General features: G+C 46.6%; 8 protein-coding genes and 1 long non-coding RNA gene across 17 annotated transcripts; 7 read left to right on the top strand and 2 right to left on the bottom strand.

Moving 5' to 3' along the window:
* The first annotated feature begins 1,611 nt into the window (after nt 1-1,611).
* St3gal3 (ST3 beta-galactoside alpha-2,3-sialyltransferase 3) lies at nt 1,612-171,701 on the top strand. Of its 4 annotated transcripts, XM_048351113.1 has the most exons (12): nt 1,618-1,791; nt 20,699-20,843; nt 72,670-72,717; nt 90,457-90,499; nt 105,593-105,685; nt 147,991-148,085; nt 150,401-150,464; nt 151,276-151,371; nt 151,632-151,818; nt 167,091-167,237; nt 167,448-167,594; nt 170,667-171,701. In XM_048351113.1, the coding sequence occupies exons 2-12, from the start codon at nt 20,729-20,731 to the stop codon at nt 170,754-170,756; spliced, it is 1,125 nt and encodes a 374-aa protein (XP_048207070.1). In that variant the 5' UTR covers nt 1,618-1,791; nt 20,699-20,728; the 3' UTR covers nt 170,757-171,701. The 4 variants fall into 4 exon arrangements, with proteins under 4 accessions (XP_048207069.1, XP_048207067.1, XP_048207071.1 ...); XM_048351110.1 differs by lacking the exon at nt 170,667-171,701 and having other exon boundaries at nt 1,613-1,791; nt 167,448-168,286; XM_048351114.1 differs by lacking the exon at nt 72,670-72,717 and having other exon boundaries at nt 1,617-1,791.
* On the bottom strand, nt 80,298-95,228 carry LOC125355043. The gene is made up of 3 exons (XR_007211585.1): nt 94,761-95,228; nt 84,320-84,329; nt 80,298-80,308 (listed from the first exon to the last, which is right to left on the bottom strand). It is a non-coding gene; the product is annotated as an uncharacterized LOC125355043 (long non-coding RNA).
* A 2,226-nt stretch (nt 171,702-173,927) lies between the features above and the next one.
* Artn (artemin) lies at nt 173,928-177,197 on the top strand. 3 transcript variants are annotated; one of them, XM_048351116.1, is made up of 4 exons: nt 173,928-174,522; nt 175,785-175,849; nt 176,205-176,347; nt 176,426-177,197. In XM_048351116.1, the coding sequence occupies exons 2-4, from the start codon at nt 175,787-175,789 to the stop codon at nt 176,967-176,969; spliced, it is 750 nt and encodes a 249-aa protein (XP_048207073.1). In that variant the 5' UTR covers nt 173,928-174,522; nt 175,785-175,786; the 3' UTR covers nt 176,970-177,197. The 3 variants fall into 3 exon arrangements, with proteins under 3 accessions (XP_048207073.1, XP_048207072.1, XP_048207074.1); XM_048351115.1 differs by lacking the exon at nt 173,928-174,522 and having other exon boundaries at nt 174,533-175,849; XM_048351117.1 differs by lacking the exon at nt 173,928-174,522 and having other exon boundaries at nt 174,533-175,849; nt 176,205-176,343; nt 176,426-176,945.
* A 7,917-nt stretch (nt 177,198-185,114) lies between these two features.
* Nucleotides 185,115-208,103, top strand: Ipo13 (importin 13). The gene is made up of 20 exons (XM_048351118.1): nt 185,115-185,956; nt 187,651-188,387; nt 195,559-195,699; nt 195,806-195,947; nt 196,054-196,220; nt 196,431-196,551; nt 196,638-196,785; nt 197,204-197,385; nt 197,467-197,493; nt 197,728-197,862; nt 198,006-198,149; nt 199,606-199,686; nt 201,188-201,325; nt 201,485-201,581; nt 204,700-204,752; nt 206,955-207,021; nt 207,114-207,172; nt 207,317-207,406; nt 207,668-207,849; nt 207,941-208,103. Exons 1-20 carry the CDS (start codon nt 185,873-185,875, stop codon nt 208,035-208,037), a joined length of 2,892 nt encoding a protein of 963 aa, XP_048207075.1. The 5' UTR covers nt 185,115-185,872; the 3' UTR covers nt 208,038-208,103.
* A 2,129-nt stretch (nt 208,104-210,232) lies between these two features.
* On the top strand, nt 210,233-213,389 carry Dph2 (diphthamide biosynthesis 2). Its single transcript, XM_048351120.1, has 6 exons — nt 210,233-210,686; nt 210,901-211,013; nt 211,205-211,428; nt 211,609-212,286; nt 212,367-212,543; nt 212,623-213,389. The coding sequence occupies exons 1-6, from the start codon at nt 210,540-210,542 to the stop codon at nt 212,745-212,747; spliced, it is 1,464 nt and encodes a 487-aa protein (XP_048207077.1). The 5' UTR covers nt 210,233-210,539; the 3' UTR covers nt 212,748-213,389.
* A 1,701-nt stretch (nt 213,390-215,090) lies between these two features.
* Nucleotides 215,091-218,235, top strand: Atp6v0b (ATPase H+ transporting V0 subunit b). The gene is made up of 8 exons (XM_048351121.1): nt 215,091-215,267; nt 215,916-215,964; nt 216,182-216,265; nt 216,388-216,465; nt 216,641-216,710; nt 216,846-216,897; nt 217,120-217,310; nt 217,919-218,235. The coding sequence occupies exons 1-8, from the start codon at nt 215,201-215,203 to the stop codon at nt 217,943-217,945; spliced, it is 618 nt and encodes a 205-aa protein (XP_048207078.1). The 5' UTR covers nt 215,091-215,200; the 3' UTR covers nt 217,946-218,235.
* Nucleotides 218,236-219,278: 1,043 nt separating this feature from the next.
* On the top strand, nt 219,279-230,454 carry B4galt2 (beta-1,4-galactosyltransferase 2). 3 transcript variants are annotated; one of them, XM_048351122.1, is made up of 7 exons: nt 219,279-219,390; nt 220,880-221,232; nt 221,382-221,677; nt 224,722-224,912; nt 225,100-225,222; nt 225,331-225,435; nt 229,446-230,453. In XM_048351122.1, the coding sequence occupies exons 2-7, from the start codon at nt 220,932-220,934 to the stop codon at nt 229,594-229,596; spliced, it is 1,167 nt and encodes a 388-aa protein (XP_048207079.1). In that variant the 5' UTR covers nt 219,279-219,390; nt 220,880-220,931; the 3' UTR covers nt 229,597-230,453. The 3 variants fall into 3 exon arrangements, with proteins under 3 accessions (XP_048207079.1, XP_048207081.1, XP_048207080.1); XM_048351124.1 differs by having other exon boundaries at nt 221,442-221,677; nt 229,446-230,447; XM_048351123.1 differs by having other exon boundaries at nt 219,386-219,495; nt 229,446-230,454.
* A 610-nt stretch (nt 230,455-231,064) lies between these two features.
* Ccdc24 (coiled-coil domain containing 24) lies at nt 231,065-235,062 on the top strand. Its single transcript, XM_048349892.1, has 8 exons — nt 231,065-231,190; nt 231,401-231,576; nt 231,714-231,830; nt 233,223-233,300; nt 233,978-234,032; nt 234,444-234,513; nt 234,622-234,700; nt 234,786-235,062. The coding sequence occupies exons 1-8, from the start codon at nt 231,065-231,067 to the stop codon at nt 235,033-235,035; spliced, it is 951 nt and encodes a 316-aa protein (XP_048205849.1). The 3' UTR covers nt 235,036-235,062.
* A 291-nt stretch (nt 235,063-235,353) lies between these two features.
* On the bottom strand, nt 235,354-269,119 carry Slc6a9 (solute carrier family 6 member 9). Of its 2 annotated transcripts, XM_048351126.1 has the most exons (15): nt 268,869-269,119; nt 266,744-267,109; nt 261,792-261,907; nt 247,715-247,871; nt 247,024-247,155; nt 246,285-246,543; nt 241,506-241,638; nt 241,193-241,327; nt 240,999-241,102; nt 240,274-240,511; nt 240,059-240,193; nt 239,843-239,942; nt 239,652-239,752; nt 236,697-236,867; nt 235,354-236,597 (listed from the first exon to the last, which is right to left on the bottom strand). In XM_048351126.1, exons 3-15 carry the CDS (start codon nt 261,819-261,821, stop codon nt 236,403-236,405), a joined length of 1,890 nt encoding a protein of 629 aa, XP_048207083.1. In that variant the 5' UTR covers nt 261,822-261,907; nt 266,744-267,109; nt 268,869-269,119; the 3' UTR covers nt 235,354-236,402. The 2 variants fall into 2 exon arrangements, with proteins under 2 accessions (XP_048207083.1, XP_048207082.1); XM_048351125.1 differs by lacking the exon at nt 266,744-267,109.
* Nucleotides 269,120-283,097: the final 13,978 nt, after the last annotated feature.

Here is a 283,097-nt window from a genome sequence, read left to right on the forward strand (position 1 = left end):
TCTTACACAAAAACTTATTAAGACTTTTGAGACAGTGTCTTGCTATGTAGCTCAAACTGGCCTCCAATTCCCAATCCTCTTGTCCTAGCATCTTTAGTATGCCTTCCTGCTTGACTTACCACTTTATTTTGGTCAGTGTAAAAACACTAAGAAAATACATGTTCAAAGTGGCGATAAGACTACTCCAAATGTCAGTGTTAGTTTGTTTTGCTGCTGGGGATCTCTCCGGGGCTTTGAATCTTCTGAACAAGGGCTCTGCCATGATGCTATATACCCACAGGCCTGGTCCATCCTCACTCTTCTCCATTTTAGTTAGGTGGGGTCTTTAGGAATGACCTCATCTGAAGGCTGAGCATCCTTTCCCACTGCCCCCTACCCACCCCTACCTTTTTTCTTGTTTTTGGCCAGGACAAATTATCTTACTGAGTAAGCTGTGTTGACATCCATAGGTGGCAGCTTCCAGTGCCCACTCCTTTTCTGGAGAATTAAGCTTTAAGTTGTGCCCTAAGGGGATACTTTTAGGGCTCCTCTGAGGGAATGGGCAAAGCAAGGTGGGAGTCAGGTGGAGGCTCACCTCCTCTAGGCTGGTCCTCCATTCCTTTTATGTATGTGTGTATTTTAAAAAAATACATTGTTGGCCTGGGAATGTGGTAGAGTGTTGGCCTAGCATGCATGAAGCCCTGAGTTTGATTCCTCCGTACCACATCAACAGAAAAAGCCAGAAGTGGTGCTGTGGCACAAGGGGTAGAGTGCTAGCCTTGAGCAAAAGAAGCTCAGGGGCAGTGTTCAGGCCCTGAGTCCAAGCCCCAGGACTGGCAAAAATAAATACATAAAGTAAGTAAATAAAATATTGTCATAAACGTGATGTACAGAGGGGTTACATTTACATGTCAGGTAGTGTACAAGTTGTGTAGTACAAGTGTGTCTAGTGAGTACCACTACCATTGCTGCATTTGTTTACCCTTTCTCCATTTCTGTGCCCCTCCCCCCCTTACTCTCCTAAAGACAGATAAAAGAACAACTAAGACAGAAAACAAAAACGGCAATAACAACAAAAAAACACCTTGTTTCCATTTCCTGGAGCTCATTTCGATAAAACTTGATAATGGTGTCCCTGTCCCCGGTGCCGCTGGCCCCGCACGACTGCAGGCCAGGGAGGGTCTTGGGTCTCTCAGGAGCTGTGTGCCGCCCTTAAGATCTGAAGAAGAGATGAAACTTCTCAAACACGGAACCCCCGTGCGCCCCTTGGCGTTGGGATCATGGAGCCGGCCGTGGAGGTCGTCTCCGGGCGGCCAGAGGTGCGTGTGAACGGATGAGGCCAGGGCGCCCGAGCTGCGCCTGGCAAGGCCTGGCCAGCTCCACAAGCCGGGGGCCCCCACGCCACGCAACTTCGGCAGCTGCTCAGGGCAGCTGGCCGGCGCGTTGGGCGGGCCGAGCATACCGGGCCCCTCTGCCTATTGGGTCTTTCCAGCTTGTGCCCGCCTCCTCCCTGCCGCGCAGCTTACTATTGGACAATTTGGCGCCCCGCCTGCATCCAGCGCCCATTGGCTGCGGATGCCCGACCCCCCAGTGAGGGTGCTGAGGCGGATTGGTGGTCTCGCCGTCTTGGGTCGCGGCCGCGCGCCCCGCCCTCCGCTGCGTCCCCACTATGGCGGCGTCCATGCAGCCCACCGCGTCGTGGGCGCCCGCCGGGGTCCCCCGCGGCTGTCGCCGCCGCCAGCGCCGTCGCCTCCGTCTTCCCGCCCCACGTGGGGCTGGGTGCCGTCTGCCCCTGCTTCCCTCTCCGCTGCGGTAAGGGCCTGTCGCGTGCGCTGCGGGACGCGGTAGCGGTCGCAGCTAACGGTCTCCGCGCGTCCCTCTCCCTGGCTGCTGTCCCGGGCGGGACGCAGAGCCCACGAGCTCCTTCTGGGGAAGGAGGTATCGGGCCCGGCCCGGTGGTCCCTCAGGCTGGAAGCCCGGCCTCGGAAGTACCCGCTGCGTGGGGGCTGCCAGGTCGAGGGCAAGGCCGCTGCTAGGCGGGCCGAACGGTCTGAGGTCCTCAGCCTGTGGGACCCCGACGCGCTGCCACCCTTGGCGTGGGGGAAGGACACGACCCTTCGGACCCCACGGCGGGAAAAGGAAGGAAAAGTCCAGGGAAAGCCTGGAAGGGTTGATCAGCCCCGCGTGGGTAGCGGTTGTCGTGGCTCACAGCCCTCGCGGACAGACTGGGGTCAATTTGATTGGCCAAGTACTTATTCTTGCTTCCTTTCCGCGGGGCACTTTACCCCATTGTCTTCTCCGTGATCTTGTTTGCAGGGGAAAACCTAGTGGGGAGGAGAACAGGTTTGGTTAGGGAGTTTCTCTAGGTTGGATTCCCTTGTTACAACATTGCCTTTTTGTTTTGTATATTTCCTCAATAAACCTCTTTTTTGTTTGTTTCTCTCACATTGGAAGAGGAAACTGAGCATTGTAATTAACTGAGGAAGAACAGAGAAGACAGCTGCCATCCCAGAAAGTAAAGAGTATTTAACACACCGTTTTGCGATATACTTTGAGTTATCTTTACTATAGCTACTTGGGCATGACGGTTGAAAAACCACAAATTAGGTTATTGAGAGCTAATAGACGTCATGACATTTTAGGTTGTTTGCTGTACCTTTAAGTCAACAGGATTGAAAGGAAATGAGAAAAATTTATCACCAGATGGTAGTTTCAAGTAATCTCTTAAAGATGATATTTTGCAACTTTAAATGGTTTTTCTCCACAAGTCAAGGTGTATAGCATGTATAGTAAAAGTGAATTACTGATGGTGAAACAAGCACACACATGTTCTTAGACATTAATTGGCTTGCTCAGTTTGTCAAGTATGAGCTAAGTGTTGGCTGGAGAGAACTCCCACATTTAAGATATGAAACTTTTTTGCATGGGCTTATAGTTGTGGCAATAAAGCACATAAACAAAAATGACTAGAGATTTGATTTCTAGTACTCCAAGACTGCAGTGCTTTGAGGAAATCAGGAAACGAACAAACACCTGTGTTTGAGGAAGTTTTCACAAGGGAGCTGATGCTTGAGTTGTGCAGTGGTGAATGTGTAGGCCTGGCAGGGTGAAGAGAACGGAACAGAGTGAAGATGATAAGGGTCATTCTAGTGGGTTTTCATTGGAAAACATGAGAAAGATAAGTTTGCAGAAAAGTTGGGTGGATGGCATCACTTGGGTAGATATTGCCTTATGTGGAGCAAAGGATGGGCAAGTATTGTACTATGCTTCCTTCAAGTGATGCTAGAGCTATCACCAAAGAAACACAATAACACCTCTTTGACTATTGTCACTTTTCTGGATAACTTCAGTGACTTGGAATAATAGTTCTCAGTCACCACAGATCTGCATCTCAAGTTGCTTCTTGTCTTCTTCCCCCCCCCCCACCCCCGCTGTGTTCAGTTGGTTCCAGGTCTTGATGATTCTACCTCCACAGGTTTTGGTACCTACTTCCTTCAGTTCTTATTGTCATCAGTGGATTTGTGGGCATTGATAGTCCCATTTGTTTTGTTTTGTTTTGTTTTTATCCCGGAAACCTCCCTAACAGTTTTTTTTCTTTCTTTTGTCTTATGTGTACAACCACATTTCGATCATGTCACTTCTCTCACCTTCAGTAGCTTCTTCCTGTTTGTTTAGTTTGACATAGGCTAGCCGGGCATAGGCAGTAGGGGCAAATACATTTATTGCTATATCCTTATATTTTATTGTATTTCCAAGGTCAATACTTTTTTTTGTGCTTTGTGTTTTGAACTTAGTGTCTTTATTAATGTTTCCTTTTTCTCTCTTACATGATTCTCTTGAATCTCTAATTTCTGTTATGACTCATGTTTTAGGGCCATTTGATGGAACTTCTTTTACACCACTATAACTGTAGAATCTGCTCTTTCCTTTTTTTAATTTTTATTTTTGTCAGTCATGGGGCTTGAACTTAAGGCTTGGTTGCTGTCCCTTGAGCTCTTTTGCTCAAAGCTAACCCTCTACCACTTTGAGCCACAGCATTACTTCCAGTTTTCTGGTGGTTCATTGGAGATAAGAATCCCATGGACTTTCTTGCCCAGTCTGGCTTTGGACCATGATCCTCAGACCTCAGCTTCTTAAGTAGCTAGGATTACAAGCATGACTTTGCTCTCCTCTTTTTGGGATGAGGTCATGCTAAATAGTCTAGGCTGGCCTTGAATTCAAGTGCTAGAATTACAGATGTGTGCCACCATGCTACTTTAGAGTTTGCCTTTTTGCATAATTGCCTTAATCTCTCTCTTTCTCTCTCTCTCTCTCCTCTTTCCCCTAGTCCTAGGACTTAAGCTTAGTCCTGGGCAATGTCCATGGACTTCTTTTGCTCAAGGAACTCTACTACTTGAGCCACAGTGCCACTTCTGGCCTTTTCTGTTTATGTGGTACTGAGGAATCGAACCCAGGGCTTCATGCATGCTAGGCAAGCACTTTACCACTGAGCCACATTCCCAGCCCTCTTAATCTCTTTTCTACCCATAGCATATGACTGACGTTTTTCAAGACATAAACTGTCTTCTCTCTGGTTTGGCGCAGTACTTTTACATAGTAGGTACTTGACAAATATATTTTATATCAAAAATAGCTTTGGACTAATAGAAAATATTAAAGATTATTAGAAAATAGCTTTGAACTAATACTGATGTGAAGAAAATCCTTTGTGCAAACAGAATATCATAAATATGAAAATAAAGTTTCCTATGTAAGAGAATTTCTTCCAGAGAAATCTGATATATTGGTCTGGATAATTTTGACTAAGCTACATCTGCATAAACTGTAAATGGCTCAACGGAAATGAAGTTGACTTCCGATTTATGCTTCAAGAATACATAGGGAGCTCTGTTCCTCACAGTCACTCAGGGAAAGAGCCATATGGGAAATTAAGTTGGTGTTCTAGTGGACTCTGGCTTTTTAAATGTCTGTCCCAATGTGGCAAATGGCCACATCTAATGGTTTTTTTTGGCCAGTCCTGGGACATGGCCTCAGGGCCTGGTCCCTAAGCTTTTGCTTAAGGCCAGCACTCTACCACTTGAGCCACAGCTCCACTTATGGCTTTTTCTGTTTATGTGGTACTGAGGAATCAAACCCAGGGCTTCATGCATGCTAGGCAAGCACTCTGCCACTAAGCCACATTCTCAGCCCACATCTAACTTTAAAGCAGTGCAGAGAATTATACTAGCATATGTCTTGCAAAGAACCAAAATTATTTGGTGAACATTACTAATGACTGACATCTTCTATGAGTATCATGATTCACTAAAGATTAGAGATAGCAAATCAAATGGTCTACTAAAACAAGTGCATTGACAATAGCAAGAAATAATAGCCTAACAAGGTATATAAGGGTAGATTCAGATTCAGAAGCATGTATTGTAAATGCTAATAGGCTAAGACCAATAATACAGGGTAGTATGTCATATTCCAGTTATGACAGTCATTTTTGAGGGTATTACTGTTTTACAGCATTCTTACTAGTGCACACAGTAATAACCCAGAGGTCCAAAAAATAAAAAGGTTAAGTAAGCCAAGTATGTGGCACATGCCTATAGCACTTGGGTGGTTAGAGGCAGCAGAATCTAAGAGTTTGAGGCTATTCTGGACTGTGTAGAAAGTTCCAGGCCAGCCTGGGGCTGGGGTATATCATAAAAGCCAGGCACTGGTAGCTTATAACTGTAATCCTAGCTACTTAACAGACAGATCTGAGGATCACAGTTCAAAGCCAGCCAGGTCAGGAAAGTCCAAGATACTTTTATCTCCAGTTAAACACCAAAAAGCTGAAAGTGGAGTTGTGGCTCAAGTGGTAAAGCATCACCCGTGAGCAGAAAAGCTAAGGGACAGCTCATAGACCCTGCATTCAAGGCCCCAGTACCAATGCATGCACATATACACACAGGTTAGACTAGCAAACTGATATTTGAGGAGATTTTGCTTTTGAAAAATAATAGAGGGCTGGGAATATGGCCTAGTGGCAAGAGTGCTTACCTCATATATATATATGAAGCTCTGGGTTCGATTCCCCAGCACCACATATATAGAAAACAGCCAGAAGTGGTGCTGTGGCTCAAGTGGCAGAGTGCTAGCCTTGAGCAAAAGGAAGCCAGGGACAGTGCTCAGGCCCTGAGTCCAAGGCCCAGGACTGGCAAAAAAAAAAAAAAAAAAAAAAAACAGCGAAAGAAAGAAGGAAAAGAAAAGTAATAGAAGCTGCTGGTTCAGCAGATAAAAGATCTGGATTGCTATTTTGGCTCTGTCCCTAACTGACTGGCTGACCCTTGAGCAAGTGTCTATTTTTGAAGGAGTTTGGGGGGAAGATCAGTGGATTGGGACCAGGGTTTTTTGCAAGTCCTGTATCACGAGTCCAAGTTTCTCATTCTTGAGTCCAAGTTTCCTCATCAGAGAAAAGTGCAAAGGTGATAAAGGACAATCTCCCAGATTTCCCTACCCTTTTCATCCTTCCTTGGACAGCATTCCTGCTGTACCTTTTTGTGTTTTGTTTTGTTTTGTTTCCAGTCCTGGGGCTTGAACTCAGGGCCTGAGCACTGTCCCTGGCTTCTTTTTGCTCAAGGCTAACACTCTGCCACTTGAGCTACAGTGCCACTTCTGGCTTTTTCTATATATGTGGTGCTGAGGAATCAAACCCAGGGCTTCATCTATATGAGGCAAGCACTTCACCACTAGACCATATTCCCAGCCCCATCCTGCTGTACCTTTTAAAATATTCACATTTCTCACAGTTTAGTTGTGTACATGCCTCATATGCACAGTGCTTATACTAAACACTTATATTTATTGAACAAAGGACTCAGTGTCAGGCTGTGTGCATTATGACACTATAAATATAGGAGCTATATGGATGGCCTCACAGAACCTATAGTCTGGTAAGACCTGAAAAAAGTAAACCAGCAATCACAATACTGGAAAACCTCAGTATCCATGAGAGATGGATTCCAGGACTTCCTGGGAATATCAGAAATCCAAAGATGCCCAAGTCCTTTATATAAAACAGGGTAATGTTTGCATACAACCTACATGCACCTTCCTTATCTGTTTAAAGAATACTGTACATACATGTTTAGTACAGAAGCATTTTGTTTTTTCAAATACTTTCCACTGTAGTTAGTTGAATGTAGAGCCTCAGATATGAAGGACTGATGACCTTACAATGAAGGCTGTAACTGAGGGTCTTGAGGGATTTCCTAAAAGCAGCAGCTGTCACATTGGGAGTATGTAAATAATAGTTGTCTAGAGAAGTTTGCATCTAACTTGTCTTGAAAAACCAGCAATTATTAGCTGTGTGGATGTGGGTTTAAGAGGCCTTTCATACAGGAAACAATGTGTGTCAGCCTAGAAACACAGGAGTGTGGGTATATCCTGAGATCACTTGTTCAGCAGGAGTACACAGTATCTTTGGGCACAGAATGAGAAATGAGGCTGCAAATGTCGGTCAAGAACAGATTGAGAAATGCATTGTAAGTTGAGTTACAAGTTTTATCCAGAAGTAGGGACCACTGAGGGATCTGGAGGTAGAAAATGACCTTATCAGCTTTGTCTTTTAGGGAAGATTATTATGTGGGATAAAGTAGAGTAGTGAATATACTATTTCCTGACATGGGAAATTTTTTTTTTTTTTGGCCAGTCCTGGGCCTTGGACTCAGGGCTTGAGCACTGTCCCTGGCTTCTTCCCGCTCAAGGCTAGCACTCTGCCACTTGAGCCACAGCGCCACTTCTGGCCATTTTCTGTATATGTGGTGCTGGGGAATCGAACCTAGGGCCTCGTGTATCCGAGGCAGGCACTCTTGCCACTAGGCTATATCCCCAGCCCCCTGACATGGGAAATTTTGAGGTTTGGAACCATAGTATCGTATCTGTTACAGAGAGCTATAATTATGTATGAAGAGAGATTAGGATGAGGTGAGACTGGAGGGAGGGTATAGCAGGCTTCTGCAATAAGATGACGGGTTGATCCATTTCTTGTCTGAGTGTAGACAGAGTCAGTCAGTAGACAAGGATTCTAATGATTAGGGTGGCCAGATGACCTTGGGCAGGCTGCAGACTCTTCTGCCTTCTTGCTTTTCAAATTCAAAAAATGGGTATAAAAAGCCATTCCTTATGGGCTGGAAATATGGCCTAGTGGTAAAGAGCTCGTCTCGTATACATGAAGCCCTGGGTTCGATTCCTCAGTACCACATATATATACAGAAAAAGCCGGAAGTGGCACTGTGGCTCAAGTGGCAGAGTGCTAGCCTTGAGCAAAAAGAAGCCAGGGACAGTGCTCAGGCTCTGAGTTCAAGCCCCAAGACTGGCAACAAAAACAAACAAAAAGCCATTCCTTAACAAGATTGTTCTGGGGAAACAGGCGTAAAAGCCTGGCTCTGTGCTGTTAGATAAAGAACCTCAAAATAAAAATAATGATTTTGAAGCTGGGACCTGGTAGCTCATGTCTGGAATCTTAGCCACTCCAGAGGCTGAGACCTTGAGGATTGTGGGCAGCCCAGGAAGTCCTGGAGGCAGCCCTGGAGAATCCATCTTCAATTAACCAACAAAAAGCCAGGCTGGAGGTATGCCTCAAGTGATAGAGTACCAGTATGAACAAGCAAGCTGAACTTTGTACCAGGGCTTTTTCCCCCTACTGCTGACCAACCTACTAGGTTGTCATTAGCCTTAATTTCCATCACCTAAAGTAACCACTGCCTATTTGTGGTTTTATTTATGCTTTTAAAATGATTGATATTACCACTGGGAGTCTTAGTCCTAGGGAATTGTTCTGAGATCAAGAAGGGATAGTTGAAATGCATTTCATATCAATTGAAACAGTGTTAAAATGCCAGCAGTTTATATATGGCCATCCAGCTGTTCCCAGCCTCGTTCAGAAGTAACACACGTGCCTATGCACACACTTTTTTGCCATCATACAATATGTTTATGGCCTGGACTACAAAACACTTGGCCCTTTTTAAAGTGAATTAAAAAAAATGATAATAGGGGTCAATTGAGATTTGTTTCCTGTTACATTCCTCCTTAGTCATTCTGGCTTGACATGTGAACAGAGTTGTTTTCCTGTAGAATTTAATTTATATTATTCTGATTAAATGCAATCTGTTGTGTTGCCTGTGTTAATGAATTTCATTTTCCCTTGATGTCAGTTTTTTCTTGCAAAAAGATTGAAAGGTAACATGTTATATGCCTTTAATAAGACTTTATGCAGTCCTTTATAAAGTCCTTTAATAGGACTTTATGCCCATGAAAACCTTCTGTTTGGACTATGTTAAACAAGTTAGGAAATTCCTTTTACTTTTCCTGGGGTTAGCAGGCATTACTTGAGCCATTCTTCCCAGCCCCAAAGTTGGGAAATTCTGTAACTAAGGTTCTTTTGTTTTTGTTTTTGTTTTTTTTTGCCAGTCCTAGGGCTCAGAGTCAGGGCCTGAGCACTGTCCCTGGCTTCTTTTTTTTTTTTTTAAATTTATTTATTAATTAAACAAAATTTTTGACAAGGTGTTGTGCAAAAGGGGTACAGTTACATAATAAGGCAGTGTGTACATTTCTTGTGATATCTTACACCCTGTTTTTCTTTCCCTTCCCTAGATCAGGTAGACATATATAGATTACACAGTGTACCAAAAACATATACAGTAGCCACGTGGCTTACGCCAAAAGAAATTCACCTAGGACTTTAAATGTAACGTCAACAATAGAGTTTGCTTATCCTTGTCTTATATGAACATACATACATAGCTTTTGAGCTATTGTGATCCACTGAGAGGTCTATTTTTGGCCTTTATATGTTGAATAGTTGTTTGGTTTTAGTTACATAATGTAGGGTCGCTGACCCAAACCTGTGGGAAATATCATTTGACAAGAAGGTTTTGGTTGCGCAGACCTGGTCTCTACTGTCTTCCCCTCCCCCCACCTTAACAGTCATATATCAAGGAGATCATGCCTCTTTGTTTTCTGTGTTCTAGGCTTGTCTCGCTCAGCATTATTTGTTCCAGTTCTGACCATTTCCCTGCGAATACCAATATTTCACCATTTCTAATCGCTATGTAGTATTCCATTGTGTATAGGTACCATATTTTTTGGATCCATTCATTTGTGGAGGGGCATCTGGGTTGTTTCCATATTTTGGCTATTGTGAATTGTGCAGCGATAAACATGGAAGTGCAGATGTCTTTTTGATATCTTGGGACCTGTTGTTCAGGATAGATGCCTAGGAGTGGTATGGCTGGGTCATAGGGTAGGTCTATGTTGAGCTTTTTGAGGAACCACCATACTGTTCTCCAAAGTGTCTGGCTTCTTTTTGCAGAAGATTAGCCCTCTACCTCTTGAGCCTCAGTGCCCCTTCTGGCTTTTCTGCTTATGTGGTGCTGAGGGATCGAACCCAGGGCTTCATGCATGCAAGGCAAGCACTCTACCGCTAAGCCATATTCCATCTCACTCTGTAACTAAGTTTTTAAAGTAGATAGTAATGGTTCTCAGATATTTTTTGGCTTTTGGATCTATTTAAACTTTCAAAATCACTAGATCTGATGGTTATGAACTTTTTTCTTTTTCTTTTGTGCTGTTACTGAGGCTATTTTTGAACCACATCCTCTTATCTCAACCTCCAGAGGACCTGAGATAACAGATGTGAGTACCTGATCTTGATTTGAGATAACAGACCTTGTGCACCTGATCTTGATTTTAATAAACTTAACCACACTGATGGTGGTTAGTTCCACATAACCCTCAGAGAGGGAAAGCATGAGTGGTGGCACTACCCACTGCCCTCGGTACTTGCAGTTTCTTCCTAAGCCTTCTTTGCTAGAAGCTTCTTTTTTGTTTTGTTTGTTTTTGCCAGTCTTGGGCTTGAACTCTGGGCCTGGGCATTGTCTTTGAGCTTCTTTTGCTCAAGGCTAGCATTCTACCACTTGAGCCACAGTGCTACTTCTGGCTTTTTCTGTTTATGTGGTACTGAGAAATTGAACCCAGGGCTTCATGCATGCTAGGCAAGCACTCTACCACTAAGCTACATTCCCAGCTTCTACCAGAGGCTTCTGGTAGAGGAACTCTGTGTTGTTGAAATTCAAGATTAGACAAATTTATAAATGGGAATTTCAAGGGCTGGGAATATGGCCTAGTGGTAGAGTGCTTGCCTCGCTTACGTGAAGCCCTGCGTTCAATTCCTTAGCACCATATATATAGAAAAAGCCAGAAGTGGTGCTGTGGCTCAACTATAGAGTGCTGGCCTTGAGGGGAAAAAAAAAAAGAAGCCAGGGACAGTGTTCAGGCCCTGAGTTCAAGCCCCAGGACTGGCAAAAAAATTTAAAAAAGAATAAATGGTAGTTTCAATATTTTCTTTCAGTATTCTGGTGAATCACTTTGAGATGTCAGTCCTCTTTAAAGATAGACTCCCTGGACTACTAAAATGGAATCATCTTGCTCTTGGCCCAGCCGTGTCCTGTCTTCCATTTTGCCACTTGAGCATTCTTTCTGAATTACAGGCCTCAATTGTTTATCCACTTAATCCTTACTATATTTCTCTACTATTAGTGGGATAAAGTTCAGACTGCTTAGCAGGAATTTCTCCTGGCCTTTAGGGCTTCAGCTTTCCAATCAGTTTAATTCAGGTTTCCCTGAACCTTAGGTAGTTATTAATTACCATCATTCTGTGATGTCTGAACCTCATTTATCCTTTAAGGGTATACATCACTGCTGCTGTGGACAGGTAACATGCATTCCTACTCCTTTACTCAGGCATGTAATAATGGCTCTTGCTGCGCTGATAAGATAGCATAGCTTCTAACATAGTTCCAGCATCCTTATTCTGCAGTAGTGGGACATGTTTTTTCTATTTTTTTCCTTAAGATATAAACACACAATATGGAACCCCTATATAAGTCTCAGAAAGAATAGCAATGAAAGGCTATTGTAATGATCTGTTATGTTGCACTTACAAGAAAGGAGAACTATGGTAATAATCAATCATTAGATCTTTTTTAAAAAATAGAACTAGAGTTTCAGGACTGATTGCTTAATAGATAAGCACTCTACCACTTGAGTCACGCTATCAGTCCAGTTTGTGTGTGTGTATGTGTGCGTGAGCCATAACTAGGGCTTGAACTCACTGCCTGGACACTCTGCCACCCAAGGCACAATTCCACTTGCAGTTTTTTGGTTATTAATTGGAAATAAGAATATCATGGACTTCAAATTTTGATCCTCAGATCTCAGCCACCTGAGTAGCTAGGATTACAGGAGTGAGCTACCACTATCCGCCCCTGTCCGTTTTGTGTCATTTATTTCCAGACTAGTCTCCTTCTTTTTCCAGGAGCCCAGCCTCAGTCCAGCACCCCTCTATCTCTGACCTTTGCCGTAGCTGGGACAACTATATATAGCTTATTGATTGAGATAAGATCTCCATAATTTTTTTGCCTGGCCTGGTCTTGAACTTCAAAGCACACTCTTCTTCCCAAGTAGCTTGGATTAAAAATGTGTGAGACATTTTCAGCCATCTTTTTTTTTTTTCTTTTACAGAGGTTTGAACTCAGGGCCTCAGCCTTATTGGGCTTTCTTGCTCACAGCTGGTGTTCTCCCACTTGAGCCATGCCTCCAATCCAACTTTTTGCTGGTTACTTGGAGATGTAGACTTCTTCTTTGAACCTCTACCCTCCTAGATCCTTCATATCTTTTTTTTTTTTTTTTTTTTTTTGGCCAGTCCTGGGCCTTGGACTCAGGGCCTGAGCACTGTCCCTGGCTTCCTCCGCTCAAGGCTAGCACTCCGCCACTTGAGCCACAGCGCCGCTTCTGGCCGTTTTCTGTATATGTGGTGCTGGGGAATCGAATCTAGGGCCTCGTGTATCCGAGGCAGGCACTCTTGCCACTAGGCTATATCCCCAGCCCGCCTTCATATCTTTAATAGCTAAGATTACAGGTATGAGCCACTGGCACCTGGCCATTAAGTCTTAGCATACTATGTTGCCATTTTTTTTTTTTAAGAAATATAGCATCTTTTTTACTAAGGCCTTTTGTCTGATTTTCTCTGGTCTTTCTCCTTCACTAGAGAAAACCCTAGCCTTCATTTAAAACTCTTTTATTTTCATATATATGTGAGCTTTTGCTACAGATTATATGTCCATATGTAACACAGCGCAGAGAGGACCAAAATGGCCTGCAAATGTTGGGCATGCTCATTCATTTATATATTGCCGGTTGCTTGCTTTCAACCTATAATTAATTTTTTCCTAGTTTTCTGGGCATATTGCCATCTCCCTTGTCTTCAATGCTAGCCCCTACCCCTGTATTTCCACTGGCCCAGGCAGAAGGCCATCTTTTGAAATACTGCAGTTGCATTTTTTTTCAAAATGAATTGCATTCAGCATTTTTAATCTTCATAAAGAAGTCACCTAATGTCATTCTTGGGTATTACTACTTTGAGGTATATACCCAAGAGAAGTTAAAAAATTGTGTCTGTGTGAAAAGCGTACACAAATGATCATAGCAGCATTACTCAGTTAAAAAATGGGAACTGAGGGCTGGGGATATAGCCTAGTGGCAAGAGTGCCTGCCTCGGATACACGAGGCCCTAGGTTCGATTCCCCAGCACCACATATACAGAAAACGGCCAGAAGCGGCGCTGTGGCTCAAGTGGCGGAGTGCTAGCCTTGAGCGGGAAGAAGCCAGGGACAGTGCTCAGGCCCGGAGTCCAAGGCCCAGGACTGGCCAAAAAACAAACAAGCAAACAAAAAAAAAAAAAATGGGAACTGAAATGCTCATCTATTGATGCCTGGATAAATAAAATATGGTATTCCACATTTGGAATATTCTTTGTCAATGAAAAGCAATGAAGTGCTGACACATGCTACAGCATTCATGAAACTCAAAAACCCTGCTAATTAAGAAGCCAGACACATATGTAATGTATGATTCCATTGATATAAAAGATCCAGGGTAGGCACATCTGTAGAAAAATGAAAGTAGATTCGAGTCGAGAGAACAAGAGAGTGGCAGGGTAGTGTCAGCTAAAAGTTGTATAGCATTTTTTTTTCTGGTATCATCAAAGTGTTCCAAAGTAAATTGTGGTAATGTTTGTACAACTTTGTTTGGTTTTGGGTTTTTTTGTTTTTGTTTTTGCCAGTCCTGGGGCTTGAACTCAGGGCCTAAGCACTGTCCCTGGCTTCTTTTTGCTCAAGGCTAGCACTGTGCCACTTCAGCTACAGCACCACTTCTGGCTTTTTCTATATATGTGGTGCTGGGGAATCAAACCCAGGGCTTCATGTATACGAGACGAGCACTTTACCACTAGGCCATATTCCCAGCCCCTGTTTGTACAACTTTGTAGATATTGTAAAAACCAATCAATGGATTACAAACTTTAGTGGGTAAAGACAATGGAATATGAAAGTTATTTCAAATAAGGCTATTTTTTTTTAAAGTAAGAGCTCAGAAGAATGTAAGAATAGATGAAAGGAGCAGCTACCACTGCAGAGCTGAGCTAGAATGCCAAAGGAAGAGCACCTCGCTTTCACTGCCCCCATCTCCATCCCACTTCTGCTGTGGAGCTAGTAGCCAAACCCTGCTGTAAAAGGCTTACTAGATGGCAGAACTTGCCAGAAATCTGCCTTCTTGGACTTGCCAGAAGTTTTTTTTGTTTTGTTTTGTAGTGTCTGGGCCTGCAAAGGGATGGGTCTCACCAGAGCTAGTCGCCAAACCCTTCCCCTTCTGTAGTGTCTCCCTGTTGTCCTCTACTGGCAAAACCTCATATTAGGCCAATGGATGGAAGAAAAATAAAGAGCCCAGATCCATTTTTGTAGGTTAGGATGAACTTGAAGCTGAAAGGCAGTATAACCAGCATAATACACAACTAGGACCTCAGTGTGCTTTTAGGTTTTTCATTTCTACTGGAGCTCTCCAGGTATTGCTACTTTTGCTTTGTGGTCCAGAGAAACTAGAAAACCGACTAGATTAATCTGACCTCAGTCTACCTCTCTGCCATTTTCATCTCTTATGATTGTCTCTTAAAATTTTTTATTGTTATTATAAAGATGATGTACAGAGGGGTTACACTTACATAAATCATTTAGACAGTGTCACTCTTTCCCTTGCTCTCTCCCAGTTTTTCCGTCCCCATCCTGTGCTCACCCACAAGTTGGATGGTAATTTACAACATAATGTTTAGTGAGTACCACTGCTGCATTTGTTCAGTTGATTGTCTCTTTTAGACACTAGTTTTGCTGGATCTCCTATGGCCTTCATTGATTTTGTTTTGAAATCCTTTTAAATTATTCATTCTTTTTCATTCTGTCTTGCTCACTTTTTTTTTAATCAGTCATAATTATTACTGTATTCTCAGCAGTGTCTGCTTTGGCCTCTTCTACCATGATAGTATTATTTTTCCTTGTTCACTGTTCCTATGTATGTATGCATGTATGTATGTATGTATGTATGTATGTATGTATCTATCTATCTATCTATCTATCTATCTATCTATCTATCTATGCATGCCAGTCATGGGCCTTGAACTCAAGGCCTGGGAACTATTTCTGAGCTTTTGTGCTCAAGACTAGTGCTCTACCTCTTTGAGCTACATACAGCTCCAAGTCCAGTTTTCTGTTGGTTAATTGCAGATAAGAGTCTCTAGGACTTTCCTGCCTGGGCTGGCTTTGAACCATGATCCTCAGATCTCAGCCTCCTGAGTAGCTAGGATTACATGTGTGAGCCACAGACACCAGCTAATTTCATTTTATCTCAATGTTTTTATTTGTAATGATTAATCTTTATTGTCAACTTAATTCAGAATTCAGAAATGCCTAAGAAATAAGTAAAGCATACTTTTTTACTTTGTGATTATATACTTTGAGAGCTCTGACCTAATCAATGGTTGAATCATTGAAGGATTTAACATTTGGATAGATTATTGGGAGGTGGTAGCACTTTGGAAGTTGAGGTCTGATTGGAGGGAGTAAGTCACAAGGGGTGTGTCCTTAGGGCTATATCTTGCTCTGATTCCTTTCTGTTACTGCTGTCTTTCTGCTGTCTGACTGCCAGATGAACAGCCCTTACCATATGTTCCTGCCCAGGTGATGTATTACCCCTCTACTGGCCCAGAAACACAGCCAAATCATCATGGACTGAACCTTTAGAAATCCTCCCTTAAGTTGCTTTTCTTAGGTATTGATCATAGCAGTGTAATGCTAAGTAATAACCTATTTTACCCTGAAGCTCTTCCTTAGTCTCTGACTCTGGCTTAGTTTTAACTAGTGAATTTTTTTTTCTTTTTTCTTTTCCTTATGATGCTGGCGTTTGAATCCAGGGCCTCATGAATGTCAGGCAAGTGCTCTACTACTGAGCTACACTTCTAATCTTCGTTGATGATCTTCATCTGTTTTTTATGAGAATTTTTTCATCTCCTATGCTCTTCCTTCCCTTGGTCTGACCCTTCCTTTTTCTTTTCTCCACTTTTGTTACAATATTTTTACGTAGATTTGTCTGTACTGATCCCTTTTTATTAGTATTCTAATGTAAACCACCCTTTCTTAGTGGTGCCAGGAATTTGAACCCAGGACATCATGAATGTTAGGCACATATTCTACCACTGAGCTGTAGTACTTCCAGCCCCTCTCATTATTTATAGAGGTAATGAAGCCAGATCATTTAAATTTCAATCCTGCCTCTGCCTATTTACTTTAATTTCTTTATGCTTGAATTCTTTTATTATAAAACAGGAATGATAATTTCAGTTGGATTGACAAAAAAAATTCAATGAATTAAATCACACAAAATTCTTAGAACTGTGACTAGTCCATACTAAGGAGTAAATGAATATTAGCAATAGTAATTTCATAATTACCTTATTCTCACAGTGACTTATAATGAGAAAGTGCACAATTATTCGGAGCAGAATAACTTCATAGATTTCATGTTAACTGCTTAAATCAGTTTGATCTTGCATAAGTAGCCGGGGTGCATTTTAGTAGAAACATCTTTTAAAAGTTGCTGTGCTTTTCAGTAGCTGGTTTGGAAGCTGGATAATAAATGATATATAATAACGTCTAACTATCTAGTCTCAAAAATATTTACCAGAGATATGATCTAGAACTACTTTGTGGTTTTTTGTTTTTTTTTTGGCCAGTCCTGGGCCTTGAACTCAGGGCCTGAGCACTGTCCCTGGCTTCTTCCCGCTCAAGGCTAGCACTCTGCCACTTGAGCCACAGCGCCGCTTCTGGCCGTTTTCTGTATATGTGGTGCTGGGGAATCGAACCTAGGGCCTCGTGTATCCGAGGCAGGCACTCTTGCCACTAGGCTATATCCCCAGCCCGGTTTTTGTTGTTTTGGTGGTCGTGTTGTGTCGGTCGTGGGGCTTGAACTCTGGGCCTAGGTGCTATCCCTGAGCTCAAAGCTAGGGCTCTGCCACTTGAGCCACAGTGCCACTTTTGGTTTTCTGGTGGTTAATTGGAGATAAAAGTCTCACAGACTTTCCTGCCGGGGCTGGCTTTGAACTGTGATCCTCAGATCTCATCTTCCGGGGTAGCTAGGATTACAGGCGTGAGCCACTGGCACCCTACCTTTGTAGTTTTTTAAAGGGGATTTTATTTTTGCTCTGACTTTGTCATAAGTGAGCGCATAGGTGTGCTCATAGGTGACATTTGAAGATCAATTTTTAATCATATTAAAGATTGTTACCAGGTATAGTTCAGAAAGTAACCATATTGTAGAATGTTTTAGCATTAGCAAGAGTTTGGTACAGTTTATTTCAGTAAATTCAAATTTTTATACATGTTTCTTTTTATGACTAATTAAAGCAATCTAGCTTTCTGTGGCATATGTGCTGCTTTTTAGTGAACAGATACTTTTTTGAGTCCATACCACAGACATAAAGGTGAATAAAGCAGACACATTCCCTGCCTGGGTGAGCTAGGATATAAATAATAAATACTACATTGTAAATGCTTAAATAATATATATGTATGTCATGAAGTGCCATGGTGCATATAGGGGTTATGGGAATATCTGATAGGGAATCTTAGCTTGAAGTATAGAGACAGATTACACTTCTCTGTGGGATGAATTAGGCTTTAAACTAAAACTTAAGGACAAGTAAGAGTTGGCTAGAGGACGTGATGAAGTCAAGAAGACTTTGGCAAGGGTATGGTGGCCTGTGCCTGTAATTTAAGTACTTAGGAAGCTGGGGCAGGAGACTTTACCAAATAGTAAATAAGTCATGATACATGTTTTTGTCACATTTTTCTTTGTTGTTTAGTTTAGGATGTCTGTCCTACTCTCTTCATAGAATTGTTTTCTTAATGGAAAAGACTGAAATTGGGTAGGTGATTGGTACGGCCTTGCCTCTGTGATTGATGTCAGTAACTGTTGACTCACTGTTGTATGTCCCAGAGCCCTGAGTTGTGGTCAGTGCCTGGCTGTGACAATTCAAAAATCACATTTGCATTTAAGACAGAAATTGGTACGAAACATTTCAGTCTCCTTATAAAAAGGGAAGAAAAAGCTTTCCAGAATCACTTGCAGGCTGTTTATACCCTGTGTTTTAGTTGTTTCCAGGGGAGTTTGTTTGGACAAGATACACAGTCCTTGATAGTAATGGAAATATAAGCTTTTGTTTCACTTTGAAAACTTTTATAAAAATTAAAAATAAATACATGAACAAATATATTGTGAAAACATCAACTCCGAACCCATATAATTCTAAAGTTACTGTTGGTCTTATTTGTTGTTGCTAGTATGAGGCCACACATACACATGCCTTCTCCTAGATACTTTTTTCACTTTAGCAGTATATTCTAGACATCTTTCTATGTTGGTACATGTAGATATGCCTCATTCTTTCTGATTGGTACATCATATTCTGTACTTATTCTCCTGCCCTTGAAGAATTATTCACCTGTTTGCTCTGTATGCTAATGGCTGACTCCTTTGCTCTCTGTCTTCCATTTGGGATCAGCTGACCAGATACCAAGAGAAAATGAGAGGGAAAGTTGTGGGAGAGATCAGAATATATTGCCTGTTGCCTGGCTTCTAGTAGAGGTCATGCTGCAGATGAGCAGCTTTTCTTCAGCCAGCTGTTGTCAGACTCCTGTGACACTCTTCCTGCCTTTGCTAGACTCTGCCTAGGTCACTATTCCTTGTCGTCAGTTCTTTTCAGCCTTACTAACAGCTGTAGAAATCCTGCCGTTAAGCCTCCTTCATTTTAGTTCTTTGTATGTACCATCTGTTTGCTGCCACGACCCCAGCTGATGCCTCTGTTGATGGGCATTTGAACTGTTTCTAGTATTTTGCTTTTATAACCAGAGTTGCTATGAACATTCCTGTTTATGTCATTTTCATCATTTTTTGCACTGTTACTTGAGAGAAAAGTCATATTGACAAGTGCTGGTCAAGGTAGAAGAATATTGTACATTTCAGTATTTCTAAAAGAATTTACTGATTTGCATTTCTACCATGTGTTGTTTTGTTTAACTTAACGTCTATTCTGGAGAATATTCCATGTACTGGTGAGAAGGATGTAAGGTCTGCAGCTGTTGGGTTAAGTGATCTGGAACATCTGTTAAATCCATTTGGTTTCAGTGCAGTTTCTTTGTTGATCTTTTTGGTCTAGATGATCTATTCAATGATGAAAAGTGGGGTGTTGAAGTCCCCAACTACTATTGGAGTATATCTCTTCTTTTGTAGCTAATAATGTGCTGTATATAATTGGATACAACTGCATTGGACATGTATGTTTATAATGATTATTTCCTACGTTTGTTATTATTATTTCCTGAAGAGCAAATAAGTTTACCTGGATAAAACCTAAAGCCAGATGTTATATATACAAGGATAACCACACTGATTTCTGGCTTGGGTGCTGTGCTGTGGTGAAGCTGTTTCTTGAGACTGAGATGAGCAGGCTGGTAGATGCTATATCATAAACTTAGTGTTTATTTATTTGGAAATTCTCTCTATAGATACTTCTTCTTAAAGTAGAGAACATCAATAAGATGATAATGTTCCTGTGGCGTACCCTACGTGGTTACTGTATATGATTTTGGTACACTGGATATTGTATATATGCCTACCTGATCTAGGGAAGGGAAAGAAAAATGAGGGTGTAGGGCTGGGGATATGGCCTAGTGGCAAGAGTGCTTGCCTTGTATACATGGGGCCCTGGGTTCAATTCCCCAGCACCACATATACAGAAAACGGCCAGAAGTGGCGCTGTGGCTCAAGTGGCAGAGTGCTAGCCTTGAGCAAAAAGAAGCCAGGGACAGTGCTCAGGCTCTGAGTTCAAGGCCCAGGACTGGCCCCCCAAAAAAATTAAAAATTAAAAATGGGAGCTGGGGATATGGCCTAGTGGCAAGAGTGCCTGCCTCGGATACACGAGGCCCTAGGTTCGATTCCCCAGCACCACATATACAGAAAAAACGGCCAGAAGCGGCGCTGTGGCTCACGTGGCAGAGTGCTAGCCTTGAGCGGGAAGAAGCCAGGAACAGTGCTCAGGCCCTGAGTCCAAGGCCCAGGACTGGCCAAAAATAAAAATAAAAATAAAAAATGAGGGTGTAAGATATCACAAGAAATGTATTCACTGCCTTATTATGTAACTATACCCCCTTTGCACAACACCTTGTCAATAAAATTAAATTTAAAAAAGGAAAAAAATAAGATGATTATGTTCTCTTTTAAGACTGATTTTTTTTTTTTTTTTTAGGTCATGTAGGAAATTGTAAATCATGTGAAGATGGGACTCTTGGTATTTGTGCGCAATCTGCTGCTAGCCCTTTGCCTCTTTTTGGTACTGGGATTTTTGTATTACTCTGCATGGAAGCTACACTTACTCCAGTGGGAGGATTCCAGTAAGTATAGTCACTCTAGCCTGTCCTAGGAAAGGCCTGCTGCAGTTATGGCTTATCTGCGCTGCAATGCATTCCTGGACATTTCTGAGACTTAAGCTTAGAAATTACTATTTTAGTTGCTATAGATTGAGAAATCTGATGTTTTGTGTTTTTTTTTTTTTAACTGCATGCCATTGTAAATCTCGGTTCCTTTTATGAACCCAGAGAGTGTGTGTTATTCTTCAATTAAAAATGATACTTGTACTTCTAGTTCTTGAAGGCTTTCATTCTTTCTTTTTTTTTTTTTTTTTTTTTTTTTTTTTTTTTTTTTGGCCAGTCCTGGGCCTTGGACTCAGGGCCTAAGCACTGTCCCTGGCTTCTTCCCGCTCAAGGCTAGCACTCTGCCACTTGAGCCACAGCGCCGCTTCTGGCCGTTTTCTGTATATGTGGTGCTGGGGAATCGAACCTAGGGCCTCGGGTATCCAAGGCAGGCACTCTCGCCACTAGGCCATATCCCCAGCCCATCATTCTTTCTTAATACTGTAGTACATTACCACTGTTATTCCCCATTTATTGCCTTAAGGTTTGGTATTAAAGTTTTTTTTTTCCTGCCCTCAATCTTTACTTTTTCCTTGAATTTCCAATTTACTATTGTTTTTATCTTATTTTCTCAAAGGAAACGGTGTCCCTAATCTTTTTAGCCCTTTGGTATTGAACTTGCCCCTAGCTGGCCTATTAGCTTTATTTCACTGCCCACTAATTCCTAATTCTACTCTTCTACTTGAGCCTTTGGTCTCATATGCTACAGTGTTTCCTATATAACCTGAGCCCTTTGGCTTGGTTTCTATTCATCCATTGTCCCTTGTGCCACAGGCTTGCAGTTGGACTGACATTGATCAGCATGTACCCCAACACAGTTTGTTGTGGGCTATAATTTGAAGTATTACACAGAAAAACATAACAGTTTCTCTTTTGGATGTTTTGTCTAATTTCAGCTTGGGTTAGGAAATATTGTGTGACCTATTATGAGTTCCAGTGACTTGTTTACTTTTATAAATGTCTGCTGGAAACCAATATATACAACCCATATATAACTCACTAGAGAATAGAATTAGTCTACTAATATAAGGTTAGTTGTAACATTAAAATGAAGTTGGGGCTGGGTATGTGGCGTAGCAGTAGAATGCTTGCCTAGCATGCATGAAGCTCTGGGTTCAATTCCTCAGCACCACATACCACATAAATAGAAAAAGCTGGAAGTGGTGCTGTGTGGCTCAAGTGGTGGTAGAGTATTTAGCCTTGAGCAAGAAGAAGCTCAGGGGACAGTGCTCAGGCCCTGAGTTCGAGCCCCAGGACTGGCAGGAAGAAAGAAAGAAAGAAAGAAAAAGAAAGAAAGAAAGAAAGAAAGAAAGAAAAGAAAAGAAGAAAGAAAGAAGGAAGGAAGGAAGGAAGGAAGAGAAAGAAGGGAGGGAGGGGAGGGAGGGAGGAAGGAAGGAAGGAAGGAAGGAAGGAAGGAAGGAAGGAAGGAAGGGAGGGAGGGAGGGAAAATGAATTGGAAGAGGCACTGGCAACTGGCCTGTACTGTGGCCCTAATATAGAAACTGTGCCTGGGAAGTCGTTTAGGTATTTCTTATATGATCTAAGTAAGGAGAGATAGTTTTGAGCCAAATTTTAAAGTATAATGTTATATTTTTAATTTATTTTTTTATAGAATGTTGAAGTGCTGCTTAAATGCCTAATTTATAATTATCACTAACTACTTTGTATTCTGAGAGTATATTCAAATTTCTCTACACTGGGGCTGGGGATATGGCCTAGTGGCAACAGTGCTTGCCTCGTATACATGAGGCCCTGGGTTTGATTCCCCAGCACCACATATACAGAAAATGGCCAGAAGTGGCGCTGTGGCTCAAGTGGCAGAGTGCTAGCCTTGAGCAAGAAGAAGCCAGGGACAGTGCTCAGGCCCTGAGTCCAAGCCCCAGGACTGGCCAAAACAAAAACAAAACAAACAAACAAATTTCTCTACACTGACTTATTTTTTTAACTCAAGAAGACTACCAGGATAAGGAGTATTTATGTCAGTACAGAATCCTATAGTCAGAGGCATTCTTTATATTCAGGATAGTGGATCCATCTATATCTACAACATTCATAGAAAATGTATGCAAAGAGTACAGATCTCCTTTTGTTTCAATAAGCCTCATTGTGTGTCAGGTATGAGACTGCACAGTTTACAAATTTAATTAATTGTTTTGGGGGGGTCAGTACTGAGGCTTAAACTCAGGGCCTTGTGTTTGCTTGGCTTTGCTTGTTCAGTGGCGATGCTTTGCCACTTGAGCCACATCTCCAGCCCAGCCTTTTGTTGATTATTTTGGAGATAGAGTCTCTTGCACTTTACAGTCTGGGCTGACATTAACCCATAACCCTCCTGATTTCAGTGCCCCAAGTTACTGGATTAGAGGCGTGAGCCATTGGTATCCTTCCAGCTCTTTCCTTTTCTTTTTGGATGGCTAGAGACACTGGACTCTCGAGGACTTCCTTGCTTGCACAGGAACCACAATCTTCCAGATCTCAGTTTCTGTATAACTAGGATAATAGGCATGAACTCTTGGTTACTGGCTTTAACTTAGTCCTCAGTGCAATTCTGTGAAGATACAATTATTTTCATTTTCCAATTGAGCAAACTTGGTTTAATTAATTTGTTGAGGTTATACAATTAATTATGAAAACTAGAATTGAACTCTTGTTTTCTGTCTTAAAAACGTATGTTGTATTCACAATAGCCAAATTGTAGGAAAAGCCCAGATTCCCTTCAGTAGATGAGTGAGTGGATCAGGAAAATGTGGTACATATACACAATAGAATTTTACACACCTATTGGAAAAAATAAGATTATGTCATTTGCTGGGAAATAGATGGACCTAGAACAAATCATGCTAAGTGATATAAGCCAAGCTTAGAGAGATAGACTATGCATGTTTTGTCTCATATGTGAAAGGTAGATCTAAAATATAACCAGACATTATAACCTCTACAGGACTCTGGGCATTCACACACAGTCAGACTAAATAAAGGAGGATACCCTAAGGAGAAGAACCCAAAGATGTAACTTCTATGAACATTTAAAATGCTGTTTATTGAAATGAATTTCAGGAAATGGGAGCTTTTTTTTTTGTGGTGGTGGTGGTGTTTGTTTTTGCTCTGGGTTTTTTTTTTTTTGTGTTCTTTAGAATGATAAAGGAGGATACTGAAAGGGAAGGAGGAAGGGTGAACAAGTGCAGTCATGCAATTCAAAATATGCTCTGTGGAAAACCAACTATGTAACTTGTGGGAAAGGACAGGACCAGGAAACTGGGGGAAAGTAAAAGACGGCAATAATATTGTCTAAAAAAAAATATACTCATTACCTGACTTGATAACCCCTCTGTATAACACTTTAATATTACTATTTTTATTATTAAAACTAAAATAGGGCTGGGGATATGGCCTAGTGGCAAGAGCACTTGCCTCGTATACGTGAGGCCCTGGGTTCAATTCCCCAGCACCACATATACAGAAAATGGCCAGAAGTGGCACTATGGCTCAAGCGGCAGAGTGCTAGCTTTGAGCAAAAAGAAGCCAGGGACAGTGCTCAGACCCTGAGTCCAAGCCCCAGGACTGGCCAAAAAAAAAAAAACCAAAACCTAAAATAAACAAAACTCATGTTCTAGCTGTAAGCCAGTGGCTCATGTCTGTAATTCTAACTATTCAAAAGGTGGAGATCTAAGAACCAAGAGTAAAAGCCAGTGCAGGAACACAAATCTAGGATACTCTTCACTCAAATTAACCAACAAAAAACCCAGAAGTAGAGGTGTGATTCAAGTAGTAGAGTTCCACACACCGATGAATGAGAGTTTCAGAAGCCCAGAGTTCAGCCCAAAAAACAAACATCCCCATGCCCATTATTTTATTTGTTGTCATATTGAAAAGTATAATAATACTGAAGCGAGTATTTAATTCTGTATTTTTCCTGGTAGAGTAGGGAAAGGAGCTCTGAGAAGAAATAGATTATTGAGAGAGAGGAGTAGAGAAAGAAAAAGGAAGAAAGTAAGAGGAAGAGAAAAAGAAGAAATTCCTTCAGTCAAATGCTTATTCTGAGAAGCTGAAGCCTTCAAAGTATAAAGTTAGTATAGGTATCAATCTGGTTTTTTCGTGTGTGTGTGTGTGTGTGTGCACGCGCGCGCTTGTGTGTGTGTATGTCTGTGTGCATGCTGGTTCTAGAGCTTGAATTGAGGGCCTGGGTTCTGGCCTTGAGCTTTCTTTGCTCAAGGCTAGTATTCCACACTTGAGACACAGCTCTACTTCTGGTTTCTTAGCGGTTATTTAGAAATTATAGTCTCCCTCTGGCACTGGTGACTCATGCCTGTAATCCTAGCTACTCTAGAGGCTGAGATCTGAGGATTGCAGTTTGAAGCCAGCTGGAACAGGAAAGTCTGTGAGACTCTCATCTCCAATTAACCACTGAAAAAGTTGGAAGTGGCTCTGTGGCTCAAGTGGTAGAGTGAGTGGTAGCCTTGAGCAAAAGGAACCCAGGGACAGTGCCCAGGCCCAGAGTCCAAACCCCAGGACCAGAAAAAAGAAAAGATTTTCACAGATTTGTTTGCTAAGACTGGCTTCGAATCACAATCCTCAGATCTCAGCCTCCTGAGTAGCTAGAATTACAAGCTTGAGCCTATGCATCTGGTTCAACCTGCTTTTTAAATTATAGTATTAATTCAGCAAGTCTTTCTTTTTTTTTTTTTTTTTTGCCAGTCCTGGGCTTGGACTCAGGGCCTGAGTACCGTCCCTGGCTTCTTTTTGCTCAAGGCTAGCACTCTACCACTTGAGCCACAGCGCCACTTCTGGCCATTTTCTGTATATGTGGTGCTGGGGAACCAAACCCAGGGCTACATGTATACGAGGCAAGCACTCTTGCCACTGGGCCATATTCCCAGCCCCAGTCTAATATTTGTTATGGTCCTTGCACTGTTCTGGATGAATTGAGTAGAAGATGAACATCAACCTTCATGCTCCCAGCATTTATGCTCTCAGCACATGACACAAGAAAGAGTTAAAAAAGAAACAAACCTATCAATGACAAGTTCTAAATGCGAAATCTTTGTGAAATGCTGTTGGAGCATAGATTTCTTTTACTATTATTATTTTAAATTTTATTGTAAAGGCGATGTACAGAGGAGTTATAATTGCATAGGTAAGATCATGAGTACATTTCTTTTTGAACATTGTTATCCTCTCTCTCATTTTCACCTGTTTCCCCTCCCCCCAGCTCCCTTCCCCCACTAGAATTCCTTTTCAATAGAAAACTTATGGTTTTATGTCACTGCCAGGTATATTATAGAGAGGGATAGAACCTGCTTTTGTCTGGAGTACCTTGTAGATACACAGAGGTCCACGCCCTCTGTGAGCACACAGTCCTTCGTGCTCTCCCTGGTTTCACCAGCTTGGAAATTCTCCAAAACCTACAATTCAGGGATTTTTATAAAGGGTTCATTATGTATGTATGATTGACTGAGTCATTGACTAACAGTGATCAACTCAACTTTCAGCTGTTCTCCCCTCTTAGAAGTTGGGCATGGGGCTGAATGTTCTAAGTATCTGATCATGTTTTGTTTCCTTGACAACTAGCCTTTATCCTTACTCAGGAGTCTACCAAGATTCATCTTTTGAAAGATGCTTCTATCACTCAGTAAGAGGCATAAGATAGGAGAATCATAGTCCAAGGCCAGCCCTGGCAAAAACAAGACCCTATCTGAAAAATAGCTGAAGCAAAAAGGGTTAGGGGTACAGGGTGCCGGTGGCTCACACCTGTAATCCTAGCAGCTCAGGAGGCTGAGATCTCAGGATTGTAGTTTGAGAAGCCATCTAGGGCAGGAGAGTCCATGAGACTCTTATCTCCACTTAACTACTAGAAAATTGGAAGTGGCATTGTGGCTCAAAGTGGTAGAGCACTAGCCTTGAGCAAAAGAGCTCCAGGACAATGCCCAGATTCTGAGCCCAAGCCCCATGACCATTAAAAACAAAAAATAAAAAGGGTTAGAGGTATGATTCAAGTGGTAGAACTCTTGCCTAGCAAACACAAGGCTCTGAGGTCAACCTCAGTACTATAAAAAAAAAACTAGAGTGCTTAGAAAAATATCTACTCATATATCTACTATAACTACTCATTAGTTACTGGTGGCTCACATCTATAATCTTAGCTACCAGGAGTCTGAGATCTGAGGATCTCAATTCCAAACAGCCAGGCAGGAAAGTCCATGAGACTCCTACCTTCAGTTAACTTCCAAAAAGCTGGAAGTAGATCAGTGGCTCAAGCAGTAGAGTATACTTAGTCTTGAGGAAAAAAAGGAAAAACAACTCAGAGTTTCTGGGTTTTTTTTCAGTCCTGGGGCTTGAACTCAGGGCCTGGGCACTGTCCCTGAGCTTCTTTTTCAAGGCTAGCACTCTACCACTTGAGGGACAGCGCCACTTCTGGCTTTTTCTGTGTATGTGGTACTGAGGAATTGAACTCAGGGCTTCATGCATGCTATGCAAGCACTCTGCCTTTAAGCAACATTCCCAGCCCAGTACATTTCCTTTTGAATAGTGTCACCCCCTCCCTCATCCTCTCCCAAGTATGAGACTCTTATCTCCAATTAACAACCAGGAAACCAGAAGTAGAGCTGTGGCTTAAAGTGGTAGAGGGTTAGCTTTGAGCAAAAAGAGCTCAGGGACAGTGCTCAGGCCCTGAGTTCAAGCCCCAGGACTGGCACAAAGAGAGAGATTCTAAGCGGGATGTGGTGGTACAAACCTGTAATCCCAGTACTCTGACTGCTTTAAACAGGAAGACCACAAGTTCTAGGCCAAACTGAATTACATAGTGAAATCCTGTCTCAAAACAGTAACAAACAAATGAGATATTCTAGGCAAAGACAAGTGGCAAAGGAGATATTTTCAGTATATATGATATATATATAGACTTTACATATAATAATTATTATAGTATATATTATCTATGCATATATGTATATGTGCACATATAATATACATAGCATAGTGTGTGTGTGTGTGTGTGTGTGTGTATGTGTGTGTATTTTAGATGTGGTTGCACTGTGTTGCCTAGAATGAGCTCAAATTTTTTTTTTTAGTTGGTTATGGGGCTTCAACTTAGGGCCTTGGATACTGTCCCTGAGTTCTTTAACTCAAGGCTAGCACTCTACCACTTTGAGCCACAGCTCCATTTCCAGTTTTCTGGTGGTTAATTGGAAATAAGAGTCTCATGGACTTTTCTGCCTAGACTGGCCTTGAACTGCCATCCTCAGCTCTTGGCCTTCTGAGATAGCTAAGATTACAGGTGTGAGCCACTAGTGCCTGGCTTGTTCTCAAACTTTTGAGCTCAAATAATCTTTTTTTTTTCTGCCAGTCCTGGGGCTTGAACTCAGGGCCTGAGCACTGTCCCTGGCTGCTTCTTGCTCAAGGCTAGCACTCTACCACTTGAGCCACAGCATCACTTCCGGCTTTTTCTATATATATGGTGCTGAGGAATCAAACCCAGGGCTTCATGTATACGAGGCGAGCACTTTTACCACTAGGCCATATTCCCAGCCAGCTCAAATAATCTTCCTGCCTCACCCTCCTAAGTGCTGGGACATCAGACACATGTCAGCATGCCTGGCCTTGTATTATTAATATATGTTAAAAATATATATGTAGGGGCTGGGAATATGGCCTAGTGGTAGAGTACTTGCCTTGTATACATGAAGCCCTGAGTTTGATTCCCCAGCACCACATATATAGAAAACGGCCAGAAGTGGTGCTGTGGCTCAAGTGGCAGAGTGCTAGCCTTGAGCAAAGAGAAGCCAGGGATAGTGCTCAGGCCCTGAGTTCAAGGCCCAGTACTGGCAAAAAAAAACCCAAACGTGTGTGTGTGTGTGTGTGTGTAGAGAGAGAGAGGGAGAGGGAGAGGGAAAAGTAACACCAATAGATAGTTGATGAAATACTTGAACAGATAATTTCACAGAAGGAAATTACAAATCATTAGTGATCATATTTGTAAATGTTTGTTTTACTGATTTTTAAAGAAATACAAAAAATAACATCACTTTGCCTTCTGTGTCTATAGGAATTTAATGAATTTAAAGGTATCACCAGCTGGACACTGATGGCTCATGCCTGTGATCCTAGCTACTCAGGAGGCTGAGATCCAAGGATCACAGTTCACAGCCAGATGGAACAGGAAAGTCCATGAGATTCTTATCTCCAATTGGCCACTAGGGAACTGGAAGTGGAGCTGTGGCCCAATGTGTTAGAGCACTAGCCTTGAGCAGAAAAGCTCAGGGACAGTGCCCAGGCCCTGAGTTCATGCCCCAAAATAAATAAATAAAATAAGGATATCACTACAAATCAAAGGAAGAAGGAACTCAGCATGGTAGCCCATACCTGTGTAGTTTCAGCACCTGAGGCTGAGACAAGAGGATTGAAAGTTTGAGTCCCAGCGTGGGCTACATAGCAAAATCATGTTTCTAAGGAACCATCAACCCCCCCTCAAACAACAAAACAAAACAGAACAAAAGTAGAGGAGGCAAGTTCCCGGGAAAAGAAACCTTTGTAACAGGAAACTAAGGAGAAAGCATATACTATCTTATAGGATAAAGCTGAGTAAAGCTGGCTCCATAACTTATCCTGTACCAATGACTAAAGATTTAAATGAGAATGGCAAAGTGAGAAAAGTAATAGAAGAAAATAAAAGACTATCTTTGTGACTGTTTTAGTCATTTTTTTCTATCACTGTGACACCTGAGAGATGGACTTAAACCTTTGGCTCTTGGTTTCAAAGGTCAGCCCATCATGTTGGAAAAAACATGGCATCCAGAAAGCACAGAGGGATGTGTCTGTGATTGCTGGCTTTCTCTTTTCTACCCCTTTTATTCCATCAGGACCCTCAGCCTACGGATAGTGTCGGTCACATTCAGAACTGGTGACTTCCTCCCTAGTGAATCTGCTCTCAAAAACACTCTCTCAGAGACATCCGGAGTTGTGCTTCACTGTTCTCTAAGGCACACCTCAACCCAATTAAGTTGACAATCAAGATTAACCACCACAGCGACTTAGGTGCATAAGAAAAGGGCTAAATAAAACAAAACCTTAAAGAGAAAAAAATCATAGGCAAAAAACTAATGACTTTGTTTATCACATTTAAAGATGTTGTGCTATTAAGGACACCATAGATAAAGTTAAAATTCAAGTAATATACTAGGATAGAGAAAATATCCATATATAAAATTTAGTGGTTTCTCTTGTAATCAAGAAGGAAAAAGCAGCAATCTCAGAAGAAAATGGGCAAAGAATTGGAATAAGAAGTTTACAGAATTAAGGAATCTATAAGGGTAAGGAGTATGAAAAGATATCCAAAATGATGGCTATAGTAAATATCCAAGTTAAAACAAAATATAGCCTTATAACTCCTTGACAAAAATTAGAATGCTAGATAATGTTAAACGTTGACAAGAATGTAAGAATTGTAACCTGTATTCTTTGTCAGTGAGAAAGTGAACTGGTATAGCTGTTCTGGAGAGGTATCAAGTAAAAATTACTTGAATAAAGTTTAAGTATATCCATGTGTTTTATTTAGTCTTTTAAATCTTCACATAACTATATTACACATAATTTATCAGAGACATACATAATTTGTAGCCCCAGGGAATTGGTGGTTGAATTTATTTCTGTCCTGGGGGTTGGTTGGGCAAATAGGTAAATGTAGGGTGTTCGTATCATGAAATGATATACAGAATTTAGAAGTAAAATGAAATATACCAACATAAAACTATGGATTTCTGGAATGTTAAATAAAACAGTTTGAAAGGAAATAGAGGGCTGGGAATGTGGCTTAGCAGTAGAGTACTTGCCTAGTATGCATGAAGCCCAGGGTTGGTTCTAATACCACATAAACAGAAAAAGCAAGAAGCAGCACTGTGGCTTAAGGTAGAGTGCTGGCCATTAGCAAAAAGAAGCCAGGGGACAGTGCTCAGGCCCCACAGTTCAAGACCTAGGACCAGCAAAAAAAAGGAAATAGAGTAAAATAATTTTATTTCTGTTCTTTAATAGGATACACATACAAAGGGATCAGGATGTAAAAAGCATGAACCATAAGACTAAAATTGATAAAATTAAGTTTTAAAATGGTCTAATCTTCAAAAGATATAATCAAGACTTAAAAAGCAGGGCTGGGAATATGGCCTAGAGGCAAGCGTACTTGCCTCATATACATGAAGCCCTGGGTTCAATTCCCCAGCACCACATATACAGGAAATGACCAGAAGTGGTGCTGTGGCTCAAGTGGCAGAGTGCTAGCCTTGAGCAAAAAGAAGCCAGGGACAGTGCTCAGGCCCTGAGTCCAAGCCCCAGGACTGGCAAAAAAAAAAAAAAAGAATAAAAAGCATACCACAGAATGGGAAAAATATACACTATTTAGCAATAAAAATTCAGTACTTGAAGAGTTGTATTCAAAATATGTAAACAGTTTTTATAAATTAATAAAAAGCTAAACAGCCTAATAAAAATGAATAAAAGATTTGAAGAGCAACAGTACAAGAGAGGATATTTGAATGACTCAAATACATGAAAAGACATCTTTATTAGTCATCAGGAAAATGTAAAACCATAACAACAGTAGATAGCCATCAGAATAAAGTTGTAACATACTATTAACAAATTGTTGGCAAGAATATGAAGCCAACTGGGTGCTGTTGGCTCACACCTGTAATCCTAGCTACTTAGGAGGCTGAGATCTGAGGATTGCAGTTCAAAGCCAGCCCAGGCAGAAGTCTGTGAGACTCTTATCTCCAATTAACCACCAGAAAACCAGAAGTGGTACTATGGCTCAAGTAATAGAGTGCTAGCCTTGAGTTGAAGAGCTCAGGGACAGCACCAAGGCGCAGAGTTCAAGCTCCATGATCGAAAAAAGGAAAGTATGAAGCCAAAGAAATATTCATACATTGCTATTGCAAATGCAAAATGGCAATGCCACTTCGGGTCCTCTGACAGTTTCTTAAAGAGGTAAAGCATACAGCCAGGCACCACTAGCTCATGCCTGTAATCCTAGCTACTCAGGAGCCTGAGATCTGAGGATTGTGGTTCAAAACCAGTCCTGACAGGAAATCCTTTGAGACTATTATCTCCAATAAACTAAAAAAAAAAAGAAAAAAAAGCCAGAAGTGGTGCCATGGCTCAAGTTGTAGAGTGTTTGCCATAAAAAAGAATCTCAGGGACAGTGTGCAAGCGCAGAATTCAAGCTCCAAGATTGGCAAAGAAAAAAGAAAAAAAGATGAGCGTATAGGATGGCAGAATTTTAGCTCAGTGGTAGAGCACTTTCTAGCACATGCAAGGCTCTGAGATTAATCAACACTGCCAAAAGAAAAAAAAAACCTCACACTTAAAGAGTTACCAATTGATATAGCCATTCCATTCATAAATATTTATGAAAGGTGCTGGTGGCTCATACCTGTAATCCTAACTACTCAGGAAGCTGAGATCTGAAGATCACAGTTCAAAACCAGCCTGGGCAGAAAATTCCCCAGGAGACTTTTATCTTCAATTAACCACTCAAAAACTGGAAGTAGTACTGTGGCCCATGTGATAGAGTGCTAGCTCTGAGCACAGAGGATCAGGGACAGCTCCCAGGCCCTGAGTTCAAGCCTCACAACTGGCAAAAAAAAATCCAAAAAACCTGTGAAAAAAGTTTATATAAGCACATAAAAACTTGTACCTAAGTTGGGCACTAATGATTCAATTCTGTAGCCCTAGCTACTTAGGAGTTTGAGATCTGAGGATCACAGTTCAAAGCTGCCCGGTCAGGAAAATCCATGATTTTCCTTCTTTCTTTTCTTTCTTTCTTTTTTTTTTTCCAGTCCTGGGCCTTGAACTCAGGGCCTGAGCACTGTCTCTGGCTTCTTTTTTCTCAAGGCTATCACTCTGCCACTTGAGCCACAGCACCCCTTCTGGCCATTTTCTATATGTGGTGCTGAGGAATTGAACCTAGGGCTTCATATATACGAGGTAAGCACTCTTGCCACTAGGCCATATTCCCAACCCTCCATGAGTTTCTTATATCTAGTTAATCAGCAAAAATGCAGAAGTGGAAGTGTGAATGAAAAAGCTAAGAGACAGTGACCAGGTCCTGTGTATAAGCCTCAGTACTGGACAAACGTGTACCTGAATACTGATAGCTATTTTCTTCCTAACAGTCCTGAAATAGAATACAACCTAGATGTCAACAAGTGAATGAACAAACAATTCGGCATAATATAATAGAGTACTGTTCAGGACTCTAAAGAGACCAAACGACTGACGCATGTCAAACTCATTATTCTGATCAAAAGACACTAGATATAAAATAGTACATGCTATGTGGTTCCATTTACATAAAATGGAAACCAATCCATAGTAACTTAAAAGCAGGTCAATATTGGAGTAAAGAGTGAGGGTGGATTGCTAAAGGTAAAAGGATTTTTAGATGGAAATGACTGTATATTGATTATGATATTGGCTTTGTCAAAACTCTTCAAACTGGGCTGGGGATATGGCCTAGTGGCAAGAGTGCCTGCCTCATATACATGAGGCCCTGGGTTCGATTCCCCAGCACCACATATACAGAAAATGGCCAGAAGTGGCGCTGTGGCTCAAGTGGCAGAGTGCTAGCCTTGAGCAAAAAGAAGCCAGGGACAGTGCTCAAGCCCTGAGTCCAAGGCCCAGGACTGGCCAAAAAAAAAAAAAAAAAAAACTCTTCAAATTGTACACTTAATTCAATTTAATAAATTATTCCTCAGGTTGGTAGGTAGAATTATGTGATATAAAACATGTATTAGGGGCTGGGAATGTGGCTTAGCAGTAGAGTGCTTGCCTAGCATGCACGAGGCCCTGGGTTCAATTCCTCAGCATCACGTAAACAGAAAAAGCTGGAAGTATAGCTGTGGCTCAGATGGCAGAGTGCTAAAGTCCTTGAGCAAAAGGAAGCCAGGGACAGTGCCCAGGCCCTGAGTCCAAGCCCCAGGACTGGCAAAAAACAACAACCCCAAAACCATGTATTAAGCTGGGCACTAGTGTTTCATGCCTGTAATCCTAGCTACTCAGGAGGCTGAGATCTGAGGATCGTGGTTCAAAGCCAGTTCGGGCAGGAAAGTCCAAGAAACTCATCTCCAATTAACCACCAGAAAACCAGAAGTGGCAATGTGGTTCAAGTGATAGAGTGATAGCCTTGAGCTATAGAGTTCAAGGACAGTGCCCAGGTCCAGAGTTCAAGCCCCACAACCAACCAACCAACAAACAAAAACCTTGTATTAAAAGAATACATGATGGGGCTGGGAATATGGCCTAGTGGTAAAGTGCTTGCCTTGTATACCTGAAGCCCTGGGTTCGATTCCTCAGCACCACATATATAGGAAAAAAAAGCCGGAAGTGGCACTGTGGCTCAAGAGGTAGAGTGCTTGCCTTGAGCAAAAAGAAGCCAGAGACAATGCTCAGGACAATGCTCAGGCCCTGAGTCCATGCCCCAGGACTGGCAACAGAAACAAAACAAATTTAAAAAAGAAATAGCTGCGGCTATGGCCTAGTGGCAAGAGTGCTTGCCTCGTATACATGAGGCCCTGGGTTCGATTCCCCAGCACCACATACACAGAAAATGGCCAGAAGTGGCGCTGTGGCTCAAGTGGCAGAGTGCTAGCCTTGAGCAAGAAGAAGCCAGGGACAGTGCTCAGGCCCTGAGTCCAAGCCCCAGGACTGGCCAAAAATCCCCAAAACAAAACAAAAAAATAAAACAAACCAAAAAAAAAAAGAATATATGATTAAAAGTCACACACATTTAAAAAGCAGTGGGTGATTTTCTTCTCAGGAGAGGGAAATGGTGAAGAGGGGACCAAAAATTGACTTGATTTACATTTTTCATGTGGTTTGATATGGAACTCAGTATGTTTGGATAACTGTTTCATGATAATTAAGAGAATAGCTCTCCTAGCACAAGAAAGATGGTACTTGGGAGGCAGAATGACCAACATGTCTACTGAATCCCACAGAACACTGCTATGAAATATTAAATAATATCAAAATAGATATATTTGTAAGAAGATTTTATTATATAGTGTATCTCCCATCTTGTTTTAAAATTTAACATATTCTCAACCCACATCTCAGAAAGCTTAAGAGTTTTTGTCTTTTTTTGGTAGAAATTGACAGCTGATTTTAAAATTTAAGTCTAGAAAGCCTAAAATAGTCAAAAGAATTTGGAAAAGGATTTACATTACTTCATTTCAAAATTTTATTATAAAGCTATCCTAATGAAGATAGAGTGATGATGAAGATGAAGGTGGACGTGTAGGTCAGTGGGCTAGAAAACAATCCTGTTATAGATCCACACATGAATGGGCAAATGATGTTTGACAAATATGCCAAAGCAATTCAGTGTAGATAGTATAATCTTTACAGTATGTGGTTGCCTAGTGGCAAGAGTGCTTGCCTAGCATGCATGAATCCCCGGGTTCAATTCCTCAACACCACATATACAGAAAAGGCCAGAAGTGGTGCTGTGGCTCAAGTGGTAGAGTGCTAGCCTTGAGCAAAAAGAAGCCAGGGCAGTGCTCAGGCCCTGAGTTCAAGCTCCAGGACCGTCCCTTGGCAAAAAAAAAAAAAAAAAAAGCCAACAAAACTTTGCCTCTTATCTCTACCCTGTACAAAAATTCACTTGGAATGGATTATATAACCAAAACAGTAAAACTCATAGAACAAATACAGGAGAGAAGTCTTAATGACCTTGAGGTGGGTAAAGATTTCTTAAATGGAGCATAAAACCATTTAAAAATTAAAATTAGAGCTGAGTACTAGTAGCTCACACCTGTAATCCTAGCTACTTAGGAGGCTGATATCTGGAGGACCAAGGTTTGAAGCCAGTCCCAGTAGAATAGTGGTAGGACTCCTCCGAAATAGCCAGCAAAACAGCATGCCAGAGGTATGGTTTAAGTGGTAGAATGCCAGCTAGCAATTAAACAAGCATGAGGTACTCAGCTCAAATCTCAGTGTCAACCCATCCCCCCCCCCGCTCCAAAAAAAAAACATTGGCCTTTTATCAAAACTAAAATTAAAAAAAACAACAACTGTTAGATGCTTGGGAGGCTGATGAGGAGATCACTAATTCAAGGCCAGCCTGGATTACATAATGAGACCTGGTTCAAACAAACAAAATTCCTCCACACTGTTATAAAAATGTAGTACAAGCCACAGAGTGGAAGAAAATTTTACAAGACATAATGAGCAAAGAATTTCTATTTTGAATATATAAGGAATTCTTAGTACTTGGTAATATGATGAAGAACTAGTTAAAAATGGGCACACGTATGGATGCTTCGGTAAAATAGGTACATATGACAAATAAGCAAGATGCTAAGTGTAATTAGAAATTGGGAGAAAATATAAGTTAAAATCATAATAAGGCACAGCCCTAAGCCTTTAGAGTGACTAAAATTACAAGGACCGACTACATCAGATGTTGGCAGTGATATAGAATGACTGTAAGGTGTGTGTGTGTGTGTGTGTGTGTGTGTGTGTGTGTGTGTGTGTGTGTGTGTGTCTGTGTCTGTGTCTGTGTGTCTGTGTGTCTGTGCTGATCTTGGAGCTTCCTTTGCTCTTCCTTGCTCTTCCTTTTTGAGGCACAGCACCATTTCCAGCTTTTTGGTAGTTAGTTAGAGATGAGTCTCGTAGACTTTCCTGCCCAGCTGGCTTTGAATTACTATCTTCGGTCTTAGCCTCCTGTAGCTAGGATCACAGGCCTGGGCCACCACCACCCAGCCAAGTAGTTGTGTTGTGTTTTGTTTTGTTTTGTTTTGTTTTTACCAGTCCTGGTGCTTGAACTCAGGGCCTGAGCACTGTCCCTGGCTTCTTTTTGCTCAAGGCTAGCACTCTACCACTTGAGCCACAGTGCTTATATATGTGGTGCTGAGGAATTGAACCCAGGGCTTTATGTATGTGAGGCGAGCACTTTACCACTAGGCCATATTCCCAGCCCAAGTAGTTGTATTTTGGACAGTAAACATTTATCTAGCATATCTCCAGACTTGTTACTCTAACAGAAATACATAACCATAAAGAAACTTGTATAGAGATATTTTTTAGCAGCTTTTGTTGTAATACCTAAAAACTGGAAAGACACAGTAAACACATGGCAAATCCATGCAATGGAATGCTACTCAGTATTAAAATGAACTGTTGATAAGCAAAATAACATGTATGAATCTCAAAATAATTATGCTGAAAAGAAGCAAAACATAAGACTACATAATATATAATTCTTTTTATACAGAATTCTGTACAAAGTAAAGCTTTTTGTGATTTAGAAAAAAAAAAAAAGCATATTGAAGCCAGGCACTGATAACTCATGCCTGTAATCCTAGCTACTCAGAAGGCTAAGATCTGAGGATCATGGTTCAAAGCCAGCCAGGGCAGAAAGTCTGGGAGTCTCTCTCTCTCTCTCTCTCTCTCTCTCTCTCTCTCTCCTCACTCTCTCTCTCTCTCTCTCTCTCTCCCTCTCTCCTCTCCTCTCCCTCTCCCTCTCCCTCTCCCTCTCCCTCTCCCTCTCCCTCTCCCTCTCCCTCTCCCCTCTCCCCCTCCCCCTCCCCTCCCCTCCCCTCCCCCTCCCCTCCCCCTCCCCCTCTCCTCTCCTCCCCTCCCCTCTCCTCCCCTCTCCTCTCCTCTCCTCTCCTCTCCTCCCTCTCCCCTCTCCCTCCTTTTCCCTCTCCCCCCCTCTCCCCACAGCCCCAGTACTGGGGCTTGAAATTGGCTTATGCACTGTCCCCCTGAGCCTGTTTGTGCTCAAGGCTAGCGTTCTACCACTTTGAGTCACTATAACACTTCCAATATTCTGGTGGTTAATTGGAAATAAGAGTCTTACAGACTTTCCTGTCTGGGCTGGCTTCAAACTGTGATCCTCAGATCTCAGTCTCCTGAGTAGCTAGGATTACAGACGTGAGGCACTCACTGCTAGGCAGGGAGACTTATCTCCAATTAACCACCAGAAAATCAGAAGTGGCACTGGCTCAATTTGGTAGAGCCACTAGCCTTGAGCAAAACAGCTCAGGGACAGCACCCAGGCCCCAAGTTCAAGGCCCCAAGACCACAAAGAAATTTAAAAAGCAGATTGGGGTTATATGAATGGGATAGGGTGTGAGGAGAGGTTTAAAGGCCGGCGGAAACAGGCTTTGATGGATGCATATTAGCTTAGTTGTGATGATTTCATAAATGTTTGTGAATAGTCACAGATATTGATGAATACATCAAGATTCAGCAAGTTTGTACACTTGTATAGAAGCAGTTTATTATCTACTAATTATAACTTGGTAATGGTATTTTTTTTTAGTCAGTGAAAAAAGATCACTTCCAAAGTTATAACACTAAGACTGATAGTTGGCTTCTCAAGAGCAGCAATAAAAGCCAGAAGACAGTGAACTGCTTTATTGTTTTTAAAGAAAATAACTGTCAACCTAGATTCTATAGATGTAGTGAAACCATCATTTAAGAATGAGGTCAACACTGAGGAACATTCACTACCAATAAAGGACTAAAAAGTTTAAGCTTGCAGGAGGAAAATGCAGGAAAGAGTAATGAGCAAAGACAATGGTAAACAAGGGTTGATCCAGTCATGGGGTGCACACCTGCAGTCCTAACACGGGGGAGGCTGAGCAGGAGGTTCAGGAGCCTAAGACTGGCCTGTGCGATATAGTAACACTCTGTCTCAAAAAAAACAAAACAAGGCTGGGGATATGGCCTAGTGGCAAGAGAGCTTGCCTCGTATACATGAGGCCCTGGGTTCGATTCCCCAGCACCACATATACAGAAAACGGCCAGAAGTGGCACTGTGGCTCAAGTGGCAGAGTGCTAGCCTTGAGCAAAAGGAAGCCAGGGACAGTGCTCAGGCCCTGAGTCCAAGGCCCAGGACTGGCCAAAAAAAAAAAAAAAAAAAAAGACCCAATAACCTACTTATAGTAAAATCTAAACAAACATATACCTTCCCCAAAGGCAATATTGTCCACTTAGCACTTGATATCATAAAAACAAAAGGATGGAGCTATTCTACCCATCAGTGAGAGAATATAAATTGAGAAACAGTATTAAGAGTATTGGTCATTTTTTAAACCAAGGGCCTTGGCCATGCAGGGCATGCTGTTTTAACCCTGAGCTATGTCTGAGCCCTGGGTTTATTTGGATCTCACTATGTAGCCCAGCCTGGCTTTGTATTTGCAATCCTCTTGTTTCAGCTTCCCAAGTGCTGGGATTACAAATGGACATGTGGCACTGCATCCAGGAAGAATTGAAATACTTTTCTTATATTGTTTGGTAGTATGGTAAGATATGCCTTGATAAATATTAGGTAAGATTGTTCTATTCCAAGAAAAGATTGTGTAAAGTCTGTGACTAATATAAGGAACAATATAGTGAGGAAAAAAGTCAATAAAATATAATAATGTTGAAGGAAGAGGCCAGTACTAACAGCTGAAAGAAGTCGGATGCATTATTAGTTAAGCCAAGAAAGTCTACCTGATAGGTGTAGTGTCTCAGGGCCACACAGAAAGCTGTCTGTGTGTTTGTGCATGCATGCACACACATCAATACTAGGGTTTCTCATTTAATTTTTTAAACTACTGGCACTGTACCACTTGAGTCATGCCTCTAGTTCTCCATTTTTTCTGGTTAATTTGGAGAAGGAATCTTACAGACTTTGCTGCCCAAGCTGGCTTTAAGCCACAGTCTTCCAGGTCTCAGCCTCCTGAGTAGTTAGGATTATAGGTGTGATCTACTGGCATTGGCAAGAGAGCTATCTTTTGTAGAAATAGTGATTCTTAACAATCGATCACAATACTTTTGTCTTAATATGGAGGCAGTTCTTGTGTGAAGCCCAGGCAACCCAGACCATGATCCTCCTATCCTTCCCCTGCAGCTGAGATAACAGACATGTGCCATAATGCCTGGCTCCCCCCAAAGTCTGTTTAAGAAGCCAATTTTTCTTAAGAATGTTACTGATGAAACAGACTCAATTTCACTGAATGTTGACTTTGAATATAGATAGTTTTTTGTTTGTTTGTTGCCAGTCCTGGGGATTGGACTCAGGGCCTGAGCACTGTCCCTGGCTTTTTGCTCAAGGCTAGCACTCTACCACTTGAGCCACAGCTCCACTTCCAGCCTTTTTTGTTTATGTGGTGCTGAGGAATCTAACCCAGGGCTTTGTGCATACTAGGCAAACACTCTGCCAGTAGGCCACATTCCCAGCCCTGAATATAGATAGTTTTACTCAGAGGCAATGAAATAGGAAGTAAACATGAAGCACTACTCCTTTGCACTGAAGTTGTTCTGAAGGAGAAGCGCTTATGTGATTGTTGAGGTTGCAAATTGAGCTAGCTGCTCTTTTGGAAATACCATTTTGACTTGAAAACGTGACTAATAGACAAACTACAGTTACCTGTGCTTGGATATTTGATAGACCTTTTCTCAGAAATGAAATGAGCCTGCCACTTCAAAGAAAACATTAAAATTTTTTTTGCAGTGATAAAATAGATCCAGTGAAAATTAGATCTCTGAAAAACTTGTGTCTGCTGCCACGATCTAACACCTCAATATTTAAATACTTTTCTAATAGGATCAGTAGTGATGTTAACATGTTATACTTTGATGTATCAGTGCAAGACACTGGAAGATGTGCAGAACTCAGCAAATCAGTGATACCCAAATGACATCACTGAAAAGGATAGGAGAGGCTTATCAAGTTTAAATTTATGTTGAAAATTTACATAGAGACTAAAAATCATTAATGGGATAACAGGTTTCAGTATGTGGTATGTTTAGCATAATGTTTAAGTCAGGTTAAATATGTGTATTGTCTCTAATATTTATCATTTCTTCATGGCAAAAACTTGCAAAATCTTTTCTTCTAGCTTTCTGACATTTTGTAGTCCATTATTGTTGTCTGTAGTCACCCTGTTTTATACTAGCACACCGGAACTTCTTTTTTTTTTTTTTTTCGGAACTTCTTATTCTTGTCTAACTGTAACTTGGTACCTATTAAACTTTTCTCATTTTTCCTCCCCCCCTACTCTTTGACCTCTGGTATCCACCATTTTCCTTCCTTCCTTCCTTCCTTCCTTCCTTCCTTCCTTCCTTCCTTCCTTCCTTCCTTCCTTCCTTCCTTCCTTCCCTCCCTCCCTCCCTCCCTCCCTCCCTCCCTCTCTCCCTCCCTCCCTCCCTCCCTCCCTCCCTCCCTCCCTTCCTCCCTTCCTTCTTTCCTTCCTTTTTTCTCTTTGTCAGTCATGGGATTCAGGGCCAGGGCTGGTGCCAGTGGTAGGCTAGTGCTCTACTCTTTTGAGTCACAGCTCCACTTCCAGTTTTTTAGGTGGTTAATTGGAGATAAAAGTCTGGTTTCAAACGCTGATCCTCAGATCTCAGCCTCCTGAGTAGCTAGGATTACAAGTATGAGCTACAAGTGCCTAGCTACTCTTTGTATGTGTGTGTGTGTACTGGTCCTGGGGGCTTGAACTCAATGCTTAGATGCTATCCCTGAGCTTTGCCACTAGAGCCACAGCTCTACTTTCAGCTTTAAAAAAAATTTATGGTTAATTGGAGATAAGAGCTTCACAGACTTTCCTGCCTGGGTTGGCTCCAAGCCATTATAATCAGATCTCAGCCTCCTGAGTAGCTAGGATTACAGGCATGAGCCACCAGCACCCAGCTTCTACTCTTCTTAATTTTATTTCATTTAAATTTTTATTTTTATTTATTTATTTATTATTTTTTTGGCCAGTCCTGGGCCTTGGACTCAGGGCCTGAGCACTGTCCCTGGCTTCTTCCCGCTCAAGGCTAGCACTCTGCCACTTGAGCCACAGCGCCGCTTCTGGCCGTTTTCTGTATATGTGGTGCTGGGGAATCGAACCTAGGGCCTCGTGTATCCGAGGCAGGCACTCTTGCCACTAGGCTATATCCCCAGCCCTTTATTTTTATTTTTTGAGATTAGGTCTCATTATATAGCCCAGATTGTCCTAGAACTTATTATGTAGCTCAAGCTAGCCTTGGATTGTGATACTCCTGCCTCAGCCTCCCAATTGCTGGGATTACAGGCATGCAGTAAGCTTTTTCTCAGCTTCTCTCAATTTCTATGAGAGCAGTGTTTTTAGATTCCACAAATTAGTGGAATAATGTGGTAGTTGTCTTTCTGTGCCTGGTTTATTTCACTTAATATAATGATCTCCACTTCTACCCATATTGTCACAAAACACAGGATTCCTTTCTTTTTATGGCTGAGTACTATCCCTTATATTTACATGCTAGAATTTCTTTATCTATTCATCAGTTGATGAACACTTAGGTGGCTTCCTTTTGTGCCTGTTGCGAATACTGCTGTAATGAGCATGAAAGGGTACATCTTCAAAGTACTGATTTTATTTCCTTTAGCTAGGTCTATATCCAGGAGTGGGACTGCTCAATCATATAGTGTTCCTATCTGTAATTTTTTAAAGCTTCTATACTGATTTCTATAATGCCTGTATGAATTTACATTCCCAGAAATAATGTACAAGAGATCCCTTTTCTCAACATCCTTGCAACACTTGTTATCTTTTGTCTTTTTGGCAACAGTGGCTCTGTAGAATGAGATTATATCTCATTGTGGTTTTATTTGCATTTCCTTGATGATCAGTGTTATCAGACATTTTTTCATGTACCTGTTAGTTGTTTGTATGAGACTTGTTTTAAAGTAATGCTGCTGAAAAAGAGAAGGCAAAGTAAAGAAGGGAAAAAAGGAGGAGGGAGGGAAAAAGGGAGAGGAGGAGACCATAGCCAATGTTTTAATTACTGAATCTGTAATATAAGACTCATACTATTCTCTCTACTTCTGTGTAGTTAGAAAACTTCATTAAAAAAGAATCAAACCACCAGATCCCATTTCAGTAAGCTGGATGTGGTGATGTACATCCGTGGTCTTAGCTATTCAGAAGGCTGTAGATAGGAGGATCAAGGTCTGAGACTGGCCTGGTTCAAACTTTGAGACCCCACCTGAAAAACAACTAAAGCAAAAAAAAAGCTTCAGGACAGAACACAAGTGGCAGAGTGCCAGCTTAGCAAATCCAAAGCCTTGAGTTCAAACTGTAGTTCTGTGTGGCTGGGAATATAGCCTAGTGGCAAGAGTGCTTGCCGTGCATACATGAAGCCCTGGGTTCAATTCCCCAGCACCACATATATAGAAAATGGCCAGAAGTGGCACTGTGGCTCAAGTGGCAGAGTGCTAGCCTTGAGCAAAAAGAAGCCAGGGACAGTGCTCAAGCCCTGAGTCCAAGGCCCAGGACTGGCAAAAAAAAAAAAAAAAAGAAACTGTAGTTCTGTGCCAAAAAGAAAAGAAACAAGGAAGAAAGGCTAAGAGAGAGAGAGAGAGAATTAATTAATTAAGGATTTAGAATTAAAAAAAGAAAAACAACCTTTGCAAGTAAATAACCTCAGCTGCCAAAGATCTTATTTTACCTATTGACCCCTGTGCTCTGTCCTCCCTCTGGCCCTTGAATTCATTTGTGGCTACTTTGTGAGGCCTTCTGAAACAGTAGGCTAGGGTGGGAGACAGTACTTTCAACCCAATCTTCCCCTGTGAGTTCATTACACTTGTCTGGCATAGAACTCAACTAGAAGTTGATAATGTTTGGGGCTAGTTCTTTTTTCTACTGTGAAGATTGCTGCTTGTTAGCAGCAGTTAAAGCTGCTCTGCTTCCGTTTAGCTACGATTTAGATAGGAGGTGGGAAATTGTACATATATATTGCATCTAGATTTGCATATACATTTGTAAGATAACTTCCAGCATGAAACCTAGAAATAATACTTGGTTGCCCTCCAAGAAGAAAACTGACAGTGGGGAGACAGAAGAAGGTGACAGTGGTAGGGAGAGAATGGAGATTTAAGAAGAAAAGCCAGGGGGCTGGGGATATGGCCTAGTGGCAAGAGTGCTTGCCTCGTATACATGAGGCCCTGGGTTCGATTCCCCAGCACCACATATACAGAAAACGGCCAGAAGTGGTGCTGTGGATCAAGTGGCAGAGTGCTAGCCTTGAGCAAAAAGAAGCCAGGGACAGTGCTTAGGCCCTGAGTTCAAGGCCCAGGACTGGCCAAAAAAAAAAAAAAAAAAAAAAAAAGCCAGATTCCTGGGGCTTTACAAGCAAGACTGAGCAGGATGGTGTGGGAAGAAGTCTAACAAGGAACAGAGTAAGGCAGGAGAAGGAAAATGTCAAAGGGTAAGTCATGCAAAAACATATATATCCCACTTGACCTAGCATCTCCATTCCCAAGAATTCATCCACAGGGATTTTTGCACAGAATTACACTGCAACATTTTCTGTTATTTCAATTTTATGTGGAGTGTTTTTGTGCTGAGGTTTGAACTCAGAGCCTCATACTTGCTAGACAGGTACCCTTCTACTTGATCCATACTCCTAGTCCAGCCCTCTTTTGCTTTGATTATTTTTCAGTTATCTACCTATGGCCTCCTGAATAGCTGGGATACCAGGGCTGGTTTTGGACCATGATTCTCTCAATCTTTTGCTCACGAGCAGCTAGGATTATAGGTGTGAGCTACTGTGTTGGGTCTTTTTAGCATTGCTGGGTCTCTTCAGCATTGCTGGTTTCATTGGTGTGTGTGTGTGTGTGTGTGTGTGTGTGTGTGTGTGTGTGTGTGTGTGTGTGTGTACTGGAATTTGAATTTAGGACCTTGAGCTCTTACTTGCCTTTCTTGCTTACTACTCGTGTTCTACCACTAGAGCCACATCTCCAGCCCTGGTTTTTGCTGTTTAGTTGGTTATAGAATTGGAGACTTTTCTGATGTTGAACTTCATTCCTCTTATTTTCAGCCTCCTGATTAGTTAGGATTTTAGGTTTGAGCCACTAGCACTAAGCTGTAGGATTGTTTATTTATTTGTTTTGTGCTGTTCCTGGGGTTTGAACTCAAGGCTCAGGCACTGTGCTCTACCATTTGATGTTTGTTTGTGTTTTTTTTTTTTTTTTTGGCCAGTCCTGGGCCTTGAACTCAGGGCCTGAGCACTGTCCCTGGCTTCCTTTTGCTCAAGGCTAGCACTCTGCCACTTGAGCCACAGCGCCACTTCTAGCCGTTTTCTGTATATGTGGTGCTGGGGAATTGAACCCAGGGCCTCATGTATACGAGGCAAGCTCTCTTGCCACTAGGCCATATCCCCAGCCCGTGCTCTACCATTTGAGCTGCAGCTCTACTACTAGCTTTTTGGTGGTTAATTGGCGATTAGAGTCTTATGGACTTTCCTGCCCTGGATTAGTAGCTAGAATAACAGGCATGAACCACTGGTGCCTGGCTAGGATTTTTTTTTTAATAGCAAATCTTTGGGAGCAATTTTAGTGTTCACCAGTGAAGGACAAGCTCAATGAATTAGTTTCCCCATTCAGTACCAGCTCTGTACCTGAAAAATTAGGAAACTCTGTATGTGTTGATATGAAAAGATTTGTGACATTTTTCACTAGGTATAAAAAGCAAGAAGTTTTGTTTGAGTCCTAGAATGTTTTTTACTTTTATCATTGTTCTAAATAGATGAACCTCATTATTATATTCCTTGTTATGCAAAATGCAGATATTTTTTCTGAGTTCTAGTACATTATTATGAGCTTCCTTATTATGAGCAACAGTTGGCATGGAAGAGTGGCAAAATAAAAATTTCAGGTTATTAAATCTGCTCTGCTTTGAGCCAATATGAGTTGCCTCCTGCCGTTTTGAGCTTGGAGGCAAAGTGTCTTTATATGGTATTTCAGCTTCGTGATGGGGCTTTGCTATGTAGCATCTGTCCTGAGCCACAAGAGGGCGGAAGAGCCTTTAGGTTGCCACAGCACAGGCTAGTGCTGGATGTTACTTCTTGCCAGTTTCTGCATAGAATAGTCCTTCATGCACCTAGAAAGAAGAGCCCGTTGTTTAAGCATCTGAGGAGGCAATAAAGGGGTGAGAAGAAAGCACTGTGGGTTTTAGAATCACAGGTGCCTGCCTTTTGCCTTCCCTCTTTTATCTTCTCCTGGAGACTACCTAGTAGTTTCAGTAATTTACCTCTCTCAAGGCTTAGACACGTTAAAAACATTCAAAAATAGTTGCTTCTAATTATAATACCAGCTGCCAGAAGAGATGGATAATGGAGGATCAATAAAATTCTTGATATGTGGTTCCTTGCTATATATTTAATAATTGCCTTGCTTGATTACAAGAAAGGTGGTGATATTTTCTTCAGGGTAATTTCAAAGCTATTTTTCTCAGAGGGCCTCTTTTTTTTCTTGCAAATAGTATTTTAATAGTATAGCAGTTTTTCAGTTTTAAAGCTTCTATTCCATTGTGACATTGTATGTTTTGGTGGGGAAATATGGTGTCCGTGCCATCCAGTGAAAGATTTGGGCATCATGCTATTGCACAAAGGACAAAAACTGAAAGAAAGATCCGTGTATGAAATGCTTACTTGGGAGTGCTTATGGTATCAGTACTCCTGGAAGGAAAAGAAAACAAGATTTTACAGAGGAAGAAGTCAGCTTGTGATTCAGTCTGCATCACGGCCTTAGTGGTGACTATGGAGCAGGCATGGCCCTTCCAAACTGGAGCTGTGCCTTAGTATTCCCCCTGACAAGTCACTGGATACCACTTGTCAGTGAATGCCCTTCCTGGGGCAGTGTGCTTCAGCTAATGGGGCTGACAATTACAGGCTTGCTGTGTTCACTGTGATCCCAGAAGCTGAGTAATAAGCTTGCTTGCCCTTCCCTTCCCTCCCCTCCCCTCCCCTCCCCTCCCCTCCCCTCCCCTCCCCTCCCCTTTCTTTTTTTTTCAGTTGTAGGGCTTGAACTCTGGGCCTGTGCGTTGTCCCTGAGCTCTTCAGCTCAAGGCTAGTGATCTACCACTTGGGCCACAGCGCCACAGCGCCACTTATGGTTTTCTGGTGGTTAATTAGAGATGAGTCTCACGGACTTCCCTGCCCTGACTGGCTTTGAACCCAGATCCTCAGATCTTAACTTCCTGAGTAGCTAGGATTATAGGTATGAGCCACCAGCACCTAGCAAGCTCTTTATTTCTTGATAGTAGGTTCACCAATGCCCAAGTCACTTGAAAGGGAAAGTGGTAATATTTGGTATCTTAGTTCCTTTGTATTTCTATAAGAAAACACCTAATGCTAGATTCTATATAAAGAAATATAGCTCATGATTCTGGTGACTAGTAGTCCAAATAACGTGGTACTAGTGTCTTACAAGGACCTCCTGGCTGTTACAACATAGTAGATGGTATCGCATGGTGAGAGAGGGAGCAAGGATGAGCAAAGGAACCCAAACTTGCTTTATAACAACTGACTGTTATAATACCAAATCCAGTCCCTCAGTACCCTCTTCATCTGTTTCTTAAAGCTCTCACCACCTCATCTTTCAATACCATTATGTTGGGAATCAGTGTTCCTGCACATGAACCAGTGAGGAACCATAACCAAACAACAGGACATGACTTTAGATAGAATTCCCTAGAAGTAATACTTAGAAACACTTAAGAATTCAGTATATACTGGTATTAGAACTAGGAAAGTGAAAGGGAATACCAAAATCGAGAGGCACAGGATAAAAAGACAAACGACTACAGAAGCAATACTTGCAAAACTCTTTGGTGTAAACCAACTGAACAACTCATGCGGGGAGCGGGAAAGGGGGAGGGGGGAGGGGGGGAATGAGGGAGGAGGTAACAAACAGTACAAGAAATGTATCCAATGCCTAACATATGAAACTGTAACCTCTCTGTACATCACTTTGACAATAAATAAGAAAAAAAAGAATTCAGAATATTATCATTTTAGTCATCTTTTAGTCTCTATCACAATAACAGCCCCCAAATTTTAGTGGTTTAACACAGAAGCTTATTCCTCTCCTATCTCAATCTGGTACAGACCTGTGAATCTGGTGAGGATTTTGTTCTACTTAATTCCTTTGGGGCCACAGACTCCTTCTGTCTAATGACCCTGCTGTCCCTAGGGCCTGGAGTCCTCCTCCACTGTGTCTTTTGATTGAGCTCACTCAGAGGAGAAACAGTGAGAGGACAGTGAATTGTGTGGGAGCTGTGGGCAGGCAGGCCTAGAATCATGTGCTTCATGAAGTCCACCTTCCACCAGTCAGAATTCAGTCCCAGTGTCCTGACTGAGGGAGGACAGGAATGGCATGTGGCCTCAGTGCTTACATATGGCATTGTTTATAGCTAACTTGATTTCATCACTGTTGATAAACCAAAGACACCTGAAAACTGATTGTCTTAGATTCCTCAGAATTAATAAAACTTACACTGTCATCATCATAGTAGCATAGTTTTATTTACCTGGAGATTTTTGTTTTATTTTGTTTTGGCTGGTACTGGAACTTGAACTCTGGGCCTGGGCACTGTCCCTGAGCTTCTCAAAGCTCAAAGCTAAAGCTAGTGTTCTACCACTTGAGCCACAGCACCACTTCAGGCTTTTTTTTGAGAAATTATTGGAGATAAAAGCCTCATGAGCTTTCCTGCCCGGGCAGTCTGAACTGCAATCCTCAGATCTCAGTCTCCTGAGTAGCTAGGATTACAGGCATGAACCACTAGCTACCTGGAGATATTTTTAAAACAGAGGAAAGTTAAATCTTACCAGAGCAAAGAGACAGAAGGAAAAAATACATTGCTGAGAATTTTAGGAATTCTTTGTTCTGGAAAGGTAAAAGGAGACAAAATAATTTATTTATATGTGTGTGTGTGTGTGTGTGTGTGTGTGTGTGTGTGTGTATGTGTGTGTGTTTAAATTGAGACACTCTAGTACTGTCATGAAGCTATGAAAATTAGCTCTTCTCTTTCCCTGGGCCATAGCAGGAATGTCTTCAGCATAGTAACAGGGAGATAGTTGGGTCTTGGATTACAAGGAACTATTCATACAAGTAGTACTGACAGCTCCTTGCTGGATTTATCTAAATACCACCCAAGTAGCTGGGTTAGAGGAAGAGAGGCCAAGAAGATATATCAGTTACTTTTTCTGTCACTCAAGGAGGATTATTGCTGTAGGCAGCTTCTTACTTAGGTTCTTCTGTGTTTGTGGGACACACAGGGAAAGAAGCATCTGAGCCTGACAGGTTTGCAGATCCAAAATTGACATTCACAGAAAGTAACCAGGACAAAACAACATAACATGAAGTGTTTTAGAAAGAAAAAAGTGAGCACTATGAAGGGTTTAAGAAAGAGCTGTGCTCCCAGCATGGGGTGGGACAGTTGGGACCTCAGAGAAGCGTTTCAGGTAGAAGGATAGAAGTATTTTGGAAACTTCAATGGAATCTGAAGGAATGTAGGAGACAAAGAGAAGTGAGATCGAAGATAGAGTCAGATTATAGAGACCCTAACGTTGGATATAGAGTTTAGGTGTAATGTGACTAGGCCATTGAAAGTTTTTACCTATAATGGACTCACCTGGTGGAAATGTGGTGTTCTGGACTTTTGTGTAAAGGAGAATTGATAGAATACAGAGGCATCTTTTAGAATTTTGGAATTTCTGTTAGAATGCCTAGAACTAAAAATGAAGGATTGTGTACCCTCATTCCCTCAGCAAGTTTATGCTACATCTACCTATTGATACTCTTTTTTTTTTTTTTTTTGCCAGTCCTGGGGCTTGGACTCAGGGCCTGAGCACTGTTCCTGGCTTCTTTTTTTGCTCAAGGCTAGCATTCTGCCACTTGAGCCACAGCACCACTTCTGGCCATTTTCTGTATATGTGGTGCTGGGGAATTGAACCCAGGGCTTCATGTATACGAGGCAAGCACTCTTGCCACTAGACCATATCCCCAGCCCCTTGATACTCATTTTTAAAAAGTCCCTGTGACTAGGATAGTAATATTTAATATCAAGATTCATTTGATCTAATTTACTAACTCAAAATTATATTAGAGATGGCTCCTACTTTTGAGGGAATTATTATCTGATTAGTAAGTTACAGTTTTTAAAAATTAAGTACATCAAGTGTAAGATATGCTAAAATGCAGGGGTTACACAGTACTTAGGTGCTAACCAACATTTGAATAGCCTCAGCCACCCTTATATGGTATTTAAATATAAGCTAACTATTAAAATTGATGGAGGAGCCAAATATAATGGTAAATGTCTACCTGTAATCCCAGCTATTGGACAGATGGAGGCATTAGGGTCTTGAGTTAGAGACTAGCCCAGACAAAGTTATCATAGGCCCTATCCCCAAAACAGTACACACACACACACACACACACACACACACACACACACACACACACACACACACACAGAGAGACTGGGAGTGTATGACTCAAGTTATAGGATGCTTGTTTGACAAGAGGCTCTGAGTTCAATCCTCAAGTTCTGGGGGAAAAAAGATTAAGGGAGTTCTCTGGCTCCACTTCTCTTAAGTATTAATGATCCAGGGAATGATTAACATGGAGACACTGAGTTGCGGGAAAGGAATGGGAAAGACCTCATGGAAGAGGTGAAGCAAGCCTGGACTTAAGTAGCAAAGTGAGTGAGTAAGCTGAGAAACATGAACTTGGAAAAGGCCATTCTTACTGTGGAATGCTGAGTTTGGTTCTGAGTGGAGAGGCTGCTGAAAGTTTTTGTTTTTGTTTTCTTGGAGCCAGAGTTTGAACTCTGGACCTCACACTCATCTAGCTTGTTTTTTCATCTAGTGCTCTACCACTTGAGCCACCCCTTTAGTTCATCATTTTGCTGGTAAATTGTAGATGGGATCTCTGGACTTTCCTGCTCGGCTGGCTCTTAACCTCAATTCTTTGGATCTCAGCCTCTTGAGTGGCTAGGATTACAGACAGGAACCATTGGTGCCAGCTTGATGAAAGGTTTTTAAGCACTAGAGAAATATGATTGGCTTGGCATTTTAGGAGATAACTTCTGGAACATTGTAGAAGATAAATTGTGAGTGTGAATCACATGGTAGGGCTACAGCTGGCACTTCACCAACTGAGAAATTAAGGGTTGAAGAGAAAGTGTGAAAGACTTGCTGGTGACATGATATCCAACCTGAGGAGAGGAGTACAGGAAAAGCAGAATACAGGAGGCGGGCATTTCTGACAGAGGGTAGATGTGGGCAGAGGCACAGAGCAAGAGTATAGCATACGAAACCTCAGGGGAGACAGATGTGTCCGGCAGAGAGTGTGGCAGGGCTGGTGCTCACTGGAGGATGGGTCACATGTCACAAAAGGCTTACTTGGTGAGTTGAGAGGATGTCACAGACTGTGCATAAATAAGACTACACGTTTCACAGAATTGATAGCACTCGAGTTTTCTGCAAGTGGAACTAAGCACAAAAGATATATAAACTTTCCCTGTGGGTGTAGTAATCAGTAAATAAACTTATACATAATCACTGGGCCAAAGGAAAAAAATCGTATAAATTATAAAAGATCCTCTCAACACTTGTGTAAAGCTGATACCAAGATTAAAGGAAAATTTATAGACAAGGACAAGTGCATATATTACAAAAAGTCTCAAAATCAGCCATTTAAACATCATTTTCAAGACGTTAGGAAATGAGTATATCGTATATTAGTTACAAAGAAGGAAAACAGAAAAAGATAATAGTTTGGTGAAAGCAAACAAACATATAGAGGATCAATAAATTTTAAGAAATATTTCTTTCAAAGGATTAATAAAACTGAGAACTCTCTGACAGGATGAATGGCAGAGGAGATTAAGAGAGAAAGAGCAGTTGGGTCATGGCCAGGAATGAGCAAAGGAACTCCATAGAAACCGCATACTTTTAAAAGATACAGAGGATATTATGAACAGTTTTATGACAAAAATTCTGAGAATTTTGGGTGCCAGCAGCTTATGTCTGTCATCCTAGCTACTCAGGAAGCTGACATCTGAGGTTCCTGGTTCAAAGCCAGCCTAGGCAAACAGACCTGAAAAATTCTTATCTATAACTAACTGGCAAAAAGCTAGACATGGAAATGTGGCTTAAGGGGTAGAGCACCAACCTTGAGCAAAAAAGCTAAGTAAAGCAATAATAGCTGGAAGCCCTGAGTTTTAGCCCCAGTACTGGAATACACACACACAAAAAAAAAATCTGAGAATTTGTAAAAAGGAATCAACTTTTAGAATTTTATAACTGGTCAAACCTAACTCAGAAAGTCAGTTGTTTAAATCCTATAAATTTTAAATAAATGGAATCAAGTAATATATATATATGCATATTTATACACATATATATATTTCCTGAAAAAAACTCTAGGCTGGCCAGATACTGGTAGCTCACGCCGGTAATCCTAGCTACCCAGAAGGCTGAGATCTGAGGATCAGTTTGAAGCCAGCCCAGGCAGGAAAGACCTTGAGACTATTATCTCTGTTTAACCACCACAAAGCTGGAAGTGGAGATGTGGCTCAAGTGGTAGGTAGTGTGCCAAATTTGCATGGAAAAAAGCTAAAGGACTACGCCTAGGAAGAACAATTCAAGCCCCAGTACCAGCACAAAATTTATAAATAAATAAATAAACAAAACCTTTAGGCTTATATGTCTTCACTGGAGATTTCTCTGGTAAGTTCAAAAGAGCAAATAATTCCAGCTTCTAGCAAACACTTCCAGAGAACACAAAAGGGACACTCTATCTCTCTCTCTTTTTTTTTTAAAAGCTTACAACCCTCATACCAACCCTCAATGAAGACAATTCAAGAAAGGAAAATACAAGCCAAACTACTTAAAAGTAAAGGGATAGGGCTGGGAACATCATTTAAGTGGTAGACTGCTTATCTAACATTCATGAGGCCATGGGTTCAATTCTTCAGTACCACATAAACAGAAAAAGTGGCGCTGGCTCAAGTAGTAGAGTGCTAGCCTTGAGCAAAAGAAGCTCAGGGACAGTATCCAGGCCTTGAGTTCGAGCCCCATGAATGGCAAAAATAAAAAATAAATAAAAATAAAAGAAATAAAGGGATGAAAGTCTTGAAACAGTTTTAAATAATTCTATAATTTATACAAAAGGTAATGCAATATTAGTTCCTCTCCCCCTCACCCCCAGTCCTGTGGCTTGAGCTCTGGGCCTGGCCATTGTCCCTGCGCCTCTTGTGCTAGCATTCTACCACTTGAGCCACAGTGCCACTTCTGACTTTTTCTGAGTTTATCAAGGATAAGAGTCTCATGGATTTTCCTGCTCCGGTTGGCTTCAAATTGTGACCCTCAGATCTCAGTCTCCTGAGTAGCTGGGATTATAGGTGTGAGCCACCAGCACCCAGCTAAATATAATTGTTGTTGTTGTTGATGTTTTGCCAGTCCTGGGGCTTGAACTCAGGATCACTGCCCCTAGTGCCACTTCTGGCTTTTTCTGTTTATGTGGTGCTGAGGAATCAAACCCAGGGCTTCATGCATTCTAGTCAAGTACTCAACTGCTAAGCCATATTCTCTGCCCTCAATTCTAGTGCTTATACTAGGAATTTACATGGTTAACTCATGAAAGAAATCTATCATTATCATTAGTCACATTAATAGGTTAAATCAATTTTAGTAGACTGAAAATATTGTTTCAGTAGATATAGAAAAAGTAATAAAATTCAGCATTCACTCATCTTAGAACTGCTTTGCCAACTAGTACTAGAAGAGAGCTCTAATATGAAAAAGAAAATCTATCTACAAAAATCTAAGCAAGCTGGAACTCACAGGCTAAAATCTGGAAGATTAAAGTTCAAAGCTAGCCCAGGCAAAAAAGTTCGTGAGACTCCATCTCCAAAATACCCAGCCAAAAGCTAAGCTAGATGGTGGCTCAAGTGGTAGAATGTCAGTTGAATAACAAATAATTAATTCAAGTAAACCACCAATGGATAAAATTCTGAAGGTTTTCCCATCATGATCCGAAGCAAAGCAAGGATGTTGCCAAACACCACTCTTTTAGCACTAAAAAGTAAATGGATCCTCTAGGCTCAGACAGTTCCATTGGAGATTTCAATAACAAGTCTTCCATCACTGAGCTAGGTACCCTTCCAGGTACACAGAGGCAAGGATGAAAGATCAGAACCCAAACCAAGGAAGTAATAGAGTGAAGGGAGCTCATGAGTTTGAAAGAAACTTGGGGAGAAGTCATGCCTTGGGTTTGTGTGTTTCTTTCTTTTGTTCAACAAACATTTATTAAATATATTGTCTGGTAATGAGTGAATGAGAAGGGGAAGCAGAGAAAGGGCCTAACATTTATTTAGTTCCTACCCTGAAGGCTCTCAAGGCTTGCACACATTTTCCTGTATTTCACTTATGTCTTCCCTTGCTATATTGCAAACTCATCTAATTAGTCATTAGGGAAACTGCATGAGAACAAAGGAATAAACTATATTTGCATAATTCCTTTTAAAAAAATTTTTTGCCAGTCCTGGGCCTTGGACTCAGGGCCTGAGCACTGTCCCTGGCTTTTTTTTTTTTGCTCAAGGCTAGCACTCTGCCACATGAGCCACAGCACCACTTCTGGCTTTTTCTATATATGTGGTTCTGAGGAATCGAACCCAGGGCTTCATGTATATGAGGCAAGCACTCTTGCCACTAGGTCATATTCCCAGCCCCTTGCATAATTTAATTCTCATTATTTAGTTCAAGCTTGTTTTGAGATATTAGAAGGTTGTTGCATTTCATATAGTGGTTCTCTTTTTAACTTTTCTCAAATTTTTATCCATAGAGCGGGTCTTTAAAGTGAATAAAATATAAGTGTTTTTATACTAATTTTATAGATAAAGAAGTCAGAACAAAATTACACTGATTAAGCTCCATGTCAATTTGGGACTGAAATTTTTCATCTTTCAAACCAGAAAATAAATAATTTAAAATAGCCAGGTACTGGTGACTCACACCTGTAGTCAAAGCTACTTAGGAGGCTGAACTCTGAGGATCATGATTTAAAGCCAGCCCAGGCAGGAAAGTCTTTGAGATTCTTATTTCAATTAACCACTAAAAAAACAAAAGTAGAGCTGTGGCTCAAGTGGTAGAGTGACAGCCTTGAGCAAAAGAAAGCTCAAGGACAGCACCCAGAGTTTATGCTACAGTATTAGCACAAAAAAAAAAAATTTAAACTATAACATGAAAGCACATTGTGAAAAGATTTTTAAATTGGAAATATGTTGAGGCCTGAGAAGCATAGCTTGAGGAATCATGCCAGATACTCTCTATTAAAGAGTCTAGCAAGACAGGGACAGAATGGGGAGAGGGAAAGAGGCCTGCCTGTTACAGTGGGCAGTGAGCAGCTCAGCCTCTTAGCTTCTGCTTATATTAACTAAAACAGAACAGACTGGAAAGTTCTGGCACAGAAGGGAGGTGCAGCCTTATTATCGCTTGCTGCGATGGGATTGGTAACCAAGATGATGATAAAAGACTATATTCTGTTCAAAGACCTGATTTAATAGAGGGGGAAAAAAACCCAGCCACTTTGGAGTGAGAATAGGGCTGAAAATTGCATAAACAGTTGTTGACTGTCAATATTAGAAACAAAGCAGCAGACACAAATCTTGCCTTGCTTTGCATTGCTCTAAAGGGAGAAGAAATTATTCAGTTTAGCAAGCAGTTCTGAATTCCTTCTGCTTATCAGGTCATTTGTCAAGTGCATAGACTATTAATCCAGTGAGGCTCAGTCTTTGAGCTGGAAGGAAAGCCCTGAGCATGTTCTGCAGGAAGAAAAATCCAGAACTTCCTCTTGTGACATACAGAGCCTTTCACAGCCAGGTGTCTGGCTGTATTTTGCAGCTGCACTTTTTCAAAATAAGAAAACCTACCATCTACTGAGTTTAAGTGCTTTACATTCCTTACCTACATTGATGGACTTTTCACTCCTCCAGTTATACTTGCCAAATTTATTCTCTCTCTCATCATTTATCTCTCTCTCTCCCTCTCTGATATTTTTCCATCCTCTTTTCTTCTTTGGGCAGTAAACATGCTCTTTTATTGATATATGAATGAAAGTTATGTTCAAAATGAGTGTTGAAATATATCTACTACCAAGATTGGCTGTTTTAGAAAACATAAACTAGACTTTTTTCCCTCCTATGTGCTATGAAATTAATTCTTAGAAATCATTACATTTAAATAAGAGACTTTGGATAGCTTCTTTTAGGAAACCACTTTTGACTTAGGATCTAAAAATTAGATTGGGCTGGGCACTGGTGGCTCACACTTGTAATCCTAGCTACTCAGGAAGCTGAGATCTGAGGATTGTGGTTCAAAGCCAACCGGGCAGGAAAGTCCTTGAGACTCTTATCTCCAAATGACCACCAGAAAACTGGAAGTAGTGCTGTGGCTCGAAGTGGTAGAGTGTTAGCCTTGAGCAGAAAAGCTCAGGGACAGTGCCCAGGCCAAGTTCAAGCCTCATAACTGACAAAAATATTTTAAAAAATTAAATTGGGGGGCTGGGGATATGGCCTAGTGGAAAGAGTGCTTGCCGCGTATACATGAGGCCCTAGGTTCGATTCCCCAGCACCACATATACAGAAAACGGCCAGAAGTGGCGCTGTGGCTCAAGTGGCAGAGTGCTAGCCTTGAGCAAAAAGAAGCCAGGGACAGTGCTCAGGCCCTGAGTCCAAGCCCCAGGACTGGCCAAAAAAAAAAAAAAAAAATTAAATTGGAACTCAAATTACAGTTTAACTGAAAACCCCTCATGGAGTTGTATGTTTAATGCTCTCAGTAGATACCACCTATATATAGGTCCATATAAATAGCCATTTTCCTTCTATTAGTGATTTTTTGGTTGTGGTGGTGATAGTTTCTCTGTCTTTCCCCCATACCCTGCTTCTTTGCTTTGCTAGGCAAGTACTCTACCACTTGAGCTACATACACCCCTAGCCCCTCTCCCTCCTCTCCTTTTTTTTTTTTTTTTTTTTGCCGGACCTGGGGCTTGAATTCAGGGCCCAGACTGTCCCTGAGCTTCTTTTTACTCAAGGCTAGTGCTGTACCACTTTTTTTTTTTTTTTTTTTTTTTTTTTGGCCAGTCCTGGGCCTTGGACTCAGGGCCTGAGCACTGTCCCTGGCTTCTTCCCGCTCAAGGCTAGCACTCTGCCACTTGAGCCACAGCGCCGCTTCTGGCCGTTTTCTGTATATGTGGTGCTGGGGAATCGAACCTAGGGCCTCGTGTATCCGAGGCAGGCACTCTTGCCACTAGGCTATATCCCCAGCCCCTGTACCACTTTGAGCCATGTGCCACTAATGGCTTTTTCTTGGCTTTTTCTGAGTAGTTTATTAGAGGTAAAAGTCTCACAAATTTTCCTGCCTGGGATGGCTTCAAACTGTAATCCTCAGATCTCAGTCTCCTGAGTAGCTAGGATTATAGACATGAGCCACTAGTGCCCAGCTCCCTTTTTTTTTTTTTTTTTTTTTTTTTTTTTTTTTGCCAGTCCTGGGGCTTGGACTCAGGGCCTGAGCATTGTCCCTGGCTTCTTTTCTCGCTCAAGGCTAGCACTTTGCCACTTGAGCCACAGCACCACTTCTGGCCATTTTTGTATATATGTGGTGCTGGGGAATTGAACCTAGGGTGTCATGTATACAAGGTAACCACTCTTGCCACTAGGCCATATCCCCATCCCCTCCCTTTTGTTTTTTGAAACAGGGTCTCACTCTTACCTTTGCACAGGCTCACCTCAAACTTAAGAGCCTCCTTTCCCCACCTGCTCAGTGGGTAAAACAATAAAGTCTCCCTGTCTTACAAGAGGAAGTCAAAGAAGACTAGCTTCTATGAACACAACCAGATCAATGTTTCTTCAGAGGCTACATAACTTGCACACGCATGTGTGTGTATGTGTGTGTGTGTTTGTAACATGTTCTTGATTCCTTTTTTTTTTCATTTCTTTATTGTCAAAGTGATGTATAGAGGGGTTACAGTTTCATGCGTAAGGCTGTAAGTACATTTCTTATCCAACTTGTTACCTCCTCCCTCATTTTTTCAATTTTGTAGTAACAGCTTTCTTGAATGATTATTTATGTGCCATACAGGTCACCCATTTGAAGTTCCATATTCAGCAGGTTGCCAGTGTCTCATGCTTGTGACCCTAACTACTTGGGAAGATGAGATTGGGAGGATCTCAGTTTGAGGCCAGCACTGGCAGAAAAGTTTAAGAAACTTCTCAGTGGAGAGCTGGCCATGGTGTTGTGTGCTTGTTACCTAGCTACGATGAGAAACCTAACATAGATGGATTGTGGCCTAGGCATACCCTAGAGGAAGTGAGATCCTGTCTTAAAAACAAGCATAACAAAGGGAAAAATGATGTTGATTAGAGGTGAAAGTGCTAGCCTGGCAAACATGGGGGGGCCTCAGTTCAAATCCCAGTTCTACCAAAAAAAAAGGTCCCAAAATTAAGTTTGTAATATATTCAGTCATACAGATATTATTACAATTAGTTTAATTTTTAATCTAAAAAAAAGAAATTCTATAGCCGTTTGCAGTTATCTCCTGTTTTTCTTTTTTCTCTAGGCATTGAATATTTGCTTTCTCAATATAGATTTGTATATTCCAGACATTTCATATGAACATAAACAGAATCAGAATCATATACTAGTCACTCTTTTTCTGTCAGGGCTTGAACTCAGGACCTTGAGCTTGCTTGGCTTGCTTACTCATGGCAGGTACTTTTCTACTTGAGCTGTACCTGCAGCCCAACTTTTGCTGTTTAATTGGAGGTGTCTTTTTTTTTTTTTTTGCCAGTCCTGGGGCTTGAACTCAGGGCCTGAGCACTGTCCCCTGGCTTCTTTTTGCTCAAGGCTAGCACTCTGCCTCTTGAGCCACAGAGCCACTTCTGGCTTTTTCTGTTTATATGGTGCTAAGGAATGGAACCCAGGGCTTTGTGCATGCTAGGCAAGCACTCTACCACTAAGCCACATTCCCAGCCCAGTTGGAGATGTCTTAGAGCCTTTCTGCCCAGGCTGGCTTCAAACTGTGATCTTCCAGATCTCAACCTTCTAAGTAGATAGGATTATGGGTGTAGGCCATTAGTGCCTGGCTTAGTATGTAGTGCTTGACAACTGGCATGTTTTTGTTTATTTGTTTGTTTGTTTTGCCAGTTCTGGAGCTTAGACTCAGGGCGTTAGTGAGCACTGTCCTAGGCTTCTTTTTGCTCAAAGCTAGCACGATACCTCTTGAGCCACAGCACCATTTCCGGCTTTTTCTGTTTATGAGGTGCTGAGGAATTGAACCCAGGGCTTCATGCATGTTAAGCAAGCACTCTACTGCTAAGTCACATTCCCAGCCTGGCAACTGGCATGTTTTATTTAGCATAATATTTCAAAGTTCATCTATATTATAGTATATATCAGTACTTCACTCCTTTTAATGGCCAAATAATGTTCCTTTGTAAGATAATGCATCTTACTTATCCATTAGTCAGTTAAGGGTTAACTGTTAGAAATAATTCTGTTGTGAATACATTTGTATACAAGCAAATAGGCTATTTTCCAAAGCTGCTGTATCATTTTACATTCCCAGTGACAGTGAACCAGGGTCCATTTCCTCCTTTGTCTTTGTTGGTATTTCAGATGATTGATGGTGATTGCCACCTTGTACAACTTTTCATTTCTCAGTCGGGACACTGAAGACCTGTCTATTCTGGGCATTGTGTTGATTGTATGTGAAATGCCCCAAATACAAATTACTTGTGACAAAATATAAAAACCTTGTTGAGTTAGTTTTGTTCCCTTTTTGTCTAAACTAAATTATCTCTTTTTGTTGTTTTGTTTTGTTTTTGTTGCCAGTCCTGGGGCATGGACTCAGGGCCTGAGCACTGTCCCTGGCTTCTTTTTGCTTAAGGCTAGCAATCTACCACTTGAGCCACTGCTCCACTTCCGGCTTTTTCCTATATATGTGGTGCTGAGGAATAGAACCCAGGGCTTCATGTATACGAGGTGAACACTTTACCACTAGTTATCTCTTGAGAATAAAATGGCACCATGATCTTGTGTGCGCTAGTCCTAAGGCTAAGAACATGGGGCCTGTGCTCTGTCCATGAGCTTTTTTGCTTAAGGCTAGCACTCTACCACTTGAGCAACAGCTCCACTTCTGACTTTTTGGAAGTTTGTTAGAGATAAGGACTTTGCTGCCCCAGATAGCTTTGTACTACAATCCTCAGATCTTAGCCTCTGGGGTAGCTAGGATTACAGGGGTGTAAGCTACCAGCACCTAGCATCACCAAGCTCTTTTATTTTTCTTACCAGTCCTCGGACTTGAACTCAGGGCCTGGGCACTGTCCCTGAGCTTCTTTTGCTTAAGGCTAGCATTCTACCACTTGAGCCACAGCCCCACTTCTGGCCTTTTCTGTTTATGTGGTACTGAGGAATCAAACCCAGGGCTTCATGTGTGCTAGGTAATCACTCTACCACTAAGCTACATTCCCACCCCTTGCACCAACCTCTTTTAACTTCAGTCTACCAAGTGCATCTTTTTCCTAGATGAAGAAAAGAATGTAATATAGCAAATGACTGAAGGAGCTTCCTACCCAAAGTTCCCTGGCACACGTGTATTTTACAGACCCTACTCTTAGAGATTCATAGTTGTTGTTTTTTTTTATTAAATGGATTGTTAAAGCAAATCCCAGACATTATGTCATTTTACCCATAAATACTTGAGGATGCATCTCTAACACATTAACAATAATTCCTTAAAAATGTTTGAATACGGGCTGGGGATATAGCCTAGTGGCAAGAGTGCCTGCCTCGGATACACGAGGCCCTAGGTTCGATTCCCCAGCACCACATATGCAGAAAACGGCCAGAAGCGGCGCTGTGGCTCAAGTGGCAGAGTGCTAGCCTTGAGCGGGAAGAAGCCAGGGACAGTGCTCAGGCCCTGAGTCCAAGGCCCAGGACTGGCCAAAAAAAAAAAAAAAATGTTTGAATACCAAACCCACATTCAAAGAATTCTAATTATCTTTAAAAATACCTTTCCAGAGAGCTTTGGATCTGGGTCCAAACATGGTCCACACATTTGACTTTTTTTTTTTTTTTAGTATCTTTAATTCTAGATTAATTCTTTTGTTTGTTTTTTGAGACAAGGTCTCATAGTAGGCCTGGAGCTTGCGATGTCGTTATATTACCCGGGCTGGCCTCAACTCAAGATTTTCCTGCCTTTACTTCCTGAGTAATGGGATTACATATGTATACCACCCAGCCTACCTTTAGATTACTCCTTTTTGAGAAATTATATTTGGATAAGTAAAACAATCACCAAATACTGTGAGATAGCACTTGGATGTTGTTAAATGTGAGTCATCTAGATTTCAAATAAATGTCATTGGTCTTTCTGGTATATGTATATATGTAAAACATGCTCAGGGACAAGATAAACTAGATTTGAAGACTTGTAATCTCACTTAGATTACCTTAAAGTGTCATGAGTGCATAGTTTGGAAAGACTTGTTACCAGCAACATCAAAAATACTTCCTCATTACCACCTCTATCTTATTTTCTAACTCCAAGACCCACCCATTTTTTAAAGATATTTTCTTCTTTAAAAATTTCTAGGGTCTGGGAATGTGGCTTAGTGGTAGAATGCTTGTTTAACATTCATGAAGCCCTGGGTTCAATTCCTTCATATCACATAAATAGAGCTGGAAGTGGCTCTGTGGCTCAAGTGGTAGAGTGCTAGCCTTAGAAGCTCAAAGTCAAGGACAGTGCCCAGGCCTGAGTTCGAGGCCCAGGACTGGCAATAAACAAATAAATATCTCTACATAACTGGGGAAAAGCAAAGGAAGAGGTGAAATTGTCCAAAAAGAAGTATGTTCATTTTTTGACATGAAACAATAACTCCTCTATATAATACTTTAATAATAAACAGTATAGTTACATTAAAAAAATAGTAACCAGCACCTGTAATTTTAACTATTCAGGAGACTGAACTCTAAGGATAGAGGTCCAGAGACAGCCAAGGCAGGAAAGTCCATGAGACTTCTATCTCCAATTAATTACCAAAAAGCTGAAAGTGGAACGTGATTCAAGTGGTAGAGCACTATACTTAAGGAAAAGCTCACAGATAGCACCGCAGCTCTGAGTTCAAGCTCCAGCACCAGCACAATACCAAAACCAAAAACTAAATAACAACTTTACATTGTAGTTTGTGGTTTTTCTATTTGAGTTTAACTTATTGACTTTTTTTTTTTTTGCCAGTCTTGGGGCTTGAACCCAGGACCTGAGCACTGTTCCTGGCTTCTTTTTGCTCAAGGCTAGCACTCTACTACCTGAGCCACAGCACCACTTCTGGCTGTTTGTGTTTATGTGGTGCTGAGGAATCGAAACCAGGGCTTCATGCATGCTAAGCAAGCAGTCTACCACTAGGCCACATTCCCAGCCCCTAACCTGTTGACTTTTTACAAACAGGACTCTCTCATACTTACCACCACTCCACCACATACAGGCATTCTGTTTCCTATTCTCTTAGCATTGTTAGAGCAGTATGCAGTCTATCTATCATGACTATGAAAATGCTGCTCATAGATACCATAATGACTGGTTTGCACTGTATTTTTCCCCCTAAAATGAATAAAAGTCTAGCATCTTGCTTTAAAAAAAATTTTTTTTGGTGTGTGTATGCAGGTAGGTAAGCACTATATCTACATCTCCAAGCTAAAAGTCTTGAGTTTTTGCTTTGCATAGGTTTGTTTTGTTGTTGTTGTTGTTGTGGGGTTTGAACTCAGAGCCTAGCGGCTTTTTCTGAGCTCTTTTGCTTAAGGCCAGCACTATATCAATTGGAGCCACAATGGCATTTCTAGTTTTCTGGGGGTTCATAGGAGATAAGAGTCTCTGGAAGTTTTCTGCCCAGGCTTCAAACCTCGATCCTCAGATCTCAGCCTCTAGAGTAGCTAGGATTACAGGCATCAAACACTGGCGCCTAGCTTGCTTTGCATCATTTAAAAAAATTATTGTTATTATAAGGGTAATATACAGAGAGGTTGCTTAGTTTTTTTTTAAATGTATTTATCACTAATTCAATGTTAGCCTCTCCTCAGCTGTATAACTCTTCTCTCCATATGTCCAAACACAATTGGTAGTCATTCACTTTCCTTTTCAAATTATAGATACTCAGACCTACTGAATGGAAAATATAGGAAACTTTGAGTCATTTTATAGTACTAAACTCTGTATCCTGAGCATTCACAGGTTTTTCGTCAATGGCAGTCTCATTGAAACCATATGCCCATGGATACTAGGGTTCTGCTGTTAGTGTAAAAATTCATCTCATGGCACAAAAGCTGATATTTAACTGGCATGCTATCTCATACCTCATGGGAGTGGGGGTATTAAGCAATGTATGCTTTGTACAGCATATAACTTCTCTCTCTTTCTCTCTCTCCCTCTCTCTCTTTCTTTCTCCCTCTCCCTCTCTCCCTCCCTCTTCCTCTCCCTCTCTCCTTCCCTCTTCCTCTTCCTCTCCCTCTCCCTATCCCTCTCCCTCTCCCTCTCTCTCTTCCTTTCCCTCTCTTTTTCCCTCTCCCTCTCCCTCTCCCTCTCCCTCTCTCTTTTGAGATAGGGTCTCACTATGTAGCCAAGGCTGCCCTTGAGCTCATGATCCCCCTGCTTTAGCCTCTCAAGTGCTGAGATTATAGGCATGCACCACCATACCTGGCCAATAAAGCTTTCTTAAGATCTGGACTTTTTTTTAAAAGTTTAGTCTCAGGGTTTAAAGAAAAGATTTTGGACTTTACCCTTGTTAATATTTAAGGAAGCAAGACCCAAAGTCATACAGTAGAAAAAAATGACAGAGCCCAATTTAATACTATGGTGGTCTTCTCTATCATGCTATTAGCCAGGTCCTGCCTTGACCTTTTCAGGGTTGCTGGTCTTTTGCTCTTCCTGCTCCTTCAATGGTCTTTGATTACTTTCCTGCCATCTCTATGTACCCCGACTCTGTCTTTTTAATAGCACCCTCAGTTCCTTCATCCTTTGTGCTGTGTAAAGATCCTCTAATCCCTGTCTTGAACTCTGTCCATCTGCCTCTCAGATCAGGCTGGGCTGCCCTTCATTTGAGACTCACTACAGCAACATGGACATTGTTTTGTTGTTTTTTCCCCCCATCGGCTTCTTTCCTCTTCCTGGGGAAGCTACACAGAACTTTCCTATGCCACTGAAGCTCCATACCTTGTTCCTAGTGTTTTGCTTTGTTTCAGCATGTGCCTACGTCCACCTTTATTCCAGCTGCTTCTATTGCACATACAGGATGTGTGAGCTGTGCCACCTCCCCACCCTTGGAGGGCAACAGCTAGTAGAGTGCCAGCAGCTCCCAGACTTCCTGGTATTCCTGTGGATACTGATGCCCTGGGTGGGGGTGGGGGGAGGCTGTCCTGCCCTGATCCTAAGCCAGGTACTTTTGTCTTCTGGTATGACATAGCAGTTATTTTTCCTCAATTTCATGGTGAGTCAGCTTTTTAACTGTTGTAGGTCTAGTTATTGTATTGACTCGTTCTCTTTCAGTCACATGCATTTTTGCTTTCTGAAAGAAGCCCTAAACATATTAATTAGGTATGATCTTACTTCCTGAAACCATACACCCCTCACTTCCCACACTTCAGTGCCTTTGCTTAGCTGTTCTCACTCTACCAGTGCCGCCTGTCACGGCATAGCAGCTTTAACAGTCCCTCCTCCATATCTTCCCCTTTCTCCCATCAGAAGCTCCTCCTTTGCATCTGAAGCAACTCTGGAAGTTTGTAATTCCATGTTTTGTCTCTCTATGATACTTCGGACAATTCACATACTCTGGTTTCAGGGACTATATCTAATCGGTTCAGTCTCTTGAACTGAGAAAAGGCTCAGTAGAATATATTTGGAAAGTTGAATTACTGAATTTAACTTCAAATTAATAAAGTTTCTCCAAGAGAAAGCTCTTGAAACAAGTCCACTGTCTTCACAGCTTCCAATTTTTCATTCATAACTGAGTTCATAGAACTGGACTTTGGTAGAGAAACTGATCTACTGAAGTTACAAATACTCTTAGCTTTCTTCCTCTCTTTCAGGCATCAACTCTTCACCTCTTCACTATATTTGAAAAACCTTCCTTGCCATCAATTCTCACATCCTCTGACTTCTCATCAAACTTTTTCCTCCTCTATATCTTCAGGATCTTGTTTACTTACATTTCATTTCTTTGGGATTAAGGTTGAGAAACAGAAGAAACTGAGGGACTAGCACTAGCAATTAGGTCCCCTTCAACATCTAGGTGGTAAAGAAACCTAAAGAGAGACAGGTGACCACATGGTCAATAAAATCCCAGTTCTGCTAACAAATTAATAACTCCCCAAAGTTACGGGCCTTGAGCTTTAAATAAAGCTACATTGGAGAACACAGCTTAGATTAGACCTATGGTCCAGGAGGTCCTCTACTTCTGAGTTCAGACCCTGTAAGTTGTGATTGGTGACAGGTCTACTCTTACACTAGCCATTAAGAAGGCAGAGATGCCCCTGGACATTAAAGCATGAGGCCTGGAAAGAGGAGGGGAGCTTCCTCCACTGTAGAAAGCTCCATGGTAGCAAGAGACAGGAAAAGAAGACTTTCAATTCTAGAACAGGCCTCATGGAGACCGAGGAAAAGCCTAACTCAAGGTTTCCTGCATGGCTGGTTGACTGAGATACTGGACTAGGAGAACATTCTGAATGTAAAGCAGCTCTTTGAGTGCCTTCAACAGCAGGGTTCTGATTTTTTTTTTAATCTAGTCATGGGGCTTGAACTCAGGGCTGGGTGCTGTCCCTGATTCATTTGCTCAAGGCTAGTGCTCTGCCACTTTGATCCACAGCTTTACGCCCAGTTTTCTGGTGGTTAGAGAAGAGTCTCTTGGACTTTCCTACCGGGGCCGGCTTAAAACCACCATCCTCAGATTTCAGCCTCCTGAGAGGCTAGGATTACATGTGTAAGCCACCAGCACCTGGCAAGGGTTGTGACTTTTAACTCTGATACTTGCCACTGACAGGCCCCAGAGCCCTCCACTTAGCCTGGTCCATGTTCCTCCACTCCTTCCCCAATATGTCTCCTAATTCTTCCTTTACTGTGTGCTTCCCAGTGCAGAGCTCCAAAAGCAGACCCTGTCTGCCTCACAGATGGATGATCAGTATGTGGATTGTCTTCCCTGAGTCAGGCAATCTCCCATAGTACAGTCCTTATAAGTCCACTGCCTTATTCAGGATAGATATGTGAAATGTATACTTGACAGAAAGTACCCCAAAATGTAATTCATTCACTGCATATTTGGTGCTTAAGAAAGTTCTCCAATATAGCTAAGAAGACTGAGCCCCATTCTCCTTCTTACTCCCGTTAGATTCTTTGCAAGTGGTTTCATAAACCAGACACAGGAAACATCTGACCATAATAAAAGATTTCCAGTAAATTCTAGATTTCTTCATTGAACAGTCATGTGCAGCAAGGCTACGCCGTCATTTGGTCTGGTTCCATTTGGTCACTTGTGCAACATACCACATGGCTGCTTTTGGCCTGGGAACTAGGAACAGCTGGAAACTGGGATGCTTGAAGTAAAAATGGCATATTTGTTAGCTGGAGAGAAAAAAAAAAAGTCTGGATAGTCTTGCTCTGTTTCTTGCAAAGCAGACTTCCCAATTTATTAAATACAAAGTTTCTCCATTAGTTGTGAAATGTTTTACAAGTAAAATAATCTTACATTCTTTAGAATAAACACAAATAATGAATAGCCAAACTGTTTATGAAGTCTGTGCCTTTAATCCTCAAAGCAAAATTAATCTCTTCTTACACAAAACATGAATATGCCACTCACTTCCTCTAGAAATATGAACCTCTCACATGCATTATCTGAAATACTAAAGGCATATGCTCTTAGGGCCATTGCATTGAAGATGATGTTTGCAAAGGCTCTAATCATTATTCCCAGTAGGACTTCCACTTCCTGATGCTTCCATCCCAAGTACCCTTATCATACTTTATCTTAAACATCTACTAACTTTTCTATCTTCCAAAGCCTGTCTCTTCTTGGGCTCATTATCTATATCTGGCATAGGGCCTGACACTTGATAATATTTGTGGGAAAGAAAGAAAAAGAAAAAGAAAGGCAAAATTCCATTGAGAGACTAATATAGTAGATATAAACTAGAAAGATGACCTCTAACTAAAAAACTGAGCAGCCTTTCAGACCATACAGTAAATAATGAAGGAGATCAAGAATTTTCCATCTTTTGGTATAAGTACCAGTGAATTAGAGGCTAAAATTTTAGGAATTAGGATTGGGAATTAGGAATGTTTTTTGTTGTTGCTAATTTTATGGTACTGTGGTTTGAACTCAGAGCCTCATGTTCAACAGTACCACTTGAACAACACCTCCAGCCTTGCCTTGTGCTAGTTATTTTGTGTATAAAGTCTAGTGAACTTCTTTTCCCAAGCTAGCCGTGAACCATGATCCTCTAGGTTTCAGTCTCGTGAGTAGCTAGTTATAAATGTGAGCTACCAGCACCCAGCTATCAAGTTATTTTTTAAATAGTTAGCTATTTATTTTGAGGCTAGCTTTCTCTATTTTGCTCAGGCTGGCCTTGAACTCAAACAGTCCTCCCACCTTAGCCTTCCAAGTATCTGGGACTATTAGTGACCTTCTCCTCCCCTTTTCTGCTTAGCTCCCCCACCCCCGGACCCCCAGAAAAAATAATGCACATTTTTTTATAGAATTTTTACAAAAATACTGAGAATAAACATAATCTATGACTTTACCAACCGGAGATAACCAGTTAATTAACATTTGGACATTTTTAGTCCTTAGTAAGCACCAGATTTTCACTTAACTTCAACTTTTTAAAAAAAAATTTAGATTGAAAACGTTTTTGGTTGTTTTTTTTTTTTTTAAGATTGAATCAAGCAAGGTTGTTTCTGAGTATGAAGATGGAAAATTGCACTTGGAAAAATTCTTGTCAACTGCAATAAAAATTAGAGATTTTTTTTTTTTTTCAATTTTTGCTTGTCTGGGTAGTCAGCTCCTCAGAGGTCTGCTGTGGCCATCCAGGTGGGTGTGCTCTATCACCTCCAGGCTTCAAAGCATGCTTCCTGTAGGCACCCTGTGCAGCCAGCCATTGCATGTGTAAGCACGTTCACCTTCCCAGTAAATGGCCTGCTTGAATCCCTGAAGCCTCACAGGACAAGAATGGTTCCGAATTGACTTGAATTGGGAATGAGAATCAGGATCCAGAATGGACTTTATTCTCCTCAACTTGTGAAATGTTACTCAGATAATGTCATCTTTTTTTGTTGTTGTTGTTATTACTAAGGTGTACAGAGGAGTTACAATTTCAAAAGTCAGATAATGAGTACATTTCTTTTTGGACAATGTCACCCCTTCCATTCCTCTCCCCTCGTTTCCTAATAATGTCAAATTTTAAAAGAAAACAAAGACATTTAGCAGTTCATTCCTTAGATTAATCAACACATCGCCACTTTTTGTGTGTTGGTCACTGAGCTAGGCATCAAAAGACTTAAAATGAAGAAACAATTCTTGTCCTCAAGAAACTTGCAGCTCAATGAAAGAAAAAGAGAAGTCAGCACAGATTTATAATGCAGTCTAACAAATGTAATTATAGAAGTTGGTCTAAGGAAGATAGGGAACAAAATTGATCAAGAAGAACAGATGTTGCTGGGCACAGTGGCTCACACTTATCTTACCTACTTGGAGGATCACCATTCAAGACCAAACTAGGCAAAAAAAAAAAAAAAATCATGAAACCAATAAAAACTAGGTACTGTTGGTACATGCCTATCATTCCAGGTCTTTAGGAAATATAAATAGGAGACTGGAGATCCTGTCTGGCCTGGGTATAAATGTGAGACCGTATCTAAAAGATAATCAAAGTAAAAAGACGATTCAAATAGAGCACCTGCTTAGCAAGCACAAGGCCCTGAGTTCAAACCTCAATACTGCTAAAAGGAGAGGAGAAGGAGAAAAAGAGGAGTCTTGTTTTTTGTTTTGTTTTGTTTTGCCAGTTCTGGGCCTTAAACTCGGGGCCTGAGTCCTGCCCTTGGCTTCTTTTTGCTCAAGGCTAGCACTCTGCCACTTGAGCCACAGCACCACTTCTGGCCATTTTCTATATATGTGGTGCTGAAGAATCGAACCCAGGGCTTCATGTATATGAGACGAGCACTCTTGCCACTAGGCCATATTCCCAGCCCTTGTTTTGTTTTTGTTTTAAGTTTTATTTATTTATTTGTTTGTTTGATTGCCAGTCCTGGGCCTTGGACTCAGGGCCTGAGCACTGTCCCTGGCTTCCGCTTGCTCAAGGCTAGCACTCTGCCACTTGAGCCACAGTGCCACTTCTAGCCGTTTTCTGTATATGTGGTGCTGGGGAATCGAACCTAGGGCTTCATGTATACGAGGCAAGCTCTCTTGCCACTAAGCCATATTCCCAGCCCCCTTGTTTTTTTTTTAAACTTGGGTCTGGGGCTTGAACTCAGGACCTAGGCACTGTCCCTGAGCTTTTTTGTTCAAAGCTACTGTTCTACTACTTTGAACCATAGCTCCACTTCCGGTTTTCTGATGGTTAATTGAAGATAAGAGTCTCATGGACTTTCTTACCCATGCTAGCTTTAAACAATCTTACCTGGGCTAGCTTCAAACCATGATCCTCAAATCTCAGCCTCCCGAGTAGCTAGGATTACAGGTGTGAGCCACCAGCCTCTGGGTGGAGGATGAGCCTTAACAGAAAAGTGGGAGAAGTCTTCATATGTGTCTGTGCCTAAAGACATGAGGGTTCACATCTCTGGGAAACAAAAGTAGTTTAGTATGTCTTGAACATGAGGCATATTAGAGGTACCAGATGTGGGAAAAGAAGGTGAGGAACTTGAATGTCAGAGATTTGCCTAACAGGCTACACAGCAGGTCATGGAAGGTTATTATTTTTATTAGCATACATTAATATTACAAGGTTACAGCAGGGTTTTAATCAGTCATATACTACTTTTTATTAGCATACATTAATATTTCAAGGGTATAAAAGGGTTTTAATCAATTACACAGTCCAGTATAGTTTTTTGAAAAATCAGGAAAAGGGCAGAAGGAAATAAGCTAAGTTGGAGGCTGGGGTATGAGTGGTTAGGGGTTATCAGACCCATCACAGAAAAAAATAAAAAATAAAAAGGATAGGCAGATGTCTAGAGAAGTAAATGATAGCGTCAGGAAGTAACTTAGTGGTGCCTGGGGCTGGAGGTGGGAGCCAGGATCAACTCTGAATGATTTGTAAACTTAAAATGAGTGAAATTTGAGGTATGCAAATTATACCTTAATAAATCCCTTAAAAAGAAAGAGATGAGACAAGTGAGAAATGTTGAGGAGACATTGCTTATATGAGCCAGCATGTTCAACCATCTGGTCAGCCAAGGGTCCTAATTGTGTGTCACATTTTTGTAAAACAATGGCAACTCTGTCTTTCCTACAGGTTTTAATGCATGTGGTTCTGTCCTTAACTAGTAATACAAAATATTTGTCTCCAGTTCCTAAGCAGAAACCATATCCTCCAGCTCCCTGCCACCTGGTTTCTTAGTAAACCTATGGTTGTGAGGAAATGTATTTATGAAAAATTGCCTGTGATTTGTGGCCCCTTTATTTCTCTGGGCACTGTGATTCAGCCAATAATTACTGAATGTCAGGTGCTAGCTGGTAGCATAGCAGTGAATAAAATAGATTTTGTGTCTGTTTTTATGGAGCTTATAGTCTGGCCCTGAGAACAGATGTTATTTACAGTTATGATAACTGTTATGTTGAATTTCCAATTGTAATTAGAGAAAATTATGTACAAACAGATCTGAAGGACAATGCTGGGGAGAGTTTGATATAGCCCTACATGTATCTAGCTGACGTTGCTTTGTAATGAAGGAGTCTTGAATCTGACCCCTTATGAGCCTGGTTATTTTGGCGCATACTTCATCTTGGTGCTCCTTGTAATTATAATTTTTGAGTTATACATTAGTTTTATGCCATCATTTTGGATCCACTTGTATAATTGCCTTATAAGATTCATAGCTGGGCTGGGATGTAGCTCAGTGGCAAAGCACTTGCCTAGCAAGTGCAATGTCCTGGATTCGATCCCCAGTACCACAAAAGAAAAGGAAAAAAAATACAGTTAAAAAAAAAAAGATTCATAGCTACTCAGTAGAAATTAGGCATAGTGTCACATGCCTGTACTTCCTAGGAAGATTATGGGGAGGCAGAGACATGAGAAAAAAATTCAAAACTCAGGCAAAAAAGGTTCCTGAAACTATCTCATAAACAAGCCAGATGTAGTGAAGTATACCTGTAAAAGTAGCTAATATTTGTATATTCCTCTAATATTAGCTACAGAGGCAGAGGTAGGAGGTCTGAGGCTGGCTCCAGGGACAAAAATGAGAACCTATCAGAAAAACTAAGGTAAAAAGGACTCTGATTATGGCTTGGGGTAAGTGTAAAGCTCTGAGTTCAGGCATGAGGAGAGAGAGAGAGAGAGAGAGAGAGAGAGAGAGAGAGAGAGAGAGAGAGAGACTTATACAGAGAAGTTTTCTCTGATTACTATAATTGTTGGTTTAGACATTTAGTCTTTTGAATTGTTCTGAAATGTCCAGTCCTTCTTCAGGTCTCTACACATGGCCTTCTCTCTGCCTGGAATGCCTATTCCATTCTTGGTAGGTTTGAGCCTCACCCTTTAGCAACTAGTATAAGTGTCAGAGTGTCAGAGAAATCAACTTTCCATACTTAGTTTCTAGTTAAATAATTTATCCTTTGATAACTTTTCTCTCCTAGATTCCAAGTTTTTTTTTAATATATGTTTGCAGCCATATTTCTCTTTCTTTCTTTCTTTCTTTTTTTTTTTTTGCCAGTCCTGGGGCTTGAACTAGGGCCTGAGCACTGGCCCTGGCCCTGGCTTCTTTTTGCTCAAGGCTAGCACTCTACCACTTGATCCACAGCACCACTTCTGGCTTCTTTTTCTTTTCTTTTCTTTCCTTTTTCTGTCTTTTTTTTTTTTGGTACTGGGGATCGCACGAACCCAGGACATTGCACTTGCTAGGCAAGTGCTTTGCCACTAAGCTACATCCCAGCCCTCTGGCTTTTATTTTTTCTATATATGTGGTGCTGAGGAATCGAACCCAGGACTTCATGTATGTGAGGCAAGTACTCTACCACTAGGCGATATTTATTCCCAGTCCTGCTGCCATATTTCAAAGTTATAGTATAGTATCCTATACATAGTAGATGTCCAGTAGTATTTTATGAACATTTGAGTGAACAAGAATGAATGCATACATTGTGAGCACTGAGTTTTGGAAATGTTCATTTCTCCTTTTCTGCTTTGGCTGTACCCTTCTTGATTAAAGCTGTGTATTTGTAAATGTCCTGATGGCATGCATTTTTGTACTAACATTCCCCCATTATATAATATGTTTCCTTCCTTTGATTTTACTTGTTTATTCTACATGTATTGTAAATTCTTATAGCCCACTCAGTCTTTTTGGAAGAAAAAGTAACAAACCACTGGATATAGAAGAAAAAAAAAGGGAACAAAGGGGAAATGTCAGTGCCTTTAACCTGCTGCAGAAGGGACTTTTTTTTCTTTGTTTTAATTAAGAAAAGGGAAATATTTTCCCCTAATCTGTCAGAAAGACAGCAAATAGAAAGTTTACCCTTTTCTTGGGATGTTGTTGTGCTTGGTAGGAGGCAAGAGATACTGGGTGGTAGGGCCTACTGGCCCACTGACCGGGTGGGCCTGGGCCTTCACTGAGTTCCATCCCTGGGCAATTTGGGCAGAGCCAGCAGGAGCTTGTTGTGTTATTGTAAGAAGGAGAAAGAAATGAACTTGTCCTCTTGTGTTACAGATTCAGTGGTTCTTTCCTTTGACTCCGCTGGACAAACACTAGGCTCAGGTACCAATTCTTCCCCCTCTATCGTCTTTCCAGCTCCCCAAATTGGCCATATTTGTAGTGGATCTAATGAGGTGAAAGTATGTGGGGAGAGAAAAGGACTATTTCACAGTTGTGGGACAGTTTCAAAAATGTTTCCTAGGGCTTCACAGTCGACAGAAAAAAATAGGGACACATGGTTCAGAGCACTTCTCCAGTTGCCTTGAAAGTGTATACTGATTGGCTGGGCCTAGTGGTATACATCTGTTCTGTTAGCTACTGGGGAAGTAGAAACAGGAGGGTCAAGAGTTTAAGGTCGGACTGAGCAAAGCTAGCGAGACTCTATCTCAAAACAAAATATGCTGTGATGCATGGCAACAAAACGGTCTAGATCCATAGGAAGGATATCTGTTCTCTGTGCTCATGTCTCCCTCAGAGAGTGGGGCAGAGGGCATCGAGTGATTACAGCCTGGACACAATAAGCTTCAGGGCTCTCCTGCAGAGTGCTGGGCTCTTATAGTTTCCTGAGAACATACACTAATGTTTTGTTTTGCTTTTTATTGAGGTTTTGTTTTGTTTATTTGGCAGTACTGGGTTTTGAATTCAGGGCCTTGTGCTTGCTAGATGCACCCACTCTTGTACTTGAGTCATACCTTCAGGCCACCATTCTGTGGAATGTTTACACATAAGCCCCAGATGCTTAAGTACTGACCCTCCCCCAGGAGAGGAGTACCACTCTTGTCTGTACGCTATATCAAATGCAGGCAAGCAACACATCCACTCTTTCTGCTGTTTACAGTGTAGGACACATAGGAAGGCACATCACCCTTTGACCCAGACTCACCACCAGAAGAGGATGGCTTTGCCAGTTGGGGGCAGTCCACCTGCTCCATCCCATTCAAAGCTTTTATACCTCTGGTTATAGTAAATAAACTTGTGCTCAAATATGTGAAATAACCTATTCAAGGCCATTCAGCTCCATGTGTCTGTAGAACTCATTCTCTCCCCTTCCAGCTGTTAGCTCACACATCATATGCTTGAGGTACCTCCACCAAAATGCTGCTGCAAAGAGGCACTTCCAGATAGAGTGGACAGACAGGAAGATGTCCTAAATAGACCCATAGTTGTATCTATCTGTTATAGAAAAAGATTGATCAATTTTACTACATTAAATTAGAACATATTAATGTGGCCCGTATCAACCAGCTCTTATGCTAGTATGTTCATAGATTTGTTGCCAGGAAAATAGAATTAGGGACAATCATTTTGCCTGTGAAATCTTAAATGATATTTGAAATTTTAAAAAATGTCTGGAGACTTCAAATTTGTTAGAGGCTCACATATCCCTAAGCATAGTAAACCTCAAAATATCCATACCCAGATATACCATAAGCAAGCTTCTGGAAATTAAAACAATGAATCAAATGTTTAAAAATATCCTTAAAAACAAACATTATCTGTAAGGAAACAGACTCTCAGATAACTTTGGATGAAATAAGAAACTATGGATTTGTGATAAAACCCCCATATCACCTTTCCTTATGAAATCTCTATACTGACAGGTAGTGATGCTTTGGGGCTCCAGAAATGACTGTCAGTTTAGAGCCTGTGTCTGTTCATCTCAAAAAAAAAAAAAAAAAAAAAAAGTCAGGGGCTGGGGATATAGCCTAGTGGCAAGAGTGCCTGCCTCGGATACACGAGGCCCTAGGTTCGATTCCCCAGCACCACATATACAGAAAACGGCCAGAAGCGGCACTGTGGCTCAAGTGGCAGAGTGCTAGCCTTGAGCGGGAAGAAGCCAGGGACAGTGCTCAGGCCCTGAGTCCAAGGCCCAGGACTGGCCAAAAAAAAAAAAAAAAAAAAAAAAAAAAAAGTCTGAATAAATTTCCAAAGGAAAAAAATACAACATTAAAAGTAAGAATTTCTCTTGGTGGGCATAATATATACCAATAATCTTAGCATTTGAGAGGCAGAGGCAGGAGGATCACAATTTGAGGCTACCCTGGGCTACGTAGCAAGACTTATCTAAAAAAAAAACGAGGGCTGAGAATGTGACTCATTAGCCAAGTACTGGCCTAATATGTGCAAAGCCCTGGGTTCTGGTCCCAGCACAGCCACCCCCAAATGTTAACCTCTTCTCTGAATCAAAAGACTATTGAGAATGAAAAATGGTACTTATAAGATGATTGACAAAGGTTGGGGTTTTTTTTGTTTGTTTGTTTTTTGGTCAGTCATGGGGCTTAAACTCAGGGCCGGGGCACTGTCCGTGAGCTTTTTACACTCAAGTCCAGTGCTCTACTCCCTTGAGCCAAAGTATGACTTCTGGTTTTCTGGGGCTTAATTGGGGAGAAAGTCTCATGGACTTTCCTGCCCAGGCTGGCTTTGAACTGTGATCTTCAGATCTCAGCCTCCTAAAGAACTACAAAAATCAATAGGAATAAAGAACAACTTAGAATCACAGAAATGAGTGAAAGACTTGAGCAGGCACTTTGTGAAAGAAGAAACCCATATGGCCAATAAACTTATATTAAGGTATTCAATTGTATTAGTACCTGGAGAACTGTAAACTAGGAACTCAGTGAAATATCACTATATATTTCCTAAGCAGCACAAGTTGTTAAGTTTTAACAGTTTAGTGTGAATAAGAATATGATATAGGCGTTTTGTTTTGTTTTGTTTTGTTTTTTGCCAGTCCTGGGGCTTAAACTAGGGCCTGAGCACTGTCCCTGGCTTCTTTTTGCTCAAGGCTAGCACTCTACCACTTGAGCCATAGTGCCACTTCCAGCCTTTTCTGTTTGTGTGGTGATGAGGAATTGAACCCAGGGATTCATGCATGCTAGGCAAGCACTCTACTGCTAAGCCACATTCCCCGAGCTCATATTCTTACCCAAATAGTTCTTGCCTTTTCTATTCTCATTAATTTCTAGTTCGTGATCCTTAACTTTTTTTTCTCTTGGAGTTATAGAAAGAACTTAAGAAGCAGGTACAGTGGTCATGCCTAAAACCTCAGCTACTTGGGAGGTAGAGATCAGAGAGATCAAGTTTGAGTCCAGTTCAAGTAATTAGTTAGTGAGACCCTCATCTCAACAGACAAGCTGAGCATGTTGGTCCAACACCTGTGATACTTGCTATGTAGGAAGCAGTAGCTAAGAGGATCACAGTCTGAGGGTGGCAAACATAGGCAAACATAAAATCTTATCTGAAAAAAAGTGAAACAGAAAGGTCTGGGGATATTGCTCAAATGTGAGTGCCTTCCTAGCTGTGTTCAAACCCAGGAACTTACACACACACACACACACACACACACACACACACACACCAAATATATATGTACTAGGTTAAGTATGCAAAAAGCTGTGGACCATGGGATATGGCTCCCAGTAGAGGATAAATTCAAGTTGATTCAAAGTCAGCTTTAAATCAGGACTGTGTCTCAGTTTACCTTATTCTCAGTTCTACCTTATTCATTCTCCCATGAAGCATTTGCCTGCAGTTTTGCTCTCTCATGCTCAGATCAATCCTGGCAGGAGCTCTAGGAGGAAGAGCTGGGCATAACGTGTTGCCAAAAACATTTTAGAACTTCAGCAAGATAACTTTGGACTTGGTCCCTGCTTTGCTTTCTTTTTGTTAGTGTGGGTAATTAAAAGTAGGAAAAAAAGATTCCAGTTCCAGATAGAGTGCGGCGTATATGCACCCTGTCCTGGTCACTGAGTGCAGCTAACAACCTGGACCGAATGCACTTTGGAACTATTTGAGGACTGTGAAGCATAACATAAATAGTAGCAGACAGATTGGGAAGAAAACCAAAATTTGGTATATTACCAAACTAGCAGTTTATTTCCCAGTTTTCCTCCAGTGCTCTATGATCTGAATCAGGACTCAGCCCAACACCTGATGGACAGCAGGGTACAACAAAAATCTCTAGTTATGGTTCTGAGTGAGAAAAGGAATCGTAAGTCTCAGATGGAGGGGGAAAGCTCACAGATTTTTAAAAAAAAATCCCTTTCTGTTCCCTTATACACAGTCCCCAGGCAGTCCCACAGTGTTGATGGTAGTGACTGTGGTAGCAGTGAGATCTTAGAGGTTTAAAGCCAAGAGCCTTCTTCTAAGGAGGTGTTGTCCCATGAGGATGGAGCAGTTTGATTGCTTTTTTCTCACTCTGCTTCCTACTGCTTGGCCTCAGAGTAGGAAGTTCATAGCAGAATGTGTTAACTATAGTCCCAGCTTTCTGGCCAGGACAAAGAAGGTGGGGGGAGGGGGCGCCAAGAAAGCACAGGGGAGAAGACAAAGAGGGAGGAGATACTCAAAGAAAGCAACCCCAGGGCTGGGGATATAGCCTAGTGGCAAGAGTGCCTGCCTCGGATACACGAGGCCCTAGGTTCGATTCCCCAGCACCACATATACAGAAAACGGCCAGAAGCGGCGCTGTGGCTCAAGTGGCGGAGTGCTAGCCTTGAGCGGGAAGAAGCCAGGGACAGTGCTCAGGCCCGGAGTCCAAGGCCCAGGACTGGCCAAAAAAAAAAAGCAACCCCAAAGACTGAGAGAAGCAATCCAAGGGACAAACCACATCTCAAGTCCCAGCCTGGACACTGATTGGCGCACAGAGAGGACACGTCTGAGTAGGCTTTGAAAGTGCAGCAGGCATCGAAACTGTAGCCCACCAAGGACTGGTTCCAACTCACTGCCTGAACACATCTGTTCAACACCCGCCATTGTATTTAAACAAGACCTAGGGGCTGGGAATATGTCCTAGTGATAGAGTGCTTGCCTTGTGTACATGAAGCCCTGGGTTTGATTTCTTAGATAGGAAAAGCCAGAAGTGGCGCTGTGGCTCAAGAGGTAGAGTGCTAGCCTTGAGCAAAAAGAAGCCAGGGACAGTGTTCAGGCCCTAAGTCGCAAGCCCCAGGACTGGAAAAATAAAAAAAGACCTAGGGCTTTAAAAAAATTTTTATTTTAAAACGTATAATTTCATAACAGGATATTGACAATATCTAGGCTATAAACCAAAATTTACCATCTTACAAAGAACCAGAAAAACCTCAACTTGCATGGCAATGACAACAGCTGGTGAGATGGCACAGATGTTGGAATAATCCAACAGGCTTTATTGGAAAAGTACTCCTAAAAGTAAGAGCAAACACTGTGGAAATTAACAAGATAGAAAAATCTTCACAAAAATTTACTTTTAAGATGCACTAAATAATAATATGACGTGACATAAAAATCAGTGCACTTAAAAATACAGCAATAGAAATAACCTGATTTGTCCAACAGAATAAAAAGATTTTAGAAGTTGAACAGAGCTTTAGGGACTTGTGAGACAAACCTGAATGTTTGCCACTAGAGACCCAAAAGGAAAAAAACAATAACAGTGCTATCCAAGTGTAGTTTAGTCTGGAGATGGAAGGCCAGTTCAACATTTAAAAATCTTATCAGACAAGTGGCAGATTGCTAGCCTTGAGCAAAAAGAAGGCAGGGACAGTGCTCAGGCCCTGAGTCCAAGCCCCAGGACTGGCCAAAAAAAAAAAAAAAAAAAAAAATCTTATCAGAGCCAGGTGCTGGTGGCTCACACTTGTGATTCTAGCTACTTAGGAGGCTGAGATCTGAGGATCATGGTCAAAGCAAGCCCGGACAAGAAAGTCTGTGAGTCTCTTATCTCCAATTAACCCCAAGAAAAGTGGAAGTGGTGCTATGGCTCAAAGTGGTAGAGCACTAGCCTTGAGTGATAAAGCTCAGGGACAGTGCCCAGGCCCTGAGTTCAAGCTGCATGACTGACCCCCCCCCCAAAAAAAAATCAATTAGAAAGGGCTGGGGATATAATATAGTGGTAAAGTGCTTGCTTAGGCTTGCATGAGGCTGAGGGTTCAATTTCAGTTCCCAATCCCACACACATCCAAAAATTTAAAAATCAGTCATTGTAATCTAATCCATCCTGTTAATTGTCTAAGATAAAAAAAGGCATTATTACATTCATTGAGGATAAAAGAGAATTTCACAAAATTCAATGTCTATTCATGATTAAAAAAAAAAAAGAAGTCAGGGCTGGGGATATAGCCTAGTGGCAAGAGTGCCTGCCTCGGATACATGAGGCCCTAGGTTCGATTCCCCAGCACCACATATACAGAAAATGGCCAGAAGCGGCGCTGTGGCTCAAGTGGCAGAGTGCTAGCCTTGAGCGGGAAGAAGCCAGGGACAGTGCTCAGGCCCTGAGTCCAAGGCCCAGGACTGGCCAAAAAAAAAAAAAAAAAAAAAGTCAGTATGGACAGGGAATATGGCTTAGTGGTAGAGTGCTTGCCTTGTATACATGAAGCCCTGAGTTCCTTAGCACCACATATATAAAAAAAAAAAAAGCCAGAAGTGGTGCTCTGGCTCAAGTGGCAGAGTGCTAGCCTTGAGCAAAAAAGAAGCCAGGGACAGTGCCCAGGCCCTGAGTTCAAGCCCCAGGACTGGCAAAAAAAAAAAGTCAGCAAACTCAGAGGAATTTCTTCAAACCTGATTCAGCACACCTACACAGAACTTCTAGCAAACATCTTCACCTTATGGTGAAGACTGCTCTCCCTAACATCAGGAACTGCTCCTGAAATGGTTATGTCAAAAAAGAGGAATGAAAAGGAGTTGGGAAAGAAGAAATTAAACTTGTCTTTCATAAATGACATGTTTGCCAAATATATAATCTCAGGAAATCCACAACAAATAAAACTAGCAACCAATAACTGAGTTGAGCAAAATGAGTTGGATGTAAGGACAAAACGCAAAAGTTAATTATGTTCTTATATACTGTCCAAGAACAATTGAAGAACAGTTTTTAAAAATGTACAGTGGGGGGAGGGAGCTGGGAATATGGCTTAGTGGTAAAGTGTTTGCCTCATATACATGAAGCTCTGGGTTCGATTCCTCAGTACCACATATATAGAAAAAGCCAGAAGTGGCGCTGTGGCTCAAGTGGTAGAGTGCTAGCCTTTAGCAAAAAGAAGCCAGGGACAGTGTGCAGGCCCTGAGTTCAAGCCCCAGGACTGGCAAAATAATAATAATAATGATAATAATAATAATAAATGCAGACCCCTGTCATTTCCTTGTTAGGGCTTTGTAAGACCCTTCTCACTCTTCCTGTGGCTTAACTAAAAAAATAAAAATAAAAATGTATAGTGGGGCTGGGAATATGGCCTAGTGGCAAGAGTGCATGCCTCATATACATGAAGCCCTGGGTTCGATTCCTCAGCACCACATATATAGATAGACAAGGCCAGAAGTGGCACTATGGCTCAAGTGGCAGAGTGCTAGCTTTGAGCAAAAAGAAGCCAGGGACAGTGCTCAGACCCTGAGCTTTTTGTACTTGTTACTTCTTTATTGATGTTGTTCTTTTCTCCTGAACTACATGACTATCTTTCAGCCTCATTTCAAACTCATTCCCCAGAAAGACCTTCCCTGACCACTTTATCCAAAGCAGTCTATTCTCTTGATATCTTAGTCTTCTGAAAAATTTATCTTCATTTGTCTTTACCCTTTGAAACTATCTTTTTATTTACTTACATCAGTCTCTTCTACTAGAATGTAGGCTTCATTTGGCCAGAGTCTTGTTTGTCTTGGTAGAACAGTTCCTGATACATAATTAGTGCTTAGTAAATATTTGAATAAAAAGTTGAAAATGAGGTATAAGAATATTCATCACTTAATGAATATTTAAGGCTACACAAATATTGTTACATCATGCAGTGGAATATGTGGTCATTATATTGACATGTAATATGTCTACAATATTGTGTGAACAAACCCCAAATACACAGCATGTATATTATGAGGCCACATGTGAAGTAAAATTAGATACTGATATATTTGCATACATATTTGTGGGAAGACATATTTCAGGGAAAATAGTTGCCAAAATGTTTCTAGCAATTAACTGTAGGTAATGGAAGTTTCTAGTGGTTTCTACTTAATTCTTTGTAGGTTTTTTTGTATTTGAATATTTATATTGACCATGTGCTATTCTTTTTTTTTTTTTTTTTTTTGGCTAGTCCTGGGCCTTAAACTCAGGGCCTGAGCACTGTCCCTGGCTTCTTTTTGCTCAAAGCTAGCACTCTGCCACTTGAGCCACAGCGCCACTTCTGGCCATTTTCTGTATGTATATGTGGTGCTGGGGAATCGAACCCAGGGCCTCATGTATACAAGGCAAGCACTCTTGCCACTAGGCCATATCCCCAGCCCCCATGTGCTATTCTTTTTTTATTTTATTTTTTTTATTTTTATTTTTTGGCCAGTCCTGGGCCTTGGACTCAGGGCCTGAGCACTGTCCCTGGCTTCTTCCCGCTCAAGGCTAGCACTCTGCCACTTGAGCCACAGTGCCGCTTCTGGCCGTTTTCTGTATATGTGGTGCTGGGGAATCGAACCTAGGGCCTCGTGTATCCGATGCAGGCACTCTTGCCACTAGGCCATATCCCCAGCCCCCCCATGTGCTATTCTTACAAGTGAGGAAAAAATGTTATTTCTGCCTGGGGAGGGGAGGACTTTTACTTTGTTTAGTAATTACTTGATGAACATCTTAGTCTATTCAGCCTACTATAACAGAAATATCTTTCTTTTTGTCAGGACTGGGGCTTGAACTCAGGGCCTGTGCTTTGGCCCTTAGCCTCTCTGGGCTCAGGGCTAGCACTCTACCACTTGAGCCACAGCGTCACTTCCAGCCTTTTCTGTTTATGTGGTACTGAGGAATCAAACCCAGGGCTTCTTGCATGCTGGGCAAGCACTCTACCACTAAGCCACATTCCCAGTCCCACAGAAATATCTTAGACTGTACAATCTATAAATGACAGAATTTATTACTTACAGTTCTAAAGGCTAGCAAGACCTAGATCAGGGTGCCAGGAGATTAAGTGTCTGGCAAAGACCCATAAATCATAAATGATACCTTCTCTGTATCCTCATATAGCAGAAGGGGCAGACAGGCTCCCTAACGTCTTTTTATTCTCCCTAGTACTGGGGTTTGAACTTAGGACCTCACACTTCTAGGAAGATGTTTTACTGTTGAGCCATGTTCCCAGCCCTGTTTTTTTTTTGCTGGCTGTTTTTAGGATAGGGTTCTGCTTTCCATCCTAGATTGTGATCCACCTACATTAGGCTTCCTACAGTTGCTGGAATCACAGTGTGTGGAATCACAGCATCTAGTTGTCCTCTGTGGAGAAGTCTTGCTTATTTTTCTGCCCAAACTAGCCTAGAATCACAATCCTCTCCATCTTAGCCTCCCAAATTGCTTAAGATGTCAAGCATACACCACTTCACCCAGGTCTGAATTGAGAAGGAATCTTGCAAATATTCCTGCTGGGCTAGCCTACAACTTTGATTCTCTCCATCTCAGCCTCCCAAGTACCTAGGATTCTGGTGTGAGCTACCAGCACCTGGCCTGAAGAAGGGCATTGATCCCACTCACTGAGGCAGAGCACCCATAACGTAGTCCCCTCCTAAAGCTCCTACCTCAGAGCATCATTTGGGGGACTGGGTTCTATACATGAGGGGGGACACCAACTTTCAGCCAAAGCAGTGACAATTGTCACTTGTCCAACCTACCAGGTGACAAGCTCCATGAAATTGGAGCCACAAACTATACAGTCAATCATTGTTTCCTGTTTCCTGTGCCAGCTTCTCTTGGACATGCTGTCACTCATTATCCTACAGTCTAGTGAGGATGCCCTGGGATGGTGTAAATGCAATGGATATCACCAATACGACTAAATTCCCCTCAGTTAGTCAGCCCTAGACATCACCTGCTGTTTTCCCAGGACAGACATAGATACCTTTGGGGATATAGTGTGAAGGCCTTTTGCTTATGCAGAGGCCAGGGGTCTTTCCATAGCCGACAGTCTTTTACTTGACACCACAGAGGTCCTACTCATTGGCCCATTGGCCCCTTGTAGTGGTGCTACATTGCAGCACGGCTGTGGAGAGCTTGTCCCCCCATGGGTCTCTGTCATATCAGACACCTCTTGCCAGACCTCTCATATCCCCTACTCCAACACACACGCTGACAAACACATACACACACACACGGGTGCACACACACACACGATTGGCTTTTATTTTGTGAATTTCTTGTTTGTTTGTTTGTTTGTTTTTGCCAGTCCTGGGCCTTGGACTCAGAGCCTGAGCACTGTCCCTGGCTTAATTTTTGCTCAAGGCTAGCACTCTGCCACTTGAGCCACAGCACCACTTCTGGCCATTTTCTGTATATGTGGTGCTGGGGAATTGAACCCAGGGCCTTATGTATACGAGGCAAGCACTCTTGCCACTAGGCCATATCCCCAGCCCTTTTGTGAATTTCTAAGTTATTTTACCACGTTAATTTGGTCTAGGTCACTGAGGTTTTCTGTTTGTTTTGTAAAACTGCATTTTCGATTTTAGTTTGCCTTTCAATAATAGATCTTATGTCGTAGTTTCTTTCCCTGGCTTGAAATGATGTGGGAGTCATTTGCATTTTGGCCAGCCCCTTTCCCATGATTTATGTGTGTCGTGGTTCAGGTCTTTTGACATTACCCCTGGGACAGCAGGTGGGAGACATAATTGCTTTCATGTCAGCTCTCATAAGATGAAGATCTTCTTTTCTGTTTCCTGTGAGAGTCAGTATGTCATAAGGAAAAGAAGAGTTAGACCTGATTCAGAGTTAAACCTGATTTAGCCCCCCTCTAGTCCTCTAATTGGGGGGATCTTAAATATGTTGCTTCCCCTTTCTAGCCTCATCTAAAGAATGGAGATAATCCTTGCCCTTGTCCTGGTGGGCCTGAACTATGATCTTCCATTTTATGCATCCTGCCATATCTGGGATGACAGGCAGAGGCCATCACACTTTTTTTGTTGAGCTGCAGTCTCACAACTCTCCCCACCCCCCTTTTACTGGCTGGCCTCAAACCATGATCCTTAATATCTACTCCCTAGTAGCTCGCATTACAAACATGAGCTATTGGCACCTGGATCCTGTTAAGCCTTTTTAATGATACTCTGTTTAAAAATATTCAATGGTCATCATCAGAAATAAATTTTGTTCACCCAAGTAGTTAATAAAAAATATAAAACCATTTTTTTTAAGTCTTTTTTTGGCCAGTCCTGGGGCTTGGACTCAGGGCCTGAGCACTGTCCCTGGCTTCTTTTTGCTCAAGGCTAGCACTCTGCCTCTTGAGCCACAGCGCCACTTCTGGCCATTTTTTGTATATGTGGTGCTGGCGAATTGAACCCAGGGCCTCTTGTATACGAGGCAAGCACTCTTGCCACTAGGCCATATCCCCAGCCCTATAAAACCATTTTACACTGGTGTAGAAGTTTACAACAGTTAAAATTATATTTATAGCATATGACAGTTTTTTTCTCAAAATGATATTGAAATTTCTTACAGCATAATACTATAAACAGATTTCAAATCTAGTGTCATTCTCCTATATCAAGTATTTCAAAGTAATGCAGAGCTCATTGCAAAATTTACCCTAAAGTTTTCAGAGTACTTACGTGTATCTGGCTTGGAGACTATAAAAGGCTACATTAACTACAAATATGCATGGATACGGGTATCCATGTGAAGGCAGGTATTTTGTCCTCTGCCTGAAGCTATGTTCTAGGGCATGATCTTACCTAGCCTACCTGTGACTGCTCTTAGACTTTTGGGCAATCCTCTGCCCTATGAGCTCCAGGACACATGCTCATGCAGTTCTTCCAACATTGGCTAGAGGCCTGGTTCTGTGCTAGAGGCCTGGTTCTTACCACAGTGAGGACCAGGCTTCTTCCTGAGGTAGAGTCTGTGACTTCCCTGAAAGCATAGTCACTGTGCAAAGTATGATCTGTGGAGCCCTGGGGGCAGAGGTTCCCTGGGGCCATTTCAAGTGGTCTTTAAGGTGATAATTACTACATAATGCCACCAAGATTTTCCTTCCTTTTTCCACTGATGATTCTAAGGCAAGACTGGCTAGACTCCTTGTGTTTTTTTATGAAACAATGCACCAGCACTAAACTATACTTGTAGACACTGTCACATTTTTTGTGTGGCCACACACACAGAGAAAGGGAGATAAAGAGGGAGGGGGGAAGAAAGGAGGGAAGAAAACCAGTTCTCAATGAAGCAGTAGAAATTATTTACTTACTCACTTATTTTGAGGTGTTGAGGATTGAATCCAGGTCCTCACACATGCTAGGCAAATGCTCTACCATGTAGCAATGCCTGTAGCCCAAACAGTACAAGAAATGTACCCAAGGCCTAATGTATGAAACTGTAACCTCTCTATACATCACTTTGACAATAAATAAGAAAAATAAATTTAAAAAATAAAATCATTAGGGTTCTTCTCTCAGGTACACATTTTAAATATTGTGTGGTGATGTAGGAAGTATTCATGGCACTTTTGCTGCATACTGAGTATAACAGTTGCCTTGAGGAAAAGTGCTGGTGTTCTTTTGTTGCCAGTTGAACTCTACATTTTTCATGGAACATCATTTTTACTTAAAGGAACACCTAATGTCCAGACTATGGTATTTGGAACTTTGTAGTTTGACAAACATTTCCTCGTTGATGAAAGTGAGCATATCCCTTCGAGGGAAGTAACTGGCAGTACTCGTTGCCAGTGATTAAATGTGAACATTCAAGTGAGAATTGTGATTTTGGAAAACATTTCTGCTGGGTAACTTCCCAGTATTTAATTTAATTAGACAAAAATGGGGGCGTGACCCTATGTTGGGCCTCCCAGGTGGTCAGTATCAGAAATGTCCCCTGCATTCTCCATTTGCTACATGTAAGACTCCCTGTCAGTTTAAATTTAGTAATTGCTCTGTCACATCTGAATTCTCACATATTTTGTGATTTTTTAAAAAGCAGTTTGTGTTTCTCATTGTGAGGCTTATTTGCATTTGTCCCTGCAGTTCTGTTAATTCTGCTTTGTATAAGATAAGTTTTATTATTAGGTGCATGCACACTTGGATTCATGCCCTGTTTTTGTTTAAGTCAGTTTGAGAATTTGTATAATTTCTCCATTTTTTTCCAATAATTTATCTAAATCTTATACTATGACTGGAAAGACTTAACATCCTTTGAAGGGCCAATAGGAGTATTAACAGTTAATTTCAAAGGTTTTAACATCTGAAAAAGCACTTTGTGGATTCTCTGCTCTGACTGGTGCAGGTGCAGGAGGAGAAGGGCACAGATTTGCATCACCCAAGCTACTTCCCACCTGGAGCCAGCAGAGGACATGTGCTCCACAGTGGTGGTTCCTGCAATCCTGGGTGGAGGCAGGAAGCCTAAGCCAACCAGACTAAACATTTCTCCTTCTTGGCAGCCGCTGGCTTGTTGCCTTGATTCCTAAGAGAAGAGGATCTTCTGGTGATAAGAAAGCTTCATGTGAATATCCATGCTCACTGTGTCTGGTGGAATCATAGTCCTAGAATATTATGTTTTTAATACAAATTCGGGATCTGTACATACTGGCAAGACCAAGACTTTCCTGTCAGCTACCCTGTCAGCTATCCTAGCCTTCCTGGTTGCTCTTTTTTCAAGTGTACACTTCCTAAAGATTACGTTAAGCTTTCCTTCTAATCAGGAAACTGAACAATGTAAATATCAGATTCTCAGAAACCTGAACATGTGGCTGGAGCAGAGACCATAAACTCAGTCAGGTAGGATCCATGATTGGAGGCTCAGGAAGTCTTTGTAGAGGAGGTCAAAGGTCAGGCCTTCATAAGTGATGGAAAAGAATTACTCAGGCAAATTGTGAGTTCTCAGTAGGTGATGTTATTATCAGCTCTAAGTGAGGTGTCAAATTCTAAACAAAAGAAAAAGCCCTAACCAACCAGTTGTAGTGGCTCACACCTGTAATCTTAGCTACTCAGGAGGTTGAGATCTGAGGATCATGGTTCAAAGACAATCCAGGCAGACTCTTATGTCCAATTAATTATCTCCAGCAAAAAGCCAGAACTAGAAGCATAGCTCAAGTGGTAGAATGTCATCCTTAAGTGAAAAACCCAAGCCAGAGTGAAAGGCCCTAAATTCAAGCCCTAGTACTGGCACCAAAAATTTAAAAATAATCCAGAAAAAAAAAAAAAAGGAAAACTACAACGACTGTATACAACTAGATGGTCTAATTCTAAAATTTCTATTATAAGTGACTATGCAATTTTTATTACTCTAGAGGTATCAAGAACTCCTGTGGACTTTCCATATTGAAAACATTTTAAGGAGACAGGAGTGAAAATGAGGGTGATTTCTGTGGTTATCCCCTAATGCTGAATGTAAAAAAATAAACCTACTGCACTAACTTAACAGGGCAGTTTGCATGGTTAGGTTTTGTTTGTGTATTAATGGTTTCCATACCAAACTTTGGATAGGGCCAGACTGCTCAGGGCTTCAAGGATTAACAAAATGAAAGTGCTTAGGGCTCCAAGGGCTTTCAAAACTGACCAGAATGTCATCAGGCATCTCACTCTCCCTCTTCTGGCTTTACCCTCTGTATAGAGGAGCTTTCTTCATAACTCTGGCAACCTGACACCAGCAATGATAGATGCACATCTTCAACTCTGCCATGAAAAAGTGACTGTAACTGGGCTCCTCGGTTCCTGATGGCAAAATCCCTGGGGAAGGGAAGGGGGAGGCAGGGCCTCCTGATCTCAGATATTGAGGAGAGAGGTAACTGAAAATGATGAGTCTCCATGACAGACATGGTTAGAAGGAGCAGTTCCTCTCCCTAAGTACCTCAGATTCCTGACCCAAAGAGAAGGCCTAGGGGCTGGGAATATGGCCTAGTGGTAAAAGTGCTTGTCTCATGAAGCCCTGGGTTCAATTCCCCAGCACCACATATACAGAAAACGGCCAGAAGTGGCGCTGTGGCTCAAGTTGGCAGAGTGCTAGCCTTGAGCAAAAAGAAGCCAGGGACAGTGCTCAGGTCCTGAGTCCAAGCCCTAGGACTGGAAAAAAGAAAAAAAAGAAGGCTTAGTTTGTTTCCTTTCTCTCTTCCCCTAGTTGTTAGCCACTTTTTTTTTCTGACCTCTGGGATAACTAGAATGGAGAAAAAGAACTAGAGCACTCTCTGGATATGGCATGTGTTTAAAGCTAACTCTTGGAGTTCTTGTAAGCATTTTGCAGACCCTTGGGAACCTTACCTCCCCAAAACTCGTAGGAGTCCAGATGTCTGCTCCTGCCTCTAGCAGCTTGTTAGGACTTGTTAGCCCACTGGGTAGATGTTTTGGGAAGTTCCTAAGACAGCCCTACCATAGCCTATCCGCAGCAGATTCTGGGAATACTGGCCAGCCCCCAGGCAGCTCTCTATAGCCGGCCAATTCAGCTCACTTTGTCCTTAGATTTGTCAAGTAGGAAGCAGTTAAATTTTATTTTGAGACAGTTGAGCTAAATTGCCCAGCCTGGCCTTACTTTCTGGCTCAACACCCTGAGTAACTGGAATTATGGTCACATACCACCATGCCCAGCCAGAGTTTGTGTTTAATACAGTTACAATAAGTGATACAATGTACTACAAAGGGAATTCTGTTCTCCTTCCCTGATTTGGCTGTATTCTTGTGTGATCTCCCAGATGTTTGAGTTTACAAGGGGGACCACCTTCACAGGCTTCACTGAAAGGCATGGGAGCGTTGTGTGTACTTAGGTCTGAGGAATAGCAGACACCCCAAGGTTGTCACCATGGGGAACAAGTGACACATAGCTGGCAAGTTGATATGATTTCTTTTCCATGGGAGGACAAAATAACAAGGTTGAAAGAGTATTAAACTTTGAAATTTTTACAAATTATGGTCTTTATTTGTTTTCATTGAGGACTTTTTGTTTGTTTTTCCTATCAATTTTTTTTTTTTTTTTGCCAGTCCTGGGGCTTGGACTCAGGGCCTGAGCACTGTCCCTGGCTTCTTTTTGCTCAAGGCTAGCACTCTACCTCTTGAACCACAGCACCACTTCTGGCCTTTTCTATATATGTGGTGCTGAGGAATTGAACCCAGGGCTTCATGTATATGAGGCAAGCACTCTTGCCACTAGGCCATATTCCCAGCCCCTCCCTATCAATTTTTAAAAGTCCTTGATTTGTTAAGGCAAGTCTCATCTATTTGAATCAGAGAAAATCAGGATTATGTGAAGAGGGTATCACTTGCCTCTTCTTTTAGGAGGCAAATTTATGTTATGTGTCTTAGTTGGTATCTTCAATGTTAAAAAGTATAATCTTTAAACCAGGCACTGCTGGCTCATGGCTGTAATCCTAACTACTCAGGAGGCTGAGATCTGAGGATCTCCATTCAAAGCCAGCTAAGGCAGGAAAGTCTGTGAGACTGGTATCTCTGATTAACTACCAGAAAACCAGAAGTGGTGCTATAGCTCAAAGTGGTAGAACACTAGCCTTAAGCTCAGGGACAGTACCCAGGCCCAGAGTTCAAGCCCCATGACCGACAAAAAAAAAAAAGTGTAATCTTTTCTGCCTGCAGCTCCGCTGATTGTGGAAGCCAGAAGTCTGGTTTTACTGACCTTGCAGAATTAGTCCCATGCAGTACTTGGCAGCGGGCATAACTTCCCACTCTTGGCCATTCATTGCTTACTAAAGACAGAGTTCCTCGAAAGCCACGCTTCCTGGCCTTTTCCATCCAGCTTTTTGTCTTGAAATTGTGTTTTATCCTCAGAGTGAGTCAGCCAGCTAACAACTGCAGTCACACACATACATATACCAATCACTAAGAAATAGTTGCATGACACTTATATCATTTTGCTTCTGCAAAGTGTTTTGGGACAAACAGGCAATTTCCTTCCAGTGAAATAGTTGTGATTCCCCTGGTTTGTTTTGTGGACACTGGGAACCCATTGCACTTAGTTTTAGCTGTGGAAAATCTTGGGGACAGATCTGTAATGTTGCAGCAAGCACATAGGGCCAAAGGGTATCTACCTTTGCTGTTCTCCTCCCCTCCTTTTTTGGGGGTAGGGGGCATTCCTGGGGCTTGAACTAAGATCTGAGCGCTGTCCCCTGGCTTCCTTTTGCTCAAGGCTAGCACTCTACCCCTTGAGCCACAGTGCCATTTCCAGCTTTTTCTGTTTATGTGGTGCTGAGGAATTGAACCCAGGGCGTCATGAATGCTAGGTAAGCACTCTCCCACTAAGCCACATTCCCAGCCTCCCTCCCCCCTTTTAAAGCCTACTGTTTATACAAGTTTGTAAACTGCTTCAACCTCACTTTTAAAACAAGGCAAGAAAAATGTTAATGACATATTTGTTGCAACCATCTTACCAACTTCTTCTTTTTTAAAATTATTGGAAGTTTCCTCTTTATATGATTAGATATACCAGTTCTCTGTGACAGGCGTGGAAAGAACTGCTTTTGTGACCTGAGGACCCCTCCTTGGCTGTTACTTCTTCACCCCATCATTACCCTGGCTCTCCAGCAGACATTGTGCTCTGAGCTTAGAAGAAGCAGAGATTGCTTCTGATCTCTTTTTTTCTCCAGGGTCCATCTCATTCTTTACCATATTTTAGTTTCAAGTATTACATTTATTCAGGAAGGCAATTCTAGGCCTGGTCAGCCTGCAAGACTTGAAAAGTACTATTTTCATTGAACCTGGTTATTTACAGAATAGGTGTTCCTCAAATGTTTTGTGACTTAAATTTATTTGTGATGTATATATTTAGTTCTGCTATATGAAACAGTTGAATTAGATTCTTTTCTGGGGGCTCTCTGTCCCTTGGTCTAGTTTTGGGAAATGTAACCTGTTAGTAGCAGCAGTGGCTTAACTTCAGTGACATTTTCTGTTTTTCTCTTTCAGAGTATGATCGGTTGGGCTTCCTCCTAAAGTTGGACTCTAAACTGTGAGTAGAGTGAGAAAATGCCTTGGCACTGTGGTAGTGTGTGCATAGTGGGATCTAACGTTGAAGGGTAACCTCGCTCCCCCCTGTGTTTGCTAGAAGACTCCCTGGAGCCTCTGTCTGTAGGTTGGCAGCAGAATGTTAGTGCATTCTATAATCTTCAGGGGCCTGGGCAAGATGGAGTCATGTGTAAAACCTTAAATTTGCCTCACTAATGAGGCAGCTCGTTAGTGAAGGAAGCCACTGCCGAGAGTTGAGGGACAGGGAAACCCATAGAAAAGCTCCTAGACTGGAAGGCAGTTGAGTTACAAAGTTGTAACTCAGAGTTGGTATGGGTAATCTCCTGTCTTCTCCAGCTACAACTTCTATCATTCATGCCACAGGTAAACCCTCCATTCCCCTTCTCTCTGTAGATCTTGTTATCTGTGCCTGGAATTCCCTTTCCTTGCTAGTCCACTTAGAAAACTCTAATTTCATGTCTTCCCTATAAAACATTATCTCTTTCTCTATGCTTCCTTTGAATTTTCTACCAATCATCTTTCTATACTATAATTAACTTGGCATGATTATTAATTTACTAATGGCACAGCCTCAGAGCCAGTCATAGCTTGGTTTAAATCCCAGGTTACCAGCCCAGTGCCGGTGGTTCACACCTGTAATCCTAGCTACTTGGGAAGTTGAAATCTGAGGATTGGATTGTGTTTCGAAGCCAGTCTGGGCAGGAGAGTTGGTGAGACTCTTATCTCCAGTTAATCACTAGAAAACTGGAAGTGGCACTATGGCTCAAAGTGGTAGATCTTCTACCCTTGTGAAGAAAATGCTCAGGGATAACACTCAGGCCCTGATTTCAAGCCCCAGGACTGGCAAAAACAAAACAAAACAAAATCCCAGTTTACCACTTATTTTCTTTGTAACAACTCTGAGCCTGTTTCATGTGTACTATATAACGGCACTATACATACTTTTCAGGATTGTTAGAAGGATTTAATTGAAGTGATTAACTCATAGGGGATTTTCAAATACTGGATATTTAATCTTCCAAGATTCTTCCCTGTTCTAGCCTTCTTGGTCTCTCTAGAGGATAGAATAGCACAGGTACATACATGTTTGTAAGCTAAAGTCAATATACCTGTACTTGGATAGATGGATGGATGGATAGCTGTGAACTTCATCATTTGGCCAGCCATGCTTTGCATGGGAGTTCTCTCTGCTCTATATGTTCAAACCCTACACATGGCCACTCATGGTTGGTGCTCAATAAATGCTTGTAAAACTCCCTTACCACCTTCTATAACTTGTTGCTGTGTGAAGTTGTCTTTATGTACCTATGTCTCTTGTCTTGATCAAGACAGACATAATAGAAAATCAGAATTGCATCTCCTTTCTTGTCTTGCAAACCATCTTATCCATAGCTGCCTCAGATGACAGTGGTGATACCTATATAAAAGCATCAAACCAGGAGCTATTGGGTTTTAATGAATTATCTGGCATCTGCCTCCTTTTCTTAGCATCTGGTACCTCAGACTATGAGTTCAGGCACGGTCACTCTCCCAGCTTTGTTTGATTCATCATAGAGGCAGTTATACGAGATGCTAGAAGCTAGAGGAAAGATGTCAGCCACATGTTACGAGAATCTAGGGAACAGGGCTTGATTGTACTAGAAAACTGTAGGCTTCACTCTTAGAAAAGTCTTAATTTAGTGCTCTGGGATAAAAAGAAAATACATGAAGTATAAACGATAATAAGTGAAATGCCACCAGAACAGAAGAGATAGTAATTACTAAGCTGAATCACACTGATGAACAAAGAAAATGTTATTGAGGACATGCTAAGTGCAGCATTTAAGCTGTCTTCAGCAATGAGAGAAGGGGAGGATGTGCCTGCTCTGCTGTCCTGGTGTGTTGCTTGCTGCTTACCAGACTGCTTCCATGAACCATCTGAGTCAACTTGGTCTTTGGCCAAGTTGTTGGCTTGCCCCATTTTATTTAACCCACAGTCTAAAGTACGAACCAGAACTTTCTTGCCTCTTGCTGCAAAGGCCTTTTCACTACAGTGTTTGCTTCAGTGGAATACACAGAAAGGTCAAACTTCTTCCAGAGAGGAGTTTCCAAGTTAAAGCTTTGCTTTGAAGAGCAATTCCTGAGAAAAAAACATTGATGTGTCTTTGCAGGTCTTTCTCTATGTTTCATTCATTTCTGATGTATAGGAAAGGACCTGAACTTGGATCAGATGAACTCGATTTGAATTCTGTGGCTTAGTATTACACGACCTTAATACTACATTTTAATTTTCTGAGTCCTAATTTTCCTCTCTGGAAAATATAATTAACCTTCATTTCCTATAGTTTTAGTAGGAATTATTTTAACGGGTTATATAAGTTTTGTATACATGGCTGAGTGGTAACTCACACCTGAAATCCTTTCTACTCAGAAGGAACGAATCAGGAGGATCATGGCTCAAGACTAATCTAAGCAAAAAGTTTTTAAGACTACATCTCAATCAATACCTGGGTCCAGTGGTCTGTCATCCTAGCTACACATGAGGATTGCAGATCAAAACCCAGGCAGGAAAGTTCAATCCATAAACTACTTCAGAAAACACTGAAAGTGGGCTGGGGATATGGCCTAGTGCCCATCTAAGGGCAACGAATTCCAGGCAGAACCCTAAGGAAATCGCAGTCTCAGGAGAAAAGCAATACCATGCATCAGGAATGTGCCCATCGGTCTAGAGGTCTAGATCTTTTGAAGAAACTAGATCCTGGTGTTCAGGTATGTGGTTCCCGAGCTATTGTGAGCCTTCTTTTTAGTATTATTTTATTGTTATTATTAAGGTGCGTACAGAGGGGTTAACTTCCATAGATCAGGTAATGGTAGTGGGATATTTTATAGTTACCAGATGTGCAAGATCATGGAGACTTCAATACTCAGTCTATAATTTCACAGGAATTCTGTATGAAGACTCAATGATATGAAAGTCTAGATGAGCAACTTTTAATCCCTGGAGCACTATAAAAACCAGACCAGTTGTAAAATGCCTGTAAAATGGAGAAATCTAAAGTACAGCTGAAGGAAGTAGAGTTTGGTGGCAAACATCTGTAACCCCAGCTACTCAGGAAGCTGAGGCAAGAGAATTATGAGTTTGAGACCACTTCGGGCCACATAACAGGACACCTTCTCAAAAAAAATAAAGTTGGAAGTGAACATACTAATTCCAAGTTCCTGTGCTACAAGTGGGAAGTATTATATGCCAGTGCCGTACTAGGTACTTTATATGTTACCTCCTCCTCACACCAGTCACCAAGATGATATCCTCCAGTCTCATGACTCTACATGTCAACTGCATGCTGAGGACTCCCAAATTATATCAAATCCAGCTCTCCTGACTCACTAGCTAGTTGCTTCCTTCACTTGGATGTGTTTTAGGTTTCTTACAGTTAGTTAACATGTTTAGAACCAAACTCCAGAATCACCTTAGAGAATCTTTCCTATCCCCCCCCCCGCCCCCCGCAAATGGCAGCCTTTTCCCTTCTATTGTTTGGCATTCGTGGCTCATGCCTGTAATTCTAGCAACTCAACAGGTTGAGATCTGAGGATCCTAGCTTAAAGCCAGCCTGGGCAGAAAAGTCTGAGATTCCTATCTCCAGTTAACCAGCAAAAAGCCAGAAGTAGAGACGTGGCTCAAGTGGTAGAGCACTAGCTTTGAGTGAAAAAGTCAAGTGAGAGAGTAGGGCCCTGAGTTCAAATCCCAGAACTGGCACCAGAAAGAAAAGGCAGATAGGATGATGCCCACATGTGATCTGATCTTAAATACCCAGGAGGCAAAGATAGGAGGAACACAGTCCAAGGTTGGCCCAGGCAAAAGCAAAAGACTTGAAGTATAGCTCAAATTGTACACCCTGAATTCCTAGTAGGGGAAAGAAAAAAGGAAGAAAGTTTAGTTTTGCCCATGATTTGACTTGGTCATGTTTCTTTGGGCCTGTGTTGAGGACAAATGTCATGATAAAGGAGAACGTGGTGAAAGCTGCTTACCTCTTGGCAGCTTCACAGCAAAGAGAGACAGAGGGGGCTGGGGTCCCAATATCCTTTTAAAAAGCCATGCTGTGTCCCTAGTGATCTGTCCCCACCTTGCAGGTATTAGTACTAGAAGTAGCCTTCAAGTATCAGTACTAGAAGAATATTAGGGAATGGGAGTGCAGTAGGAAGGACCTAACTGAATTTCTCCATCTCCTGCAGAGTCTCACTCCAAGACTTTCTGCTGCCACCACAGGGACAGGAAACCTTTTTTCTGCCAAGAGACATTTGGATATTTATAACATCATTCAAGGGCCATACTAAATTATCACTATAGCAGACATCCCCAGGCAGCAGACAAGAAGCATATGCATCTGTCCCATCATGTGCCAAATTATTCCAGGGGCCTTATTTGGCCATACTGGAAGTTTTCCATCTCTGTAAGTTCTACCACCTTCCAACAGTACCATCAGCTGGGTGCCAAGCCTTCAACACACAGCCTCTGTGGGATAAAGACACTGAAGATCTAAATCATACAGTCCACTTTCAAATGGAATCAAATGATCCTGTGAAAACAAAAGATAGATCTTATCACTTCGATCAGAACTCTGTAGTAGCTCTTTCTTTCTCTTAGAATGTGACTCAGACTTTCCAATGTAAAGATTAAGCTTTGGAACTAATTGATCTAAATTCTGGTTTTCTCAATACCACTACTGTCTTTTTCATTTGCTCCTTATTGGGCTCCATTTTTTTTGGTGCCTTAAATATCCAAGATCCTGTGTTGGACTCTTGGCATTTTCTTATTCCTTTGTCTGAAACAATCCTCCTGCAAATACCTCCAGAATTTGTTCACTTCTTCACCTTTTCAGACTTTAGCCAAAATGACACCTTCATAGTAAAGTCTTCCCTGACCACCCCATTTAAAATTCCCATTCCATCCTCCATTGGCTTCCCTGATCCTCTTGACTGTGTCATATTCGCCAGCTCTTCACTAGTGTTGAATGCTCCAGACATTTACCTACTTGTTATTTGTCTGCCTCCACATAAACGAAGGAAGACAGGGAGCCTTTTATCTATTTTTTAGAATATTTCCTAGAATCTATCACATAGTGATGGCTCAGTAAATGTTTGTTGTGTGAATTAATGAATCGGTTGATAATTCTATGAAACAGATGGTATTTAAATACATTTTAACAAATAAGTTAGTTAAAAGGGGGCTGAGCAATTTACTGTGTCCACAGAACTATGTATGTTCAAGCCAGTATTTGAACCCTTCTATGTCTAGCTACAGACTTCCTACTAATCAATATAGTTTTCCATTTTTCCCCCCAAATTCACCCTGTTGGTTTCATTGTAAGTTTGAACAGCTACAATGTACACTTTATAAGGGTAGATTGAATACTCTTCTCACAGCTGTATTCATAGTGCCTAATTTAGTATCTGTAGTACACAAATGTTTGTTGAATCAACTAAGAATATAAGGAAGAGGGTGTGGGTAAGAGATTTTAGTGCCAACCTTTAATAACAAACTCCAGATCCTTCAAGTATCAGTACTAGAAGAGTTTATAGAGAATGGGAAGTGCAACGGATAGGGACTGTTTAAGTGGCCCCCACTTCTATCTAACCCTGAATTTTACTATCTCCTCAGAGTCTCTCACTCTATGACCTGCTGCTACCACCACATTGACTCCAGAGAATATAGCTTCCCTCCCCAAGCAAAAATGATTTTTTTTAAGTTTATTAGAAAAGTAAAGATAGTATCTCTTCTTAAATGACATAGAGGCAATAGTCTTGGAACTAATGAACATGTAGGAAGGTTGTAGGATATAGGCTTAATATAAAAATTCTTTTTTTTTTCACCAGTCCTGGGCCTTGGACTCAGGCCTATCCCTGAGCACTATCCCTGGCTTCTTTTTTTCTCAAGGCTAGCACTCTGCCACTTGAACCACAGCGCCACTTCTGGCCATTTTCTATATATGTGGTGCTGGGGAATCGAACCCAGGGCTTCATGTATACAAGGCAAGCGCTCTTGCCACTAGGCCATATTCCCAGCCCCATAAAAATTCTTTTCTAGGGCTGGGGATATAGCCTAGTGGCAAGAGTGCCTGCCTCGGATACACGAGGCCCTAGGTTCGATTCCCCAGCACCACATATACAGAAAACGGCCAGAAGCGGCGCTGTGGCTCAAGTGGCAGAGTGCTAGCCTTGAGCGGGAAGAAGCCAGGGACCATGCTCAGGCCCTGAGTCCAAGGCCCAGGACTGGCCAAAAAAAAAAAAATCTAATAATTCATTGTTGGTGTATAGAAAAGAATTTTTTTTTTTTTTTTTTTTGGCCAGTCCTGGGCCTTGGACTCAGGGCCTGAGCACTGTCCCTGGCTTCTTCCCGCTCAAGGCTAGCACTGTGCCACCTGAGCCACAGCGCCCCTTCTGGCCGTTTTCCATATATGTAGTGCTGGGGAATCGAACCGAGAGCTTCATGTGTAGGAGGCAAGCACTCTTGCCACTAGGCCATATTCCCAGCCCTGAATTATTAGAATTTTAAAACATAGTATTACCAGGCATTGATCGTTCACACTCTGGAGACTGAGATCAGAGGATTGATGTTTAGGATAGGCACAGGCAGACATATCTATAAGATTCTTACCTCCACTTAACCAGCAAAAAGCCAGAAGTCATGGCTCAAGTGGTAGAGTGCCCATTGTGAGTAAAAATGTGTGAGGCCCTGAGTTCAAGCTCTAGTACCAGCACAAAAACAAAACAAGGGCTGGGAATGTGGCTTAGTGGTAGAGTGCTTGCCTAGTATGCATGAAGCCCTGAGTTCGATTCCTCAGTACCGTGTAAACAGGTAGATAGATATATAAAACTAGTTAAAAAAAATCAGGTACTTGGAGAGATAGTCCATGTTATAGTGGGAAGTCCTGGTATTATTAAGATGTTAATTATTCCTAATATGATCTACCAATTCAATGTAGAATCCAGCAACTTATTTTGTGGATATCAATAAATCCAGAAAGGCAGAGGATCCAGGTAGCCGAGACTGATAAAGAACACAGTTGCAGGACTGATACCACCTGACTTCAGACTCACTGTAAAGCTACATTAATCAAGATAGTAGATGCTGGCCTCATTTGATTGTTCCTCATTTTCTGTCTTCAAATTCTCCTGATTTCTTACCTGGACAAGCAAATGTTTGGAGACAACCAAATAAGCTGGAGAGAATTCAAATAAGAAAAGTGAAAATGAAACTCATAATTCAGACGAACCTAATAGTGATATGAAAAGCAGAAGTCAAAGTTAAACAATAGCTTTAACTGACATTTGTATACCTTTTCCCGAGTTTTCAGACCTCAGTGATAGCAGAATTCATTGATCTTCCCATTAGTCCTATGAAGTTACATTATTACAACTATATTAAGAGTCTTTCTTACTTGAAGTTACACAACTATAAGAGAAAGGATTATTTATTTATTTACTTACTTGCTTAGTTTTGTTGGTCCGGGGGCTTGAACTCAGCCTGGGCACTGTCCCTCAGCTCCTTTTTACTCTACCACTTGAGCCACAACACCACTTCCAGCCTTTTCTGACATTAATTGGAGATAAGAGTCTCAAAGACTTTCCTGCCCTAGCTGGCTTCCCGAGCTGCAATCCTGAGACCTCTGCCTCCTGAGTAGCTAGGATTACAGGTGTGAGCCACTGGCACCTGGCTTGGGGCTATTTATTAAAGTCAATCATTCTACCAAAGAAAGTAAGGGTTTTGTGAAAATACAAGAAGTTTTTGTGTTGTTGTTCTGTGGGTCGTTGTGGAGCTTGAACTCTGGGCCTGGATGCTGTCTCTGAGCTCTTTAGCTCAAGGTTAGTGCTCTGCCATTTGAGCCACAGTGACACTCCCAGTTTTCTGGCAGTTAATTGGAGATAAGAGTCTCACAGACTTTTCCTGCCTGGGCTAGCTTTGAACCCTGACTCTCAGATCTCAGCCTCCTGAGTAGCTAGGATTATAGGTGTGAACCACCAACGACCAGCAAGAATGGATTTTTGAAGTCAGCTTTTTCTCATCAAAAGTGAAAATAATATACTTACTTTTAGAGTAAAGCTTGTTTAAGGGTGAGCAAGACCTTGGCAAAGTATTTTTATAAGGCTTCCTGCTTGTATAAAGCAGTTTATGGATTCATGTAAAGTATAATGGTTTATTGATAAGGATTTAGAACAATAGGTAGAGAAAGGATAAGTATTTTAAATATTTATCATTGGTTGGCACAAAGATTCTTGAAGGATCTGGATACTATTTCTTTTTGTATAGTTTTTTGTTGTTGTTGTTGTTTATTTTTGGTCTGGGATCGCTGACTCGTGTTCAACCAACACACCTCTAACCTTTCTTTTTGTGTAGTTTTAAGAACTATGTCTGTTTTTGTTGTTATATGTTGCCACAATCAACAGATAGCAATGCTGCCATTATAGTACGTTGGTTTTTGGAAGCCTGTTTTATAGATAACAGTGTAGATTTTTTTTTTTATGCCAGTTCTAGGACCTGGGCCTGAGTGCTATCCTTGAGTTGTTTTTTGTTTTGTTCTTGTTAAAGGCTAGTGCTCTGCCACTTGAGTCCCAGCTACACTTCCTGCTTTTTAGTGGCTAATTGTAGATCAGAGTGTCACAGACTTTGCTGCCCAGGCTGGCTTTGAACCCTGATTTTGAGATCTCAGCCTCCTGAGTAGCTAGGATTATAGGTGTTAGCCACCAGCACACACCTAGATCTTATCTCTTTAGTTTTCCAGATGGTGGCATCAGTACTCTGGATGCTGCATTCCTGGTGCTCATGAATAATTCTCACAGGTGGTGACTACTCTGTTGATGATGACAAAAAATGCAAATGTTACTGCTTTGCATGATTATGTAAAGCTAGATTGGATCATTAGATCTACTGTCAGGCTCCTGGTTTGTTCTCAGTATGTTAATTCTTTTGTTCTTTTACTACCACCCAGAAATGAATGGTGGAAACAAAATCAAGTTGGAACAGGCCCAACTCTGAGTCTATGAGAGTTGTCTGTGCCGAACAGGCTAATACTAGGAGAGCATCCTCTCAGCCAAGATGAAGGGAGTGACCAGCCTGAGACAAAACTAAACTGCAGTAATGTCAGCTCCAGCACCAGCATCCTAATCAGATAGGAACCTGGCCTGGTACAATGGAAGATGATGAAGTGCCCCTTAGCAGGAACAGAAAGACAGCACCTCCGTGTGGAGAAATACTACAAAAATCCAAGCAGGCTCTCTTTTCTGACAGTGAGAGAAGACATTGATAGTCCTTTAGATATCCTAGATGGCTAGACAAAAGCTAGTATAGAAGCTGTGGAAAAAACCCACAGAGAGCAGAGCACCAGTGACATCCAGAGTGGAATGACTGAGTAAGACACTGGTGGCGGTGCAAGATGAGCCAGCAGATGGGGAGTAGCAGGGCCAGCAGTCACAGGATACAAATTAAGGAGAACAATTTCCTTCTTGGAGTTTGAGAGAAGAGCTCTGACAGTACCTAAGTATTTTTCTTACATAAAGGCTGTTTCAGATGAGAATTAAAATGGGAAAGTTTAATGAACAGAATAAGATCACTAAAGCTAAGCAAAGCACCTCCTTCCATTCCCAAAGTCATGTCACCTTGAGAAATAACTAATAAGTAATTAGAGAAATGTCCTTCCTTTTCAGAAAGGGCAGTACTGGAGAAACAGTGAGTTCTATGATGAAGGTCTCCTCAGCAAATTCCTGCAAGTCTTCCCAGCATAGTAATATTGGCTAGCTTTGAAAATTAGGTTTGATTTCTCTGTCAGGAAATGTGCTGAGTATTACATACACAGTCTTATTTTTCTATAACCAATGCTTTGAACTCCACATTACTAAATTAGCACATAAAAACGGAGGGGGTCACAGTATAGGGTTGATCTTTGTTCAATCCTCTAGAAATTAGAATGTCAGTTACAAGATGCCCATCACTGATCTGATAGTCCTCAAAATAGTCCTCAAAGTTCTTTCCTCCCTTTTCCCCCATTGCACTTCCTGTTTATTTTCCTAACCCCCCAAACCCATCTTTACCCTGGTTCCTCCCTTCAGCTATTGCCACATTTCTCTTATCTCCCTTTATAGAAAAGTTCCTAAAAATAGCCCATGTTTTATGACTCCAGATCCTCTCCTTTCATCTGAAATCCCATAGAGTCAGAGTCGTACCCCACCCCCCGCACTCTAGTAAAATGGCTTCGCGGAGGTCAGCAGTGGTCTCCATATTGCCAAATCCAAGTGTCAATCCCAGGACACACCTTACTGGCCTGTTGTCATATAGCTGGTCCTTGTATTCTTTTTGAAACATCTTCTTCTTTGGAAAATGAGTCATCACACACATCTTATTATTTTTCCCTCATACCCACTGTTCTTTCAGGCTCCTGCTTCTTCCCTCCCAATGTGAACATCTCATATGCACCTATACCATCAGTCAATACAATCTCCTTTGAGACTGAATTCAGACTTGAACCAGATGCACAGAACCTCCCATTCTGACTGCTTGCTTTTACCATCTCCTCTTTCCTTTAGCACTCTGTGGTGCTTCAGAGGCCAGTCACCCCTCTATGCTTTCTCACCATATATATGTGCCCTTACCACATCCTGGGTACTGTGCCATTCCCATTGCACATGAGGAAGCTGAGAATCAGATTTTCCATTACTTGCCCAAGGCCACACAACTTGTCCACACAACTTGTCTGTGTCCTCCATGAAAGGTTCTCATTCCAGTTCCTACATTCTTTTGTTTACAAACTATTGCTTGGCCTAGTTCTTCTAACTTGGTCCTAAGTAAAGCAGAGTGAAAGTGAGGTTCCTTCTTTTGGGTTCCAGTCTGGCTGTCTGGATTTCCTCTGTAGAGCATGTGGTTTACACTCTTCACCCCAGGGGCTTGGTAGTCATGTTACAGCACAATGGGCGCTCTTACTGGTGAAATGCTAAGTCTCCCACAATGAAAGGCCAGCTGCAAAGCAGGAGAAGAACAAGGGCTAAATGATCCCATCGGACTTCTGTGGGGCCTCCTGGCATTTGGAGTGTGAGTGCCTTAGAGAAACTAATGATTCTGGCCTGAGGGAGTTGGCGACCATTAATCTTGGTGGTTTTGACCGCTGACTGCCCCAGAGGTCTCAGCCTGCTGTGTGACTCAGAATCCCCAACACTCCCCCTATTCTTCTCTCACTGGGACAGTCAGGAGGCCATGTCCAAGGCATTTTAATCTGGTAATAATTGACATGGCCCTCTGTACCCAGACTTGCTTTCTAAATGATAGTTGATTAGTGTTCATCATCTCTCATATTTGACTACCTTGCAGTGCTGAGGAAAGGGGTATCTTCTCCTCTCCTCCTGGGTTCTGGCTTTCCCTCCAGCTGGCTGGTATTCTCTCCGGTTTGGATGGCTTGTGCCCAAGAGCCCCTAGCTGTTCCACAGCCATTTGAGCACCCTCTAAGAGATGAGAGTGTAAACTGGGGAGAGGAAAGATACGGCCAGAGGTCTGTGTATACAGAGAGTACTAGGACACTCAGTGTTAAAATGGGAAGTTGACCTCTGTCTTCCAACTTCTTTGTGAAACTTGGGAATTCAGAAAGACCACAGGAACTCATAATACAAGTTGGGCGCAAGCCCAACTAGGGGCTACTGGGGGCCCAGGAGATATGTATGAATGGTCTCAAAATGCCACAGCATTTGCATACAGACTTTGAAAAAGAAGGGTAAGGCCCTCCTGGCCTTCTTCTCTACCCATCTCTGGCCATATTCACTACTCCTATGCTGCCACTGGGCTCAGTGCCATCTTCTGTGATCATGTTGCTGGTAGTTTCATGGCAGTAGCTCCTGCGTGGTGCTAGAGAGGTGGGTGCAAATGCAGTGTCTACTCCTTACCAGCTGCTTGATCTTAGGCAGGGCGCTTCATCTTTCTGAGCTTCATGTGCAGATTAATAATGCACAGCACCCGCCTCACAGGGTTGTTGAGAGGAGTTGCTGAAAACTGTCCAGAACGCTTTAGTCACTGCCTAGTCCCAAAGCTTCCAGTAAGCTCAGTAATTGCACTGACGTTTATATTTCATTTCCAAAATACAGCTGTTTACATAAGAAAACATTGTTTTTCTTCTCTTAGAATCTTTGACTTTCTTTTGCCTACCAAATAAAGTCCCAGCTTGTCACTCAGCGTTTGCATTTCAGACTCTGGATTTCTTTGATAGCAAAGACTAAAATGTAGACTTCTAAAAGAAACAAGTGTGGACACAGATGAATTTGTCTATATTCAATACACATCTATTTATGTGAGGCCCCAGCCTAGGACAACAGGAGTACATCAGACTACACCTAACAGGTGGTAGCATTGTCATTTTTGGCTCCCCAGTTCAGATACTTATCCCACCCCAACTTCTACCCCATGACCCTGCAGAAGATAGCATTTAGGGCCAATTTACCATTGATCCCAGCCCATCTGAGCAGCTGGGCACTAGAGAGTTGGCAGTGGGCCCAAGGGTAAGGGTTGAGGAGATTGGGACTCTGATCTGGCAACAGACCAGGCTCCCTTGGGTGCCCCAGCAGGCAGGGCCTTTAGCTCCCATGGTCACAGGGCCCAGTCACTGAAGATGTCCTGGTCTTTTCTAGACTGCTTGGAGCAGAGTTGTAGTGAAGGGTGGTGACTCTAGTCCCACACTGAAACCCAATGATGTGGGAGTGGCCTGGGTATAGTCACATAGCAGCAAAGTCAAATTTAGAATACAATCTTCTGAAGTGTTTGCAGTCTCTGCCTGTGGCTTCCTGAGATGGGCTTGTCTGCCACAAGGAGTTTGGGGATAATGTCAGGTTCATTTTGCTTTTTAGAAAGTTAGGGGGTCTTTTGGGTGCCTGTCTATATGCAAGGTCCTGGAGATAGGAAGGAAATCAGACTCTGATCTCAGGAGTTGTAAGTATTTACAGGGAGACATGGTACAACAGTTACCCCACATGATGTCAGTGATGAGCTTGAGTGTGTGATGTAGATGGAGGAGCAGGGGCTACAAAAGCAGAGAGGCACTTAGTCCAATCTGTGGCCCAGGAAATTATTCCCAGTGAAGATGCCATCTGAGTTTAGTTGTGAAGGTCCAGGAGGAGGACTGAGTTTGATCAGAGAACAGGAGAAAATCTTCACCTAAAAGTCAGGGGTACATCAGCCCAGTAACACAGATCTATGCATCTCTATTCAGACCCTGTGAATGGGTTCCACTAGGTGGGTCTTGGAGGGGTAGAAAGAATAAAGATGGAGGAAGCTAGACATGAAGAGACATGCCAGGCACATGAAAAAGGCAGTTGCTGTGGCTATGCCAAGACATGAGCAGTTCTGTGCTCCAGCACTCTGATGGCCCTCTACCGTTATCTGGTCTGGGATCAGGCAGTAGTCACAGTTCCTTGGTGGTGAACATGTGTATGCATCTTTGGATGAAATCAGAAAGAAGTCTTACAAGGCAGGCGCTGAAGAATAAGAAAAGAAAAAACAGCATCAGAGGGTTCGCAAACAGCAGAAGAAAGGGCAGCCATCCCACAGGTGATGAAGGGCAAGACAGAAAAGAAAAACAAGGATGACGTGGCTAGTTCCTTTCTCCTGCGTTCCATATGGTCCTGGAGGTGGTGGATCATATCCCTAACTACTGCTGATTGGTTAACATCTGGCGGCTGGGTAGAGCATGGTAAACTGGTTAAGAATAACCAGTCAGACGCTGGGGCTGGATTGGAGTGTTTAAGGGCTCGGTAGGAGGTTTTGATCATTGTCTATAACTAGACTATAGATGTCTGGATTGTAGATGTCTAGACTATAGGAAGATGTCAAAGAAAACTATCCTGAGTCCAAGACTTACAATGAATAGAAGTAGCAGGTAGCAATGGCAAGAATGTAAGTTCTTGTCCAGTTAGAAGAGACAGATAGGAACATTAGATAGGCATACTTATAAACGATTTTCTTTTGATCACCGGGCTCTGGTTAGCTTTGAAAGGGCAAGCACATGACTCCATTTAGGATCTGACACCATTCCCTCTTATCTGCATAGTTCTTTCCACCTGCCTCTGGATGATTTACTCCTTGCTTGCTATGACCCTTCATCACCAGGACCTGCTTTGTCCCAGGGTGTCTGGAAGGGCTTTTCTTGTTGGGATGATGTCCTATTTGGTGTTTTGCTCATTGCTGCAATGGCATGTCCCAGTTGGCATTTTTGTTAACAGAGGGTCCATAGACAGGAATCACTCACCGGAACATAGAGATATGGTGTAGTAGATGATGGTATAGTGGATGCACAGCTAGCAATAGTAAAGATGGGGTCGATGTTTGGTTCCTTCAGCAGTTTGGGTCCTGGGAGAGGCTGATCCAGGTCCAGGAGGCCGTTTGACCTGGGGTGGGAGGGAGGAAGGGGGGAAGTATAGGGGATCCAGCTACTTCTGACCCTATCCCGCCCCCGATTTGGGCCCAGATGTAAGGGCTGTGGAAAGGAGATCACTACATGGTTCAGGCAGAAAAGAGTTTATTTGGGAGAGCTAAACTTCCGGGCTGTACTCTAGAGTAGGGTGTAGCAGCAGCTTGACTAATGGCAGAGGAAGATTATATAGGAGAGGGCTAGAAGGAAGTGTGACCATAGCAGATAAGGAAGTGACCTCAGAGCCTAGGGACCTCCCACTAACTCCTATGACCAGTTACCTGATGGTTACAGGTAATGGGGCAGGGACTAGAGAACAAAAGGAAAGGGGTCTACCTGCACTTCACATAAAGAGAAAACAAAGGGAAGGGGCCATTTTTCAGGGGGGTGACCTAACAGTAATGATTTCCTTAGAATCGATCATGCAAAGAATCTATGTGAAACTTGTGTGTTTCTTTTACAAATTCCATCGAAGGGCCTTATTTATCAATCCATTCGGGGGTTTGGGGATTTTCCACCTCCAGAGCTGTGGTGTAGAAAAGTGTCTGAAGTGCTAATTGTAGAGAATGAAGCTCTCTTCAACACTTTAGCCTCTTTAGGAAGTAATAGCCCACATGCTTCTCAGTGCCTGGCAAGTTATGACATTCCTTCTCTTCCCACAGGCCTGCTGAGTTAGCCACCAAATACGCAAACTTTTCAGAGGGAGCTTGCAAGCCTGGCTATGCTTCAGCCCTGATGACTGCCATCTTCCCCAGGTAAGTGCTTCTACTTCCTCAGCTGCCTAGACAACCTGGTCTGTGGCTCAAGAATCAGAAACCTGGCCTCTCACACGTGTCAGATTTTCCTGAGGAAACAAATCTACACATGCCTGGAAAAGGACTTTCCTTTTGTCAGTGATACCCAATCCCACTCAGTGTCCTTGCCATGTCTTATCCACCTGCTTCTTGGACTTGCATCTTACAGTGCAGCTTGTTTGGAGAAGGATAGAGAGAAGGTAGGTCACCCCACAGAAGCTAAGCATCTGGAACTACCAGACAAGGCTGCCAAGTGGAGACAATTTAGTCCTGGAGTCAATGATCAAACAAAGCTGTGACTTACAGTCCGGCTTTAAAGAGGTATGTCTGGGGAAGCAGGGGAAAAATGAGGGAAGAAGTTGGATAAGAAATGTACTTGCCTTACAGATGAAACTGTAACCCCTCTGTACTTCACTTTGACAATAAAGAAGCAAAAAAATAAAAATAAAGAGGTACATCCAAATAAAGCAGAGAACAAGAAATGCTTCCTGAGGTTGTCTGAGTTTAGCCCTTCCCACTCTTCCAATTTGCATTCTAGAAGTCCAAATTTCCTGATGTCAGGCTTGCCAAAGGAATTTGTGTCCAACCAAATATTGTTCATGAGTTCTGCTCTGTTGACCCCCCTCCTTTCTTGTCTGAAACATTGGTGTGAGAAGGGGATTGAAGAGCTTAACTTATCTTGTCTTGGAGTATGTTGAGAATGTCAGGATTACTTGGTTCCTTCAGAGAGTGATGGAAGCTTGTGATGAAGAAGGGCTGTTTAGGACCTTGTGGGTATTGAGATGTAGTGTTCTGCCAAGTGGCGAGACGACCACCAAGAAGGCCACCAAGACTCAGACGTTCCAAAATGCAAAAGCAAGGCAAGGCTTTATTTAAGTGAGCTGCAACTCAGGCCACGTCCTACCCACCGACACAGTGGAGGTTAGGAGGAAGCCCCGAGCTACGATTCCACAGGGCTTATAAAGGCAAAAAACAAAGTTACAACAATCAGGTGTTCAAGCAAGCAAGATTAGGACACAGGTACAAATCTGATTGGCTCAGGGTTCGAGGCATTCTAGGGGTGGTCAGAGTTAAGCATTCCCAGCGGTTAGAGTTCTAGACCGACTGGGCCCTAATGGGCTTGTCCTGGGTCTGCTCACAGGGCCTGCTTATCTCAGGTTCACGTGGTAAAGTGGGGTTCACGTGGTAAGGTGGGGTTCACGTGGTAAAGTGGGGCCTGACTTCAAAGTCTGGCACTTCAGTAGCACTTGGATCATTGGAAGAAAGAGTCCTGAAGGTGGCTCTGCCCACTACCGGAAGGACTTGCTTTCCACCCTTAGAAGGCTGAGGTTAGGGCACACAATGTGCTTGCTTGCAGGGGCTGGGAATATGGCCTAGGGGCAGGAATGCTTGCCTCATATACATGAAGCCCTAGGTTCAATTCCCCAGCACCACATATATAGAAAACGGCCAGAAGTGGCGCTATTGCTCAAGTGGCAGAGTGCTAGCCTTGAGCAAAAAGAAGCCAGGGACAGTGCTCAGGCTCTGAGTCCAAGGCCCAGGATTGGCCAAAAAAAAAAAAGAAAAAGAGGAAACAATGTGCTTGCTTGCAAAGAATGCTGTTCAGGATATTGGGTTGGATGCTCATTTTCTTGTCCAGTAAGCAATTCCACTTAGCTTTTTGTGTAAAGTAGGAGTTATGCTGCCGAATACCTGGTGCTTGGGTGGAGGTCTCTTTATTCCGGACCTGCCTCTGAATTGACTCCAAATGCTTTGCTTCCTCCAGCCATTTACTAAACACTTCAAAAAGTGTCTGGCATTTTTTTAGACATGTTTTACAGGTCCATAGGTCTCTGTTCCCTGGGTCAGACATTGAGTTCCTTGACATGTACATATGACATAGATTTCTTCTACTTTTTCTAATTGAAAGTAATTCAAACCATGGGGGAAGAGAACTCAAATAATAAGAGTAAACATACTGTCCCTCCAGACCTCTTCCCTAGAGACAGCTAATACCATTACCATAAATGAGAACTGTTCCCATAAATGGAAATTTTCTTTTACTCCTAAAAGTATATTCTAAAGATTATCTTGTGACTACTAAGTATAGCTCCATCTCTCTTCCTTTGTTTTTGTTTTTCTCTTTTTGATGCCAAGGATAAAATCTAGGCTCTACTTCTAAGCTCTACCCCCAGCTCCCTCTATCTCATTTAAAAATGATTGTATAATATACAACTGTATGGATATGTCATAATTTCATTGAAAGTAAGATTATTAAAGTTCAATTTATGTACACTAAATTTTACTATTTGGTGTAATTCTTGACAAATGCATTCTTTGTGTAGACACCACAAAAATCAGTAGCACATTCTATTACCTCCAAAGCATCCTATTTTCCTTTACAGTTAGCCCCTTTCCCAGCCCTACTCCCTGGTAGCCACTGATTCATTTTCTATCCTTGTAGTGTTTCTAGAATGTCATGTGGATAGAATCATATAGAATTGTAACCTTTTGAGTTGATTCCTTTCATTTACTGTGGTGCTTTTTTGTTCATACATTTGTTATGTATAAGTTTGTTTCTTTTTATTATTGAATATGGAATACAATGGATTGTATGGAATACAATCCATTTACTCAAAGGTTAAAAAAAAGCCGGCGGGGGGCGGGGGGTGGTGCCAGGTGCTGGTTGGTGACTCACACCTATAATCCTAGCTACTTTGGAGGCTGAGATCTGAAGATCATGGTTCAAAGCCAGCCCAGGCAGGAAGGTCTCTTATCTCCAATAAACAACTCAGAAAAAGTCGGAAGTGGTGTTGTGACTCAAGTGGTAAAGTGCTAGCCTCGAGCATAGAGAGTCTCAGGAACAGAGCCCAGGCCCTGAGTTCAAGCCCCAGGACCAGCCAAAAAGAAAGGAAGAAAGGGAGGGAGGGAGGGAGGGAGGGAGGGAGGAGAAGTAAAGAAAAGAAAAAAAAAAGAAATTGCCAAAATTATTTCTTTTTTTTTTTCCTTTTGATAAGTATCATTTTATATACATAGGTATTGCACCTTTGTGTTCCTCCCCTAAGAGTATCCTCCTTTGGTCTCACTGTGTATGAATGAATGCCTGGAGTCCTATATAATTTATCATGTTCTGGTATATTTTAGATCTAGCATATGAGAGAAAACACGCATAAATTGATTTCTAAAATGATTGTACTTTTTTGATTCCCTACTAGTATGAGAGCCCCACTTGCTCTACGTACTTGCCATCATCATTTTAATTTTAGCCACAGTAGCTCACCTGTGCTTTTAATTAGCATTCATGTGCTTATTTTGCATTCTATTATCTTTATGGAACTGTCTATTCCAGTCCATTGCCATTGTAATAGTTGTTTATCTTAATGAATTTTCAGAGTTCTTTAAATATTCTAGATTAAGCCTGTGTCACATAAGTGATGTGCAAATATTTTCATGTCATTCTTTTAAGTATTGTCTTACACACAGTAGAAATTTTTAATATTGATGAAGCCCTACTTAGCAATTTTTTTCTTTTATGAATTGTGCTTTTGGTGTTGTGTCTAAGACATTTTCCCCTAGTCTACAGTCAGAAAATTTTTTTTCTTATTTTCTTAGAAAATTTGTATAAGTTTAGCTCTGATATTTAGGTCAGTGACCCATATTGAGCTAACTTTTATACATAGTAGTAAAATATAAGAGCCAAGGTTCTCTCTCTCTCTTTTTTGCCAGTCCTGTGGCCTGAACTTAGGGCCTGGGCCCAGTCCCTGAGCTTCTTTTGCTCAAGGCTAGCACACTACCTGAGCCATAGTGCCATTACTGGCCTTTTCTATTTACATGGTACTGAGGAATCGAACCCAGAGCTTCATGCATGCTAGGCAAGCACTCTACCTCTAAGCCACATCCCCAGCCCCAAGGTTCTCTTTTTTATTTTATTGTAAACATGATATACATAGGGGTTACAATTACATAATTATGTAAGGCAATGTGTACAATTCTTGTCAAGCTAAAGTTCTCTTTTTGAAAATCAATGTTCAGTTGCTCCAGACCATATGTTAATCCATCTTTTCCCTATTACTTGACATATTTGTTGAAAATTAGTTGAACATATGTGTGTGGATATTGTGTTGGTCTATGTCTATTTTTGTACCGGTATCATACACAACATAGACAATCTTGTCTTCTGTTACTGAGGAAAGTTTTCTATCTTCCTTTCCAATCTGGATGCCATTACTCCTTTTTTTTTCCTTGCCTTACTGAATGGAATAGATTCTTCAGTATAGTATCGAATAGGTACAATCAATTACATCAATAGTTATTCTTTTTTTTTTTTTTTGCCAGTCCTGGGGCTTGAACTCAGAGCCTGAGCTCTGTCCCTGGCTTATTTTTGCTCAAGGCTAGCACTCTAGCTCTTGAACCCACAGCACCACTTCTGGCCTTTTCTGTTTATGTGATGCTGAGGATTCAAACCCAGGGCTTCATGCATGCTAGGCAGGCACTCTACCACAGAGCCACATTCTCAAATAACTATTCTTAATCAACTCAACCTTCAGGTCTTCTCCTAGCCCTGGCAGTTGGGGGTATAGTAGGGTGGGACTGAAAGTTCTAACCCTGTAGTCACAAGGTTCCTTTCCCTACCAGTCTATCCTCATCCTAAGGCTGTTCAGAAACTCACCAAAAGTCACTTCATCAGAACAAGATATGTTTCTGTCACCCAAGAAATTCTAAGGAACTTGATGTTGTATGCCTTTCTTTTATTTGTTTATTTGGTTGGTTGGTTTGTGGTACTAGAGTTTAAACTTAGGGTCTTGTGCTTGTTAAACAAGCACTCTACTACTCAAGCCATGCTTTAAGCTCTGTTTTTGTTTTGTTTATGCCAGTCCTGGGCTTGAACTTGGCCTGTGTACTGTCCCCTGAGCTCTTCTATTCAAGGCTAGGGCTCTACTTCCCTATCTTTTGTGTAGCTAGTTGGAAATTAGTCTCACAGACTTTCCTGCCCAGGCTGGCTTCAAACTGTGATCCTCAGATCTCAGCCTCTTGAGTAGCTAGGATTACAGGTGTGAGCCACCAGCACCCAACACAAGCCCTGTTTTTTGCTAGTCGTTTTAGGATAGGGTCTTGCTCCCCTTCTGGGCACCCACCTGAGTCATGATCCATCTACTTTAAGCTTCCCATGGTTGCTGGGATGTCAGACACACTATTGCATCCTGCTTTCCTCAATGGAGATGAAGTCTCATGGTCTGTTCTGCCAGGGCTGACTGGAACAGAGATCCTACTTATCTCAAGCCTCCAACAGGCTAGGATTACAGACATGAGATACAGCTACCTGGTCCTCTTGTTTTCTTCTATTATCTTTACAGTTTTACCATTGTAAACTATTACTCCACCTTTTTGTTTTGTTTCAGTTTTTGGTGTTTGGAGTGAAGTTGAGACCTTGATTTCTTTATTTTGTTTTCCTATGTGGGTAGCTAGTATTTCTTGCTATTTTGATTTAAAAAAAAATACTAAGTAAACCCAAGGTTTAGATTTATGTAGCATCAATATTTTGACAGAAAAGGTCTTGATGCAGCTGTTTTGATTTATGTGTTTTGTTTTGTTTTGGCCAGTCCTGGGGCTTGGACTCAGGGCCTGAGCACTGTCCCTGGCTTCTTTTTGCTCAAGGCTAGCACTCTGCCACTTGAGCCACAGCTCCACTTCTGGCCGTTTTCTGTATATATGTGGTGCTGAGGAATTGAACCCAGGGCCTCATGTATACGAGGCAAGCACTCTTGCCACTAGGCCATATCCCCAGCCCCTTGATTTATGTGTTTTAACATGACAACAAAACACTGTTAAACCTTTATCTTTTTAGTTTTTATTATCAAGTATTGCATAAAGCATGCATTTTCTCCCTAATCCGTCCCCCTCCCTGTGGCCACATGGTTACTGACTCTTGTACCTGGGCACAGATAGGAATAGACATTTTAATGGGGTGGGTGCTAATGTGCCAGCCTGTCTCCTACCTCTGGAGGCCTGCTGCTCAAGAAGCCAACCTGTTCCCTGTCATACCTGTGCTGTCTGCTGGCAAATCGTCCTTCCCTTCTGTAAGCCTTGCCTGCCTAAACACAGCTTCTTCTAATTAGAGAGGGAGGGAGTGGCAGCAGATCCAGATGAGTGCCAGAATTATTAATTGCTTTTCATTTGTTTGGTCTCGTGAAGTAAAGTAAAGTCTTCCCTTGCCTTCATCCTCTTTTCCTCAACCTATACCATCACAGTGCCTCACAGATAGCTCTATTATTGTACTTGTAATGCTTTACTGTCATTTCTTCTCCCATAGTAGGTTGTAAATTTCTTAGCATGGCCCTAATGGCTGCCAGCACCTAGCCAAGTGTTTTTTGGTGTGCTTTTTTTTTTTTTTTTGCATATTTCTTTTTTTCTTTATTGTCAAAGTGAAGTACAGAGGGGTTACAGTTTGATATGTAAGGGAAGTACATTTCTTATCCAACTTGTTACCTCCTCTCTCATTTTCCCCATCTCCTCTCCCCTATCTTGCATATTTCTATATCAACTCGAAGTAGAAAAATTGAGCTGCTTTTAGATTAAAGCAAAAATATAGTTAGATTCAGGTACTCTGAATTCTTGGCAAGTAAATTGTACTATATAGTCAATGTTAGACTTTTAATAAATAAACCCTTTGAATATATTACAATAATTCTCACTAGACCTTCCTTCATTGTGCGTTTTACCCATTTATGTAACTATGCAAACATTCACAGATCTCCAGTAGAGGACTCCCCAGATAGCCAAGTGTTTAAGAAAGGTTGATAAGATACACTACTAGTGGCCTTCAAGTAACTGTTGGAATAATTGAAAAAATTATTGTGATATATTCTATAAGAGATTTGGAGACAGAAAATTCTCATAACTTTCTCACTATTTAATTAGGCTGCAGAATCTTGGAGAAGTCTGAGCATTGCTTTCTTTCTTTCTGTTTTTTTTTTGTTGTTGTTGGTGGTGGTGGTGGTCCTGGGGCTTGAAGTCTGGGCCTGGGCGCTGTCCCTGAGCTCTTCAGCTCAAGGCTAGTGCTCTACCACTTGAGCCCTTGTGCCATTTCCAGTTTTGTGGTGGCTAATTGGAGATAAGAGTCTCACAGACTTTCCTGCCTGAGCTGGCTTTGAACCACGATCCTCAGATCTTAGCTTCCTGAGTAGCTGGGATTACAGGCATGAGCTGAGGGTGCCTGGTGAACCTGAGCATTTCTGAACTCATTAGTCAAGAAAATGAAATGATTACATCTGGGGCATGAGCACCAATGTGAGGGGAAGGGCTAACAAGGTGAATGAGGATGAATATGGTCCACATAGTTTATCTGCATGTATGAAAATAAAACTAAGAAACCTGCTGAAATAGTCTTTAAAAAGGAGAGTGAAATAGGAAGAATGATAGAGGAGGTGATCAAGATACATTGCATGTGTGGAAATGTCACAATGAAACCTCCATTATACAACTAATATATGTTAGAAAAAAAAAGAAGGAAAAACAAAATGAAATTAAGTAATCAGTTTGGAAGCTGTAACTGTTAGGTCATTCCAGCAAATTTTAATACTAGATGCTTAGCAGTAGATTGTTTTGTCAGTAACTTTTCCTATACTTACATAAGTTTTTGTGGGCTTTTTGTTTTTTAGGAAAAAAAAATTATCTGGTACTATGTAATCTCAAAGTAGGTCATAATAAATGCTTTTAATGTTATTTTTAAAATGTTATTAAAAAACACAATTTCATTTGATTATGCCATTCAAAACCTAAATTGACACACTCTATTTTCCTAGTAATACTTTGCTTTGTACAGTTGTATAGTTTTTGTGCATTGGTCAAAGACATGGTTAAATATTATATCTTTTAGATGACAACCTCAGGCAAAGCCCATGAACAAGTTTCTGTAGAAAGCAGAGCCTATTCCATGTTCCAACCATAGCCAATACCATCTACTGAGCATTTACTTTGTATCAGGTTCTGTACTAAGACTTTCTTTTCCTTCTGTTTTAATCTTTCTACAATCAGATGGAATAGGTATTATTTTCAGTCTAGTTTTAGATTGTAAGAAATGGCAGCACAGAGAAATCAAGCAATTTTCTTGAGTTCACAAAGTTAGGAAGAGATAAAAGAGAGGTTTGAACCCAAGCATTCTGAACACAGAGCCCATATGCCCTAACTACTATATTCTACCTCTCACAGCTGCTGTTTTGTGGGCAGGTGGCTAAGGAACAAATTACAGTTTGACCAGATGTCTAGTGATGGTTAATGAGGTGTTAGTGTAGAAATTGTTCCCTTCCCAAGCTCAGAGGAAAACCATACTTCTCTTAAAATATGCTTTGCTTTAGGAAGGCCAGGGTTTGTGAAGTGTATCTGTGATTCTCATACTACTAAGGAATTGCTGCCACAGTCCAAGCCAACTGTGTTCCCTAGAGTACAAGGATGGCCGTTGAGCCCTTGCAGAGCTCCCAGGCAGGAAGTCTGGAATGTTGACACAGCCCCAGCTGCCTGTTTTAGGATGCTTGCGTGAGAAGGTACTGGAGGCCTATTGCACTGCCCTGGGGGCTTTGAAATCTATGGGCTTCTGGCCAGAGTAGTTGGGTGTCTGGTATCCCCACATTCCAAAGCCCTTCCCTCTGTGCCTTTCTAGAGAAGAATCCTGGGATTTTTATCACTGCAACTTGAGGGAGAGATGGTAAGATTGCAAGGCCTCCTAGGTAAGCTTTGTCCTGTACCATAAAGTCCAGAGAGCAACAGAGAACCATCCTTGTCTCCAGTTCTTCAGAATCACTACCTTTCTAGATGAGAAGCACAGCTACTACCTCCCTGGCCAGGAGTTTGATAAGAACACCCACTTTTCTGTGTCCCACTGTGAATCAGTGTATTCTGTCTCTGCTTCCACCCTTTTGACATGCTCTTGTTCAGATCAACAAAAAGCACTTACAAATGCCACAGGTAGACCTTCCCCTTTTACAATGCTCTTTCTTTCTTCTTTGTCTACACTCCCAATACTCTACTGAACCTCTGATCGTTCTTTCTCAGTTTCTGCTGCAAACGATGTCCTCCTTACCCATCCACCCTATAGTGTTGGTAGCTTCCAGGTTTCACCTTGGCCATCCTCTTCTCCTCTTCTCTTCTGTACTGATTTAGCTAATACACAAGAACTGGCTACTCTCAAATGTTTCTCTACTGTCTCTAGCCTAAAGACATTGTTTCTAGCTGGACATCTCTACTTGAATGACTTAAAAACACCTCAAATATAGTCAGGTGTGGTAGTACAGTGCACACCTGTAATTCTAGCGTTGGAGAGGCTAAAGCAGGAGACCAGGGTGAGCTACATAATGAATTCCAGGCCATTGGAGGCTACATGAGAAAACTGTCTAGAGGGGGACTGAGGTTTGCAGTTCTAGGTTTACATGAGGAAACTGATGGGGGCGGGTTGCAATAAAAAAAACAAAACTAAACAAAAAAACCCTCTGACTCAACCCCAAATTTCCAATAAATCAAATCAGTCAACGTTGCTTGTTTCAATACATGATACTTCTGTCAACTTACCTCTACCAAAAATCTAGAAGCTAGTCTTTCTCCTTCCCTACACAGTCAAATATCCAAGCAGCCCTAGAGTCTATCTGTTATGTTGTAGCATATCATTTCTCTGGAGCCTGTCCCTTGCCTGTACCCTCCAAGCTCTCCCACTCCTCAGTAATCTGATCTTCATTCTTTTCACTAGTTCTTTGTGTCACCACTTTATTTAATCCCAGTATTTCTCCAGTCTCTTAAGGAAATAGCTACAAAACAACCGAATGATAGCAGTTACCATTTCATTGACTTAATGAAGTGCTGCATATTTTTCTAGATGCTAGTATCAGCATGTATAAAATACCTAAAACTTCCCTCCTGAAGACTTACACCCCACTTCAAATACAACAAATCTGTGCATACGCTATCCACCCAGTTGTCAGAGCACCTGTGCCAGCAACTGTGAACCTTGTGTATTCATGACCTCAGTTAGCCCTTATAGACTTGTGATATTACTACTCTTGTGCCTATTTTATAGATGAAAAAGCCACCATTGCCAAGATCACAGCAGCAGAGGTCTAGGATCAAACTCACCCCTTCTCCCTTATGTCCTGACTTATGGCTCTCAACCATGCACCTAGTGGGGCACACAGGTCCCTTTTGTTTGGAGGATATGCTCAGTTACTTTTGGTAGGTTCTCCCCACAACAAAAGTACTAACTAAAGCTTTTCTGCAGTGTGCAAGCCCAGCCCTCAGGAGCCAACAGAATGAATATCTTTGATCTGGACTCTGGCTTAATGCTAAAAGAATTGCCATCTGTGTTCCATTAGCTTCTCTACCATTCATTTCTTCTCCCGTATGCTCCTTAACACCAGGTGTTTTCACCTCCTCTGAGAACCAATCCATTTTCTGTTTTGAAACTAACTTTACATCTTGTATTACTTTACTCCTTCTGCCTCCATCATTTAAGGAGCCCTGTATAGCTACACATCCCCTCTCTTTCCTCCTTCCCATCGCCGTGCTTTCTTTGGAAAACTCTCCTTCCTCCCTTCCTCAGATGCCTAGGGACACACACTTGTATGCACAGTGAATGTTGTAGAGCCACCGTAAGCTTTTCCTGCTATGAGTTTACATGCTGCAGAAATGCTAAGCCTCAGCTTCTAGCTGTTGCTGATGAGTTCAAGTGCACCTGACCTGAGGATCTGTCTTACCCTCCTGTAACTTGTGCCTGAGGCCAGGCAGAAACCTCGGTAGAAAGCTACAGACAGGTCAACAGTCAGTTTGGGGCCTGTTGTGTGCTAAGTAATCAGAAGCAATGCAAACTGATCTGCAACAACATTTTTTTTTAACTGTAAAAACAAAAAATGGTTTTAGAGATATTGGTAGCAGTTAGAATAAATGTGTGTTGGTGAATCTACTAATTTAAAAATAGGGCTTATAGCTGGGTGTCAATGGTTTACACCTGTAATCCTAGCCACTCAGAAGGTTGAAATCAGAGGATCATGGTTTGAAGCCAGCTGGGGCAGGAAAATCCTTGAGACTCTTATCTCCAATTAACCATCAAAAAGCCAGAATTGGAGCTGTGGCCCAAGTGGTAGAGTGCTAGCCTTGAGCAAAAAGGCTCAAAGACAGTGCTCAGACCCTGATGAGTTTAAGCCCCAGGACCAGCACGCACTGCCCTTGTGTGCGCGTGCGCACGCACACACGCGCACACACACACACACACACAAAAATAGGGCTATGTTTTACATGTGTTTATTGCTCTTTGTATAACAGAATTAAAATGTAAGAGCCAAAGTTGATGGGTCCTTCTTGCATAGATGGCTGAGAAGTGTTGGGCACTGGTCAAAAGAGCATGGTATTATAAATGATTGGGGCTGGTGTGCTTAACCTCTCAGAGCATCCCTGTCCCTCATGTGAACTGCCCAGCCCAGGGCTGATACATGGAGACAGGTACCTATCCGGTGCCTGTGCCCTGGAGTGGTGAAGCAGAAGAGAGAGGTCTTACACCACTGAAACGAGACGTTGGCTGATGCCTGAAGAAGGACCCTTCTTCCCCAGGAAGGATGGAAGACCAGACATGCTGGTAGGGGAAGCTTTAGCAGACCCAGTTTGGAACTCAGTTCCTTGTGGCCAGAGAGCGGCTACCCATTGATGTTTAGCACCACTGTCTCTCATGAGCTCAGGCAGGCGGGCTGCATTCCTGTGGTATTTGAAGATCGAGCTTGTCAGATTAGCAGCTTTGCTTTTCTTGGTTGAGGTACAAGATCCCCACGTGGGGAGCTCTGCTGTTTGTGAAGAGCAAAAGCAGGTAAAAGCCTGGAACATGATGCTGGCACTTCTCCCAAGCTGTGTGAGGCTCTCCAGCAGGAAGGAGGACCCAAGTCTCAGCCCGGCCCACACAAATCCCCAAAGGGATACAACAGCTTAGATTGGCCGAGAATAGACATTGTCCTGCTTTTCCTGCTCTGTCTGCACCTGGAGAGAGAGTTCAGTGTGCAGTTCCTCCCTGAGTAAATAGAGCTAGAGGGGAGAAACAAGCTTGTCTAAGGCCTTACCTGTTCCAATGGAGGCAGGACACCAGTCTATGCCCAAGCCATCATAAGAGCTCTCTGCTCTGTTCTGAGAGACTTGGGCAAATGAAGTAGCCAAAGGAGAGCCCTTGGTGGGGAAAAATTCATGGCAGTGTCATCAAAGCTGGCTTCCTGACAACCAGCTGTGGCACCTCTGTGCCTCTTGGGTTGGAGCAGACCTATCCCTCACTCCTCAAGTCTCCAGGGTATAGAAGGAGTTTACAACAGCAGGACAACTGGATAGCGTTGTTGGGAAACAGGCCAAATGTTGCTTCAGCTTCACCCTGCTGCTGCTCATCCCTCCAGGTAGTATCTTGACCCAGGCCTATCTGCAGAGCATATGCCCTAGTGGGAAAGACCACTAGACTGACTGGCATGTGCTTGGAGCCTGAACTTAGAAACCCACTCCATAGGTCCTAACTAGGGATGGCTTTGATACCTGCTGTCTCCACTGGCCCTGCTCCCTTGTGTCCAAATTGACCATGAGCATTGACCTTCTGACTAGATAAAGGACTGTTTCTACCTCTTTCCTCATCTCCCCATCCATCCTTGTCCACTGATAGGACCAACAAGAAGGCTTAAGCTCAGGACTTTGCTCAGTTTTGTGTTCGTACTGTTAGTATCCTTCCAACCCTCATCATCTCCCTCCCTCTACTCCTATTCCTGTTTCTTGCAGCCTAGAGGTTGTTGCATGCACAGGTGTTCCTGATAACCAGATCCCTTCCCCCCATGGGTTTCCTCTATACTCCTACTGCTGGGGGCGGGGGTGGCATTGAGAATGACCTATGAGCCTGTGGTAGTACCCCAAGGAAAAGAATTCTCCCTCTGAAGTAATGATCATGTGCACGCGCACACACACACACACAGTGAGCTGCTAACTTAGTGGAACCAATCTTGCTTGTCTCCAGTCTTCTTGGGGTAAAATGAAGAAAAATGCCAAAGACAGTAAAGCAGAGTACAGCAATCTGAAAGTGTGGGGAAGGCTGCTCATGCAGGAGAGTGGGTTCTCACCCACCTCTGTCTCCAGGAGGCTCCAACAGACTTGGCCAAGCAGGGCTGTTGACACAGACCCTGCTGTAAACAGGGTGCAGAGTCCACCTAATTACATCTGTTTTTGTTGCAGTCCTCAGGGACTACACAGAAAAGAATTTGCTAAAGAAAAAGGGGTCTGCCACTCTCTACCTGTAACCCAGGACAAGCCAGTCTGCGCTTATAACCCAGAGCCAACCACTGGGCAGAAAAATCTCTTCCTTTCCCAGAAAAGAAACCATTCTGAAGACAGTTTGAGGGTTGATGGCAGAAGGGTAGCCTAGAAACTTGGGCTACAAGACGTATAGCCACCTTGTTCCCTCCAGTTGGAAGATGCATTTTTTGGTTTTTGTTTTGTTTTGCTTTTTTCTGATCTTTTTGGAGGGAAGGCCTGGGTTTCAGGAAGCAGGGGGCTTTGTAGCTGGACAGAAGTGGTCATGCTCTCTTAGCAATGTCTGAATGCACCTAGGAACTATGCTTTCTCAGTCGACTCAAGTGAAAAGAGCTTAGGATTTGGAGTCAGGCAAACTAGGTTTGAATCCCAGCCTTGCCACTTAGCTAAGTGTAAGACCATGGGCAAGTTCTCTAGTGAGGCTGAACTTCAGCTTCTTCATCAAATGGGAATAGCAGACCCTACCTCATGTACGATTGTAGGGATTATATGAAATCACACAATCAATGCAGTCAATACTCAGCCAAAGGAAGTAAACAGCTGTTGATGCCCTGTATTTTCTTTTTTTTTTTTGGCCAGTCCTGGGCCTTGGACTCAGGGCCTAAGCGCTGTCCCTGGCTTCTTCCCGCTCAAGGCTAGCACTCTGCCACTTGAGCCACAGCACCGCTTCTGGCCGTTTTCTGTATATGTGGTGCTGGGGAATCGAACCTAGGGCCTCGTGTATCCAAGGCAGGCACTCTTGCCACTAGGCTATATCCCCAGCCCCCGATGCCCTGTATTTTCATCCTACCTGCCATGACTCTACAGATACCTTCCAGAAATATATCCTGCCTTGGCCAGAAGTTGTCAGGACTTGAGTAGACTGTTCATACAAACCCAGGTGATTGGCATTTGTTGATACAGGAATGCCACAGTGTATCAGGAAAATGGCTGTTGGCAACTCTATCTACACAGGATGCAACTGATAACTTGTAATTTAGTTTAGGTTTTTTTTTTTTAAAGCCTCTGACCACCTGACAGAGCTGTCAGAGCACCAGAGAACCGGATGTCTCCTGGTACCTAGCCCTCAGGCATTCCCCTGCCTGTGAATCAATCTGTTATACCTGTGTGCTGTGCATGGGAATGCCTCCAGGTCTTGGCCTTTACCACTGTTTTTATTTTAGTTAGCAGTTCAGTGTCATTGGCATCAAGCAGCAGTCTCTGCTCCTGGAACTGCTGACGGCAGGCGGCTCCCTTGTATGGCGGCCCACATCAGCCCTCAGTGTAATGTACTCTCTGTGTATATATAATGCTTGAAATGTCCCTTCTTGTGTTCACCTTTAAAACTCCAACTCAGATGTCACATCCTCTGTGAAGATTTTCCCACAGCTGTTTGTATCTCTCTCTGTGTAACCCTTATGTGTGTACTGAACTGTAGTACCCTCCTCGGTTCTCCACTTATCATTGTCCAGTTTTTATCCTTAAATTACCCTGTGTTACCACTTATGTGGACACAGCTCCTGTTCCTCTTGCCTTTATCTGTAACTGTCATCATGCTCCCTGAAGCTGGCTTGGACTTGGGGGAGCACAGTGAGAGTGGGGGATTCTGATTACCTACTTGTGTGCTCCGCCATGTCCAGGCCTGCTATGTAGTAGGTAGCATGTTGGACCTCCTGTTTAACCACAACACTAACACCCACAGTAGGAAGAGTCTAAAGTAACTCTGTGAATATATTACACTGTAGATCACTCTTCCTTCTGAGCACTGAGTTGATGGCTTCCCTTAATAATTACCGTCCTGATTACTGTCCTGTGTGCTCTTTTTATTGTTGGATATTTGTTGTAGTGGTTTTGTGTTGGGCCTAGGACTTAAACACAAGGCCTTGCACTCTTGCTTGGCTTTTTCTATGAAGGCTGGTGTTCTACCATGTAATCCATACGTCCACTTCTGCCTTTTTGCTAATTAAATGTAGATGAGAGTTTCTTGGATTTGTCTGCCATGCTGGCTTTAGACAACAGTCCTCAGATCTCAGCTTCCTGAGTAGCTTGGGATACAGGCATGAACCTGTAACCCTGTAACTCAGCTCCCAGCTCTTTTTTTGTTCACTCTTGCAAAAAAAAGCAGTGGGTGCTGGGCACTGCATAGATACTTGACAAATGCAGACAGTTCCCAGCTCAATACCTGGGGAAAGTAAATTAAAATTGTAGTTCAAGATACTTATAATATTCAAGTGACCTTGAAAAGCAGAGAATGCCATGTACATTCTACTCAAGAGGCCAAGATCACAGTTCAAAGCCAGTCTGAGGAGAAAAGCCTGTGAGATGTGAGACCCTTATCTCCACTTAACTACCCAAAAACTAGAAGTGGAGCTGTCACACAGTGATGCTACCCTTGAGCACAAAAGCTCAGGGACAGTGCCCAGGCCCTGAGTTCAAGCTCCAGGACTGGCACAAACGAATTAAAGGAGGGAAGGAGAAACAAAAAGAGAGAGGGAGGGAAGGGAGAAGAAGAGAAAGGAAAAGGGGGAAAGCAAAGTAGAGAACTTGGCTGAGCACCCTCTCACTACTACATTCAGGTACCTGGTCCTAGACTGGCTATAGCACTTACCACTGTTGAGTGAGTGGGCTGAGGGGAAGCCCCAAGCCTGCCCAGGCTGCAGGCTATCTCACAGTAGCTTTGTGGACTATGGCAGGAAGCAAAGGATAACAGCTTTGGATCCTCAGAAAAACTGGCTTGTGAATGACTTTGCATGGACCAAGGCTATAGACAAGCAAATGACATCTGAAAAGACTCCTCTGAGCCAGTCTTGTTGGCACATTCACCCAAGTCAAGCCCAAACAAAAGGCTGTTGACGACATTTCTGCTGCACAAGTCACGAAAAGGTTCAGAATAAGGGTGAGCAATTCAGAGATCATAAAGAATGAAGAATGGCTTGTGTAAAGTATGGCTCCATCATTAAGCCAGCATCCACCCCCTAGCACTGGACATGTCTGCACAGTGTGTGGGCTGAATGCTGGGAGCCCCTTGCAAAGAATACCCTCAAGGCATGAAAGAAAGGTTCCTCAAGGCTGGAACCAGGCCTCCAGTCACATTGACACCTCCAAGAACCCCATTTGGGACCTGCCTGTGGTAACTGTGCAACCTAATTCTGAGCCCCTGTGACCTTAGGTAGATTCTGCTCTGTTTCCAGCCTCTAAGCACCCACTGCCTACTGAGCCCTTTGTAGAGCTCTGGAGGACAGCAACAGACAAGCAGCAGATGCTCCCTCCCAGGAGTTACAGTGTGGAGACTTCAGGGACAAAGCAGACTCAGATTGCTGTACATGCTCTCAAAAAGCCATTTGAACGAGGCCCTAGGTTCGATTCCCCAGCACCACATATACAGAAAACGGCCAGAAGCGGCGCTGTGGCTCAAGTGGCAGAGTGCTAGCCTTGAGCGGGAAGAAGCCAGGGACAGTGCTCAGGCCCTGAGTCCAAGGCCCAGGACTGGCCAAAAAAAAAAAAAGCCATTTGACCAAGCTGGAGAGGATGTTTTCCTTCAGGAGGAGCTACCTGTGTGCCCACTCCTGGTGGGAAAGGAGAAACTGCAGTAGTTACCACTCACCTGATATCCTGCAGCATTTGCTGCTAGAGAATTCTGCTGCCCTCACAGACTGAAAACTGATGGGGGAGCTCCTGGGTTACCACAATGCTTTATTGCCCCTGAGAATGGACCAGGCCCACCCTTACCTAGGCACGTACTATACACCCTGTCCAGACACTCTCCATAGCTCACCCACCCAGTCCTGTGAACTAGCCACTCTCCCACCCCCCAGGAAATGCTTAGGCAATCTACCTGAGTGTCTTGCCTGTAGACACCACCGAACAACTGTCAGGCATGCCACCCTCCCTCCTACAAACCCCAAATTAGCTAGCAATCCCCCTCCACTCACTGTTAACCCCTGAAAGCAGCCACACCCTAAGTAGCTTGGCCCACTGAGCTACCGGGAAGCAGCTATTAGTTACCTCTCATGGATCCACTTGTCCAATTTGGTCCTCTGTACAGCCTCAGACACTGTAGGCCCTCAGCCCAAATAGTAAGCACACTGGGACCATACTCATTTGGGCCTGTGAGGACTGCCTCACTCCCACATGACCTTCAGAAGTTGACAAATACCTCATACATACAGCTATGTACACTATACTAGATCTACCTTCAAATCTACTCTAGCTAAGAGAACTGTATCCCACAGCTGGCAGTGCAGTCCCACAAGCCCATAGCTATGGTCACTGGAATAGCTGCAAATATCACTGGCATTGCTACTCTACTAGCTGTAGAAGCTAGTTAGACATCACATTAAAGTACCCGTATGGAACTAAAGACAACACAGGCCATTCGCCCAACATTCTAGTACCCTCTAGGACACATACCAGGACAAAGTCCTTTGTTTTGTTTTTAACTATTTTTATTTATCTTTTCTCTTGGTACTGGTGATCCAAGGTCTAATCTTTAATGTAATTTTATTGTTATTATTAAGGTGTTTTACAGAGGGATTACCAGGAACGAGTGCACTTCTTTTTTTGAACAGTGTCATTGCCTTCCTTTGCTTTCCCCTAGTTTCCCCTCCTATCCCACGAATTACATACATTATTTTCCACATAGTGTATACTGAGTAGCATGATTGTATCTGTTCACCTTTCTCCCTCCCTTTCTGAACACCCCCCCAAAAGAAAAAACTGAAGCAAAATAAACACCACCAACAACAACAATAATAATAACAAAAAAACATGTTTTCATTTCCTGGAGTTGGTTTTGATAAATAGTATTTTAAATGTTCAGAGAAGTTACACCTTTGGGTTCCTCCCCTAAAGGTATCTTTCAATCTGACTATGTGTGAAGGCCTAGAGTCCTGTATAGGTTATCATGAACAGTTATATTTTAGATCTAGCTTCCATTCCCATATAAGAGAAAACATGTGCCATTTGTCTCTCTGAGGTTGGCTTACCTCACTTAGCATGATTTATTCTAGGTCAATCCATTTCCCTGCAAATGATAAAATCTTATTCTTTCTAAGGATAAGTAAAATTCCATTGTGTGTGTATATATATATATATATATATATATATATATCACATATTATTGTTCTACTCATCCATTGTAGAGCATCTGAGATGTTTCCATAAGTACACAACTGTGAATAGTGCAGCAATGAACATGGATGTGCAAGTGTCTTTACCATATCCTGACTTACAATGATCTGAGTAGATTCCCAAGAGTGGTATGGCTGGGTCATAGGGTAGTTCTATGTTTAGTTTTTTGAGGAACCTCCAAATTACCTTCTGGAGTGGTTATAATAGTTTACATTCCCACCAATGGTGCAGTATGGTTTCTTTCCCCCCACATCTCCACCAGCATTTGTTGTTCCAAATTCTCGATGTGACTAATTGAACTGGGGTGATTGGAATATCAAAGTCCCTACCTGTACCTATAAGTTCAAATGTTTCTTCTCCATCTTGCAGTAGTTTCAAAGCTTCAGGTCTTCCATTGAGGTCTTTGATTCACTTTGAGTTGAAACTAGTGCATAGTGACAAACAGGGATCCAATTTTAGTTTTCTACATATGGATGTCTAGTTTTCTCAACACCAATTATTGAAGAGGCTATCTTTTTTCTACCATATGTTTTTGGCTCCCTTGTCAACTGTAAGTATACAGCTTTATTCCTGAGTCTTCTACTCTATTTCATTGATCTTCAGGCCTGTTTTTAATGCCAGTCCCAAGATGTTTTTGTTATTATAACTGTAGTAAAGCTTGAGTCTGGGATCATGATACCAAGATCTAATCTTGCTAGGTAAAGATTTTACCACTAAACTACAGCCCAGCTCAAAATGTCCTTTGGGGTGTTTTATTTTTTGTCTTGTTTTGGGCAGTGCTGAGGTTTGAACTCAGCTAGGCTAGTACTCTACCTCTTGAGCCATGCCTTCAGCCCATTACTGCAAAAGTCATCTTGTAAAAATGGTAGAGGCAGCCGATCGGTCAGATAACGCACGGGATGAAAAAATAAAGGATACTGCCAAAGGAACACAGTGTCTCTAGCAAAGATCCAAAGCAAAAAAAGCTGACAAAAAGCTTGGGGAAAAGATGAAAATAAGATTTAAGGAAACTTAGTGAGGTATAAGAGAGTCTAGACTGATGAAATAATTCAAAGAAATTAGGAAGACAATCCATGATATTAATGAGAAATTCAGCAGAGACAGATATCTTTAATAAATCAATAATTATTGTAACTAAAGAAGTCAATATAAAAGATAAAAATTAAAATTAAGAACCTCCATGGCAGGATGGATCTGGGAGACAAAAGAAGATAGAGTAATAGAATAGAAAAGAAAAAGAAGAGGGGAGGGGGGAATGAGAGAGGAGGTAACAAACAGTACAAGAAATGTATCCAATGCCTAACGTATGAAACTGTAACCACTCTGTATATCAGTTTGACAATAAAAATTTTTTAAAAAGAAAAGAAAAAGAATGAAGAAAGCCTTTGAGACTTACAGGATGCAATTAAACAAACAGTCACATAATGGGTATTATAGAAGAACTAATTTTTAACATCTGTTTAATGAAATAATTTATTAAAACTAATAAAAATTTTGAAAATATGAGCATCAAAGTTCAATAAAGTCAAAGGACCCCTAATATATTTGGCCAAAAGGATATTGTGTGTGTGTGTGTGTGTGTGTGTGTGTGTGTATCCATGCGCATGCAAGTCCTGGGGCTCCAGCTCAGGACCTGAACATTGTCCTGAGCTTTTTAGCTCAAGGATAGTGCTCTATTACTTTTGAGCCACAGCTCTACTTCTGGCTTTTTGGTGTTTAATTGGAGATAAGAGTCTCACAGACTTTCCTGCACAGCCTGGCTTTGAAGCACAGTCCTCAAATCTCAGCCTCCTGAGGAGCTGGGACTACAGGTAGGAGCCACTGGTGCCTGGCCAGAAAGGGATAAGACACCTGGATATTGCAGTTCTAAAACAAATATAAAACAAAAACTATGAAAAGTGCCAGGTCATACTTTTTAATGTAATCCCCATTAGACTACAACAGTCTTCTCTGTAGAAACCTTATAGTTCCCACATATCTATAGGATGATAGACTGAAAGTCCTGAATTGAAGGTACAACAAAAAATCCCTACCAACCAAGAATGCTACTATACCCTGCAAAGCTGTACTTCAGAGATGAAGGAAAAATAAAATATTTCAAAAACAAGCAACAACTTAAGAAACTGTGTCACTATCAGACTTACCCTACAAGTGATACTTGGCCTACAAGGAGTCCTCTACTAGAAGCAACATGAGAAGTAACATGGTGAAAGCACAAGGACTTTCAGAACTCCCTGGTAAAGCAGATACACAAAGGAGAGAAGAAAGCCATGGAAACTCATCCTCCATTTGCTTTCTGTTAAGCCACCAGTGACGGTGGATTGCAGGCTTGAGCTATGAAGCTCCTAACCAGAACTGAGTCCTCTTAAGATTTTATTCCCTCAAAACTTGTCCCCACACAGGCTCCAATGGCTCTCCTAACTACTCAGGATGCTGAGATCTGAGGATTGCAGTTCAAAAGCCAGCCTGGGCAGAAAAATCCATGAGACTCTTATCTCTAATAAACTACTCAGAAAAGGCCGGAATGACCCTGTGGCTCAAGTGGTAGAGTGCTAGCCTTGAGCCAAAGCTCAAGGACAGTGCCCAGTCTCTGAGTTCAACCACAGGACAGTCATACACACATAAACACATGCACATTCACACACACTTGTTCCCAGTATTAAAGCCAAGGTTGTCCCCACAGAAGTGCATCTATATCCTTAGTACCTTGACATTACCAAAATACCAAATAGTTTAGTGATTGCTTTTCTGGAAAACTGTGCTTGTACATCAAGAACTAGATTGCTCAGCAGGCAGTAAATACGAGGACTCCCAACAATTTAGAAATGTCTTATTTGCTGTCTCTTGGATCTAGCTTGCCTACAAAAGGAGCTTCATTTTTCTACATAACCCATGGAACTGAAGCAGCTAGTGGCAAATTAAGTGTGACTACAACAAGGGAAAGCATGGTATACACTGTGGGATGCCTCTAAGATGATGTCACTGTCCTAATAGTTCTTGCCCAATGTCAGCCCTGCACCAGTTTCATCACTGGGAAAGAGCTGCCCTTCAGTCTCAGCTGTGGCTTTTCAGAATTCACAATCTCCTGTTATTGCCATTTATCAGAATGCCTTAGCTAATTCTTTCACTGGTCTGACTACTAAATTGGAAAGGTGACATCAGAGGAGTTGAATTACTATTTTCAGAACCATTTTGTAAGTGCAAGAATGGCTTTGATTGGACTTGGTATGTGTCACACAGTTCTAAAGGAAGTTACTGAACAGTTTCTCAATATGAGAGGTACACTTGGTTTATCTGGTAAAAAGGCCAGATGAAATTTGAAAACAGAATGGAGACCATCTTGTCCATGCTGCTTTGGAAGTAGAAAGTGCTACCACCAGAAGAAGCAAATTCATGTAGTGTTCTTTAGTAAGTCCCTGGTTATGTATCAAAAGGGACAGCGGTGCCCCCAGCCCTCTGTATTAGCTTATTGCAGAGAATTTAACAGCCATTTGATGTTTCCACTTTTCAGTGCTACTTATTCAGATTCAGGTCTCTGGGATTTACATGATCTCCCAGGCTGTAGCTGTTAGAGACATCAAGGCTATCTGTAGCCAAGTAATTGCTTGAAGAAACCTTTCCAGGATAAATGGCCAAGCTCAAGAACCACCTAAATGCTGAGTACCTACTGTCATTGGAGTCTTTTGAGGGTTTCCTGGATAAGTTGGGTCCTAGACTCTAATACGTTGCTTTCACATGCTACCATGCCCTGCACTATCCTTCACTGACTTGACTCAGTGATGCTTCTGGCATAAGTGCTTTATAGGGTTGGTTTCTGTCCAGAAGTGACTAGCAGCAAGTAGAAATTTGGGGCACATGCCCTTTGCTGATGAATTACAGTACTGAAGGACATTTGACAAGATGAGAGCTGAACATTGTGTTAGCCCAGAGCAGCAAATACATAAATGTCTAATCTCTAGCATTTATCTTTTATTTTAATGTATCTTAAGGCATAAATGCCAGTAATTATTCCCAAGTGACCTAAAGTCAATAAAGTAGTCTGCTTTAAACAAAATTCAGTTGCTCACTCAAGAAGCTCCATACAGAAACTGAAAGTAGAGACCAAAATTAAGTGGGAATAGCTATACTTAGATAAAATAGGCATTCAGTGAAAAACTATAAAAAGAGACAAAGGAAGTTACTACATAACAATAAAAGGATCAGTTCAACAAAGTTATATATATGTATACATATATGTATATATAGAGATATATGCATACTCACTATTAGAGCACCCAATTAAAAAAGCCAAACATTACTGGATCTCAAAGGAGAGATAGACTCTAATATTACTCTAATATTACAATAGCTGAGGATTCAATACTCACTTTCATCAGCGACAGATATCTGATAAAGAACTCAATCAAGGGCTGAGAATATTACCTAGTGGCAAGAGTGCTTGCCTCGTATACATGAAGCCATGGGGTTCATTCCTCAGCACCACATATATAGAAAATGGCCAGAAGTGGCGCTGTGGCTCAAGTGGCAGAGTGCTAGCCTTGAGCAAAAAGAAGCCAAGGACAGTGCTACAGTGCTCAGGCCCTGAGTTCAAGGCCCAGGGCTGGCCAAAAAAAAAAAAAAAGAAATCAAGAAACATCTGATTTAACCTGAAGTCCAAATGGACCTAACAGTTACAGAACATTTCATCTAGCCACTGCACAATATACACGCTTCCCACCAGCACATGGAACATTCTCCAGGATAGATGAGATGTTAGATCAACAAATTCAAATTTTTGATTCAAAAAGCATTGAAAATCAGTGAGGCACCCATGGCTCATATCTATAATCCTAGCTATTCAGGAGTCTGAGATATAAGGATGTGGTTCGAAGTCAGCTCAGACAGGAAAGTCCATCAGACTCTTATTTCCAATTAACCAGCCAAAAAAGCCAGAAGTAGAGCTGTGGCTCAAGTGGTAGAGGGCAAGCCTTGAGTAAAATAGCTAAGGGACAGTGCTCAGGCCCTGAGTTCAAACCCCAGGACTGGCACACATGCAAAAATAGAATTGAAATCATAGCATGCATCTTCTCTAACATCAATGGGATAAAACTAGAAATCAATAAGAACTTAGAATTTGTACAAACATTGAAATTATACAACATTCTATTCAGTGACTGCTGGATCAGTGAAGGAAATAAAGAAGAAATTGAAAATTTTTGAAACAAATGTGAATACAAACACATCTTAGCAATCCAAAATACTAATAAAAGGCAGTACAAAGAAGGAAGTTTACAGCAATAAATGCCTATATTAAAAATTTAGAAAGAAGTTAATCACCAGTTATTCATGCCTGTAATCCTAGGTACTCAGGATGCTGAGATCTGGAGGATTGTGGTTTGAAACCAACCTATACAGAAAAGTTTGCTGGACTCCGTCTCCAAAATAGCAGTGTCACCAGGTACTGGTGGCTCTTACCTGTAATCCTAGCATCTCAGTAGGCTGAGATCTGAGGCTCCCAGTTCAAAACTAGTGTGGGCAGAAAAGTCTGTGAGATGTCTAGCTCCAATTAACCAGCAAAAAGAAAACCAGAAGTGGGGATGTGACTCAAGTAGTAGAGCATCAGCCTTGAGACAGAAAGCCAAGTGAGAGCTAGAGGGCCTAAGTTCAAGCTCTAGTACCAGCATAAAAATAAAATAGTGTGGCTGGAATGCCACCTAGTCTAGCCAACATGTAGTCCTGAAAAAACCCAGTATTGCCAAAATAAAACATTAAACAAGTAGATTCCAAATAACCAACCCAAGTAAGTAGAAAAGAAAGGATTTTGGGGGGCACAACTTTAATCCCAGCCACTTGGGAGGTAGAGATCAAAAGGATTCAAGGCAGGTCTGAGCAAAGTGTTAGCAAGAATCTTACCTCAAAACAAGTGATATATGGTTGCATTCCTATAATACCAGCTACATAAGAGGTCATAGATAGGAGGACTGTGGTCCCAGCCAGCCTGGGCAAAATGAGAGAACCTAAGTGAAAAATAACTAAAGCAAAAAGGGATTGGGGTGTGGCTCAAGTTTTGAGGGCCCACCTAGCAGATGTACTGAGTTCAAGGTAGCTAGGGAGATAATTAAATGTTGATTTCATTTGATCCAAAAATCTACTTCTAAATGTTAATAAAAATCGTCTCTGCATACCTTAGTGTAATGTGTCTTTTATAATGTGTTTATAATAATACTAAAAAAATTGGAAGCAGCCTAAATGTCCCCTAGCCAAGAATGATTAAAGTATTATGTCCATATGATGAAATAGTATGTAGTTATGAAAAATGATGATGACAAACTATATTGACTGACATGATCCCACAGTTTATAGTTAAATATTTTAAAGCAAGTTATAGAACAGGACATCTAAGACAATTTTATTTATGGAGGGAAAAGTCTGGAAGCCTTCAAACACAAGAACCCTCCCATTAGCTAAATCCAGTAGAGCTTTGTGTTGCCTTCGTGTCTTTGACTGAGCTCTCTTGGCTTTTGACATTATTAACCTCTTTTGGCTTCCTGTTCCTTGCCTTCTTTTCCTGACCTTAGTTTCATAGCCTGGCACTCAGTGTTGAAATATGGCAGACTCAATCCTGGGAGAACCCTTCAGAACCAAAAGTATTTACAGGGCACTTACGGGCAAATCTCCTGGAAAGGAGAGTCCAAAACAACATTTCCCTGACCCTTAGTCCCTTTGAGTCCACATAATTCTTCTGGAATCAAACCCTTCCCAGGGTCACTGGATACAAGTCTCCTCTTGTTGCCCACCTTTCCCACCCTCTAACAGAGTCGCCTAGCTGTCCCCTCTCTCCCACGCCTTCTGGTCAATCAAGGGGTTATTTTTAACGGGTTGTGTATACCATGCTTAAGTCCTGGCAAAATATCAGCACTTTGGAGTAGACACTCAAGATGGAAATACTCTCCCACAGCCTCACCCATCCAGAGCTTTTCCTCTTAAAGAGAAAGAATAACTTTTCCAAACTGTAGAAGTCCTACAAAAAAAAAAAAAGTCTGCAAACATTAGTTGGTTTTTTGTTTTGGGTCAGTCATGGGGCTTGAACTCAGGGCCTAGGCACTGTCCCTGAGCTCTTTTGCTCAAGGCTAGTGCTCTACCACTTTGAGCCACAGGGATCCTTCTGATTTTCTGGTGGCTAATTGGAGATGACTCTCACAGACTTCCCTGCCTGGACTAGCTTCAAACCTCAATCCTCAGATCTTGGCTTCCTGAGATTACAGACATGAGCCACCAACACCCTGCTCTGAACATTAGTTTTGAGTGACCAACTCAGCCTTGGCCATGAAGTTCAAGCTAGGCAGGGGCTGGGCCTGCTGTCACTTTGGACCTGGCTTCAGCCCAGGGTAAGCTCACAGAGAGGATGGTGTCTACTACTTTAGTAGGCTTGTTGTAGAGAGCCCTTGTAACCCAAAATTATGGAGGTCGCCTAGTCCATTCTCCCTTCCCAAGTAACTGGAGACTCTGGACCTGCAGAAGCAGTCCCTCTTATTTCAAGATACTTAGTAATCAGAAAGTTAACTGAAAAGCCAAATTGGGTTTTTCTGTAATTTTCTCCTGTGGCTTTTGCTCTCTCAGCAAGAGCTACACAAGACAAATATGACTCCTTCAAGGATTCAAAACCAGCAACTGTGTGACTGCAAGTCTATGTGCTCAGGAGGTTTTATATGGGGCCCCTCCATATCTCACTGGTCATCTTTAGGTTTTATTACTGTTCACTTTTAGACTAGAGTAGTCTGACAGAGGATAAAAGGACAAGTATTTACCCAATTTTGATGTTTCTCATACTTACTGACACCAAAAAGATCCTTCTCTTTTAGTTGTCATACCACACTGACCCCCCAAAAATTTTTTTTCAGTGCTGGGAATGAGACCCAGTGGCTTGCATGTGGAGGCAAGTTCTCTACCACTGAGCTCTGTCCCAGCCCATGTATCCATTCTTTGTGTGTGTATACATGCATCACACAGACACATCTTGTTCATGCCACACATTACTAATACAAGTGTACAATGAGGTTCCCATCTAACAAAGACCACTTAAACTTACAGACAGACTGGCATTTCATGTCATATAGTCAAGGAGCTGGTACAAGACTCTGCCCTTCCCAAGCCTTATGCTCATCAGTACTCATGATTATATGAATGATGAGCCCCATTCCACCTAGATTTCTGGTAGTCATGGATACAGTAGTGCCTCATGGAGACCTAGATATTTTTTAATAATGCTTTGAAGCTCTCACCAGGACTGAGGGCTCAGGCTGTGCTAGAATAGGCCATGTCAGATGACAAGTAGCCCTTGGACAGTTAGTTCCTAAGATCCCTTAATGTGGGGAGAGCAGCAGCCTCTGGTAGCCAGGCCCATCAGCTGTCTTGGCATGAGGTGTCCCAAGTCCTGCTGTAACCTGGTAGGGTCCAGAAGAACCCCAGTAGAAAGCTCTGGACAAGGAGCTTGGGGATTTAGCCAAGCAATGTTGTTGCATAAGCCTTTGAGAGACCTTAACCCCATAGGTGGGTACTATTGGAGCTTCTTGATGGGGTGTTGGAGAGAGGCCTTGCTCTGAGGCCCAACACTCCTCACTAGGCCTTGGATATGAAAATCAGGTGTAAAGATAAGACTTCTGGAAACTTACTCTGTCATGCTGGAGCCTCAGCTTCCTGGATCAGGGCAAAGCAACCCATGCCTAAGCAGAGATATCAGTATCTGGAGTGGTACTGAGCCTAGCCTGGGGCTGAGGGATTCCTGCTTAGGTGGCTGGTGAGGCTGTTACTGCTGTCAACCCACCTCTGACTGGGCACTCCCTGCTGGAGAAGGAGGGCAAGGCTGATACCAAAACTGGGAGGGGAGGGAGGGAGGTGGAGGAAACTGACAGTTATTGAGCAATATGGTGTGCTAAGAACTTCCCGTGCCTTATCTCATTTCATCTTCACAATAGTCCATGAGGTGAGAGGTATTCTTAGCCCTATTTTACATCCATTCATTCAACTAGTATTTGCTGAGGGCCTGTTAAGTGTCAAGTTCTACTCTAGTCACTGGAGATAGAGCAGCCAGGGACACTGAAGACTCTGCTGCCTTCATGGAGCTCATGCTCTACCACAGACAAAGGCAAAGAAACAGGATATGGAAGGAACACTGGGCTATAAAACAGATGGATGCTCTAGAGAAAAAATACAGAGGAAAGGAAAATAGAAAGCTAGAAGAGCTACCCCTTAAACAGGAGGATTAGAAAAGGCCTCTATGGGGAGGTGACATTTAACTAAAAACTTTGAGTTCACAAAAGTTGGACACTAAAAAAAAAAGAAGAAGAAAGAAAGAAAAGGAAAGGAAAGACAGCAATCCTAGGCACAAATGCAGGCCAGCGGTGGTCTGGAGCTGATAGGCATTGTGTTCCGATTGTTTCAGATCTTTGAGTGCAATGGGAATCATGGTCATCTGTTGGGAATGAGAATGAAAGAGGAGGTGAAATGTGAAGATTAAATGTGCTAGTCCTCTAGGAGAAAAAGAGAACATCTAGACTCATATTAATATAGTGTGTATGATGCTGGCAGCATAAGCGCTTCACTTGAATTGTGAATGAGATTAACTGCTGTGTATTTGCGTCCAGTTAGCCACATTCAGCTGCATCAGCAGTGTAGTAGTTGAATTTAACCAAACTTATGTTTTCACTGAGAGGAGCTAAGGATGATTTTAAGGGAGTGGTTATTATGATGGATTTGGAACTTGGTAGAGAAGGGCAGTAAGAACATGAGGAGGTGAAGGAGGTGAAAAGATGGCAGAGGCTCCTTTGTCTTGAAGATTGCTGGAGCCCAGCCACAACAGCGGTGAGCTATAGATATGTTCATAAGAGAGGGTATCAGAAATAAAGAGTGTGAGATTGGGATTAGAGCTGGGCACACTGGTGGCTCATGCCTGTGATCTAGCTACTCAGGAGGCTGAAGATCATAGTTCAAAGCAAGCCCTGGCAGAAAAGTCTATGACTTTTTATCTTCATCTAATGAGCAAAATGTTAGATGTGGTATGGCTCAAGTACTAGAATGCCATTCCTGAGTAGAAAAGGCTAATAAGCAAGCGTGTGAGGCCCTGAGTTCAATCCCTAATACTGTCAAAAAAAAAAAAAAAAAAAGACAAAGACAAAAAGGAGACTGTGTTTGGGGAGGGCTTTGGTTATTTATTTGTAGTGACTATCTAGGATATTATTTAGGAATAAGTAGCAAAAATAGGCAGGGCTTGGAGTTTACCAGTTTCTAGGTTGAGAAGGAAACTTTTGTCCTGTTTCCTTCCCCCCCCTCCTCCCCCTCCCCCCCACCCCACCCCCCCCACCCACCCCCCCCCACCCACCCACCCACCCCCCGCCCCGGTCCTGGAGCTTGGATTCAGAGCCTGAACACTATCCCTAAGCTTTTCTTTTCTTTGCTAGTCTTGGGATTTGTGCTCAGAGTCCCTGAGATTTTTTTGCTCAAGGATAGCATTCTACTACTTGAGCCACAGCTCCACTTCTGGCTTTCTGGTAGTTAATAGGAAATAAGAGTCTTATGGACTTTTTTCCCAGGGCTGATCTCCTGTCATGATTCTCACATCTCAACCTCCTGAGTAGCTAGGATTACAGCCATAAGCCACTGATACCCAGCTTCCTATTTATTGCTTTTGTGAAGTAGGAATATGCTAAAAGTATTAAGACTGAATACTGCTTTAGAGTTTTTCTTTCACTTCAGTGATTTTTAATTTGGTGATACTGAGGTTTGAACTTAGGGCTTTGTTGTTAGGCAAGCACTCTACCACATGAGCTATGCCCCACAGATCTTTTTATTGTAATTATTTTTCAGATAGTGTCTTATGCTTTTTGGCCTAGGCTGACCTTGAACTCAGACCTCTTGAATAGCTGGGGTTATAAACATGCATCCTTATACTTAGCTTTACTTTAGTTGTGACCAAGCCCATAACAGAGGGAAGAGAGAGACAGTCCTAAGGAAATGGTGCAGAACTTGGCCAATGGTTTGTGGCCACAGAGAATCAAGGGTGGCAGAGTGGTCAAAGGGACCCTCAGAAAGGGAGCCTTGTCAGGTGTGAGAGATTGGGGGATAAAGGCCATCATTTGGTACTAGGCGCAGGAAAGGGATTTGAGCCTGAGGTGCAAATATGGGGCTTCCAGGGAGAAGAGGAAATGGGCTGTATCGAATCTCCAGACCTTCTGTGTGGTTGGCTGGATGGCCACAAGATGATAATGCCAGCAAAAAGTAAGGTAGCTCAGGAACAGTGGGTGTGAGAGAAACCAAGCACTGCGGCTCTGTGGTTTGTGGCTATGACAGTTCTCACTTCATGTACAGGGCCCATTATTGTGGCTGTTCATTCATATTCTGTAATACACTAGGTGCTATTCTAGGTCCTAGGCATGTGGTATTGAAGATAAGGCATGAAGCTGAGGATGTAGCTCAGAGGTAGGACATGTGCGTAGCAGGGTCTTGATCTTTGATGGGAGGTGTTGTGTGTTTGTGTGTGTGTATGTGTCCTAGAGCTTGAACTCGGGGCCTGAGTACTGCCCTGGAGCTTCTTTTCCTTCAGGCTAGTGCTCTACCATTTGAGCCACAGCTCCACTTCCAGCTTTTTGTGGTTAGAGATAAGACTGTCATAGACTTTGCCTGTCTGGGCTGGCAATCCTCAGATCTTAGCCTCCTGGGCTGCTAGGATTACAGGCTTGAGTCAGTGGTGCCCAGCATTTGCTTTATCAAGAAGAGAATATGAAGCAGGTACAGGTGTTTTTATAGATTTGGGAAAAGGTAGATTTCTGATCTCACATGGCAAGTATTTATTTATCCCTTACTAAGACAGGCACAGTTCTAAGTGTTGAGAGAACAAAATAGGCGGCAGCCCCTTGTTCATAGAGAGCTTATCTTCTTCATATGATAATAAGAAAAACAAGTAGCTGGGCACCAGTGGCTCATGCCTATAAGCCTATCTACTCAGGAGGCTGAAATATGAGGATCATAATTCAAAGCCAACCTAGGCAGGAAGGTTTGTAAGCCTCTTATCTCCAGTAAACCACCAAAAGACTGGAAGGTGGAGCTATGGCTCAAGTGGTAGAGTGCTAGACTTGAGCAAAAAAAAAAAAATCCTCAGGGAGAGTGCCTAGGCTCTGAGTTCAAGCCCCAGGACCAGCACAAAATAATAATTATTATATGATAATAATAGTAATTATATCATAATCAAGTATACCTGGGAGAGACTAAACAGTGAATAGGATAATTTTACATAGTAAAAAATGCTTATAAAAAGTAATCCCACTTAGATGGAAGCTTGGGTAAATCCTCCCTGAGGAGGTGCTGTTTGAACAGAAGGCTAAATGCAAACAAAGAACCAGCCTTGAGAAAGATCCAGACACAGGAAAAAGTTTGTTGTATTCAGTGGTAGACAGAAGCCAGTATACCACAGCAGCATGAGGAGGAAGAGCTGAGGGGAGGGGAGAGGTGCTATAACCTGTGGTTAGGTTCCACTGAGAGACAGTGAAAGGACTCCAGTAGAAAGAATGGCATTGTGTGGTGATATTTAGGACTGTCACTCCGACTTCTCTGAGAGAAGGGCAAGAGTAGAAGCACAATGACTGTAGAAGTCAAGAACTGACAACTTGGACTTGGGTTGTAGTGGGTGGAGGTAGGTAGGTGGGTGAACTTAGACTCTGTTTAGAGATTGTGTCCACAGGACTTGCTAATGAATTGGATGAGAGGCAGCTAAGAAAAGGAGAGTCAAGAATAACTCTAAGAGATGCTACATAGCTGGCAAGAGATGGGTTTCTTTGAAAAATAGGTGTTCCTCTTCAAAGAATGAGGATCTGAGCAAATGGGACTAAAAAAGAAAAAGACAGACTCCTAGGTCTGGGCTTGATCTGCGGTCTCAGTCTAGCCCTTGGCCTCTTCACAAGTCTCAAAGTCAGAACCCTAGTGTCTGTGTCTCACTCCCATGTACCATCGGTGTTCTCAGCCATTTCTTTTTTTATATAGGGAATTTTAAAAATTCTTATTATAAAGTTCATGTACAGAGGGGTCATAGTTACATAAGTCAGGCAATGAATATGCATTTATTTTGGGGCAGTGTCACCCCTTCCTTCACTTTCTCCCAGTTCAGCCATTTCTTTTGACTTCATTATTCTCCTGTTCTTCCAACAAACCTGCTACAAGAGTGCCCAAGTTTAGATTAGATCAACCCAACCACTGTTCCTGCTTGTGCTCTTGGGCTGCTTGGTATGGTACCACTGCCTGGTGGCACACAGGTGCAAGTCTTGGCATCACTGTTACATCGTGGTCCCCAGCCTCTGGAATACTCAGTCCTATTCAACTAGCCTTGCCCTCATTGGCTTGCTGTGAGACTGTTCCAAACTCTTATAAATCACTATTATCTACACCTCATACCCTTCAAATCCCAGTCTCTGAAATGTCCCCAAGAAAAATCTGTTTAGTAGCATCCTCTCGGGTTCTCCCTACCTCTAAGCTTGCCTATCAGATGAGCCATCTTTAAATCCTCCTTGCTCTTCCCAGGAAAAAGGTGTTTTGACTTCTCTGTTTCTCCCTGATGCTTTGCTCCCATCCCTCCCTTTCCAGAGCTTTATTATACCATCACTCTCCTTCATACGTCCTTCTTTGTCTCCTTACTGTCCAAATATACATGTTCTTCCCCATCCTACTTCATACTCCAGTTTCTATGCCATTTCTGACCTCTGCTTCTGTACTAAGTCTCTTTAGAAACTGTCACATCTTGGCTGGACATAGTGGCACACATCTATAATACCAGCTTCCTGAGAGGCACTCTAGGCAAAAGTTGGACTTTATCTAAAACAAACAGGCTGAGTATGGCTTAAGTAAGAGTGGTTGCCCAGGGCTGGGGATATGGCCTAGTGGCAAGAGAGCTTGCCTCGTATACATGAGGCCCAGGGTTCAATTCCCCAGCACCACATATACAGAAAACGGCCAGAAGTGGCTCTGTGGCTCAAGTGGCAGAGTGCTAGCCTTGAGCAAAAGGAAGCCAGGGACAGTGCTCAGGCCCTGAGTTCAAGGCTCAGGACTGGCCAAAAAAGAAAAAAAAAGAGTGGCTGCCCAGCAAGTACAAGGCCTCGATTTCAAACCCCAGTACCATAAAAAAGTAACATTTCTCACTTATACACATTCTCACTTCTCTTCTTTTCCCCTTTCAGCCTCTGTTGTATTAGTTATGTTCCCAGTAGTGTTTTCTTAAAGGGGCTGTACACTTTTGTGTATTCCCAAAAGATATAGATAGGGCTAACCCATGAGGTCATTGCAAAGATTAAATAAGACAATGTGTGTAGAGCCCTTAGCACAGTTATTACTACTTACTATTGTGTTTATCATGGTTTCACAACTGCCTTTCTCCTTGGCTGCCTTACCCATTATCCACATTATCCCCAGGGACTGAATTCATTTTGTTGCAGTGCTGGAGATGGAACTCAGTCCTTGAACATATTAGGCAAATGCTCTACCACTGAGTTACATCTGTAGACCTCAAAGACTGGGTTATTTTCATACTCTTTTTTTTTTTTGGCCAGTTGTGGGTGGGGCTTGAACTCTAGGCCTGGGTGCTGTCCCTGAGCTCTTCAGCTCAAGGCTAGCACTCTACCACTTGAGCCACAGCACTACTTCTGGTTTTCTGGTGGTTAATTGGAGATAAGAGTCTCATGGACTTTCCTTCCTGGGCTGGCTTTGAACTGTCATCCTCAGATCTCAGCCTCCTGAGTAGCTAGGATTATAGGCATGAGCCACTGGCACCCAGCTTTATTGTCATTCTCTTAGTGACTAGCACAACCACTAGGGCAAGGGGAGTGGAATGTGGTGGACTGTGGGAACCACTGGGACTGTACCTTGCACTGTGGGTGGGTTATGTGGTCTCTGTAGTGTGGTCCTCATCCAGGCTCTCTGGGTGGGCATGCCTGCCTCTTATGCATTATCTTAGCCTGCTGTTCTTAGCTTGCTTTTCTCTCTTATACCACCCCACAGTCCCTTCTTCCTTCCCTCCCTCCCTCCTCACTAGGTACAGGCTGTCAGCAGAACCAGTGGGAGCCTGTCAGCAGGAGCCCAAGCATTGCCCCTTGGGGGCCTCTGGCTTAGCCTCTCCTCTTCTCCTTCAGCACAGGCCTCCCTGCCTGTCATGCATGTCATGCATATGGCTCCAGCCTGTCTGGACACAGATGTGGCCACAGTCCCTAGGCAAGCAGAGGGGCAGTCGCTGGGAGCATTTCACTCATGGGGAGAGGTGGGGCAGCTGTGAACAGTGGAGACATTGCTGAAAGCCTGGCCCCTTGAAGCAGGGAGATCAAAGTGTCTGTGATATAGCTGCACAGCTACTCCCAGACTTATACAGGTGAGCAGGAATTCAGCCTGGATTGTACTTGAAAGGTGTGCATTGTGGGGTCTGTCACCCAAGCTGCTTCTCCCTTTTGCAGCCCCCACATATTTACCCAGCATCTGCTATGTACTCAACTGTGTACCAAGGATGCTACACAGTCTGGTGGTGGGCCAGGCAATGACATTAGAATTTGGTAAGTGCTAAGAGAGCATGGTACACACAGAGAACAGCATTGCCTAGGAGGGGATAGACAACCGGGTGGGAAGATGTCAAAGAGGTACCGTTGCTGGAGTTGGGTCTTATAGATATAGAGCTTATAGAAGCTCAGTGTACTAATGAGAAAGGGAACAGAATTCGAGGTAATGTGAACAGTGGCAAGAACACATAAAGGTGTTAAGAGCCTAGCTAATTCTAGAAACTATAAGTAGTTGGATAAACTAGAGTCTAGGAAAGGGAGGGCAGGAAGGTACTGGGGGATGGGAAAACATGCAGAAGTCAGATCACAAGGCCATGAAAACCAAACTAAAGAGCTTAAAAGTCATTCTCAAGGGAGCAGTTAGAAATCCATATGGAACTAAGTTAAGCAGAAAGGAAATGTGTTAGTTTACATAACTAAGCTCAGGAGCTAAACTTTCAGGCCCACCTGAATCTAGGACTCACAGTGTCTTTCTCCCTGTAGCTTAGCTCTATTTTCCTCTGAATCTAGTCATCCTGCAGACAGCTTTGCCTACATAGCTGCAGCAGCTGGCTCCGGCACTCCTAAGCTTGGAGATGGCAGGCTCTTTCATTGTGTGTCTCTGTCTCAGATACTCACCTCCACGGTTGTGGTAAGAAAGTGAAAGCATCCATCGATGTTGTAGAAATGAATAGGTTATGGCTATGTTCCACCAAAACTTATTTTAGTTTACCTAACTGCATATCTAGACATTATAGCTCACTCTCTAGAAGAAGAGAGACTTTACATCCCTCAGTATTTAAATATGAGCTCTCACCAGGTGCCAGTGGCTTATGCCTTTAATCCTAGCTACTCAGGAGGCTGAGATTTGAGGATCACTGTTCGAAGCCAACTCGGGCAGGAAAGTCCATAAGACTCTTATCTCCAATTAATCATCAGAAAACAGGAAGTAGTGCTGTGGTTCAAAGTAGTAGAGCACATGGGCTGGGGATATGGCCTAGTGGCAAGAGTGCCTGCCTCATATACACGAGGCCCTGGGTTCGATCCCCTGGCACCACATATACAGAAAATGGCCAGAAGTGGCGCTGTGGCTCAAGTGGCAGAGTGCTAGCCTTGAGCAAAAAGAAGCCAGGGACAGTGCTCAGGCCCTGAGTCCAAGCTCCAAGACTGGCCAAAAAAAAAAACCAAAACAAAACAAAGTAGTAGAGCACTAGACTTAAGCAAGAAAGCTCAGAGACAACGCCCAAGTCCTGAGTTCAAGCCCCATAACCGACAAAATAAATAAGAAATCTCAGAAAAGACTTCCATGCATCTTTCTTAGGTCAAGTAGCCATTTTTGTTTATTTGTTTTGTTTTTGTTGCCAGTCCTGAGGCAGGGACTCACGGCCTGAGCACTGTCCCTGGCTTCTTTTTGCTCAAGGCTAGCACTCTACCTCTTGAGCCACAGCGCCACTTCTGGCTTTTTTCTATATATGTGGTGCTGAGGAATCGAACCCAGGGCTTCATGTATACAAGGTGAGCACTTTACCACTAGGCCATATTCCCAGCCCCAAGTAGCCATTTTTGAGCAACTTATTAAGAAGTGGAGTCTGCTCATTGGTTAGCCAAAGACATGTGCCCATCCCAAAAGAAGGAGCACTATCAGCTCAACTAAGATCATCTGGAATGAAAAGTGGAAAGCCATTATAGCAGAAAGGTAAAGAAATGCAGACATTCGCTGCAAGGCACTAGCAAGAAAACATGAAGTGGGCTGCGAATGTGGCTTAGTGGCAGAGTGCTTGCCTAGCATGCTTGAAGCCCTGAATTCAATTCCTCAGTACCAGGGCTAGGAAGGTGGCCTAGTGGTAGAGTGCTTGCCTAGCATGCATGAAACCCTGGGCTTGATTCCTCAGCACCACATATACAGAAAAACCAGAAGTGGTGCTGTAGCTCAAGTAGTAGAGTGCTAGCCTTGAGCAAAAAGAATCCAGGGACAGTGCTCAAGCCCTGAGTTCAAGCCCCAGGACAGGCAGAAAGAAAGAAAGAAAGAAAGAAAGAAAGAAAGAAAGAAAGAAAGAAAGAAAGAAAGAAAGAAAGAAAGAAAGAAAGAAAGAAAGAAAGAAAGAAAGAAAGAAAGAAAGAAAGAAAGAAAGAAAGAAAGAAAGAAAGAAAGAGAAAGGAAGGAAGGAAGGAAGGAAGGAAGGAAGGAAGGAAGGAAGGAAGGAAGGAAGGAAGGAAGGAAGGAGCGAGGAGGCAGGGAGGGAGAGAGAAAAGAAAAACATGAACTGAGTACTTGAACTAACCAATGATAGCCTATCCTGGAAAATGGATTCTGACACAGCCTCAGGGACCAGGCTAGTCCTGCAGTGTCGATGAACATTCTGTCTGGCCTTTCTCTCTGTGTGGTATTTGCACCTCAGCTGCTTTATCGCTGCTTTTTCACTAGCCCTTACATTCCTTCCTCACACACTGTTCCACCTGTCTAGATGAAACTAGAGGACAGAGTCCCTGGGAGCAGAGCCTAGGCTACAGCTCTTTTGCTATCGAGGACACTGCTTCATCCTGGCCTTCCTTGCCAGTGTCTCTCCTCACCTTCAGTTATGGCTGCTGTGATGGTTAATCTTAATTATCAATCTTATTGGCTTGAGGAGTGCCTAGGAGACCAGTAAAGCACATTTTTAGAGGAATCCATGATAGGTGTTTCCCGAGATGGTTAGATCATGAGAGGTTTGTCCTAAGGAGTAAGTTAATCTTTTGATGGATTCATAATATGATGACATTATTGTGAGGTTGTGTAAGATAGGAAGTAGGCCTAGGTGGAGGAGGTAGATTACTCACATTTGTCCTAGAGGGGAATGTCTTGCTCTGGTCCCTTTCAGTATTCTATAGCCCATGTTTTGCCACACCCTCCTCATAATGATGAACTGAATCCTCTGAAATCATGGACTGAAGTAACTCCTTCCTCAAATTGTTTCTGTCGGGTATTCTGTCACAGCAAGAGCGAAGTAACTAATGCAGTTGGTCTGGTTCCCTTCTTGTGGCATCTATACTACCCTGCTGCCCTCCCCAGCATTCCCCACCAACTAACTCACAGTTACTGTCTTTCAAAGCTCAGCCCACCTTTGTCATCATTCCTTTTAAAATCTTTCCCCTGTACTCCATTATACCTTGATACCCAAATCCCATTCTAAAATGTAGGCTGTGGAGATGTATTTCCATATGATTATGTCCTATCTCTACCATTAGTATCTTGAGAGACAAACCAGGGCTAATTGATCTTTAGGCTCCCAGCCAGCACTTAGCATAGGACCTTGCACTGACAGGCATTTGCTGGACAGCACTGCATTCCCAGTTCTAACCCTACATGGGATGTGGAGGCAGGAGCTTCCTGCACATGTGTGGAATAGTCATTGTGAGTTGGTCCCTGCTGAGTGTCTTCCCCTTTAAGGACATATGCCCATCTACCCTAAGACTTAGCATCTTTCTCCATAGACTCTTGCTTTCCCATGGGCTCCATACAGGTGCTTAGTGAGGGACGTGGTACCAAAGGATATGCCTAACAAGACACTTAGGAAGTATTTATCTTCCTTGCTTAGACAAATACCAAGGCCTTTATGGTCGGCTGCAACAGTTAGATCTCAAGCAAAACCAGGTAGCTTCTAAAGAACTGCGTCTCACCACTTCCCAGAGAAGGTTCTGTGGGGTTTGACTTTTACCTCTTCAGGTGAATCTTACTCTGACTAGGAAGTCAGAAGCTGGTAACTTGGAGAAGATGTATAGTCATATATCTTCTAACAGACTGATAGCCACTTCTGGGGTCTGCCTTCCATTTTCCTGGGCTGCTTCACCTTGCATTTATAGGAAGAAGTTTCTAGAAAGCTGGCCAGCAAAAGATATACACAGGGGCTGGGAATGTGGCTTAGTGGTAGTGCTTGCAGAGCATACATGAAGCCCTGTGTTCCTCAGTAGCACATAAACAGAAAAAGCCAAAAGTGGCACTATGGCTCAAGTGGTAGAGCACTAGCCTTGAGCAAAAGAAGCTCAGGAACAGTGTTTAGGCCCTGAATTCAAGCCACAAGACTGGCAAATAATTTAAAAAGATACACACACATACAGTTGAAGTTGACTGTTGACTGAATCCAGCAGACCACATCTAGAGGCATCTTTTCTAGCTGAGTAGAGAGGAGCTAGAAGGGAAGTCTCTCCCCTGGGTTTGCTGGTGCCCACACATACCACTCCCCATCTATAACAGGGCCCTGCGATTTTCCACCTGGTCTCAGGGCACAGGCTTGATGTTCAGAATGTCTTTCAAGAACATGTTAGCTTAATGAGCAGTGCTGGAGACATTTGCCTTCTTCACTGTGCCTCGGCCACACTGTTGAGCAGTGGATGATCTAGAGGATCCCTAGGAGGATCCTAGATTGCCCTTCCTAGATAGTCAGACTAATCCCTATCCCTAGTTGTGGTCCTATCTTTGTCTATGGGGACTCCCAGAGTCCCAGCCTTTGACACAAGAGGCACTGAAGTCGGATCCACCCTCAGCGTGCCCTCTCCCTGGGCCCCATCCCTAAACCAATTGGCTCTGGGATCTAGGGGAAAAAAAGACATGTCTCCTACCCCTGAGCTTTCTCACGCACTCATACACACCCTGATGAAACCTGATCCTGAGGCTGCCTCGCGTGCTGGGATGCTGGGGCCACGGCAGGGCTGGCAGGCTGGGGCCTGTCTAGTGGAGCCTACCCCACCCTGCACTGCTACCCACTAGGCCAGGGCAAGCAGGTCAGGCATCGCATGCCCTCCTAGTCTGACCAGTCATTCTGCACTAAAAGGATCATCACCACCTTGGCCAGCCCTCCCTCCCCCACACACATTGCTACGGATAGGAGCCCCTGGATTTTGTTCTAGGTGTGGTATGAAATTAACACAAGCACATTATCTTCACCATCACTTGCCCCCCCCCCCATTTCCTGTTGTCTATGGCCCTCTGCTTAGCTTTCAAGGCCTGTGTGGGCCCTGAGCCACCTCACAGGGGCTGAACAAAATGTAATGGGAACTCTAGAAGAATACAAGTCTACCTGGAAGCGCCAGGGACACTGTTCTAGAGACACTAACATTTAAGCTTAAAAGATTGAGGATGAATTTTTCCAGGCAAATAGAAAAGGGTGACTAGAGCAGAGACATATGCTTAATACATAAAAAGCCTCAAAAAGAGAAACAAAAAGCTGGGCACTGGTAGGTACTCAGAAAGCCAGATCTGAGGATCGTGGTTTGAAGCCAGCAGGAGCAGTCTGTGAAACTCTTATTTCCAAGTGGTAGAGCATGAGTAATCCTGAGGGGGGGGGGGTGGAACCTTAGGGATTGTACCCAAGCCCTAGGTTCAAGTGAAGAAAAGAAGGGAGGGAGGGAGGGAGGGAGGGAGGGAGGGAGGGAGGGAGGGAGGGAGGGAAGGAAGGAAGGAAGGAAAAGCAGTTGAGTGTAGTGGCACAGACCTGCAATCCCAGCACTATGGAAGTTGAAGCAAGAAGATCTTGAGCCAGCCTGGATAACATCACAAAACTCTATCTCTCAGAAAATCTAATAAAGTTGGGAGCTGGGTGCTAGTGGCTCACACCTGTAATCCTAGTGACTTAGGAGGCTGAAATATAAGGATCATGGTTCGAAGCCCGCCTGGGCAGGAAAGTGCTTAAGACTTTTATCTCCAATAAATGATTTTAAAAAAAAATAAAGGCACACCTGGAGCTCAAGTGGTACAGTGCTAGCCTTCAGAAAAAAAGAAGCTCAGGGACAGCACCCAGACCCTGACTTCAAGCCCCCAGGGCCAGCACACACACACACACACACACACACACACACACACACACACACACACACACACACACACACACACACCAAGGATGGAAAAAAAGAATAGCTTTTACAAGGAGGTGCAGTCACCCAGCAAGAAATGCTAAGGAGAGTTGGCTCAGTCTTTCAAGGAATAAAAAGAGGCTAAAGATGAGCATCCAAAACACGCAGTCCCAATAAAAGAATGAGGTGAGATGGCAAGTGTTTGAGAACATCATAAAAATAAGAAAGGAAAAGATTACATACTCCAAACAGATTTTTAAGAGACTTTATCAGGCCCATTTAATGTATTCTGCCACTATCTGTCCTTTGAATTGTTCTGAGCTCTTACTAATGTTGCAACTCCTCTCCTTTTGGTTATACTTACATTTGTCTCTCCTTTTCCATTTTCTTTTGGAGGGATGGTTCAGTAGTTTGCCGTTTTTGTTGTTGAAACCAGTCTCTATTAGGAGAAAGTCATCCTATAAAGCTGTCTAGAAAATCATATAGAAAAAGGATAGATGTCAATTTGGATAGATGTGAAAAGGATAATTGTCTCTGTGTTGTAGAATTCTGGTTGTTTGCATGTACATATGTGCCTGCATTTTTCCCAAATTAACATATTACAGGTTACAAAAAAGGGTTTTAAAAAGAATAAATATAATGAACTCTCTAATAATCTGGAAAAGGGTACATGGGAAAGGAAAAGGGGGAAAAGCATGTTAAGATTGTTTGGCAAGATCTGAGGAGCTTTTATTAGCATATGACATCCAGTATATATTGAGAAGCAGATAAAATCCTGACTCAGAAACTTTACATAAATTTTCTAAGTTCAGTCCTAACACAGAAGAGTAGTTTTGATTCAGGCATATGTCCAAAGACCTATTCCCTTTGATATTACTCATAAACCCTGGCCAGGATCCTCAGTGTGTCTGGCAAAGCCTCAGGTATATTCATTTATTTAAGATTGTATTAGGCACAAGAAATAGGCATTGTCCTGTGTACCAGGGGAATAGCACCAACTCAGTTGGTGGAAATCCAGAAGTCCAAAGGAAAAGCCTTTGTGCAGAAGGAGTGGCCTCAGGGCTGAGTGCTGACATCTTCCTAGCCAGAATGTGGTAGGGGAGGGAGCCTGTCAGGGTCTTTAATAACACGAGACCCTTGAGTGATTCCTGCTCTTATTTCTCCTGGGATGGCATAATGGATTCCTGATGATAGAGATAAGAAATGGATTATACTATGGTTTGTGGTTGTGCTATGTTTGGAGAAGTAAGTTCTGGCTTCTAGGTCTGGATGCTTTCTTGTAGCCTCCTGCTATTCAGTGAACTGGTATAGATTGAGTTTGAAACAGAAAGAGCCCCTAAGGCCTAGGCTTCCACACAGTCATTCTTCACCAGAAAGACCCTCAGCCCTCTGGCTGCTCTGGCTGCAAACTCAAAGGGACCTGGGGGATAAGACGGGTACAGGGCAGCTAGAATCATCAGTGCTTCTTACCGCCACCCGCCATGGCTAGACCCTCCTACCCAAAAGAGCTGCCATGCAGTGGGACTGAGGAAGACAGAAAAGAAAAAAAAAAAAAAAAAGAGTGTACCTTGAGTGAGATCTGCAGGCCTCCTAGCACATAGTAAGTGACAGAAATTGGTCATCTTCTATGCTTCCAGTGCCATCGAAAGGGTTTTAAACCAAGATACTAGGTTCTCTGTGAACTTGTTTGTGGAGCATCTCTGAAAAGCTTGATGCCTCCTGTACCTTTGCCTAGTGTCTTACTTTTCCTTGTATCCCTCTGACCTATCCCATCTTCCCCAAACTTGCAGCCTACCCTGCCCAAGAACAGTAACACTTGTTTTTCCTTACTCCCCACTCACCATCACTTCACCTTTCTCTCTCCTCTTTCCTCCCCATCTCTTCACCAGGCCAAAAGGAACCCTTCCCCCACCTCTACAGGAACTGAAGCTTCCTCTTCCCTTTTTTTCCACCAACAAATTCAACATGGTTATTTCTGGTCTGATCGCTCCCTTCAATCCTGCATCCTAAGAATAGCTTTTATTTTCTTTTCTCTACCAGACTCCTGTAGCTTTGCCCTGCTTTGCCCTCTCAGCATGAATTTATCCCTTCCTCACCCTGGGTGGTCCACTCCAGACTCCTCTCCAAAATTCTGTCTCCCTACAATGGCTATAATTTTGGATAGTTTTGTTTCACTGGACAGTGTGAATCCCTGTGTTCCCAGATTTCAGGAACAGAGTGGGCAGCATTGACTGCAGATGGATGCATGGATAAGCTTCCAGAGAGCTTCCAGCTCCGAGACATTAATCCTTGCCCCTTCACTCTTTACTGATGGCCAAATAAAGACTGGCCGGGCCTGCTCCCTCAGACTCAAGTTCTACTCAACAAGATCAGCAGCTAGTCCATGAGCAGGCAGGCTGGGGTGGTAAGGAGGTGCTGAAGAGGAATGTGGAGGACAGCTTCCACAGACCCATCACCAAGGCAATGAACAGAAAAGCCAGCCAGTACCCAGCCTATTGTATTGTTGTATTCCAGGTTCTCCAAGCCAGCACCCATGTTCCTAGATGACTCCTTTCGCAAGTGGGCTAGGATCCGAGAGTTTGTGCCACCTTTTGGGATCAAAGGTCAAGGTATGTTGGAACCATGGCCCACATTAACATCTCATTGCCTGGATTTTCTTCCTGAACTTCAGAACTGGACTGTATCTTCAGAAGTCCTAGTCCTGGAGACTTTCAGCACCCACTTACTCTTTCTTTTCCCCAATCTTTCTTTTGTCTTGATTAATGAAGTATTGACTCAGAGCCCGTCACTTGCCAGGACACATGACATGGACATTTACCACAGCAGTGACATGGATACTTCTCAGAAAAGCTCCAATCTAGTAATAGAGCAGACACTCAGCATTCTAGGAGGAAGAGGCGCCATATGATCACAAAACAGAAGTGCAAAGGTACTAGGTACAAAGAGAATATTTCCAGAGTCAACAGAGGCCAAGGCTACCTTTCAGAAATAACCTTTCTCCTCTTCCATCATCTCTACCTGATGCCTTATACCCTCCTAACCAAGCCTCCTCTCTTAATTCCCCACCCTCACAGTCCTGGAGCTTTTTCTGCTCAAGGCTACCACTCTTACCACTTGAGCTACAGCTCCATTTCCAGATTTTTGGTGGTTAATTGGAGATGTCTCATAGACTTCCTGCCTGAGCTGGCTTTGAACTGTGACCCTCAGATCTCAGCCTCCTGAGGGGCTAGGCTTATGGGTATGAGCCAACAGTGCCCAGCTCTTATTTTTATCACGTCCACTGCTAACCTGAACACTCCCTCTGTCTTTACCTTAGGGAGTTCTTCCCTCTAAGACTTTCACATCCCTAACATGAAACAGTTCTGTTTCTGTGTCCTGGTCCTGAGCTGCTTCCTGGCCTGGAGGAAAGAGAACTGAGGCCTTAAAGTCAGATAGGAGATTAGATCCTGTACTATCTCCTTACTAACTGATCTTATACAAGTTGCTTAACCTGTCTTTGCTTTATTTTCTTTATCACCTAAGTGAAGAAATAATGTTACTATATAAGTTGTGATCAGAATTAAAGAAAATAAACATTAAAGGGATGATAGATACCATTTGGCTGGGAGACTCAAGAATATTTAAGCCGGGCTGGGAATATGGCCAGTGACAAAGAGTGCTTGCCTCATTTATATGAAGCCCTCGGTTCAATTCCCCAGGACCCCATATATAGAAAACGGCCAGAAGTGGCGCTGTGGCTCAAGTGGTAGAGTGCTAGCCTTGAGCATAAAGAAGCCAGGGACAGTGCTCAGGCCCTGAGTCCAAGGCCCAGGACTGGCAAAAAAAAAAAAAAAGAAGAATATTTAAGCCCTTCACTCAGCCAGCCCACTCCTCCCTGGAAGGACAGCAGCCAACAAGAATGCTGTTGAACATGGGCTTTGACTTCAGACCTCCAAAGAGAAATCTAATGAATTGGGTCCTGCCATATGAAGGACTTCTTGGGTACATGTAATCAAACAGCCTATTCTTATCTCCTAAATCCTCATGCAAGACTCCAGGTATGCAACTACAAAGTCTAGAGAAGTCTAATACAGAGCCCACTGGAAATAAGAACAACTTTTCCTGTATGTCCTTTTTAGGAGGAGCCAAGGACTTCTAAAAAATAAAGCCCCACATATATCCTTGATCTTGGCCAATTAGTAGTAAGCTCTACCTTAGAGGCAGAAATGGAGATAGAGAAAGAATCTTAGGCCTCCCTAAAACTCATAAGGCATATCTGGAGGCATTTAGTACTGAATACTCGTTACAGGTTTGATCCTTGCCCTGTTCTCATTCAGTTTCTGAAAAGATTTCACCTATGTCCTCATTTTTCCCATGCACTCCTTCACCACCATTCCAGGGCAACGGGGCATCCTTGTTAGGGACTGGCTCCCAGCAGAGGTGTACTTGCCTCGTTCTCTGCCTCTGTCTCCTGTGTTAGGGAAAAAGTTAGGGCAGTGACCTGGCCCAGCCTGTGGGTCTTTTGGTTTGGTTGGTTGACTGGTTTGCATTTTATTTTGTTTGTGCTGGTACTGGGACTTGAACTCAGAGCCTTGTGCTCTTGCTCAACTTTTTCACTCATATTTGGCTTTTTACCATTTGAGCTACACTTCTAGTTCAGCCGTTTTTAATTTTTTGTTTGTTTGTTTATTTTTGCGGATTAATTGGAGGTAGAGTCTTGTGGACTTTTCTGCCTGGGCTGGCTTTAAATGGAGATCCCTAGATCTCAGCTTCTTGAGTTGGTACAATTACATCAGTGAGCCACCAGTGCCTAGCCAGCCTTCATGTTTGGAGCTCCCTTTACCCAGCTTCACCTCCCCTCTATGCTCAGATTTGTGCTGCCTCTAAGTAAAATTATTCTAACTTAAATGATCCTCTAAGAGTTACCTTCCCCCTCTTTCCACAGACAATCTGATCAAAGCTATCTTGTCAGTCACCAAAGAGTACCGCCTGACTCCTGCCTTGGACAGGTGAGCCACTATCGGCCTCTGTGCCCCTGTCTGTCTGGTATGTGCAAAGATATTAGGACCCAGCTGGTCTTCCCTATACATGGTCAGATTCTCCAGTATACCTGTACATGCACATACACAGCCTTGGGGGTGGGGTGGGGAAGAGCAGGTAAATGAAACCACTTGCCTGGATTGGCACCCCTCAGGCTATAAGCACTTAGCAAGACATCTTGATTCTGGATATTAGAAGTCTGAGGATAAGAGCTTCAGACCCTGGAACTCAGTCCAGCCCAGCAATGGGACTGAGGATCTGTGTGGTAGACTTCAGTCTAGGAGGTAGGAACAGCCCTTAAGCCACCTCTGGAAAGGGAAAGCCCTAGGGTCAGGTGGGAGAAGCAAACGAACAATCCCTTTAGTGGCTACTGGGAGCTAAGGGGCTTCTGAGATGAAAAGAAGCACAGTCTCCAGTCTTCATCATCTGTCCTTGCTTTCCTGGCAGAGCCTCAAGCCTGGCCCACTTGTCCCTGTCCCCAAAGGCTGCCTAAACCCCACTAACACTTGGGGAACCCTTACCTCTGGATACCATCTCACAGGAACCTTGTCTTCATTTCCCAGCTTAGTCCCTGGGCCATTCCATACCCATAATTTCCTGAGGAAGTGTCACAAGCTAGGGATATCAGAGTCCTGGAACCCAGTTTCTCCGAGTGTGGCTCTGACCTCCTTTAGATGAGTTGCTGGGGTCCTTGGTCCTGACCATGCACATGGGGTCAAGGGACAAAGGGAAAGAGGCCTGGTGGTCAGCTATCCATGGGCCTTCATTCTGTCTTCTCAGCCTCCGTTGCCGCCGTTGCATCATCGTGGGCAATGGAGGTGTCCTTGCCAACAAGTCTCTGGGGTCACGAATTGATGACTATGACATTGTGGTCAGGTGAGCTCCCCAAAATAGCACCTTAGGCACCTGCATGTCCTGCCCCAAAACCAGAAGCCATAAGCCTATTGAGAACTGTCTGTTCATCTGACCACCTAGGCCAGAAGTCAACAAAAACCTCAAGAAGACTGGGTTGGAGGTTTTGAAATGGAAAACTAGGTGACCTAGACTCCCATTCTCTGCACTTGGGGTATTCTGGGGTTGTGGTGCCTCCCTGACACAAACACAGTGCAAGCTTTGACTGGGCCTGCTCTCTGTAGACTGAACTCAGCACCAGTGAAGGGCTTTGAGAAGGATGTGGGAAGCAAAACAACCTTACGCATCACATACCCTGAGGGCGCCATGCAGAGGCCTGAGCAATATGAACGTGATTCTCTCTTTGTCCTCGCTGGCTTCAAGTGGCAAGACTTCAAGTGGCTGAAGTACATCGTCTACAAGGAGAGAGTGGTGAGCTCCCCAGCACCTTCTTGCCCTGGGGCCTTGCTGCCAACTCCCCAGCTACCAAGGCAGATCTCATGGACCCCACAAAGGAAAAGTAGGAACCTTCAAAAGAAGCATTAATGACCCCAAACTGAAAGACAGAAAATACAACCAAGTAGAGCGACAAGAAGATGCCAGGGTCCCAGGCCAGGCTTCATGAACAGAGATGTCTGTTGTTTACTACCTACCTCCAGATGCCCCAGGAGCAGGCTCTTGCTCAGACTTCTCTAGCCAGACCCCAGGAGTCTCAGGGCCCTTCAGTGGCCGGAGAGCTCTGGAGAAGGAAAGTGCTAATCTCTAAGGCCAGTCTTCACACTCTCCTGCCCTGTCTGTCATTCACTACCCACAAAGCAGGTCTCTCTTACTCTGGTCATAAGCCCCTCCCTCTTTCTCAGCCAGAGGAGTAAGGCTTTACATGGGGCCCTGAGGCCATTCTGCAAGAACCACAGACCCCTCAACTTGAGAGTGCCAACTCCCAAACTTAAAAGTCTGGGCCTCTCTCTGCTTTGTACTTTTACCACTGAGTCTGATTCTGTTCTTCAGGTATAATCAGATTCTGTATTTGTGGTTTAAGGCAGGCAAGCACCTGGGACCATTTCTTTAGGGAGTGTATGTAGCAGAATAGGGTCAGACTGCTTATTTGTTGACCACCCACTGGGTCCTCTCCTGAGGCCTGTATAGCTTGGGTCCTACAGGGACACCTGCCAACTTGTCTGGGTCCATCCTCCATCTCCTCCCCTCCAGCTGTGACCCCTCCCCTCCAGGGAGGGTTACTATAGAGCGAGCTCAGACCATTTATTTTTCCAGTCCTCAAGCCTCTCTCTAACCAGAGATTGATGACAGATGGCCCTCAGCATGCAGCAAGAAGCTAGTTATTCTTTCTGGAGACTTAAAGACAAGCTAAGAGTGAGAACAGCTTAACCTGCCTGTGGGGGTCTCAGTGCAATTTGATTTAAGTCCATAGTCCATTGCCAAGCAAGGCTAAGTATGAGCAGTGCCATGTAGGTAGCAATCAAAAGAAAAAAATAGCTAGAAATTCATGTAGGTAGGATAATGGGACAGGAGCCCACGTTAGAACTAGGCTAAATGAGGCAGCTGAGTTGTGCTGGGTTCAGCCTATCTCTCCAAAGAGGAAGAAAGAGCCAAGAGGCAAGGTGGTCATGTAACTTTAGCCAGCGTGAGATGGTTTACTGCCCACACTAAACAAGAGAGAATGGGGACAAAGGGAGCACCCTCTGTTCTCAGAACCCTGGAGCCTGTGTTACCAATGTCCCCACTCTTGGGCAATTGAATTTTGGTCCCAGGTAGGTACTTTGAAGATACTAATGGGGACACATTGGGTCTGCCTTGGTCAAACCCAGGGGCTGCTTTCTCACCTGGACCCTCTGCCCTTCTACCCCCTCTTTCTGACACCCCCTTTCTGAATCTGTGGATACCTGTCAAAGCCCCAAGCCTCCACTGGGGCAAGAGATCACAGAGGGCCGAGCACTGATCCCATTGGATTTTCCCCCTCACTACCCAGTCACCATAAATGATCTGAAATTGCCTTGAATACCAGACCCTGCTTCCTTCTAGGCAGACTGGGAAAAGCCAGGCAGTCCAAACAAAGTGGGCAGGCCAGAGCTGAGTTAGGGCCAGCCAGGTGAGTATTGTTACTTGTCCTTCAAGGAGAACCAGGGTCAGTCAAGTCAATCAAGATTCTTATAGTTCATTCACAGGAGAAAGAAAGCAAGAAAGAAGAAAAGGAGGAAGCAAGCCATCTAGAGTCAGAGAAAGCAAATAGCAGGACCTTGCTGCTCCAGGAAATCTGCTGGCCTACCCTTGGCCTTTGAGGTCCAGGTGGATGTGAGCCAGGTTGACTGGTTCCAGGCCCCTCTTGTCTGTTTCCGTCACAAGGCCCAGACACAGACTTGTCCTGCTTCTGCAGTGTTTCCAGCCAGGCAGCCTCTGGCTGCTGGCCAGCTCTGCACCTATCTAGAGTCTTACCTGCAGACTTCTGGCAGAAGGCAGCTCTGTCCTGGAGCCAAGGCCTGGATGGGCAGGGCAGGGACGGGTATTAGCCCTCAGTCACAGCTGCTTGCTATATGAACAATCCCCTGTAACATGTACCTTTCTGGTACCCAGGAATCCTGATGAACTCTGGGAAAGGAGATGTGACACAGGAAATGAAACAACCTGAGTAGGACTGGCCATACTTGCCTATCCAAATGGGACCTCTGCTTTTCACCAGTTATGGCTATTTGTTTCCCTGATTCACTGGACACAGATAACTCCACACGGGTTACCAAAAAACCATTTATCTTCCTGGTCCCAGGAGCCTTCACCAAGCCAGCAAGCAGATATAGGAGTCCCAGCCGTCCATGTTCTCCAGAGAGCACCAGTGTATGGGCGAGTAAGGAAACGAGGCCAGGAGGGAAAGTGGAGCAGGGATGTGGGAGGGGGAAGGGGTGGCCATATTAAGTCCCTAGTGGGAGTGGGTAGCCTCAGTCCCCATGAAACTTCTCAGATGCAGGTCTGTAGCTGACCCCATCTACTCAGTTCCTTGGTTGTCTGGCATTAGTGAGGTACTGGTATTACCTTAGTCCCTGGAAGTTCAGTCAAGTTCATCACTGCTCCTGACCTGCAATCTCTCCCAATCCAGTGGGAAAGACAACCTCAAAGCTAGAGTTGCCTGTGTAGTGGGTGCCATGATGGGGAGACATCTTTGTAGCCCTGAGGGAAGGCTGAGAAGGACAGGAGAAATCTTCCTGGAGAGGGCTGCTAAGCTGCACCGGAAGAAAGTGTTAGGACTGAGTTATGTGAAAGGTGTCACAAGCAAAAGAACAACATGCACGGAGGCCAGGAGAGGTCATGCTCCCTTGAAGACATTATCAGTAATACTGTGTGGACAGAACAGGACACAATGCCAGCGATATGACAATGTGTGCTGTCAAATTTCCCAGCTGCTGTGGCCTTTGGATCTTCCTCTTGGGTCTGGATGAAAGTTCCAGATGCCAATCCACTATACAGAGGAAGAGTTCTTGGGCCTGGAGAGGTCAGGACATGTGAAGGGCAGAGCTCCATTCCAGTTACTTGGGCCCTGGCCTCCTGTCTCTTGTCAGCATCTCCTGCTGTGCCCCAGAATGCCTAATAACCTGGCAGCATCACACTGAAACTTGAAAGCTGGCTTCTGCTGAGTATCCCTCTACCTGGGCTAGGTTAGTGTGGCTGTGGTTCTCCCCCATGGGGGCAGAAAGGGTGAGGGCTGGGGCTGTACAGTCAACACAACCCTGACCTTCCAGTGGTAGTTCATCCCCTGGAAGGTCAAGGGAAAAGGAAGGGCAGGATCTCAGAGGCCAAGCAGGATCTCACATTCACACTCAGGGGGATGAGGTTTCGGAATTTGGAAGCAATTACATTATTTAAGAAGGGAAATCAAGTCAGGTTCAATAGTTCACACTTAGAATCCTAGCTTTCGGGAGGCAAAGATAGGAAAATTGTGAATTCAAGGCAAGCCAGGGCTATAGAGAAAAACCCTATCTCAGATTTTTAAAGAATCAATAAGTAATTTTTTTTTTGGAGGGGCGGTCCTCAGGCTTGAACTCAGGGCCTGGATGGTGTCCCTGAGCCTCTCTGCTCAAGGCTAGTGCTCTCCCACCAGAGCCACAGCATCACTTCCAGCTTTTTCTGAGTAGTTTATTGGAGATAATAATTTCACAGACTTTCCTGCCTGGGCTACATTTGAACTGTGATCCACAGACCTCAGCCTCTTGAGGATTATAGCCACCAACACCCAGCAAAATATTTTTGAGTCCCACTACAATATAAGTGGTACTACTCATCTTTTAATATTGGTGTAAAAATTAAGAGATTCAGAGCTGAGGGTAGCGGTTCGAAGCCAACCTGGGCAGAAAATTCCCGGTGAGACTCATCTCCAGTTAACCACTCAAAAACTGGAAGTGGCTCTGTGGTTCAACTGGTAAAGCACTAGCCTTGAGCACAAAGAGGCTCAGGGACAGGGACAGACACTGAGTACAAGCCCCACAACTAACAAAAATTAATTAAGATGAAAGAGAGAAGTACCTAACACAGAGCACAAGTATGTTCTCCAAGGCATTTGCAAATGTTTTGGGTTTTTTTTTTTGTTTTTTTGTTTTTTACTTTTCATTATTGGTAGTGGTGTTGTTATTAGAGAAAGAACTTACTGCATTGGGGGAATGAAACATTTTCTGTATAGGCTGTAGGACCTGCACTAGGCGGGGACCTAAAAGCAGGAGCCAGAGGCCAGGCCTAAAGAAGGTAGAGTCAGAAGCCCCTAGCAGATGGCAGGACACAAGGGCAAACAGGGCCACTAGGTCCCAGAATGTGAGGCCTTATTGGAGCAGGCCCAAGCTGGGGATTGGATGTCCATCTGCACTTGGGCCTCCGGTCTGTTCAGGTGCAAGAGGGCTGTCTGGAAGAAGTCTAGCCTTAGCACCACCTCACCCCCAGGGAGATTCTAGTCAGGACCCACATGTAGTCTAACTTAAGAGCCTGTGGTCACAGGCCCCATCCTATCTCTCCATATCACTGCCATGAACCTTCTTGGGAGAACATTTCCTTTGTAGCCATCACCAGTGGCCACAGCCATTTCTCCCACGCTTTCTATTCCCTACAAACACCAGGAGGACTTTATGCTCCCTCCCATGCCATGCACACTAGCCATCCTCTTCTGCAGATAGAAATGCTCAGGAGTAGCCAGGCAAGATGAGTCCTGCTCATTATCCTAGCTACTTGGTGGCAGAGATAGAGGGATCATCATTCAATACCAGCCTGGACAAAAGGAGTTTGTGAGATAGCATCTCAACCAGTAGTTGGGTATAGTGGTATGTCTCCATGATCTCCCAACAACACAGGGAAGCCTGAGTAACAGGCTTGAGACCCAGGGTTTCCTGGGCACATAGCAAGATCCTGCCTTAAAAAAGAAAAAAAAAAAAAGCACTGCAGGGCTGGGAATGTGGTAGAGTGCAAGCCTAGCAAGCATGAAATCCTGGGTTCCATTCCTCAGTCAGTACCACATAAACAGAAAAGGCCAGAGTGCTCTGTGGTTGAAGTGGTAGAGTGCTAGCCTTGAGTAAAAGAAGCTCAGGGACAGTGCCCAGGCCCTGAGTTCAAGCCCCAGGACTGGCAAAAAAAAAAAAAAAAGCACTACAAAAAGGACCATAAGTATGGATCAAGTGGTAGAGCATCTACCTAGCAATCACAGGCCAGTTCAATCCCCACTTCCAACAAAAAGAAGAAAAAAAAAGCCAGGTACCAGTGGCTCATGCCTATAACTTTGGATATGAAGAGCTCAGCCTCCTGTGGTTTGAAGCCACTGGAAGAGGCAGTCCCTGAGACTCTTAACTCCAATAAACTACTGGAAAAAAAAAACAAACGGAAGTGGATCTGTGGTTCAAGTAGTGGAACTTTATCCTTGAGCAAAAGAAGCTCAGAGGCAGTGCCTGGGCCCTGAGTTCAAGCCTCAGGACTAGAACCAAAAAAAGAAAAAGAGGAAAAATCACTCTGGAGTGGGGCTCATGTCATTACCACTTTCCACTCTTCATCACTGTGATCTCTTCGTCATTGTGCCTCTTCATAGTTTTTACTATTTTCCTCTTCCTTTTCCTGCTTTTCTTCCTGTTCCTTCTGGGAGCAAGGGTCCTTACTTGGACCATTTCAGCAGCATTTTAACTCCTTGCCTCAGTCAGGTTTCTCTCTCGATCTCTCTCTAGTTCATGTGATTGGTTTATTCTCTTGCTTAATGGTTGCCCATTGTCCAGTTTCCTACGACCTGAAGCATCATTGTCACCTGAAAAATCATTTGAGGAAGGGCTCACTGGAGAGTTTTTGGATGAGAAGCTTGGGGGCGGGGGCAGCAGTCTGGTTTATCAGGCACTTCCCGCTTCCTTGCACCCTGCACCCAACAGGTCTACTTCACTCTGCTGTACCCTGCTTCACACCTCCTTATTGGGCCTGCCTCCCTTTGCAGGGCTTTGTTTCAGTCCTCTGACAAGCCTCTGGGGGGCAGGAGCAGTCTCTTCTCTCTACAAGCTCCTCCGCAGTGTTTGAAGAATACTTGGCATATCTAAATAAATGAATAAGTGTGGAAACTGAGGTCTAGAGTGAGAAGGTAGTGGTCTCAGCCCCAAACCCGGGGCTCTTAACAAAGCTACCTCCTACTTGCACTTCCCTGGGAGATGAATCTTTTGGATTCAGATCCGTACATCTTTTTTTTTTTTTTTTGTCTCTCCTGGGAATTTCTTTTCTCTTTGCCAGGTTTCATTTTATTTCTGTAGATGATCCTCCTTGATAAAGAAATGGAAAGTAAACAGTGCTCTGCCTCTCTGTGCTGTCTGTCAGCATCACACAGCCCAGCCCGCCTGGCTGTCTCTTCTCTTTGTTCTTTCCTTTTTCCAAATATAGCTGTCAAAAAGGTTTTTTAACCCTCTCTTCATCAAAATAAATCCCAAATAGACTAAAAAGTAAAATGTAAAAACACAACCAAAGGAAATTTGGAGCAAAATAGTATGCCATAGTCTAAGAGTGAGGAAATTGCTAAGGCACAAAAGTACTAGAATAAGTTAAATTTGATACCTATATAATTTAAACCAGCAAACATGATTGTACTGCACAATTTGTAAATTATTTAGATAGACAGTTACTGGTGGCTCACACCTGTAATCCTAACTACTCATAAGCCTGAAATCTGAGGATAATGGTTCAAAGTCAGTCTTCATAGAGAAATCTCTAAGACTCTTATCTCCAATTAATCAGTAAAAAGCTGGAATTGAAGTGTAGCTTAGTGCTCCAGCACAAAAAAAGCTGCAGAAACAAAGCTGAGTGATAGTGCAGGGCCCTCAGTTCAAGCCCCAATACAAAAAGAAAAAGAAAATTTGACAAATGGCTATTATGAAAGTCATTAAAACAACCACTAGAACTCAGCCACTAAGGGGCAAGAGATGAACAAATCACACAGGAAGAAAAAAAGGAGGAAATTTCCTCAGAGATAGGATCTGCCCACTTGAAGACATTGACCTGCAGACACCAGGGTGCCATTTGTTACACACTTTCAAAGAACAGTGCTTAAATGCAGGGCTGGCAATATAACTCTGTGGAAGAACACTTGCCTAGTATGCCCTGGATTATATACCCAACATCACAGGAAAACAGATGGATAGGGCTGGGAATGTGGCTTAGTGGTAGAGTACTTGCCTAGCATGCATGAAACCCTGGGTTCAATTCCTCAGCACCACATAAACAGAAAAAATCTGGAAATGGCACTGTGGCTCAAGTTGTAGAGTACTAGCCTTGAGCAAAAAGGAAGCCAGGGACAGTGCTAAGGCCTTGAGTTCAAGCCCCAGGACTGGCAAAAAAACAACAAACAGGTAGGTAGACAGACAGACAAGTTATCCGTACGAAGAACCATCATCCAAAGGAAGGAAAAACATGAACATGATGACTCTTATCATGGTGAGTTTTTTTAATAGCAGCCAAACTTAAACATAGCCTAAAAAGTTTATAACGTAATTAGGGTTCTACTCCTGGCTAGAATGTATAGCAGCAGCATCTACCCTGCAGAGGCTGTAGGTAGCTGGAGCAGCCTTTGTGTTCACTCTCCCCTTTGTTCTTTCCATGTGGAAGCCTGTGGACTTAGAACTGGATTCAGTGTTAGAAACTTCAACCAGGCTCTTCTCTGCCATCACTGCCTGTTACACTGCTGTAAGGAATGAATTGGGACAATGAACATCCAACACTTCTACTCCATGCTCATCTGCAAGGCCACAGGTCCAAGAGTAACTGTCAGGGAGAGCAACAGGGTATGGCACAAGGGAAAAGATGCCATCTTTGTCAAAAGAATTCAACCACTCCATCTCTTGGCCTTCTGAATACTTATAGAAAGCTGGGCGGTGGTGGCTCATGCCTATAATGCTAATTACTCAGGAGACTGAGACCTGAGGATCATAGTTTGAAGACAGCCTTGGCAGGAAAGTCCATGAAACTTATCTCCAATTAACTACCAAAAACTGGAAGTGTTGATTCCTCAGTACCACGTAAACAGAAAAAGCTGGAAGTGGCACTGTGGTTCAAATGGTAGAGTGCTAGCCTTGAGGAAAAAGGAAGCCAGGGACAGTGCCCAGGCTCTGAGTCTAAGCCCCAGGACTGGCAAAAAATAAATAAATAAAAAGCTGGAAGTGAAGCTATAGCTCAAGTGGTAGAGCACCAGCCTGGAATGAAAAAGCTAACAGTAACCAGGTCTTGAGTTTAAGCCCTAGTACCAGCACACAAGGAAGGGAAGGAGAAAAAAGATAAACTATACTAAACTCAGGCCTTAACTAGGCTATTTTACAGGGTCCATCTTGTTTTTGTGGTACTGGAATTTGAAATCTGAGCCTCACTCTTGGAAGCCAAGTGCTAGATTACAGCCATGCATTCAGCCCACCAGCCCAGTTGTAGAAGTTGGCCAGCTGAACCTGAGTATTTCAGGTATAGAGAACAGCATTGGCAAAGCATGTGGGTTTTACTTAATTAAAGGTAATTCAGGCTGGGGAATAGTGGCTCACGCTTATAATCCTAGCTACTCAGGAGGCTGAGACCTGAGGATCATGGTCAAAGCTAGCCCGGGCAGCAAAGTCCATGAAACTCTTATCTCCAGTTAACCATCTAAAAATCAGAAGTAGTGCTGTAGCCCAAAATGCTAGAGCACTAGTCTTGAGCAAAAAGCTCAGGGACAGCGTCCAGGCCCTGATTTCAAGCCACACAACTGACCAAAAAAAAAAAAAAAGGTAATGAAGTAAACCAGCGGGTAACAGGGATAGTACTGCTCTTAGACATGGGCAGAGAGATGTCTGCTCTGGCCCTCCTTGGGCCACACCCTTTGCCATGGAGTGATATGGAATATGCACAGCCAAGGGAAAAATGCCCACTCCCAAGCCAGGCCCATCCACTCTTGTGGAGATTCTGGAAACGTCCAAATCTTTTGTCCCACCACTTTTTAATCCATCCTTCCATCTTCCAATCTTTCCAACTCTGAGCAGATGTGAAGATGTGAAGGTTGGGTCTACATATGTGTATAATTTTAACAATGAGAGGAGTCATGGGTAGGAAGTGTGTGTGTGTGTGTGTGTGTGTGTGTGTGTGTGTGTGTGTGTGTGTGTGTATCCTGGGCTTGAACTCAAGGCTGGGCACAGTCCCTGAGCCTCTTTGTGCTCAGGGCTAGCGCTCTACCATTTGAGGCAGAGGCCTTTTCGGAGTAGGTTTTTGGAGATAAGAGTCACACATACTTTTCTGCCCGGGCTGTTTTCAAACCACAGTCCTCAGATCTCAGCCTCCTGAGTAGCTAGGAATATAGGTATGAGCCACCAGTGCCTGGCTCCTACAAGTCATTTTTAAAGGAAGTTTAGACTATATATTTTATTTAGTAACTTAATAATTTGATTTATAACACAAATATCTGGAGTCTTTTGTATGTGTGTGTATGTGCTGGTTCTAGGGCTTGAACTCAGGGACTGTGCACTCTCCCTTAGCTTTTTCATTCAAGGTAGTCAAGGCTGATGTTCTACTGTTTGAGCTACATCTCTAGCTTTTTGCTCATTAATTGGAGATAGGTGCCTCACAGACTTCTCTGTCTGGACTGGTTTTGAACCATGATCCTTAGGTTTTAGCCTCCTGAGTAGCTAGGATTATAGGCCTGAGCCATCCTGGCATCTAGCCTGGAGTATTAATTAAGACTAAGAGTCTACATTTTAGCTATGTGATGTGTGAACACCCAGTTTGTCCCTGACTCCACATGGATATATGGTGGTAGTAGCTGGGTTTATAGCGGGGAGAAGGAAGAGGGTTGTAAGCCAGCATCAGTCACATCAGGGAGCTTGGATGTTATCCTAAGACTAATAATAGCAGAAGCTAACAAGAGCTGACTTGGAGCCAAACACTTTATATGCATGACTTTAACTGTCAGGACATAAAACTAGTATCATTACCCTTATTCTATAGGTGAGGATAATGAAACTTAAAGCAGAAAGACCTGCCTAAGGGCACAGAGTCATAGGGTGTCAAGGTTCAGACTCAGACCCATACTCTTAGCTGTCAGTGCAAACTGTCTCAGAGGGCAGTGGGGAGCCACTGAGGGCTATAAACCTGAGTGTCAACATCAGATCCAGGCAGGGAACTGAGCTGAAGGAAGGCAAGATAGAGGGACCTCATGAGAGCCAGTGGACTAGCAGGAAACAACATGAAGAGCTACTCATGCCCTGGCCATCTCTGTCCCCAGACTCCTCAAGGACAGAATCCTTCCAAGGAGACTGGCATACATTTTCTTCCTCCTTTCCTTCTATACCTTCCCCCACCAGTCCCCTTGGCTGTTTTGGCAAGAACAGAACAAGACCTGGCTGTTCCACAGAGAGGAGCAGGTCCAGGCTTGACTGAGGCAGAGATTCCTGGAGAAGGAGGGAGTGACAAGGAATGCAGCCTTCAGCTTCCTTGAGGAGAGGTGTGACCCTTGAGGGTCAGCAACATTGACTGGCCTCCCAGTTGTGTTCAGTTGGTGAGAGAAAGGAGATGTGAGAGACTGGGGGCCAGATTGGGGCCTTGCAGGCCCAAGCCTTATGGGACAGGACTGCTGATGGCCCTGGCAGTGTCACCCAGTAGCAGATGGGCCTCCAGTGCCCACTGTTTACCTACAAGAGCCAGAGGGAAAAGCTGACTCCCCTCCTCAAGGGTCTGGTTTTGTTCTGATGTGGCCCTGTGCAGGTGTGAATGTGTGCTGGCCTCTCTGTGGTGGCTGACATCACCAACCACACCCCCTGCTTCAGTCTCTTGGCTTCTGCAAGACTCAGTCATAATAGGTAAGATTTATTAAGCTCTCACTGTGTACTGAATACTGTGCCAGATGCTATAAAAACATACAGCATCTCATTTAATCCCCTCAATTCTCTGGGAAGTCATTCTTTGTCATCTTAGTTTCATGCAAGAGGAACTTGAGATTTAAAAGATATGGCATGAGCCGGACACCAGTGGCTCACACCTGTAACCCTAGCTACTCTGGAGGTTGAGATCTGAGGATCAAAGTTTGAAGTCAGCCTGGGCAGACACATCTGAGGTTCTTTTCTTTCTTCCTTTTTTTTTTCTTGCCAGTCCTGGGGCTTGAACTCAGGGCCTGGGCACTGTCCCTGAGCTTCTTTTGCTCAAGGATAGCACTTTACCACTGAGCCACATTCCCAGCCCACATCTGAGGTTCTTATCTCCCATTAACCAGCAAAAAGATACAAGTGGAAGTGTGACTCAATGTATAGAATGTGCAAAGCACCTGATACAAGTCTCCACATGTATATATGTGTAAGAAACTTTCACCTCATGCCATAAATGAGACACACTCCACATCCTCAAGTCAAGCCAGTCATTTCTCCTTCCAGGAAAGATTAAAGATGAGAAGAGTCAGGAGCCTGCCCCTCCCCACTGGAGCTTTCTTCACATTCCCAAAGAGATTTGAGATAATAAGCTAATTTCCTCCAGTTTCAACTAGTGGTTAAATATGAACCCTTTATTATGGCAAGGCCAAAATGTTTGTTTCGGTGATGACTCCTCATATCACGGCAAGAACCAGGTTCCAGAGTCAGAAGCAACACACTCGAGGCTGGGTGTGCACCTTGCCAGGTCCCCTCCATGAGATGGGTGGCAGGGCACTGTGTGACCCCCCACTCACCTTAGAGTTCTTGGGAGGCAGAGGACAGATGTCCCTCATTTTTTATTCCAAGCTCTCTGGTTCCTGAGGAAATCCTGAGAAAGCAGAGATGGCAGAAATAGTGTCTTGGAGCTAGGATACCCAAGTTTGACTTTGTCTCAGACATTTGCAGGCTGGGTGACTGAACATGTCTCGTTTGAACCTATGAAATGGATGAAAGGAAAAGAGACATAATGTCTGTAAAACCAGCCTCATGTCTCACACAGCCCCTAGCAGTGCCATTCCCCCTCTTCTTGTTTCTCCTGAGCAGCCCTTGTGCTTTCTTCCTACGTGTATGGGGGCATGCATAGGCAGGAGCCCCATGTAGTGAACTGTTGGAGCCTGCCAGACTCTGTAGAAGGGGTGAAGCTGTGCTATGCTTAACATGGGCTAGCACCCGCCATTCTGGATGTCCACCAAGGCTGGCCACACCCAAGAAGGGACTTCTCCCCAGTGCTGCCTAAGGGTTTGCCCATTGCTCCCCCGTCCTATTCCTACTGTGGTTTGCTACGCCTACCTTTACCTCACACACACCCCTTCTCCAGACACCCATAGAAGGGATATGGCAGCAACATGAACTGGTATCTGCTCTTTCAGTCTGATGGGCTGAGGTCCAACTTAGCCCCAAGGGCCTATTCTTTGAGCTGACCCATGGAGAACAGAAAGTATCTGCCAAAGAAAGATGTTACCATGGAGATGGACAACACATGGAGGGAGTGGTGAGGGTAGTGGCAGTCTACTGTAGAGGCAGAAGCAGAGAAGACAAAGGTCTTGTCTAGTGGGAAACGGTTTACTGCTCCTGAGGCCAGTGATGGAACACGGAGCCTCAGATAGATGTCATGTCCCCTCAGTAACCACTGCAAGGTTGGGCACTGGGCCACAGAAACAGGAGCCTCACCTTGTGGGGTGGAGGAGCACAATATACCACTGATGTGCACACAACCTGAAGTGCCTTAAGTTCTCACAGTGGCCACAAGGTAAATAGGAATTGTGCTCCTGTTTGTCCATAAGGCAACTACTATGTGCCTAGCTCACACGATAATGATGGGAGCTAAAGTTGCATCTCAGCACTAAAGGTCTGAACTCCCTATTTTATCACCTCAAAAGGTCATGCTCACTTATACTGTATACTATTTTGTTTTAAGTCAGAAAAAAGAGCAAGAGGCAGAGGTTGGGTAGGATTGATCACACAGGTGGAGGAGAGGACATTAGGGAATAAAACATCCTGCTCCTGCCTCCCCAGTACATGCATGCGACCCCATGTCAGGATTTTTTTGTTGTTCTATTGCATTAATGTTTAAATTTTCTTTCATCTTAATATCTACTTATTTAGGAGCCAGGAGTTTGGCCTAGTGGTAGAGTGCTTGCCTAGCATGCATGAAGCCCAGGGTTCGATTACTCAGTACCACATACACAAAAAACAGGGGAAGTGGCGGCTCAAGTGGCAGTGTGCTAGCCTGGGGCAAAAGAGCTCAAGGACAGTGCCCAGACCCTGAGTTCAAGCCCCAGGACTGGCTGTGTGCTGTGCTGTGTGTATGTGTACATATATTTACTTATTTTGTGTGTGCTATAAGAGGAGGAAATAAATGAATCTTTTTCCCCAAGTGGCAGATCTTCAAATATCACTTGTTCCCATCAATGATAGAGCTGGTCTTATCATAACTTATATTGACCTTCTTCCAATTATCTTTTTCTTGATTGTTACATGTGTGTCTTTGTTGTGCTAAATATATAATACTCACTAATACCTACTTCCTACTTTATTTTGGTGGGGGGGGCAGTCATGGTGCTTGAATTTAAGGCCTGGGCACTGTTTCTGGGCTTTTCTGCCCAAGGCTAGTGCTCTACCACTCTGAGCCACAGCGCCACTTCTGGTTTTCTGGTAGTTAACTGGAGATAAAAGTTTCACGGACTTTCCTGCCTGGGCTGGCTTTGAACCTCGATCCTCAAATCTCAGCCTCCTGAGTAGCTAGGATTATAGGCATGAGCCACCAGTGCCCAGCTTAAATACCTACTTTTTAATTAAAGGGTATTAGTTTTACCTTTTAATTCTTTTGGGTAGGTTTTTAGAATCTTTTTTATTGTCCTTATAATTGTATTAAGCTTACACGTTAATCTAGGTAGAGTTGGTATTATATTCATATTCAGCCTTCCCATCCAAGAATATGATAGGTCATACACATATCATATTTTAGATCATCTGTATCTCAGTAAAGGATTATAATTTTCTTCCTATAGATCTCAAAGACTTCTGAACTGTATTGCTGAGTATTTGATTTTGTTGTTACAGTGCAAATGGACTCTCTTTTTTTTATTGTACCTCATTAGTTCCTCTTAGTGTACTAAATTACCTTAGCCACTCTAAATTTAATTAATTCTTCTGTGTTTTCTATGCAGATGATAGACTTGCAGGAAGTGACAGTTTGGTTGGTGCTCTTGGCTTCTCTTAGGAGCACAAGTGTGAATGTAGGAAAAGGGGCAGAATGGGTTGACCCCAAGGTGAAGGCTCCTCAGTCTGGGGAGGGGCTGGGTATTTAGTGAGCTCACAACAGAGTATTGAAGTGAATGTATTCTGGGTGGGCTGGGTGACCAGAAATGTTCGTGTGATTGGGCAAGAGAAAGGGAGAGGATTAAAAGGAGAGGAGTTATGACCCTGGGACAGACACGAGCTGTCAGGTTTCAGAGTTGATACCTTTCCAGTTTGGGACCAAGATTTCTGATGGAGAAATGATCCCATTCCCGCCTGTGACAGAGCAGGGATGTGATCTGGGTGGTGCTTCTGCTGTCCTGTGTGCTAGCTCACATTCTGTCTTTATTTTTCAGGTTTACTTTAGCAAAGTTGACTGAGAGCCAGGAGAGACAGCAGGAGGGAAAGGAGGCGAACTCAGCAGAGCAGATAGGCGAGAGAGGGCAGGCTCCTGGTGGTCCCCCAGCTGCTGCCCTAGGGAGGCGGGATAGCTGGACCTTTGTGTCTTCCTGTTGGGCCAAGAATCCCCTCAGACCAGAATAGCACTCCCGACAAGGTGCAGCGCACTTCATATCCTCTGTTACACACTGGGGCCAGCCATCTACTCACCCTTCACCATTACTCACTGTGTCTCCATCACATCCCACGGCTCCTCACATGCCAAGGCCTTCCCGTACCGGCTCGTCTCTACCAGGGGCCCCTGACGGACTGTCTTTGCCTCTTCTTTTTTTTTTTTTTGGCCAGTCCTGGGCCTTGGACTCAGGACCTGGGCACTGTCCCTGACTTCCTTTTGCTCAAGGCTAGCACTCTGCCACTTGAGCCACAGCGCCACTTCTGGCCGTTTTCTGTATATGTGGTGCTGGGGAATCGAACCCAGGGCCTCATGTATACGAGGCAAGCTCTCTTGCCACTAGGCCATATCCCCAGCCCCTGTCTTTGCCTCTTCTTCCACCCATGTCTCATCTGCCTGTACACACATTGGGTTCCTTCCACTCACCTAGGCCCACAGCTAGCTGCATGCCCAGCTCATATTCTCTTACACTGTGTCTACAGAGTGCTTCAGATGGTTTCTGGAAATCTGTGGCCACTCGCGTGCCCAAGGAGCCTCCTGAGATTCGCATCCTCAACCCGTATTTCATCCAAGAGGCCGCCTTCACCCTCATCGGGCTGCCCTTCAACAATGGCCTCATGGGCCGGGGGGTGAGACTCATGGGCCCTTGTAAGAGAGGGGAAGAGGAGGACTGGCAGAGGTGACGAAGGAAGGAAGAGGTGGCAGGGTGGTCGGCAATGCCCCAGGGAAGTAGTTTTGTGGGGAGGAGGGCTTGGACATGGAGCTGAGTTAGTTCTGAGGAGCTCATGTGAGATCTCAGTCCTCCAGTGGAACTCTACACTCCTCCTCTCCTCTTGCAGAACATCCCGACCCTTGGAAGCGTAGCAGTGACCATGGCACTACACGGCTGTGATGAGGTGGCTGTCGCAGGCTTTGGCTACGACATGAGTACTCCCAATGCACCCCTGCACTACTATGAGACCGTGCGCATGGCAGCCATCAAAGAGGTTCGGGCCTGGGCTTGGGGGCATTCCTCAGCAGAGCCAAGGTTGGGGGTGGGGAGCTTCCGGTACAGAGGACAGGCTCTGACTGCATGTGGACACAGGAATGGTAATGGGATGAGCCAGCAGTTGCTCTGGCTGCCCAGAACTCCAAGGCCCTGCCTACCCTTAGCTGAGCAGTCACTGGAGGTCCACCCTGCATGCAGGACTTTGACCAACGAGGTCCTACACTCCTCCCTCCCAACTTCCCTCTAAACCCACACTGCCTTCCTGGAGCTGGACTCCCGCCCTGATGCCTTCTCTGCCCTTGCTCTGTACCTGTACCTGGTCCCTCCTTGTTGCACCCCAGCATCATATTTGCGGCATGGAACTAATTCACATCATCCTTTTCTATGATCCCTGCCTTCTCTCAGAGGAACATCCATCCCAGGAAGTTCCTCACTCCAAACCGCCTCTCTGGAACCAAGCCCAGGGGCTGTTTATCACCTAGAATTGCTGTCCGTAGCACATAAGTACTTCTACAGTGCCAGATCTCCTGGCAGTTTTCTCCATAGCGAGGATCTCACAGGGAAACTGAACCCTTTTATACCCTAACTTCTGCCACAGCTTCCCACAGGGCCCCAGCCTGAAGCCTGGAGACCTTCCTTGGGCAAGTGCCCTGAGCAGCTTTTCGAGGCACATCCGGGGTGCAGATGTATATTTCTTTTTTTTTTTTTTTTGCCATCCCTGGAGCTTGCCTCAGGGCCTGAGCACTGTCCCTGGCTTCGTTTTGCTCAAGGCTAGCACTCTGCCACTTGAGCCACAGCGCCACTTCTGGCTGTTTTCTATATATGTGGTGCTGGGGAATCGAACCTGGGTCTTCATGTATACAAGGCAAGCACTCTTGCCACTAGGTCATATTCCCAGCCCCAGATGTATATTTCTGTGAATCCAGGGGCTCTGGTCCCCACCAGCCCTCGTTGCTGTTTGTCAGTCTCCTTACCTGCCTCCTTCCAGCCCCATCACACTTGTCTTGAGCCTCACATTTCACAAGCTCCCAGCCATCCTCCTCCAGGGAAAAAGCTGAAGCTGTACAAAGAGCTTGAGTGGCTCCCATTTGGAGCCTTTCTGCTCCTCGCTGCCACTCAGCCCAGCATCCCCCTTCTCACCTGACATGATTTCTCAACAAGGTCACCAGTGACCTACCTCAGGCTGCCCAATCCAGTGAACACAAGTCGTCTTTTGTGATCTCTCAGGAACACTTGTTTCTGTCGTTGATCAGTCCTTTCTGCTCAGGCTTCTGAGTCATTTCTATTATCTCTCTCTTTTTTTAATTCACCCTCCTCTCATTTGCTTTCTCATTTCCAGTTTTGATCTGTTAGCTAAGGCTCCATTTTCTTACTCTAGTCTCCAAAGTTACATCTCCATCTACAGCTTCGGTTACCATATATGTTATTAAGCTTTAATGTAGTTTATCTTGGCCTGCTCTGGCTGTTATGACAGAATACCTTAGTACACTTGGCTTTTAAAATCTTCAAGAAACGTATTCCTCACAGTCCTGAGTCTGGGAGTCCACGATCCAGGGAAGGCAATGCTGGTGTATGATGAAGGCCTCTTCTTGGCTCACGACGGCCATCTTGGCACCCTGTCCAGTGGACAGGGTGAGGGGGTCTCCGGAGTCTCCCATAGGGCACTGACGCTGTGGGAAGTGGCCATCAGAGGGAGCAGTTAGGCTGTGACTGGACATGGTGAAAGCAGCTCCACAGGTGTGGGTGCTACAGTGAACGTTGAACCGAGGCCTGACAAGACTGCAGAACCCATGTGCTAATAAGTGTTCTCTCCCGACATGGAGGAGAGGGAGAGAAGATGCTGAGCAGTAGCTGGAGAGTGAAGCTATTCCTATAGTAACCCACCTCATGGCAGAACTATCTAGGCTGGAAATAGAGACTGAGCTGTGAGCTGTGAGCTCATTGCTTGCTCAGCAAGCATCTTTCCTGTAATTTCCACAGGAACAATAAATACATCTTCTAGCAACTTTGCAATATGCAGTACCTCATTGTGAACTGTAGTCAAGAGTTCTCACCACACAAAAAATAGTTATGTAGGGTGATGGATATGTGAATTAGCTTGACTTAATTATTACTATGATATGCATAATTTAAAACAGTACACTGTACCCTATAAATATATGCAATTATTACTTGACAGTTATGGGTATAGTAGCATATATCTGTAATCCCAGCATTTAGCAAGTTCAAGCAGGACAGTTTTGAGTTCAAGGATAGCCTGGGCTACATAGCAAGACTCTGTCTCTAAATAAATAAATAAATTTAAAAAGGGAACATTAGTGGGGCACCAATGGCTCATACCAATAATCCTTGCAATTTAGGAGACTGAGATTTGAGGATTGCAGTTCAAAGCCAGCCTGGGCAGGAAAGTCCATGAGTCCATGAGACTCCAATTAAGCACCAAAAAACTAGAAGTGGAGCTGTGGCTCAAGTAGTAGAGTGTTAGCCTTGAGCAGAAAAGCTCAGAGACAGCACACATGCATAAGCGCGGGCAAACACAGACACACGCACACGCACACAGAAAGATTAGGCTCTGTTCCTCAAGCTCCTTGGTTCCTGTGATATGAGAGGCAGAATTTCATCAGTTGCCCTAGGCCTGGAGAGATTGCATCAGGTCAGAGAATGATTCCACACCCCCTTGCTGGTGGATTTAAGTGACTCACCTGCCCTCCCTTGGGCTGTTTAGAACCTGAGTGCTGCCAGCAGAGCTGTGGGTTGGAGTATGAGGAAACAAGATTCTTCCTGGGTGCTGGAGGACTGGGAATCTTAGATGGCCCGGGACCTGGACAGAGTCCAGGGCAGAGTTCCGCTGGGATGGTCATGAGGGGCTAAGGGTTAGTCTACATCTTAAGAAGTAAGGACAGATCAGGGCATCCTGCAACAGGGTCATCCTGATTTGTAGGCACAGCAGGTGACAAGCATGTGCCTGCAGGTTTCCACAGTCACAGAGCTCCTAAGGGTGGTGACTTGAGGAAGGCTGACGGGGCACCTGGACTGCCCATGTGATCCCATCTCTTCTCTTCCCTCCCAGTCCTGGACACACAACATCCAGCGAGAGAAAGAGTTTCTTCGGAAGCTGGTGAAAGCACGTGTTATCACCGACCTAAGCAGTGGCATCTGAGTGGACGCGGCATCTAGCCACAGAGGCTCCAGCTCCACCAGGATAAAGGAATAGCCACCCGTGCCTGAGTCTCCAGACCCAGAAAAGGACAGTGCCAAGGGGCCCCGGGAGCAGTGAAGCCTTGGCAAAGCAGCCAGAGCTATGTCTGTTCAAGGCCAGCCTCAGAGACCAGCGCTTGGTCTCCCAGCCTGGGTCTGTGAAGCCAGAGGGCCAGGAGGCCCCAGCTGTGCCCAGCAGGCCCAGCATGCAGGAAGTGGGACACTAGGCCACATGGCTGCTGCTGGAATCACTTCTCTAAATCAGTGTTTGATGTATTATCATTTCATGAATTTGGGGAGGGGGGAGGGATAATTTATTTTTAGATAAGATTAGAGATGTCAAGATTGGGCCACTTGCCTTGCAGAAAGAGGCCCTCTAGAGGGCTCATCAGGCAGTGGTACCGGTGAGCTTTTGGGAGGGTAGGAGTGCCATGGCCAGACCGTGCCCCACTCAGGAGCCACAGGGAGGTGGGCAGCCTCTCATGCCAGCACCTTCCAGCTCATGATGTTGTTTGGCCTTCCTTGGGGAGAAGATGGGTTTGCCCACTCACCAGCCCCCACGATGTCCCACAGGGAAACCCTGGAACCATCCCTTGGAGCCAACAATATAGCCCCTGGGCTAGAACAGAACTTTTTTAAGGCTCAGGAGGGGAGGCCCAGCCCAGCCTGGTGGGAATGGCTCCCCTCCTCCTCCCCCACCACCCCTGCCCAGCTGTATGGATCAGAGGACGTTGCCCCTGCCTGGACTGACCAACTTGTCAGTTGTTCTGGGTTTCCACAATGAGACTGCCAGGTCATTGGGTTCTGCCTTTAACCTGAACCAGAAGGAAGTGAGACCCAAGGACCTTAACCAGACCGGAAGCCATGCCAGACAACCCTCATGGAAGCAATAAAGTTCTTCCCTGAACCAGGCCTCCTTTTCTTTTCTCTGACTCTTCTGGAAGAAATGGGAACTAGAGCCTCAGCAGCTATGCTCAACCCAAGGGCCTTATCTCCAGCCCAGATTCCTGGCTTTCTTCCACATCCCATGTTAAGTGCAGGACCTGGTATCCACCTAGAGGGCTCTAGAGCATCTCCTGTCTGCCATCACCCACATCCTCTCTCTGAGAGAGACAGACCAGCTGGAGGCCCTGGCACAGAGAAGCCCACAGACCTTCTCTCCTGCACCCCAGATTTCACTCTGGAAAGGACATGCCCCACCTCCACCATTACCACACAGGCATGCACTGTCCTTCATCACCCCACCAAACAAGAAGGCATGCAACCTATCCCTACACGTCCCCTGGAAAACTTCAGAAAAGACAGCCTACCCTCACAGCCCTAGAATTTACCCGTCATCCTCCTGTACTTGCGGTTTCCTGAAGGAGGCCAGCACTGTGGCAGTAAGTGAGGTCGCAGATACCATGCCAGTGTAAATCTCAGCAGCGATATAGCCCTTGGGCTTGCCACTGGTAAACCTCCTAAAGATAAAAATACCTAGCCATCCTAGAGAACAGCAACATCTCATGTGCCCTTCTTGCTTTTATGGCTTGTCCTCAGGCAGAAGCCTCCTCAGCTCAGGGGAAGTAAGACCCTGACAGTGACAGGCAAATCAGGAATGCCTTCCATACTCTGCTGGAAATGGCCTCGTACAACTCGGATGTGCCAGCTCCTACCTGTATGGTTCTACTAGTGTTGAACAGAGCCTAGACTACAAGCTTGTTGGTAGAGATCCTGAGTTTGAAAAGCCCCAGAGAAGCTGCTCCAACTGGCCAGCCAGTTGGGAGAGGGCAAGCTCTCAATCAGCCTCCTGTTCTATGGAGTCCCGTGGAGCCTTGAATAGCCCGCAGCAGCAGCATTTCTCTACAGTCAGACTTCAGGCTGAGGGGAATTTTGTATAGTTCCTGGCACTGTATAAAATTCGTAAAACCCATGGTTCTGAGTCCTGGCTGTATACCAGAATCACCTGTGCCAATCTGGAAAACTACCTGCCTAGCCTGAGCTTCTGATTCACCTCTGGGGTGGGGCCCGGATGTGGGTAGTTCTTCAAGATCCACAATGGTTCTCAGGCATAGCCAGGGTACAGCTGGTCCACACACGTTCCCTGAGCACCTGTCCTCACCCACAGCTTCCAGTTATGTGTCAGTTGGTCAGCAGTTCCCAAGTTGGCATTGCCAACCCAACACTTTTGCTCCAGGCTACAAGTTTAGTTGTTCCCAGAATATTTCCACTAGGAGAATACACAGGCCTTTCCAACTCAACCTGTTTAACACTGAACTCGAGCTCTTGCTCCCAAACTGTGCCCTTCCCAACCCCAGCTTTGGCTCCCAGAATGCATCTGCCCTGTGTGCTCACCTAGGACAAAGCCAAAGGCCTGCCTTTGCCCTTTCTACCTCTTCACCCCATCTAGTCAGCCACCAACCGAGCTTTCCAAAAGGGTATGCTGAGCCCTTAAGTTCCTTTTGTGGGGGAGGGGAATACTGGTACTGGGGCTTGAACTCAGGGCCTTGAACTCTCCCTTGCTTGGCCTTTTTGCTCAAGGCAATAGTTCTACCTCGTGAGCCACAGCTCCACTTCCCAAAAGGGTGTGTGGAGGACTGGTCCACTCAGGCACCATCTTCGGGCCCCAGCAGCTTCCTAGCGGTACCCCTACCTCTGTCTCCTTTGTGTCCAAGCTGCTCTCCACAATCACCTCAAAAAATGTGTGTCTGACCACATTCTGCGTGGATCTCTTCGGTGGTCTTCAGCCAGACTCGGTGGGACCTTCAGAGCCATAGCCCTCGGGACACCTGACCCTCACCTAACCCTCAGACACCTGCTACATTGCCGTAAGGAGGCATCTGAAATGCTACCCAGCCTCCAGCTTCCACTCCAAGCCGCAGCGCCAATGCCCGTCCTCTGCGGCCCTCCCCTTCTTCAGCCCCGGCACACCTTCCCACCGGGCGGCGGGACAGACCCGACCGGAACCCCGAAAGCCCTAGGTGGAGATCGGTGAGGACTGAGTCCCGGGGCGCACGGCCGTCCTGCGGGGCAGCCCGCCGGCACCCCCGCCCGGCCCTCGGCGCGGCCCCCCAACTTCGCGAACTCCCGATTCCCGCGCCCCGCCGCCGCCCGCGTCCTCCACTCCGCAGCCCGCGGCCGTCACCCACCTGGGGTACCCAGGCAGGCCGGTGGGGACCGGATCCGGTGGGTGGGGAGGCCAGGTGAGCCCTGGAAGGTGGGGCGGGGCCGGGGCGCCCTGGGCCCCACCCCGGGATCCGGTGACGCCGGGGCTGGAATTTGACACCGGACGGCGGCAGGCAGGAGGCTGCTAAGGGATGGAGTTGGGCTCGGCCCCCAGACGCGGCCCGCGGGCCCTGCCAGCAGCAAGTCCCTCGGGCCCCAGCCCCGGCCGCCCCTGGGGCTCGGAGCCCCGCACCCGAGGTAAGCCCGCCGTCCGCCCACCCTCGCAGGCTGGACGCTCCCGGGCCCGGGGGAAGGGGCAGAACGGCCTCGCCGCCGTCGCCTCTCAGCGTCCCTCTCTCGGGCCTTCTCAGCTCGGCCCTCCGCCCCTCCCAGCCCTCCCAGTCCCTCGGCCGCCGGTCGGACGGTGCTATAGCCCGGCTGCGTCCGCTGCCCCTGCAGGGCACAGAGTGGCTGCCGGGGCCAGGTGCACAGCCCGGGGCATGAGCCATCGCAGCCGCCGCGGAAGGTCACGCTCTGGTCCCGGGAAAGGTGCCTAGAAGACACGTCGTGCGGGACCCCCCGTGGTGAGTCGGGGGCGGGGGGGGGGGGTTGGTGGCAACTGCTGGAGGATCCAGTAGCCCCAAAAGCAAGGGAGAGGAGGGACGTGCTCCGGGGCTCCCCCTAGCGCAGAGGCCCCCGAGGCTGCCCTGCTTGGTTTGCTCTCCATCCCTGAGTCCGCTTGGCCAACAGGCACGCACCTGGCCCTGGGGGACTATTTACTTCAGGAAGTGGGAGGCCTGTCCCACAGATGTGCAGCCATTCTGTGTGTTGTGACCCCACAAGGAGGCTGGCTAAGGAGGCCTCATGAAGGTTTGGGGGCCCCAATGCTTGAGAGTGCCAGCCAACGGGGCTCACAAAAGCTGGCAGGACTCAAGCAGGGCTAGCTGGTATCTGGAAGGATGGTTCCTGGGGGAAACTAAGCACAAGGCTGGATCCTACCGGAGGCTGAAGCAGATGACAGGCCTGGGTCAGCTCTGAGGGTAGCTCAGCTTTACAGCCAGGCTGGCATGGAGGGCTGACTGGCTGGGGTGGGGCGGTGGGGTGGGGGGGAGCTGAGACCTGAGAGTAATGAGGATTTTTTTTAAGCTCACCTCCCACTTGGGTCTGCAGGGCCTGGCAGACTCTGCCCCCTGGTGGCCATCAGAAGTCATGGCTCAGGCCTCCTGTTTTCAGATGGACCATCAACCCTAATAATCTGGCTTCTAAGAGACATTAGTGATTAGAAAAGAGGGCACAAGTGGTCCAGAATAGAAAAGTCAGAGGCGCAAGTTGCATAGGCCTTGCCGTCATTAGATAACCCTCAGAGTGACCATCAGATGCTCTTAATTATTCTCCAGGCCTTTGCTTCCTCCTCTGTTGCATGGAATGAAAGCTGGATGTGGGACCCTTCTCCAGCCAATCCTGGCAGCTCAGGCCTACAGCACAGAGCAGGAAGGCTCTGGAAAACAGGTCCCCTCTAGGCACAGTTATGTGGCTCTGCCCTTGTGATCTTAGACTAATCTGTGGCCTTCTTCTAGTCCTGTGTGCTAATCTGGAAAAACGAAATTAAACCATTTACCTCGTGTGAAGTTGTGAAAGAGGAAATCGCTCCATTTTACACATAAGTAAGGTTCTTAGTGCAACTGCTTCTTTTGAGTCTAGCTACCCAAACCTCCTAGCTTGGAGACACTGAGGTGGAAGGATGACCTCCCCAAAACAGAAATCATCCCTCAGTTTGTGAACTCCATCAAGAGGAGGGTGGGGGAACATGTCAACAGAGGCTGATGGGAACTCCTGATGTTCATAGAGATGGAACTTGGATTTGGAGACCACACAGCTTGGAGACCCCACTGTCCCTGGCCTAATCGACAGGTGAGTGATTTTCCTCAGCAAGTAACCAGCTGGTATGGAGAGAGGGTGACTTGCCTGGGGAAGGGAGAAGACATGACCTGGTGGTCAGGGGTCATGTGTGAGAGTTGAACTTGTCAAGGAGACTGGAACCAGGCGCAAAGAAGAAGGATCAAGACTCCTCCGGATGGTCCTTGTGTCCACCCCCCCCCCCCATTATTCTTGAACCTAAGCTCCCCATACTCCAGCTACCCAAGCAGGAGCCCAGCCTGTCTCTGATCTCAACTGAGGATAGCCCCATCCCTGAGTCCCTTCCTCCGCAGCCCAGCGAGCCTGGTGCCATCTTCCTCGCTGACGCTCCACTTGGTCTCTTGCGCAGCCTGCCCTGTGGCCAACCCTGGCAGCCCTGGCTCTGCTGAGCAGCGTCACGGAGGCCTCTCTGGACCCTGCACCCCGCAGCCCTGCCGCCCGCGAAGGCCCCGCGCCCGTGCTGGCGCCCCCCACGGGTCCCCTCCCGGGTAGGTGGGAGCGCAAGGGGGCGGCCCGGGGGTGGGACTGGCCCTGGGGCCCGCGTGTGACGGTGACTCTGTCTCCTTCCAGGGGGACGCTCGGCGCATTGGTGCGGCAGCGCAAGAACCCGGCGGCCGCCGCCACGGTCTCCGCAACCTGCGCCACCGCCGCCCGAGTCCCCGCCGCGGTCACTGCCCGCGGCCCCCCGAGAGGGCCGCGCGGCGCGCGCGGAGCCCCGGGAGGGCCGGCCGGCGGCGGCGGGGGCGCGGAGCTGCCGCCTGCGCTCGCAGCTGGTGCCGGTGCGCGCGCTCGGCCTGGGCCACAGCTCGGACGAGCTGGTGCGGTTCCGCTTCTGCAGCGGCTCCTGCCGCCGCGCGCGCTCCCCGCACGACCTGAGCCTGGCCAGCCTGCTGGACGCCGGCGCCCTGCGGCCGCCCCCCGGCTCCCGGCCGCTCAGCCAGCCCTGCTGCCGGCCCACTCGCTACGAGGCCGTCTCCTTCATGGACGTGAACAGCACCTGGAGGACCGTGGACCGCCTTTCCGCCACCGCCTGCGGCTGCCTGGGCTGAGAACGCGCGCTCCACCCGCATCTCTGCCCGGCCTGGGGTCCCGACTCCCCCGGGCCATCAGCTAGAGATGCGAGGCCGCTGAGATGAAGGGCCAAGGGCCCTGCCGCCGATCCCAGCCCTGCGGACACCCGAGACCGCACCTATGGAGACCGAAGGGCGGACTTCTCCCAGCCGCTGGCACGGGTCATCCTCTGGAGAATCCAGCCACGGCTCCAGGCCCTAAGGAACAGAATTTCCAGGAGACACATTGCAGTCACATGGCTGAAAAGCGCCTTGTGCTGGAGCTTGTACTTACTCGTGGGAACTGGACCCCTATTTATTATGATTTCTAAGTTATTTATTTACCTTGCTGGTTTGTCAGATGTGTTTCTGGGCGTGGGGGGTGGGTAGGAGCGTCTGGATGGAGATGTGCCCTGACCTGGCCCATCACTCTCTTCACTGACTCAGCAATGACAGGCCTGGCCCAGGTCTCCGGCTGTTGCCTCATCCCCAGCCTCTGGGGTGGGAGGCTGAGAAGCCAGCAGAGTGGGTGGCAGAGGCGTGTTTGCAAACCACCTCACGCGGCCCGTGCAGTCCCTGGCATTGGGTTCTGGATTGCCAGTAGGAAAGGAAACTATAGAGCCTTCTGTGAGCAGTGGTACCCCGAGGTCCTTGCTTTGTGAACACAGACAACCATGGGTTGCCTCTCCCCACCTTCATGGATCAGTGGCCTACCATCCAAGGAACTGTTTTGAAGGCACCTGACTAGTACAAACACTGCCTCCGCTCGCAGATGGTCCTGCACAGGGAGCTCACTACTGTCATTCCATGAAGCAGCCCATGGCAAGAGAGCGTTGGAAGACAGGCTGAGGGTAGGAAGAGGGTACACTGGGGAAACTGGTGTAGGAGAGTGAAGCACAGAGCTTTGGGGTGGGGGGTGGCTAGGAAGGCGGAAAAGAACCGAGGGCCCCAGAGGGACTTGCATTTTGGGTGATAAACAGGATATTCATTTATTCAGCCAACAAATACTGGGTAGGCAGTAAGGACACAGAAGTGGAAAGAACATAAACCTACAGGAAAAGAGGGACAAGTAATCATGTGCATAATTATTTAAATGCAATTTGACAAATACCATGTAAAAGAACAGAAAGGAAAGAGGTACACACTGTTAGGTTTTTAAAGTAGGTAGCTGGTAAAGGTATTCAGGCAGGCAAGAAAACTTTATTACCGAACTGCTGGCCTATGGCTGGAGAGAAAAAAGGGCAACCCCCATCCGACCCTGCCTTATCTAGGGCAGGAGGGTGTGGCCAGGCAGATTAGGATGTGACCTCAGGGAAGAGGGAAGTAACTGCCTCCAGGTCTGCAGGTTACCCAGGTAACTGAGTGGGACTTAACCAGGTGGGGGGCATCTGCATGGAGCCCTCCCTCGGTGGACCTTACACACACTTTCACCTGAGCGGCCTATTAGTGCTGACCCTGCTCTCCCACAGTCCCCAGTCATCTCCCAAAGACCAGATGATTCCATTGAGGTGTTTGTTTTCTGCATATCCTAGGCTTCTGTATTTGAGAGACCTATGTGATGTTTCTTCTTGTTGGGAGGCAGTGGGATATGGTAGCTGGAGCTGAGGCAGAAGGTCGGGGCAGGATTTACGAGCTATCTGCACAGAAGCTACGGTCAGAGGAGGCTAAGAGCACCCTCAGAGAGAGACAGGATTGAGAGTGGGGTACAAATCCTTCTGCTTTCCCATGAGCCTGCCTGCTTTGGTATCAGGTGCCCTGTAACCCAAGCTAGTGAGGAGCAGCAGGAGCCCTGAGGGTTAGGCCCATTTTGCGTCAAGAAGGTGAGCTGCCTGCCTGTGCTCCCATAGTGCTAGGTGCTCCAAAACCTTCGTATTTCTGAGTCCTCAAACATTCCTTTGTCCTCTCACTGCCTCCAAACCAATTCAAGATCCTAAGTTCACACACACACACACATATACACACACGCACACCAAAGAAGATGATACCATAAAGCCAAGCATGCTGGCACACAGCTGTAATATTGGAAAGGCTTAGACAGGAGGATCTGGAGTTCAGGACCCATCTAGGCTACATATGGAAATAAAAAATAAAATAAAGCTGAGTGCCAGTGGCTCACGCCTGTAATCTTAGCTGCTCAGGAGGCTGAGATCTGAGGATCTCAATTGGAAGCCAGCCTGGACAAGAAAGTTTGTGAGACTCTTACTTCCAATTAAACAACAAAAAAAGCTAGAAGTGGAGCTGTGGCTCAAGTGGTAGAGCACTAGCTTTGAGCATAAAAAGTGCAGGGGCATAGCCAGGTGCTGGTGGCTCACGCCTGTAGTCCTAGTTACTCAGCCTCCTGGCTGAGATCTGAGGTTTGTGATTCAAAGTCAGCTTGGGCAGGAAAGTCAATAAGACTCTTATCTCCAATAAACTACTCACAAAAGCCAGCTTTTTGGTGCTGTGGCTCAAGTGGTAGAGCATTAGCCTTGAGCAAAAAAGCTCAGGGACAGCACCCAGGCCTTGAGTTCAAGCCCTAGAACTGGCACCAATAATAATAACAATAAAGTAAAACCAAAAGAGAAAGAGAATCCTGCAAGTTAAGGGTTGGCAAGAACATTCCATCAATTCTGGCGTGGTTTGGGTTTGGGAACACTCTGTCGAGGACACTGCAGTCTAGCCTCGTGTCCATGTCCCCTATGGCCTGCCAGCCAGTGGACATGGCTGCTCTTAGAGTTGATCAAAGGAGAATGATGGAGGCCACCTTTGAAAATGCTCACAGTCAGAAGGTCAGATGAGAGACCATTCCAAGTGCTCTCTCTCCCTCCCGCCCCCCCCCCCCCCCGCTCTCACAGGACCTAGGGCTTGAACTCAGGGCCTGGGCTCTGTCCCTGAGCTTCTCTGTGCCCAAGGCTAGTACTTTGCCACTTGAGCCACAGCACCACTTCCAGCTTTTTTCTTTTTTGCCAGTTCTGGTGCTTGGAGTCAGGGTCTGAGCACTGTTGCTGGCTTTGTTTTGCTCAAGGCTAGCACTCCACCTCTTGGGCCACAGTGCCACTTCTGGCTTTTTTCTGTTTATCTGGTGCTGAGATATAAATCTCACAGACTTTCCTGCCCGCGATGGCTTTGAACTGTGATCCTCAGATCTCAACCTCCTGAGTAGCTAGGATTGCAGACATGAGCCACCAGCACCCAGCAAGTCTTGACACTGGCCAAATTGCCAGTCCATGAGTCAATCTCTAACTCAAAGATACATTGTAGTTCCCAACATCTCAAAGTTCTGGAGGAAAACCACAACCTCTCCCAGAACACATGCTCACAAAAAGTAGCTCAGTTTGCAGACCAGAGCAATCCAGAGCCCACAAAGGGAACAGACTGCAGAGCTGCTGCTCCATATCCAACCTAGCAGAGTAACCTATTATATGATCACACCAGGAAGCTCACTGGGGTCCTGAATCTGGTAGCTCCATTCTCACTGGTTTCTGTTTCATATTTGTGAAACCAGAAATATTTCCTCTTCAGTGGTCTAGAACTAGGGCATGGTTTCCAAAAGGCTATCTGTCTTACAAGACCGAAAACTATAGGCAACTTAGAAATGAATGTTTTTCTATCTACAGGAAACACCTAAACCTCTCTTTTCAGTCCACTTCATCTGGATGGTTCCATTGAATCATAGTTCCAGATTCCACTAGCTGCCCCCTGCCCAAAGCTGCCATGGCTGACAGATGTTCTTGTCAATGACTTGCTTTCTTGTCTGAGATTGCCATCTTGTCCCTGGCCAGATGGCCCTGTGACACATAATGTGGAATAACATTATGGATTGAGGTCTCAGCTTGAAAAAAGAGGCTGGGTAGAAAGTTGAGTGACCAGAAAAGAGGCTTAAAAGAATGTGTCAGGTGACCATTCACCTGTTGTTCACTACAATGGGTCTCAACCTGTGTTGGAGTTTTGGGGTCCTTCAAAGAACCCAGTGAAAGCTATGCACCCTCTCCAAAGTGATAGAAAAGGTCACTAAGGCATAATTCTGGTAAACAATTTGAGGGAGCCCTCATTACTGATATCTTATTCTATCTATAGTCAATGTCACGTAACCGGATTGATTCTTCCAACTGTACTCAGGCAGGCTCCCATTATTTACCTTGTTCTCCACTCTTCTATCTCATATCTCCATTCATACCATATTTATACTGGTCCAAACACATCACATCACTTAAAAATTGATGTTGTGCAGGGCACTGGTGTCTGACGCCTGTAATCCTAGCTACCCAGGAGGCTGATATGAGGATTGTGGTTTGAAGCCAACTGGTCAAGAAAGTCTGAAACTCTTATCTCCAATTAACTACCAGAAAGTCAAATGCAGACCTCGTGATAGAGCACTAGCCTTGAGCCAAAAGAAAGCTCCTGGACAGTGTGCAGGCCCTAAGTTCAAGCCACAGGACTGGCACACACACACAAAAAATTGATGTTGTGATATACGACAGATAGTTGAGAGAGAGAGAGAGAGAGAGAGAGAGAGAGAGAGAAAGAGATCTGTTTCTACAGGGCCTTCATTGAAAGAGCTTTCGTCATGCTCACTGGCAGCCTCACCGCTGTTAAACCTAAGTTCTACTCAGTCTGTAGTACTTGGGATGCTGAAGAATGCTCAGCTGTGCCAGTCCTCCTTGGAATCTTGTCTTCCTTTGACTTTCTTGATCCCACTTTCTCCTGGTTTCCATCCTCTCCTCCAGCTGCTCATTCTGACTCTTCCTTTCTCTGCTTTTTTTTTTTTTTCCAGTCCTGGGCCTTGGACTCAGAGCCTGAGCACTGTCCCTGGCTTCTTTGTGCTCAAGGCTAGCACTCTGCCACTTGAGCCACAGCGTCACTTCTGGCCATTTTCTATATATGTGGTGCTGGGGAATCGAACCCAGGGTTTCCTGTATTAGAGGCAAGCACTCTTGCCACTAGGCCATATTCCCAGCCCCTCTCTGCTTCTTTCACATTCCCTGGGACTGGAACTCTGAAATCAGTTATCTTCTCTTCCTGCCCTGCCCCCTACAGTTTTTTTTTTTTGTTTGTTTGTTTGGTGGTGGTTGTTGTTTTGGTAGGTCTTGGGGCTTGAACTTAGGGTCTGGGCACTGTTCCTGAGCTTTTCTGATCAAAGCTAGTGCTCTACCACTTTGTTGTTTTTTTTTTTTTTGTTTTGTTTTTGCCAGTCCTGGGCTTGAACTCAGGGCATGAGCACTGTCCCTGGCTTCTTTTTGCTCAAGGCTAGCACTCTACCAATTGAGCCACAGCGCCACTTCTGGCTTTTTCTATGGTGCTGAGGAATTGAACCCAGGGCTTCATGCATGCTAGGCAAGCACGCTACCACTAAGCTACATTCCCAGCCCTGACAGAGCCTTTTTGACAGAAACAGTAGCATGAAAATATTAGAGAAGTATGAACCAACCTGGTGTGTTGTCAGGATTGAGAATGGCCACTCATTATGATAAAGGGTTACAGAGATCACAGAGGGTCTTGAATATACCAAGCAGCTTCAACTTTGTCCTCAGGGAGCCACTGAGGGTTTTAAGGCGTGTTTCAAATGGATTACTGGCTACTGTGTAGCATGGATGAGAAGAGGTAAGGCAGGGACCCACTAGAGCCATGAGGCAATACTTGGTGACGAACTGATTCTGTGATTCTGTGAGGGTGTGATGAAAGGATGGTTTCCAAAGTCTGGCTTGGGTGGCTGGCAAGGAAAACATGGGGGTGTTACCAAATGACAACTTGGTGAGGTCTGGAAGGATCTTGAGTTCAGTTTTGTTCATGCTCAGTTTAAGATGCCCAAGACACCTTGCCCGAGACACCTTCAAGAGGCACAGAGGCTGGAGGCAGGTGAATGTGTGAGTCTGGAACTCAGAGAAATCATCCTTCCCCACCTGAAACCCCATCATGGTTCCATATTGCACTTTCCTTAAGTGTCCAAACTCCCACAAGAGTCTATTGCATCCACCTCATCTATTTCCCAAGCTTTGTTACTCATCCTCTCCTTCCTCACCCTAAGTATATTCCTTAATCGGATCACAAATGACTAGTGTTCTTTAAACATTTTCTCAATGAAAGACAATGAGTAACTGAAGAGTACTAATAGATTTTGTTTAACCAATTAAGTGAGCACCACACCTTCCCAGTTTTCTCTGTTCTTCAAGCTCAGATCAAGTATCTATCTCCTCCTTAGTGAAAGCCTTCATTCACCTTCTCAGGCCTTGGAAGCTGCTGCCAATGTCAGCTTCCTCCATTTTTAATCATTTTTGTTTCTTCCCTGCTGGAATAAATGACAGGAATTGATGTAAGGACAACTGGAAGGGTGAGAAGCAGGGACCTTGGCTGGAGCCTGCAGATCAGGTCTCTGGATAGATGTTGGTTTCCTCATCTCATCTGAAAATGAGTACAAACACACACCTCAGATTGTAGAGAGCTGAAGGTAAAGTATGCAAAGGACTGTGCCTAGTACTCAAATGTGAGCGTGTGTGTGTGTGTGTGTGTGTGTGTGTGTGCGCGCCAGTCCTGGGGCTTGAACTCAGGGCCTGAGCACTGTCCCTGAGGTTTTTTTTGCTCAAGGCTAGTGCTTTACAACTTGAGCAACAGCTCCACTTCTGAATTTTTGGTAGTTAATTGGAGATAAGAGTCTCTCACAAAAGCTGGGAATGTGGCTTAGTGGCAGAGTGCTTGCCTTGCATGCATGAAGCCCTAGGTTCCATTCCTCAGCACACATAAACAAAAAAGGCCAGAAGTGGCTCTGTGACTCAAGTGGTAGCAAAAAGAAGCCAGGGACCGTGCCCAGGCCCTGAGTCCAAGCCCCAGAACTGGCAAAAAAAAAATTATACATATATATATATACATATATATATATATAAAATAAACCAAAACAACAACAACAACAAAAGTCTCTCTCACACCTAGCCACTAGTCCCAGCTATTCAAGAGGCTGAGATGTAAGGATTGTGATCCAAAGCCATCCCACATAGGAAAGTCCATGAGACACTCTTTTTGTGTTGTGTGCCAGTCCTGGGGCTTGAACTCAGGGCTTGGGCACTGTCCCTGAGCTTCTTTTGCTCAAGGATAGCATTCTACCACTTGAGCCACAGCACCACTTCCGGCCTTTTCTGTTTATGTGGTACTGAAGAATTGAACCCAGGGCTTCATGCATGCTAGGCAAGCACTCTACCATTAAGCCACATTCCCAGTCCCATGAGAGACCCTTATCTTCAATTAACCACCAGAAAACCAGAAGTGATGCTCTGTTTAAAGTAGTAGAGTGCTAGCCTTGAGCAAAAGAGCTCAGGGACAGTGCCCAGGCTCAGCATTCAAGCCCCATGACAGATAACAAATAAAAAAAATTATATATTTTAAAAGGGTCTCATAAAGTGCTCGCCTCGTATACATGAGGTCTTGGGTTCAATTCCCCAGCACCACATATACAGAAAATGGCCAGAAGTGGCGCTGTGGCTCAAGTGACAGAGTGCTAGCCTTGAGCAAAAAGAAGCCAGGGACAGTGCTCAGGCCCTGCGTCCAAGGCCCAGGACTGGCCAAAACAAAACAAAACAAAAAACAAGGGTCTCATAAACTTTCTTGCCCCGGCTGGCTTCGAACCCGCCATTCTCAGATCTCAGCCTCATAAGTAGCAAGAAGCTAGAAGCCAGAATTACAGGTAGGAACTATCAGCGACCAGCAGTGAGCTACTTTTATTCACATTAGACATAAAGAAATCCTTATTAAAGTCCCCCGAGCACTGTCCATGGTAGGTAGTTTCCTGGTCGCCTATTGGGAGTCCCCAGATAGCTCTTTTTTCTTTTCTTTTTCTTTTTTAATATTCTCTTTCCTGGGTGATGTTGACACCTCCGTTCCCCCAAAGCAGCCAATTCCCTGTCAGCGGTGGAGCATCCGAGCGTTTTGACCCTTGCTTCCACCTCTATCCATAGGCCCCAGAGAGCTGAACCGAAGCTCATCCCGCGGGGAAAACTGCCTGGCTGGCTCAGGTCCCCCAAACCCACGTGCTCCCGGCCTCCGCTTCCAGACACCGCCTTCGGGGCCAGGCGCAACAAGAACTACACTTCCCAGGGTGCACAGCGGCGGGGCCTTGACTCCACGGGGGCCTCGGGTGGCGCGCCACTCCGGCGCCTGCTGGGAGCGCGCTGGCTGGCGCGAGAACGGGGCCAAGGACCCGGAATGAGTTTCCGCGTAGTTCCGCTGGGTCGTGCCGGGCTGTGCCGGGTCCTGTCGGGCCGGACTAGAATAGGCTGGGGTCGGGGCCTGAGAGTTGTCAGTGCCGGGAGCAGGCGCTTGGGGCAGCCTGCACCTTGCCGGAGTCTCCGCCTAGTCCCAGCCGGGTTAGCTGGTCTGTCAGTCACCGGGGCGGAGGCAGCTGCGGTAGCGGGCCCGGAGCCGGGCGGTGAGCTGAACGCGGGCTAGGCCGACCGGAGGAGACCTACCACAGCCCCGCCACTCCACGGACTCTGCCCCGGACTCGCGACCCTGCGCCCCGGGCGCTTCTGTGGGCGCCTCGGTTACCCACAGATCTATGCCCTGTGCTCCTCCGGCTCCGTGACCCCCTCATACCACCCAGAACTCAGGCGAGGCTGCCGTGGGTACAGGCCGTCGACCCCGTGACCCCTCACGGGCCGGGGGACCGGCGTCCCCCACAGGCCTCCATGTCTGCTCCTCAGCGCCCAGTGACAGAGCCGTGACCTGCCACTAGGACCTCTGTCTCCGGCCGCCTCGTGGACGCCCCCCTCCCTAGAATCCCCACGGGAGGGGGTTCTCCAAAGAGCAACACCTTCTGACCTCTGGCAAGCCCCCCACCGCCGAGCGAGGTGGGGAGGCCTCGGCAACCATGCCCGCCCTGGGCACCTCTTCACCCCACCGTTCCCCGGGCACCCAAGCCGGGATCTAGCAGGGGCCCGACAGCCAAGGGGCTGGGGCCAGAGACAGATCCGGGTCCTCCTGTTTTTCGAGGGAGGGAGCGAAGATGGAGCGGCGAGAGGAGCAGCCGGGGTCCGCAGGGGCTGGAGCAGCATCAGCCGTGGACTTCACCGTGGAGAACGTGGAGAAGGTAGGGCTCTGGGGTGGGCACTTCGGTGACAGAGCAGAAGTTCTGGGACTGACACTAATGGCAGAGCTCAGGCCCGGGTTGGGTGCCTGCTAGAATAGTGCCCCGGAGCACCTGACATTTACGGTCTCCCTGGCAGGCAGGACAGCACTATTGCAGTGCCTAATGGTCTATTTTTGGCTTTCCTTAGGCAAAGATCTCCTGTGGACAGCTACCCTAGGGTCTTAGGCTATTCCCTTCAGGATGCTGGTGCCTTAGACTAATGCATCCAGACTGGCCGTCCTCCAGCTCCATGGGAAATACATGAACAGTGCTGTAGGAAACTGGGGAGTAAAAGGACCTAAATTCAGCACACTCCATCCCCACTTAGGAAGCTCACAGACACCCAACTGTCCTAGACCTGCCTGGTTCAGCCAACGGCCCAGAAAATAGATCTGGAACCCAAAACAATCTGGGTTATGTTTTCATTCTTTGGAAAGGGGCCTTCCTTTATTGGGGAGAAGCCAAACCAGTCCTGGGCTAGCAGGAGTGGGGCTGACTCCAAGGGCCTTGGCTCTGCTGGCAGCCTTCAGGGCCCGCCCTTATTCACCTGTCCACATGGCTCCCAGCCTCAGCTTTCTGGCACTCCTACCGCCCAATCCCATCTTCTCTAAACTGCTTCTCTCCAGGCTGTCATCTCCCCACCCCCAGCCTGGTATGCAGAAATGCATAACAATCCTTGGGGTTACCTTGTTGGAAAGCTGGAGAGGGTTGTGGAAGTTCACTTTGCTGTTGTTTCTTGAGCCCTGTTTGTATAGCAAACACTGAGGATACATTTTTCCCCCTGTTGTTTTCTGCCTTTCTTGGTATTCCTGAGTGACTAAACCTGGAACAGTGGCCATACCTAGCTGTATCCTGTACACAGAGAATCTAAGCCTAGTTGGTTGGAACTTGTTTAGGGGTCTGGGGTACTGGCCTCATTTTCTCTGGCCTTGGAGGCTGGCAGTGTTGACATGGTGGCTCGGGTTCTATGTGCTACCAGGGAGATAAGCCACTGTTTTGTTGCTGTGTAAGGTCCCATTAGAATTGAGGCCCTTGGGATCCTTTTAGCTGACAGCTCCAGGTGAGGTATTTGCCTGGGATGCCTATGTCCAAGGTTTGTCTTGATCAGTTTGTTGGACCCCTCTTTGTGTTCTCTAAAGGACATTCTCGCCCTTGCCTCTAGTATAACTCTACCCCAGGCTTGCCTGGCTTAGTTTCAGATTTCACACTCACTCCCGTGCCAGCATCTGTGTGACCAGGGATGCTCCTAGGGGAGCAAGGGAGCTGTTGGGAGTAGCTGTGTCTGGGAGGGTCAGAGTCCCTCAGGCTCAGCTTCATTCCCTCTACCTAGGCATTGCCTTCACATGTTTCCAGCGGGGGAGCTGAGCCTCTTTCTTTTCTGGGATTTTTCTCTTTGACTCCATATTGTTTTTGCTTTGAGAAGAGGATATGGTAGAACACAAGTAAGATGCAGCCTCTCAAGATACCTGCCAGGACCTGGGGCCCAGGAGACATTGCAGGGGTCCAAGCTCTCCCTTTCTGTTTAGCATACCCCCACTCCCACCCCTCAGTCAGAAAGAGGGAAAAATCTTGTAAGACCAAGTCACATCCTCAGTTCTGGGCTCTGGCAGGGTTCAAAGTGAACAACACCTTCTCAGTCCTGTGCTATCCTACAGGCGCTGCACCAGCTCTACTATGACCCCAACATTGAGAACAAGAACCTGGCTCAGAAGTGGCTAATGCAAGCCCAGGTCTCGCCACAGGCCTGGCACTTCAGTTGGCAGCTCCTGCAGCCTGACAAGGTACCTGAGATCCAGTACTTTGGGGCCAGTGCCCTGCACATCAAGATCTCTCGCTACTGGAGTGACATCCCCACAGACCAGTATGAAAGCTTAAAGGCACAGCTCTTCACCCAGATCACCCGCTTCGCCAGTGGCTCCAAGATTGTGCTGACTCGGCTGTGCGTGGCACTGGCCTCTCTGGCTCTCAGCATGATGCCTGATGCTTGGCCATGTGCTGTGGCAGATATGGTACGGCTCTTCCAGGCTGAGGACTCACCGGTGGATGGCCAGGGCCGCTGCCTGGCCCTGCTAGAGCTGCTGACAGTGCTTCCCGAGGAGTTCCAGACTAGCCGCCTGCCCCAGTATCGTAAAGGCTTAGTACGGGCCAGCTTGGCAGTGGAGTGTGGGGCTGTCTTCCCATTGCTGGAGCAGCTGCTACAGCAGCCCAGCTCACCCAGCTGTGTGCGTCAGAAGGTGCTCAAGTGCTTCTCCAGCTGGGTGCAGCTGGAGGTGCCTCTGCAGGACTGTGAGGCACTCATTCAGGCTGCCTTCACTGCTCTTCAGGACTCAGAGCTCTTTGACAGCAGTGTGGAGGCCATTGTCAATGCTATCTCACAGCCTGATGCCCAGAGGTGAGCTGATTCCCAACTGTCCAGAGAGGGGCAACCTGTTTGGACAACCACACATCCATCCACCCATTTGCTCAGTAAACATTAATGGAAGCCAGTGCTGGTAGCTCACCTGGTAATCCTGGCTACCCCAGGTGGCAGAGATCTGAAAGATCTGGTTTGAAGCTATCCCAGCTTAAAAAAAATATTTCTATGGCTCTTTTATCTCCAATTAACCAGCAAAAAAGCTGAAAGTGGAGGTGTGGCTGAAGTGATAGAGCACTCGCCTTGGACAAAAAAGCTAAGTAAGAGCATAGGGTCCTGAGTTCAAGCCCCAGTACTGGCATACACAAAACAACCAAACACATTAATGGAGTATCTATTGTTATTCTTGGTCATTAGGACCAAGCAACTAGATAAGGTATGGTCTCTCTGCTCGTGGTTCAGAGCAAGGCTGACGTTAAGCAACTAATCATTTAGAAAATTATCCAATTAAAATATTTGACCTTTCTTTTTCTCTCAGCCAATCCTGGCTGCTCTATTCTTGATCATATTACAATTTTCTTACTTTCAATTTTCACTGTTCCACCCAAGTCCAAGCTGTCATTATTTCTCTTCCTGATTTCAGGAGAGCTTTCTGACCAGTCCCCTAGTTTTTATTTTATTTTATTTACTTACTATTTTGTCCTGTGGTTTGAACTTAGGACCTATTCCTAAGGGTTTTTGTTGTCGTTCAAGGCTAGCTCTCTACAACTTAAGTCACAGCTCCATTTCTGACTTCTTAGTGGATAACTGGAGATGTGAGTCTTCACAGACTTTCTTGCTCAGGCTAGCTTTGAACCACGAACCTCCAGTTCTCAGCCTCCTGAGTAGTTAGGATTACAGATATGAACCACTGGTTTTTATTTTATTTTTATTTATTTATTTATTTTTGCCAGCCCTGGGGCTTGTACTCAGGGCCTGACCACTGTTGTTGGCCTCTTTTTGATCAAGACTAGCACTGTACCTCTTGAACCACAGCTCCACTTCTGGCTTTTTCTATATATATGGTGCTGAGGAATCAAACCCAAGGCTTCATGTATGCAAGGCAAACACTTTACCACTAGACCATATTCCCAGCCCCTGGTTTTTATTTTTATACCCTTTATTGTCCTAGAATTTGAATGATCTTTTGAAAATGGGTAATTTTTTTTTTTTCTGAGCAGAATCCTTCAGGGGCATTTTTCTGCTTTTAGGATAAGTTCCGAATCCTTAAGGTATTCATAAAGAAGCTGCATAACATGGTGAACAACAGCCTCATCTATGCCGCTCTCCTTGCTTTCTTTTTTATTTTTATTTTTTTCTGCCAGTCTTGGGGCTTGAACTCAGGGCCTGAGCACTGTCCCTGGCTTTCTTTTGCTCAAGGTTAGCACTCTACCACTTGAGCCACAGCACCACTTCTGGCTTTTTCTGTTAATGTGGTGCTGAGGAATCAAACCCAGGGCTTCATGCATGCTAGGCAAGCATTCTACCACTAAGCCACATTCCCAGCCCCTTTCCTTGCTTTCTCCACACTTATTTTCTCAGTTCCTTATTCTCCACACTCCTAGCCTCTGAATATGTACTTGGCACATCACCTCTGCCTCAAATTCCACTTCCATAGCAAAGTCCTCAATAACTTTAAGACTACTTTTCCTTGTTATGTTACCTCAGAGTTCTTAGTATTTTTCCTTGTCATCTTCTTAGCCCATAATTTATTATTGCACTATAATAAATAATGCGTCTCCACATTATCCACTCAAATCTGTGAGGAAAGAGATATTGTCATTTTACTTCATCTCATTGTGCCTTTGGCATTTTCTTGAGTGGATAGAAAGTGGGAGTTGCCCACTGAAGAGGGTAGAAGACATTGGGCTAGGAGATGAAATGTTTCAAGCTTTAGGAACTACTGGAGATTCAAAGACCGGAAAGCAAGTGAATGTAATGAAGTGTTTGGCAAATGGTTGTTGAGACCTGCCATGTTGGGCTCTTTGCTAGGCACTGGGAGCATATAGATAAGTGCTTTGACTTGTGCATGTCACGTGTCAGGCACTCACAATCTGAGGTGCATAAGAGTAGGCTGGTACCATCAATGTGATGAAGACTGCTAGGGAAAGCAGAGTGCTCTAGAATCTCAAGGGAGGCATTTAACCCAGTCAGAGAGCTTTGAAAGCCTTCCCAGAGAAAGTAACAACTAGGCTGTGCTTGGAAGGCTGCATACCAGTTAGCCAGAGGGAAGCAATGGATATGGGGACAACATACCAGACAGATAAAGGAAAGTAAGAGGAGGATGTGAGGAGAACCAACCTAGTGAGTGGTGATTTGTACATCGCTGGATGTGATTAGACAGTAAGGTTTAAGGTCCAGAATTGCAGGAGATCTAAGACCAAATCAAGCAAGGACCTTATCAGCCACATTTTAAAAGATCTGATCTTCATACTGAGGATAGTGTAAAGTTAAGGATTTTAATCTGAGAAAATGCTCAGCTGAGGTTTTTGGTATAAGTTGGAGTGGGAAAAGGCAAAACTTGGAGCCATTGTAGAGATGGGGTTCTGGGAATCCTTGACAGAGTTGGAGGGAAAGCTGCAGGAAGAGGAATGCCATTAATCATGTCTGAGTTTGAATCCCAGCGGTCCACTTACTAAATATGAGACTTGGCTTCTGAGCCAAAATGAAGATGATTGTATCAATAGACATGATGGGAAGATGTAAGCAGGATACAGTGCACAGGGTAGTGGGAGCTCTTTTGTGGCCTTTGCTCAGGCAGAGGCATCCTATTTGTACATTTAGCTTATTCTTAAATTGGCTGAGTGTGCTTGTGTTCTATTTCTTTATCATGTGATAAGATTAATAGTAACTTTTTAAAAAAGAGAAACACACGTAATTACTCATAAACCAATTAAGGGTGTTTACTTTTAGAATTAGCCAAAAAGTAGAAACTGAATCTGCAATAGATGTGGGTCTAGTTGGCCAGTGATGAGAGAGAGAGAGAGAGAGAGAGAGAGAGAGAGAGAGAGAGAGAGAGAGAGAGAGAGAGAGAGAGAGAGATAATATTTGGTTACTGCCTTTTGCACTTAAAACATTAGGGTTGATTTTAGCATGAGAGTTAAATAAAGGAATCAGACATGTTAAGCCTTTGTACACCATAAAACAACAGTTGTTATATTTGGTATTATGATTGCATTGGCAATTAGTATGATAACCTGGCCCCTGACTTTTCCAGCCTAAGGTGAATACCAAGTCCTAAGAGAAGTTTTTCTTGGCAGCCTGAAGCTCAAGTGTCAGATGTTTTTAGAACTCAGACAATTGGTGTTTAAAAAGAATTGATCAGGGCAAGTTCTTGGGTGGTGTGGGGTGTCCTTGGATATACTCAAGTTTACTCAACATAATCTGTATCATAGGCTTTGGCAAGTAATTGATGCCCCTTCTCTTCTGAACGAATGAGCGAGCAAGGAGCCAGTGAGGGAACCCACAGCCTCCTGGGTGCCCATTGGCTGCAGCCCCTTGGTTGCTTAGCAACTCTTCCCATTTTCTCAGCTCTTCTCTTGTAGCTCTCTCTAATTGCAGGTCTGGGCTAAGCTCAATGTGAGCCAACAGCCCAGGAGTCCCTAGCAGCCCTGCCCCAGCTGCTTGAACTGACCAACTCAGCCAGGCCTCTTGAACTCAGTCCTACCCATGGTCCTAAAGATACCTTCTTAGTTTTCCTCTTCTGAACAAGCCTCAGGCTTGTTTTGTCTACTCATAGGTCTCGGGAATGTGTGCTCAGGTGGTAGGAAATCTATGCAGCTGTTTCTTTCATGGATAGGCTACAAACAGTGCAGAGTCAGAGCTTTGTCCTTTCTCTGTGTATCTGAACTGGTTTCCACTATTTAGCTTAAGAAGATCGCCTCCAGTGGTTTTGATCCCTAGGTTATACAGGCATCCACCTTACCCAAGTGTCCTGACATCTGGCTGAGTCTGGACTCCAGTCACTCCCTACAGCTACTGCTGCTTCCTCACTCTCCTTTGAAATGTATTTTTTTCCCCCTGAGATATGTTTTAATCCAGGAATAGATTTTCATAGAAAGCTGGGTAAGAGGGAGAAAAGATAATTGGATTGGCTGTTGGGGGCTCCCACCAGTTAACACTGGAGATCTAGAAGATCAGCACAGGTCTTTGGAGAAATTCCGTTTGGGTGGGCTCTGAAAGGGGAACTGATTGATACCAGTTTAAGGGGCCATCTCAATCTGGCATCTGCCTCTAGGTTGCTGTTTGACCTTGAGTAATACTCTGAACCCTTCTTGTCATTGCTTTTTATTTATATCATAAGGATCCAATGATGTTTGGCAGGAGGATGGGGACTTGAAATACAGTGGGATGCTCTGGAATTAGAGCACTACTTTCTGCCTCCATCTCAGCTGCTGGGCAGTTTGTGGGCAATAGTCTTGGCCCTGCCCCTGCTCCTAGTGCCAGAGCCTGGCCTGAAGGTGCCCATTGTCTAGTGGTACAGCCCGTGTCAGGGTCATGGGATTGAAGCTATCCCAGTCATCTCCAGGCAGCCCCCTCTGCAGCTGTCTCTGGCTTAAGGTGTCCTGGTATGGGTGATTTTTCCTACCAAAATGGGGGTGTGGAGAAGGAAGCAAGGAAGGAGCAAATAGATCTTTGTGAGGCTATTGCCTAGATACTTACTTGGAAAAATGTAACTCCTGGATCTTCAGTCCCCCATCCCTCCCTAAACTGCTGTAAGGACACAATAACTGACTATAGAAGGGTTCAAAGCATGATTATCCCTAAGAGTATGGCTTCCTCTTCCTAGTTGGATCCCCACAGAGTAGTATGGAACTAGTTTTCTCTCAACCTTTGTTCCTTTTTTTCCCCGATTGGTTGTGGGGCTTGACCTCAGAGCCTGGGTGCTGACCCTGAACTCTTTTGCTTAAGGTTAGCACTCTACCACTTTGAGCCACAGCACCACTTCCGGTTTTACTGGTGGTAAATTGGAGATATGAGTCCCACAGACTTTCCTGCCCAGGCTGGCTTTGAATCATGATCCTCAGATCTCAGCCTCCGCAATAGCTAGGATTACAGGTGTGAGCCACTAGCATCCAGCAATCTGTTCCTTCTTCAGGGATCGTCCTACTTATGGGCTTTGACCTGAACACTTTCCTCTTAGGAAATGCTTTGTCCTCTGCGGTGTGGGAGTGACATAAAATTTGGGGAACTAGAAGGTAAATTGTGGGCTGGGAATATGGCCTAGTGGCAAGAGTGCTTGCCTCGTATACATGAGGCCCTGGGTTTGATTCCTCAGCACCACATATACAGAAAATGGCCAGAAGTGGTGCTGTGGCTCAAGTGGCAGAGTGCTAGCCTTGAGCAAAAAAGAATCCAGGGACAGTGCTCAGGCCCTGGGTTCACGGCCTAGGACTGGCCCAAAAAAAAAAATATATATATATATAAGGTAAATTGTTATTGAAGTCTATGGCTACCAAAAGGACATGTTGATGTCCTAACACCCCTAGTACCTCAAAATGTGACCCTATTTAGGAAAAAGGTCATTGCAGATGGATCATACTATTGGAGTGAGTACTCCTAATTCAGTAGCACTGATGTCCTTACAAGACAACCACGTGAAGACAGACATAATGGGAGAATGCCAAGTAAGAACAGAGGTAGAGATCAGAATTACATAGCTGCAAACCATGGAATGCCAAAGACTGCCTTCGAATCATCAGAAGCCCAGAAAGAGGCCAGGGAAGAGTCTTCTATAGGTTTCAGAGGAAGCACAGCTTTACTTTTCACTTCATTTCAGACTTCTAGCCTTTTGAAACCATTGAGTTTGTGGTACTTTGTTAGGGTAGCACTGGGAAACTAAACAGTCAGTGTGAAGGACGACTGGACAAGAATGTGCCTGTCAAGAACTCTTGCAGAAGACTCTAGAAAGTAGCAACAACTCTTGAGAGCACCAATGCCCACCCTCTACCATCAAATCACAATTCCTGTGAAGTCTGGTGGCAGGAGGAAGTGAGAGAAGTAGATGCTAAAGTCAGAGAGCTAAGAAGCGAACTGGACAGCACTGGGAGACTGGTTAGATATAAAAATGGCAAAAGTCAAGGACAACTAAGTAAAGGATAAACTACTTCTGAGACCTGGAGGGGAGGGTAGAGGAGAGCAGTCACTATTGGGCATGATATGCAGATAAGGGTATATACAAAGAATAGACACTGATGGCTCATACCTGTAATCCTACCTGCTCAGGAGGCTGTGATCTGAGAGGATCAGGGTTTGAAGCCATCCCAGCAACCAAAGTTTGTGAAACTCTTATTTCCAATTAACTACCAAGAAAAAAAATGAGGAGGAACTGGAGCTGTGGCTCAAGTGGTAAAACATTAGCTTTGAGCAAAAAAGCTAAGGGACAGCGCCCAAGCCCTGAGTTCAAGCCCCAGTAATTCACTAACTAGAACAGAATAGAATAAAACAGGACAGGCTATTAAACCTTGAAGCCAGGGCTGGGAATATGGCCTAGTGGCAAGTGTGCTTGCCCCGTATATATGAAGCCCTGGATTTGATTCCTCAGTACCACATACATAGAAAAGGCCAGAAGTGGCGCTGTGGCTCAAGTGGCAGAATGTTAGTCTTGAGCACAAAAGAAGCCAGGGACAGAGCTCAAGCCCTGAGTTCAAGCCTCAGGATACATAGATTCTGGAGTCATCAGTTAACATCTAGCAATTGAACCTATGGGAGTAGATAAGAATTACCCAGGGGCTAGGAATTGGTGGCTCATGCCTGTAATCCTAGGTACTCATGAGGCTGAGACCTAAGTGATTGTGGTTCAAAGCCAGACAGAGTAGGAAAGTCTGTAAAAATCCATCTCTAGTTAACAAGAAAATGCTAGAGTAGGGGTATGACACTAGTAGAGTCTGCTGTGAGTGTGTGTGTGTGTGTCCCCTAAAGTCAACCCATTCCAGCATCAATTTGCAGTTATCATTCAATCTGTAATACCGACCTTCTCATATTTCCTTCCCACAGTCCTCTTGGAGATCTTTGACCTAAAGTTTTTCTCAACATGAACAACATCAAAGATACCATAAAGGCTCTAACCTCTTTTTTTGTTAGGAGGAGGCAGAGAAATTGTGTTTTTCTCTCAAAGCTGGTGGATGACAGGCAGACATCTCTGATGAGCTTCCTCATCTCATGCTTCTAGGTATGTGAACACACTTCTGAAACTCATCCCGCTGGTGCTGGGGCTCCAGGAACAACTGCGACAAGCAGTGCAGAATGGGGACATGGAGACCTCCCATGGCATCTGTCGCATTGCTGTAGCCCTGGGCGAGAACCACTCCCGGTAAGGAGTGGGGGAGCTGGTGGAATAGCACAGCCCTGTCAGAGGTGGAGTTAGGGAACCCACTTGGAAAAGTACAGTGAACCTGATTTTGTTTTCTCTTTCCCAGGGCCTTGCTAGACCAAGTAGAGCACTGGCAGAGCTTCTTGGCACTTGTCAACATGATCATGTTTTGCACTGGCATCCCAGGGCATTATCCAGTCAATGAGACCACCAGCTCCCTAACGCTTACCTTCTGGTATACTCTGCAGGTGTGTCTGTGACCACCAGTAGTATTGGGCTGTCATGGAAGAAGGTGGGTCATGGGCTTCTGTGGCCACTGCTGAGGGAGCTAACTGTCTTCCCTGGCTCTCTCAGGATGACATTCTGTCCTTTGAGGCAGAGAAGCAGGCTGTGTACCAGCAGGTGTACCGGCCGGTCTACTTCCAGCTGGTGGATGTGCTTCTGCACAAGGCTCAGTTCCCTTCTGATGAGGAATATGGATTTTGGTCCTCAGACGAGAAGGAGCAGTTCCGAATTTACAGGTGATGGTGGCAGACCAACCCTAGCTCTAAATGGAGTCTTGAAATAATAAATTGAATAAGAGAAGGGGCCCAAGGCCAGGCTTCTTGACTTTTGGGGCTCCTTTCTCTTATTCTTGAGGCAATTTTACAGGGTTATAAGGGTCCTGGGGCAGGCCCTTGGTCTTGAATTCAGAATCCAGTCATTATGAAAGGCCTTTATCTGCTTTTCAGGGTGGATATCTCAGACACGCTCATGTATGTCTATGAGATGCTGGGGGCTGAGCTGCTCAGTAACCTCTATGACAAGCTGGGCCGTTTGCTCACCAGCTCAGAGGAGCCCTACTCCTGGCAGGTACCTCCCACACCTGATTCCCTCAGCCCTCCCTGACCTGTCACACCCTCCTCCTCAGCCAAGCCAGTGGCACCCTCTTTCCCCAGCACACAGAGGCCCTGCTTTATGGCTTCCAATCCATCGCTGAGACCATCGATGTCAACTATTCCGATGTGGTGCCTGGGCTCATTGGCCTCATCCCACGGATCAGCATCAGCAATGTGCAGCTGGCAGATACTGTCATGTTCACCATTGGTGAGACCTAGCATATATATTCATGAGCACATTCCTTCATCATGGCCAGCCTGCTGGGATCTGTCCAAGCTGGGAGAAAGATAAGCTCCTATACATAGTCAGGGTGACGGCCAGCTGACTGTTCTAGAAGGTCTTGGGATCCTTCCTACAGGGTATTGAACTGCATTTCAGTGAGGCTGGTTCACTGTCAATAGAACAGCAGGGCTGGGCCTTTGTTGAGTAACTCTTTTGTTTCTCATTTGTAAGGCTCATGTTGGAGCCTCTGTATGCATACTTGCCCACTTGATCTTCTGAATGAGCACTCTTCTGTGCTGGGACTACAATTTGACCCGGCTAGGAGCTCTGCCTGCCTTGGGGGCATGGTATAAAGCCAGTGTGATCTGTCTCAGAGAGCCTTCCCTTTCTCCTCTTCTCCTAGGAGCTCTGTCTGAATGGCTGGCTGACCACCCTGTCATGATCAACAGTGTTCTGCCCCTTGTACTGCATGCCTTAGGCAATCCTGAGCTCTCTGTCTCTTCAGTGTCCACCCTCAAGAAGATCTGCCGAGAGTGCAAGTATGACCTACCGCCCTATGCTGCCAACATCGTAGCTGTCTCCCAGGTAGGAAGCAGCCCTGGGTGGTGCTGGGCCTCAGCGTGCATTCTCCTTTGCTCAAACCATGTTCCTCTTCTCTACCTCCAGGATGTACTGATGAAACAGATCCACAAGGTGCGGCTCAAAAGTTTCGGGGAGGGAGAGGGGGGACGAGGAGGAATCCCTTGGGAAGGAATGGTTGTGGGAATCCCTTATCCTATCCTCAAATCCTTTCTTCTCTCATCTCTATCCTCTGTCTCCTATCCTTTAGTTTCTGTTCTTAGAACCTTCTCCAAAGATGCTCATTCTCCTTTCTCACTCACAACTAGATGTGGCCAGGACAAACCATACCTATTTTCTGCTCCACAGACAAGCCAGTGCATGTGGCTGATGCAGGCGTTGGGCTTCCTGCTGTCAGCCCTGCAGGTGGAAGAGATCCTTAAGAACCTGCACTCGCTAATCTCACCCTATATCCAGCAATTGGAGAAGCTGGCAGAGGAGATAGTGAGTGAGCTCTGGAGGGTAGGGGCAATGCCAAGTTCTGGGGCTTTCCCTTGTATGACTTATGGTTGCTTAGAAATAGGATTGAAAGTGGCATTCCGAGCTGGGGATGGGAGATCTGGAGCTTGATTCACTTCTCTCCGTAGCCAAATCCCTCCAACAAGCTGGCCATTGTCCACATCTTGGGGCTTCTGTCCAACCTCTTTACCACGCTGGATGTCAGTCATCACGAGGACGATCATGAAGGCTCTGAGCTCCGGAAGCTGCCAGTGCCACAGGGACCCAACCCAGTGGGTGACTTTATCTTTGCCATTTTCCCCTCCCCCCATTGGAATATCTTTGTCATTCACCAACTCTGACCTTGAAAATGACATATTGTCCTCTACTTTGTAATGTATCAGTATCATTGTCTGATTCAACCCACCTTGCTTGTCCCTAGCCCAGTTGAGGTGATGGTCATTAAGATTCATTTGTCCTCCTATGGACCTTTGTTCAACCCCTAACTCTTTGGGGCCTTCTACTTGTACAGCATTCACATTGCCCTTGAAAACACTGAGGATGCTTATATACTTCTCATATAACAGTTCTCTTGCCTTTGAGGTCCTCCTTGTCTAGAGGAAATACACAGAATGCTGCAAAGCAATGTGATAGGTACTGTGATGAACTTGGGCACAGAGGTTTGGGGTGACCTCCTACTAGCTGTTTAATCTGGGACAAGCCTCAACTTCCCACTTAAAACTGAAAATACCAGAATACCTGGCTTCCTCATCTCATTGGACTGTTGGATAGAAGATATGGTCTTAAGAAAAATTCCCCACCAGGGCTGGGAATGTGGCTTAGTGGTAGAGTGCTTGCCTAGCATGCATGAAGCCCTGGGTTTGATTCCTCAGCATCACATAAACAGAAAAAGTCAGAAGTGGCGCTGCGGCTCAAGTGGTAGAGTGCTAGCTTTGAGCAAAAGAAGCTCAGGGACAGTGCTCAGGCCCTGAGTTCAAGCCCTAGGACTGGCAAAAAAAAAATTCCCCACATTTTTTATTAGCATCAATTAATTGTACAAGGAAGTTTCATTTGGACATGTGTGTATATACATACAGTTCATACATACATAAAGACTCCTCCTCCTCCTCTACCTACCCCTCGTCACTCCCTTTTCTCACACATAGATATGGAAGTATCTATAGATATAGTCCTGAGAGAATAGTTTTCATACTGTAAAGATCTTTATGAAAGACTGCTTTGGTCATTGTCCCTGAACCCCTTAAGTTTCCTCCTGGAGAAAAGGAAATCGTAGGTTTCCTGCCCCTTTGCTCAAATCCCCACTGCAGTTTCAGTTGTCTCCAGTCCCGGGTTGGGCAGCCATCACCCGGCAGAGCCAGTTCTTGTTTTCTTTTTCTTTGTTGTGCCAGTCTTAGGGCTTGAACTCAGGAACTCAGTCCGGCCTTTAGTGAAGGCTAGCACTCTACCACTTGAGCCACAGCTCCACTTTTGTCTTTTTGGTGCTTAATTAGCGATAAGAGTCTCATGGACTTTCCTGCCTGGGCTGGCTTTGAATCATGATCCTCCTTTGAGATGATTCTTAGAATTGAGAATTTTTTTCTCTTTTACTCCTGGGGGTCCCATCCACTGAGGCCTCAATATACATTCATGGGTCATGGGTTGAACTCCTCACTTATTGCCTACTACCTGTTCCTTCTCAGGTGAGTGTCAGTGATGGCAAGGGTACCTCACTTCTCCCTATGTCTTCAGGTGGTGGTGGTGCTGCAGCAGGTCTTCCAGCTTATCCAGAAGGTGCTGAGCAAGTGGTTGAATGATGCCCAGGTAGTTGAGGTGAGCCCCAATCCTTTCTCTCTGCTCCCATGATGATTTTGCTGACAGATGGAGCAGGAGTTGCTGCCTCGTTTTGATCTGAACAATGATCTGAAGAGAATAGAAAGAAGTTTTGCTCCACAGATACAAAGAATCTGGTGTGTGTGTGTGTGTGTGTGTGTGTGTGCGCGCACACACACGCACACGTGTGCACATGTATACTAGTACTGGGGCTTGAACTCATCTTGGGTGCTGTCTGTTAGCTATTTTGCTCAAGGCTGGCTGGTGCTCTACTACTTGAGACACAGCTCAAGTTGGTTAATTGGAGATACAAGTCTTCACAGACTTTCCTGCCTGGAATAGTGTTGAACTCTAATCCTCAGATCTCAGGCTCCTGAGTAGCTAGGATTGTATATAGGCATGAACTACTATGCCAGCCATAAAGAATTTTTTTGTGGTGGTTGTTGTTATTTGTTTGTTTTTGCCAGTCCTGGGGCTTGAACTCAGGGCCTGGGCACTGTCCCTGACCTTCTTTTGCTCAAGGCTAGCACTCTACTGCTTGAGACACAGTGCCACTTCCGGCTTTTTCTGTTTATATGGTGCTGAGGAATCAAACCCAGGGCTTCATGCATGCAAGGCAAGCACTCTCTCACTAAGTCACATTCCCAGCTCCCATAAAGAATCTTTAGGGAGGACATTCAGAATTTCCCAATATCATTAGTAGTACTCAATGAAAGGACCATAATATTAAAGGACCACTGGGTGCCACTGGCTCACACATGTAATCCTAGCTAGTCAGGCTGAGATTTGAGAATTGTGATTCAAAGCCAGCCTGTGCAGGAAAGTTTGTGAGACTCTCATCTCCAGAATCATAGAAAAAGCCAGAAGTGGTGCTGTGGTACAAGTGGTAGAGTACTAACCTTCAGCAAAAAGGAGTCCAGGGACAGGGCCTGCACCCAGAGTTCAAGCCCCAGGACCAGCCAAAACATAAAAAAATAAAGGACAGTCAGACATCTGTTAAGATCAAAGACCTATCTTTAGTCCATTTTCTTTTATTGGTAGGGATTTGAACTTTTAAATTTCTTTTATTGTACTAAGGCTTGAACTCAGAGCCTGGTTATTGTCCCTTAGCTTTTCCACTTAAGTCTGGTTCTACCCCTTGAGCCATGGCTGGCTTTGAACTGATGTCCTCAGATCTCAGCCTCTTGAGAGTAGCTAGGATTTTAGGCAAGAGTCAACACTTTTTCAATTCAGGTTACTGTTGTTGTTGCTGCTCCCTGAGTGAAATAGTGGAAGTAGGATTTAAGTAACAGAGTCTTGGCCTGTGTGTGTCTGAGGAGATCCTTTTTTGCTCCTTGCCTTTCAGGAATAGGCTCAGATTGTTTCCCCTCCACGTTTGTAGGGCTCAGCCAGGTGTCTAAGGGTCCTTTCTTAGGCTCCCTCAGTGCAGGGCCTCCGTTCTGTTCCAGCTGATTGAGGTCACCTGTCAGCTGGAACAAGCTCCCTTTGCTTCCTTCCCAAGGCCGTATGTGCTATCTTTGAGAAGTCTGTTAAGACGCTACTGGATGACTTTGCCCCCATGGTGCCACAGCTGTGTGAGATGCTGGGTCGGATGTACAGCACCATCCCCCAGGCCTCTGCTCTTGACCTCACTCGACAGGTGGGCCTTCTGTTTTGGGCAGCTAGTGTCCTGGCTGGCATCCTAATCCTGCATGGGGGGCGGGTTAGAAGAATGTCATGGCTGTTGTCCCTACCTGCATTCCAGGTCTGTCCTGGTGAGGTGGCCCTCAGCTAACTAGCATTCCCTGCTTTGTTGTAGCTGGTCCACATCTTTGCTCATGAGCCTGCCCACTTTCCCCCCATTGAGGCCCTCTTCCTGCTCGTCACCTCCGTCACGCTCACTCTCTTCCAGCAAGGTAGGTCCCAACCAGGGTCTCTTCTGCTGCCGCCACTGCCACTGCCTCCGCTTCCCCAACTGGGGAGCCAAAGCTGCCCACTCTGTTCTGTCCTGAGTCGCACATGGGACCTGATGGGAAACTGGTGGGGTAAAGCACAGCACAATCGCCACTTAAAGTTGACACTTCAAGTAGAAGTGGAGAAGAGGGTGAATGGTGTCTTCTACTGACCTGCCTGGCTCAGGGCCAGCCTGGATGTGGGGGAAACTGGGCGAAGCTCTGAGGGACTTGGGGTACTAGGCTGGATCCTTTCCTCTGGGATATAATGAGAAGTGGGAAGGGCATGGGCTTTGAAGCTAGGTAGTAGATGCTAAGCTCATCACCACCAACTAGTTGTGTGACCTTGAGCAAGTCACTTACCTTGGCTGAGCCTCATTTCCATACCTGTGCAGTGGCGATGTCACATACTTGACAGGATTGCTGGAGGTATTCAAGTCATTCACTTTGGGTGCCTGGCTTGGATTTTTGGACATGAAGTTCTCAGAGGGCTGATTCATTTTCCCATATCAAGGTTTAGTCCTTTTTTATGATCCAAAGCCAAGTACCTTTGGTGGCAGTCCTAGTCCTCACTTGTGCTCTCTGCCTGAGAGAGTTGGAGCTGGCCTCCAAGTTTTCCCTCTGTAACATAGGTTATAACCTGGGGATGAAACAGCATTGCTCTTCCAGCCTCGTGAGGCTTATGTCGTGGTCTCAGGCTGAAACCCACCAGGTCAGCTGGAGGCCAGCATGCTGTCTGCAGTATCTTTAGTGTCTGGTTTCATAGTCCTGGTCTCCTGTTCCACAGAACACGGCACGGGGTAGATCCAAAGTGGGGGAAAACCTGAGCCAGACCCTAGTATAGTCATTTCAACTCCACCTGTACAGATCCTCCTCCTACTTCCCCCACCATGATAAGAGCCCCCCTCCAGGGGGGAATGAGGGAGGAGGTAACAAACAGTACAAGAAATGTATCCAGTGCCTAACATATGAAACTGTAACCTCTCTGTATATAGTTTGACAATAAATTTTAAAAAAAAGAGCCCCCCTCCCCACCCTCTATGGTGATCCCTGCTTCAGTTTAGGGGCTCACCTGAATTGACTCCACAAACTTCTGCCTTGACACTTGTCCATTTCTCCAGTTGATTTTGCACACAGCCATCATAATATTTTAAAAAACACTAATCTGAACCAGGCACTGTTCACGCCTGTGATCCTAGCTACAAGGCTGCGATCTGAGGATTGTGGCTCAAAGCCAGCCTGGGCATGAAAGTCTGTGAGACTCTTATCTCTAATTAAACACCAGGAAACCAGAAGTGGAGCTGTGGCTTAAAGTAGTAGAGTGCTAGCCTTGAGTGAAAAGTTCAGGGATGGTTCCCAGGCCCTGAGTTCAAGCCCCACTACCAACAACAACAAAAAACACCAATCCGAGCATTTTTCCTTCCTGGCTTTCACTGCTGCCTGTTGCCCCTTTCCCATCCATGGAACAGCACTGGCATAACTAAGGTCCTTCCCCTGCCAGCGTCCTTGTGACTATAGCACTCCAGACACACTGACTTTGCTTACCATGTCCCTTTTGACCTTTGTGCCTTGTTCCTCTGACCGGAATGCCCTGTGCCCCTTATTGGGCATACTCTCACTTCTCATGCCTCAGACAAGAGAAAGGCTGCATCAGTCCTCAGCAAAGTGACTCTGAGGCAGAACTGGGGGCTTCTAACTGTGCAGAAACCCCATCACAAACACTCACCGCACACAGCAAACAGCCTTCATGTCTATCTTATCGTTGTCGCCATCCCTAGTGTCCAGAATAAGGCCAGCCTCAGTAACTGTTACACAAATAAAGGATGATGAAGGCTCCCTGCCCTTGGAACCTTTCTTCCCCACTGTCTGGCATACCTTCAGCAAGGAGGTTGCTGAATGTGGAACTCAATGTTCTACAGTGGGGCCCATTGGGCCTTACTTTCCAGAACTTAAGTAGGCGAGGGATTGAAATGAGAAGGGACAGTCACTCCTAGTAGGCTGGAGAAGAAAGCATGGCAGAGATGATTATAATGACAGGTAGGGAAACAGAGCATTTGTGGCTTGCACAAGATCACACAGCTACTTAGTGGTGTCTTAGGCAGATGTTTTCGCACTGCACCCTCCCGAGATTGGGGAAGCCCTGGCAGGAGTTCCAGGTGCATGCCTTGTTCTCAACCTAGGAGTTACCAGAACTGGAAACCAAGGGATCCAACATCCTATTTATTGGGGTTGTTGTCTTCCTTGGCAGGATGGCCCCCATCCCTGTCATGCTATCCCAGTCTTAGGCTTCCTCAGGCTCTGCCTTCCAGTGGACCATGGGCTGCCTCGGGGACTAGTTTCCCTCCTTCCTGGCACATCCAGGTTGTGGGAGCTGGTCATTTCCCCTGAGCTTTGCTCTCTGTATAATTTGGTGTTCATTTGGAGGGATTTTTCTGTGGTAGGGCTCATATTTTGGGACTTATGAGGCCATTTACTCCCTGCTAGCCCTGTAGCACACAGGGTACTGCCCTACCCAATCAGGAGTCCTCTAGTTTAAGTGGATTGAATAGAATCTTTGCTTGGGCCAGCTGAAAAACCATAAGGCCATTGAAGTAAGAGGATATTCCTCAGTTCCTGATATTCTGGATCATCAGTCAAGCCTGAAAAGGAGGTGCCAAGAGCCAACTGCTACCATCCCTGTCCCGCTTGCTTCGAGGGCTTTGATGGGGAAGTCTATGTGTAGAACTACCTGGCAGCCCATTGGAGGCCAAGGCAAGGGTGTGGGGGCCATTTATTCACTTCCCTGGAGTCCGGAATTACTCGAGCACCAAGGATCACTGGGGGATTGGCCTGAGGAGGAGCCGGGATAGGTGGAAGGCCCCTTGGGGGGAGCTGGGGCAGGCCCGTCCTTCACTTTGCCGTCTCTTTCTGTTGGGCTTCTCCCAGTTCATGGTTTTTGTATGTTTTGTTTCTTTATCTTGCTTCCTGCTGCTCATGTGCCCCCATGCTGTCTCCCTGCAGGCTCTCAGTCCCACATAACTATATGAGGTTGAGTTGCTGTTTGTATAATTTTTTCTTAAGTTCCATCTTTATTATATTTTAGGGCCCAGGGATCATCCTGATATTGTTGATTCATTTATGCAACTCCTGGCACAGGTGTGTTTTAGTTTTATTCATTCACGTTCTGTTCTCTCTCTTTCTCTTTCTCTTATGTTGAAATTCAATTTAAGCCTATTTTTAGCTTTCTGTTGACAAATTTTTTTTTCTGTTCAGTTGAAAAGAGTTTCTTCATCTGTTTCCGTGGAAGTTGACAACCTAACATCCTCCTTTAGTGTCCCTTTGCCTCAAGTAGCTCAGTCTCCTCAAAGACCAGGGAGAGGCTGATCCCGAAGGGAGGGAGTGGAGAAGGGTGGGGGTGGTGACTGTGCCCAGCAGGCCCTATGTGGCTGGCTTGCCCAGGACAATCAGGAGTAGGGCTGGAGTTGAAGGGTCTGGGCTTCACTATTCCCGTGCTCCTGCCGGGAACTGCCTGCCTCAGTGCTCCCAGCCTGCTCCTGAGAGGTAGGATGAGAGCAGCTCCAAAGGGAGGGGCTGCAGGTGGATGTGCCCTGTGGAGCCCAGAGTCCTGCTGGTGGAGAGGTTGTGCTGCTGCTGGATGGTGGGGTACGGGCCTCACTGTGAGACCTCTTTAGGATGCGTTTGTGTCTGGTATGTGTTTAAGTGTGTTGCACCTAATTTTGTATGTTTTAAGTTTGGGTTGGGAAGGGAACAGAAATCACCTGGTGTAAGTACCCTGTGTACTGTGTTGAGCATTGAGAGAACTGTGAACCTGGTGTGTGAGCATGTGCACTGATGCATGTCGTACGTTAGTGTGTTGTGTGCTCTGTGCTGTTTGTTGGTGGGTGTCGAGCATGAGCGGTTTGGTTTGTACGGGAGGTGTGTATGGGTACTGGGCTAAGGAATGTATGTTTAATGGAGGATAGGAGTGTGGTGATGTGTCTGGATTAAAGTGAGTGTGGCTTGGCAGATGTATGTGCTGGCTGTGGGAGGGGTAGTTAGTTTGATAAAGGGTTCTGTGCATTAGGGGCTCCTATGGACTGAAGGGGTCCTGAAAACGGTGCTTCTCTGCTTAATCATTCCACAGATGTTTATTGAGTGTATAACACAGATTTGGTCCTCTGTTAGATGAACAATGAACTATGCAGACATGGTTCTGGCTCTCCTGGAACTCAGTCTGGTTGGGAGTGGACAGGAGGAGTGAGGAATGAAGATGGGGATATGAAGATGGGGATGTAGGTGCCTGTGCAGTTGTAGCTTTGGCAGGGAGGGTGCTGGTGTATTTGATGGGATGTTGGGGATGGGAGAGACAGAGAGAGAGAGACAGAGAGAGAGAGAACACTGGAAGACATGGCATGTTGAAAGTGTGAGAGTGCAGATGATTTGGAATCGGTATGTATGTAATGAGGGTCCGTTACGGCTGTTGGAGATGTGTGTATGTGAGGGCTGTAGTAGAAGTGTGTGTGGAGATAACAGTGTATAAGAAGGGCATTTCAAGTGAGGGTGCATGTGAGGGTTTGCACAGAAGGAAACACGGGATAGAGGGCATGTGAGGGGTTGAAGGGTGGGGGTCTGTGTGGTGTGCTCTGGGGGCATCACTGGAGAACAGCAGTATTTGAGGGCTGCTGGAGCTGAGCCAAGCATCTTCTGTGACCTACGGATGTGCCAGCCATGTCTGGTACCACTCGAGGCAGGCCATCTGCCCCTTGCACTCTGTCTGCTCCCCGCATGATAGCACTGACTCCTAGGGTGGGTAATGGCTGAGAATACCCTGACCATTTGGTATCCTGAGTGGAAGATGGGGCTGGGGCTTCAAGGCTCCTACCCTACTTTTCCTCCTCTTGAGCAGCAGCTGGAGGGAGCCTGGGAAATGAAGGCAGGGCATGAGATGGGGTATTGAGTAGGGGCTAACTGTGCAGCTGCCATCTCTTAGCTTCTCTGTTCACAAACCCAGAGGGCCTCAGCTTCCTCTGTGAATGGAAGTGAAGTCACTGCTGTCTACCTGGAGTCTGGGGGAGGGAAGATAGGAAGGTGTTTACCCAGAGAGTGACCTGGGACCCAATCCTACCCCCAACCTCTCTCACATATACCTGTGCATTCATGTACGCGTTCCTGTACATAATACCCCTTAGCCTGTTCCTCACTTGACCAGCTGAACTGTGGGGTGGTTTGGCTTCCCCAGAGATGACTGGGTAGCGTCTTCTACCTGTGCTGCGTGAAGTTAGGGGCTGGGGTGGCAGGTGAGTGGGGCATGGTCCTGGGACTGGCTGGGGCTGGGCTTACCAGCTCCGCCTCCTGCAGGCCCTGAAGCGGAAGCCAGATTTGTTCCTGTGTGAACGACTGGATGTCAAGGCTGTGTTCCAGTGCGGTGAGTGGGGGCAGGTGGACAGGTGGACCTGGGCCTCCCTGGGGAATCCTTAGGCTGAGTCTCATCTGTCTCTGCCTCTGCCTCTCCCGCAGCTGTGCTGGCCCTCAAGTTCCCTGAGGCACCCACTGTCAAGGCCTCCTGTGGCTTCTTTGTGAGTCCCATGCTGACCCCTGGCCTCCCCCCTACTCCCTGCCCTGTCCAGGCCTCTAGAAGGGAAGGGGTGTGGTATTTGGATACTGTCCTTAGGGAGAGGAGGGAAGGAGTGGGAGCTGACAGCCCTCTCCTTCCTCTGCAGACAGAGCTGCTGCCTCGATGTGGGGAAGTCGAACCCGTGGGAAAAGTGGTACAGGAGGATGGTCGGATGCTGCTCATAGCAGTGCTTGAGGTAAGATGCAACAAATGAGTGTGGAAGCCCGCACTGCTAAGACAGCTCGTGTTCTGCAGGGCCTTTGCCTTTGATTCCCTATCCTCTCAGATGCTGTTTCTTTCCCAATTAAATGGATGTTGTTAGGGTTACTGTGAGGATCAGCTGTGCTTACTTGTGTAGTTTGGCTGCAGAACTGCCTGGGAGAGCCTGGAGCATGGTTATGCCTTCTGGCTGCAGAAGAGGCAAGGCCCTGGTGTTCTGAGAACCCCTCTCCCTCAGGCCATTGGGGGCCAGGCCTCCCGCAGCCTCATGGACTGCTTTGCCGATATCCTGTTTGCCCTGAACAAACACTGCTTCAGCCTCCTGAGCATGTGGATTAAGGAGGCACTACAGCCACCTGGTTTTCCCTCCGCCCGCCTCAGCCCTGAACAGAAGGACACCTTCAGCCAACAGATCCTTCGGTGAGCAGAGCTGTGCTGGGCCTGGGCTTGTGGGGAGGAGGTGATGGTGTGTAGTGGATGGTGCTAACCGGCTCTCCTTTCCCTCCTTCAGTGAACGAGTGAACAAGAGGCGAGTGAAGGAGATGGTGAAGGAGTTCACATTGCTGTGCCGGGGGCTCCATGGCACAGATTACACAGCTGACTACTGAGGGGTGTCCTTATCCCATACACCCCTTCTCACCCTTTTCTGTCCCCAAAGTAAACCTAGACCCACACTGTTTGCCTCTGTTTTCCTTCTGCTGCCATTATCACCTAACTGAAAGCCTAGACCCAGAGGCCTGGGAGAAGGATAGGGGGAATGCTTGGACCCAGGCTTTGGTTTGGAGTTATAGGGACACCGTCTGGCTCCTAGGGTAATAGAGGTACAGGTATGGCCTGCTTAGGCTGGAGCCATTTAAAACACTGTCCTTGCCCTTGGTGTGGGAGCAATGTGGTAGAATCGGCAACCCTTACTCCCATTAATTAGCCTGGCTGAGCCACGCATGCATGCATACATTTTTAATTAATGGTACTGAGAACTGTGTTTTAGCTCTTCCCTAAACAAAGGCTGATACAGTTCATAGCTACTGTGCTGTGCTGGGGAAACAGGGATGAAAGGCTGATGATAGGAATAGGAGGCTTAGGAAACCTCAGAGGCACATGACTTGGGGCCCTAGGTACATCCACTTTGTTTTTGTTTTTGTTTTTTTTGGCCAGTCCTGGGGCTTGGTCTCAGGGCCTGAGCACTGTCCCTGGCTTCTTTTTGCTCAAGGCTAGCACTCTGCCACTTGAGCCACAGCGCTACTTCTGGCCATTTTCTGTATATGTGGTGCTGGGGAATTGAACCCAGGGCTTCATGTATACGAGGTGAGCACTCTTGCCATATCCCCAGCCCACGGTACATCCACTTTGAAAGGAAGAAATAGAATGGAGTTTTAAGTCCCCTGGAGGGTATTCAGTGTACGGTTTTGTAACCTCAACTTACATGTGATTGAAGAAGGCAAAAAAAAAAAAAAAGTGTGGAGAGAGATAGGTGAGAGGAAAAGGCACTGCAAGCCTCTGAAGGAGGAGGAAGGCAGGACCTAGTATTGTTTGTGTATCCATAGCACATGATGAGGGCTCCCTCAGGACCAGGGACAGCTCCCAGTCTACTCTTCCTTTTTTTCTTAGCAGGGTTGCCCAGTTTTGAGTCTCCTCAGCCTAACCTCCCCATGGCAACTATAGTGTATATAAAGTAGGAAAATGAGAGGTGTAAAGCCCAGCTTTTGAAGTCAGAACTGGCTTTCAAGTTTATTGTGCCACTGACCTGTTGTGCTTGATGTAGACCTACTGGGTACTATTAGACAAGTAGTGTCTTCAAATCTCTGTTTCCTTGTCGTAAGGATTCTTTTTTAAAAAATTCATTTCTTTATTGTCAAAGTGATGTACAGAGGGGTTACAGTTTCATATGTAAGGTAGTGCATACATTTCTTTTCTTTCTTTTTTTCTTTTGCCAGTCCTGGGTTTGGACTCAGGGCTTGAGCACTCTCCCTGGCTTCTTTTTGCTCAAGGCTAGCACTCTGCCACTTGGGCCACAGCACCACTTCTGGCCTTTTCTATATATGTGGTGCTAGGGAATCGAACCCAGGGCTTCATGTATAGGAGGCAAGCCCTCTTGCCACTAGGCCATATTCCCAGCCTCTTAAGGATTCTAAAACAAACAAACAAAAAGCACCCAAAACCTTAGAAATGTAGTCTCAACAGGCGCTGGTGGCTCAGGTCTGTAATCCTAGCTGTTCAGGAGGCTGAGATCTGAGGATCACAGTTCAAAAGCCAGCTTGGGGAAGAAAATCCTTGAGACTCTTTACTACCAATTAACTTCCCCAAATGCATCAAGTGGTCAAGTACTAGCCTTGTGCAAAAAAGTTCAGAGACAGCGCCCAGGCCCAGAGTCCAAGCCCAGGTCCCAAACAAAAATTCCCTCTGGTGAACAGTATTGCTCAATGTTTGCCTGATAGACTACTGAAGATAATAGCAAATGAAATGTAAATGACTACCTCATAAAGTATTCTAAACAAAGGACCCTCAAGGCAGTCCCATCAGGAAGTACTATTGTTAAACCACCAGTTCTTCTAGTAAGGTATTTAGCATAGTGAGTTCTGGAAGACTTAAGTAGCCCAGCACAATATCCAGACCCAGGCAGTTTGCATTGAGATAAAAAATTATGCGGTGTGCACCGGATGCTTAACGTGATCGGCACGTAAGAGCTACTCAAACTGAGGTAGTTAACTTAGGGAGCCCGTGTTCTAGAGTGCCTGCAGCAGGCTGATAGGAGGGGAAAGGGAGGGGGGAGGGAGCAGGAGCCAGTAAACTACAACACCCATCATGCATCACTCCCTCCACCGAGGCACTTTGGCCTCGCTCAGCACAGGCTGGACATTGGTTCTCTGTGCGAGGCGGTGATTGGAAGATGCTAACAGTGCTGGCTTAGGATTGGTGAAGCTGCTATAGGCCACGCCTCAAGCCCGGAAGTGCTCGCCGCACAGGCCCATGTGTAGTGGAGAAACGCGTGTGGAGGGAATGCTTCTCCATCCTTCAACGAATCGTCTCTGCCCCCACCCTTCCGAGACCTGTTTTAAAGACACCACCCCCAAAACTACCCCCGCTGCATCTTGCCACTCAAGCCGTGTCTAATGGAGTCTACGTTCAGCAGCCCTGCGGAGGTGGCCCTGCAGAGGGAGGCGGGCGTCCCGGGATTGCGCACTCCATCTGCGGACCTCGACCGAATATACGAGCTGGAGAGAATTGTGGGATTTGTCCGACACCTGAAGTGTCAGCGGGTAAGGGCAGACTTCGGGTATGTGTGTGTGTGGGGGGGGGGGTGGGTGTTCGCTTCCGAGGATGAGTGGCCTAGAGGATCGGGATCTTGGGGAGATTTTCTGAGGACAAGATAGGGCGAGGGCTCCTTCGGGACCTTTGAAGGAGAGGGAGTGGGATCCTGGAGGTTTTCTGTGATATGGGAGTTGTTTCTGACTCCTTGGCTTATGCTTAAAGGTGGCCTTGCAGTTCCCTGACCAGCTACTGGGAGATGCACGGGCTGTGGCTGCACGACTAGAGGAGATCACTGGATCGAAGATGTTCATTCTAGGGGACACAGCCTATGGCAGGTGTGAACTTGGGCCCAAATGGGGTAGGGCCTGAAGTCCAGGCCTCGTGGGATTTCCCTGCTATGTTAGTGTCTGCCTCCAATGACATCTTGGAAGAAGATAATGACTCCTCTCACTAGCCATATCTCCAATTGGTGACAGCAGCTTATCTAGGGTGGGAACAGATCTCACTGATGGTATCTCTCTTGCAGCTGCTGTGTGGACGTGTTGGGTGCCGAGCAAGCTGGAGCTCAGGCCCTTGTACACTTTGGCCCTGCCTGCTTAAGCCCCCCAGCCCGACCGCTGCCTGTTACCTTCATCTTTGGTCAACGCTTTGTGGCTTTAGAGCTCTGTGCCAAGGCTTTTGAAGCCCAGAACCCAGACCCCACAGCACCTGTGGTACTGCTGAGTGAGCCAGCCTGTGCCCATGCCCTGGGTGAGAGATAAGGCCTGTGTAGAAAAGAAAGGTAGACCATGAAATCCCCCATTTCAGTACACTCCTGTAGAGCTCTTGACATGGGTTGGCCTAGCCTTGGCTTTCAAGTCTCCTGGGGATAAAGAATCTCTGGTTTTCTAGGTCTCAACCCTGATACTACCTACATTCTTTTCTTTCCAGAGGCCTTGGCCACTCTCCTGCGCCCAAAGTACCAAGATCTGCTTGTCTCTAGTCCAGCTCTTCATCTGCTGGCTGAGTCCTCCAGTCCAGAGCCTGAGCCTCTGGAGTGTTTTGGGCGCCACTTCCCTCTTGCCCCAGGGAGACGACTGGAAGAATATGGTGCTTTCTACGTAGGAGGTTCTGAGGCCACCACTGATCTTGACCCAGACCTGAGCAGGCTGCTTTTAGGGTGGGCACCAGGGCGGCCCTTCTCTTCCTGCTGCCCAGACACAGGACAGATACAGGATGAGAGTACACGGGCTGGACGGCTAAGAGCACGAAGGCGGTATCTGGTAGAGAAGGCCAAAGATGCCCGCGTGGTAGGGCTGCTAGTAGGCACACTGGGTGTGGCCCGGCATCGTGAAGCACTGGCACACTTGCAGAACCTGACTCGGGCTGCAGGCAAACGTAGCTATGTGTTGGCCCTGGGACGGCCCACCCCTGCAAAACTTGCCAACTTCCCTGAGATGGATGTCTTTGTGCTGTTGGCCTGTCCTCTGGGTGCCCTAGCACCACATTCTTCTGGGAACTTCTTCCGGCCTATATTGACACCATGTGAGCTGGAGGCTGCCTGCAACCCTGCTTGGCCACCTCCAGGCCTGGCTCCACACCTCACACATTATGCGGACTTGCTGCCTGGTGAGTGGTGCAACACTCCTGGCTGGAAACTTGGGATATGGAGTCCCGGAGCCAGTATTGATTTCTTTTCTTCCTTCCAGGCTCTCCTTTCCATGTGCCCCTCCCACCACCTGAGTCAGAGCTGTGGGAAACCCCAGATGTGTCACTCATTTCTGGGGAGCTCCGACCCCCACCTTCTCGGAAGTCATCTGATGATCCTGGGTGCTCTGCCCTGACCCCTCGGCCCCCACTGCAGCTGGCTGAGAGCAGTCCTGCAGGTAAGCATGCAGCTGTCTGCCATCTTCTGGACTCTTCCCCAGGTCCAGCTGGCTTAGACTGGGCTCCCTCTCTCTACAGCCTCATTCCTTAATTCCCGGAGCTGGCAGGGCCTAGAACCACGCCTGGGTCAGACACCTGTGAAAGAAGCTGTGAGTGGAAGACGGGGGATTGCCATTGCCTATGAGAATGAGGGAAGCAGTTGATACTGTGGGACCAGACACACAAACTTAAGAGTCTCGATTGGGATTTTTAATGCTCCAAGATCCTTGAAGAAGCCTGGATGGAGAGTTGTCAGTAGTCCCTCACTGATCCATGTCCTCTTCTGGTACTGAGAAGCTCAGCTCACACTGGCTTAGTAAATGCCTGTTGTTTGATGGGGAAAAGGCTTGAGGGTTTCGCTGAGGCCTTCTGGGCCCAAAGACCTTTAGCCAATTACAATTCTTCATCTACAGGTGAGGGTCTGCCCTTGTTAAGGGACAGATGTGTTAGATGGTTCAAAGCAGGTTTCTCATCCTAAGCACTGCTGACATTTTAGACTGGGTAATGTCTCCAGACATTGGGAAATGTCTTTTTTTAGGGACATAACTAGCAGTAGTTATGCCTCTACTGGTCTAGGACTACACTGTCCAGAATAACATTCACTGGACACATGTGGCCATTTCAATTTAAATAAAATATATTAAAACCTCCATTTCTCAGTCACACTAAACCTATCTCAAGTACTCAAATAACAGCTAGCAGACATCCCTGTTGCAGAAAGTTCTCTTGGATGATGCTGTTCTACATTGACTTAAAACTTGTTTTCCCAGGGACATCACAGAAACTCAAATAAAACAAATACTTTTTCTCCTGTTTCTTTTTATTCATTCAATATTCAGGCCCTGCACAGGTCTTATGGGAGGAGGAGATGTGAATTTTATTTAGATTCCTGTCCTTAATGTGGTTTGGAGGAGAGTTAATAGGCAGTGTCCAACTGGTGAAATAGTATTATCTGTGAAGAGGGAATCCCAGGGGTAGCTGGATCTCATAGCAGGCATTTGACAAGACTCAGACAAGGCTTCCCACAGAGGGGACATTTAAGCTGGTTCTTGTGGAGTAAAAAATAACTTCCAGGGGTGGGGTAGGTGGGACAAATGCAAAACAATAAAAAGCACATTTGGGCTTAATCATAGGCATCCATCAACTGACAGGGCAGGCGCTTTAAGTAAAGTGGAATTGCTAGATCATAAAGGTTGAGAAAGTGAAATGGAAAATGCCTTTCTTTTCTGCGTTTGTTAGGAATCTTAGTAGCATTGTTCAGATCTAATAGTAGAGGCAAAGCTGTGTACCGACTGGAAACTGGGACAAAGTGGGCACCAATCGTGTTCTACAAATGTATTGAGGATCCACTGTGTCATGCACTAGGAATACAACAGTGCTTGCTTGTACTCTTCCAGAGGGAGGTGGGCAGACAGAATACAATACTTAGTTTAGTCCATGGTGGTAAGTAAGCACCTCAGGGAAATACAAAGATGGAGAGGAAAGGAGTATTTAAGGAGATGGGCATTACAGTATTAAACAGGATGGACGCAGAAAGCCTTCAAAAGTGAGCAAAGGGGCTGGGAATATGGCCTAGTGGCAAGAGTGCTGGCTTCGTATACATGAAGCCCTGGGTTCGATTCCCCAGCACCACATATATAGAAAATGGCCAGAAGTGGCGCTGTGGCTCAAGTGGCAGAGTGCTAGCCTTGAGCAAAAAGAAGCCAGGGACAGTGCTCAGGCCCCGAGTCCAAGGCCCAGGACTGGCAAAAAACAAAACAAAAGTGAGCAAAGGTCAGAAGTTAGGAGAAAACCATGTGACTAACTAGAAGCAGAGAGAACAGATACAAAGGCAAGGAGACGTGTATGACAACATTGGTAGTTGAGGCTAGAGGGCAGCCATAGAGAAAGTGGAGCATTAGGGGCCCAGGTGTGTAACTCAGTGGTGAATGCTTGCCTAGCATACCTCAAGTCCCGGGTTCCAGCCCCAGCTAACCCCAGAGTACCCCACTTCCACCCCCACCCTGGGTGGGAGCATGGGGAACTGACTCTTAAAAGTGAAATGGGCATCCTGGGGGCATTTCAGCTGGGAGTGACGGGGCCTTATATGGATCACCAGGGTGTCTGGGAACTCACAGTGCACACATGAGGAATCCAACTGAGTGTTAACAGTACATACTAGGGATGCATACAGTTGGGTGCCAAGCCACGGCTGGCAATAGGTTAGAGAAGGGAAGAACTGAGAACTAGCAGGTGTTAGCAGGCAATAGACTGTGCGCAGAAGAAACATCCCAGCACCCTCCTTGCACGGAGAAGGACTATGGTGGCCAGAGACCTGAAGGAGGCAGGCCCTGGGTACCTGGCAGGAGGGCCAGAGCCGCCCCCGAGGCAGGACTACAAGTACCACAATGCTCAGCGCCTGCCAGACGACGTCGCCGAGCTCTAGCCCGGTAGCAACGCCACACGCAGGGGGGGGGGGCTCACCGGAGGTCACGTGGCTCCGCAGAGTCACGTGGGCATGTCAGGTGACGCTGCGGGCGGGCGGGCGGGCGGGTGGATAGACTGCGGGTGGAAGGTGGACGCAGGGACCTGGCATAGCTCCGGCTGCACCGGTCCGACCCCCGCCGTCTTTGCCGCCATGTCGGGGCTAGTGCTGCTGTATTCCGGGGTCTTCGTGGCCTTCTGGGCCTGCATGGCCGCCGTGGGTGAGGCCGGGCCCGGGCGGGCGCGGGCAGCGGCGGGGCGAGCCGACTGGTTAGAGCCCCCGGGGCTGCGGCTGCAGGAACCTCAGGCCTCGGCGCCTCTCTCCTAACCTGCTTTTCTCCATTTGGAGCCCCTGACCGCGGTGGAGGCCCGTTCGGGAGGTGGCAATGGGGGGCACGGGTCCTGTCACTCGCATCTCACTGTTTCCGTCCCCTCTCCTGCTCGCGACCTGCCTGCTTGGGCCCCAACCGGCTGCTCCGGTTCCTCTTTTGCCGTCGTTCTGCCCTCTCCTCCTCCGCCCCACCCCCCGTCGGTCCTCACAGCGTGTTGGGTAAACAGTGGTACAGGCCGGATCCGGCGGGGTCTGGCAGAGTCTGACCCAACCGATTGCTCCCTTCTGGTCTCCAGGGTTTTCAGACCTGCCCACCGTGTCTGTGAAGGGTCTTGGTGTCATGGAGGGAACTGTGTTAGAGGGAGTGGCAGAAAAATGGAGGACTGATCAGAAAGACGAATCTGTTTCAGTTGGGGGCTAGCCCGAGCACTTCTTTGACTCCCGACGTAGAGCAGATGGTTGTCAGCTGGGCAGTCCATCTCTGGGTTGGGGAGCTTCTCTCGACAGCAGGACTTCATCCTTTTTCTCACCGCTGCAGGAATCTGCTACACCATTTTTGACTTGGGCTTCCGCTTCGATGTGGCATGGTAAGGGAGGACAGGGAGTGGATTCCCCTAACAGCTGCTTCTCCCCTTAGTCTGAGTCCCTGCCCCACACCAGCCCCAGCTGCTAAGAACATGGACCTTCAGGAGATGGGAAGTAGCATGAGCTGGTGGGGTTTGTGTCCCCTTTGCAGCATGAGCTGATGGGATTTGTGTCCCCTTTCCAACTGGAGCTGAGTTGTTCTTCCCTTTTCCATACCAGGTTCCTGACTGAGACTTCTCCCTTCATGTGGTCGAACTTGGGCATTGGCCTAGCAATCTCCTTGTCTGTGGTTGGGGCAGCCTGGTGAGTGTTGGGATGGTGGAATTGGGGGGAGGGGCTGAGTCATGGCAAATGGTGTCATTGGGTTCTTAGTCATCCAGGGGGCTGTGACTTAGCCTTCCCTCAGTTGCTTTTCCTTCCACCAGGGGTATCTATATTACTGGCTCCTCCATCATTGGCGGAGGGGTAAAGGCCCCCAGGATCAAGACCAAGAACCTGGTCAGGTAAGGGCCCTTGTGGGAGGGAAGAGCTATGTTTGACTTGATGACCTACTGCTTCTGATGAGTCTCTTGGGAGGGTGGGGTATGAGTGGAAGAAAGGTTGAGGACCAGGAGGTTGGTTTCTTACGCTTTTCTCTTCTCTGCCTCTTCCACCCACCTTTACCTTGACCACTACCAGTATCATATTCTGTGAGGCTGTGGCTATCTACGGCATTATCATGGCAATTGTCATTAGCAACATGGCTGAGGTAAGGAAGACCAGGGCGAGGGGTGGGCATCCATCCCAAAGTGTTCTACATATTGTATAGGGATTGGGAGTAGGGGGTGCATAAGGGATGGTTTCTGATTTTCCTTTTTTTTTTTTTTTTGCCCCACACCCCCAGCCTTTCACTGCTACTGACCCCAAGGCTATTGGCTATCGAAACTACCATGCAGGTAAGTAGATGGGTGGGTGTCTGAAGGTGAAAAGCTGGGCTGTCTTGCCTGCTCTCCCTCCACTCCTGCCTTCCAGCTTGGCCTCCCATTTTGATATTCTCTGAGCTATTTGGTCTGCTTTGCAGAGTTGGGGTGGAAATTGGTCCTATTACCCCGTGTTAGGCTGTGTCTTCATCCCTCCTGTATGTGGCTTGGCCTCAGCAAGCAACTCTCTATCCCTAGGCTACTCCATGTTTGGGGCTGGCCTCACAGTGGGTCTGTCTAACCTCTTCTGTGGAGTCTGCGTGGGCATCGTGGGCAGCGGGGCCGCCCTGGCCGATGCACAGAACCCCAGCCTCTTTGTAAAGGTTCTCATCGTGGAGATCTTTGGCAGTGCCATCGGCCTCTTTGGGGTCATCGTCGCAATCCTTCAGGTGCTGAATCCCTTTGGGGAATCTTTGTCCTTACCCTCCTGACAGAGGAGTTGAAAGGCCTCCCCTCTCTACCCATACCTGTAGAACGCCTGAACACCTTCCACCACTTCATTCCTGTCTCCTGTTTCTCCTTGTTTTTGTCTCTGTTGCTGTGTACTTCTCTCATTTAGACCTTCTTTGTGTTTTTATCTGTCATCCTTTTTCTGTCTGCGGCTGTCTCTGGAAATACAGATGATGTCTTTGTGGTCTAGATTGGGCTGGGTTCTTGTTTATGTCTGTGTCAGTGTGTCTTGACCTGTTTGTTTCTCTCAAGGCCTGTATCTGTAACTTGCCTGTCAAGACAGCATGTCTTGTGACCTAAAAGATCAGCTTGAGGGACCAAGTGATGAGGTGTTTGACTGAGTTAACTTGGTACTATGTGCCACTTCTCTGCATCTATCTGTTCCATAGTCCATCTTTTATCTGGTTGTCCTTGTTCATAGGTCTGCTGTCTGGTCATCCATCTATTGTCTGTCCATTGTGTCACAGACTTGCTGGGTCAGATCTTGTTCACTGTCTTATCAATGTTCCTCTACCCCTGCCTGATTTCTCCCATTCTTCTTTTTCAGACCTCCAAAGTGAAGATGGGTGACTAGATGATCTATGGTGGGTGGGGCCATGCCCTGCTCTTATTTATTGCTGTTTTTCCTGGAATAGCTGGAGCTGTTCCTCTTAGCCTTCCAAGGGCCTTGGTGTTCAGGGCCCTTCCTGCACTCACCTTTTTGCTGCCTGTTGACTTGGAGGCGCCACAGTCCAGGCTGCATCTTCAGTGTGAGAAGTGGGCTGTTGATGGTGACTGTGTACAGTTGTGCACCTGTGTCCCCAACTTCCACCCCTACCCATCTTCCCATTGTTGTGAAATAAACGTGTTATGTGTCTGGGTTAATGCAGCTTCTTTGCCCTCTTGCGCCACCTTCACAAAGGAGAAGGGCCCATATGACTCCCTTCATCTTGCTACCTTCTGGACACACCATCTCTGCTGGGAACCAAACTAGCTCTTGGGTGGGGAGGGAAGATGAGGGAGGCTAAATCTGGAACAGGAGGGGGTGGGGGAGGGGGGCTCTGGAGTCCTCCTTGTCCCTATGTCCTCGGGGCCCTGTTCACTAGGCCCAAATTGACCAGCACTGTTTAGCCAGCGCCATCCTCAGGCTTCACCCTGAGTGGTGGGGCTCAGCCTATTCTCTTCTCTCTTGGCAGTCCTATTCTTGAGTCCATCCCTTCCCAGCAACCCCGATGCCAGTTCCGATTCTCACGGCCCTGGCCCTACCCACTCCTGTCCAAACTCTGATTTTCTCCAAATCTTACCCAGCATCCCGTTTCCCCAGAAGCTTCAGTCACCCCAATCCACACCTTTCAGGGAATGCCAGCCAATCAGGCACCCGTTCCGCGGCGCAGGCAGGGGTTTAGTTGTGCGCCCAGGGACTGGTCGCCAAATCCCCAGCCCCTACCTGCCTCCCCGTCCATCCTCCAGGGACCCCCACCCCCTCACCCTCTCTCTTCACCGAGGGACAAGGCCAGTCCGCGCCCTCTCGCACCCCACCTCCGAGGCCAGCGGTGGGGGTGCTGCAGGGGAGGGGGTGTTGCCCCCCCCCCTTCCACCTCGCGGCTCGGCCTCGCCGGGCTGGGCGGCGCTAGGCCCCGGGCAGGGCGGGCGCGGCGCGGCGCGGCGCGGGCGGGCGCGCTGGAGGCGGGGACGCGGGGACGGGGACGCGCGCGGGCGCGCCGGCCGGGCCGGGCTTGCCCCTCCGAGGCGCCGTAGCGCGGGAGGAGGGAGGGAGGCGGCGGCGCTGAGGTCCTTCGGTCCGCCAGTCGGTGGGGCTGCCCGGCCCCGCCCTGCCCCCCCGGGGCGGCTCGGCTCCATGGCCCGCGGCTGCGGCGGCGAGAGGCGGCCCGGGGGCCGCGGGGCCCGCTGACCGGGTGGCCGGAGGCGGTGGGGCCGGGCCATGGGGGACGGAGCCGTCCGCGTCCGCGTCCGCAGCCGCCGGAGCCGGGAGCCCCGCCGGAGCTGGAGCGGCGTCCCCTGCTGAGCCCCGAGCGCCGGGTGAGAGACGGGGGCGCGCCGCCCCCCGCTACGGGCCCCGACATCCCAGACCCGGCCTCGCCAGGGGCAGCCCGGGCTCGGCCTCGGATCCCAGCCCCGGACCGGGTGAGGGAGGCGCCGGCTGCCGGCCCCCGGCCTGGCTTCACCCCATCTCACCCCACCCCCATTTCTCGGCTCCCCTGCCTGGGTTCCTCCGCCGCCCCCAGCCAGCTTCCCTTATTGTCCTCGCTCGCCCCGGCCTCGTGGCGCGGGGAGGCGCGCTGTGCACGGCCCCCGTGCGCCTCGGCCCCCGCCCCACACCCCCCACTCCACGCGCGCCCCCAGACTCCACACCCACCGCCTCGTCCCGGGGAGCCACGTGTCAGCCTCAGCCCCGCCCGGGCGCACCCCTCTGCTGGGTGGCCAGCTGGACCCAGAACCCCTGCTCGCGCGAGGGAGGGATGGGAATGCCTGCACGTGGGTCTGGGTGTGAGCTGCCCCGAGTCTGCATGTGTGGCTGTATTTACAGCTGGCTTTGTGGGTGAGTGTGTGCCTCCTCAGTGACCCAGGTGTGTTTGTGACTTAGTTTTGGGTGTCTGAAGGCGAGTAACTATCACTGGGCCCAGGGGTGCCCTGGTTATTCTCTGTTAGTGAGACCAATGCCCCTGGAAGCACTTCTGCTGAAAAACCACAGCTGGAACCAGGGGTCAGACCAGACCACTCCCTACCAGTCTCACAGCTGTGCCCCCTTTTTTAGGGCCTAGGCATGGGTTTTTGTTTGTTTGTTTGTTTGTTTTCTGGGAATCTGGCAGCAGCCATGCTGGGTGAGATCCAGAGCTGCTGTGATGTCTCCGGTGAGGGAATCTCCTGCCCCACCCTGTACATGACCCCTCATTCCTGTGGATGCCTATAGCCACTCCCAACCTGGCCCCAGTTGGCCTGGCCTGCCTACCACTGGGACCTGGATGAGCAAATCGCTTCCCAGCATGGCTGGTGGAAGGACTGAAAAGTTATGAGTATGAAGTGCTTCTGGCCTGTCCCTCTACCAGTGCACGGGAGGCACTCAGGGAATGCTCCCCCTTCCTGAGCCTCAAGCCCTGAGTTAAGGATGGGGTACGGTGCCCATGAGGGTCTGTAAGGAAATGTGTTTCCATGCTTAGATACAGACCTGTGTGAGCATAGACCTGTGTCTGTTCCTCAGAAGTGTATCTGTAGTGGTGCAATAGATAGGAAGTGTACGTGCTTGTGTTTGCATATTGATCGTGGAGGTCAGGCATGTAAGTTCATGTGCTTTCGTGCCTCGGTGTGCCTGAACGTAACCGAGGCCTGAGCTGCCAGAGGAGTGTTTGCAGATAGAACGGTGACTCTGTGAGTGTCGAGTGGTGTGAGCGGGCAAGTATGAGGATATGGGTCTGCGAGTGTGCACAGCTGTGCTGGTGCCTGGTAGGCAGCCTTCCCATCCTGCTCTGATCAGGGTGGGGGGGATCTCTTTCTCTCCTTCTTCGCTCAGGCCGGCAGCCGGATGCCCCGGCCCATTGGGCGGGCCAGCGGCCGCCTGCGGGATGAGCAGACTGCTGGGGGGGACGCTGGAGCGGGTCTGCAAGGCTGTGCTTCTCCTCTGCCTGCTGCACTTCCTCGTGGCTGTCATCCTCTACTTTGACGTCTACGCTCAGCACCTGGCCTTCTTCAGCCGCTTCAGTACTCGCGGCCCTGTCCGTGCCCACCTGGCAGCCAGCAGCAGCACCAACTGCTCAAGACCCAACGCCACTGCCCCCAGTTCTGGGCTCCCTGAGGTCCCCAGTGCCAAGCCTGGCCCTACAGCTCCTGTCCTGCCACCTTGTCCTGACTTGCCACAGGGTCTTGGTGAGCTTGTAGGGTAGGGCCTGTGTACAGGGGTGGGAAGAGGGTCCCACCCATGGGACTGGGGAAGGGAGTCTTAGACCCATGGGGGTGCCATGGGTCTAGGTCTGTTGGAAAAGGGTCATTCCTGGGGTTCCATCACCCATTCCCAGGAGGCCAGTGTCCCTGGATTCTGGCGAAGGCCCTGATTCCTAACACTATCCTGCCTGCAGTGGGCCGACTGCTGATCGAGTTCACTTCACCCATGCCCCTGGAGCGGGTACAGAGGGAGAACCCAGGTGTGCTCCTGGGCGGCCGCTATACTCCACCTGACTGCACCCCAGCCCAGACGGTGGCGGTCATCATCCCCTTTAGACACCGGGAGCATCACCTCCGCTACTGGCTCCACTACCTACACCCCATCCTGAGGCGGCAGCGGCTGCGCTACGGCATCTATGTCATCAACCAGGTGCGCGGTCTGTGGCAGCTGGCTGGACACTGGGCCATCTCGGAGGCCACCCACACCTGTGGGAACGCCTGCTCAAGAGTGTAGGGGTCCATGTGCCTGTTTGTACCCACAGGGGTGGGGAGGCCTCTGTGGGTCCTTGTTTTCCCGTGGTTGTGTGTGAGTGGGCATGGGCGTGGAGGGGGCACACGTGTGTCAGTGTGCACAGGGGCTGTGTGTGCATGTGAATGCTGGCATGCACACTAGCAGGGGCATAACCACCAAAGGGACCGATCCCTATTGTCCCTGATCCCTATGGGGCCCTCTTAGCAGGCCCCACCCCGTGGTAGGAGAGGCCCCCGGGTACACTGACTAGGTAGGAGGAGGAATTAGAAGACCCAAGGAGAAGGGAGAGTTAGACTCTGAGAGAAGGATGCAGCCTAGGACCTCTAGGTGCCTGTGTTTGGCCACAGCCGAGGCCAGAGGGCTGAGTGTAGCATCTAAGCTCTTGGTAAGGCCGACTGTGTGGCGCAGGCCCTCTCCTGGACTCGGATGTGGATCTCCGTGGACTCTGTGAGGGTGCCGTGTGATTGGAGTCGGAGCGGGAGCCATGGCAGCACAGAGGACCCGGGCCAGCCCTGATGCTGGGAAGCAGTTGTTGGGATGAGTCTTGAGGGATGAATAGGCAGCAGCTGGCGGAGGCAAGCATTCTAAGGAAAGGGACCTGGTGGACCGGGGCTCGGTGAGCAAACGGCTCTCCTGTGTTCAGGAATGACTGGCTGAGGTGTGGCTGAGTAGCAGAGATTACTGGGGGGATTGATGGAAGCCAGATTAAGAAGGGTCAGCTGAACTGCAGCCTAGAGATAATGAGGCACTGTTGTGTTAACCGAGGAGTAAGTCCTATGTTGGCCTTTTTAGAAAGACTATTGTGACTACATGTGAATGGTGGAGAGGGGAAGCAAGGGGCAGCGTGACCATGTAGGAAGAGGTTACAGTGGCCAGGAAAGAGATGGCGAATGTGTGTCTAGGACAGTCATTGCGGGAAGAAAGGAGAGATGTGAAGACAAGGTGAGGATTTCTGTCTTGGCTGTTGGCTGGGTGGATACACCTGTAGATTACATGGAGAGCACAGGAGTTGAGCCATGACTGGGGCAGATTGTGATTCTGAACCTCTCTCGCCTGCTAGGAGTTTGAAGGAAGGTACAGGAGGGAATGTAGGAAAAAGGGATCTGGAAACGCCGGTATGTAGAGGTTTTTTTTTCCGACCACCATCAACATGCTCCCAGCGCATGGATGTAGAAGGAGAAAGGCAGCCCTGAAAGGATGGGTGGAGAGGAGGAGGCTGCTCCAGATGCCTAGAACATGGGCCAGAGGGGACCCAAGAGAGTGGTGTCCCCGAAGCCCAGCAGGTGTCAGGAAGGAAACGCAGCAGCTGCGTGAACACTGTGGAGGAGTGAGGAGGCATGTGGACCAAGAAGCGTCCAGTGGATTTAGCAACAAGGTGGGCCTAGCAAGAGCCATTTCGGGGGCACGGTGGGGGCGGAAGCAGATTGCAGTGGGTTGAGGAAGGAATTGGGTTTAACAAAATAACTGATTGGAGACAACTCCTTAAAACAAAAATCTCTGCTGAGAAGGCAAGGCAAAAGGTAGTGTGGTGGAAGGAGGAGGTTCTGCTTTGTGTCTTTCTCTCTCCAGGGAGAGAATGGAGCATGTTTGTGAGCTATGCGGGAGAAACCTCAGGCCCCTAGCTGGTGAGAGAGGGCGGAAGGAATGCTGATGAGCCAAGGGAAAATGGACAAAACCTCCATGGGCTGGTGGAAGGGAAGTTCAGTAGTAGGTTAGGGAGCAACTGGGGGGCTACCTAGGTAACTTTCTGCTCATCAGCCTCAAGAGGGGCCGCAGCAGAGGAGAGACCTCTATTCTCTCATTTTAGAGGGCCCCCCTCACAGACTCCCCTTCCCAGCAGTTTCTAGCCTTAGCCGGGGTTGTGGTAAGGTGTTAAGAATAGCACCAATGGCTCACAGCTGTCATCCTAGCTACTCAGGAGGCTGAGAGCTGAGGATCTTGATTTGAAACTATCCAGGGTAGGAAAGTCCTTGAGACACTTACCTCCAATTAACCACCATAAAACCGGAAGTGGAGCTGTGGCTCAGTAGTAGAGCACTAGGCTTAGAAAAATCTCAGAGACAGTGCCTTGAGTTCAAGCTCTCCCTCTATCTCCCCCTCCCCCAAAGGGAGTACTTATTCTACTCGAGCCTGCCTTCCTCTGTCCAGAATTTGGTGATTTGTTCTGCAGCCCCATTTCCTAGTGTCCCACCAGTTCACTGAGCTGTGACTACCTGTAGCTCTCTGCTTGTCATTTTGTTGGAGAGACAGGTGAATCTAGCTCAATCCTATCCTGGTTTCAGAGGCTGCCTGGGGAGTTGGATGAGGAGGTAGGTACCTGAGCGCGTGGCTTACTTCTTGTGGCTTGCATCTTAGACACTGGCCATTTGGGGCATTCATTATTTACCTCACTTCGTGACTGTATGCTCAGCAGGGATCGAGACTAGAGCGGCACATCTCTAGAATCTCTGCTGGCACAAAGGAAAAGGCCACAAGGGCATATTTGAAAGTGAGTGAATGAGAGCTCTAAATATCTTTTTCATGGACACTGGTATAAAAGAAGCCCAGAAGAGTGGGGCAAGTTATACCAGGCTATGAGGTGTAGTCCTGAGTATCTTAGGATGCAGACATGAGTATAACCAGCAGAGGAGAATAGATTGATCTAGGGGGATCTGCTAACTCCAAAGCATGGAGACAAGAAAGAATCTAGCGTGTTGTTGTGTTCTGTACTTGCTGAGGAATGTCTGATGGTTGGGTCTGAAGAACTAAATCGTGAAAGGCCTTGGAAGGCCAGATGGAGGGTAAGAAGCTGGACTCGATCCTTAGAGTCCCAGGGTGCCATGCAGAGAATGAGGGGCGGGGTGGTGCCCCTGGGAACTTCTCTAGAAAATGAAGTGGCCGGCATTTGAAGGTCACAGATCCATAGCTGATCGGTCCTGTTCCCCCTCAACCCTTCTGCCTAGCATGGTGAGGACACCTTCAACCGGGCCAAGCTGCTCAATGTGGGCTTCCTAGAAGCACTGAAGGAGGACGCTGCCTATGACTGCTTCATCTTCAGTGACGTGGACCTGGTCCCCATGGATGACCGCAATTTATACCGTTGTGGTGACCAGCCCCGCCACTTTGCCATCGCCATGGACAAGTTTGGCTTCCGGTGAGGCACAAACCTCCCTACCCCCACTTCACCTAGACCCTCACTCTCAGTCCCCGGGTACCCAGGTCCTTCTGGCTAGGCCAGCTCTCCACTAAGCCCCTACTTGAACATCTTCCCCACACCCTGTCCCTGGTCCTTCATCTTGAATCCCCTTGTGGCTCTGACAGCCTGCCTTCCCATGCTGTAGGCTGCCCTATGCTGGCTACTTTGGAGGCGTGTCGGGCCTGAGTAAGACTCAGTTTCTGAGAATCAATGGATTTCCCAACGAGTACTGGGGCTGGGGTGGCGAGGATGATGACATCTTCAACCGGTGAGTGGGGGTTCGGGTTGAGAGCAGACCGAGTGGGTCAGCGGGTAAGGTGCAGGCCGGGTGGGCTTTTCTCAGTGCCTGCTCCAGGCTCTCTGTTCCCATCTTCAGGATCTCCTTGACGGGGATGAAGATCTCCCGCCCAGACATCCGAATAGGCCGCTATCGCATGATCAAGCATGACCGGGACAAGCATAACGAACCTAATCCTCAGAGGTGACTGCCCCAGCACCCCTAATTCCTTACCCTTAGAGGTGGCTTTCCTGATTCTTGATCCCAAGTGCCCTCAGTACCTGAACCCCTAGAGGTGTCCTGACTTCAGAGGCCGCTGATCCCTCAAGGTAATCCATGGCCTTTGACCTCTGACTTCTAATCCCGGCTCCTCCCCCCACCTGCCCCCAGGTATCTCTCACCCCTGGCCTGATTCCTAGAGGTGACTAGAATGTAAAGTCAGGGCTCACATTGCTATTGAGTAGACTGCATTTCCCATCTGTGCCCTCAAAAGTTCTCCCTTGTGTGTCTTGGGTGACCCCTTGTCCTATTGACCTTGGGAGCAGAGAGGATGAGATGGTAGGCAGTGCAAACAGCTTCAGGGTAGGGACAAAGGAGCAGTTTGGGGCAAGAAGTAGAAAAAAACGTTCCAACCCCTTTGCAATGGGCGGTGGAGACATCTTTAGTGTCTGATGTTGGCTGGAAGAAGGGTCTAAGGGGGCGTGTGGGATACAGACAAGGACTTCTTGGATGCCCTGATGCTTATTTGTGACCTGCATCAAACCTGAGGATGGGAGCAGGTTTGATCCTGCCCACCCCCTTGCCCTGTTGTCCGGCATGAAGCTCATTATAAGCTGGGGGACAGGCCGTCCCAGCACAGGGGGTGAGGACCAGTGCCACCAGGGCAGAAGGGGGAGTGACGGGGGAGCGTCCTGGTGGAGGCGAGTTTGAAAACAGTTATTCACTCACCAAATATTTGTCATATACCCACCCTGGGCAGGCTAATAGGAGGCCAGTGTGGGTAAAGGTTATGTGTTTTTTCTTTAAATTCATTTTATTTGACTTTTTTTTGTTGTTGTTGTTGTTATTATAAAGGAGATATACAGAGTAACCAGCCAGAGTCAGGTACAGAGTTATGTATGTCAGATAATGAGTACGTTTCTTTTTGGACAATGTCACCCCTTCCCTGGCTTTCTCCCAGTGAAGATGTATTTTTAATAAGTCTGGGATGTAAACATGCATAGCATATACTGAGACTCTTAAGCTATTTGGTTTTATCATACTTGAAAGCTGGGAGCAACAGTGGGGGGCAGGGTGGGTGTTTGAGGTCCTGAGCACCTTCCGGGTGGGGAGTTTTAGCTTTCATGCTTGGGGGGTCTGGGTGGGTGAATGGGAAACTTTGGGAGGGCTTGGAGCAGGGAGGGGCCGAAAGGCTTACTTTTGACCTTGGAGAGGGGTAAATGAAGGGCCGGTCTGATTGCTAAGGACACTGGCCGGGCTCTAAGGAATTGGAGAAGCTGAGCTGCAGGGAGTGCGTTTGGGCAAGGACCTGTGGAATGACTGTTTCCCCAGCATGTTCTGCTTTGAACCCAGGGTGGAGGAGTATGGGAGGTGAATGTGTGCAGCGATGTAGGGGTTGGAATTTCACCAAAGCAGGAGGCCCCGGGAAGACCAGGAAGTTGATGAAACAGGGCAAGTCCAGGGGGAGTCCATGGAAGCCCCAAAGGGAGGAGGCTGAGCTTGAGCTGGGACAGCCTGCAAGGAGGGGAGAGGAGAGCTGGAGCTCTTGGTCCTGTACCAGTAGCTTGTCTGGGTGCCATCAAGCAGTGATGTCTGATTGGGTGTGAAAATGATCAAATAGCAAGAGATTTCTGGATGAAGGAACTCTGAATGATGGTTCTGTTACTGTTTTTGCTTCAGATCTAGTTGTGGATTCGTCTTCTTCACCATACCTGCCCAAACCATCAGCAAGTCATGTCGGTTCCACCCCAAAACATTTGAGCCCTTGCTGAGCACTGGTGGCTCACGCCTGTAACCTTAGCTACTCAGGGAGCTGAGATCTGAGGATAACAAGTTAGAAGCCAGCTGGGGCAGAGAAGTTCCCCCTGAGACTCTTTTTTTTTTTTTTTTTTTACAAGGTGTTGTGCAAAGAGGGTGCAGTTACATAGTAGGGCAGTGTGTACATCTCTTGTGATATCTTACAACCTGTTTTTCCATCCCTTGTCTAGGTCAGGTAGACCCATATGCAATATACAATGTATCAAGCACATATACAGTGTTCACAGACTTGGTCTCTACTGTCTCTCCATCTCCCTTTGTTAACAGTCATATATCAGGGAGATCATGCCCCTTTGTTTTCTGTGTTCTAGGCTTGTCTCACTCAACATTATTTGTTCGAGTTCTGACCATTTCCCTGCGAATAACAATATTTCGCCATTCCTAATCGCTATGTAGTATTCCATTGTGTATAAGTACCATATTTTTTGGATCCATTCATCTGTGGAGGGTCATCTGGGTTGTTTCCAAATTTTGGCTATTGTGAATTGTGCCGCGATAAACATGGAAGTACAAATGTCCTTTTGATATCTTGGGTTTTGCTGTTTAGGATAGATGCCCAGGAGTGGTATGGCTGGGTCATAGGGTAGGACTATATTGAGCTTTTTGAGAAACCTCCATACTGTTCTCCAAAGTGGTTGTACTAATTTGCACTCCCACCAACAATGGAGAAGGGTTCCTCTTTCCCCACAGCCCCTCCAGCATTTGTTGTTTCCTGAGTTCAGAGTATAGGCCATTCTAACTGGGGTGAGGTGGTATCTCAGGGTTGCTTTTATTTGCATTTCCTTTACTAGCAGGGATGTTGAGCATTTCCTCATGTGTTTCTTTGCCATTTTTATATCTTCTCTTGTGAAGTCCTGAGACTCTTATCTTCAATAAACTACTAAAAAAAAAAAAAAAAGCTGGAAGTGGCACTGTGGCTCAAGTGGTAGAGTGCTAGTCTTGAGCACAAAGAGGCTCAGGGACAGCACCCAGGTCCTGAGGTCAAGCCCCAGGACTGGCAAAAAAACAAACAACAACAAAAAAAAACTTTTGAGCCCATCTACTTTTCTCCTTTCCCCCCCTGTATTCTGACCTCTGGTACTTTCCTAGACTTCTGTATGGGCTTCCCCCTTGTCTTTCTATAGTCATCTCTCCCCTCCCCCAAACTGGATTAAGAATCCCTATATCTTCTCATACAATAGAATATGAACTGCTTACTCTGACTTACAGACAAGCTTGTCTTACTCTGTTTTCCCTTTTGTTCACAAAGTTCTAGCTACAGAGCTGTGCAGAAATCTTGTTCCCAGTGTAGGGGTAGCATATGCTCGGACCTCTGCCTGAGATGCTCTCCTCCTGCCTGCAACTCATGTCACCTCCTCTCTCCAAGGCTGCCACCTCGTCCTCCTAGTCCTCTAACAATTCCCTTGCCTGTTACCTGTCTCTTAGTGGCAAACTTGCCAGGAGAGGAATGACCTCACCTGTCCTCCGCATGGCTGTATGTCTGATGCTCAGAGCATCACCTAGCACCCAGGGACAGCCGGTTCACTAAGTGGATGGGGAAGAAGTGACTAAAGGATGAGGAACAGAAGACAGCACAGGTTTACAGAGTAAAGATGACACATCTGACATGGGACACAATGCATTCGAGATGCCTGGGGAGGCCTTGTGTCAGGGTCTATAGCTTAGAATAGAGGTCTGAGCTAAGACTTGTGAGGACATCTCACAAATACCTCTGAGACAGGGACAGGAGAATCATTGACAGACCCAGCCTCCCCCTCCCCCCAATGCAAAGATGAATAAAGGGGGAGGGGTGTGTGTGTGAGATCTCATTTTTTTTTTTTTTTTTTTTTTTTTTGGCCAGTCCTGGGCCTTGGGCTCAGGGCCTGAGCACTGTCCCTGGCTTCTTCCCGCTCAAGGCTAGCACTCTGCCACTTGAGCCACGGCGCCGTTTCTGGCCGTTTTCTGTATATGTGGTGCTGGGGAATCGAACCTAGGGCCTCGTGTATCCGAGGCAGGCACTCTTGCCACTAGGCTATATCCCCAGCCCCTGAGATCTCATTTTTGAGGGAAGATGCAAGAACAGGGGAGTCATGTTGACTTACCCCTGGCTGGAGGGAGGGGGTTTGAGCTTTAGCCCTTAGAAATCCCCTATTGAGCCTGGCACTTGGCACTGATCTGCACCCGTTTCCATTCTCTAGGTTTACCAAGATTCAAAACACGAAGCTGACTATGAAGCGGGATGGCATCGGGTCAGTGCGGTACCGGGTCTTAGAGGTGTCTCGGCAGCCTCTCTTCACCAACATCACAGTGGACATTGGTCGGCCCCCATCATGGCCCCCTCGGGGCTGACACTAATGGACAAAGGCTCTTGGTGCCAAGGATTGCTTGCCAGAGGACTGACCTACAGCCTGGCTCTGGCATCTGCTCTATGGGGGACCCCCAAGACTGAGACTGTGTTATGTTTGAGGGTCTTCAAGAGACCGCCAGCTGGACCTAGGAGTTCCAGAACCCACTTTGAGGGGCTTCTAGCCTGGGCAGGTCCCTCAAGTGTGGCCCTCTCTGGGGTCAGCCCTTCTTTCTGTCCCAGTCCCCCCAGCCCAGCCTTCCTCACTGTCAGGGTCGGGCCAGCCCCTGCACTGCCTCGCGGAGTGGCCTGGGCTAGGTCACTCCACCTCTCTGTGCCTCAGTTTCCCCCTCCCCTTGAGTCCCCCAGGACCTGGAAGGATGGGAGGTATGACTAGGGGGCAGTGTCTCTTCCAGGGGGAATTCTCACACTTGGGACTCCCAGGGGAGGGGAAACCTTTTTCATTCATCATTGTAGGGGGCAAGCTTTGGCACGCCCCCTGCTGAGGAGCAGCCCCAGGAGGGGACCAGAGGGGGTGCTGTGTTGCTGCCTGGGATCTTGGGGTTGGCCTTTGCATGGGGGGTAAGGGGACTGGATTAGTCTGTAGTTCCCGCCTCCCTGTCTCAGAGAGGAGGCAGAAGCCCCAGAGGCCGGCTCATGTTTGTACATTGCACAGAAACTTGTGTGGGTGCTTTAGTAAAAAACGTGAATGGAACGTCCCCCGTGTCTGTTTAGGGAGGGAGATCCGGGTCCTTGGACCTACTTGAATCAGCCGTGGCGCACAGGGACTTGGCCACTGCCCTCCTCGCTTGCTTTGTCTGGGCGCTGGAGCTCACTGGACTTGCAAGTTTAACTTGCTGCCTGCGGCCAGTGAAGTAATGAACTCAAGGGACCCGATTTCTGTCTTCCACCTGCCTAGAGGCTGAAAAGTGTCCTGGAATGAGCCCAAGGCACTCGGGGACGGCCCTGGGGTAGCGCTCCCACTCTCTAGCTTTTTTACACGAGCAGTGCACCCAAACTAATTGTGTCCGCGGCAAGGGTTCCACCCACGAGGGTGGGGGCAGGGCCGGGCCCCCAGGGGGCGTGGCCTACAGAATGTGTGGTCCCCCCCCAAGGGCCTCCCATGGGCGGGGCTTCAGCGTGCCAGGTTCTCTGGGGCCTCCTGGGGGGCGGGGCCTACGGCGTGCGAGGTTCCCATGGGCGGGGCCTACGGCGTGCGTGGTTCCCCGAGAGACCACTGTGTAGAAGGGGCGGGGCCAGGGCCTGGTTCCCACCAGGTGGCTGTAGCCAGCATCGCAGATGGCCCTGGGACCTTCCGGAAGCAGGATAACCCCAAGGGCCATGACGGAACAAGGCGGGACCTGTGATGTCCAAGGGGGCGTGGCTGGAGGGCGTGACTCTAGCCCTGGCGACCGGTGGTCTGTGGCCCGCCGACCCCTAGGTCTGAGCGGGGCACAGCGGCACGAGCGGGCCATGCCCTGGGACTCCCCGTCGCTGTGGGAGCTGGTGGAGGAGCACATTCCGCTCCCGGAGCGACCCGAAGTGAAGAGGATTTTGGGGGAGGCGGTGGTGGACCTGAACCTGGAGCTGCGAGCGGAGGTGGGGAGTGGGGAGGTGGGCCACGCCCCAGGCCGGCCCCATGATTTGGGTGATTACCCCGCCTCCCTAGAGTCCCTGGCCCTGCCCGGTGACCTTCAAGATCTCGTAGGGTCCCGTGGTCTACTCTGCCCTCTCTGGTTTGACTCTGCCCCACCCCTCCCTCTCATCCCCTCCCTGCCCAGTCGCAAGGTGTTCCAGCTCTCCTTGCAGGTGGCGATGTTACAGGCACTGCTCAGAGAGGCCCGATCCTCCCAAGCCCCAGGCTCCCAACCCATCTCTGACCCTTCCACCCTTCTGGCACCACCGCCTCTCCTGAGGGACCTTGTACGCCAGGAACTCCGACAGCTGCTCCAAAGTCTCCGCCACAAGGCTATCTGCGAGGGCAGGTGGGAATGAAAGTCAGGCTTGGACCCATCCCTTGGACATCACATGGGCTAGCCCCACCCCTGACAAGAGCCAGGGTGACCTTTCCTATGGTTTCCTGACAGGAGCTCTTGGCTCCCTTCATGTGTACCTTTTGTAGGGACCAGGCCCAGGCCTGGGCCCAATATAACCCCAAAGTCCTTCGCTTTGCCTTGGAGAAGCCCACCTGTGACCTTCCAGAACAGGAGCTATTCCACGGGAGAGCGCTTGAGCCCAGGTAAAGTGATGTCAGAGGAAGAAGGCTCTGCCTGTGCTTGCCAGAAGGCCCTAGCAAAAATGGTGGTGGTGGGGCCCTAACTCTATGGGGTAGCTGCCAATCTGGGGTGGGGCATGTTGATAGCTGCTTGTGATTGGGGTCTGTACATGAGGGGCATGTCTTTTTTTTTTTCCCCCCTTTTGTTGTTGTGGGGTTTGAACTTGGGGCCTGGGCACTGTCCCTGAACTTTTTTTTTTTAGCATATTTTTTTGCTTTATTACTACTTATAAAACAAAATCAAGTTATGAAAATATTTTCCTCTCAAGGTATAGAAACTACAGTCTTTGCGAAATATATACACCATAATGGTTATAATACATAGCCTTGTATATATCTTGGCTATTATAGGTATTTAAGAATCAGACTCTGCAAAGGTTGGAAAAAGAAACATTTTCTCCAACTTCAGTCATATATTGTGGCATTCAAGACCTTAAGCCACATTGTTGATACAAAACATATTATTTATACACAGGTATGAGATTTAACTTCTAATGTTGCAGAGACTCTTTGATTGCAGTTAAGCCACCTTATTGAACTTTTTTGCTCAAGGCTAGTGCTCTACCACTTTGAGCCCCAATGCACAATGCACAATGTACGGTTTTCTGGTGGTTAATTGGAGATGAGTCTTCAAAGACTTTCCTGCCTGAGCTGGCTTTGAACCATAATCCTCAGATCTCACAGGCATGAGCTACCAGCACACCTTGCTCCACAGAAGTCTTGAGTAAAGACACCTGCTCAGGAAGTGGCGCTGTGGATCAAGTGGTAGAGCGCTTGCCTTGAGCTGAAGAGCTCAGGGCCAGTGCCCAGAGTTCAAGTCCCACAACCGACAACAACAACAAAAGACAAGACACATGCTCAGCCTGAAGGCAGACAAGGCTTGCTGGAGAGCGACTGATCTGTATCTGGGAGAATGTGGCAGATAGAAGAGCTTTTCTGGAAGAGAGGACAGGAGGCAGGGGGGAGTTGTTCTCAGAACTAGGAAACAGGAGTGTGAGCTAGGCAGGAGGCACTGAGAAGGAACACAGGGTGTTTCTAGCTGAGAGTTGAATGTGATCAAGGATTGGGACCCCTTTGGGAGCAGTGGATGGCAGCCGTTTCTTACATGAAATCTCACACAGCTCGGTAAGGTGAGCAACATCCCCATTTTACAGATGAGGAAAGCAAGGCTCAGAAAGAATAGGTAATATGCCAGAAGTCACACAAGGAAGAATGAGAATCCACGTGCAAAAAAGCCCAGGTTCTACAACTCCTACTGTTACCCAGTATGACTTTGTGAGAATAGACACAAAATTAGCCTAGCTTTGGCATTTGTGTGTAATATGGGGAAAGGTGATGGTGACTTTCATCTGTCAGCAGCAGTCAAAGGAACCTCAGTGTCATCAAGGACCAGCTGAATGTGTCCAGCATTGACCAGGTTGCTGGACACTTGAGGTGAGGAGCAGAGACATCTGAATGTGTATAGGTGGCAGACATGACAGAGATAGTGGGGCTACTGTCAGGAAGTAGCCAGGAAGTGCCAGTGTCCTGGGATTTTTCTTTTCTTTTTTCCTTTTTGCTTATAGGGCTTGAACTCAGGGCCTGGGTGCTGTCCCAGAGCTCTTTTGTTCAAGGCTAGCGCTCTACCACTTTGAGCCACAGCTGCACTTCCGGTTTTCTGGTGGTTAATTGGAAGTAAGAGTCTCGTGGAGTTTCTGCCCAGGCTGGCTTTGAACTACAGTCCTCAGATCTCAGCCTCCTGAGTAGCTCCTGAGTAGGATTACAGGTGTGAGCTACCGGTGCCCAGCAAGGTCCTGGGATTTTCATTCTGACACAAGAGGAGCCATGGAGGGTGCTAAGCAGGGAAAGGACTATGGTCTAGGGGAGGAAGTCACAGGCCCAAAGGAGAAGATGATGCCTGCTGGCATGGGAGCAGTGGATGGAACAGGTCAAAACATCCTGCCCTAGTAAGGGACTGCCAGGGGTCTGACCTAGGTGGCAGAGGGCAGTGTGTGCTCAGGAGTCAGGAGGAGCTCCTGGGGCTCCTGAAGGGCAGACAGAGCTCTGTGAAGGGCTCCTTTGACTCTACCCTGCCCCGCTGCTTCTGTTGGGCATGCTCCCTTGTGTTCCAGGGTCCTCTTGGAAGAGGACTGTCGCAGCTTGGAAAGAGAGATCTCTACTCTGCAGGTGAGCATAGCTCTGGGTTTTCCTCGAGATTCACTGCTTGGTGGAGACTCACATGCTTCTCTAGGCACACATGTGTGTGCACATGTAAGTGCACGTCAATGTGGTTGAGTCTTGCATCTGTTTCTCATGTGTGCACACTTGTATGTGATATCCTGGCTCAGGATTCCGGCGGAGTCCCCAGGTCCAAGGTCAACAGTTGTCGGTTTAAACTACTAGACAGCCCAGGTTTCTTGCTTCTTTCCCTTAAGTCTGTGTACAACTCCAACCACCATCTTACCAACACCTTCAGCAAGGCTGGTGTCCACTCTGGGCATGCCCTCATGGTGGTTGGCTAAGTTGATTTCCGGGCCTAGCTCTAGGGGATCTTGGCCCCTGCCTGCAGGCAGGGCCATTGAGCAGCTTTCCCCGCAGTGCTGCCTGGAAGCGGAGCATACACGGGCTCGCCAACCCTCCAAGACAACCCCAGAGCCCACTCTGGCAGGTGAGACCCCTTTAACAGGCCCCCAGAGCACCCCACCTCCCGTCCCCATCCCTACATTGTACAGCCCCTAGGAGAGCTGGGCCCCGTCTTATCTGTGCCCTCCCTCAGAACTGAAGGAACAGAAGAAGGCCATGGAACAAGAGCTGCAGGCCTCTTTCAGGCCCCCCTGCCTCTCTGCAAAGCACTGGTATATCAAAGAGCAGAGGAGGCGGGCAGGGTAGGCTGTAGGGTCAGGCCATGACCTCCCCTCACAGCCCTTCTTTCCCATCCAGGCAGCAGCCATCAGAGTCCAGTACTCAGGACCTCAAACACGTTTTTTGTCGCCCTGGGGCTGCCAGAGTCTGGTCTGGAACTCTCCATGGCTATCAGCCTGCACCTCCTTTGGAGCGCCGTTCCCAACACGCAGGCCAGGCTGCCGTGTGCCGCTGGGGCCGGCAGCTTCGGTGCAGCCCCAGGAAGGGGCCGACTTCCACAACTGTGTCCAGTGCCGCACCCCAGGCTCCCCGCCAGGCTCCCACCTGAAGGACTGGCCACAGAAGCAGGCTTCTGATGGAATTCACCCCTACTCGCTGCGGCTACCTCTGGCTGCTATGGCCCTGCCAGCATCTGGGCTCGTCTTGGATGAGCTCTGCCAGCACCCCAAGGCTGTTCATCATCTGGTCCCTGCCCCATCCCTTCCCAGGCCCTAGGTATCTAGGGCTGAGTAGCTGCCTATCTGTCCTAACCATCAAAGCCTCTGGCCTCTCTCCTCCCAGGGCTCCACAAAGGGACGACAGAGGTCCTATCCCAGCCAGACTCCTGTCCCCTAGGGGACCCAGACAAAGCACAGCAGCAGCTCAGTGACAGGAATAGAAATTTCATTAAAATCTATGGACTTTAAAATCCTAGTGGTGCACGAATGGGCAGGGGTGGGCAGCCCACCGTTATTGCTACAGAGGATTAGAGGCGGCTCGGCCAGGGGCTGTCACTGCACAGAGGGCACAGGGGACGGAAAAACGAACACTGCAGGGCTCTGGAGAAGGAGGAGATGGGCACGAGGGCTGGGTCCATTTGGCACGTGAACAAGGGCAGCAGATCTGGTAGACTCGGCCTTTAGCCTAGTTGGAGGTGGGGGGAGAGGAAGTTGTGCAGGGTCCCCTGCTCCCAGGGTTGTGGGCTCAAAGCCCCTGGTGAGCAGCCCCCATCCCTGCCCTTCAGAAATAAATGCTTTGGGAGGGTTGCTGGGTCACAGCCTCTATTGGCTGGGCCTGACAGCCAGGGCTAGAAGGGGGCGGAGACCCAGGAGTAGCCGAGTGAGGTGCAAGCAGGCCTGGAAGACAAATCGGACCTGAGGCGGGGGCAGGGGGTGGCAACCACAGATAATACAACTTTTACAAAAAAAATAATGACACAGATAAAACAGGGCTAGGTGGTACAGTCTGAACAAGTAACACTGTGCAGCCCCCAGCCCCTCACCCTGCCCCGAGGAGAAAGATCCAAATTTGCCTGGGCAGAGGGCGCGTCTGCTCTGAGGGCAGGAACACTAGTCATGAGGCTGGAGGCCAACCCCAGAACCTCAGCTCAGGGCAGAGAGTGAGGGGCTCAGAGGCCATGGAAAGCCTGACAGGCCTTTGGGAACCTGGTCCAAGACCCCTCCAAAGTGCTTTGGGCCCTCCAGCCACCCTCCTGTTTCCTCCCCAACCCCAGCGGCCATCTTGGCATCCAAAGGACGTGTAAACACTGGGGACATGAGCACAAATGACTGCGCTAGCAGTGGTGGCCAAGGAGACAGCCATCGTCCTGGCCAGGGGATGGCGGGGAGGGGCAGGCGGTGCCGCCTGTCTCTGCCTCCCCAGTCTCTCTGGTGGGAGCAGAGGTGGGGTGGGGCCATTCCCCGGGCAGCTGTGTGCTCATATCCGGGAGTCCTGAAGGCGGCTGGAGCCATTACTGCCCACCATGGGGATCTGGGCCTTGTCCGGGTGCAGTGGCTGGACCTCGAACCCATCTTCAGGAGAGGGGGCTATGGTGGGGGCATAGCGCCCAGTCCGATGCTCCAGGAGGGCAGGGCCCCAGTCTCTGCTTGGCTTTGTGGCATTTTTCAAACGCTGTAGGTAGGAGATAGGGTGGGCAGGGCCAGTCAGAAGGGAGCCCTTCATCCACCCCCCCCCCCTTTTACCTCATCGCCCCGTCTACACCACCCTCACCTGGAGGAGAGTGTCCCCATCGGTGCGACAGAGCTGGAACAGGGCGTAGAGTGGGATGCAGATGACAGAGGACAGGGCCATGAGGAAGCCGATGGCCACGGCCCAGCCTGGGTACTGGTAGCGGTTATAGGTGATTGGCCGGTACTGGATCACCGTGAAGATGAGAATGAACTGGAGGGGTGGAGATAGAGTTGGCGTGAGGTGGGCCTAGAACCCCTCCTAAGCCCCCTCCATTTCCAAGTGAGTACTTGGGGCCAAACAGGGAAGGAAGCAAGCAGAACCAAGGGCTCCAGGCATGCATGGTAGACACTACAGAAGGGAAAAGCTGGAGCTTCCCAGCGTCCTAAACTAGCCAAAGAACAAGAAGTTGCTGCTCCCTTTGGGAGTCAGGTTCACTCCAGGAGCTGAAGTGGCTCCTTTCTGCCCATTGAGGTAAGGCCAAATTCCTGGTCTTTGGGACTTTGCCTTGCCATAGGACCGCAGTTACCTTTCTGGCCATATCATCCCTGCCTGAGGTTTCCATTACTCTCAGAACTTTCCAGCTTCTCTCCAATCCTTCTGGGGAGGCAGCTTCTGCACCTTCCCCTACCAGACCCCGAGACACAACTTTCAGGAAGCCTTTCTGGATTCCCTATGCCCTTCTGAAGACCCCTGGGTGGTAGTTCCCATCCACTTTCCTATTTCCAGTAGACTTGGGAGCTCCTGGGATTGCACCTTCCCTGAGTCTCCTGTGCCTTACACAGTGTCTGGCATTGTCCCATTGGCTGATTTAAACATTTATGCCATGATTCCGGGAGTGGGGAGCACTGAGGGTGAAGCCCTGTCTGGGTGGTGAAGAAGTGACATGGGCCCTAGGGAGGGCCCAAAGGCTAAAAGTGTCAGACTGTGGACACACTAGGGAGCCTCTTGGGAAGGAAAGTAAAGGCCGAGTCTGCAGCAAGAGAAGCTGAAGGAAGTAGGACTTGGTTAGGGGGCTTATGCTTCCATCTGGAAAGAACTCGGTCCCTTGGCCTTCCCTGATTCACACAAGGGGTACCCTGAATAGCATGGTCACCTGATGATGGCATACCAAGAGTATGACAGCCCAGGTGTGTCCACAGAGCCTAGAGTCCTCCCCTCAAAAGACCTCCAGGCCTGGCTTTCTGGGCCAAGAGATGCACTGTTCACTTTGTTTCTTTCAAGAAGACACAACCCAGGCTGAGGCTGTGCTCATAGGCTCTGTTTGGTTGGTTTTTCCCCCAGTCCTGGGACTTGAACTCAAGGGCTGGGGCGCTGTCCTTGAGCTGCTTTTTGTTCAAGGCTTGCACTCTACTGCTTGAGCCACAGTGCCACTTCTGGCCTTTTCCGTGTATGTGGTGCTGAGGAATTAACCCCAGGGCTTTATGTATGCTAGGCAATCACTACCACTAAGCCACCTTCCCAGCCCCTGGGACTCTGTGTCTATCTCCCCCCTCCTCCACCCTTGGTAGGTGCCCCCAGGTCTTCCCCAGGGCAGCAGTCCACCCTGAGTGCTGAGAGGCCGGGTTAGTGCTGTCTGCCTTCACTGGCCTCCAACTCCTGACGGGAGACGTCTGCTGCTCCTGTTTCAAAGCTGGGCCAGTGGCCAGAGCTGTGTGTGTGTGCCAGCCTGGGGAAGCATCCCACACCATGTGGTAGAGGCCTCAGCCCTCCAGGGGCCTTTTTATTAGAAATATGAGCCAGAGTGGAAGCTCTGTGCAGAGTTCCCTGTAGCACTGAGAAGCTGAGCAGGACAAGACTGACTGGACGCTGATTTGCTGCTAGGTGACTCCTCTGACTGTGTACTATTATACTATCAACTCCTGTCCCCAGCCTCTGACCCCAATGATCTGGTTTTTTTTCCTTCCTTCCTTCCTTCCTTCCTTCCTTCCTTCCTTCCTTCCTTCCTTCCTTCCTTCCTTCCTTCCTTCTTCCTTTCTTCTCTCTCTCTCTCTCTCTCTCTCTCTCTCTCTCTCTTTTTGCCAGTCCTGTGGCTTGGCTTGAACTCAGGGCCTGAGCACTGTCCCTGGCTTCTTTTTGCTACCTCTTGAGCCACAGCACCACTTCTGGCTTTTTCTATATATGTGGTGCTGAGGAATCAAACCCAGGGCTTCATGTACACAAGGCGAGCGCTTTACCACTAGGCCATGTTCCCAGTTCTGATCTGCTTTTCAGACCCACAAGCCATTCTTCCTTCCTCTGGGATGATTTATAGAATCACACCCATCAGGCTGGCTTCAAACAGAGCTACCTGCTCCACACCAGGACCTTTACTAGCTGTCTCCTGTGGGCTGTGTAACTTTGGCATTACTTAGCATCGCTATGTCTTGGTTTCCTCATCAGTACTGGGCATGGCCCAGTCCCCTGGAGGGTGGTGGTATGGGAACATAGCTCAGGAAGTGCCTATTGTAATGGGGGGGGGAGCAGATACCAGTTCTGCTCTCTATTTAGCGTTTGTGGAATCAGGGACAGCACCTCCAAGCCAACACAGTTCCCTAGAGATTGGAAAGCTGCCTTCCCAGCAAAGCTGCCTCTTGACTCCTATAAAGGAGCAACACATTTGGTGGCTTCTGGAACATCCACCATTCCTGATCTTCTTTGAGTGAGAGCAGTGACATCAATATCAAAGCCACCTGAGGCCCCTCAGAGGAAGCCAGGCAGACCACCAGGAAGGAGAGCAGCCCACTGGAGTTGCTGCAGCCACTGTCCCCTGCAAGCCTGGGCATCACCTTCAGTCAAATATGAGGCTCAACGTCTCTCTCCTAAGCCATGGCCAGGCCTGGCAACTCACACCTGTCTGACCAACCTTTCCCTCAGACACCAGAAGCCAAATTGTGGGTGGAGAGCTTGGGCAAGGTGAATGGGCTCCTGGCTCCTCCCTTTCTGCTGGTTCCTAAGCAGACACTTGGCCAAGGGCTGGGGGGGGGGGGGGGACAGGGAGGGCCCCAAGGCACTTACAAAGATGATGGCTGGAGAGACAAAGCGCCAGCAGATCTGGAAGAAGAAAGGTGGAGGGAAGCCCAGCATCATCTGGATGTCTTGGAAGTAGTTCCGGTGCCCTAGAGAGGTGTGGGGGTCAGCAGAGCCAGCAGGACAGGGTGGGCTGGCCAGGGATGGACAGGCAGGGCCATGGAAGGGCGGGCACTTACCATAAATGTACATGATGGACACACACATGATGCAGGAGATGACAACCAGGGAGAAGCTGGCTGCATAGTTGTCCATCAGCAACAGCCAGTAGATGCCTGCCTGTGGGCCAGTGGGCAACTGAGCCAGGAGTGCCCACGGCCCCAGCTCCCCTCCCTATTTCCCAAGTACCCTGGCAAGTGCAGCCCATCCTTTCCCCAACTCCATGCATTTCTTACCTGGCTGGTCAGGGGGATGCCCAACAGGAAGCCAGCCACAGCCACACCCAATGTCACATAGGTCTTCTTCTGCAGGATCCACTCATTCCCCACCTCATCCACGATGGCAGTGACTAGTGTCTCCAAGAGGCAGAACTGCAGGACACAGCAATCAGGGTGGAGGCCTGACCTCTAGCCCTGCTCCCGCCTCCCTAAGCCCCCAGCTCACCCGGTACCTGAGTGCCCAGCCCCAGCAAGATGAGCATGAAGAAGAAAAGCAGGGACCACAGTGGAGAGATGGGCAGCAGTGTGAGGGCCTCCGGGTAAGCCACAAAGGCCAAACCAGGGCCGTGGTCTGCCACGCGGGACACATCCACACCCAGGTGATTGGCCATGAAGCCGAGGATGGAGAAGATGACAAAGCCTGCATAGACGCTGGTGGCACAGTTGGTGATGCTGATGATGACACTGTCCCTGAGAGAGGGGAAAACGGACAGAGTTCAGGGGGAGGAACAGATCTATGCTTGACAAATCCCTTTACTGGGCTGAGGGAAAAGATGGGAGTTTGCCAGAAGGAAGGGGGAAAAAAAAGAGCGAGCTTGGATCCAAGTCCATGGAGTGTCAGCTTGCTCTCCACTTCTTGATGTGAGCCAAGAGAGAAGACATGAAGATGTGGGAAGTTTTAGAAACAAAGGATCCCCCTCCTCCTCTTCTTAGACCTTGTAAAGTGAGTCGTAGGCCCCTGAGCCCTCACAGACTTCTGACATCTGTCTCATCTCTTTTGTCTTTGCCTGTTTTTCTCCCTGTTCTGGTGACTCCATCCAGATACAATATTGTTAAGACTCGGAGGCTTGTAAGTGGGAGGCCAGGGCCCCGGAAGGCAGAGCCTGGCCGTCTGGGCAATCAGGCTGTTGAGAGATCAGGGGACGGGGCAGCCTTCAGAGGGGCTGGGGTCTCTTACCGGTAGCAGTTGTTGTGGAACTTGTTATAGGAAGCCATAGTGATGAGGCCGCCCCAGGCACAGCCCAGTGAGTAGAAGATCTGGGAGGCGGCATCGCCCCACACCTGCGGAGGGCGCTTAGTGAGGTGGTGTGGTCAGAGGCACCCGCCCTGGCCCTGCTCCGGCCCCTCTGGGCCCCCCTGTTCATATCCTACCTTGGCTTCCAGGATCTTGTCCCACTGTGGAGTCAGGTAATACATGATGCCCGTGAAGGCTCCTTCCAGGGTCACTCCACGGACGAACAGGATGGTGAGCACCACGTAGGGGAAGGTGGCTGTGAAGTACACCACCTGGAGGGTGGGGGCTCCATGGATGCCTCTGCCCCCCACTTTCCTACCCTGCTACTACCTCTCTAACAGTTCCCACCGTCACTGGGCTCTAGCCTTTCTTTTCCTCCCATGGCCCACCCCTCCCCAAGGCCCACCCGTACCCCCCAGAAGGGCAGACCCTGTTGGGGAGGGTACTTGCTTTCCCTGAAGACTTGACCCCTCTGATGAGGCAGAGGAAGACGACTACCCAGGAGACACCGAGGCAGCCCAGGAGGGGCAGCCGCACCTCCCCAAAGTCCCCGATGTCTTCTGACAGCTTCAACACGTAGAGCCTAGGGAAGGGGAGGCTGTCATTGTATGGCCAGCCTCCACGCTGCGATTCCCGAACCCCATGGGCCTGCTGGCTGCTCCCCCTTCTCTCACAGCAGCCTGCGTGTGTGAGATGGGAGCCACCACATTCAGGACCCCGGTCCCAATCAGCCTAGCCCTGAAAGCCAACCACAGCTCCTGACAAGTTGACACAAGTCCACTGCCCTGCAGCCTCTCGAGACCCTCAAGGACTCTGTGTCCTGGGCCTCAAGGAGTCATCAGAGGCTGGGGCCTCCCCAGGGGGCATGGACATCTCTGAATCTTTGCTTGGACCTACCCCTAGGCACTTGCCCTTTGGCTATGTATGCATTTTGCCTTTTGGGAATCCCTCTTTCATCCTGTCAGAGCTACTTTCTCCAGGAAGCCTTCTGTAAGTATTTCATCCTAGTTTTCTCCATCTCCCCCACCAAGCAAGGGAGGCAGCCAGGTGCTAGGTGCCTGAACTCCTCCCTATTTGCCCAGCTGTGCTCTTTCAATCAGCCAGGCACTCCAGGCTACTGGGCATCCAGACTTGCAGGAAGCAAGTTCCTCCTCAGGGAAGAAGGGGAAGGAAAGCAAGCAGGACTGTTCTAGAAGGAAAGAATGGGGCAAAGATGGGATATGGTGCTGTAGGCAGTGATGTGGCACTCCTGTGGGGAGAGACAGGGTAAAGGCTTCCACAACTAGGCCAGGCTGCAGCTTCAGTGGTAAGGAGTTGAGAGGAGATGGGCAAAGAGGCCAGGGAGGCCAGGCCACGTCAGAAGAACAGTACATAGGAGGCACACACTTTGCTTGGCAGGCCTGCCTACCAACATGCAGGATCCTTTCTTTGGCTGTCTCCCATCTTCCACCCAGGTTGTCCTTCACAATATGGCCTGCAGAGGGCACGCTCTCTCCCCTCCTTTCCTCCCTCCTCTCCCTTGGCCCAACTCCCTAGACTGCCAGCATCAGCCCCCAGCACTGTCAAGACCCTTCCCAGGCTCTCAGGCCCAGGAACCAATAGGACAACAGGAAGAGGAACAGCAGAGGCTCCTGGTCCCCTTCAACAGTGCTTTTCTGTCTCTTCCTTCACAGCACAAAAGTATGTGTTGGTCTGTTGAGGTAAACAGGTGAGGTCCCTTGCAGCCAAGGGCAACTGGGCCAGGGCTCTAGACTACCCAAGCCCCCAGGTCCTTTCTGTCTGGGCGCTCCAATAATGGACATGTCAGTGCTGGGAAACTTGGTCCTTCTACTGCTTCTCCCAACAGGTGCTTTCCTCAGCAGCACTCAAGTGAAGAAACCGTTACTGTTTGAGGGATTTTCAAAACTGTCTATATATGTGGTAGTTTTGTCTGTATTTGTCCGTGTGTGCCAGTACTGGCACTTGAACTCAGCCTCATGCTCTTACTTGGCTTTTTTGCTCAAGACTGTTGTTCTACCATTTGTGCCATACCTGTGCTTCTGGCTTTTACTGACTAACTGGAGATAAGAGAGCCTCCCAGACTTTCCTGCCCAGGCTAGCTTGGAACCTCAATCCTCAGATCTTATCCTCTTGAGTAGCTAGGATTACAGTTGTGACCCACCAGTGCCCATCTTTAAACTGGTAGCATTTTTATGTTACTTTGTACTGCAAGAGTATAGCATTACCATACTAGGGATTAAAGAGTTTAGAAGGTTAGCCTGAGAACCGAAGAATAAACTCTAGCTTTATTTTAGATGGCACCATACTTAAGTGTGTTGTTTTAGGCCATGTGTTTTTGAGATCAGTTAAGAACTTTTGGAACACAACATATTTACAAAATGGCTCTTCATATGTGACTTCTATGGAATTATTCTGCCTTGTTTTTCTTTTAGAACTCGGAGCCTCTGTTGCATATAGTTAAGGCCACGAGGGAAATCCTTCAGCCCAGGGCTTTACTCTTCCAGCAGTGGCTATGGCTATGCTCACTGAACATCCACCGTAGGTCTTGGTGTTTATGCTCTAGCATCTCATGACACTTTTATAACAACGAGGAAGCCAAGAACTGGTGGTGGCTCAGGCCTGTATGTAATCCTAGCTACTCAGAAGGCTGAGATCTGAAGATCAAGTATGAAGCCAGCTTAGGTAGGATAGTCTGTGAAACTTGAATCTACAATTCACAACAACAACAACAAAAAGCCAGAAGTGGGGGCTGGGAATATGGCCTAGTGGCAAGAGTGTTTGCCTCATATACATGAAGCCCTGGGTTCGATTCCCCAGCACCACATATACACAAAATGGCCAGAAGTGGCGCTGTGGTTCAAGTGGCAGAGTGCTAGCCTTGAGCAAAAAGAAGCCAGGACAGGGCTCAGGCCCTGAGTTCAAGCCCCAGGACTGGCAAAAAACAAAACAAGCCAAAAAAAGGAAAGAAAAGAAAAGAAAAAGAATGTAAGGGTGGGGTGGAAGGGGATGATGAAGGAGAGGAAGATGTAAGTGGGGAGGGTAGGCAAGAAGCAGATATAGCTCAGAAATCTGCCCAGAAATCTGGGCTTACCTTATTTTAGAGGTATCATTTGTGTGCGTGCGTGCGTGCGTGCGTGTGTGTGTGTGTGTGTGTGTGTGTGTGTATGTGTGTGTGTGGTGATAGGATCAAATTCAGGGCCTCTTGTAACTGATGTTTTGACCATCTGAGCATCCAACCCCATAAAATGGTAACGTGGAAATTATACCTGTATAAGCTACCTAGCAGAGTTCTTGTGGGGCTATTATAACCACTCGGATGTCTCTATTCATCTGCCAGGCATCACTGACCTAGAACCCCAGGCAACGGTGGAGCAGGGTTGACCTGCTTCCGGCAGCCCTAAAAGACAGCCAGTGAGTGCTGCGCTGCCCCTTAACCTCTGAATATCAGCCTCCCAATCTGAACCTGGGGATAAAAGAGTAGATGCTTCGGGATATGGGGCGGGACAACTCCTCCCCCAGGGAAACCAGCCAAATATCCTGACAGGCCACTTCCCAGGCCTTCCTGGAGGTGGCAGCAGGGAGCTATTTTTGCCATGAAGCTATGGGGCCAGGGACCGTGCTGGTTTCAGGCAGACCTGATACAACCTGGGCCTGGGAGCCCAGCTGGTCACCCAGTACTGCCCCCCCTCCCCCACCATCAGATTTCTGAAATTCTCTCTGATTTTACTAGATAAAACCTCCAGAGATTTCCCCTAAGAGTTTTTGCTGGAACAGGCACTATGGAGCACCTGGTTGGGGGAGGTGGGAGAGAAGGCATAGAAGAGAAAGCAGGAGGCATTGTGGTTCTGGAAATGTCCAGGAGGGCTTATCATCTTCAGGCTAGATGGAGCTGCCCTGTCTATACCCTGCAACGGGAAAGGATGTGCTTAATGCTTTCCACTGTGTCTTACTCACTGTGGCACCTCGCCTCTGAAACAGCTCGTTGGGTGACTGAGCGACCAGGCCTGTCAAGGGGTGCCGTTCTCTAGATTGCATTCTGAGGGTGGTGGCCATGTCTTACCCACCTGTGAGAGTCTATCCCCTGCCAGCAGAGTCTGGCACCACGGAGCTAGTGCTCCAAGGCTGTGCCCTTGGGAATGGACTTGGAGGGCCCACTGGGACTTCAGAATCCCAGGGGCCTGAGCATCAGCCCTGTGGCTCTCCCTGAGGGCAGAGAGAGCCTCAAACTCAGTCCAGTAGGAAAGGCCTGCACAGGTACTGCCAGCCGGCCCCTGGGTCTGACCTCTGGTTCCGTTGTCCCTACAAGCACAGCTCCTGGTCTCTGCTCTCTTGATCCTCATCCTTTTCCTGTGCAGCCATAACTACTACTTCCTTGGTGCTTCCACACCCCTACATGGAACTGCACCAAAATGCCTGCCCCTGTTATGACTAGCTATCTGTCTCCCACTGGACTGTGAACTCCTCAGGGCAGAGGCTCTGAGCCCTTCGTACCTGCTGCCATGGACACACAGAGCCTGCGGAGCACACATCATGAATGTTTGGGGAGTGAATGAATCAGGTCTGCTCACCCACCTGCTCTGCCCTGGGGCTCCCCAACAGGACATGAGAAATTCCCTCCAGGATGTCCTGAAGTGCCCTCGCCCACCACTTTGGACAAGGTGTTCCAGAACACTTGCAGCAACAGCTTCTGTCAGCTGGTCCAGAGACTCTGGTCTCTGTCACCTGTGAATGGCCTGTCTTGATCTTGACAACCCTGGGCCTTCCTGGGCTCCTTTTGGGCTGCAGTACTTCATCTAAGCCTAATTCTTGTAAGTTCCCTATGAACACAGTGGGTCTCCACAGGCTCCGGTAGTCTCCCCTACTGGTAGGCTCATCAGAGGAGGCTGCCCACAGCCTTAGGGCCAACCTCTGCTTGTCTGGGACCTAGGGCCTTTGCTTATGCTCTTCTCACCAGCATGCCATCCTCCTCTGTCCCAATTCTTTTCTGTAGTCTTTCTGGAGCTCTCTCTCACTACTACTTTGTAAGGATTTCCCAACGCGCCATCTTCCATAGCTCTCGGCGTTGTCAGCCTCTTTACCTCCCACTTTTAACCCTTCTGCCTCAGCTGAGGTTGGAAAGTCAGAAGGAACCTGATCTAGTCTGCACATCGCTGCCTAATAGGGACAAGGAGAGCTTGAGGCCTGCCTCCAGGTTCCCTGTTCTGGCCTGGCTCCAATAGGGGGCCTCACCTCCAGTACTCCTCACTTGGGCTGGTTCTCTGCAGGGTGTGGTTGAGCATGTGGGAGAGGTTGTTGGGCCGAGAGCCATTGGTGAAATTGGAAGCATCCAGCACGCCAGCACAGTCGGGCGTATTCCAGGGGTTATTGCAGTAGGCCCAGGGCAGCACGTGTGTCATGGATGAGAAGAAGTAGTAGAAGGCGATGCAGATGACCACATTGTAGTAGATGCCAATGTATGTGGAGACCACCATCATGCCATAGCCTACACCTGGAGAAGGGGAACCAATCAGCACCATGGAGGGAGGAGCTTCACACATCTAAGTGAAAGGAGGTGAGGTGAATAGCTCCTGAGGGCCCAAGGGGCAGACTTTGATGGATGGCCATTAGAGGGGCCTAACAAGGCCCTAACAAGGGGGACATGGGGAGTAATTTGTGTATATACTGGCAGGAGAGGAGGGCGGAGGCTAGATAAACATGGACTCCAGCAAGTGTCTATGGCCTTGGTCAGGACCAAGGCTCCACAGGGGATGGCAGTGTTTATACAGATGGGTTAGTGGACAAGGCTTCTAGAGGGGTGTGTGTGTGTGTGTGTGTGTGTGTGTGTAAGAGAGAGAGCCCCACCCAGGTCTCACCTTTAAACACGGGGCTGATCCTCCAGACTCCCAGAGGGGTGTGTGTGTGTGTGTGTGTGTGTGTCTGTGTGTGTGTGTGTGTGTCAGAGAGAGAGAGAGCCCCACCCAGGTCTCACCTTTAAACATGGGGCTGATCCTCCAGACTCCCAGGCAGCCCTGGCTTGCAAACTGGCCAAAGGAGAGCTCCATGAAGAAGAGGGGAATCCCACAGAATATTAGCATGATGAAGTAGGGGAACATGAAGGCACCTGATGGGCAGGGAAAGGTAGGTATGGCTCAGGGTAGGCTTGGGAAATCCCACCCTGGGCCTCTTGCTCCAAACCTAACAGTAAAACCCTGTGATGGGTAGGATTAGAGTAGGGGCGTGGGGGGCACTGAGAAGGAGCTGAGGTCTAAGGCACAGTCCCCTGACCCGCCTTTGAACTTGACAGAGGCTCTCAGGAGGGATTTGATGGTTTAGCCCATCAGTTTCTCAAACAAGTCCCTGAGGCCCCTCTGAGACATGTGAGTAGCTGCTGGAACACAGGATAAGAGGGAGAGAGAGAGAGAGAGAGAGAGAGAGAGAGAGAGAGAGAGAGAGAGAGAGAGAGAGAGACCATAGGAAGTTGAGGTAATTTCTTCTTCTCTCGCCTCAAGGGAACAGGGTTGAAGGGCAGTCTTGTCCTTAGGTTAAGGAAGGGATTAAAGATGAGGGCCAAGGCCAACCTTTCTCAAGTGGGGTCTATACCAAGGAGAAAACAGTAGCCCAGACCCTGGTGGGTGGGTTCTTCCCGAGTGGGTGGTCCCTGCCCTGTGCCCGCTGGGTACCTCCCCCGTTGCGATAGCAGAGGTATGGGAAGCGCCAGACATTGCCCAGGCCCACAGCATAGCCCACGCTCGTCAGTACAAACTCGATCTGGTTGCCCCAGTTGCCCCGTGTGAGGTTCTGGTCTCTCTTGGTGGCCTCGCCGGGCACAGCACCATTCTGTAGGGACAGGAGAGAAGTTACCATCAGCAAGGCATTTGGACTCTGTGCCTGGACCTCTGAGCCTCTCCCCCTGGGGACACCTCGGACCCTTCAAGCCTGCTGCTCCTGGGCTTTCCCCCTTGCTGGCAGGAGCTGCCGGCAGACCTGGCAGAGGAAGGGGAGCATGCCCAGAAGCACCTCCCTTACCAAGCCCCAGCAGCCGGTGCCAGGTGCCATGAGCAAACTTGAGGGGTTGCTGCTCACTCCTGGGGGTGGGATACCGACAGGGGGGGAGAGCTGAGATCTTCCCACCTCTCTCAAACCTCCTTCTCCCCTTGGGGTACGGATCTGGGAGAAGCTGAACCTCATGCCAAGCAGCCAAGTCAGGCTGGGCACAAAGGGGCCTGTGTCCAGACAGGCACCCCCCCCACACACACACCCGGCCGCCTACCGCATCGCCAGGCTGAGCACGCTGCCCATGGGCAGTCATTGGCAAGACCCCTCCCCCAGCTGAAGGCTTCTTCCCTAGGGTATAGGGTGGGAAATGTCAGGAGAAAAGTGAGGAACAGCTGAGCTGGGCCAGATCTAGGGAGGACATTGCAAGGCTCCATGTGGGAGGATCCAGGGGAGACTGCATATTGCCCACAGCTGGGGAAGGGGCTCTGGAGACGCTGACCAAGGATATGGCTGGAGACTCTGCGAGGGGAAATAGCAGTTCTAGAAAATGGTGGAAAGGAGAAGAGTCTGGATGTATTAAGAAGGCTGCCTGAAGAATATGGAGTTCCCAGGTGGAGAAGGCTGGCGGGAGGCTGTGCCCTGGATTCGAATGCTGGGCCTGCCTGCTGGAGCCGTCAGGCTGGGCTGGGTGCTTGGGGCCCCACTGAGGACAGCTCCACAGGCAGCCGCAGTCCCAGAGTTGGAACTAGCTCTGCAGATCCCTCAGCAAATGGGAATGCGTCCCTTCTCTGGACCATGCCCCCCCCAACCCCCTTCCACAAAACAGGGTTCAAGCCACCCTGCGCCCAAGGGCCAAAGAGTCTCAAGAAGAAATAAGGGGACTAGGAATTTGGCTTAGTGACAGAGTGCCTGCCTAGCATGCACAAAGCCCTGGGCTCGATTCTTCAGCACCACATAAACGGAAAAAGCTGGAAGTAGTGCTGTGGCTCACTCAAGTGGTAGAGTGCTAGCTTTGAGCATAAAGAAGCCAAGGACAGTGTCCAGGCCTTGAGTTCAAGCCCCAGGACTGGCAAAAAACAAAACAAAACAAAATTAAAAGAAGACCTAAGGACCCTGAAAGGCACCAGCCAAAAAACACATGCAGAGTGTTTCAGGGCCAGGCCCGTGCTGTGCCCCTATGAGAAGAAGGGACAGGAATCTCTGAAGGACACTCAGGGCCAGGCAAGAGCTGTGCCCCTGTGAGAGGAAGGGATGGGAGTGTCTGAAGGACACCAGATCAGGGGTGGAGCAATGTGGCCTCTCAGAGACAGCAGCGTGACGCTGAACCTCAGCTTGAAAGAGACAGCGCCAAGGACAGCAGTTGCTCTGGCCAATACTAAGCAAGGAGGACCAGCACTTTGAAATGCTGTCAGACCCTGACACTGGCAGACAGGCACAAATGGCTTCACAAGGGCTCTCGGGCCTTCTGGAAAGATCCACAAGGGAATACAAACATAAGTATACCCACATCTGCGGATGGGCACTGCAGCAGACAAGGTTGTGAGGGGCCAGCCTGCACATCCAACCCAGTGCTGCCCCAGCCACCGAGCTGCCCCTCATACCCCTGTACAGGTTAGGGGACATGGCAAAACAGAAGCAATGCTATGGCTCAAAATAGTAGAGCATGGGGCTGGGGATATGGCCTAGTGGCGAGAGTGCCTGCCTCATATACATGAGGCCCTGGGTTCGATTCCCCAGCACCACATATACAGAAAGTGGCCAGAAGTGGCGCTGTGGCTCAAGTGGCAGAGTGCTAGCCTTGAGCAAAAAGAAGCCAGGGACAGTGCTCAGGCCCTGAGTCCAAGCCCCAGGACTGGCCAAAAAAAAATAGTAGAGCATTAGCCTTGAGCAAAAGAACTTAGGGATAGCACCCAGGCCCCAAGTTCAAGCCCTACGACTAACCAACCAGAAAAAAAAAAAAAGAAGAAGAAGAAGAAGCACTGCAAGCAAATTGATTTTGAACAATGATGCTCAGATCTCAGCCTCCTGAGGAGCTGGGATTATAGCCGTGTGCCAGCCTGCATACATGGTTTGAAATGCAACCTCAAAGGGCACTTCGTCAAAGTCATAAGAGCACAGGAGGAGGGCACAGGAGGGCAGAGTGAGGCCAAGGAAGGCACCCTTAGCTGTGGGAGACAGTGGCTCTCCTATGGAATCCCACTTGAGCATGTCACTGCCTCCAAAGGCCTACTTTGGGACCGGTATAGCAATACCAGAGTCAAGGGACGATTTTCAGAGGTTTGAGGCCTGCTTGGGGTGGCTAGCCCATTCCCAAACAAGTAGCAGCCAAATAGGCCTCCTATATATTAGCTCTACAATAACACTTTTATTCTGTCCCAGGCTTGTTTACTTAGGGGCACAATGTAGGATTGTGGCAGCTGCAGTCTGTGGGTGGGGTCATAGGGCAGTGGTTAGAAATGTAAAAGGGACAGCTGAGAACCCAGGATGACCCAATGGATAGATCAAGGGCAAGGTCCCTGGAAGAGATCCAGTTGCCCAAGGTTTCAAGTTCAAGACCTCTCTCCTGGCCCAGCAATAGGAGGAACGACCTGGCTCCCTCCACCACATACTACAGGAACAGACCTGGATCTTCGACGTTCAGTATTTTCCAGGCTTGGAGGGGACAGGAAGGAAGGATGGTGATGCCCCCAGCCACGTGCCACAGGCAGCAGCCGTCTGCCCAAGCCCTCAAGAGCCAGCTAATGAATCGCACACCACTGAGCCATGTGCTAACTAGTTCAGCCGTGCGCACAATGCGGAACGCCAGAGCCTGCAGGACTGGGGCTAGAATGGGGTTGGCAGGGAGATCCTAATGACATTGGAGGTCAGCGGGGTGCAAAAGCTCCCCACAGAGATGGCACCCATCCCTGTATCTCCTCACAGGGGCACCCTGACTTCTAGAACCTTGCCCATGATGGGCCCCTGACTTCAGTTCCATTGCAATCTAGATTTAGGTGGCTTGATGGGGGTGGGGGGTTCCTAAGCTTTCAGTGGAGACACAGCAAGCTTTCCTTTCTGCAAGCACACGTAAGCAGCAATCTCCAAATGCTCCCTCACTGAAGAGTTCTCTGGGTGCTCCAATTCTACTCCTTGTCTCCCTCCAAGCCCCAGCCTCCTGGGGGTAACTAAGTCTTTTTCAAAGCTGCAGAGCTTTTTGCCCACCTTGTCTTTATCTTTCCCTTTTGAAGACTTTTGTTTTTCTCGATCTGATGGGTGGACAGTTGTATCATTGATGTTAACCATCCCTGGGGTGGGCATCAGCTCCAAAATGCCCACAAAAACATCCCTTTGTGTTTATAATTGGATTGTCTACCTGTCAGCCCAAGCCAGCTGAGTCCCAGACAGGCAGCACTTCCGGCTTCTGCCTACTGCATGTCCTCCTGTCTGCCTCTCGCTGCACCCCATTCCTCACTTGCTTACACTTCAGTGAGAAATAAAAACACAGCGGTAGGTTCTCCTCGGATGCTCCTGCCTGTGTCTTGCCACCCTTCCCAGCAGCAATGAGAGGCCACAGTCACAAAAGCAGCTCCCACTCCCCTGCCATGCATGGGCTTCTGGGTAGTCTCCAGGAAAGAGACTGACCTGCCCGGTACACAAGCTCTCCCAGACTTGGCAAAGTGCAGGCTTGGGAGATTTCCTTCCATAGCGGAGCAGGGAATACTGACTGCCATGCACATGTGGGCTCTCTTTCTCTGTCATACACACGTGCACACACACATCCCATGCTCCTCAGAACCCGCCTTGGAGGGCCCAGCGCCCCTCCTGCATCAAGTGGATGATCTTTCTTGGGTTAACAGCCCCCTCCTCCGACTGTCCCTGCCTGGCTGGCTGAGCCCCACTGAGCAGTCACTTAAGTAAGTCCTTTACATAGCCCTCTGCCCTGCTTATTTGCTGCCCTGGACAAGCTAATGGAATTAAGGCTGTTCAGCTCTGAGGGCACGATTTGAATCTCCCACTCTTCCCTGAGCTTGGCTGTGGTGAGAAGCACAGAGGGTTGGATCTCATATGTTCTAGAACCTGCTCCTCCAATAGCCTAAGGCCAGTCACTTCCACCCCTATCCATCTAGGAAACCAGGTGGAATAGAGGTGATGTGATCTCACCTGCACCTTGGCTGCTCCCGACTTTCCCTGTAGTTCCCATCTGTTCCTACTAGTTCTTTGGATTACTTTGTTTTTAATGTTTAACACTTTTTTTTTTATTATAAAAGCTTCACACTACCCTGTCCCCTCCCCCCGCCACACACAAAGATTTGGAGAAGTCCAGAAAAGCATAAGGAAGAAAATAGTGGCCAGGCTGTTACCCTTAGAGGAAACAGTAAGCAGAAGGCAGGGAGGGCTATCTCCCTCCTGCTGCCCATGCATGAACACAGACCAAGCCTTCCACCCTGCATCTGGCTCTGCTCTGGCTGGGGACTCCCGCCATCCCCCCCAGTGTCCAGTGGGTATTTTTGTGAATTGTGAACTCCTTTCCATTCTCAGTGGACAGGGAGGAATCCTGGAGCTGCCAGGGCAGGGCAGCTCCACAGGGACCCAGCAGGCTGCTTGTTTAGGACTCTCTAGACGCAGGGCTTGCTCAGGGGATGAAGTCCTATCCAAGACAAACTTTATGGACGAGAACGGGCAAGACCTCACATCCCAGACTGACTCTGAGCCAAATCAGATCACTGGCAAGTTTCTCGGAGCTCCAGTGGGGAAATCGAGGGGAGCAGCCATTACAGCGAACTGTGTTATCTTAGAGGACCCCATGTCCACCCACTAGGCATGTCCCATGGTTCTTTTCTTTTTGGTGCTAGTACCAGGGCTTGAACTCAGGGCCTTGTACTTTCACTTGGCTTTTTTGCTCATGGTTGACACTCTACTGTGTGAGCCATCCTCCCTAGTCCAGCATTTGCTGGCTAATTGGAGATGATGTCTCAAGGACTTTTCCTAGGCTAGCTTGAAACCATGATCATCCAGGTCTCAGCCTCCTGAGTAGCTTACTATTACAGGAAGGGGCCACCAGCACCCAACTGGTGGTTCATTTCCTGGAGTTTGCTCCCTTTAGGCCAGGAGCTAAAGTGGCTCTCAGGAAGCATCTGACACTGAGTGGTATTAGGGAAGACCCAATCTCAGGCCTGACCTCTGGCCTCAGGCATCCAGATGTGGACAGACTCAGGGGCTAGAGGTGGAGGAACAGAATCATGGGAAAGTCTAGCCCTCCATCCCCTCTTTGCCAGCGCAATCCCCAGGGTTGTACATTCCTCTTGCCTCAGGAAAGCTTAGAGCAACAGCAACGCGGGGCCTCTCTCAGACCTCCTCCCAGATGGCCTGCAGAGTCCAGGCAAGGATATACCTTGTGTTCTGTCACTGAGCCCTGGTTAGCAGAAAGTGACCTGCAAATTTTATGGGCTGCAGGCAGAAGATTGGCAGCTAGGCATGCCAGGCTCCACTCTAGCCCCTGGGGAGAGTGGTGAAGGGTGCTGGATAGGTCCTGCCCATCCCTCACCTTCCCCTCCAGGGGGACCGGTCTTGCCCTGCATGTAGGCAGCTGTGGGCAGCTTCTGGCTCACCGGTTGGCAACATGGTGGCGCTCTGGGGGAAAGTGGGCTCTAGTTATGGACCCTAACAGTCTTGAGGTTTATGGGTACGTAACATGTCTCCCAAGCCCCACCTACACGGCCTCAAAGGACATTTCTTCTCTTGTCCTTGGCAGGTCAAGTCAGGATGTCGTGCAGGGGAGAAGGGTGGCTTTCCTTGTCCCCTCACCCTCACTGTCATCGGCCACATTGTGCCTGGCATCCTTGCCTAGCCCTAACTTTAAGAGGTGAGGACACATGGCTCCCACCCCCATTGGCCCTTTGTCCTGGACACTGGCAAACTTTCTCCAGGGGGAGGGAGGGTCCCCTACTTCTCCCAGCTGAGAGTCTTGCCCCCTCCCCCTCCCCCGCCCCTCACCACTGAGCCCCTGTACCACATTTCCCTGCCGCCTCACCCTCTCTCCCCATAGGAGTAACTGCCGTGGCACAGACAATGAAGCTGTATTGATTAGTACAATTCCTGGGCACCTCCGGCCCGTCTCCCCGGGAGCTGGGACAATGCAGCTTTGATACTCAGAGCAGATTCTCAGCAGGTCCTTGGGCTGGGGGAGCCCTCACCCCCCCACACTTGCCTCCCCTGCACCCCCACCACACAGCTAACTCTTCCTGAACTCCTTTGCACAGTTGCAACTTTCTGGGTCACTTCGGCTGGTGTCTGTCTCACTGGCTGGCTGTGCCTGTCCCTCCCTGGCACAGACCATTCAGCCCCTTGCCCCACTGCCAGCTGAGCTTCCAAGCCTGCCTGACACCAGGAAGGGGGCTCGATCTTCTGCTAAGTGACTGACCTGTTCTGGGGGAGAGGGGGTCACAGGTCCATGAGCGGCAGCCATCCCGGGGGTGAGCGCTCAGCACGCCGTGGTGGCCTGTCTCCACGGCTCATTCACACCTCTGCCAGCTCCAGTGTGACACTGACGCATCCCCTGCCTCTCCCACTGGCTGCCGGGCTGGGCAGCGGCAATTACTTTCACCTCATCTCCTCCCGAAGCTCTGCCTCCCCCTGCCCGGCCCTCCCCCTCCGGCCAGTCCCCATGCAGCCCTGCGCGGGTGCTCCACAGAGGATGAGGCGTGGGGTTTGTTGTGTTTTTCCCTTGTTCCCAGCAAGTTGTTAGAACAAAACACACACACTCCCTCCCTCTCTCTCAATCTGTCTCTCTCTTTCCCAGAGCAGGGCAGAAGGAGCGCAGGACAGGGTGAGAGGACGGCCACCTCCTCCCAACGCTGTGGGTGGGCCTCTGGGGTTAAGGTAGTTGGTGGCCAAGGTACCTCAGACATCTACTTCAAGTGAGGTGGGCTGGGAGATATTGGTTCTTGCAGCCTTATCTGTCTCTGGGGGATGAGGACTCTAACCAGATAATTGATGGAGGGTGTCCTCACAGGAGAATGTGAAGAACCATGCAAGAACTCCAGTCCTAGTGACTATGTCATTACCTGTCCACACAGGCTCACCACTAGAGTCCAAAGGGAAGGAGGGATGGAGTAAGGACCCAGAGGGATTTGAACTGCATCATCCAGTACCTGATGCATGGATCTGAGAGTGTGTTATATGGGCCGGGCGATCCTGGCAGGTTCCCCAGGACTATGGTGGGGTGTCATCCAATCCAATCCCTCTCCTCCCAGGCCATACTCACTGATCAGTCCCTAGCTGATATTCAGACACAAACTTGAGGCTAGGAAAGTGAAACCTGTGTTCTGATCCTGGAAAGGGCTAAGTCCCTTTGGAAACTGGTAAGGTGGCAGAGGCACATTATACAGTAGGAGCTTAGTAAACACCTGTCAAGGGGCTGGGAATATGGTCTAGTGGTAAGAGTGTTTGCCTCATATACATGAAGCCCTGGGTTCAATTCCTCAGCACCACATATATAGAAAACGACCAGAAGTGGCGCTGTGGCTCAAGTGGCAGAGTGCTAGCCTTGAACAAAAAAAAAGCCAGGGACAGTGCCCAGGCCCTGAGTTCAAGGCCCAGGACTGGTGGAAAAACAAAACAAAACAACAACAACAAAACACCTGTCAAGTGAGGTGTGCACGAATTCTAGTGGAAAGGATATCTTCCCTATGAATTTGGAGAATATGGGGAAGACTGACTAGGGAAAGATCCCTAGTCACTTAAAAAAAAGAAATACATGAGTGCCGATAGCTCAAACCTATAATCCTAGCTAATCAAGAGACTGAAATCTGAAGATTACAGTTAATTAAGATGGTGGTCATGGGGTGGTAAGTGGTGATTAGATGAGTGACAAGTTTTTAAAGGACAGCAGCATGATTGGCTGATAGACTGGATGTGGACAAAAGAGAACAAAGAAGAGAACCAAGCCAAGCTCTGGTGGTTCACTTCTGTAATTCTAGCTACTCTAAAGGTTGAGGTTTGAGAACTGTGCTTTGAAGCCAGCCCCTGCAGGAAAAGTCTATGAGACACTTATCTCCAATTAACCAGTAAAAAGCCAGAAGTGGTGGTAGGCTCAAGTGGCAGAGCACTCACCTTGAGCAAAAAAGTTAAAAGATGGCAACCAGATGCTGAATTTAGGTCCTAGTATCAGCACAAAATTAAATAAATAGGAGGGTGTCAGTAGCTCATACCTGTAACCCTAGCTACTCAAGAGACTGAGATCTGAGGATCATGGTTCAAAGCTAGCCTGGGCAGGAAAGTCCATGAGACTCTTATCTCCAATTAACCACCAAAAAGCCAGAAATGGGGCTGTGAAAGTGGCTTAGCGGTAGAGTGCTTGCCTAGCATGCATGAAGCCCTGGGTTCAATTCTTTAGCACCACATAAACAGAAAAAGCCAGAAGTGGTGCTAGGGCTCAAGTGGTAGAGTGCTGGCCTTGAGCAAAAGGAAGCCGGGGAGTGCTCAGACCCTGAGTTCAAGGCCCAGGATTGGCACAGAAAAGAAACAAAAGAAAAATGGGGCTGGTGATATGGCCTAATGGTAGAGTGCTGGCCTCATACATAAAGCCCTGGGTTTGATTCCTTGGTACCACATACATAGAAAAAGCCAGAAGTGGCGCTGTAGCTCAAGTAGTAGAGTGCTAGCCTTGAGCAATAAAGCTCAGGGAGAGTGCCCAGGCCCTAAGTTCAAGCCCCAGAACTGGCACAAAATAAATAAACAAATAAGCTGGGTGCCATGGCTCACACCTATAATCCTAAACTACTCAGAAGACTGAGATCTGAGGATCATGGTTCAAAGCCAGCCCAAGCAGAAAAGTTCCTGTGAGACTCTTACCTCCAACAAATTGCAAAAAAGCCAGAAGTGGTGCTGTGACTCAAGTGGGAGAGCATTAGCTTTGAGCACAAAGAGGCTCAGGGACAGCACCCTGAGTTCAAGTCCCAGGATTGGCAAAAATAAAAAATTTAATTAAAAAAAAGAAAAATAAATATGTAAATATTTGAAAAATTACACAGATAGGCCTGCATTCAAACCCAAGGCCTGCCAGCCCGTCACCATATACAACCTTTAGAAAGTTGCTTAACATGTCTCTTGTCCATTTCTGCATTTCTAAATAATAGCTACCAACCACTGAATCTAGGTAGGATTAGTAATAACAATAAGAGACAACAGACATTAGGCATTTTTTGAGTTAGGCTCTGTCCTAAACATTTCACATAGACTTAGTCCTCCTAACAGTCCCATCCAGGATGGCAGGATGGGCCTTGGCTCCTACCTAAGCACAGCCTTAGACCCTTCCGACTCCGCTGCTCAGTGGGCCAGCCTCATGCAACCAGGCCCCCAGACACACACTCCCCCTGCATTCTTTTGGGCACAGTCTGAGGGCCAAGGCCCTGGCTGGGCCACTGGCTCCAGGAAGGCCCAGTCACCCATGATGCCCAAATGCTCACTTCCACCCAGGGTGGGCTTTGGCTGCCCTGGCCTGGGCTGGGTTCCCAGAACAGGCAGCCCTGGCTGGATGGCTTTCCCTGGCTCTGGCTATGGGGACAGGAGGCGGCGGCAGCCCAGCTGGGCCCAGGCTGTAATGAGGCCTCATTAGTGGGATCCAGCTGCTCCAGCCCCACTTAAGCAAGGCTGACTCCCCTAGCCCCAGCCTTTGACTTTTCTTAATAAGAGTGGGCATCCTTCCAGAGGGGCAAAGAGTCTAGGGGCTTTGTTGTCCTCTGTGACTCTGGAGGGAAGGCCCTGCTAGGCTAGGACTAGAGCGTGCTAGGGATGTAGGGATGGCTAGGGGAAGCTATAAGGGAAGATGAGGCCATAGGGCTGAGTAAGTGGGCTAGGGAGGAGGTAAAAGGGGAAGGAAAGCCAGGTCTTAGAGGCAAGGCCTTTTCCTCTGGATCTGACATTCCGTTTCGCTGGGGAAATAGAATTTGTTCATCTAGAACCATCAGAAAATCATGCTTAGATAGAAGCTGTCTTGGATAGAAGAGCACCTCTTTCCTTCCTTCCTTCCTTCCTTCCTTCCTTCCTTCCTTCCTTCCTTCCTTCCTTCCTTCCTTCCTTTGTAGTGAGGCTTGAACTCTGGGCCTGGGCACTGTCCCTGAGCTCTTCAGCTCAAGGTTAGCACTCTAACCACTTGATCCAGAGTACCATTTCTGGTTTTCTGCAGGTTAACTAGAGATAAGAGTCTCATGGACTCTTGCCTGGGATGGCTTTGAACCGTGGTCCACAGATCTCAGCCTCCTGGGTAGCTAGGATTACAGGCATGAGCCACCAGCACCCGGCAGAAGAGTACTTTCTTAAATACTGCCTGCCATTACTGAGCTAGGATAGTACCTACTACTATTATGTCCAACACCTCAGCTAGGATAGTGCTAGATGCCAGACCCTCTATCAGCAGAGTGCCCACTGTGTTCCAGGTCCAATAGAGAGAAAAACATTGCGTGCTAGGTATGTGGCAGGAGAACACCCATGTTACTAGAGTAACATCCAATCCAGTGTGGAAGGGTACAAATTATGTTCCGGGTCCTGTGTTAGGTCCTTCACATTAGGTGCGAATGCCCATCTCTGAGCTGAATGAGCACCTACTGTGCACCTGGCACCAGGCTAGATGAGTATCCACTGGGTGGCAGGCTCTCCACTCAGTGCTCAATGTGTGCCAAGTCTGTATTAGCTGAGCATTTGCCACATGTTGAAACTTGTGCGGAGTGCTCAGAGCTGATAGGGCCTTCTACCCAAGGGAGCGCTCAACATGTGCCAAAGCCCCATGCCTGGTGAATTCCCAACATATGCCAAGCCTATACTAGTTGAGCATTTGCTACATGCCAAGACTGGGCTGGATGCGTGAGCACCCACTGTGCTCCAGGCCCTGTGATGAATGCTGCAGATAAAAGAGCTCCAAACCCTCAAGTCAAAGCAGAAGGGTGGGGCAGGCCCAGGTGGCTGATGGTGTTTGCAGAGCCTTCTGGGACTTAGGAGCTCTGGCACCCAGAGCCCCAGTATCTGGATGACTCAGTCAACAAAGTGTTCAAAGACATGGGAAGAGGCCAACCTGGCTCAGGCCAGGGGAGGAGACTGAAAGGGCCAGCCTGGGAGCTTGGTGCGAGTTGGTGGGGTTAAAACAGAGCCAGCCAAGACTTTCCTGCCTCCTGTCCTGAGCTCCTCTCCTCCAGCTCCTGTCCTCTGAGACCCAGACAGCCCTGCCCCACACGTGTACAGAGGCCCTGGGCCTCCATGGAAGGACTGTCCCACCCACCTCCGGTGCCCCCAAGCATCCCAGCTGCTCCCAGCTTGGAGGTACCCTGGCCAGCTGGGTCCTTGCAAGGCCCTGTCCTAGGATCCACTGAGGCGTGAGGGAGGCAGCTGAGCTGGCCTGGCAGAGACCATCTGGGCCAGGAGTGGGGGTAGAGACACGTGCAACAAGCATGTGGGCCTGGTCACGTGCTGGGAAATGGCTGGCTCCTCTCTAGGGCACCTGCCTCAGAGACCCTGTGATAATACTGAAGAGACCTGAGTGGCCATACTGAACCCGGGGTTAAAACACGGTGGAAGTGGGGGGGCCCATGGTAGGCACTAGTTGCCCAACCCCTGCAGAACAGCGCATAAACAGTGTAATAACAGGAGCCTCAGAAAACCAGGAAGGTCTTGGTGCCATCAGCTCACATCCATATACCTTCAGCATCCTCTCTTCTGATCTAGGAGGGCATCTTGTAATGGAGCATGTCAGAAAGGAACTTCCTCAGCCACGGGGCCTTAGGAAGACACAAATACCTAGCAAGTGCTGATTAGCTCCATGTTAGTGAGCGGGGATGGGGCTTGGCTGGGGCTGGCTGTATCCTAGAGACAAGCTCTGAATGGAGCAGCTTCAGTTCCAAACTGGGACCCAAGAATAGAGTAGCCCAAGGTCATCAGCAAAACTGAACAAGAAGCAGGAATAGAAATCTCTGAGCAACCACTGGGGGTACCCATGGGACAGATGCTATGAGCTTCAAACACAGCAGTGGGTAGAAGGCAAAGGGCAGAGGGCAAGCCCCAGCTATCTTTAGGCAATCCTGGTGCTGGGAACGGGAGTCCCAAGGCAGCATTCCCTCCCACAGGCGGCTGGAAGGCAGAGCACCGGGCCAGTACGCTCAGCTGGGACTTAGTAACTCAAACTCTCTGAGCTGCACACGTGGGTACCCCTGCTCTCCTGCCTGCCAGCCTTGCCAGGGTCACTCCAGAGAAGAGGAACAACCATGGAGTGCTTCAAGGGCCTCACAGGGCTTAGAGTCTCAAGGGAAGGAGAGGGGGAGAGCTGAGGTTTCCCAGGGAAAAGATGAGGTCCTGCTTGGGTTCTAACACAATTCTACCCCACAGCAAGAGTTGAGTTCATACATTCTCCATCTGTGCCTAACCTGAGCATCCCAACTGATTCTAGACTGGCTCAAGAATCCTTTTAGTTAGCTTGGGCACCAGTGACTCATGCCTAGCTACTCAGGAGGCAGAGACATGAGGATCATGGTTTGAAGCCAGCCCAGGCAAGAAAGCCCAGGAGACAGTTATCTCCAATTTACAAAACAAAACAAAACTGGAAGTGGTGCTGTGGTTCAAAGTGGTAAAGCGCTAGCTTTGAGCAGAAGAGCTTTGACAGCGCCCAGTCCCTGAGTTCAAGCCCCATGACCACCACCACCAACCACCACCACCAACAAAAATTCTTCCAGAAGTTTGGTTCATTCAAATTTCTTGAGGAACTGGATGCTAGAGATTCAAAACAGGACGGGAGAGAAGCAGTCACCCATGGCCCTTCCCCAAACCAGTCCTCTGATCCTCTAAATCCTAAAAATCTTTGGTGAAAGACAAGTTAGCTGAGAGAAGGTTTAGCAGAGACCCCAGGCCAACTAGTCTTTAATTGAATGAGGGAAGCGACAGAAGGCATTGATGGTGGGGGGCGGGGGGGAGGGAGAGCTGTTGAGGGAGGCCTCTCCTCTGTCACTGGCTTCCTCCCCTGACAGCTGCCCAGTCTGGCTTGTTCCTGAAGCAAGATTCTAAGACAAAAAATACAACCATAGCCCTCAGGATAGGCTCTGGCTTCTTTCTCTCGCTTCCTGCTTCCAGTGCCAACCAGCTCCATCCATCAAGGAGTCTTGCTCCCTCAAGAACATTCCCCAGGCTCTTGTTTCATGAAAGACCTTACCACCACCACTCCGGGGCTCTGAAGTACAGGATAAAGGAGGGGCCATGGCTTAGAGAAGGGGAGGAAGATTATGGAGATTTCAGGAGAATATTCTAACAAAAAGTTGGTTCTTTGTCATGCATATTTGCATGACAAAGCACCAGAGAAGTAGAGAAAACCCAGTGTCTGAGAATCCCTGAGGAGCACATACTTGAATGTGCCCAAAGGCACAGTGCTGGGTGGCTTTGGGCTGCCCTGGTGGAGCCATGGCACAATCCTGGCTGTCCTCTTATCCTTCTAACAAAACAAGCTGTGTTCTCTCCGGAGCACTTATCACCAGGATAGGCAATGGGCCTCCTGCCCCCTTGGCAAGACTTTGCAGGGTCTATGGTGGAACCTGCCCAGCTGTGGGCTGGGAGCTTGGTGCTGTCTAACCTGCTGGGTGAGGGGCTGTCTGCCCGGGCCTGGGGCAGCCCTGGCACTTGGGAGCCCTGGCAGTGCCAGCCCTGGCCTAATAGAGCCTCCCACGCCCTCCTGTCATCGCAAGTAATTGGTGGAAGGTCATATGGACCTGTGTGTGCCCTTACCTCCATCAGCTTGGCCCCTGTACTCACCAACATCCCTTTGGCACCTTTTCCTACCATGGTGGCAGTGGGTGGGGGGCTCTGGAGACCCGGGTCACACTCGCAGGCTCTGCTTCCAGCGCCTTTCAGACAACAGACCTCAAGAGCTGTAGAGAGAATTGAAAGTGAGGTGAGGCCCAGGCAGGCCGAGTGGCCCTCGGAACTGTCCAGAACAGGTAGTATGGAGCCCCACACTACCAGCTGGGAGGTCTTTGTGTCCCCCACCTCCCCACTCCCGACTCCTGCCCCATGGCCATTCTGCATCCTGCCCAATTCTGAATGACCTCGGGGGACCAGCCCTTCCAAGTTCTTCCCCCAACCCCTCTCCTGGGTCCTTTATTCTCCAGGCTTCCTGTCCCAATGGGCAAAGGTCTATTTTTGACTCTCCAGATGCCCAATCCTATAAAAGACAGAAAATGAACACAGAACTGGGACGGAATCCAAGTCCTTCATCGTCTGTGTGAATGGCCGCAGGCTTTGCCCAGGAGGGGAGTCTGCTTGGATCAGCACATACTCCCCAACTTCAGCCCAACCAGCCACGACGGTACCCCTCTGGTGCTCTGCGCCTGCCAGACTCTCGAGGTGTAGTCAAACCTTCTTGTCTCCCTGGTTTCACACCAGGCTCACCAGGAAATTCTGCAAGTCTTTTAAATCTGGAGTCAATATGTCTTCTCTCTGTAGCCTTTCCTAACACTCCCCTACCAGAATGGACAAATTGCTTCCTCCTTTCTGGACTGTGCAGACTTCTACCTATTCCCTTACCATCTTATATTACACATATTTGCCTAGGAGTCCATCAACCACAAGTCAGTTCCCCAAGAGCTTGGGACTGGCTTTCCTTTACTCCTCTGGGCCTAGCACCCACTGTGCTCAAGCTAGCAGGATGGTTGGTTGAAATGAAGAGTGACCACTGTGGCAGAGGCCATGGAATTCAGGTCTGGCTTAACACAAGGTCTCCTAGGAAGCCTCTAAGAGCCCTCAGGGCCAGATGAGTTGGAAAGGTGGGCAGATAAATGGAAGGATCAAGCCATATGGCAAAGCTCATGCATTGCAGGTTTAATATGGGATATAGATGAAAAAAGAATAGTTTCTGATAGGCTTTAGGAGAAAAATCAACCTTCAGAGAGCCCTAACTCTCATCAAAGGACAATCTTGGGTCAGATGGATGAGAAGGTTCAAACTCCACAGGGCCTGACCCAAAGGTTGACTGGGCTATGCTCCTGAGGCCTTCTGTCTCTTTCCAAGCAGACTTCACTGCCAAGGCTTTTCTGGGTCGCTCAGCCTCACCCAAGTCACCTATGAAAGTTACCACCTCTCACCCACAGGAAATCCCTGGAAGGATAAGGGAGAGGTAGGGAAACTCCTTATCTATGCAAATCAGCCCTTGACTTCATTAAGCCCTTTGCCCTGAATCACCTGGTCTCTTCAAAACAAGCAGGTGAAGAACTAAGTGAAACTATTGTTTTCTCCTTCCTCCCTCCCTCTCTTCCTTCAAGTCTCTCCTTCCTTCCTTTCTTTTATGTCTTTTATTATTAGTATTTTTTTTTTTGGCCAGTTCTGGAGCTTGAACTCTGGGCTTGGGCACTGTCCCTGAGCTTCTTTTGCTCAAGGCTCTCTACCACTTGAGCCACAGCACCACTTCCAGCTTTTTCTATTTATGTGCTACTAAGGAATTGAACCCAGGGCTTCATGCATGCTAGGCACTCTATCACTAAGCCACATTCCCAGCCCACTATTCTTATACAATCACAATCACAATCACTTGTCCTCTGGCTTGTTGAAGCAGTAAGACAGACACCATTTGCCACAATAATGTCTGTCAAAGTGGCTAGCTATAAAACCTCTAGCACCACATTCATCCGAAGGGCACTCTCAACCAAGGTAACTAATTTTGACATGTTCATTCACCTTACAGCATTTCAGGACAGTCAACTTAACCTTTCTCTACGTGGTTTGTTTTTTGTTTTTTGGGTTTTTTTGGTAGTGGTGTAAGACTTTTCTTAGTACCACTTCAAAGTCTCAACACAAGATGAAGAGTGGACTCTCCTGGATCTTTACTCTTTTCTGGCATGTGGGTGCATGTGTGTGCCACTATTGGGTCTTGAAGTTAGGGCATTAAGCTCTAACACTTCTGGCTGTTTTTGGTGGTTAATTAGAGTCTCATAGACTTCCCTGCCTGGGCTAGCTTCAAGCCATGATCCTTAGATCTCAGCCTCCTGAGAAGATTACAGGTGTGAGCATTTACATTTTCCGTAGTACCCAAGGGTTCAACCTTAACCACAGCAATCTTCCCTGTAAGAGTCTCTCTGGAAATCTGCATCTTGATAGTGGTCCCACTGCAGATGGCAGATGGGAAAGGAAGAGCTACCATTTCCTCCTGTCAGTGATCAGAGTTGGCATCTGTCCCCAGTGTCCTCTCCCAACAAGATGCTGTTACTGGGGCTGGGAATGTGGCTTAGTGGTAGAGTACTTGCCTAGAATGCATGAAGCCTTGGGTTCGATTCCTCAGTACCACATAAACAGAAAGCCACACCACAGAGGCACTGTGGTTCAAGTGGTAGAGTGCTAGCTTGAGCAAAAGAAGCCCAGGGACAGTGCTCAGGCCCTGAGTTCAAGCCCCAGGACCAGGACTGGCAAAAAAAAATAAAAGAGAAAAAGATGCTGTTCATATCTTTGGTCTTCTGAGGACAGTTAGTTGAAGAAGGAAGCTATGTCCTCCAGAAGGTGATAGTATCCTTGTCCTCCTCATTCCTGGCACTGCCTGTGGCACTGGTACACTCTTGATCTGACTTCCCAAAACCTGTCAGTGAAGGAGTAATAATGACAAGGATGATAGTAATAACAGCAGATGGTGTTATTAAGAGCTGCCTCAAGGGCTGGAAATTATTTATTTAGTCAGGTGAGTACATTAAAGACAGTGTCCTGGGACTGAAGCTATATAGTGTTCTTACCCAGGTCATTTCAAAGTTGCTCTTAACAGCTTCCAGTTGGAAAAGACCAACTCAGGCCAAATGCCTAGCCTGGAAGCACTAAGTTTCATCCTTGACATCCACTCAGGCAGTCACCAGAATCTGTTCTCAGCCAGATCCTCAGTGCTAGCTGCAGATAGTTCCTGAGTTCAGGTGGTTTATGGATAGCAGGGCAAGAATGCTGAGAGGAGACTAGACCAGGAGAATGTATTGGTATAAAGCTCTGCTGCTTCTCTCCTGCCTTTGTCAGTTCTGTGAAACAGATCTATCTATCCAATCAAAAAGTGCCAATTGAGTGGTAGAGGTATAGCTCAGTGACAGGGCATTAGCCTAACATGCTTGAGGCCCTGGGTTTGATTCCCCAGCACAAAAAAGGAAAAAAGAGAAAGCCCATAACACGATGCCAGGCCCTCTTCTAAATATCAGAGAGTCACAATATCCAGGCCCTGTGCCTGTCCCAACCCATAGATGGGCCACCATTGACAAGCAGCAGGTTAGTTCAGCGTATATGAAGTCCCCAGGCTCTGAGATCTGATAGGCTTAGGCTGGGCTCTCACTCTTCTACTCACTAAGCACGTGATTCTAAAGCACTGCCTAATCTTTTTGAATGTGATTGTTCTCTATCTGGAAGATGGGGCTAAGAATAATTCCCTCATAAACTCTGAAGTTTCTGCCTAATTTTTGTCTCTAAGTTTCCACATTTTTCTTCCTTCTAGTCCATTCATCTTTCCAGAGTCTCGATTTTATCTGATAGTCTACCACAGCCAAAAGGATATATGGCCTAAATTGCTTAGCAGGCTGGCCACATCTAGATTCATTTATTCCACAAATATTCATTACAGATCTGCTCTGGGCCAGATCTTTGCTAGGCAACAAGTACTCAAAGGTCTCTGCCCTCTTTAGACCTGCCCATAAACTGAAAGGAAAAGAGTGAAGTTGATGAGTCAAACCAAGTAATTACAGACTGAGATAAATAGTACCAAGGAGATCTCTTTATATGCTCTACAGCAGGGCTGAGAGTCATTTCCTAGAGGAAGTGGTGTTTTAAGAGTCAAAAGAAGATATTTTGGCAAAGTGGCAATAGTAAGGAAGGGAAGGGGCCACTGGAGAAGTCAAAGCCATCCAAAGGAAGGCTCAGGTAGCCCAGGAGAAAGTTGAAAGCAGACCCAAAAGAAGGAGGGCCTTTGGGCTCTGGATTTTGGTCTCTATTCTAACAGCAATGATGGCTATTAAAGGCTTTTAAGCAGATGATCAAGTTAGAGAACAGATTGATGGCAATGGTTTCTGAAAGCATCATTCCTTAAATATGGTAGTGTGGGCTTGTTGTCCAGTTAAGAGAAAAGCTGAGGTAGCAGGATAACCTGCATCCACAAGCTTGAGATCAGCCAGGAAAACATAAGGAGATCCCACTTCCAAACAAAAACATGGAAAAAGGATCATCTTATATACAGTGTGGAGAAAGGACTGGAAGGTGAGAGCGGTAAAGAAAAAAATCTACTGAGAATGGGCCAGGCCAGAGAAGAAGGGGGCTTGGAAGGTAGCATGGTAGGACTTGATAATAAATTGGATCCTGGAGAAGGGCAAGCTTTCTGCTGGTGAAATGAGAAGCTGGTAGCAATCTCAGACACAAGAATATGAGGGAGCCAGGTGATGGTGGCTCAGGCCTATAATCCTAGCTACTCAGGAGGCTGAGATCTGAGGATTGTGGTTCCAAGCCAGCACAGACAGGAAAGTCCATGAGACTCTTATCTCTGATAAACTACTCAGAAAAAGCTGGAAGTGGTGCTGTGGCTCACTTGGTAGAGTGCTAGCCTTTAGCTAGAGGCTCAGGGACAGAGCCCAGGTACCCTGAGTTCAAACTCAAGGATTGGTTAAAAAAAAAAAAAAGTGGGTGTAGTATAGTTTTGGAGAGGGGAGAGGACAAGCTACAGCACACTAGCAGGCTTGGGGGTCACCCAAGGCAGATGCACAGACCTTTTATGGTCTCGCTGCTAGTGTCTCTTCTCTTCTCCACTAGGGACCAATTTCAAGAGTCCATGTGGACCAAGTCCTGGAGTCCTCACTGGAGACAGAGTTCTTTTCTGGCCTCAGGTACCTCACAGTTTGGTGGGAAGGTGCAGAAGGAAGCATGATCACGGTTCGATGTGATGGAGGGACAGGAGGGGCAGTGGGAGACAGGGAGGCTTCCTTCTGCTCAGAGCCCAGGACACCACCTGTGACCATCAGCCAGGTGCATTCCCAGCAGGTCCTTCTTCTTTGATCACTCTAGTCCCAATGCCATTATCTTCAAGAAGACTTCCCAGGTCCTCCCAGTTGCTGGCAGTCTTTCTGTGGTACTCTCTAAAGCACACGGTGTGCGCTGATTAGTATGCTAGTCACAGGTAGCATTGCAGCACGCTTGTTGGTGTCCAAGTCTGGCTCCCCGACTAGCTGGAGAGCTCTTCCTGAGCAGAGGTGTGCTTCTTCTGTGTCCACAGCGCTGGTATCTCCACGGTCCTGGCTAATAAGGGGGTGGATTTCTCTGCGGTCCTTGGGAACATTTGGGCATGCTCAGTGTTCCTCCGCGGTCCCAGAACCCCTACCCTCACCCTCTACTCTCCAATCTGTTGTTGCCCCTTCTCTTCAGGGGCACTCCTTAAGTTCCTCTCCCCTTCACCACTCCCTCTCTTCAACTCTCCATTCTGTATCTCCTAGCAGTATTTCAGATAAGAAAACAGACTGGGCTTTGTGAGAGGAGCTGTCAAAAACCTGGGCCCGCGGCTCCTTTAAGAATAATCAACGAGGGGGGCGTGGTCTGTACAGTGCAGGCCCGACAGGGGGTGCGGCTCCTTTAAGTAGCGGCGGCCGGCGGGCAGCGCTCGGGCCCCGGCGGGCGGGCGGGCTGGGGCGCGGTCGCTCTGCTGGCTGCGGTGCCGCCCGGAGTGTCCCGGTTCCCCGAAGCGGAACGTGTCCATTCTAATCGGGGTGCGGGGTGTGTGGGTGGGGGGTCCGGCGTTACATCAGCCACCACGTGTGGGCCTCTCAGCTGGCGTGGAGGCGGCGGCCCCGCCCCCGGCCCCTGCGGTGGAAAAGTACTGGGGTGCCGAGGTCCCCGCCCCCCGGCCCGCCCCCGGCCGCGGCGGCCCCTCCCGGCCCTCCGGGCAAGCCCCCGCCCCCCCTCCAGTCGCGACCTGGCCTCGCCGCCTCCCCGGCCCCGCAGAGACGATCCGGTGCGGGGCGCCGGCTGCGGTGGGCGCCGCGGGGCTGCTAGGCCCCCGGGTCTCACCTGCGGCTGTCTGGGCGCTGGGCGCTCGCCCGGGCGCTCCCGCAGGAAGGGCGCAGATTTTTTTCCCCCCCTCAGGGTAATAGTCTTCCCCCCCCCACACACACACTACCACCAAGATCTCCCCGCTTGCAGTCCCTTCCCAAAGCCGTGGCCTCGGGGGCCCGCGGACAAAGAGATCCGGAGGGCCCCGCGACTCCCCACGGCTCCGGGAGACCCGCGGGCGCGCGGGAACCCGCAGCACCCGGCGGGCGAGTGGGCGGGCAGATTAAGGAGGCCGCCGGCTGGAGCGGCCAGATAGAGAGGAGAGAGAGGCAGCAGCCAGGCCGGCGGCGAGGGGAAGCCACGGAGCGAGAGCCCACACGAGGGGCGCGGGACCCGACACCCGCTCCGGCGCCCCGCACGCTCAGACGGCCCCGCGGCACGCTTGGGTCCCGGCGTTTCCCGCACCTCCCGCCGCCCCCGAACGAGCCGGCGTCGGCACGCAGCACCCTCCCCCTCCGGCACTGCTTCCCCCCGCCCCCCGCCCCGCACCTCCCGATTCCCGCCTGCCTCGACTCCTAGGTGACAGCGGTGACACCCAGACGCGCGCACCTACCCCGACCTCCGCGGCGAGACTGACATCCCGGTGCGAGCACCCACACTCGCAGCCACAGATGCCGCATGCATGCGCGATCGCAAACACCGCACGCCACACGCGCGCACACACCACTCTCACACACACACACACACACACACACACACACGCCCCACGCACGCATGCACGCGCCGGTCCGCGGCCGGACCCCCTCCCCGAGGGGAGCCCCCGCAGCGCCCCGGTCCCCGGCCCCCTCTCACCATGCTGCAGCCCCCGGCCCAGGCGTGCCGGGTCCGCGCCGCGGTGTGCCCAGGTGGCTTTCTTAAAGGGAAAGTTGCATCAGCCTCCCGAGGCTCCGAGCCGCCGCGAGTCCGCCCGCCCCGCCGCTCGCCGCTCCTCCACTGCTTGTTGTGTTTTGGTTTCGGGGAGGCGGGGGCTCGGAGTTTGGTGAAAGTTTGAGGAGTGAAGAAGGCTGGAGAGACCTAGCCAAGTCCCTCCTCTCCCAGAACAGCTCCCCAGGCCGCCCTCCCTCCCCGCCTCCCCCCCCCCCCGTCCCCTCCCCTTCCCTCCCCTCCCGCGTGCCGACTTCTCTCTGACTCCTCCTCCTAGGGAATAAAATTACAAGTCGCTCCGGCTTTCAGATGATTGATCCCCACAAACCCCCGAGAGTGGGGCTAGACGACGTAACCCCGATTGTCCGCCCAGGCCTTGCTACCCTCCAGCTGGGGCTCTTGGAAAGGAGCAGATGTAGTTCCCTTCGGGCTAGGCTGGAATGAAGCCAAAAGGCCTGGGGCACATTGGGGGGGGTGGAAGTTAGCCCGCCGGGGGCCCCTGGCCTTCTGCGCCTGCGTTCCCCCTAGAGAGAAGTCAAAAGCAAATTCCGTTCCCTCTGGAGCTGCGCCGCTGGAGACTGGGCCCAGCTGGGTAAGGCCTGGGACCTGCTGGTTGGAATTGGATAGCGGGAGGAGTCCTTTCTCCAGAGCACCCCCTCCCCCAAACATCAACAAGAGCTCTTAGGTCCCGCAGTGAGGAGACAGACCTGGGTCCCCCAATTCCAATTAAAAAAGGAGTCTTTGCTAGAAGTTGTTTCGTGGAGCCTGTTGAAATGGAGAGGATTAGTTAAGGAAATGCCTACCTATTCATAAGCTGGCAAGTGGGGCCTGGAATTTGGGATGAGCCCTCTTTATTTGCTTACTAGAATTAGCCACCTTTCCAGGAAAGGGGCTGCCAGAGGAACTGTTGTCCCAGCCTGAGGCGGACAATCTACCTACTCAGGGAACACCCTAGGCTGGAGAGACAAACTCCACTGCGCCCACTGCATATTCACCACAATGGCCAAGAAACTGGTCTTAAGTTTCCTCTAAGGACACTCAGCCTTGAAGAAGCAGATGCATCCATATCAAAGTTGTATAAGACCAATCAAGAAATGAGATTCTACATTATTAATTTATAGTCAGAGGCCCTAAACAAGATAACAGGTATCCAGTCAAGACACCTCCCACAATGTGTGCCCTTTTGGGCTCTGGAAAAGCCCCCTCCAGTTCACACAGACTGCTCTCCACTGCCTTAGAACTCATAACCTAGTCACTGTTGGAAATGATCAGGTCTGCAAAGACACTTTTTCCCCTTTTTACTTTGTCCTCAAACCTAGCCAATATTGTTAGGACACTGAGTCATGAGGGTATTAGGATAAAGAAAGTGCAGAAAGTGAACTCAACAGATCAGAAGTGGAAGAGGGACGCCTTGACCAGAGGAGAACCAGGAACATGAGGCATAAGGGGAGCAGGGGTGGAGGAAACTAAGTAGGATAATGGTTGGGGGCAAGGTCACAGGTAGATGGAGGGTTCAAATTATTTCCAGAGTTTAGGGTACAGAGTTTAGGCTCCAGGAACCTATAGTTTGATCAAGTCCCCTGGGTTATCTGCTTGGAGGAATTTAGGTGCTTATCACCTGGGGGTGAAGTGAAGGAATGGGCTCTCATATTTACATTCAGATTCTAGGCTGGGGATTTGGGGAAGGTCCCCTGGGAACCAGTAGTCAATGGTCCAAGCCTTGGGAACAATACTGAGTTATGAGAACAAAGCAGGTTCCCAGCAAATACAACTTATTTTGGGTTAATTTTCTACTATGAACCTATTGTGGGTGTTTTAAAGTGTGCCACAGGCATGCACACATATCTGCAGTCTGTTGTGCCTGTGGCTCCTGATTGTGTGTGTAAGGTACATCCAGAGGAATGACTGTAGATTCTTCAGCAGGCTTGGGTAGTTGTAAGTGTACCTAACTTCTGGGTCTGAGCAGGTAGGACCCAAGTCCTCATCTTTCCTGCCAGGACTTAACTCCTTCCAGAAAATTGTTTCTGATCTATTCTTCCCTTCCTCCTCCTTAACCTGTCAAAAAGGGCTCCCTCCCAGGGAAGGCAGAATGGAGGCTGTCGAAAGAAGACCCTAGGCAGAGTGGGATAAGAAAGAAGGTAATGAGGCAGGGTAGGAGGGGAGGCCCCTTTCCTCTTCAGAGTAGTAGAGGTGAGCCTAGAAGGCTCTCGGAGGGGTCTGAAAACACTCAGCACAAGTTTGGGGAATTGTCATGCCCCAGGGAAAGTGGAGCTTTCTAACTACTCCAAGGGATCCATCTGAACTAAGGCAGGTGCAGAGTGCTGAGAGCCAGGATACTCTCAGGGCCTGGGGAGCTTGGATAAAAAAGAAAGAAAATGTGTTCAGAGTTGATCCTCCCCCCGAGTACCTCCCCCTCACGCCCCCCTCCCCCGCCCCTATCAGAGTTTGAGATTCATCTCTGGATAGGAAGGCAACTGAAGACTTTAACCCATAGAGAAAAGAAAAGAGAAGATTGTCCTTGGAGTGTTTGAGGAAATTGGAGCCGTTGATCACGAGGATTTTGCTAGCCTAATAGTGACATAGCACAAAGTGATTAGTATACACAAAGTCAATAGGTATGTATGTTTTGCCTACTTTAATCCATAAAGAGCTTCAGGTAGCTACCTAGTGAGGCTGTGAGACAGATTCTGATTTGAAAAGCTATCTCTATGAGACAGGAACTGGAGCAGCTGTTGTTTAGGGTTTTTGTGTTGTTTTTTTTTTTTTTTCTTCTCTCTCCCATCAGAATGAAGTCCCAGAGGAAGCAGGTCTGGGCCTAGCCCTGGTCAAAGCTGGGATGGCCTTTATACCTGGCTGTGAGCTTCCTTTCGGGCAGTTAGCCCACAAGGAGGAAGAATATGGCCAGTCTATGCCACTGTGGGAGTGGAGGGAGATCACGTCTGAAGATAGACAGAAGGACCAATAGGGCCAGACATTCCAGCGGGCCTGTGTTTTCCAGGGCTAGCACAGCAAGAGGCCAGGCAGCCACTGGGCCCCACCCACTGCTGGCTGAGGCCCATCTTAGGAGCCTCTAGTTACAGTGCTATTTCCTGGGAGAGCTGTGCCCAACATCAGATCTCCTTGTGCTGGCTGGGTTCCCGCCTTTGTCCTCATCAGCCAGCAGGATCAAGTCCTAGGTGTTCGGACTCTGAGAGTCAGCTGAGGTGTAGGAGCAGGAAGAATGCCAAACTTGAACCACTTTGACAGCACCTGGATAGAGTGGTGCTAAGAAATTAGGAGAAGGATGGGTTAGGAATAACCTGCTTGGGCTTGCCTCTCAGATTCTCCCTTTCTTGAACTTGGAGCCCAGTGGTCAGTGTTTGACACCTTCCTCGCCCTAACCCAAAGCAGGGCAGTGGCTTAGATTGGTACAAGATCCAACAGTTGTCTCTGGGACTTTAAGTGTCATTCCAGCCATTCTGCTTCATCCTTTAGTGCTCCCAGTGTAAGCCAATCTATCCAGGCTGGACTCCAAAGACCCCCAGCTAAACCGGTACGCAGACCGGACACATTGATTTTGGCTCCGCCCAGGGGACAGTTACAATCTTCAGTACAATCAATTGCTCAGATTCCCAAATACCTTTGAGTTTAACTTAAAGGCTAGCATCCCCAAAGCCAAGGATACCAGTTTCCAACTCCATAGAGAACTCAAAACCCACAGTTGCCAATATCCAGAGTGCCCAGTGCTCAACCCTCAAGGGGCCTAATGCTTAGGATGCCCATCATCTAGACCAGTCAACACTTCTAACACCCAATTGTCAGAGCACCAGTGTCCCAATTCACTGGGCAGGAGTGGGGGAGAGAGGGGTGGCTCAGCATGACCAAGATCCTTCCAGGAATTGGTGTGATCTCACAACTAGCCAGGACTGAAACGGGCTGGGGCAGTGGTGGTAGAAGTAGCCTTGCTTTCTTGATGCTCTTATCTTGGCTCTGGTCTAAAATTAACCCCTAGAGCAGAAGGATGCAAATTTCTCCTTTCACCCCCTCCCCATCCCTTAACACCCCCCCCCACCCCTGATGAACCCAGAGCCTCTTTGGATTAAGAAGACAGGAAGATGGGTGGCTCTAAGTGTAAGGTCCACCCCAGGCCTCTGTGCAGGCTCCTTGCAGATGCCCCCCACCTGTTTAAGTCTGCACCCAATACCTACCTGCATTACCTAGGGAACTGACACACCTGAAGGCAGTTACCTCCCCCTTCTCTGAGGTCACATCCAATCCACCTGGCCATATCTCCCACCCCTGCCCTAGATAAGGCAGAGCCTGGCAGTGGTTGAACCACTTCCAGCCATACATCATCTTGGCCACAGGCCAGCAGTTCGCGGGAGTAAACTTTTCTCTCCGGCCTGAATGCCGCATGGTGTTTTCCTTTATCGGCTTCCTACTTTAATAAACTTTACAATAAGAAGGAAGAGCAGAGCCAGCCCCTCAAATAGCTATCTGTCATGGGGAGGATCCTATGACACCTCCCCAGGCTTCCACCCCAGCTGCTGACTGGAAGCCTGGATGGGCCTCTTCTCTGACTCCACTTCCCCAATTCCTGTCTGAGTTGTCCTCTTGGACTGGAATGAGGGACAAAGCAATGGCATCACTACAGATGATGACACCACCAGGAGGGATGACACCCGAAGGAAAGATACCAGGGGCCTGAAGAGGTGGGGCATAGTGGCCTGTTGCCTAGGTGGGTGGGGTTCTATCTGTTGGCAGCTCCCCATAACTCTGAGCAGCTGGGATGGCAGGGCCAGATATGCCTTGTGGGGGGCCCTGCCTTATCTGTTCTCCACACGAGTCTGCTAAGCCTCTTACCATGGTCTGGTCCAGGGAGCAAGTAGGAGCTGGAAGAGGGGAAAGGGCCAGCTGGGGTTGGCTGAGGTCCAGGGAAGACAGCCAGGGTCAAAGAGTGCTGGCAGGACCCCAGGAATGGGTGGGTAGTGGGGTGAGTCACTGGGGAAACCCATGACATTAAGGTGATGGCTGAGGGCCTGGGCACTGAAGCCAGGCTCCCTGCTCTGGAACCACAGGTCTTCTGCCTCACAGGAATGTGAAATGGGAGCAGGTCTCCTTGGTTTTCCTCAGGAGGACTACAGTGACTACCAGTCCTGGCATTGTGCAGGGATTAAAGGATTTGCCATGTATGAAATCATCCCAGAAGGGGCCTGGTATATGGGAAATTCTGGCATGCCTAGGATATTGGGATAGATAGGGCCTAGCTAGAGTTTCCAGAGGCTTCCTAACCCCAGACATGTCTATATCTATTTAGTCTATACTCACCTCTAAACTTCTCAGGAATCTTAGTCTTGCTGGTATATTTTCTTCCAATATTCCTCACCCCCAGACACCTTGGAGACCTGGTGCCCTCTGGTGACAAAAGCTATACATGGCAGCCACACTTGGCTCCCTGGGTCATAGTGGATCAGACAAGTTGCTGTCATGTGGTTATTTTATGTCATCATCATATCAAACGTATAAGATAAGGATTATCTCCATTTTCTAGAACTAAGGCTAGGCACATTAAACCATTATGCAACTAATCGGTGGTAGAGCTTGGACCCAGGTTGGCCTGTTTCCCAAACCTAAGCTCCTACTCTTCGCATAGTATGCACAGATGGCTTGGGGGGGGGGGGGGATGGGGGGATGTGCGTGTGCATGCCACTTGGCCCTGGACTTGTCTTCCATAGGAGCCACACTGCCAGTTTGGGTGTCACTATGAATGAGTGTATGGCCATTGAGATTCTCCAGCTGTGACTATAAAACAACAATGAGAACTGGGCATCAGGAAGTTTTGGTTGATACTACTTGTACTTTGTAGATTTAAATGTGGCTATAAGGATTGTATTATATGAATGTACCTATGGTTGGGCTCATTACTGATATCCTGTGAGATTAGCCATGGCAGTATGTGTGTGTGAGGCTGGGGGTGGGGTGGGATGGGGTGGGAGGGAGAGAGAGAGAGAGAGAGAGAGAGAGAGAGAGAGAGAGAGCGAGAGAGCGCCATGACTGTTGTCTGTGTTGTGGAGGTTCTGTAGCTAATGGGACCTGGGGGGTGATGGAGGGCCCTGAGTTCCCAGAGCCACTAGCCGTTGCTGTCCCATGACTGTGTGCGCACCATGACCCGCATGATGGATGACTTCACATGCCTGATACACTCCCATGGGCCTGTCTCAGTTCCCACTCTCCCCTCCCCCCCGTAAGTTTTTGAGGAAGTAAAGCAAATAGTACTACAGATGGAGTTGGTCACTGTTTTTTTCCATGAGATATTTGTGAAAGTATTTTACATGCCTTTCAGGGATGTCTAAGAAGAAAGCGTCATTTAAAGAGAAAAATAAATATGACTCTGGTAATTCATTGATATGAACATCAGATATCAAAATGTTTGCAGATTCCTCAGGATCACTAAGACCCTTAAAGGTTATCCACAAATCAAAATCAGAATTGTCATTTGTCATCTTTCTCTTCCTTCCTTTTTTTTTGCCAGTCCTGGGGCTTGAACTCAGGGCCTGATCACTGTCTCTGAGTTTCTTTTTTGCTCAAGGCTAGCACTCTACCTCTTGAGCCACAGCTCCACTTCTGGCTTTTTCTACTTATGTGGATGTGGTGCTGAGGAATCGAACCCAGGGCGTCACACACTCTAGGTAAGCACTCTACCACTAAGCCACATTCCCAGCCCCCTTCCTTTCTTTCTTGTTTTGTTTTTGTGTTGATACTACCGCCTGAATTCAGGGCCTAGGTGCTCTCCCTTGACTTCCCCCCCCCCCACCCCTGCCAGTCTTTTTTTTTTTTTTTTTTGGCCAGTCCTGAGGCTTGAACTCAGGGCCAGAGCACTGTCCTTGGTTTCCTTTTGCTCAAGGCTAGCAGTCTGCCAACTTGAGCCACAGCACCACTTCTGGCCTTTTCTATATTTGTGGTGCTGAGGAATTGAACCTGTATACCAGCTAAGCACTCTTGCCACTAGGCCATATTCCCAGCCCCTCCCCTGCCAGTCTTAGGGCTTGAGCTAAGACTGAGAGCCTGGGCACTGTCTCTGAGCTTTTTTTTTTTTTTTCTTAAGGCTAATCCTCTACCACTTGAGCCACATTCCACTTCTTGTTGTTTAATTAGAGATTAATTGGAGTTTCACAGACTTTCCTGCCCAGACTGGTTTTGAACCAAGATCACATCTCAGCCTCCTGAGAAGCTAGGATTACAGGTATGAGCCACCAGTGCTCTGCTTGATTCTTTGTCCAAACATGCTGCTGTGCTTAAAAAGTTGATCACTCATCTAATCACCTCTTACCACCCCTGTGGTCACCAGCCTGGTTAGCAGCGATCCTCAGATCTCAGCCTCCTGAATAACTAGGATTACAAGGATTATAAATGTCAGGCCTGAGCCAACAGCATTGGCTTGTCATTTTTACCTTGTTGATATTTGTATTATGACCCAAGAGTGACTGAATAAAACTGCTGGCATCTAAGCAGGGGTCTGTGCATTGTAATCTTTGTATTCTCCGCCATTGTGTAATGAACAGAGGGAAAAGAACAAAAAGGAGAGTTTCTCTCTAAGATATCCTTGAGAAAGCAGCAAAACTCTGTATCCATTCCTTTTAATATTGTGTGATAGAATGGGAAATATGCTTTAGCTCAAGGAGAAACACATCATGAGTCATGAGTTGAATTCTCCCAACACCTGTTTTATTTAAAGAATAAATGATGGTTTGTAGTTGTAGTTATTCAGACTTGATGTGACTCTCTCTCTCTCTTCCCCTTCCTCCCTCTCTTCCTTTATCATCCCCTCTCTTTTGAGACTAAGTCTGGCTATGTAGTACAGGCTATCCTTGAACTTGCAACCCGCCTGCCTTGCTTTCTAAGTTCTGGGATTACAGGCATACATCACCGTACCCAACAACCTTTTCTCAAAAGTGAACCAAGTAAACTTGAAAGTTAAAAAAAATTGCCAGGTGCTGCTGCCGCATGTCTAGCTAATGAAGAAACTGAGATCTAAAGATGATAGTTCGAAGTTAACCTGAGCAGGAAAGTCTATGAGTCTCTTATCTCCAATTAACCACTAAAAAGCTGGAAGTGGAACTGTGGCTCAAGTGGCAGAGCTCTAGCCTTGAGCAAAAAAGTTCAGGGACAGCATCCAAGTCCTGAGTTCAAGCCCAGGACCAGCACAAAAAATTAATATTTGTTGTAAATCAGTAAAAGGTTTGAGTAGTAAAAGTTTATCTGCTGATTCTGATGAGATTGGTAGTGTATGCATGTGGTACAATTTTTTTGAGATGTGTCAGAATTTGAAAGATTTTCCTAACTCAGTGAACTGATAGTTTTCAAATGACCAAATACATGGTATCAAAAAATCATGCCTGGAAGGTGGGAGAAAAATGAAGGAGGAGGTAACAAGTTTGATAAGAAATGTATTCACTGCCTTATGTGTGAAACTGTAACCCCTCCGCACATACTTTGACAAGAATTAAAAAAAAATCATGCCTGGGTCAGAGATCTATTTATAGTACAGCCCACAAATAAAAAAGGAAGAAAAGAGAAAGAAATAACATGCAAGACAGATGAATAGTCTTAGAAAAAGAGACAGACTCTTGTTAGATTGCTCAGAATGACTTTGAACTTAATTTCCTCTTCACACCCCTCTAACCAATGGATTTTTTTTTTTTGGCCAGTCCTGGGGCTTGGACTCAGGGCCTGAGCACTGTCCCTGGCTTCTTTTTGCTCAAGGCTAGCACTCTGCCACTTGAGCCACAGCGCCACTTCTGGCCATTTTCTGTATATGTGGTGCTGGGGAATCGAACCCAGGGCCTCATGTATATGAGGCAGGCACTCTTGCCACTAGGCCATATCCCCAGCCCCATAACCAATGGATTTTTAATGTAACAGCATATGAAAAGTCCATAACACTATACTCTTTAAGAAACTATACTCCTGAGTCCAAACCTCCTTTCCTGCATCACAAAAGAAAAGAAAAGTAACTACAGTTGGGCGCTGGTGGCTCAAGCCTGTAATCCTAGCTACTCAGGAGGCTGAGATCTGAGAATTGCGGTTTTAAAGTCAGCCTAGGCAGGAAAGTCCCTGAGACTCTTATCTCTAATAAGCTGCTCAGGAAAAGCTGGAAATAGAACTGTGGCTCAAGTGGTAAGAGTGCTAGACTTGAGCACAAAGAGGCTCAGGGACAGCACCCAGGCCCTGAGTTCAAGCCCCAGGACTGGACGGACACACACACACACACACACAAACACAAACACACACACACACACCCTATGCATGAAGCCCTGGGTTTGATTCCTCAGCATCATATAAACAGAAACAGCCAGTAGTGGTGCTGAGGATGGAGTGGTAGAGTGCTAGCCTTGAGCAAAAAGAAGCCAGGGACAGTGCTCAGGCCCTGAGTCAAAGCCCCAGGAATGGCAAAAACAAAAAAAACAAACTGAAGCCTACAATTAACTGAAATGACTATTAATGCTACTTACCTTTCCAACTACATACATTATAAAGCTGAGTTTCTTTTATATATATCAAAACAAAACAAATATCTCAACAGTCTGAATGTAGAAGCAGATATGAGAATCAGAACATCCCAGTTAGAAGCCTCCCAGGTGGGAAAGTCTATAAGACTCGTATCTTCAAGTAGCCACCAAAAAGCCAGAAGTAGAGGCATAACTCAAGTGGTAGAGCTCCAGTCTTTTTTTCTCCCTAGTCCTGGGGCTTGAACTCAGGGCCTGAGCAGTGTCCCTCAGCTTCTTTTTGCTCAAGGCTATCACTCTACCACTTGAGCCACAGCAATACTCTGGCCTTTTCTGTTTATGTGGAATTGAACCCAGGGCTTCATGCATGCTGGGTAGCAAGCACTCTACCACTAAGCCACATTCCCAGCCCAGAGTTCCAGTCTTGAATGAGTGACAGAGCCAAGGGTCAGAGCCTAGGCCCAGAGTTCAAGCCCCAGTACCAGCACAAAATGCATACACACAGAAATATTTACCCCTCGCCTCCACATATGCATAGACACACATACACATACGTAATTAAATAACAAGCTGATTTTATTGCTTATACTACAAGGCTTGAGAGCTTTTACCATGGCGACTGTATGGTGGGCAGCTCTCTCTCTCTCTCTCTCTCTCTCTTCTCTCTCTCTCTTTCTCTCTCAATCCCCCCTTGTAGAATGGTTCTTTCTTCTCATACAGCCTTTGTTTTCCTCCTTAAGGAAGGAGATCCATTCCTAAAGAGCCACTGGCTCCTGAACAGATAACCCTGGCTGGCTGGTCACTGGTTCTAGGTAATTCCTGGTGATCTTGCTTAATTCCATCTCTTCTTTTTCTAAGCCCACTTGTCCCCCTTTTTCTTTTGGCTTTTCTTCTTCCTCTTTTACTTCTCCTCCTCCTTGTTCTTTTTTGCCAGTCCTGGGGCTTGAACGCAAGGCCTGGGTGCTGTCCCTGAGCTTCTTTTGCTCAAGGCTAGCACTCTACCCCTTGAGCCACAGCACCACTTCCAGCCTTTTCTGTTTATGTGGTACTGAGGAATTGAACCCAGGGCTTCATGTATGCCAAGAAAGCACTCTACCACTAAGTCATACATCTTCTTTAATAAGAAGAAAGTAAAGGCAGCTTCAAATCCTGTTGAATTTATACATTAGAAAGTTAGTGGCTCGGAATGTGGCTTAGTGGTAGAGTGCTTGCCTAGCATGCATGAAGTCCGTCCTGGGTTTGATTCCTTAGTACCACGTATACAGAAAAGGCTAAAAGTGGCACTGTGGCTCCAGTGGTAGAGTGCTAGCCTTGAGCAGAGAGACTTGGGGACAGAGCCCAGGCCCTGAGTTCAAGCACCAAGACCAACCAGCAAAAAGAAAGAAAGAAAGAAAAGTTATTCATTGCTTGGTGCTGGTGGTTTATGTCTGTCATCCCAGCTACTCAGGATGTTGAAGATCACAGTTCAAAGCCAGCTGAGGCAGGAAGGTTTGTGAGACTCTTATCTTTAATTAACCAGCAAATGCCAAAAATGAAGCTATAGCTCAAGTGGTAGAGCATTAGAGTATTAGTCTTGAATGAAAAAACTAAGGAACAGTACCTAGGCCTTGAGTTCAAGTCCCAGTACTAGCATGCACAAAAAGCCTAGTACTGTATGTTAGGTTTTTTAAAGTAGGTAGCCAGTAAAGGAGAACACCATGTGGTATTCAGGCAGGAGAGAAAGTTTATTACCGAACTGCTGGCCTGTGACCAAGATGATCCATGGCGGGAGAGACGGGAGAGAAGGGGCTGACCCCCACCCAGCCCTGCCTTATATCTAGGGCAGGGGCAAGGGGTGTGGCCAGGTGGATTAGGATGTGACCTCAGGGAAAGGGGAGGTAACTGCCTCCAGGTCTGCAGGTTACCCAGATAACTGGGTGGAGACTTAATGAGGTGGGGGTATCTACATGGAGCCTTCCAGGGACAGACCTTACATTCCAACCTTTTAGTAGTTATGAAAAAGGACAAAGACTCTCTCTGGCTGCTTCCTGCTGACAAGGGGTGTTGGCATTAGGGGTAAAAGGCAGAAATGTGGCCCCTCCTGGAGAAGGAGGCAGCAGGGTCCCTTGGTGGTAGATGCCAGTCCTTGAATGAAGCCTGGAAGAAGTCTCATGAGGCAGGAGCTGGACAAAAAAAAAAATTAAGGCAAAAGGAAGGGTTTAGGGCACAAAATTAAGAATTGGATGACTTGGATAGTTCTTCTACTCAGGCATGGACATTAGATTGGCAAGCTACTATCTCTTGATCCCCTGGCTCTGGATTAATTTTGAAAGGGTGAGACAAAGTGACTTCATTTAGGATATTACATCATTCTCCTCTTACTCCTCTCTATGATCCTTGTTCCCTGAACTGGCTGAGTCTCAGGGGTCTAGGTGCTTGTTGCTGGGATGGCTTGCCCCCCTTGGCATTCATGGGGTTTGAACTCAGGGCCTGGGCTCTGTCCCTGAGCACTTCTGCTCAAGGCTAGTACTCTACCACTTGAGCCACAGCTCCACTTCCAGCATTTGGCTGGTAAGAGATAAGTCTCTTCAGCCATGCTTCCAGCCTGGCTCTTCCCTGGTTAGTTGGGAGATGGAGTTTTAGAGGGATATTTTTGCCACAAAAGCCCTTTTTTTATTTTCAATTAAAGCAACAAGGAGACCAAGGGGACTAGAGCTTACCTGTACCTTGTCAAGAATTGACCAAATACTTGCCAGAATTCTGAAATGACAAAACTCAGTAGATGTGATGAGTTTTAGCACAGATATATAGCTAGATGGACATATAAAGAATGGCATACTGGTTTTACATTATTGTTTAAGTCACAGCCAACAACTGTACACCAATTTAATGGTATTTGTCTTGTATGGATTTATGACATACCCATACCCTCTTCTTCCTACACTGTTTCTTCAATTCCCTTTTCTGAGACTTCACTAACAAATGACGTTTACACAGACATACACACAAGGAACACACATACACACTGTGCACATAGGTTTTACAGCATGCAAAAATGAATTTCAGCAGTAGACTCTTTTGGAATTCCAATAGTAAGTGACATTTCTTTTTTGCCCAATATTTTAGAACCACGTGGTCGGTTAGAAAACCAATTTTGCTAGCAAACAATAATTTTCAGATTATAAAATGGAGAAACCATATTTTGATAAACTCCAGTGGGATGCCATGTTGAGGGGATGGCAGGAGGACACAAACACACAAACAGAGAACACATAGCGTGGTATAATGGCACCTGAGCTGGTGCCTGTTAAACCCAATATCCACCATGTGGTCAATGCTAGAGAAAATAACTTTTAGATATTTTTGCTGACAAAGCACATTGGTGGTCAAGCCTCAGTTTTGGAGGTCTGAAAAGAGGGAGCTTTGTGAGCAAGGCACATTATCAGGATGGTACAACTTGGAGTTTTATAAAGTAAGCAAGTAAGCAGGCAGGTGAGGGAGAAAAAGGAAGAGAGGAAAAGAAGGAAAGAGAGATCCTGAATATAAGTGACTTCTGACCATTTACCATTGCAGTGGCAAAAACTGTATCTGTGCGAGTATTTTGAGCAGGCCTCATTGCACTGTCAAGAGGTGTGCTAGCAGTTTCCCGGCTTGGGTGTGACTGTGATGCAAAACCCAAAAAGCACGGGAGGGAGGCACCTGGTGAGTGGATGAGCTTACCGGGCAGAAGCGGCAGAAGTGGCGGACGGAGCGGCAGAAAACTGGAGCAGCAGAAGTTTCACTCACCAGGGTAGACAAGTGGTGTGGATGTGGATATGGAGGTGGATGTGGAGGCCAGCAATGGTATTAGTGAAAAGTCCCACGTGGCGTCGCAGCAGTTCAGTTCGCAGAAAAAGGGCCGTCAGGACTAGGGATACTCCCAGAAAAAGATGAAAAATAGAGGGGAATTCCACCTCTCCTGACTCTTAAGCCCTATCTGGGTCACGGCACCATATATATTAGGTTTTTTAAGTAGGTAGATGGCAAATGAGAATGCCACGCGGTATTCAGGCAGGAGAGAAAGTTTATAACTGAACTGCTAGCCTGTGGTCGAGGTGATCCATGGCCAGAGAGATGGGAGAGAAGAAAAGAAGGGAGAGAGGGGAGAGAAGGGGCAACCCCCACCCAGCCCTGCTTTATCTAGGGCAGGGGCAGGGGTGTGGCCAGGTGGATTAGGATGTGACCTCAGGGAAAGGGGAGGTAACTGCCTTCAGGTCTGCTGGTTACCCAGATAACTGGGTGGAGACTTAATGAGGTGGGGGCATCTACATGGAGCCTTCCAGGGACGAACCTTACACTGAAACAATTTTTCTTAGTAATAAATTATCACTATTGGTAGACACCAGTACAGATCCCAGATCCTTACTGGGACTTCCTTAGAGTTGAATCTCTACCTGAGCCTTTACGTTTGGGTCCTTACCCCATGAACCCCATGTCATGTATAGGTTAGGCAGACCTGAACTCTTACACTCATGTTTTGGACTGTTCCCCATCAGAACTCTGAAACCAAATCAGAACCTCCTAGAGTCTTCCCTTGAGGCAAGCAGCTCATCCTACTTTAGCCACTGGCAGCTTACCCCAGAAACAGCACAGAAATGGGGTCCAAGGAAGGGAGGGTCCCCGATCCTTCCAAGAGTTCACCACTCAGACATTC

The sequence above is a fragment of the Perognathus longimembris genome, chromosome 7 (assembly GCF_023159225.1).
Source record: "Perognathus longimembris pacificus isolate PPM17 chromosome 7, ASM2315922v1, whole genome shotgun sequence".
NCBI classification, from domain to species: domain Eukaryota; kingdom Metazoa; phylum Chordata; class Mammalia; order Rodentia; family Heteromyidae; genus Perognathus; species Perognathus longimembris.

Coding starts and splice junctions, on each gene's coding strand:
- Atp6v0b (XM_048351121.1), top strand. CDS start 215,201: ATGTCGGGGCTAGTGCTGCTGTATTCCGGGGTCTTCGTGGCCTTCTGG. Junction 215,268..215,915: donor GGCCTGCATGGCCGCCGTGG/GTGAGGCCGGGC, acceptor TCACCGCTGCAG/GAATCTGCTACACCATTTTT. Junction 216,466..216,640: donor AAGACCAAGAACCTGGTCAG/GTAAGGGCCCTT, acceptor GACCACTACCAG/TATCATATTCTGTGAGGCTG.
- St3gal3 (XM_048351110.1), top strand. CDS start 20,729: ATGGGACTCTTGGTATTTGTGCGCAATCTGCTGCTAGCCCTTTGCCTC. Junction 20,844..72,669: donor ACTCCAGTGGGAGGATTCCA/GTAAGTATAGTC, acceptor CTTGTGTTACAG/ATTCAGTGGTTCTTTCCTTT. Junction 72,718..90,456: donor TGGACAAACACTAGGCTCAG/GTACCAATTCTT, acceptor TTTCTCTTTCAG/AGTATGATCGGTTGGGCTTC.
- Slc6a9 (XM_048351125.1), bottom strand. CDS start 261,821: ATGGTAGGAAAAGGTGCCAAAGGGATGTTG. Junction 247,872..261,791: donor AAGGTGCCAAAGGGATGTTG/GTGAGTACAGGG, acceptor CTGTCCCTACAG/AATGGTGCTGTGCCCGGCGA. Junction 240,194..240,273: donor TGCTGGGGCTGGGCACTCAG/GTACCGGGTGAG, acceptor TGTGTCCTGCAG/TTCTGCCTCTTGGAGACACT.
- Ccdc24 (XM_048349892.1), top strand. CDS start 231,065: ATGCCCTGGGACTCCCCGTCGCTGTGGGAGCTGGTGGAGGAGCACATT. Junction 231,577..231,713: donor AAGGCTATCTGCGAGGGCAG/GTGGGAATGAAA, acceptor TACCTTTTGTAG/GGACCAGGCCCAGGCCTGGG. Junction 231,831..233,222: donor GGGAGAGCGCTTGAGCCCAG/GTAAAGTGATGT, acceptor TTCATCTGTCAG/CAGCAGTCAAAGGAACCTCA.
- Artn (XM_048351115.1), top strand. CDS start 175,775: ATGTTCATAGAGATGGAACTTGGATTTGGAGACCACACAGCTTGGAGA. Junction 175,850..176,204: donor GTCCCTGGCCTAATCGACAG/GTGAGTGATTTT, acceptor TCTCTTGCGCAG/CCTGCCCTGTGGCCAACCCT. Junction 176,348..176,425: donor ACGGGTCCCCTCCCGGGTAG/GTGGGAGCGCAA, acceptor GTCTCCTTCCAG/GGGGACGCTCGGCGCATTGG.
- B4galt2 (XM_048351122.1), top strand. CDS start 220,932: ATGAGCAGACTGCTGGGGGGGACGCTGGAGCGGGTCTGCAAGGCTGTG. Junction 221,678..224,721: donor GCATCTATGTCATCAACCAG/GTGCGCGGTCTG, acceptor CCTTCTGCCTAG/CATGGTGAGGACACCTTCAA. Junction 224,913..225,099: donor ATGGACAAGTTTGGCTTCCG/GTGAGGCACAAA, acceptor CCCATGCTGTAG/GCTGCCCTATGCTGGCTACT.
- Ipo13 (XM_048351118.1), top strand. CDS start 185,873: ATGGAGCGGCGAGAGGAGCAGCCGGGGTCCGCAGGGGCTGGAGCAGCA. Junction 195,948..196,053: donor CCTTCTGGTATACTCTGCAG/GTGTGTCTGTGA, acceptor TGGCTCTCTCAG/GATGACATTCTGTCCTTTGA. Junction 197,386..197,466: donor ACATCGTAGCTGTCTCCCAG/GTAGGAAGCAGC, acceptor CTCTACCTCCAG/GATGTACTGATGAAACAGAT.
- Dph2 (XM_048351120.1), top strand. CDS start 210,540: ATGGAGTCTACGTTCAGCAGCCCTGCGGAGGTGGCCCTGCAGAGGGAG. Junction 210,687..210,900: donor GACACCTGAAGTGTCAGCGG/GTAAGGGCAGAC, acceptor TTATGCTTAAAG/GTGGCCTTGCAGTTCCCTGA. Junction 212,544..212,622: donor GGCTGAGAGCAGTCCTGCAG/GTAAGCATGCAG, acceptor CTCTCTCTACAG/CCTCATTCCTTAATTCCCGG.